Source organism: Gopherus flavomarginatus, chromosome 5 (assembly GCF_025201925.1).
Source record: "Gopherus flavomarginatus isolate rGopFla2 chromosome 5, rGopFla2.mat.asm, whole genome shotgun sequence".
Classification (NCBI taxonomy): Eukaryota; Metazoa; Chordata; order Testudines; family Testudinidae; genus Gopherus; species Gopherus flavomarginatus.
In genome coordinates, this window is record NC_066621.1 from 62,496,067 (window position 1) to 62,711,790 (window position 215,724).

Below are 215,724 nucleotides of genomic sequence, written 5' to 3' on the forward strand. Positions count from 1 at the left end.
CCGTTCCAGATCTCGTCATCACTTGTGGGTCCACCGTGCTTCCCGCAACCGATCTCGACACGACGAACTCCCAGCACCGGTCGACCTCCCAGCACTGTGCTGTTGCAGGTCCCGGTCGCAAAATCTCGGCACCAGCGAGGCTCTCGGCACCGCTCCCCGACACCGTGTAGGGACGGTTCCAGTGGACGCAGGAACCGTCACCTCACGGTCTCCGCCCCGCCATGGACCATGGCCATCTCGTCAGTCATCAAACTCCTCCCATGCCGGGTCGGCATCCTATGGGAATCGGACAATCAGCAGGACCCTCATCAGTGGTCCTTTTGGACACCTTGGGCCTACCATCAGAGCCAAGGTGCCCCACATCCGCCTCCGTGCTCTGGCCCTTCCGAGCATAGGGCGCCAGAGGCCACGGTGAGCAGACCTCCTCCAGCGGGTACAGAACATCTCCCAGCGCAGGTCTCGGACTTGCAAGAACCACCCCAGGATGTTCACAGAGACCAGCAGTCACTTCAAGACTCCATTGGTCCGGGCTCTCTTCCTCTTCTTCACCAGATGAGGCAGTAGGGGTAGCGGGACGGCCACATCTGGACCGCCCCCAAATCGAAACTTCGGTCGCACCAGGACCTCCCTCCGCCGTGTCGCTCTTAACATAAACCTATCGTGGAGGAAAGTTCCTGAAGTGGAAGACCCAGTGGTCACCATACTATTGGCTATCGGCGAGGCTCCGACAAGGGGGTGGCCCTCCCCTTTATTCGCACCATACAGGCTGGGCAGATACAATCTGGCAAACCCCGGCATCCGTTCCACCTACAGCCAAGGGGGGTCAAACGCAAATATATGGTTCCATCCAAGGGGTACGAATACCTATACGTACACCCTCCTCCATGTTCATTAGTAGTCCAATACATCAACAAACGAGAGCGCCACGGCCAACAAGCCCCTGCGCCTAAATCGAAGTAGGCCAGGCACATGGACTTGTTGGGAAGGAAGATCTACTCCGCAGGAGGCCTCCAGCTCCAGGGTGGCGAATCAGCAAGTCCTCTTGAGTAGATACAATTATAACACCTGGGAGGCAATAGGGAAATTTGTAGAGCTAGGATTCCCGCCAGGATTTCTCAGCTCTCCTGGAGGAAGGGAAAAAAAGTTGCAAGGACCTCCCTCCAGGCCTCATTAGATGCCGCTGATTCGGCAGCTCGAACTGTCGCCTCCGGGATTGCTATGCGGCACATATCGTGGCTGCAAGCGTCGGGTCTGCCACCCAAGCTGCGTATACATACAGGACCTACCATTTGATGGTCAGGGCCTTTTTTCCCAAAAGACAGATCCTCACCTCCAGAGTTTGAAGGACAACCATGTGATCATGGCGTTCGCTGGGAATGCATACACCGCAGACTCAGAGGCGATCTTTCCGCCCACACCACAACCCCAGCGCCCATACCCCCACCTCGGCCAAGACAGGACTTTCCAGAAGGAGAGGCCGTACTTCCCGGAGACGCCAGTCTGGCCCACAAGGGGGTAATAACTCCAGCCCCACCAAACCACCGGCGGGACCGAAGCCAAACTTTTGAGGGTGCGCCGAGAGCACTGTACCAATTACCTCTCAGGATCCTTTTCAGTTCGCCAACCGCCTTGCCGCCCATTCTTCCCTGCATGATCCCAGCTAACATATCGGACCGCTGGATTCTCACCACGGTGAGTGTGGCTACCGTCTTCAGTTTATTTCGTCCCCTCCTTCCCACCCTCCCTCCCCGTCCCTCTTCAGGGACCCCTCTCACGAGCAACTCCTTCTGGCAGGAAGTTTCGAGGCTCCTTGTGTTGGGAGCTATAGAGGAGGTTCCAGAGGACCTAAGGGGAAGAGGGTTCTATTCCAGATACTTCCTAATTCCCAAGGCGAAAGGGGGGCCTCTGGCCCATCCTGGACCTGCAAGCTCTGAACAAGTTCCATCTGACAAGTTCATCACGAAGTTCAAGTTACGCATGGTATCCCTGAGAAACGTTATACCCTCCCTGGATCCCAGAGATTGGTACACTGCTCTCGACATGAGGGACGCATATTTTCATATCACGATTTACGCCCCACACAGAAGTTCCTTCGCTTCGTAATAAATCGTCAACACTACTAATTTGCGGTCCTTCCCTTCGGCCTCTCTCGGCCTCGATCGAGTGTTAACAAAGTGTATGGCGGTAGTTGCCGCCTACCTCCGTCGAACCCATGTTTTCCCATATCTCGACGACTGGCTTATTCGAGGGACCTCCGAGGCTCAGGTTACCGCACACGTAAATGTCATCAAGGACCTATTCTCCCATCTAGGTCTGATCCTCAACTTAGACAAATCCATTCTGCTTCCTAGGCAGATAATAGAATTCATCGGAGCAATGCTGGACTCGAATCTTGCAACGGCCAGTCTACCTCCACAGAGGTTCCAGGCTATAGTCTCCCTCATCCAGGGGCTACAAGCCTTCCCAACAACCTCTGTACGTACCACCCTCGCTCTACTCGGCCACATGGCTGCGTGCACTTTCGTGACGAAGCACGCAAGACTCCGCATGCGCTCTCTCCAGACTTGGCTTGCCTCAGTTTATCATCCGCGCAGGGATGCCCTGGACATGATAGTCGCGATCCCACCAAAAGTGCTGGACTCCCTCAACTGGTGGCTGACACTCTCCCTGGTGTGTGCCGGTCGCCCGTTCCACCCACCGCAGCCTTCGGTGTCTCTAACGACGGACACTTCATCCCTGGGCTGGGGTGCACACCTAGGGCACCTTCACACCCAGGGCCCTTTGGTCCTTGCAAGAACTGAGTCTGCATATCAATGTCCGCGAACTGAGAGTGGTCCGATTGGCATGCCAGACCTTCCAACACCATCTACAGGGCCGTTGTGTTGCGATTTTCACGGACCACACAACAGCCATGTATTACATAAACAAACAAGGAGGCACACAGTCTTCCCCCCTTTGCCAAGAGGCGATGCGACTGTGGGACTTCTGTATAGCCCACTCAATAGACCTCGTAGCCTCCTTCCTTTCGGGAGTCCAGAACTCTCTCACGGATCACCTGAGCAGGTCCTTCCTGTCCCACGAATGGTCCATCCGTCTGGACATCCTTCTTTCTGTATTCCAGAAGTGGGGCTTTCCCCAGATAGACCTATTTGCCTCCAGGGAGAACAGGAAATGCCAGGGGTTCTGCTCCCTTCAGGGCCGCTCCCCGGGCTCTCTGTCGGATGCGTTCCTGATCCCCTGGAAAGGACGTCTTCTCTATGCCTTTCCACCCTTTCCCCTAGTCCACAGAGTCCTGCTCAAGCTCCGCAGGGATAGGGCCAGGCTGATCCTAATCGCTCCGGCATGGCCGAGGCAGCACTGGTATTCCATGCTGCTCGACCTATCCCTAACAACTCCAATACCACTGCCACTCTGCCCGGATCTTATAATGCAGGACTTCGGCAGGCTTCACCACCCAGACCTGCAGTCCCTGCACCTGACAGCGTGGCTGCTGTCTGGTTGAACCAATCCGAGCTCCGCTGCTCTGCCCAGGTTCAACGGGTCCTTTTGGGAAGCAGAAAACCCTCCACGAGGGTGAAATACCTCGCCAAGTGGAAGTGGTTTTCTCTTTGGTGTACACAGCATCCCTAGTTCCTGAGGCCGTTTCGGTCCCTATTGTCCTGGACTACTTGTGGTACCTCAAGGAACAAGGCTTGGCACTCTCTTCAATAAGGGTGCATTTAGCCGCAATCTCCATCCGGGGGAGTCGAACAGTTCCACCTTTTCTCACCCGACAGTTTCGAGGTTCCTTAAGGGCTTGGAGCGCCTCTACCTGCCGGTTAAGCCTCCTTCCCCTACCTGGGATCTCAACCTTGTCCTGACTCGGCTCACGGCCCCAACCTTTAAGCCCTTAGCCACTTGCTCGCTGCTGTACCTGTCCTGAAAGACTGCCTTCCTGGTAGCGATCACATCAGCCAGACAAGTTTCGGAGCTCCGTGCTTTAATGGCAGACCCTCCATATACGATCTTCCACAAAGATAAGGTACAGCTACGCCCACACCCGGCTTTTCTTCTCAAGGTGGTCTCTGCCTTCCATATTAATCAAGATATTTTTTTCTACCGGTCTTCTTTCCGAAGCCACATGCATCACGCAGGGACCAATAGCTTCACACCCTGGATGTCTGCCGAGCCCTCGCCTTATACATCCAGAGGACAAAACCCTTCAGACGCTTGCCCCAGTTATTTATAGCAGTGGCGGAGCATATGAAAGGTATGCCTATATCTTCTCAGAGGCTCTCATCATGGGTAACGTCCTGTATCCAGATGTGCTATGACTTGGCCTACGTACCGATTGGCCATCTCACTGCCCACTCTACTCGGGCTCAAGCCTCGTCGACCGCCTTCCTGGCGCACATTCCCATCCAGGAGATATGCCGCGCAGCTACCTGGTCGTCAGTGCATACATTCACTTCTCACTATGCGCTCGTTGCGCAATTGAGAGACGATGCCACCTTTGGTTCAGCGATCTTACATTCCGCAAAGTCTCACTCCGACCCCACCCCCTAGGTAAGGCTTGGTAATCACCTACTGGAATGGATATGAGCAAGCACTCGAAGAAGAAAAGACGGTTACTCACCTTTGTAACTGTTGTTCTTCGAGATGTGTTGCTCATATGCATTCCACACCCGCCCTCCTTCCCCACTGTCAGAGTAGCCGGCAAAAAGGAACTGAGGAGCGGCAGGCCGGCAGGGGTATATAACCGGCATCATAGCGGCGCCACTCCAGGGGGCGCCCTGCCGCCCACCGAGTGTTGCTAGGGTAAAAGTCTCTGACGAACATGCACACAGCGCGCGCACACCTAACTGGAATGGATATGAGCAACACATCTCGAAGAACAACAGTTACAAAGGTGAGTAACCGTCTTATCAAGAGGGAAACTGCACTGTAAGCAAGTAGCTGGTCACAGAGAATGTATTCTGCTGTGAGTTGTGGCAGGAACTTTCGTTCCTCTACCATTAAGTGCAGAGATTCAAGGGGTGCAAATCTAACTTATTCCCACACCAAACAAATCAAACAAAAAAGACAAACTGGTGTGAGGCCTGGGGCCAGCTAGCCCGGCTCAATTATCAGACCCAACTGAGAAAGTAACTAGTAAGTGATTATAAAAACCAGCAAGTGGCTCAGGTGGAGGGGAATTGCAGGGAGAAGCTGCAGAAATGGGCAGTCTCCCACGGTAGTCCTTGAGGATGAAGACTCCTGCTGCTAAGCATTGGTGTCATGGCTGGATAGAAAGCCCCAGCCTGAAGTTTTGCTTTCTGTTGTGAGTTTGCCATGATTTGGACAATAAATGGAGCCCAGGACCAAGAGCTGGTCATTCCCTAATCTGGGGAGGAAGACAGTGAATAGACAAAGAATGAGGGAATGGACATCTTGCTTTATAAAAGATGCACACAATCCTCCTACATTCTGGGAGAACCCACTGTACAGTTCCACATGTAGGCCACTATGCCGGCTTTGACACCAGAACAATCAGCGGGTATGTAATTCTGCAGGAGGAGGAATAGGTTCTGACCCTTTTTTTTTTTTTTTTTTTTTTTTTTGCAAGGGGGGGGATTATATTTGAGAGGAGAGAGATAGTGGGAAGTCAGACGAGACAAGGTTGATGCATTCAAGTTTATAAAGAAAATTTCCCTTATGATTTCACAACACTATAGAAGAATGGAAAATTGGACTGTAACTGTTGGTCTACTAATAGGAGAAGAAGAAGAGAGTGGGTTTTTGTTTTTTTATTTAGAAGTGGCATGCCCACAACCTTTGGTCTAAAAAGATCTAAACATCTGCAGAAATATTAACACTAACTCTTTATACTAACTTTTGTGGCTACAAATTTCCAAGATCCTTTCTTATAAAGCTGTAAAGTGACAAAAATGTGAGTACTTGTGAATAATTATAGATCCCATGTCAACAGACAGCATCACCCTTCTGTGACTGTTTTGCCAAGTATGAACTAAATTTTAAGCCATGTTTGGTTTCTTTCTGTGGTTGGAGACTTCATACAAAATGTCCATGATTCATCATTGACCAGTGGTGATTATGAAACCTCATCAAAAAAGATTCAAGTAAACTTATACAGTGGGGATATGATGGATTTGTGAAAAAATTTACTTTTGAGAGTGTTTCTCTGCTTGATGTAAGTAAATTCACCTGACTAAAATTCCCTGATCGTTGTAATCGCTGAAGTAAATGCACCACAATGAGACTGAACCAATTCCCATATCCTTTCGAACTCCCCGTTCTTGCAAAAAGATGTAGACTTCCTCTCCATTTCCTTATAGAATCTATTCTAAAACCAAAATCTTATGCACTTCATCCCTATGCAGCTCACATTTTCTGTAGCCTTCTTTCTCCATGAGCTTGCTAGTGTTGCCCAAGGTGTTAGCCAAAGGCATTACCACCACCACACACCAAAAAAAAAACAAAACCAAAACACAAGGTTAAAGATTCAACAGCAACAGACATCTATCACCAGATTGTGCCTAGCCCTAATATGCATGTGAAGGATAGAGAAGATTTGCCAATGGAGCTAGGAAAAATGTCTGGCTTTTCTCCCTCCCCCCCCCCCCCACAAAAAAAATGTAGAGGCCCAACATATATCAACAATATCTGTTGAATTTGTCAAATTGTTTCAGTTACAAAAAACTAATTCCAAACTGCTGGGGTTTTCCAAATGAAACACACAGTGAGTTAAAACAATGTACGTTTGTTCCAAAATGTACTTCAATTCCATTAAAGCTTAAGAGTAAAAACCACAAAAACAAACGTAAAACAAAAGTGTTGATTTCCCCCACCCCAATCTGCCAGAAAATGGAAAAAGCCAGTTACTAGCACAGCTTTACTTGCCACTTTCCTGCATGCATCTTGGCTTGGGCACAGAAGGGAGTGGAGAGGACAGAACAGGAGCTGTGTACTTCCCCCACCGTCAACAGGTGGTTGGAGAGCTGGCAGAGCTCCATTCCCCCCAACTCCAATTGGTTAGCAGAGGTGAGATAGTGCAGGGCAAGAGAGAGCAAGATGGAAACTGAGTCCCAGCTCCTTCTCAGGTCTCCTCCTGGGCAGCACAGATTCACACTCTCTTATACTCAGGGCTAGGCACAAAGTCTTAACTGAGGCTATAATGCGAAAATAAAGACACAAAGAAATAAAAAGTGGAGCCTCTAAAAACCAAAGCAGTGTTAAATTACAGCCTTTGAGCACTGTGTAGTTACCAGACTGAGCACAACTGATGGCAGTAACCCACGTTTATAAATACAAGCTGCTGATAGGCCTTTGGCTGTGTCTATACTACAGAATTCTGCTGTATGATCCCTGACTGACAGCTGTGCTGGCTGAAACCCCTACCATAGGCACGATTAGACCGGCAAAGCTGAACTTGTATCAGTATTGCTTGTTTAGTCTGGACGGGGGGCTGGTTTTGCTATACCACTAAAAAGCACAGCTCTGCTACTATAGTTGTGTGCAGTAAAGCACTCCTGGTGTAGACATAGCCTTGTTCTGATCTTGCACCAATTTCACATGACTGCAAGGACAGAAGCCGCCCTCACATATTTACAGAACTTCTTAGCCTACTCAAGATTGCGTTAGTGCCAACAGAAGGCACAGCAGTTGCAGTTTTTCAGTATCCTTGTGCTAATCAATGAAATGACATGGAAGATAGGATCATTTTCAGGGGAATGAGAATATCTTTTCTGTCTATAATGTTTGAGATACATGTCTGTTAAAAATAAAGTAAGCACCTGAATTTCAGAGGCAATCAAAAAAAATCTATAACTATTTGAAATGTACATCTGGGAGGGAATTTCAGATGCATTTTCAAGTCTGCAATACCTATTAGTAACCCCAAGCATTTACATCAGTGGTGGGCAACCTGCAATCCGCCAGGGTTATCCGTTGGTGGTCCGTGAGACAGTTTGTTTACGTTGACCGTCCGCAGGCACGGCTGCCTGCAGCTCCCAGTGGCACTTTCATCATAAAATCCAACAAACAGCGATAGCTTGGCAGTGTCACTTACATCATTTGATTGTCCACTGAAAGAGACATGTATTTGGTGTTTTTTAAATCAGCAAGCGGTGCTGACAGACAATCCTCATAAATTACCTGCAATCTCTGCACTGCCCTGGAATCAGACAGGGGAACTTGCTTCACAATGTCATTTTTGTTTTTATCTCTGGCAAAAAGCTCCTCCAGGGCTCCAGGATTTCCAACGTGCACTTCTTCACAAGCTCGGCATCTGGTAAAAAGCTTTTTCTTTTTTAGCTAGTACCAACCTCATCTAAAAAGAAGTAGTTGTTGCTTTTCCCTGTACAGTTGCTGATGTAAGAATCACATTTGAAACGTGATATGAAGACTTCAGATTTTCAGTTTTGTCACGTCTTGCAACACTGCCAGGAGGATAGGCTGCATTGAAGTTACTGTGTTTTGATTCAAAGTGGCGCCTCGTGTTGACAACATTACAGACAGATAGAGTGGTTTGGCATGTTAAGCACAAAGGTTTCGGTTTAAATGAGGTGGCATAACAAAAAGAAAATCCCTTGTCCAGTTTGGGTTAAAAGCACAGTTTTCACTATCGACTTTACAACATTTACTCCCACTCGCATTCATTTTTTGTCTCCGTTTCCATCACTAATGAAAAATGGGCGGTGTCCTAGCTCAATCGCAGCAATCCAGTAAGCAGTGCTTAATTTGTGCCAGGGCTCAGCCCTGGCAAGCCCTGGTACCTTGAGGCTTTTGGAAATTCATAGCTCTGGCACGTCTGGGCTCCTGGCCAGAAGCCATCATTCTCCGGCTGCCCAGCTCTGAAGGCAGTGCTGCTGCCAGCAGCAGTGCCGAAGGTAGCAATACACCATACTATGCCACCCTTACTTCTGAGCTGCTGCTGGTGGCAGCGCTGCCTACTGAACTGGATGCCTGGCCAGCAGCCGCTGCTGCCCATCTAGTGCTTAATCTTTTCCAGAGCTTATCCCCAGCACTTCTTTAACTTACTGGCAGTGCTTAATTTGTAATGACACACTAAGGAAGTCATAGGCAATGATAGGCAGCACATCACTGTTCATGAATTTAATTATAAACAATTTTTTAAGGTGGTATGCCGCACAGGAAGCCTTGGTGGGCCACATTTGACCCATGGGCTGCCTATTGAGTAACACTGTTCTACAGCATATCATGCTGTTAATGGTGTGACCTTTGATGCTTGGTAAGTGATATGCATTCTTGTGATTTAGACACTCCAGTGAGAACATTTTGGATTGTGCAGACCTAGCAAAACAAAGGTCTGATTCTTGTTCTGAGCCAAGAATATGTGGCTACTCAGAGCAAATTCTAAGTACAAAAAATATATGTAGCTTATTTGGAGACCCATGCTTCTCTAGGAGAGTTTACTTGTGAGAGTGCCAAGGAGAAAATTTGTTCTGAAAACTGAGAAGCAATTCCTGGTGGAAAGTAATCTGTAGTTTATCCACTGGCAGCACACCAGCAGGTGCACAGCTCTGAATGGAACTGATTTTTTAAAGGTGAGCCATAGCTCCCCTTCCTGTCTGTAAGCAGAAGGGGCCATGTGATACTGCTGTCTACATTCTATCTCGTGCTACCTTATTCTAAGGTTAGTTGTTCTCAAACACTTTCATTTTATAGATCATATTTTAAGATACAAAGCCCTGTGTAGGCCACCTCCTCTTCCAAGCCCAATCCAACACCACTCCCACAGCAACTTTATAACACCAATGAGCAATCAGACAGTATTAAGGAAACAAGATACCCATCACATAAAATGAATTTGTTTGTGGTTATAGCCTCATTATGTATCTGTGATTTATTTCCTTCCCATACATAAAGGACTATTATTCATTGCCTGCAATCCCTGCTACTCTTATCTTTCCAAATCAGTGTGCTGTCTAGTTTCGTCCTCTGTGTGTTTGCTATCCCTCCAATGTCTGCAAATCTGCTCACTGTCTAAATTTATGTCAACAGAAACAGCTAAAAGATCGACACAAAATAGTTTTGCCAGGTGAAGACAGGAGTTAACTCTTGAGTCGAACTGGGTAGAAAAGAGCTGGTAATAATATTAAGGCTACATCTACGCTACAAGCTAGAGTGTGATTCATGGCTGGAGAACACGTACTCTTGCAAGCTCTCATCTGAGCTAACATGCAGAAATAGTAGTGTAGCTGTAGTAGCCCGGGCGGCAGCAGCAGCATGGGGTAACCCCCCCCAAGTACATTCCCTCATGGTTCAGGCAGGGATGGCTAGCCCGTTCTGTGGCTGCCCAGGCTACACTACTATTTTTAGCAAGATACTGGAGCAGTTGATATCGGATTCGATTTAATAAAGAATGAAGAGAGAGTAATTAATGCAAATCAACATGGGTTTATGGAAAAAAAGTCCTGTCAAACTAACTTGATTTTTTTTTATGCGATTACAAGTTTGGTTGATAAAGGTAATAGAATTGATGTAATATGCTTAGACTTCTTTAAATGTGTTTGCTGTGGTACCACATGACATTTTGATGAAAAAATAGAATATCAAATTAACATGGCACACATTAAATGGATTAAAGCTAGCTAACTGATAGGTCTTAAAATGTAATTGTAAATCGGGAATCGTCAGAGTTGGTGTGCAGGGATCAGTTCTTGGCTCTCTCGTATTTAAGAGTTTTAATTAGTGATCTGGAAGAAAACATAGAATCATCACTGATAAAGGTTGCAGATGACAGAAAAATTGGGGGAATGGTAAATAATGAAGAGGACAGGTCTCTGATTCAGAGCCATCTGGATTGCATGGTTAATTAGGTGCAAAGAAAGTGTGTTTTAATATGGCTAAATGTATACATCTAGGAAGAAAGCATGTAGATTGTACTTACAGGATGGGGGACTCTATCCTGGAAAGGAGTGACTGAAAGATTTGGAGATCATGTTGGATGATCAGCTGAACATGAGCTCCCATGGTGATGCTATGGCTGAAAGAGCTAACACGGCTTGATTAGTCTATAAATATCTACTTGGGGAATGGTCTAGCCGAGAGGTATAATGATCCAGTGACTGGAAGTTGAAGCTAGACAAATTCAGACTGGAAATAAGATGCATATGTTTAGTGGTGAGAGTAATTGAACATCGGGAACAATTTACCATGGGTCATGGTGGATTCTCCATCCCTGATATTTTTAAATCAAGATTCGATCTTTTTCTAAATGCTATGCTCTAGGAATTGTTTGGAGGAAGTTCTATGGCAAGTGTGATACAGGATATCAGACTAGATGATTTTTAAGGTCAGGCTTGACAAAGCCCTGGCTGGGATGATTTAGTTGGGGTTTGGGCCTGCTTTGAGCAGGGAGTTGGACTAGAGGACCTCCTGAGGTCCCTTCCAACCCTGATATTCTATGATCACAGTCATTACTTCTGGCCTTGGAATCTATGAACCTGAAAAGTTCATATGTGACAAGCTTCTCTCAGGAACGCACAAGCTATTACAAAGTTTAGCTCATTTGTGACAAGCTGATCTTTTGCAAATCATGGAGTATCAGAACAACCAAATGTTTTATTAATCAGCTGCCATTAACTGTATTGCAGCAAAAAAACCAAAACAAAACAAAACAAAACAAAAAAATCAAAACACACCACCACCACAAAACTTGGCAAGTATTATAAAAAGTGAACATTAGCCATTATGAGTGCCAGGAAGACTTTACATCAAGAAGGTAAGTTATGAGTTTTGCCTTTGTGGGTGAACCAGCTTCTCCAAAGAGTATGGTAAGTCACCCTTTGAAAACAGTCTCCCCATCTGAGACACAAGTGTATATGAAATTATCTACTACTCTTATGCTATTCTGAATCAGACCTATTCTGTGCATGCTGTGCTGTTGGAGAGAATGTTGACTCCATCTAAAAAGTTATGGTCTACACTGGAGCATTGTGAGTGGATGGTATGAGCGTGTGTCTGAAGCTGTTGACTTCAGTAGTGTCAATGATGTGATGGAAATAATGCGGGGAAAAGTGAGACTGCAGTTTCCATGGACTCATAGCTCGCTACTGCCCAAAACAAGCAAGCAGATGTAAACAGTGTTGAAACCTGCAGCTGCTTGAGCCTGTCAAAAGTGAAAGCTGGCAAGGTAAAACGGTGCCTTTTGCTGAGAGCTAGGGCAGTCCTTATCGTGCTCTGGCTGGAAACCTAGCAACCAAAGGTTAAAGACCATAGCTCATTATCACATATTTTCTTTCCTTGAATCATAGCCTTCAGATTTAATGGAAAATGGATGTAGTAGCAACAATGATACTGCCACTTAAATAGATATCTATTTGCCAAGAGTGTGAGCCAGTGTAAGTTTGAGCTAGTGGAAATCTGAAATAATTTAATTTAAATAAAGTTACATATACTCTATGCCAATGTAAACAAGAGCAGAATTCAGAGATGTAATTTAACAGAAAGTGACAATGCTTTCATGTTTTTTTCTTTAGATAGATACTGTCCTCTTAGTGTAATGTAAATCTTCCACCATGTAGTTGGAAACCCAGACACAATTGCATTGTACTAGTGAAAAAGATTAAACTTTCAGAATTTAAGCATATGATAACTGTGGTTGGAATTTACAGGATTCTGATCAATTGAGGAATTAACAGCTCCCAGCTTGTTTGCAGTTTTTTTTAACCTGGGCGGAGGCATTCTGTAAATATCCCATTCAGCTACTTCCCTGATTGTAATTTGTTTGCTTAACCAACTGTGCAAACAAGCACTAGTAAGGAGTACTGTATACTAGGATGCACTTTGTACCTTTGTCCTGTTTGTCCAATCGTCTCACCCAGTGCAAGTAGTCAAACACTTTGCACCCTTCTAAAACCATTAGAGTATGTCTACACTGCAGCTGGTAGACAGACCTGTGCTAGCAGCTCTCAAGCTAGCATGCTAAAAACAGCAATACAGATGTTGCAACTCTGGCTGCAGCTTGGGCTCTCGAGCCACCCTAATCCCATAGGCTTGCTCCCAGCTGCAGCATAGGCATGCCTTTACAGATCATCTCTGAGTTGGAGGAAGCACAGAAAATTGTGGTAAATACTGTTTCTCAGAGTGCAGCCAGAAAGTATTACTCTCCTTTTAACTGAGAAGATTAGTTTGGAACAGCAGTTTTCTTCCTTTCTTAAACCTCAGTACATTGCATTGCATTGGGCTGAATTTACCCCAACTGAAATTAAAAATACAAGGATTCCTTCTTATTTGTGCAGCTGCACAAATAACTGATGCCCTCAAGGTAGTACAACCACTAGATGTGCTAGTAACACTTATTAGCTACAAAATAGTGTTAGTGACATATCCTGTGGCTTCTCAGAGCAGTGGTTTTCAAACTTTTTTTCTGGGGACCCAGTTGAAAAAAAACTGTTGATACCTGTGACCTACCGGAGCTGAGAATGAGGGAGGGGCTCAGGGCTGGGGCAGAGGGTTGGGGTACAGGGATGAGGCCAGAAATGAAAGGTTTAGAGTGTGGGGGGGCTCTGGGCTGGGGTAGGAGTGCAGAAGGGGGGCAGGGCTCTGGGCTGAGCCGAGGGGGGTTGAGTGCAGGATGGGCTCTGGGTTTGGTGGGGCTCAGGGCTGTGGGCAGGGGGTGCAGGCTCTCGGATGGGGCCAGGGATGAGGGGTTTGCGGTGCAGGAAGGGGCTCTGGGTTTGGGGAGGGCTCAGGGCTGGAGCAGGGGATTGGGGTTGCGGCGTGGGCTTACCTCCGGCACCTCCCAGTCAATGATACAGTGGGGGTGCAGAGGCTCTTGCCTACAGGCACCACCCCCCGCTCCCACTGGCTGGGAACCAGCCAACTGGAGTGCAGAGCCGGTGCTCAGGGCAGGGACAGCACACGGAGCTCCATAGCCCCCCCTGCCTAGAAGCCAAACCTGCTACTGGCCACTTCTGGGGCACAGCGCAGTGCTGGAACAGGTAGGCACTAGCCTGCCTTAGCTGGGCAGCATCGCCGATGGGACTTTTAACATCTCCGTTGGTGGCGCTGCCCAGAGCCACTAGGGTCCCTGGATGCTGAGCAAGGCACACCAGTGCCTTACATGCCGCGACCCAGTACTGGGTCACAACCCAAAACTTTGAAAAATGCTGTCTTAGTGTAGCATACTGAAACCAAGAGCCAATCAGCAGTGTTTTCTCTGCCAAATCAGCATAAGTAAATGAAGTACATGATGGGGAAAAGCTTTACAGCAAAGGAGAACACATCAAATCTATCCTGTGGTTTTCTTTTACAGAGTTGAATCAACCTGGCTCTAGCAAATGGTTATGTGAGGTTTTAGTCAAAACTCAGTGTATTTATGCAATACTTTAATTGGATATGATAAACCAGTAAATGTTTTTAAAATATCATAGGCCACTGAAGTTTTTCTGTATGTGTTCCAATCTCAGGAGGATTTAGCTATGAAATAAAATAAATGGTTCACTTTCTCAGCTTGTGTAAATGGTCATAATGGTATTGACTTCAGTGTAACTATACAGATTCACACCAGTTGAGGATTGCAGTCTGGTAACCTCTCCTTTATTCCAGTTACTGCGGGCCAGATTCTCTGCTGATTTTTGCTGGTATATATGAAGAGTAGCCCCACTGAAATCACCAGAGTTACACTGGGTTATACATCAGTGCAGATAAGTGGAGAAGTAGATCCTATGGATCAGATTCACCATTGCTCAGCACTTTGTGTAATCATTTATGCCTTGTGTTTTGTATCCATTATGCATTGGCGTAAACTACACAAGATGCTTAATAATGGTGAATTGAGCCCATATGTTTACCTTTCTTCCCACCTAAGCTGAGATGTGGCAGAGGTAGGAAGAAAGTTCTGTATTTGAGTGAGAAATTCACATATTTTTAAATGAAACCCACTTTGTTCTTCCTCTGACTCCAAGTGTTTTCAACATATCTTCTGGTAACGAGTGTTTGAAATTTCATGGTGATTGACACACTGCTAGTTATGGTTAGGAATTCTCCCCTATGGAACACACCAGCTTTCAGACTGTGTTTTATGCATTTTAGAAGTAAAAAGTAAAACTTGTTTTTCCTAGTTTGCAAGAAACTGGATGAAAGTCAGGCAGGGTGGGAGTTTGAAGAATATTGACTAGACAGAGTAATAACTTGCAGAGCCTACACTGTGAATCTGCACCAGTAGAGCACTCCTCTATCTTACCCACCAAAAGCAGGACAGTTTCATGGCATGGAAATGGAATAATCCCCCCTTTAAGGAATGCCAGACTCCTCCTCTCCCCTTGACAAAGCAAAACCTCACCAGTTTTGCTGTGTCCAGGCTCTTCCACAGCCATCAACCAGGAAAATGATTTGCCCTCTGTTATTTGTCTTGGACTCTGTACAGTTATAACAATGTGTTTGTTTCTTACCATTTCACTCTCTTATTGCCTTATCTGTTTTGCTGGTGGTGGTTTACATACTGAGTTTGGAAGGGCATTGTATGCAGACTGGATATTTGGGTGAAATGAAATTTTTCTTCTGCTGTATGGCATGTTTGGGAAACCTGAATAAATGTTTAACTCTAACCATTCCTGATGCTACTGATATCCTTGCGCCCCATGCTCTCAGAAAGAGAGAGCGAGAGATAGGTTAAAGAATCCATGCCACTTCGTGCTGTGATCCTGACAAATCTCACAAGCAAAAACAGTACTGGACTAACCCAGTATTTGGATGGGAGCCTGCAAAGGATCATGTGAAGAAGGAAGAGGTACTGGCGAGTCAAGATAGAATAAGCAATGCCCATATACAGTTTTAGAGGTACTGTATTTCAGGAAACGTTAAAAAAATGCAGTCCTATTAACTACCTGTGGTAATTAGAGTGCATAGTACTTATTGTAAGATTAAGGTACATTTTATAACCCCAGGGTACTGGCTAAAATTAATCTCTGGTAATTAATTTCTGCCCCAACAAATATTCCCTACACTTTCAATAGGGTGAAGGAGTCTTAATTTCCTAAAATGGTGTAACAGAATGCACTAGCAGTGTGAACTGCTACTGTATTTCACCCCAAAGATGGCTGTAGCTCGGAAGTGACTGAATTTCTAGAAACAGTTTTTGTAAAGTGCTTTGGTATCAGTTAACATGGAAGATATTCTGTAAATCGGTGGTGGGCAACCTGCGGCCTGTCAGGGTAATCCGCTTGTGGGCCGCAAGGCAGTTTGTTTACATTGACCATCCGCAGGTTTAGATCTTCTGTGGCTTAGGTTTCTATAATGGTATTAAGCACAAAAATTCTTCCCTGAAAATTTCACCGATCTGCAGAAAGTAAACTTGCTTTTTAAAGGGGGAATTCCCTCCACGACAAGGAAAGAGAAGAGCTTTGCTTCACTTTTGGCAGTAATATGCCCTTCATTAAATACATTTCACTGCATCATTCACTAGACTGGAGAAGCTGATTCACAGAGAAAGGGGACTTGGTGATTTCTGGACTCACTAGGCTGACAAGTTTCAGAATAGCCAGAATCTAGCAACTATCTTTTAATAATGTTCAGATCAACGTACCTCTACAAATCTGGGTTTTCTACCGTGAATATTAGAAAAAAAAATCATCACCGCAATCGCCTGACAGATAAGCATTTTTACCACTGACCTCCTACAAACCACTCTTCACAAAGCTTGCCATGGCAGCCTCCCGTTAGAGATTACCACAAACAGAGGTAATAATGTTGATTTATAAACTTTGTTAAAGATAGAAAACACTAATATTTATATTGCAATCAATGTCTTTCTTTAATCGCAGCTGAAGAAGGTTTGCCCCCCTCCTGCCCCACCTGTCAGCCTTCTATGCAAATAGCCCGCCTTGTGTCATTAAATTCTCAAATAGTCCCATAGGTAGAGCTAATTGAGTATCATTGCTCTATAAAATCCCACTTTCTAGTATTATGGGCTGAACAGAACCACAGTGAAGAATTTTTACCTGTTACCGGTATTTCCTGCATCTTGAGTTAACTAGTCTAGAGGTGACAGGTTGAACTCCTTTATCAAGATTGTCTGACAGCAGTAATTATTAAGAATGCTATTTTTTAAAACCCTTTGGACTACTGAACTATCATTCTCCAGACAAAGTTTCCAGACACACAAATGAGAGCACAAGGTTAGACACATACACACTCAGTATCAATCAGCCAAATTACTTTTGAAGGCTGAAACTTGACACACTTTATATGAAATGACTACGTAACGCAATACGTACGAAGTTCCGGATTAGTGGACCTGAGCTGAAAAAATTCTCTTACCGCACCCTCTGACTCCACCTGTCCATAACTCGTGTCCAGATAGCAAACTTTCCAGCCATAGAAATAAACAGCAGACACTAGGAAAGAACCTCCACAACAGTAAGTAGTTGGCAACCGGATGCCATATCTGAAGAAGCAAGGAAACCCCTTCGCTGACAATATACCTTGAAAGTGCAAAAAAAATGCCAAGAACTAGACTCTGAGTACTATTTTGAAGAGAACTCTCCCTAACCTCCCCAGACAGAAGTAATGACCCGTAACATTTATCGGGGACATACAGTCAGTCATTCTCAACAGAACGTCTACTAATGAGATATGGAAAGACAGGAGGAAAGGAATATTTTCCAGGCAACTGCACTGAAAAAGAACGTTCTCATGCTCTGAAGCTCTCTGGCACATCCCTGCTGAGAGACTGGCATCTGTTCTACTCTGTTTGAATGAAGTGGACTTGCAGCACCAAGATGATTGCTTTAAAAAAAAATGTGATTTAAAAATGTACTTGCTAAAAACTATTCTAACTTTTTGGTGAAATTAACACACAAAAAACCCACTAGCACTAGAAAGGAAGGGTATTAAATTAATTTAACTTATTGCAGAGTGTGAGAGTTTCACAGCTAATCTCTAAGTAAACATCTGAGCAGAGCATATTCTGTTTTTAATTATTTATGCATCATTTAGTCTAGTTTACTACAGTTAAACAAAGAACAAGAAAGCAGAATGGGGTAATATTTTGACCCTGATACGGTACCAGCAGAGTCCTCGTGACTCAAATTGTTTCCTGTACATGAGCTTTTGTTTTTCCAAAAGTACACACTAAACACTGTGTCCCATGAAAAAATAAATAAGATGTTTTGACTTCAGTCAGACTTGGTATAAGTGTATGCAAAAAACAATGACTTCACTGACCATGCACCCATTTACACCAGACCTGAATTTGGCCCCTTAAAAAGGGATGCAAGCTCCTTGGATCCAAACCTGGCATCTATCAATCCTAGCTGAAATCTGAGAAAGGGAATGTTAGTCTGGGAATTTAAATGGCGCCTCTTAACAATGCAGCACCTCCCAGGAGCTAGACTTCAGTGCCAGAACTGGCAAGGAGCCCAGCTCCTGTTCTAGGGACTTGAAACAGTCAGATAATCCGATGGCCTTCATGTGAGAATAATATCAGCTGAGATATTCTGTCAGGGTAGTTTGATGCTTTTTGTGATGTAGAGCCAAAATGAATCACTGTCAGAGGTGAAAGAATTTCCCTTTTGTTCTATCATAGGTTATATTATGCCAAGTGTGTATGGTGCGTAACAGGTGTAAAACAAGACAATGTCCCTGCCCTAAGCAGTTTACAGTCATCTCTAGTGTTATCTGCATACAGAAGTAAGGACACCATCCATACCTACAGGATGGGGGACTCTATCTTGGGAAGCAGTGACTCTGAAAAAGAATTGGGGGCCATGGTGGATAATCAGCTAAACATGAGCTTTCAGTGCAATACTGTGACTCAAAGAGCTAATGTGATGCTGGGATGCATACACAGGGAAATCTCAGATAGGAATAGAGAGGTTATTTTACCTCTATATTTGTCACTCTTGGAACTGCTGCTGGAATACTGTGTCCAGTTCTGGTACTCATAATTCAAGGAAAACGTTGATAAATTGGAGAGGTTCAGTGAAGAGCCACAAGAATGATTAGGGGATTAGAAAAAATGCCTTACAGTGATAGATTGTGCTCTTTGAATCTATACAACTTAGATAAGAGAAGAACAAAAGAGAATATTAAGGGGTGACTTGGTTAGAGTCTGTAAATATCTACATGGTGAACAAATATTTAATAATGAGCTCGTCAATCTAGCAGAGAAAGTTATAACATGATCCAATGGCTGGAAGTTGAAGCGAGAAATTCAGACTGGAAATAACACACACAATTTTAATGGTCAAAGTAATTAACCATTGGTCATTTTACCAAAGGTTGTGGTGAATTCTGTATCACAGACAATTTTAAAATCAAGATCAGATGTTTTTCTAAAAGTTCTGTGGCCTGTGTTATACAGGAGGTGAGACTAGGTCATAATGGTTCCTTCTGGCCATGGAATCTATTAATGTTTTGGAGGACGGGAGAAAGGTTAGTAGGGTGAAAAAACAAGAAGAGAAGAGCACTGTGTGTTTATCATTTGATGTTAGAACTCCCTTCCATCTGAGATTTTCCAGAAATTGTTCTCTTCTTCTCTTCTTTCACTCTCTATAAAATCACAACCAGGCATCCACAGAAATCATTATTATGTTATCCACAGAAATCATTTGCCCTGCTATCCTCTTGCTTCCTTTGCATCGGTCACCTTTAAAAAGTTCATTTGTTTGGTTAACATTCTATGGTTGTCTGTACAAATATTTTGTTCACACTCCCAAAATGGTAACCATACATTGTGAAATCTGCTCGTTTCTGGTATAAAGCTATTCATTTTTCCCCATGCCTTGTTTCTCCATTCCACTAATGCTAGAGTAACCTGTCCTCTTCCAAAATGTGATGAATGGGTCTGTCATAGTATAATTCCCAGTTTTGAACCTTAGCGTCCAAAATATGGGTACTAGCATGAATTCCCCTAAGCTTAATTACCAGCTTAGATCCTGTAGTGCTGCCACCAATCAGGACTTAGAGTAGAGTGCCTGATAAACTCTGGTCTCCCCCCAAACCTTCCCTGGGGACCCCCAAGACCCAAATTTCCCAAAGGGGAATAAACCATTTTCCTTCCCCCTCCTCCCTTCCTCCCAGCTCCTTTCCGTGCTGGGTACACTAGGAGATCACCGTGATTCAAACTCCTTGAATCACCACACGGAGAGGAATGATACCTTTCCCCCCCCCTTCTCCTCCCCTCCAGGTGTTCCCTCCCTAGGCTCCTGGAGAGATATACAGATTCAAGCTCCGTGAATCTGAACAAAGGGATTCTCCCTTCTCCTTTCTTCCTCCCAGATCTTTCCCGCCCTGGGTACACTAGGAGATCACCGTGATTCAAACTCCTTGAATCACAACACAGAAATCAGGTGGGTTCCCCCTCCTCCCCTTCCTTCTCCTTCCCTGTTAAGTACAGACTCAATTCCCTTGAGCCTCAACAAGGGGGAAAACCAGACAGGTCTTAAAGCAAAACTTTTAATACAAAAAGAAAAAAGGTAAAAGTTATTTCTGTAATTTAGATGGTAAAAGTTACAGGGTCTGTCAGCTTATAGAAATTGGAGAAAAAGCCTCCTCCAGCAGAAATGCAATTTAAAACTACTTCCAGCCAAATACACATTTGCAAATAAAGAAAAACAAATAAAAAGACTATACCGCCTTTCTACCTTTGTACTTACAAAATTGAAATAGAAGATTAGAGAGCCTGTAGGTACGTGTGGTCACTCTCAGAGCCCAGAGAGAACAAAGCAAAACCCAAAAAATACAAACAAAGGCTTCCCTCCACCGAGATTTGAAAGTATCTTGTCTCCTGATTGGTCCCCTGGTCAGGTGTTTGGTTCTTGCATCTGAAGAAGTGGGTATTCACCCACGAAAGCTCATGCTCCAAAACGTCTGTTAGTCTATAAGGTGCCACAGGATTCTTTGCTGCTTTTACGGTTCCCTGTTTGTTAACCCTTTACAGGTAAGAGAGACGTTAACCCTTAACTATCTGTTTATGACAGGGTCCTTTGAAAATCAATGTCCTGCTTTGGACTATAACCTAATAGAATCACCGTGGGTTACCTTAAATGTTACTATATTCCTTCAAAAAATTCTATCATCTAAGAATATTCCCACCATATGTGCAGAAAGGTTCTTATTTCTACATCCTCTCCAGCATTTGGCTTTAAAAAAACAACCACCAAACAGCACAAAAAGGTAACCACAGTTTGTTTTTTTTAAATCCATACTCCATCATTTAAATATTTCCCAGAAAGTTGGAGCTCTCTTCTGCACTTACCTCCTCAGCAGTTCCTATTTGAAGAAGCTTCTCTGAGTAGGAGGATGGAGAGAGGAAATGTGCCAACATATTGTGGCAGAAATGTCAAAAGGCCAGTAAATACAAGTTGAAAAGTCGTGGCACTGGGCATGCCACAGAATCAAATGAGCAATGTCTGCTTAAAGGCCAAATTTTCAAAAGCATTACCTTTTACTTCACAGCTGTAAGTTGTCTGCACCCATAATTAAATTGCAAGCAAAAACTTGCAAGCAATTAGACTCAGTGTAATCAATTCTCACAATTTTATCTCGTAACTCATTCTTAAAGTCCCATCTCCTGGAATCAGGCATTTGCATGAGAACTTCACAGCTTTCATTTTTTTAAAAAGTAAGTTTCTATCCCTCATTGCAGAGAAAAAAAAATCTCAAAAATGTGAAAGAAGCGCATGCTAAATAGTCACAAACCAGGAGGAAGGTAAAAATAATCCAAATATTTATTATTTCAAAAATCAACTATAAGACTATACCATAGTCTTGATTTTTTGGGCATGACTCATGGTTTTTGAATGTTTAAGGTTAGCAATACTGCAGATTTGTATCTGCAGTTTATTTGGGGGAGGGCTGTGGGCACAAAATGTGAGTGCATGTACTCTCTACAAAGACCTGCATGACTCTAGAATTCAGTTCTTCCCATAGGCTGGATGTGTTATAGACATGGTGCTGTGAGGCCCCACTTTTCCCCCTTGAGGCTTGATCCAAAGTCCAATAACGTCAATGGAAAAAACTCCCCATAATTTCAATGGGCTTTGAGATGTTAGGATGCAATTATTATTTTGTTATGGCAGTTATTTTATGGGTTTAAGTTGTGGGGCAGTTGATCACTGAGATGAAGAGTTCACTGTATTGACTGTAAATTTTGCTGTTGCGTAAGGACCGCTAATGAGTAGGATGGATGATCTTTTTTTTTTTAAATCAAAAATCTATGAATTGCATTTGCAAATAGGGAGGCTGCGTCTCAGCATTCCATAGACTTCCTTCCAAGTATTAACTTCAGCTTTTGTGAAACAATATTCCTAATTTTCCATATTTAGGAGAGAATGAAAATATATTTAAAAGTGTTTAGACTAATGTGATCAGCAAGTTTGAGTTTGTTTTAATATTATCAAAGCAGAAGGGCTACCAGGAGATCATGTCTTTTCTCTTATGAGTCTCCAAACACTCTTATACCAACTTAACAGCATTTCAATAAACCAACAAATGTGTTTCCTAGAATATATTCTCTTCCCTTCTGCCTCAAAACAGAACAAAGAATCATAGCAAATTTTATCATCTGCCCTTTTCAGCTACCTTATGGTACCTCACCACCACAATAAAAAAATAAAAATTAAAAAATTAAAAAAAAACACCCCAGATAAGCTGCTTGTTTTATTACCAAAAACTGAACAACGGGATGTCACCTCTTTGGATAAAAGAAATTTGGTTACAAAAGAGCATCTATTATCTCTAAAATCTATTATTTAGAAGGCAATCCAGGTCATAGAGCCAATTTTCAAAAGTTTTCATTTAACACTACTTGAAGAATATAGGGCTTACACACATTTTATAAGTCTGTTTTTTTGGTTTACTATTGCTTGATATACCTAGATAAACAGAGACATTAATTAGAAAGAAGAACTGGCAACAAAACAAAAGGCAACAGATACAGACACTTCTGAGTATTCGGAAATATAACATGGGAGTTATTCAAATGAATTAGGGCAAACTTTTCAGAGAATTCATTGAGTCTACTCAGTGCAAATAAGGAGTGCAGACCTGAGCTGTAAAAATGACCGAGACAGATGTGTTTAAAAACAAACAAACAAACAAACATCTTTTCTTCACTGATGCCCTTCAGTTTGAAAAAGGGAGCTGTTCTATGGTGAAACATGTTCTAATGCTGCTGAGTGAATACTAAAAGCGCAGATACTGTCTGGGCAGAGAAGTGGCTAAAAATGACACTTCATTGTTCAAAATATCTGGTCCTATAATTGAGAAGTTGAATCAGATCTTCAAGTGGAATGAAGACATGCATGTTCATCTGGCGCATAATCTCAGGACAGCTGTGGGTTTTGGTGGCCAAATTTCATTCCTGCTCCAACAGGACAGGGGAGCAAGTCCAGCTCTCCTGATGAGCACTTAATCGTAGACTCTTAAGGACAAAAATGACTAAGTATTAGCAAAACAATTCTCACGATGTGATTGGCTTTTTACCAGGGTTTAATGATCTACAAATACCTTCTACATGGAAGGTGACAGACATGATGTGATGTACATGAATGTCTTACATTCGAAGTAAGTGTTATGGATGAAAAAGGACCTAAGAGAGCATCCAGTCAATCTCCCTGCCAGTGCAAAAGTGTCCCCTAATAACTCATTTTCTAGAGTTTGTCCATGCTAGATTTCAAGGATCTAAGCAATGGGACTTCTACCCCTTGCCTTAGGAAATTATTCCTCAATCTAACAGATCTCACTGACAGGCTATTTTTCCTACTATGTAGCCTAAATTTTTTCCTTAATTTTATTCCATTACTCCTACAATAGTTCTGTCCCCTTGTATCACCCCAAGTAACTCATATTCCTCTCTGATGTTTACAGCTTTCAAATACTTGTAGACTTATGGTCCTCCATTAAGCGTTCCTTGACCAAGGTATAGAATTTCCCTCTTTTAATCGTTACTTAAAAAGACAATCCCTCCAAGCCACTGTTCATTTTTGTTGCTCTGTTAGCTTTCCTTCTGGTCCAGCAATACCTACCTACAGCAGGCAGGCACACATACAATATAATGGGCAAAACACACACACACAACAAATCAATCCCAGCAAACATCTAAGTAGTTTTGTTTCACTAATAGCAACAGTAATGATCTTGGTGCAGGATGTACCATAGTGATTAGTGACCTGAAAAATGTCGTCTCCTAGTCTATCACTAATCCCAAGGAAATGCCTTGCACCTTCTCCATGACTGAATCAAGGCCTGCTGCCCTGGAGCTCAGTGAGAACTGTACTATGCCCTACAAAATTGTTTTAGCCACAATATTAGTGATGATGACTGCACAGCTAAAACAAGACATTAAAGAGAAGTCCCTAGTGTGGCTAAGCACTGCACTGGGACTTGTTACACACCAGATTTTCCTCCAGTATTGGCTTAATGGATGACTTTGGCAAATCACCTCACCTCTCTGTCTCAGTTTTCCCTCATCTCTAAAATGGGGATAATACTTGCCTGCTTTGTAAAGCATTTTAGGATCTATGGATGAAAAGAGCTAGGCATTTTTATTCTGTCCATCTTTACTGATTTTCCAAATAGAAGTTAAAAAAATGTGTTCCACTTTTTAAAAGGAGGTGGGGGAATAATACCTGAATTGTGCATTCTACTATGAAAGAGGTTAAAATATCCATTGCTGCTTGTGAGCTATTGTTGAGTGCATAATGGCCAATGTTTGCCTGCACAGTCACTGGATTGCCAGCACTATATCTACCTCATTATTGTACAGAGCTTTTTATAGATTCCATCCTCCTCCAGTATAACACAGGCCATAGAACTTCCCCAAAATAACTCCTAGAACATATCTTTTAGAAAAACATCTAATCTGGATTTTAAAATTGTCAATGATGGAGAATCTAGCATGACTCTTGGTAAATTGTTCCACCGGTTAACTACTCTCACTGTTAAAAAATGTATACCTCATTTCTAGTCTGAACTTGTCTAGCTTCAGGTTCCAGCCACCGGACTGTGCTATCTTTCTCTGCTAGATTGAAAAGTCCATTATTAAATACTTGTTTACCATGTAGACATTTTTAGACTATAATCAAATCACCCTTTAACCTTCTCTTTGTTAAACTAAAAATAGATAGAGTTCTTTTATTCTATTACTATAAGGGATGTTTTCTAATCCTTTAATCATTCTTGTGGCTCTTCTCTGAACCCTCTCCAATTTATCAACCTCCTTCTTGATTGGAGGCACCAGAATTGACATAGTATATTTAGAGCAGCGGTTCTCAAACTTTTGTACTGGTGACCCCTTTCACATAGAAAGCCTCTGAGTGCAACCTCCCCCATCCCTATAAATTAAAAACACTTAAATATATTTAACACCATTATAAATGCTGAAGGCAAAGCGGGGTTTGGGGTGGAGGCTGACAGCTCATGACCCCGAGGGGTCCCGACCCCCAGTTTGAGAACCCTGATTTAGAGTTGGAGAGACTGCATATAAAACGTATCTAAATTAAGATATTTACAGTAACATTTTGTATACATGTAGACCTACAGCATCAAGTATTTATGGTGTTGCATAAGTAACAATAACCCCAATATCTCCTTTGTCAAAATATATAGTTAAAAAAATTGCAAGAAAATGTAACATACAAAGTGTTAGACAACTTCATTGTAGTTATTACTATCCTTACCCAACTGTAAGAAAATTTCAAAATATGAGCTGGAATAAAGAAAATTTGGCTATTCTGATAATAAAAACAAATTGTCTGAAAACAATTTTGAAAACCTTAAGACACTACTGTACCACCACTTATGTTTCCTTTCTATATGCCATATGGTGACTGTAAAAAGCTTCTTCTCTGAGAGAGACTTAATTGGGGGAAGGAGTCATTAACATGGGGAAAAAATATATCTTTGAAGTTTTCAGTTTTGGGGTTTTAAAATATATTACACTACAAATAGTTCTTCTTTTAAACCCAGATACTTTAAACAAATGTCTAGCAAACTATGTACTAGGAAAAGCAAACAAAAGAAGTTCAGTCTATGGTGTGAACTTGCTGGGGAAAATTTAGTAGTAGTTCCAAGAAATACTCCATATCGACACATGTCCTTATTAGCAGGAATGCTGCATGATGTACAATCTGGCTGTCATTCTACTTTGGTACACAGCTTGCCAGGAAGTTAGATTACAAAATTAGTTTCATTCCCAAGTACTATACTGCACATAAGAGATACACATTAACCCCTTCACTGCTATAAGTAGATAACTGTGTTCCACATTTTCTTTTAAGCAAATCTACCTGGTACCCAGATAATACAGTGTTTAAAGCCTTAAATCAGTGGGGTTGGATCTGGCCCTACTCTAGACAGACACTATTCAGCATTAGAATATTATGCCTCTTCTGTCTACCAGCAGACAAGCGGTAGTCACTTAAGATCTGCAAGTGAGTGGTTCCCTTAGTATAAAGGGTCCATAAACATAAGCCATTTCAAGAATTCCCATGTTCCTTGCACCCACACTCAGTTTCTCCCTCTGCCAACTTTCAATCACTGCAGGCACCTTCCTCCTCTTTCCCCCAGTTGCTTCTTTCTAGTCTCCTTCTTACCCTAGAGATGTCAGAGCTTGGGCCTTCTCTGCTGCCTTGATCCCTTCAGTGTTATCTTCAGCCTCACTTCATTAACCCATTACAATTTTCACCCTGACTTATTTCCTCATACAATTGTCAGCATCACTGCTCTCCCAGCCCCATGGTATTCAGCCTTGTTTTCCCTCCGTCCCCTCGGCCATACCACCGCCTCCAAGAAGCCTGGCTTATCCTCACTGCTGCAACTTCAGCTACTTCAAGCTGGTGCTTTATCGTGCTCCAGAACTGCAAATTGGTTGCTGCAAGTATGGCACTTTGTTATATCTCCCTTAGCAGTACATCAAGAACCAGTGGGGTGATCTTCCAGTGTGGAATGAAGAATAGACTTCTAAGCCAGAGACCCAGGGAACTGTTGTTTGTCTGCAAGCAGCTGTAGCACTGGTTAAAAAAAGGGTTCTCCTCATGAAGGATGGCAGAAAAGAAACTAATTACTGATAGCAAAGCAATAGCAATGCACTGTTATTCCAGTCCATAGTGCCCCATGCCAGCATGCCTCAATGTGTCCCTGGTGATTGCCTCTGGAGTTTAAACTGATTCCAGTTCTGAGGGTGATCTATGCAATGTAAACACCCCCTCCTAGGGACTGGACTGAGACAACCAATTCGTTTTGGCTAGGATACCAAAGAGCTGCCAGGCAAAAGTTATTTTCCAAACATATGAACACAGACCAGACCAAAGGTTCCAAACTACAAATAGAAGGTACTTTATACAGTTATCAGTGTCCTGGATAAATTGTAAATATTCATGCAAGATAAACTTATTACTGTTTCAATAATTAATATTTTATTATATTTGCTAGCAGCAAGACTTCTCAAACATACATGGCTATTGAGAAATCCCCTTTCATCTCCATTTTAATAAAGTTAGTGGAGAAATTTTCATGCTGATGCTAACAGAACAAGTTTAATTAGAGTTCAGTAATAGGATAAAGGGCAGTAAACCACAAAGGAGTATTATTATTCCACACAGGCTCCCTGAGCAGGACTGACCCAGCAGCTTGTTCCAAGAAAGAAGCAAAATAAACGTGAAAGATGTGATAACATAAGAAAGGCGCCAGGAGGGGCGAAAAGAGACAAATCACAGCAATATCAGAAGCCAGAAAGCTGTTGTAACCTAAGCACAGTAAGTGGAAGATTTATGAAAAGCAAGGTAAATTTTAGCTCTGCAATCATTTCAGTGTTTGACTATCATTGGTATTCTTTGATTTCCTGACAAAGTACTTCTCTGATCTAAAACTTCAAATTCTCAACAAAGTTAAATTTTGGAACCATGTGATAAATTACATATTTTGCACCACTGACAGTCTCACCTGCATGCTATCCATTAAATCCAATAGGATGCCTGATGGTAGTAAAAATAAACATGTGCATAAATGCTTGAATGAATAAGGCCTGATTGCTCTCTACCAGATTTATTCCTTACTTTTCACCCCACTGACCAGCTTCAAACAACTATCTTCTTAAAAAATAAAGCCACAAAATTATCTCTTTCCCCAAAATATGGAAATTCCATTTTCCCAATCTCTGATATTACACTAGCTTGAAGTACAGAATGAGCAATATTCTGCATCACTGCCTGAAAAAACCTAGTTTTGTTTGTTTGGTTTTTATATTTAACTATTAAATTTCTCTGGGCATCTCTGAACAAGAGATTTGAAAAATAGAAGATGGCTATAAATAGTACCAATAACTTTTTCTAAAACTTTCTAAAGATGTTTTCTGTAAAATATGAGGCACAGACAGAACACCTGGAGTAGAGTGACACCAAGGAAATATTAGCTCTCATTGGAATGATCTGCATAATCAGAATGTGGCAATACCCCCATCTCAGCTCATACCAACAAAACCTTTATACCCACCATCATGCCAACCCACAAGATCAGAATTCTTCTTCCACATTATGCTACACTTCAAACCTTGTGGTGCTAAGTACCAGAAGGTTGTGAGGAACAGAAGATACTGGAGTTCAGGAAGTGGACTATAATTTAATTTCCTTAGCCATTGGCCTGCCTGATAGCGTTGCTCTGATATCTGGCTGAATGACATCATGCAGCAGCCAAAGAACACAGTGAAGAAACCACCTACTCTGATGCTCTCTGTACCCCCCAGATGGCTGAACTTCAGCAGTGAAGAACGCATACGTCAGATTCTTTTGTGTAGTAATTAGTCATGAAAGAGGTGCCGGGGCTGAAGCAACTTTTTTTACATTCATAACTGATGCAGCAAGCCCAGAGGTGCCAGGGCTATCAACTGCCAAGACTCAGCCCTGGCACAAGTTAAGCACTGCTTTTGGGCTCTCTCAAGCAAAACTCCCATAAGACTTCAGTATGAGTTTGCATGAATGAAGATAGCAAGTTAGTTTGTAAGGTTCTCTGGGATCCTTCAGTAAGAAGGGAACTATACCAAAAAAGTGTCAGCCTGACACTGGCAACTCCTGGTAGTTAAAAAGTGTTTTGAAATATTACTTTGCGTGTAAATCAAGTGGTTTGTTTTTAATATTTAAAAGTTCTGCTGGGCTGAGCTGTAAACGGAACTGCTTTATTCTAGATGATAAACAAAAACATTGACTTTAATTTTAAAAGAAAAAAAGGGTAGTCTTCACTCACATGATTCCTCTTGCTTTCTCCATCTTTTATAGATGTAATAAAAGTCTCAGAATAGATTGTTGATCCAGTTTTGTTATCTGTAACCTAATATGGCAAAACAGGAACAATAAATTAGATGAATATGAATGCAATTTTAGTCCTCTGTTACTGTTTAGTACAGTATTACTCTAACATTAATCCTATTTATTTTCATTTCCTGCCCTGCAATAGTGACTGAAGCTGGTAAAAGTGGATAATGAATCCCACTATTCTTTTTCAGAATGTCATAGTAAAGAAGCTATCAATCAAGTATTGAGCAGCAATCACTTTTACATTCCACAGTAAGTATCACATCTGTATTCCATATTCTCCAGGCATTACTATGCAGTGTGAAAAGTCACTACAGCAATGGAACAAACCAAACCATTTTGCCACATTAACCATTTTCCACTTCCCCACCTAACTGCTAATTCTAGAAGCAAATCATATACAAGACGTTCATGAATTCAACTCTAGATTTTCTAAAATTTTTCAGCATTTGACAAGCTCTTACTCTGCAAGGCCAGCACAAGCAAGGGTAAATAGTTATATGCATTGTTTCATACCTTGTCAATTTCCTGGTGGGTATGAATGGTTTTATTACCAATTTTGGTGTCTGTGTTGGATTCATTATGGTAGCTGGGAGGTAAGTTTTCAAAGTCAACTTCTGATGGGTTTTTTGCCCCTTCTTCCTCAGCCTCCATCTAACAAATGCAATAAACTAGTGAGCAAGACATTCATCATCAGTGATTTGTAACCTTTGGCAAAAAACAATAAAACAGAGCAAGGAACACTATGTCCTACCCTAAACAGTGTCACATTGTCACATTTATTAGTACTGATTTCTATTGTACGAAAAGGCTTCCTCAGCTCTCTCAAAAATGAGCATGCCAGCTTTTTTAATGCAACAGACTGCCCTGTCATGATACTGGAGCACCAAACTCTATTTAAAGTAAGAGAACAAGGCAGCCTTTCTATGGAATTGAATGTCAGGAGGGTAAGTGAGCACTGCAGAACTTCTTAATATCCACCGTGTGCTGAAACTGAGTTAACATTTAATCAGTAGCCAGCCTATCTACTTTTTCCTGATAAACACTACTCTTGAGATAGATTGTCACACCTGAGGAAGAGCAGGGAAAGGTTCTGTAAGGACAAAGAGTATCATCCAAAGTCACTGAAGTCAAGAGAAGGTCTTTCATTGGCTTTGGATCAGGACCTGCATGCTCAATCTTGCACTTCTTATCAACATGCAAAATTCCCATTGTATTGGGAGTGCAATCACAGCCTTAATTCTGCCCCATGCATTCCCAGTGCTATGATCACACTGGGAAGGAGATGATGAGATCGCTCTTTGAATTAAAGAGTAAAACAGGAATGGAATTTTAAAGTGCACAAAACCAGGAAAGAAATCTTTGTGAACAAGAGGAATTCCTGGGAACATTAACGGAGTTCCAAATAAACTAGTTATTTACTTGAGACCTCTATATTAGGTCTAAAATACTGTAAAGTTCACCAGGTTGATCTTTAACATTTTTCCCAGGGGCACATGTCCCACTAGTGATGGGTTTTCTGTCTGTCTTTTTCCTAACCGTTTTTGCTGTGGACATTTTTAAAAGTGTGTAATATTTACAATACCTCATACCTCAGTTCTCTGTACCCATCATTATGTTAATTTAAAATTAATAAGGATGGGGTTAAATTTATCATAGTTGGACCATAGCCAATCTTTCTTTATTAAGCACTGACAAAGTACATTTGGCATTGTACAATAAAGACATGGTATCTACTCCATTGGGGCTTACAATCTAAATTAAACACACAATAGAGGATAGATGTACAATACAGCAGTTATGCAGATGAAGATCAAAAGTTCAGATGTAGTGATTTTAATTAAATATTTTTAAAGATTTATTTCTCAGGTGGTTTATCACAGAAAGGCTTCTTGGAATAATTGATTTTATTTGAGAAGGGATTTAAAGAGCAAAGGGTTGGTTTGAGGCACAGTATAAAAAGGAAGATTTGTAAGGGGCAATATAGAAAAAGGCTCCTTGCAGAGAATGGGGAAGAATGTAGAGGATGTTTTTGTGGATAATACACTGAACTAGGATTCAGAGGTTCAGTTTCTGGCTTAGTGATGTTTCTTTTCCTGTGTGATCTTGGGCAAGTCACTTAGTCTCTTTGCATCTCAGTTCCCCATCTGTCAAATGACAGCAACATGCTCTTTCTCCCACTCTGTCTAGTTTATTTATACTATAAGCACTTCAGGGCAGGGACTCCCTCCTTCTACATTTTTGTACAGTTCCTAGCAAAATAGGGGACTGATTTCAATTGAAGCCCCAAAATGCTACTGTAATACATATAATAGATAGGAAGAGGGCCTGTGTTAGTGAAGGGCACTAGGAGGAAACAATATCAAAGATAAGCAGAAGTGTGGGTATGCACACAACTGGAAGTGAGGGTGAGAAATGTGAATACGAGTGGAATGTCCAAATGGTGGAAAAGGAAGATTCTTTCTACAGCAGCGGCAGCACTTTGGCTCTCTCTGTTTATATGATGTGCTCATCACCACAGTATCTGAGTGGCTTCCCTCCCCCACTATACCTCATGTTGTGGATAGATTGGAGGAGAGCAAGGCAAGAGAATAGAAAGGAGATGACTGAAGCACGAACAAGGGTTATAATCGAAAGGTGAAGAACATTTTTAAGAGATTATATAGAGAAAAAATGGAAGGAAAAAATAAGTTGAGCAGGGAGAGCGTTTATAGGATAGGGGTAGGGCACAGAGTGAAAGGTGTGAAAATTCTGCTGCATGGCATCAATTTTAACCTAGACGAAACTAGTGGTATCCTGCTAGGAGCAAAAGGAGGGGGGGAGGAGGGTGTCAGGAGACAGATAGATAACAGTCAGCAAGGTTGAAAGTGCAGGAGCTGATCTAAAGGATCAGTGCTGTGTTGCCAGGAAAATGATCACATTCAAGGAAGTAAGAACAAATGTGTAGAGAAGGAAGGCTCCATGGTGCCTGGATTTCAGGCACTCAGTAGCATGGAAACAGGAGCAGAGGAAGCAGATATAAAGGGTAAGTAGAACTGAAGATTGAAAGAGTGGAGCAAGTTTAGTGGGAAGAAGGCACCTGATAGCTGCACAGATGTCCAATATTAACAGACAAGTCACAAACACAACATTTTAAAATGTTAGTTACTGGGCAATTTTGGACCTTTTTTAAAAAGTCCACTCCAAAATTTTTGACCACAAGTGCCTAAAATAATTGAGAACCATGCATGCTAAACTCCTTTGGAAATCTGACATGTTTCTTTATGTGTGTTTAAATCTTGAATTCGGTGCCTAAAGATTTAAAATGTGGGCCCTCATTCACAAAATGATGCAATGACCTAACAAAGTTAATCTAGTTATAGAATATCATGAACCATTTGAAATTTTCTCCTCCTGTTACAACATAGAGTTGAGCTTTTCAAAAAACTGTTTGTTCCCAGATTGAGAACAAATTTTAATCTAGAACAAAATTTTATAGTGCTGTTAACCACTGAAAACAACTACTACTAATGGAAATACTGACACATCCTTAAGGATAGTTCCGTCTGAAGCACAGGACAAGGCTGTTTTCCATAGAATAAGAATTTGCACATTATTAAGAGAGGTTTTTATGTGGATTTTAATGGAGCTGGATGCAGACAGCAAGGGTATAATGTAATAAATGAGTAAACCAAATCTGTCTTCCATCTTAGGGCTCATTCTGTTCTACTGCAGTACAGAAGCGTGAGTTTACTCGTACATCAAGGATGGAATAGGCACACAGCTCCCTTATTTTCATCTGCAAAAAGACAACATCTCTGAGGGGAATCTGCTCCAAAGTTACTACATTTGTAGGCAGCATCTTTAAGCTTCTGAGAGAGCTTTCAGGTGCAAACGCCCGCAGCGGAAGCCCTGTGACAAAAGCATGCTGATAGGAAGCCAAAGTAGAGCTACACACAGAGGCAGTTTGGGGGCACAGGGCTTCCCCATAGCGGACCCTGTGCCTCTGGCCAACAGCCTGTGGGAATCTGCAGGACATGGGAGAGAAGCTGCATGCCAGTGGAAAAATTTGGAGTAAGCTATGAGGAAACAGCTCCTGAGCACAAGTTACTTGAACTTTTAGTTCATTCTGTGTGACTGAAAGTGCAACTAAGACAGGCTGTATTATCTCTGCCATTCAGGGAAACTGACAGCTTGATGCAGCTGAAACATATGAAATATTAAGAAATAATTTCCACAGACTTATGATGCAACCATCTAAACAAAAAATATACTGCATTCCATTTCTGTACTTTAGTTACAGTGCTCTATCAGTACCATGTCAACATTCTATAATGAAAATGCTGACAATCTTGCATTAAACATTTAGGGATTTGAAATTAGGCAGTAAAATTCACTATGGGCTGACTGAAGGGTCTCAGCTCAACTGTTAATACAGTCATTTAAAAAAATACATAGTTTTTGCTATTTTAAAATGGTAAATTTTGCCCTCATATTTTGTCCACTGCTCTCAGTAACTTTCTCCGAAGTTGCCTACAAATAGCCAAGGTTAGAATTTGGCCCTAAGAAAGGCTCCAGGGAGAAAGGAAAGAGGGAGTTAACTAGACAGTTTTAAGGTTTCAAAACTTCTTTAACAAAATGAATTTTGGATCCGAATTTAGGCCCTGCTCGCAAAAGTTGCTGAGTGGCTTCAACTGCAATTGACTTAATAATAGGAAATAAGCATTTGTAATAAAAAAAAATACCTAGGAAAGGGAAGTTTAAAAGAAAAATACCTTGTTTTCTGCACAGTCAATTCTCTATTGCTATAGGCCAGCAACAACTTAGGAGTGGTCAACCTGAGCAGGAGCCAGACTTTGCCAACAGATGTTGCCAAAGAGCCACAGTAATAAGTGAGCAGCCTCCCATCAGCTCCCCTCTTCACCCCCATGCTTCCCAGCGCCTCCCACCCATTGGCAGCCCCACCGACCAGTGCTTCCTCCTCCCTTCCTGAACCTCCCGATCAGCTGTTTCGTGGCATGCAGGAGGCTCTGCAGGGAGGAGCAAAGGCACTGCAGGCTCAGAGGAGGGGGCAGGAAGGAGTGGAGTGGAGTCAGGGCCTGTGGCAGAACCAGGAGTTGAGCAGTGAGCACCCCCCAGCACATAGGAAAGTTGGTGCCTGTAGCTCCAGCCCCAGAGTCAGTGCCTATACAAGGAGCCATATATTAACTTCTGAAGAGCCACAGGTTGGCCATCCTGGACTAGCCCCGGGAGCAAAGGGAACGATTTGTGAGGGGGGGGCTCTGAAACACAAGTGAAATAGTTGATGCCTCCAGTGGCTACCCAATACAATAACTAGAGCCCAAAAAGTTATTTTAAATGCCTTATTTTATTACAGCTAGGAGACACAGGCAAAACTCTCACTGACCCTTGAATGACACTTCTGTCCACAGAAGTGCAGAATCAAGCCCCAAATGCTCAACTTTAAGGGCTTGATGCAGCAAGTGAATGAGCATTTCCTAGGAAAGCACGTGCTGAATCTCTAGCCTCAAATGAGATTCAGGGAGATTGACAAGTAACATCTTTGAGGGGAATCAAAAACTTTTTGGAATTGTTAACAAAAACAGAGCAAGATAAAGCTAAGGGCCTAACGCAAACCCACTATTGCACCACACTACTGAAAGGCTTTCCAGCAGAAGAGATGTCTTCAGGGTTTTGAGGATAGGAATGCTAAAGCAAGAAAACAACCTTAAACCTTTTAGATATATTAGTTTCTGATTCTGCTGCTTTTACCTTTGATGAGCATCAGAAGGACTCTCAGATTCTGGGAGACGCTCTGATCCCAGGATGAAGAAATAAATTAATGTTTCCACAGAGTTAATGATTTGCTGCTACATGGGAAACTCCCTCTTCAAATACCAGAGAGGAGAAGGCAGCAAGGGGTGGGGAAATATTTCAAACAGCTCCAAAGGGCCACACCAACACACACATGCAATACACACACTGCATAGCCACACACACCCCACTTGCCTCCCCAAGCCTAAAGGCTCACACACAAAAGGCCTAGACAGCCACACAAACACACTAGGGTGACCAGACAGCAAGTGTGAAAAATCAGGCCGGGGGTGGGGGGTAATAGGAGCCTATATAAGAAAAAGACCCAAAAATTGGGACATCTAGTCACCTTAACACACACACACACCCTTCGGCCTAGGAACTATCCCAAGAAACGAGGGGAAGCCCCAGGCACTAAGCCTCTATCCCCTTCACAGGTGGGATGGGATCTAGGGGGCCGGGCGGGGGTCTCACCTCCTTGACCGCGTTCCGCAGCTTGTGCTGCGTGTCCTCCATCAGCTCCTCCACCTCGCGGAACATTTCGTTCAGACTGGCCTCCTCCCGAGGGAAACTCGGCTCCGGCTTCCCGGGCGGCAGCTGGGCGCCTCCATCCGCCGCCGGAGCCGCGCAAGCCGCCCCCAGCAGCAAGGGCAGGACCAGGAGCAGTAGCATCCTCAGCCCTGGGCGGTCGCCGAAGCCCAGCCGCAGCGGCCGCCTGGGAAGGAAGAAAGACAAACGCTGAGCAGCGGGCCCGAGGAGAGCCCGGCCGCCTGGCCACAGCGACGCCTCGCCCTGCCGCCGAGGCCGGGTCCCCTCCGCGCCCCTCCCCCGGCTCCCGTGCCTGCCCCCACCGCTCTGCATTGCCAGCGCCCCCGGAGACTCACGCTGTCTCCCAGCACAGACGCGCTCCCTGAGCCGTGGCCGCCGCCGCCTCCCTAGCAGCCCTGGCGAGCAGGGGAGATGCGCGCCGAGCTGTGAAGCCTCGAGCCAGCGGCGCTGCTCTGCTGCGCCCCTGGGGCTCCCAGCAGCCTCCCCCTCGGCCGCCTCCCTTGCTATTGGCTGCAGCGGAAGCCGGAGAAAGCGGGGGCTGAGCGCGGTGTGGGAGGGACCAGGTGCCCGCCTGCTCTGGGAGCAGAGTGTGGGGGGTGGGGGCTCGGTGCCAGCTTCCTTTACAAAGCCTGGCAAGCTCCCCAGCTCGTTCAGTGTGAATTGGGGGGCGGGGGGACACAGCTGAGGCGCCCCAGGCTTTGCCCAGCCCCGTCCCTCATTGGCAGCTTGATTGAAGCTCTTGCAGGGCCGCGTTTAGTGTACGGGAGGGACAGCCGCGCTACAGACCCCTCCTGAGAAGAGAGGTTGGCTGCAGACAGCCGTGGAGCGTTTAAATGTGCAAGCGCCATCCTTCTCCAAGCAGTGGCTCTTTGCATCAAAATGGAGCATATTATATTAGGGCCTATGGTATCCATTGACCACAACCTGGCTTTAAAGGTTAAGAGTAGCAAGTCATCACAGCTCCCACCCTGCAATGCACTATATTGTTACCCTCTGCTTACCATTGCCAATGTGTGTGGAGCTGTACAAGAGAGAAAAATCAAGCCCAGCCCCAGACTGTTAAGTCCTGCTTAACTTTACACACCCTGACTTCAGTGCCAAAAGTTAAGCACCTTTATAAGCCTTCGCAAGTTTGAGGCCTAAAAGACAGGATGTGCTGGGAGACCCAGAGGGAAGAATCATTTAAAGGATTATCATCCTTATTTTTCATGAACTGCCAGTTTATGAGGGCTGTAAAGTGAACTTTTCTCTTCAACATGATCCAAAGGGCCTTCATTTGTATCAATATGCAACCTCACCCAGTGGTTCAGATAAGTTAGTGAAGGAAGGAGAATTAACAAAATATTGCTACATTTCTCCAACCAGGGGTAAGATTTTTGCATCGGTCTATGGAGTGCTGGCAAGAGCAAGGTGCTTGTGAGTGCCTGCTGAGCTGTCTTCTTCACTCTCTCATGATAATGGGAAATGGGCTTCCCTGGAAAAGGAGCCTCAGGAAGAGCTCTGAGCAAATGCACCATTTTTTCTCAATTGTACTGGGAAAAGGAGTAAGTGGGGGATGGGAAGGTATCACGTGGCAGCTACTCTTTTGTTTGTCTTCTTGCCTGGTGATGTCAGTGCCTCACAGGTGCAAGGTGTTGCTTTATGGAGAGGGAAAGGATTTGAGGAGAGGCATTCCCTTATAAGGGCTGTCGGGGGAGCTCTTCTGCTGTCTTTAGCAAAGACTTATTTGCTGTGCCCCCTTTGCACTCTCCCTTATTTTAACCCTTACCCACATTTCCGTATTCAAAGATGAGTGCAGCTGTGGGGCCCATTACAGAACACCATGGGCTTCATTTGACTCATGGCTGCACTTTAGTCACCTCTGGCCTAAAGTGTTATATGCTAAGCAGATGAGGCTAACCCTGAGTCCTAAGGTTCCTAGAATATATGTTTCCATCAATGATAGAAAATGCAAAGAAATAGAAAGCATAAGCAGAAAGGTTTAGGGCTGGTCTGTGCCAAACAGCAGCAAAGTCCAGGCAGATTTTGCTCCCCATCCAGACATTTAAAGGCTTTCCTATTGCTGGCATGGGACAGGCTCAGAGTTGACTATATATGCTGGCTGAAATGATGGGGAAAAGAATTAGAACTCTCTGTACATTTCCAAATGGGAACTGATGAAGGAAGAAAAGATAGCAAGAAAATAGTTCAGTACGAATTTCAAACCCAGTATTGATGGGGATGAGAGTTCTCTGGTAAATATTAGAAAAAATGGTATAATTTGGTAACTTTTTTTATGCCATGGGGATCGTGGCAGCTGCAGTTTGTCTCATTTATACATTTCTTGTTCTAATTTCCTGTCCTAGGTCAGGTGAGTCATGCTTCCCTATAATTCCTGCCAATTCCAAGAATTAAGTGGACTTTTGGTCATCAATATTTCTTGTTTGTGGCTGACAAGAGAGACTGCTTTCTGTGAGAAAGAATTTCTACATCTGCCTTCTCTTCAGCCTCTTTTTCTTTCCTTTCCTCCCAAGACACAGTATCATGTATTATTAATTATTACTTGCATCTTTCCCATGAGATACAGCATCTTTTCCTCTCTGCTCCTCACCCTAGGAATTCATCAGAGAGTTTGCAGATGATCAGTTCTAAAGGAAAAATGGACTGGTGAGTTCCCTTAAAATATTTTATTTTCAGGCTGTCAAGGCTGAATCCCAACTGTCACTTTGGGTACAGAAGGTGGGGGCCCGCAAGGGTTCTAAAAATTAATACTCACCACTCCAGGCTTGTACTGAACTCCCAAGATTACAGCTTGTCTCTGACATTGGCTTTGTAATTGCTGCCACCACCGAAATGTGAAAAAAACCTTTGGAACCAGGAAGGCGTGCGCGCACGCGTGTACACACACACATATACACACACTCTCTCTCTCTCTCTCTCTCACTTCTTTCCTAATTTTTAAAAGTTCTAGCCTTCCCATTGGCTCTTTTGGTAAGGTGCCCACTATTTTTTTTTAATTTGTGGGGACTTTTTAACCCTTTACAGGTAAAGCAAGTAGAGAACAGATACCAAGAGGGATTTAACAGCTAAAGGGGGTGAGCAGTAGTAGGTAAATCAGAGCATTGAGACTAGTGGCTTGTCTACATAGTGGGGTAATGCGCTCTATGATTTCTAAAGCACACTAATGAATTGTGCATTAATTGGTCCATAGACCTTGGTGGTGTATACTAAAAGTTCCCTAGTTCAGTGGTTCTCAACCAGGGGTCCAGGGACTCCTGAGGGGACACGAGCAGATTTCAAGGGAGCTGCCCAGCAGGGCCAGCATTAGACTTGCTGGGGCTCAGGGTAGAAAGCTGAAGCCCCACTGCATGGGGGTGAAGCCCAGGGTCCTGAGCCCCGCCACCCGGAGCTGAAGCCAAAAACTGAGCAATGTAATTTTGTGGGGACCCCTGTGTGGCGTGGGGTCCCAGGCAATTGCCCGGCTTGCTACCCGATAATGCCAACCCTGACTTTTATATGCAGAAACCAATTATTGTGGCACAGGTGGGCAGTGGAGTTTTTATAGCATGTTGGGAGGGGTGGGGCTCAGAAAGAAAAAGGTTGAGAACCCCTGCCCTAGTTCACTTTAATATACTATTGTTAAAATGCACAAGCAGGGACTACACTGACCAATTAATGCACAACACTTTAGTGTGTTTTAGAAATCACATGCCCATAGAGTGCATTGTCCCAACATGTAGACAAGCCATGATATTCGGGTCAGTAGCAGGGGCAGGGGGGCCATTCTACATGTTCTGGGGGAGTAGAAGATACTGTTAGGGTAGGGAAGGCAAGGATTAAATCAGAAAAAGGAGATGTAAACGTTTTCTGGAAAGTAAGAGGACATACTGATGTACTGTACATAAGATGGGCTGGGAGCAGGACCCCTAGAAATAAACAGAGGTAAGTCCTATCCATGAAATTCAGATTTCACCTTTGTAGCTGGTGTCGCAAGATATTTACATGCCAGGTGAGCTAAAGATTCATATGCCTCTTCATCTGAACTTTTGTTCAAGGGGGTTTGGTCCACCTCTAATTATAAAGTAGGTTAGGGAGCAGATAGAGGTGTTTAGGTTAGAGGATGAGAGAAAAAAGCTGGCTGGTGCATTAGGTAGGAACAGAGATACTTACAAGTTAACATTTATAGCTCTGAAAAGAGACCCAATTCAAGGGATCGGAAGAAAAATGATGCGTATATGGTAGACTTCCAAAGCAGTACAACTGATGCTACTACAATCAGGCACCGGAATTAGAATGTCACTATCAGCTGCCTCATTTTCACATACTACAGATTAACAATTTGTGTAAATGGATAAAAGCAATTTTGCTATGAAAGTTATTTTGTAAAAGGAGATTCATATTTTCAGGGTGTTGTTAGTAACAAACGTAACATGCAAATTATCAAAGCTCTGATAAAATCTCTAGCAGATTAATTTTTCTTGAGCTAGTGTCTTTTTGTGGCAAGTATTTAATTGATAGACAGCTTTGTGAGTGATGATTTTATAATTCCAGCTATTTATCGTTTGAAACAATTCCATTGAACATTACTGGTATTGCATTATTAATAGGGCTGTTGCGTAATCACAGTTAACTCATGCAATTAACTCAAAAATTAATCGTGATTAAAAGAATTATTCGCGATTAATCGCACTGTTAAACAATAGAATACCAACTGAAATTTATTAAATATTTTGAATGTTTTTCTAAATTTTCAAAATATATCTATGTCAATTACAACACAGAATACAAAGTGTACAGAGCTCACTTTATATTATTTTTATTACACATAATTGCACTGTAAAAATGATAAATAATATTTTTCAGTTCACCTCATACAAGTACTGTAGTGCAATCTCTTTATCATGAAAGTAAAAATAAAAAATGTAGGGGGTTTTTCTATTACATAACTGCATTCAAAAACAAAACAATTTAGAACTTTAGATCCTGCAAGTCCACACGCTCCTACTTCTTGTTCAGCCAATCACTAAGAGAAATAAGTTTGTTTACATTTACAGGAAATGGTGCTGCCCACTTCTTAATTACAATGTCACCTGAAAGTGAGGACAGGCATTCAAATGGCACCTTTGTAGTTGGTGTCGCAAGATATTTATGTGCCAGGTGAGCTAAAGATTCGTATGCCTCTTCATGCTTCAGCCACCATTCCAGAGGACATGCTTCCATGTTGACGACGCTTGTTAAAAAAAAATGTGTTAATTAAATTTGTGACTGAACTCCTTGGGGGAGAATTGTATGTCTCCTGCTCTGTTTTACCCATATTCAGCCATATATTTCATGTTATAGCAGTCTCAGATGATGACCCAGCACATGTTGTTTGTTTTAAGAACACTTTTACTGCAAATTTGACAAAATGCAAAGAAGATACCAATTTCTAAAGATAGCTACAGCAGTCAACCCAAGATTTAAGAATCTGAAGTGCCTTCCAAAATCTGAGAGGGATGAGGTGTGGAGCATGCTTTCAGAAGTCTTAAAAGAGCAACAATCTGAGGCAGAAATTACAGAACCCAAACCACCAAAAAAGAAAATCAACCTTCTACTGGTGGCATCTGACTCGTGATGAAAATTAACATGCGTCGGTCTATACTGCTTTGGATGGTTATCAAGCAGAACCCATCATCAGCATGGACGCATGTCCCCTGGAATGGTGGTTGAAGCATGAAGGGACATATGAATCTTTAGTGCATCTGGCATGTAAATATTTTGCAACACTAGCTACAACAGTGCCATGCAAATGCCTGTTATCACTTTCAGGCAACATTGTAAACAAGAGGCAGGCAGCATTATCTTCTGCAAATGTAAACAAACTTGTTTGTCTGAGCGATTGGCTGACTTGGCCTGTAGGCGCTAAAGTTTTCCATTGGTTTTTTTTTTTGAATGCGGGTTTTTTTTGTACATAATTCTACATTTGTAAGTTCAACTTTCATGATAAACAGATTGCACTGCAGTACTTGTATTAGGTGTAGTGAAAAATACTATTTATTTTGTTTTTTACAGTGCAAATATTTGTAGTAAAAAATAAAGTGAGCACTGTACACTATGTATTCTGTGTTGTAATTGAAATCAATATATTTGAAAATGTAGAAAACATCCAAAAATATTTAATAAATGGTATTTTATTATTAACAGTGCAATTAATTGTGCAATTGTGATTAATTTTTTAATTGCTTGACAGCCCTAATTATGAATTCCATCAGTTGTTAAATAAATAAATTAAATTATATGAACTTTATCTCTCTGCATGAGAGTAAGTCTATAGCTCCTTTTGCAGGATCAGCATCTCTGGTCCTTTTCCTAGAAGATCCTCCATGTGGTGGTTCTCTGACTCCACTGAACTCTGTTCCAATCAATGCAGTCCCACAATGCCATAGAGAGAGATCAGTTCACAGAGTAAGTTGAAGGAGTGGGACCTAAGCTTGTAATGATTTCTGAGGAAACAACAATACATTTGAGAAAAACATTTAAATCGTGACACGTCTTTTTTAACAATTATCAACCTAATTTCCAATATCAATTCGTTATACATTTTTTCCTCTTGCCTTATCTCTCAGCTGGAGCATTTTATATTTTTGTTCAGTGGCATGGAAGCCTACATGCTGAAAACACCATACATCTTAATTCATGAATGCGATCATTTATTGTTGTTTTTTTAAAACAGAGTTTCTTACACTTCACATTGAGAGTAGTAAAGAGGGTTAGGAATGATGACTAGAATGAGTTAATGTATTCTATATATTTCATCCATATCAAGAAAATATAGCATAGGAAACAATTTTGTATTGGAAGAGAGATGAATTAAATGATTTAAAGATCCTTTTCCATCTCTAACTTCTATGGTTCATTCTGATTCTGAGTTAATAGATTGTGGTCAGTCATCTTGGTGGTGGTGTTATTTGGTGATGTACAGGTGCCACAGAGCTAATTCACATCTCTTTCATAATAGTTTATAATTTGAAAGCTTAATTTTCATAGATTTGAGGACTAAGGGAAGATTTGGGTAGGAGATATTAAATATGTTTTTGCTGCTTAGTTATTGTTGGCTGTTGCTAATATGTTGAAGAGGGATTGTAGAAGTATATAGAATTAATTTATATTTGTATATTTGATTAATTGTTAAAAAACAACAACAACAACAACAACAACAGCCAGGAATAAGTGTGCCATTTCAGTGAATCTGTAAATCTAAACAAAATAAATAATAATGAAAAAGAATCTCGGGTAAAATTTTCAAAAGTGACTTTGGCACTCTTCCAATATAAGAATGTCTCTTTTAATTTAGCTTATATCTGCTGGGAAGGAGTTTAAGCTAAATCAAAAAAGCCATGCATACTGGAATAAGAGTGTCCATGTGTTGTTATTGTTTTACCAGTATTACTATATCTGTATAACTGGTAAACTTTCCTGAGTAGACAAGGCGTTAGGCTTGGGTGCTTTTGAAAATGTTACCCCAATCTAACTCGCATTAAAGTCAATGGAAAAGCTTCCATTAACTTCAGTGAGAATTGGTTCAGTTCCTAACAGAATTGATGAGGCCCTGAAGTGAAGATATTATAGGAGGATCACCTTTTCCATTCAGGTACCCAGCTATTTATCTGTCTGCATAAGTGAAAGTATCAAAAACCCTATTGTGCTAAAAGACATACAAATTATGTTTTTTATGTGAACTTAGGAAACTTGTAAGTTAACCCTTCCAAGAGTGTCCCTGTTGCATTTTTAGGACAGTAAGAAGGCTACGGGCATGTCTAGACTAAGAAAATCAGTTGTGTTGTAAAACATGCTGTGGGCGGAAGTTCAGGATTGAATTAACCATAAACAACTACCACATTTTGAAATGAGACTTGCTACACAGGGTGCAAAATCCTATCTAAAATCATGTTTGTTGGAACATGTTAGCTAATATATTTTAAAACATGACCTATTTTCGAATGTAGGCTTGAGTAAAGCTCAGCAGTGCTGAAATGTGAATGAGGCAGAGACACATACTGACATAAAGGAGCCACACCACAACAATTTTCTGTACTAAAATATAACTCATTCCTGAACATTAAGTTACAAATTGTTTAAAATGTCTTCTGTGCACCTGAGGCACCCTCGTCACAGTTAGCATCTGATGAAGTGGTCTGTAGCCCACGAAAGCTTATGCTCAAATAAATTTGTTAGTCTCTAAGGTGCCACAAGTACTCCTGTTCTTTTTTGAATCTAATGCAGAGGTTCTCAAACTGGGAGATGCTCCCCTCGGGAGGCATGGAATGTATTCTGGGGTGGGAGGTCGGGGGTGAGAAGCTGCTCTACCTTTGGAGCTGGGCTCCCAGCCAGCAGCCACTGCTCTCCACTCTGCCTTCAGAACTGGGCGGCCGTGTGGCAGGAGCGGGGGCAGTATAAACTACTATAAACACAAAGAAGGGGAGCAGGGGGGCAAAATCAAATAAGCTTGAGAACTATTGGCCTAGTGAGTAGAAAACATTGCTGGTTGGGTGACTGCACCTGATTATCTCAAAGAACGGGAGACACATGTGTGCATTCATTCAGGAGAGTGGGGGCTATAAGTATTTGATTTGCTTGCCCTCACTCCTTGTTTTTTCCTTTAGATGTCAGGATATCCCATCCTGGTTGTCACTATTTTAGAAGATACCATGCTGAATTTGCTTAGAAAACAGTGCCAGTCATTGTTTTACTAGTTCATTTTAACACTGAATTGTTACTAACAATTAAATTTCTCTTCCACTTCCCACCAGCATACCTTATTTGTTTGTTTGTTTAATCAATCAGTTAATTGATAATATAGGAATAGCAAGATATCTACCCAATATAGAAAAAAAACAATATAAATCTTATCTTAACAATAACCAGTCTAGCCAAGTATGCAGCCAGCCAACATCAAACAACTCTGGCACGAGGGCAAACATGGAAGCCAGCAGGCAAGCGCCACAGCATCTGAAGGGATGCCGCATGTGAAAGGGGGAGTAGACTGAAGAAACAAAAAATTTGCATGGGGGGGAGAGGGGGAACCCAAGAATGAGACAGCCAAAAAAAAAGGGACTTGCAGTGTTCCATAAAGGCAGTCAACAAAGCCTCCTGGCTAGGGTGGCCAGATGTCCCGATTTTATAGGGACAATCCCAATTTTGGAGTCTTTTTCTTATATAGGCTCCTATTACTCCCCCTCCCCCAACCGCCATCCCAATTTTTCACATTTGCTGTCTGGTCACCCTACTCCTGGCAAGCCTCCTCCAGGAGGGCATTCCATATTCAATGACCTTTGACTGTGAAAGTCCCTATCCAGACCAGTTGTTATTGAATCTAAGTACAAGCAGTTCCAGTCAACTGCAGGCAGGAACATGGAATAACAACAGGTGATTTGATCAAGTACTTAGGGTTTAAAAGGTTTGATTATATATATTTATATATTAATACTAAAAGCTTGAATTATATTATTTGGCATATTGACAGTAACTGTGTCAGATATAATTGACTCCCTCATTGCCACAGAATGTAGTAATAGCTATATAGCTTCCACATGACTAGGGAAATACCTAACCCGACAGAGGATTTACTAAACTTTTAAGCTTATTGTGAAGCTTAGGAAAATCTACAGGAGAGAATTTCCTGTAAGTACATTAAGAGTTTCCCAGCATTTGGAGCTCAATCCTTTATGGAGTCAATGAAAGTTGAGGATGCTTGTAGAAGGGTGGGACCGGGGCTCAACCCTCCCTGAGGAGCGGAGTGGAGCCACACCAGCTCACCACACGCTGTCAGCCCGGTCCCTTGGCTTCAGGGTTGAGGCCACAATGCGGAGTCGCTGGGGAGTTCGGACCTTCCTCTGCAAGGCTGAACAGCAATAGTCGGGCTTCCCCGGGTTAATAGGCTCAGGCCCTCAGGCAGGGCTGAGCAGCAATAGTCTGGCTTCCCAGAGTTAATAGGCTCAGGCCCTCAGGCAGGGCTGAGCAGCAATCAGTGAGTTTATAAGCCGGGCCCTGGAGCGGGGCGGGGCCCCAAGCAGTTGAAGCTCGGGCCTCTCAGCTGGGCTGAGCAAACACAGTGGCGGTTTGTAAAGCCCAAGCCCGGTCTCAGGGCAGGGCAACAAACACAGCTACAAGTCAGGCCCTCGAGCAGGGGCTGAACAGCAAGGTAACCTGTACAACAGGTCTCCTCAGCCCAGGGGGAGAGGGAGTCTGCCACTCTTGGAAGGGTGGCAGGGGGGACACAGGCCCTCCCACTTCACTGCGTCCCAGCCCAAGGCCCTAGCAGCGGCAAGCGTTCGCTGCAGTCAGTGGGGGTCCTGGCCACAACACACCGACATAGGCTCCGGTATATCTACAGCCTGACTGGGGTCAGCTACCCCCGAGCCACTTCCAATCTCCCCATCACTGGGTACCTGCCATCCACCGGCACCATCCAGTGAATCCCAGACCATGGGTTCCTCAGGATACCAGGCGTCGGGAAGTCCAGGCCACTCCTCTGTGCACCGTGCGTGGGGAAGCTCAGGCAGCTCCTCTAGATGCCAGGTGTCGGGAAGCTCAGGCAGTTCCTCCGGGTACCGAGCACGGGGAAGGTCAGGCCAGCGCTCCTCCAGGTACCGAGCACGAGGCAGGCTGGTCCCGGTGATGGCTCAGGCACCAGCGTCTGTCCTCTCCAACAACCTCCCACCAACTGAGCACCGGGGCTGGGCTTTTATACTTCCTGTCCCGCCCCTTGACTCCCGGGGGGCGGGGACAGACGGAGGTGGCTCCGCCCACTGCCACGCCTGTTCTGGCTTGTCCCTCTTAGGCGTGGCGGGGAGCGAGGCCTCCTCACTACAATGATCAACACTCAATGTCAGGTTTCAGAGTAGCAGCCGTGTTAATCTGTATCCACAAAAAGAACAGGAGTACTTGTGGCTTCTTAGAGACTAACAAATTTATTTCAGCATAAGCTTTTGTGGGCTATGGCCCACTTCTTCAGATGCATAGAATGGAACACACAGACAGAAGATATTTATGCATACGGAGAACGTGAAAAGGTGGAAGTACGCATACCAAGTGTAAGAGTCCAATCAATTGAGATGAGCTATCATCAGCAGGAGAAAAAAATATTTGAAGTGATAATCGAGATGACCCATAGAAGGTGTGAGGAGAACTTAACATAGGGAAATAGATTCAATTAGTGTAATGACCCAACCATTCCCAGTCTCTGTTTAAACCTAAGTTAATTGTATCTAATTTGCATATTAATTCAAGTTCAGCAGTCTCTCTTTGGAGTCTGTTTTTGAAGTCTTTTTGTTGCAAAATTGCCATCTTCAAGTCTGTCACTGAGTGGTTAGAGAGGTTGAAGTGTTCTCCCACCGGTTTTTGAATGTTATGATTCCTGATATCAGATTTGTGTCCATTTATTCTTTTGCATAGAGACTGTCCAGTTTGGCCAATGTACATGGCAGAGGGGCATTGCTGGCACATGATGGCATATATCACGTTGGCAGATGTGCAGGTGAATGAGCCCCTGATGGTATGGCTGATGTGATTAGGTCCTATGATGGTGTCACTTGAATGGATTTGTGGAATGGGCTTTGTTGCAAGGATAAGTTCCTGGGTTAGTGTTTATGTTGTATGGTATGCGGTTGCTGGTGAGTATTTGCTTCAGGTTGGGAGGCTGTCTATAAGTGAAGACTGGCCTGTCTCCCAAGATCTGTGAGAGTGAGGGATCATCTTTCAGGATAGGTTGTAGATCTTTGATGATGCGCTGGAGAGGTTTTAGTTGGGGGCTATAGTTGATGGCTAGTGGCGTTCTGTTATTTTCTTTGTTGGTCCTGTCCTGTAGTAGGTGGCTTCTTGGTACTCTTCTGGCTCTGTCAATCTGTTTTTTCACTTCAGCAGGTGGGTACTGACATTTTAAGAATGCTTAATAGATATCTTATAGGTGTTTATCTCTGTCTGAGGGATTGGAGCAAATGTGGTTGTATCTTAGAGCTTGGCTGTAGAAAATGGATCATGTGGTGTGTCCTGGATGGAAGCTGGAGGCATGTAGGTAAGTATAGTGGTCAGTGGGTTTCTGGTATAGGGTGGTGTTTATGTGACCATCGCTTATTAGCACAGTAGTATCTGGGAAATGGACCACTTCTGTGGATTGGTCTAGGCTGAGGTTGATGGTGGGATGGAAATTGTTAAAGTCATGGTGGAATTCCTTGAGGGCTTCTTTTCCATGGGTCCAAATGAGGAAGATGTCATCAATGTAGCGCAAGTAGAGTAGGGGTGTTAGGGGACGAGAGCTAAGGAAGCGTTGTTCTAAGTCAGCCATAAAAATGTTGGCATATTGTGGGGCCATGTGGGTACCTATAGCAGTGCAGCTGACTTGAAGGTATATATTGTCCCCAAATGTGAAATAGTTGTGGATGAGGACAAAGTCACAAAGTTCAGCCACCAGGTTAGCCGTGATATTATCGGGGATACTATTCCTGATGGCTTGTAGTCCATCTTTGTGTGGAATGTTGGTGTAGAGGGCTTTTACATCCATAGTGTCTAGGATGGTGTTTTCTGGAAGATCACTGATGGATTGTAGTTTTCTCAGGAAGTCAGTGGTGTCTCGAAGATTGCTGGGAGTGCTGGTATCATAGGGCCTGAGGAGAGAGTCCACCTAGCGAGACAATCCTGCTGTTAAGGTGCCAATGCTTGAGATGATGGGGCGTCCAGGATTTCCAGGTTTATGGATCTTGGGTAGCAAATAGAATACACTTGGTCGGGGTTCTAGGCATGTGTCTGTACAGATCTGTTCCTGTGCTTTCTCAGGGAGTTTTTTGAGCAGATGGTGCAGTTTCTTTTGGTAATCATCAGTGGGATCAGAGGATAACGGCCTGTAGAATGTGGAGTTAGAGAGCTGCCTAGCAACCTCTTGTTCATATTCCAACTTATTCATGATGGCAACAGCACCTCCTTTGTCAGCCTTTTTGATTATGATAGCAGAGTTGAGGCTGTTGATGGCATTGTGTTCAGCACGGCTTAGGTTATGGGGCAAGTGATGCTGCTTTTCCATATTAGTTACCAATATCTTAAAGTTAGAGTCAATCTTGTTGATACAGATTTCTTTGAGGAAAAGGACTTTTTACTCATTTGACAGATTAGAGAGATTTAGTATGGGACATAAGTTTAAAAGAAAAGGAGAGAGACTAGCCATAGCTTACTCCTTGTATTCCTAGAATTTAGGCTGTAACTCTATATGATACTAGCCACTCCTCAAAGATGATCATAGAATTATCTAGGAGTTAGATTTGTGAAATGGTGTTCTGGCACTTGTCTGTTCAAGCATATTATTGATGTAGTATTATATAATTAATTCACACAAATATAGTTATGTAGAATTCAAAGATTTTCCTTATGATTGCACAATATTTAGCAAGATCTCCCTGCTACATAATTGAAATATGGATATGCCTGGATCTCATTCTTTCACAGCTCATAGGGCAGTATCTGCTTTAAGTTCTTTCGTACATTAAATGGCCAACACTTGACGTAGTAATAAAGACTATTTTTACATCGTGTCCTGTGCTCTGTCTGCTAGACATGAACAGACTGGACAGAGTAGTGAGTCACCTATTATGTATTGCAAAGTCTGTTTGCCTAACTGCAAGAAAACACATGAAACCTCTGCACTGTATGTGCCTGCACCTTGGAAACCTGTCATATTGCATTTGCTTTCACTTAAACAAACTCTGAGGCCAGGTAAGAACTCTTTCCCAAATGTGAAGAAATTTGGGAGAATCAGCTTTTGAACCACAAGTATAACCATTGTGCCTCAGCAAAGGGCTGTACCTTCCCCAAAACACAGCCAGTCATGTTATATATGCCATTCAAAGCCACTGCCTCCACTTTAAAAGTGAGCTGTGGCACTGTGGTTCTAAAAATTGTAAGGCAGCATTTATTGCTGTTGTGGTTCATGAGCCTGTGGTCAGGCATGGTCATTTGTGTTATTGGTTGATGCACAAGAGACTGCCTATACACTGTGTAACACTTAGAACTTCTAGCCTTGACACATCTCAATTTCCCAGCACATCTAAGAGGTGCATATGTTGATTGATGAATGCAAAAGGTGGTGTGGTTGTTAGTGCAGAAAAGCTATATTTTAAAATCAATATTCCATACTCACAAAATGGTCCCATCAACACCAGGTCCAAATAATAGCATTTTCAACTGTTAAGACTGGTTAACTGAGATGGTGGTGAGTTACAGAGCCCTTAACAATGCGTCACATATTGGGTGTAAAATTATGCAGCTCTGGTAATGCTGAAAGCTGTGTCATGGCCTGTGTAAAACCAGCCAGTGGTCCCCATCCAGTTTCTAGTGGACCTTTGTTAAAAGTTTTAGGAGAAATGAGGGATGGAATAGGCATGGGCATTAAACCACTCTCTCACCCTTGGAGGTGATCACTCCATGTCAGGATTGAGTCATATGAGCCAGGGGGCAGCGTAGGGAGGCTTTCACCATTGCTGCTCCTGCTGGATCTGTTTTATGTATAGAAAACTTCAGTCTCTGTTGTTCTGTCCAGCCCCTTCCAGTACATTCACTTTTTTAAAAAAGAACACAAGCTCTAAAGCAGGTTGGCCAACTCACCTGTTAACTCCTCTGTTTGGGCAATTGGCTGTGTGCATGAATGCGCCCTCTGAATTCAAGTTGTCCCGGAGTATGAATGCAAAATTTGTTTAACAATTTATTCTGAATTGGTTATATCTTTTAATAGGATTTTTCTAGAAGCAAAGTCTTGGGCACTGAAATCATAACTATCTACTAGGTGTAGAGTTCGTTGGAATTATTTTTCTCCCCTCTGGAGAAAAAATGGAAACTGAAATGTTTTGATTTGAAAAAGATTTCCGGAGTCAGATTGCCTAATTTTCCTCTTATTTACATTGGTTTTATATCAGTGTAATTCCATTGACTTCAACGGAGTAACTGCTGATTTGTCCCATGCCAGTGAGAAAAATCATGTCCTAAATATGTAGTGAAAAGAAAGAATATCACCACATCTTCAAAAAAATCATAATAATAACAGAATGTGCTCCTTCTGAATGACATTAAAACCAGATTCTGCTCTAGTGTGGCTAAAAACATGCCCTGTCACGAATGATGCCGAGGCACAAGTAAAGATGTGTTGATGTGATAAGGAATTACATATGTTGTTGTTGAACCAGATCTGTTAACAGTTTTAAACAGATAAAAATAACCCATGTCTGCCAAATACAAATGACAAAGTTGTTAGAGAAAAATACTTTCAATCACTAGTATTACACAGTAAATGGCAGGGTGAGTTTAAAGATTCAGTAAAAGTTTGTTGTACTTGATATTGTTCTTTTAAACTGTAATAAACTAGTTTTGTTTAGATCCTCAGTTGCAAGGAGCACTCTTGCTCAGTGCAGGTGTATAGGGAATGAGAGACAAAAGTGGAATTAAACCTAAGGACTGCTTCAACCTGTGCAGCACTGTAAGTGCCTCCAATGGGCTTTTCCACACCTGGGGATAGCTGGAGTTTGTAGCTGTCTGGCCAGGTCCGTAATACATACCTCATGCCATGTCTGGGAGGGATTGGCTTAGAGCCCTCTGGGATTTCTCGAATGACAGAGGTTCTCAATATAAGTGCTGCAAATAGGTGTCAGGGGGTCCCAACCATCCTACTTTTCCTATATTGCTAAACAAGAGTAGGCTTTTGGCAGGATCCCAGCTAGATGGGACTTGCTTTTCATGTTAAGTTTGAAAGTATACAGTACACACTGTAATTTATATCTAATATTCTCTACCTTGCAGCTAGGAAAACATTTTCTAGTGACTGTTATTGTTTTGGAGGTTTTTTTTATCCTACACATTAAAAAAAAATCTAAAATCTTGCAAAAGTCCACACAATATGAAGTGCATCTACACATTCTTTAAAGGACATATATCACCATACAACTACCAAGGGTAACATTTAAAAAAAAACAACTTTCATTTTTGCTTGCCTCAAATTTTGGATGTCCAACTTTGACGTACAAGATGTTTCCCAAAATCAGAGCACACTTTTGAAGATATTAGCTGGAGCGACCACTCATGCTCCTAGTAAAGTCAATGGTAGTGTTGCCATTGATGTAAATGGGAGCTAGATTGACACCGAAAGTATCCATTTACAGATCTACTAAAGAGCTGTACTGAAATTTTATTTATAAATATAAGAAACACCTTTCCTATCTAGCAATTAAAATTTGCTGTAGTTAGTAAAATGAGGTACCCAGGATAATTTGGTTTTGGTAGTTCTGTTGGGCTGTGTTCCTGGTACCAGAATGAATAGTAGGAATGAATTAAACATACTGCACTACTTAGGAAAAGTTTGTTGCATTCTTTATTAATCCATCACACATATAGGGGGATAACTGCCAAGGTAGCCCGGGAAGGGTGGAGGAGGAAGGAAGCACCGGTTGGGGTGGGGAAGGAGGGAAGGACAAGGCCACACTGCACTTTAAAACTTATTGAATGCCAGCTTTTTGTTGTTTGGACAGTCCTCTAGGGTGGAGTGGTTGGGTGCCCAGAGGCCCCCACACCGCATTCTTAAGCATCTGGGTGAGGAGGCTATGGAACTTGGGGAGGAGGGTGGTTGGTTACACAGGGGATGAAGCAGCGGTCTGTGCTCATGCTGCCTTTCCTGAACCTCAACCATATGCTGGAGCATGTCAGTTTGTTCCTCTAGTAGCCTCAGCATTGCCTCTTGCCTTCTGTCACCAAGCTGATGCTACCTATCATCTTCAGCCCACCACTTATGATCTTCAGCCTGCCACCTGTCCTCACATTCCTGTTGTGCTTTCCTGGACTCTGACATTGTCTGCCTCCATGCATTCTGCTGGACTCTTTCAGCGTGGAAAGACTGCATGAGCTCAGAGAACATTTCATCATGAGTGCATTTTTTCCGCCTTCTAATCGTCGCTAGCCTCTGGGAAGGAGAAGATAGAGTGAGTGAAACATTTGCAGCTGGTGAAGGAAAAAAAAGGGAGAGTGGTAGCTAAAAAGACACATTTTAGAGAACAATGAGTTGACTCTTTATTTAAAATGGGTTGGCAATTTAAAAGGAGGGGCTGCGGTTTTTGGGTTAACGTGCAGCACAAACCCAAGTAACCCCCCCCCACACCCAATTCTCTGGGATGATCGCTTCACCCCTACCCCCCCACCGTGTGGCTAACAGCGGGGAACATTTCTGTTCAGCCACAGGCAAACAGCCCAGCAGGAATGGGCACCTCTGGATGTCCCCTTAATAAAATCACCCTATTTCAACCAGGTGACTATGAATGATATCACTCTCCTGAGGATAACACAGAGAGATAAAGAATGGATGTTGTTTGAATGCCAGCAAACACCAGGACCATGTGCTGTGTTATGACTACATGCTACTGGCCTGGTGTGGTAAAGTGTCCTACCGTGGAGAATGGAATAAGGCTGCCCCCGTCCCCCAGAAACCTTTTGCAAAGGCTTTGGGAGTACATCCGGGAGAACTTTATGGAGATGTCCCTGGAGGATTTCCGTACCATCCCCAGACACGTTAACAGACTTTTCCAGTAGCTATACTGGCCGTGAATGACAAGGCAAATTAATCATTAAACACGCTTGCTTTTGAACCATATATAATATTTACAAAGGTACATTCAGCAGAGGTCCCTTCTTTGCCTGGTGGGTCCAGGAGGCAGCCTTGGGTGGGTTCAGGGGGTACTGACTCCAGGTCCAGGGTGAGAAACAGTTCCTGGCTGTCGGGGAAAACGATTTCTCCACTTGCTTGCTGTGAGCTATCTTCAACCTCCTCCTCCTCATCTTCCTCGTCCCCAAAACCCACATCCCTGTTGCGTGCTACTCCATTTATGGAGTCAAAGCACAGGGGTGTGGTAGCTGTAGGGGAACCTCCTAGAATGGCATGCACCTCATCATAGAAGCGGTATGTCAAGAGGCTCTGACCCGGAGCAGCCGTTTGCCTCTCTGGTTTTTCGGTAGGCTTGCCTGAGCTCCTTAAGTTTCACGCGGCACTGCTGCGGGTCCCTTTCATAACCTCTGTCCTTCATGCCCTTGGAGATTTTTTCAAATGTTTAGGCATTTCATCTTTTGGAACGGAGTTCGGATTTGTCTCCCCAAACAGCGATCAGATCCCATACCTCTTGTTCGGTCCAGGCTGGGGCTCTTTTGCGATTCTGGGACTCCATTATGGTCACCTTTGCTGATGAGATTGGCACTCACCTGCAGATTGCCACACTGGCCAAATAAGAAATGAGATTCAAAGTTTGCAGACCTTTTCCTGTCTGCCTGGCCAGTGCATCTGAGTTGAGAGTGCTGTCCAGAGTGTTCACAATGGAGCACTCTGGGATAGCTCCCAGAGGCCAGTACTGTCAAATTGCGACCCCACTACCCCAACTTTGACCCGGCTAGGTCGATTTCAGCGCTCATCCCCTTGTCAGGGGAGGAGTACAGAAATAAATTTTAAGAGCCCTTTAAGTAAAAAAAAACAGCTTTGTCATGTGGACGGGTACAGGGTTAAATCGATGTAATGCTGCTAAATTCGACCTGAACTCGTAGTGTAGACCAGGGCTGTGTTTTTGAAAAGGCCAAGAGTATTGAATAAAAACAGCCTTCTTGAAGCTGTTTATGTTGCCATAGTTAAGTGTTGATTGCTTGTGTTGGCACTTAACAAATAAGCTAGCCAACCAGTCCCTAATGTTGGGCCAGGATGCTGTTGTGTTTGGTCAGGGCTGTCTTCATATTTTCTCTGAAGACACTCACAGTGAAATGGAGACAAACAAGATTTGATAAGTCAGACACAGTTTCTAGGAGCTAATCACATGTGTATATGTGTGATGGGATTCTTAAAAACTACTAAAATGTCAATAACAAGCATTTACATGGCATCTTTCATGCACGGATTCTGACACCACCTCTGGGAGGGAGATAAATATTATTTTCTCCATCTTACTAATGATGAAACTATGGCACAGAAAGGTGGAGTGACTTGCCCAGGCTTACACAACAAATCAGGGGCAATGCCAGGAACAGGAATCTTGTTACTGAGTCATTTGCCCTCATTAAATGATGACTTTACCTCTTGAGAAGCATCTAACAAGAGGGTGACAATAGAAATCTCTATGTTGCTCAGGCCTGATCCACTCACTCCTTCATCAGTGTGATAGACTGAGTGAGTCTATATCAGTGGTTCTCAGATTGGGGGTTGGGACCCCTCGGGGTTGCAAGGTTATTACATTGGGGGTCACGAGCTGTCAGCCTCCACCCCAAACCCCGCATTACCTCCAGCATTTATAATGGTGTTAAATATATTTAAAAGTGTTTCTAATTTATAAAGGGGGGTTGCACTCAGAAGCTTGCTGTGTGAAAGGAGTCACCAGTGCAAACATTTGAGAATCACTGGTCTATATCTATAAATACTGTGGGTCCTTATGCATGAGCTCTGGGTCAGTGCACCCCCACTTCCTGACACAAAGTTAAAATGTTGCATGAGTTTTTCAGCCATCAATGAAGATTTTCTTTCCCCACTTTTTGAAGGATATTTCAATATATTATTTTACTGGTGTCTATAAAAGTGTTCCTATTTCAAGCTGTCAGATGTTTTGGGGAGGGTCACAGGTGCTGCTGTAAAATATGCACACTTATGTTATATAAATAGCAACAACTGGACCTGGACAGAATCATTGGAGATGTGCTCACTCACTCAACAAACTGAAAGGAGAAAATGTGGAGTATGGAACTGGCAGGAGAAATGTCATCTATTTCTGCAATACTCCTGAGAACTCATTTCATGGTAAATTGCAGGGGGGAAATAGTAGGCCAGCAGTAATGTATTCTGTTGTCTTCTCCAGTATGGTTGACACCCTTTCATGCATCTCATCCCCCTGACTTGTCTTTATGTTCATACGTTTTAGAGACAGAGAGACGGACTTGCAACAGCTGATTTTCAGACAAACTTGGCTGTTTTAAGTTTTCTTTTTTAAATCCCAAATGAGCTTAATCAATATCAAAGACTAAGCGACTTTAAACATTTCTTTTTTAAATAAAGTCTTGTATTGCTAAGAATTCAAAATTGTCCAACTGCTGTATAGGATGGGATTTGCAAAAACTCCTAAGGGATTGAGTAGCATAAGTCCCATTGAGAGTTAATGGCATTTATACACCACTTAGGCTCTGAAAATCCCATTCCTGTGTGTATGCATTTACCTCTGCTGGCTTATATATTGAACAAATCAATTCAAATTTCAAAAAACAAAAATTTCTCTGGACTGAGACAAATACTGTGTCAATGCTCTGAATGAATGTTCATAACAAGATGGCTCCCCAGTCCTTTCTCAAAAACTGGGTTTTAAAATTGAAACAGTATAAGCTTTCAGTAGAGTTGTGCTCTCAGGCATTGCTATAATTGATACAAAATAGGCCACTCCCAGTTTAGGAATGTAGAGTGATAATAGCACCATCTAGTGGGCACTGGGACCTCCTGACTCTCATATCATTTGAACTTTATCACTCACTTCCTGTTTACCGGAGTACTACATGATGTTCTTGTTTTAAATTAGAGGGTTGTATGCCTGCCAGTTTATCTGGAGGGAAATAATGTAAGTAGGAAGCTCCAGGCAGTTGTGGGATTAATTCAGATTCTACATTAATAGGCACTATAGAAATACCTAAAAGAGATTTATTTAATGTGAGGATTTCTCCTTCCAATGCTGCATTGTGTTCCCTTCCAGACTTCAGAGCACTGTGGACCCCATCACCCAACAGTGTTTTTGAGGCAAACCCTCTCTGGTGGCCTGGTCTTGGATTTACGGCACTTATATTGAAAGTGAAATGAAAAGTACTGAAAAGGCATCAGAGTTGTCCTACCTTTCCAATTATCAATATTCAAAGTTCTTCCTACTTATCCCATGGCTCTGCATTGAGTGAAAAGAATAACTTTATTCAGGATGAGATTAAAGTCTATACATTTATAAAATACTAATTTTCCTCTGCTAGGCAGTAAATATAAAACACAATGTGAAAACATAATAATAGCCTTGCTTGAGGCAAATACACATCACATATGCATCAGCTATCCTGAATTTTTGAAAGAAATAGTCTAATTAGTTGACGGAGATGGTGGGTAAAATCTTGATTCCATTGCAGTCAATAGGAGATTTGCCATTGACTTTAACGAAGCCAGCATTTCATCCAGGATATTTACAGAAGGAACACAGCATGACTAGGATCTACAGTATTTCCAGCCATGGAAAAAGTCTTGTCATCTTGAAATATTCATCCAACTCAAGCCATTTTTATCACTCCTCTTTCTCAGAAAAGGCTTGGTGGCTAAAAAAGTTTGCTGGTTATCTAAGGGTGGTAGAATAACATGATGACAGCTAAGATTTTCTCAGCTGCATATAACTGATATCTCAGTTTGACTTATCACACTAGTTTACAGATTCTTGTGCATTTCATCAAGTCAAAGATCTCTTTATTAAATATTTTTAGATTCAAATCATGTCAGGTGGTGAGCACTGCCCATGTGGTGCTGGATACCCCCAGTTCCCAATGAATGAAATGGGAATTGAACTCAGTGGGATTTGAGGGTGTCCAGTACCTCACAGGAGCTGTTTGGTACCTCACAGACTCTTAGGCCTTGGCTACACTTGTGAGTTACAGTGCAATAAAGCTGCCCACAGCACTGTACCTCACTCCCCATCCGCACTGGCAAGGCACGTACAGCATTGTGTCTCCACAGCTACAGCACTGCTGGTACTCCACCTCCCCAAGAGGAATAAAGTTTATTGCACCCCTGCTGCTGCGCTGCGGCACCAGTATGGCCGCCCAGTGTGCTCTGATTGGCCTCCAGAAGTATTCAGCAGTATCCGACAATGCTTGTTCTAGCCACTCTGGTCATCAGTTCGAACTCTACTGCCCTGGCCTTAGGTGACCAAACATCAGACCTGCCCTTTACATTCCGGGAATTTTAAAAATCCCCTTCCTGTTTGCTCAGCCAGGCATGGAGTGCTATCAGCGAATCTTTCCAGGTGACCATATCTCCATGCACCAAGCGAGCCCCAGTATGGAGCAATGGCGAGTTAATGGACCTCATCAGTGTTTGCAGGGAGGAAGCTGTCCAGTCCCAGCTGCACTCCAGCCGTAGGAATTATGATACCTTCGGGCAGATATCAAGAGACATGATGGAAAGGGGCCATGAACGGGACACACTGCAGTGCAGGATTAAAGTGAAGGAGCTGCAGTGCCTACCGCAAAGTCCATGAGGCAAACGGCCACTTGGGTGCTCACCCCCGCAACCTGCCGAGTCTACAAAGAACTGGACGCAATACTTGGAAGTGACCGCACCTCCACTCCGAGCACCACCGTGGACACTTCAGAGTGGGAGGAGGAGGAGGAGGAGGAGGAAAGCGGGAATGAGGGTGCTGGGGCGGGGGGGAAGACACCTTGGAATCCCTGGAGGCATGCAGCCAGAAGCTCTTCTCGAGGAAGGTAGCTAGCCGCAGCGGCCGGTACTTGGTGGAGGACAAACAGAAAAGCAGGTAAGCGGCTTTTTTTGTGGGAAGGAATTTTTTCGATGTGGGCTTTTTGGGAGAGGAGGATTAGGGCTGCATGCACATATCACATTGCAGTAATTGGCCTCGGTAGTCTCTTCAAAAGTCTCATCCAGAACATGGGCAATGCCCTTGCACAGGTTTATTGGGAGAGCCACCGTGGTCCTTATCCCAGTCAGGCTAATGTTTCGGCGCCACTGTGCTACGAGGGGCGGTAGGGACCATTGCTGCACATGGGCAAGCTGCATATGGGCCAGGGTGGAAGCCACATTGCAGTAGAAGACTTTCCCTTGCTTCCCAGGTCACCCTCAGCAGCGAGATATCTTCCAAGATAAACTCCTGTGGAAAATGTTGGGACAGTGTTCAGTGTAGGTGCCCCCTGCAGCTGTTGGCTCTCCCCAAGGCACAGAAACCCAGAGGACAGTACAGCCATGAAACAATCAGTCCCCCTTACTCACCATTTTGGGGCTCCCGTGGTTATGCGCACTCTCTTTGGGACGGGAAAATTATGCTATTGTGTAGACTGTGTGTGCCCTACTTAAGTGGGGGGGAATCATTACTCTGTCTGGTATAAACAATGCTGCCTCCATTAAGATGTAACCTTGATATCTCAGCCATCCGTGTTATCACCGGCTGAGAGATTGCAAGGACTCAGGAAGAGGCCGTGAAAAAGCAAAGAAGACATGCTGCAAGAAGTGATGCAGCAATCTCTTAAAGAGAATCAAAAAGCGCAGGAGTGGAGGGAGAGCGAAAGCAGGATCTGCCAGGAAAACCCAGCGTGCTGGCGGCAAAGCACGGAGCACCGGCAGCAAAGCACGGATCAACTGAAAAGCATCATGGAACACCAAGCAGACTCTATCCAGACACTCATAGCCATTCAGGCAGAGCACTACCGTGCCCCCCCACCCACTCACAGCCCTTGTCTCAAAACTCTTTCCCTTGTGCCCCCATGTCACCTCCAACCCACTTTGCCCAACATCTGGGTTCTTACTGCCACCAGCTGCCTCCAACACCTGAATCTTCACCACCAATGCCGCTGCAAGTGTCGCTTTCCCTACTCAGTTGTACGAAGGCAGGTTTAACTCACAGCGCTGTACATTTGCAAGTGTAGCCAAACCCTTTTTTATCATTTAAAAAACAAGTGCTCATTGTTACTCAGATGAAGGAATATATTGGATGACTCGTTTTTTGTTTTGCTGTCCTCCTCTTCAGATGACCTATATCTCTTGTATTATGGACGTGTCTTTCTCACTGAAGCTTCCTTCAAAATATTTTGCATTGCATTTACAAGATGCTGTTTTCAAAATGTGTGTGAATGTCGTGGTTATGAAAGTGAGAGATTAACGTCACTAGCCAGAGACAGGCATAGCAGGGACAGGTGCTGTGCATATATATCTACACAGCTCTGCCAGTGCATCTCAGTCTTGATCAGCAACATTCCTACTGTTCTAATCCTTTTTCCCTCTTGTGCCAAATGTTGTGGTGCTTTTTTGAGAAGTATAAATGTTCCTATTGGAGCAGAAGTCACCATGACTGGTTTTTGCTTACATTTCGGCCTGTGCTTTTCCTGTGCTTGCATGACCTGCGCTGTCACTGCTGTAAAGTTCAGCGCCCAGCTTTGGGGACTGTTAATGTGCAGTGAAGTAATTCCGTTTGTCACAAGTTCTACATGATCTGAATTTCATAAGCAAAGGAAATTGGAGTAAATAGTGCAGCCTCTTTCTAACTCTTTTCCATCCTCAGTACTAATTACTGGCACTCTGTTCCATTTGACCTGCTTCATCATAGCTGAACTATACACTGTGCATTACTCATTGTGTAGTAATCTTACTATGAGAAATTTGAATGGTCTTTTGTATTATAAATCTTTAGAGTCGGATTCTGCACCAAAACTTGGTGGGGGACAGAATGATGTCGTGACCTCAAGAGACGAGAGCATCTTATCCCAAACAATTTATGCACCTGTGCTTGCTGGAGAAGTACTTCACTCTTTCAAGTACAGAATAATATCTAGTTATAGGCTAAATGACTGCAAATTTTGCCTCCAGGATCAGGAGTAGACAGAACTATCCACAGCCACAATTACTCATCGCCTGTCATGTATGAACCTTGGAAGAGAGATGGAAAGACTCTGTCAGGCACTGGATATACTGTTCCTATTCTGCCCCAATAAACAGTACTTCTGCATCATCTCAGACACGTCATTCCAGTACACTCTCTGTTACACAAAACTTAATCCTTTGCAGGATTTGGCTGCTAGTACGTAAAATGTGATTTGGGGTTATATTCGTAGTACACATACTGTGCTATAAATAGTATGGAACATTGGCCAAATCTATATTCCACTGAACTACGAGCACATTCTGCCACTGACGTCACTTGGACCAGACTGGCTAACTAAAAATCATTATAAGTAACAGTTAGATACCTGAACTTTTTTCAGATCATTTCAATTAACATTCTGCACTAGCCCAGATGGCACCATCTTAGAAAACAACAGTTCCCATCACTTCACTGCACTAGCAAACGTAGTGTCTGTGTTGCAGTGGTGAAAGTGCAAGTGTAGACCATGCTCAGGGTTTTCTGGCTCATCAGAGCAGAATTTCAGGACATGTAGTGGAAAGGCCTGGGTTCTTTCTACACTAGACTTGGAGCTTTGGTAGCAAAAAAAAGGAGCACTACATTTGCAAGTACAAATAAGGCTGTAGAGTCACATTCTGTACAGTCTTTAAGCTTAATGTGTCCCTTATTCTCACAACTAAATGGAGGAAACGGTGTCTCTATTGAGTTAGAATGAAACATGAGATGCTTTTGGGCACATGCATGGTACAGATGAGGATTTCCAAGATTTCACTTGACTATAGTGTTCAGCACAATGAATGAAATGTGGCTGTGTAATCTTACATTTTGCAGGGCTGCCTGCTGTTTATAGCTGACACGTCAACGTTACCACTGTAGGATACCAACAGACAGCACTGTAAAAAATGAAAGGACAACTTTGCTCACATTTCCACTTTAAGTAGTTAAATTCTAGATATTTAATTCTTCAAAGTGTCCAGTTGGTGGTGCCAAATAGTAACTGTAAAGGTACATTTTTGTATCTTAAATCTTAACTCCAAATATTGTAAGAACCGTTCTGTTTTGTGACACTTTTTCCTGTGATTTCTCCACCACACTTGCTCTAGCAATTTTCCCAGTCATGCTTCAGTTAATGCAATGGGCCTGGTACTCCACTGTCTTGCACCTTGTATAATTATGTACCCCTTGTGCAAAGGGTTGTAGACCACAATTGTTTTGATTTGGTAGCATTTAACACCCATTTTGCACAAGGTATAAATGACAAGGATCAAGCAGCGCAGCATCAAGCCCAATCTATTTTCCATAAAATAAATGTGTTTGTTACTTCATAAATCATGAAGGAACTGTGAAAACGTACACACCTGCTTTCTTGGGTCATGGCTGTATCTGCACCTGGCATTCATGTCATTTATTTATCCCATCTGATGTGCTGTGTGGGATCTTAAACACATTTATTATGACTGCCAAGATGTCAGCTTATGACATTGGTTTCTGCAAAGTTCAGTTGTCAAAACTATTTATTTTGGAAAATACCTCTGTTTTAACATTTAAAAAAAAAAGAAAAGAAAAAAAAGAAGGGAAGGAATCCAGTGTTATGTTTTATTAGCTTAGCAGCGACGTAGAGAAAGTGCTGGTGCAAACAGAAAATTTAATGCACCAGTGAGTGCTTACAGCCACAATTTGTTTTAATTCTTTTTGATATTTGATTATAAAGGTTAAAGCAGGAATGAGAATGCTAAATTAAAGTACTTACTTTCCTATGGCTCTCTGCCAGTAAAGTCAGTGCTGACATAGAGGGGCCAAGTTTTCTGCTGGTCACAGGGTCAGATCAGTCTGGCTGTTTACATGAATGCTGCCTCTGTCTTTCCCTTTTCACTGGGTCACAGGTATGGTCATTTTATAAAGATCCTTTGGTCCCTATCCTGGTGATTGCCCTCAGCTCCCACTGACTTCATATTTCCCACAATAAGATTACAACACAATGCATGTTACACAATACAGTGCTCCTGCTGTGATAAGGCAGGTCAGATGGAACAGTGTGATTACCTGCTAATGGGGGTGGGGAAAGTGTCAGACAGAAGGTAGAGCCAGGGATGGGAGTGGCACTATTAACTCTGATTTCCATTGTTTTTTGGAATTCAGATCATGCGGAATCATGACCAATGGAGTCACTTCAATGCACAGTGACAGACATTTTCCAGAGCTGGACTCAGCAATTTGTGGGCAGCATCACTGACCCTTCAGGTCAAACAAGTAAATATAAAGTATATAATGCACAGTAAACAGGAGCCAGTCACGGGGACGCCTGCTTCGTCAGAAACACATTTTGTGCTTACCAAAATAACACCTGACTTTAGCTTTGATGATGAGGGCACTCAACGCCTTCTGGGATCAGACCCATAATATGCACATTGATTTTTTATGATGCAGAGCACTGGCGCTTGGTTGATACAAGTAGTACTCCTTAGTCAGCCCTGCAGGTAAAGAGATTACTAAAATACAGCCTTTATCATGGCAAAATCATTACTGTAGGCGTGTGGTATTTTAAGAATGTGTATCATGCAGTGTCTTAACATGTCAGGAAGATAGGGGCCACATCTGCTCAGACTTTGTGCACAGTAAATATGTTTTTGTTGGTAAGAGTTTTACTCTGTTGAGATATGTATCATGATATGGCCTGAAGTTTCCCTTGGGGATGATGAAGAGTAATGATTTCCAGAAGTTCTTTAGGAAAATTAAATCCTTTGCAATATATTAGGTCTAATCATTTTGTAAGCATTTAAAAACATAATGGCCACATTCTTCCCTCAGTTACTCATGTGCAACTCCAGTGCCATTAATGGAAGTTTTGCACATGCATGCAGAATTGGACTGTACTCCAGCTGCACTGTGTAACCAGTTACTGATCACTGTTGCACCATTTCTTGGGAGAAATGCGTAGGCCATTTAAAATCTGCACTAAGGAATTTTAAACATTGTAATTCTAGAAACAACATATCAAATCTTTCTTTCAGGAATGGCACAGGCAGCAGTAGTGGAAGATATATGGGGCTAAATTCTGCTCTTATGTATATCCAATTCATTTTTTTCAACTTAGAGAAAATGTAAAGAATGCTTATGCTAGGCTCTCGATACTCATTGGAGCTAGTAGAGATGCATGGGTATAACTAAGAGCAGAATCTGGCTAATGGTCTTTACTTTTATCAACAATAGTTGACCATTGGTTAACTTGTAATCTTGTTTGACTTTCTAAGGCTGTGCACACATGGACTTTTCTTTTGGAGATTTTTCACCTAGTTAAATATGTCATAGGTCTTCCCTTTCTTCTTCTGCAGGCAGTATTATTTTCCTCCCTCTTCTGCTCTCATCATCTTTCTTTCAACTTATATGTCTGTGTGTCTGTCTGTCTCTCTCTCTCTCCTCCACCCCTTTTTCTTTTTCTCTATTGAATGTGAGAGGCTGCATGTTACAAGTTGTTTGGTATCCTTAGCTGAAACTCAACAGAGCTCTCCCACCCCCAAATCTAAAGCAGAACTGATTACAAAGAGTTTTCCTTTTGAAATACTGTGCATCAGGTTATTTTTCCATATTCACTGTTGCCAACTCTTGCAGTTTAATTGCAAGTGTCTGGATGCTGATGTTTTTTCTTCAAGCCTGAATTCCTGGAGCCTTGTGATTACATGAGATTGTCATATTTCATTTAACCCCTCACCATTCCTAAGATTCTAGTGCTCAGGATTGCCGAGAAAAGCTTGAAAATGTGACCGGAGTGCACCCTAAAGGCTCAGAAAGCAAAAGGCAAATAAAAAGAACCCAAAATGTATTGTTTTGTTTTTTAATGTCATGATTTTTTGGGGTCTGGGTCATGAGTTTTAAACATTTGAAACTGGCAATACTGCATGTGTTATCTTTTATTTTTATAGTATTATTTAAACAATATGACTGCCCCTGTTTAGGCTCTATAGGAGGTTTTCCACTGACTTCAGTGGACTTTGAATCAAGCTCTTAATGAGCATTTAGACACACCTACCAGTTGACTTCTTAGGCACATGGACATGGGTAGATTGCTGTAAACACGTCTAGACATGTATCTGCCTAATTATTCACCCCCATGCAGTTTAGCTGTTATTATCAAATGTATTTTTATGGACTGCCCTGACGATCTCCGGATTGTTGGTTTTTGTGTGTTATGGGTGTATAATTATGGGTTCTGAGCTTTGATCTTTGGGAATGTGGTATGTTGAGTGTTATATTTTAAGGAATAATAAGGAAAAAACTAGTTTATGTTAAAGATTTGTAAAATGGTTTTAATGCGAAATTACATATTACTACTAAAATATATGCAGGTATTCACTTTGCTTTGTTTTCCTTTAGCACAGACTATTGTATGCCTTGGAAGTAGGGCACTATCATGATACTATTTTGTCCTTATTTTAAGCTGGTAAATTACAATGCACACATTTCATGTAGTAAGCCAACTAATTCTGTATTTACATAGAAAATTACCTTAGCATCTCCCTTTGATTCCTCAATAGTGAAATGTGGAAGGACATTTGAAGAGTTGAAGCCTCGATTATATGCTTCAATTAAGTTTTAGGGACTTAGTTAAAATGGTTAGAAGGAAATATTTTGGGCCATGATCCCGCAGAGACTTAAGCACATGTGTAACTTTATGCATATGAGTAGCCGCATGGAATTCATTGGGGCTGCTCAGCTACTTAAAGTTACACAAGTGCTTAAGGACTTTGCCAAATTGGGGCCAGAGTTCCGAAATGCACCTTGTAGAAAAGAATTTAGAAATGTGATGGGAATTATATTGTTTGTTACAATTTACCACTAGTTCTGTATTTCTTAAGAATGCAGATCTCAAGCATAGATTGTTAATAATATTAATGTATTTCCACAGAGCATGACTTGAGGTCAAATTTAGTTCAAAACTTAGCATTTTAAAACAGATACTTCCTAGTGATAGGGGAACTTTTGCCCTTTAGCAGCACTGAAATCAATATACAAGTTCTGAAGACATTTTTAGATGTGAATTTGCTGCTGGAGCCACTTTCTAATAGCAGGCACATGCTGCTGTGAAATAGTTTGCATTTCATAACCCAAGATTTACAGGCTCCATATCATTGCAGGCTATAAAAAGGGGTTGAGTTGTTATGCAACTGTTAAGAGCTGACTGTGGAAGGTAATAGAATATGATCACTTTTTGGAATAAACTATAGAAACTATTGAAATAAACATCCCTGTACTTTCTATCGAATGTATTCATTATGTATTACTGATAAGTGAATGTTTGCATAATCTAGGGTACTTATAATATATTCCCAGGATTGTTGTTATATACCAGGCGTGGGAAAACATCTTGGCCCTAGGGCCACATTGGGTAGAGAAACTGTACGGCAGGCCAGGTAGGGAAGGCTGGGGGAGGCTCTGCCTCCCCAAACAGCAAGGCATAGCCTGGCCCCCGCCTCCTATCCAGCCCTCCGGAACTCCCACCCCCATCCAATCCCTCCTGCTCTCCACTCCTGACTGCCCCCTGGGACATCCACATCCTATCCAAATACCCCTGCTCTCTGCCTCCAAACATCCCCCTGGGACACCCGTCCCCTATCCAATCCCTCCTGCTTCCCACCCCCTGATCACCCCCAGGACTCTGCCTCTATCCAACCTCCCCTGTGCCCCATCCCCTGGAGCCTCCCTTTCTCCTACCGCACAGGTAATGTGGGGCAGGGAGCCTCCCTGCTATCCCTGCCCCACATTACCTGTGCGGTGGGAGAAAGGGAGGCTCAGTCCTTTCCCTGTGCATTTCCCCCGCTCATTTGGATGCTTTTCCTGGCAGTTGGGCAGGGCTTGCTCCCTGTCTGGACTTGGCTGCTGGGGACAGGGGCCAAGCATGCTGGACGTGAAGGGGGGCCCTGGCTTGCTCTGCCTCTGTCCCCCGCAGCAGGGCCCAGGTCCCTTGACCACCCCCCGCCCCTCCGCTCCTTGCCTCCCCCGCTCCACAGAACTCCCCCTGCTGCCTGCACCCTGACCGTGCCACCCTGGAGCACCAGGTCTAGTGGCGCTATAGCCATGCCGCCTGGCCGGAGCTACAGCCACACTGCCCAGGCGCTGGGGGAACTGTGACTGTGAGGGAGGCAGGGAAGGGAGGGGAGCAGAAGGGGAGGGGCCAGGGGCTAGCCTCTGCGCCGCTCACTGCTCTGCCGGGGAGTTGGGCTGGCTCTTCCGCAAGCCTGTTCTGACTCCACTCCCTGGCAGGAGCTTGGGGGCCAGAGGAAAGGGTCCTGCAGGTGTGGTTTGCCCCCCGCTGTTATATACTATAGCATTTGTGCTGTTTGATGTATGGATACTGGTTATCAATAACTCACAGTTATGGGGTTTTAAAACATGTCATTAAAACTTTGTGTTTTTATGGTATCTAGCACAATGGGGCCTTGATCTTGGTTAATCCCTAAACACTATCATAATAAACTTGATTATTAATAATAATTATTTACAGCTATTTTCATTCTTCTTTTTCTAAGATACAATCACCTCCCCCACAATAAAAACATTAAAAATTAAAGTAATAATAATCATTCACTCAGCATGTATAGACTTTGAAGGACAAATGAGCAACCAGGTCCCAAGCAGTTATTCTCTTGCTGTTACTCCTTTAAAAATCAATTTCCACTTTACCTAAAGGAAAATTCTTAAAATTTTAACTATTATCTCAATAAAAGGAGCTAAGCTGCAATAAAGAAAGCAGAGGCTTTATAGTTATGCAACCCAGACACACACAGGGTGATAGCAGATCCAGGGTTGCAACATCCCAACTGCAAATTAGAACTTGTAATGTCAGTTTTTAACATTTAAAATCCAACTTGGTAGTGGCCACAGAAAGTGGCCACAGAGTATTTATAACCAACATGATATTTCTGTTTCATAATATATTTTGCTTGTCCATCTATTTCTCTGCCCTTTTGTGTTGATTCCCAACCTCTCAGCCTCGAAAACATGTTAAAGAAATAGAACTTAATTTTAACTGAGCTGAGCTGGCTGCTGGCAGGCTGCAAAGGCCAAACCCTTGGCCAAATTTTATGACAAAATAACTCAGCTGAGAGCTATGAACACTCACAATTTAACTTTTAGAATAAATTAATGGTGGGTTTTAAGAAAATAATTCCCAAAGTCGCTATAATAGGTAAATGACATCAAAATATGCAGCCCGGGGTAGCCAGTTTGTATTTGCAGAGCAGAAATGAGTAATTTGCTTAGTAGTTCTGAAGGGGTAAGGCCTGGAAGAAAAGAGGCCTAAAAATAGGTGAGAAAAAGCAGTGGGGTGCAACATTGGGCAAGAGATCAGAGGAGAATATTTGCCTCAGAAACAGGAAAACTCTGAGCAATGCCATGAGCTTGCAAATACCCTGCATATGCTTAACATTACACACTGTGAAAAAGATCCCTTTGACATCAATAGGACAACATGCAGTGCATAATGTTGAGCATGTGTGTAAATCTTTGCAAATTCATAGGGGGACTTTGATGATATCACAGTTCACATGAGCTCTGCTCTTGTTTATGGTACACCTTGATAGATGTAATGAAAGTTGGAATCTGCTGAAGGTTCTGACGGTGCCCTGATCCTGTGAAGACCCATTGAACTACTCACGTGAATAAAGGGACTCGCAAATGTAAGTCTTTGCAGGACAAAGTTTAAATGGTTATTAGGGTCTGATCCACCTCCTATTGAAATCAGTGGAAAGTCTCCCATAGACTTCAATGGCCATTATATCAAACCGCCACTGCATAAACTGAGCTGCTGCCAGTACTTAGAAAAGATGTAAGAAAAATACTTCACAAAAGCATGATTCAATATTCCCAACACAACCAAAGCACATGAGTACATGGTATAATTGTGCGCCTTTTGTGTTATTACTCACTATACTTACACTAGCCTAATAGTGTAGTTAGTGCACTCTGATACGTTACATTGGCTGCAATAGCCTTCATTTTACATGTGTATTCACAATCCAGATGCCTAGCAATATAAATCTATAGAATACACAGACACATGTTTACTTACACAATGTGGGATGGTAAGGTGTGGTGCATTGTAAAGTTTTTACAGGCATCTGTCTGAGATGACTGTATTACAAGAGGCAGAGGCACAAATGAGTAGGGCAGGTCATCACAAACAAGTGCCAATAAAATCTTCAAGGCACACCACAGCATTCCATAACTGTACAGAGCTCACTGCAGCATCAGGCCCTTCATGACCAACCTGATTTTACAGATGGAGGCATTGGAGAAATAGGACTAATACAATTTAAAACTCTGTAGATGTTTTTTGTAAATTAGGTTATGTATTAAAAATAAGGTGAGAAAACTGCCCTGGAAATTTTTTCCCTAACCAACACTCTCTCCTGATTGATGCCTTGCTCTTCAGGTGCATCCTTTTGCTTTGCTTTTCTCTCTTCCCCCATCAAGAAATACTAACTCCACCCACATCACAGGTGACAGAACTGGAGTGAGGAAGCAGGGAGTGACTTAGTGCTCATTCCTTGGCTAGCTGGCAGGATTTAATGACCTGTGTGAAGCCTCTTTCCCAACTATGAAACACTCCTAAAGCTTGATCCATATTATCTTAGACAAGGAAAATAATTTATTTTTGTGGTGGATCCTTGCATTTTGCTGTGTGAAACGTGCTAACTGGACAGGAGTATTAGAAGCAGGTCTGTTGGAGTTATAGTGGACAAGTGGAGGTTAGAAGCCCCCAAGTGCACAATAAGCTGAATTTTTGTCTGTGATTTGCAGTTTATTCCATGGGTGCAGAAATATACAGTTGCCTTTTATGTGATGGTAATCATGCAACATGCATTATATAGCACCTTCCATCCAAGGATCTCAGCACACTTCACAAACTTTGGTTAATTTTCCCTCACAGTCCAGTGTCATAGAGGTAAATATTATTATCCCCATTTTACAAATGAAGTAACTGAGAGACTGTGATGTTGAGTGATTTGTCCATGTCACACAGCAAATCTGTTGCAGACAGAATACAGCCTAGGTTTCCTTGATTTAGTCTTGTGCTTACCACAAGACTATCTTTCCTTCCTGGTTATGTGGTATAACCATGCTCTAGAAATGTACAAACCGATAGTTACTTTTATTCTTTATAATAATCACGGTTACATAGCATCTTTCATCTGAGGATTTCAACATGCTTAACAAACGTTAATTAAGCTTCACAACCCAGTATCACCCCAGTAAACCTCTCCCCAGAGATGTAAAATATTTCTAAACAGAATTGGGCAAAATGAGACCCACAAGTGTGGGAAGCTGTTTGCCCAAATGTACATAGTGAGTCAGTCAATGACAGAGCTCAGGCTAGAACCCAGGAATCCTGCTCTCGCCTAAAGCACTTTCCTGTCCTTTTAAAGGAAGCTGTAGCACACATGGAGCAAAAAAATTTTTAAAGGTATAATAAAATATTGAGATATTGGCATTTTTATGTGTATGAAACCTAATGCCTCTTAGATTAAAAATTTGACCTCCAATGGATCAGTTGGTTTGCGCCCTGAGTTATTTTTTGATGAATGATTTCCATCAGACTAGAGTCCCAGTTATAGTTGTGAAAAAGCCTTGCTCAGAGTGCCCAGTGCCTTGTTGGAGTCAGGTCTGGCATACTGATACTGATGAATTTGCCTCCATGTTTGAGGTTGTCAATGAGAAAATTCTGCCATCTCTGTGTAAGTGCTCCCCAATGTGATCCTCTTAACCCTTACTTGAATGGGGTAGGCTTGTTTCATGTGAGTAGTTCTAATTACTTTTAATCTATCAAGGCAAATCTCTTTGCACAAGTAAAGGTGGAGAACCAGAGTCCATCAAAGAGCATAAGGCCACTGCACACTCTGAAAGCTGATTTTCATAACTGGCACTGGGAGTGCAACTGAAATTATTCAGAAGGGTGCAGTCAGAGATTATGTTCAATCAGAGATTGGAGACCTGGGATTCAGGATTCCCCTCGCCAAACCATGGGGGACCACCTCCACCCAAGAAGTGGCATCACAAACAACATTTGGGGAGTTTCAGCAGGGACTTCTGAGAGCAAGCCACTGAAAAAGCAGACAACCTCCCTGGCTCCCTTTCTCCTTAGGCACTTTCCCTCCAGACTATATTAGGGCAGAGAAAGCAGCTATCCTTTCCCCGCAGGTGGCTGCTCCCACTCCAATGAGTATACCTTACCACATCGGAGCTCTCTGTCTACCTTGGGTCACTGGGAGGAAGCCCCTGCTCCAAGTGGAATTTTCAGCTGGAGAAGAAGCATCAGCACCAGCGATAAGGCTGGAGAAGGGGAGAGAGTCCAGCTGAGGATAGAGAGGATAGCCATGCAGATGGGAAGCGGGAGGGTGGAAGCTGGACTGCTGGGGAGTTGATTCAGTCTAGAGAGCACTGATTTGTCTAACTAGGCGTGCAGTACTTGGTGCACTGTATTAGTGGGGTCTGAGACTGAGTTGGGTTTGCTGTAACTCAGATTAGGGTCTGCCCCTGGGATTTCACCTGGTAGTGACTGGGGCTTGCTCCCTTCAGATAAAAGTGTTGTTATATTGCTAAATGTGGTGTCTGTCCCTGGGGTTAACCCTGGCCTTCCCAAAAGGGGGGTTGTTGTGCAATCAGAAGTTGTGGGACCTGGGTTTTGGGATACCCCTCATCATCCCCTGAAGGATGCTCTCCTGACAATTTCAATGACTTTCTCAATGACAGTAGGGTCTTGGCAATTCATTTGCTGGTTGTAATTGTTTTATCTCCCATTGGATCCAGAGACTTGAATCACCTCTCACATCACTGTAAATCAGGAATAGCCATGCTGAAGTCAATGGAGTTATAGCAGTGTAACTGAGAAGAGAATCTGTTCCATATATGTGATTTACATTTCTCTGCTGGTGTTCCACAGATCAGTTTTGACTCCCTTGCTGTCTGAGATATCATTCAAAATCGTATGCCGCTTTTCACTTTCTACTGCAGATGGTACACAACTGTATTTGTGTTGGTTTCTCATGAGCTAGAAGCAGCCTGTTCAATCCTATTTGCCTGGAGGAGGCTTGGCTAGCATTCCTTATGGGAAAAAAGAATGGACAGTAAAGGTTTTGAAATATACCGTTGCTAAATGTGCTGATTTTATTTTTTCTTTATGTGGAATTATTTACAGCTACTGTATCCTGTCTGGTTTAGAATGTGGATGTTATTTTTGCTTCTTGTCATCTGTCATTTGAGAACCATATTCCACATGTTTCCACATTTTCTTTTTACCATTTGTGGAATAGCATTAGATCTTGCTTCTGTCATCCTCAGATCTTTTGACACTTGCCAACACTTATACTGACAGTAGGCTGGATTATTGCCATTCCTTTATAACTGGTCATCCAGACACCTCTATAAAAAGATTTAATTAGATACAAAATATTACCCTAGAGCTTTATCACCTTTCTAAATATTCTAGTTGCATTACTGTATTATTGAAATCTTTGTATTGTCTGCTGGCTTATGCCCCTCTTGATTTTAAATTCTTGCTTTTTAATTTGTTATGATATGTATATTCTTGCTTGTTCCCTATCAGTGAAAAATATATGACTAGTAGGGTTAAGGACAATAAGAGGAAATTCTTTAACGATATTGGGAACATATGAAAGCCTAGCAATGGTAGAGATCACTAGACAATGATAGTAAAATTATCAACCACAGTGCAGGAAAGGCTGGAGTATTCAATGAAAATTTCTGTTCTGTTTTGGGGAAGGTACTTGTGTTGACATAATATACAATTAGACTTCTGTGAGGCGTTTGATTTAATCCCACACGACATTTTGATTAAAAAAACCAAACAACCTAGCACTATACAAAGTCAATACAATCCACGTTAAGTGGATTAAAACTGGTTAAGTTATCGATAGCAGAAAGTAATTGTAAATGGGGGAATTGTCAGTGGAGATGTTTTAATGGGGTACAGGTTGGGCCAATGCTATTCAATATCGTTGTTAGTGACCTGAAAGAAAATATAAAATCATTGCTGGTCAAATGTACAGATGACGCAAAAATTGGTGTAGTGCTAAATAAAGATGTGGACAGGTCAGTGATACAGGCTGACCTAGGTCACTTGGCTCATTTGAACAATGTGCTTTTCAACATAGCCAAATGTAAGGTCATATTTAGGAACAAAGTATATCGGTCATGCGTAAAATGGAGCAATGTACTCTGGAAAGAAATGACTCTGAAAAGGACATAGACATCATGGTAGATAGCTACACCATAGCACTGGGAGTTCATTTTCAACTAGTTCAGAGGGTGAGTGAGATCCTTGGATATATAGTCAAGCTGGGGTAAGAAAGTGGTATAACCTCTGCATATGGCGTTAGTGAGATAATTACTGCAATATTGTGTCCAGTCTAGAAAGATGTTGAAAACTTGGAAGGGATTCAGAAAAGATCTATGAGAATAACTCAAAGTCTGGAAAACCTGCCTTACAGAGAGAGACCAAAGAAGCTTAATCTATTTAGTTTATCCAGTGGAAAGTTATGAGATGACTTGGTCTTTGACTACAAGTACCTGCATGGGGAAGAGATTTCTGATAGCTGACAGCTCTTTAATCTAGCAGAAATAGGCAGAATGAGATCCAAAGATTGGAAGCCAAAGGAAGGTATATTTAGTGGGAGTGAGGCACCTAAATACCTCTGAGGATCTGGGTGCAAATTCATGTACATGAGCAAAGTAATTAAAATGAAAAAATATAGAAAAATGTATTTTTTTCATTTTTTTTCAGTTAGGTTTTTATTTGCAGCTACAGCAAGTCAAAACTTGGTACTGTAGTGTGATGTTTAAACTGCTGGTGTTCCTTTAAGTCTTTGGATTAAAGCTGAAGACATCACCTTTCTTTTCTGGTTTGCTGGGAAGTCTATTATTATACACGGCAACGTTAATTTCATACTGCTTCCAGTATTCAGTTGTCCCATTAAATGTATCATCCTGTAGCCATTTCCTTTTCTCTCTCCCAAAGAAAACATCATGAATGGGCCTCAGGGAGCTGGTCCCATATTTCTGGGCTCTCCCACACTAGGCTTGCTTTCTTGTAGGAATCACATGGTGCCAGGGTTCTATTCTTTCAGCATTCTTTCCTGGCTTCTTCCTTCTGCAGGCCTTTTTTTTTTTTTTTTTTTTAAACATGCTGGCTACAAGTAACTTCAAGCAACATGGAATAGAAGCTTAAGTTAGTACATGTTTAATATTACAGCTAGTGAGCCAAATCCTGCTCCTGCTTGCAGAATGGGGCCCAATGACTAGAGTTGTCTTACCTGGCAATAATGCTCAATACCACAAATCCTTATGGTAGTTTTTCTCCCAGAAGGGCAAGAGTTTTCTATGGAAAGCATATATTAAATAGAAATTATCTATCATTTATATAATATTGAATGATACATATTCAAAAACTGAGAAATTATAATTCAAAAGGGAATTTAGTGAGAAATGTCAGTGCTTTATATTAATTTCCTATTTCTTTATGCTCTGTATACGCCTGAACTCATGTCATGCAATCTGATAATGGTATTTGACATCAGAAACATAATGCCTTTTATGTTGAATAAAAAGCTATATATTAAAGCATTTAATTATAATCTGGTTGATTCGCTTACCTTTCCAAATCCTTATTTCCTAACAATTTTACAATAAGCTGATTGCCAATTTTTGTTTTAAGTATTTCCCCTCGTGTTTATCATTCAGGTTTGCTATTCAACCCTCTTTATTTCTTTCTCTGTTGTTTTCTAGAGCAAAGTCCCAGGCGTTCAAACTTAGGCTGTTGTCCAAGTCTATTTTAAAATAACATTTTTGATCAAAACTTCTTGCAACTGTTGGGCTATGGTCATAACTACTAACCCTGTGTCAGCAAGAGAACTTGTGTTGATAATGGAAACACTATCTCATCCTTCCCCTCCTCCACAACACATACACAGACAAATAGCCATAGAGATTCTGATTTTCCCAGAGAGATCTAGATTACAGTGTCACATATAAGCTCAAGTGGAAGAAATTTTTGCTGGGCTTTTCAATAACAAGATAAAAAGGGGCCGATCTTCGCCTTTGGGTCTATGACAATTTACACCAGCTGAGGATCTGCCCCAAAGCCTTTAGGGTTTCACCTCAGTTCATAGAAAAGACATAAAGAGAAGCGCATCTACTGATGCTAAACCGATAAGCAGATGCTCTATTAACATGATGGAAGTGCAAGCTGTTCAACACCAGAGGCAAAGAAATGCAGAAACTGAAGCAGCACAACAGGCAGTGGGTGTTAAAAGTTAAAAGAGATGGAATTGATGATTAGTGTCTTTCTGTACAAGACAAACAAGATGAGAAAAAGTAAATTTGTATCTAGCTCAGGCCTTCCACATTTATTGCCTTATGAAATGGTTTATTTTGAGTACACCTAAAGGAGGCTCTGAATTGATGACATATCTGCTCTCAAGTGAATTGGAGAGTAGAAGTCTCAAAGTGAGTATTGCTTCTATACTCACTCAGGTTATATGTTCCCTGTGGACCTCAGAGGGCTTTTTTTCCTAGAGATTCTCCATGTGACTGGATGGGTGACCATGTGCATCTGTCCTGGCCTGCCCAGTCTCCTCTCCTTAACACAATGATGTGTCCCTAGGTGTGTGATATTAGTAGAGTGCTGCGTTGTCATCTTGAAGACCCTGCTTCAGAAATGGTTTGATCTCTTCTCTTGGTGGAGATTAGTGTGCACTGTTGAGGGAACTGAAACGTTGGAAGCAAACATCCTACTGGAGACAAAAATTGCTAAATAAAGTGCCTTCCCAGACAGAGAAGAAATTATGGCATCATGTGGATACCCACATAAGGCTTTTGCAACAGGTATTGCAACATTCAGGTTCTAGTCAAGACTGGGAAAAATGCTTCAGTGGTTATTTCATCTTCATCCACTCTCCATGTGGAACCCACAGCTGCCAGACAGAAGGATAAATGACAAAACTGAATATAAGGAAATTTAACATATTTTACACATTTATGTCCATCAATATTTCATGGTTTTGTTTTTCCTAAGAGTTCTTTGCTGTTTCTCCTCCCCATGTCTGTCAGCTGCTTTCAAGGCACTCAGTAGTACTGCTGGCTGAGAAAGCAGGATAACAACTTCTCTAGGTAAAAGGCCAACAATGATAGTGCTGGAATGTGATCACCAGGGTAGGCATTTATCTCTTTGATGTTGTCTGTCAGACACTGAGGCATTCTTATTTTTCCAACAACCTGTGGCATGGAATCAGGTCACTTCAAGAAAGTTAGGGTCTGTTGCCTTACAGTGCAGTGCTGCATCTTCATCCTTACTGGAATATTCTGTTTTTAGGACTCTCAGATTCTTCCGGGTACAAGGGTGCCTCTTGAGTTAAATGATAAAATTATCTAATTCAAAGGCCTTGAATACCTCTGTTGTGTGCAGATATTGGATAATCTCTCCCTCTCCCCTTTTTTTATTTGTTTGACAATAGGAACCACTGGGATTAGAGAGGGAAGGAATTTTTAGTAACAAGTAAGTTTGAAATGAAAATAGAATGAGGCAAATTTTCATGCCATACATTACAAATACTCCTTTGCAGACAAGACTTGGAGGTTTGGACTACACTACCAATTTATGTTGGTAAAATTACATTGCTCTAGGGTGTGGAGTCTCCACACCCCTGAGCGACGTAGTTATACTGATCTAAACCCTGGCGTAGACAGCAATATGTCTTCAGCAGAGCTTCTCCTGTTAAAATAGCTACAACCTCTTGGGGAGGTGGAGTACCTACGCTGATGGGAGAAACTCTCCTGTTGGTGTAGGAGTGTCTTCACTAAGCGCTACAGTGGCGCAGCTGCACCAGTGCAGCGCTGTAAATGTAGATAAACCCTGAGTCTATAGACTGTAAATTAGTATAGCTTCATAATTTACTCCATCCTGCCTCTGGATTGGAAAGTATTTACCAGAAAAGAAAGTAGTATCTCTAAGATAGGATAGAAATATAATGTCTTACTTAAATATAATTTCACATAGTTTTCTTCATCATTTTTTTATCAGGAGTTTATGCAGCTAACTATTATTATTTTTAGTTAAGTATTGCTACAAAATTTGAGATTTTTTTTTTTATTTAAGGTATCTCCCAAGTGATCCCAATCTGACAGGAACATCTTTGCTACTTTAATGGTCTGCACAGATAATGAAAGATAAATGCAGGGCCAATTGCCATGAATATGGATAGGGCGGAGTCTTCATGTTGAACAGTCAGTCTGACAACAGTGTGTTGCTTCTGCTGCTGGTGTGAAAGGAAATATTTCAGCTTCCCTTCTTTTACTGTGGGATGTAGAAGAAATTCTGTGGTTATGTTTCTGTGATGAATCATGCAGACAGTAGCTAATACATAGAATTTTTAGACTATAGATCCATCCTTAACTATAGGTCTGTGCTCCTGCTTTTTTCAGGGGAACAAGGTTTGCTGACATTCTGTATATCATTCCACTTCTAAATTCTCCTTGCCAAATAATATGCTGGGTAACATCTATGTATTTAAACAGCTTCTACTGAGTTATGTGTGCATAGAAAACATACAGGAGATCTCTGAGATCTATATGAGAGATGACAGATTTGCAGGGCATAAGTGTAAGTATTTGTTTTTGTTGAAATATAATATCTTTACACAGCGATGAAATAAATGAAAAGCAATTAAATGAATGAGTGGGTAAAAATAATAATACAATTACTTTAAATTCGTTTCTAGATTTCTAAAGTCAAACATGCTCTTCTTGTTGAACTAATGCTCCAGTACATCCAATGACTAAATTGCGCAGTTTTTCAAATATTTCTGGTGTGTAAAGAACCAATTTGTACATGCAAGCCTCAGGATTTTTGCAATATGCTCATAATTTTTATATGCGTTTGGAATCCTTTGTGAAGAGTTTAGGAAGTGAATAAATTGCCTGAGACACTTTCTGGTGACTAAGTAGTGTGTCTCAACAGGAAACATATTGCAAAAAGTTTAAAGAGGTTATAAACAGAACATGTTCTGAGAAAAAAAAAGTACAAAAAAGACAATTCTATTGATCTTGTCAAGACCAAGCGTATACATGGACAGGATTTATTACATGGGGCAAGATTTTCTGTGAAAAATTGGCTTTTGATTTTAAACATTGAAAAATATATTAGTTTAAGAAATCTTAATAACGCTCATATTTTTGGGCTTTCAGAAGATTAATCTAAATGTCCAGGGACAGCATAATGATTGTTAAGCTTTAAAATAACCTGTCTTGGCAGCTAACCTTTTCAGGCTTACTTTTTCAGGATTTCAGGAATATATTTTTGAAATATATCTGCTAAATTACAAAATATTAAAAGCCTGACTTGCTGTGTATTCCACTGCAAATCAACTGGGTCATATGCGCTTTTTCACAGTATGTAGTACAGCATGGAAGATGGGAGTGGAAGCTAGGAAATACTGAATTTTAATACAGACTCCGTCATTAAACTGACAATTCATGTTACCTTGACCTCAGTTTCCCTAGTAAAGTCATTTGTTTTTAGTTTGGCTCTTCAGCAAAGGTATTTTAACAAACTGAGGCACCATTCAGTAAGGTACTTAAGCATGTACCTCATCTGAAGTTCATGAGTAGTTACAGGGCCCTTTCTACAGTCTGAAACCAATTAATTTTTTAAAAATCGAGTTAGTTTAACAAAATTGAAAATCCTCCTTAGCATCTACATAGACCCTATTCAACACTTTATTGATCATCTTATCTAGTTGTGTTGGAACATAGGCTACTGCCACACTGGTGATTTGACTGAAAAGAATAAATGTATTGCTTTGGGGTAAAGTTATTTTATTAACACAGACGAAAGTGTGGGGGCTTAGTGGAAATATATTTCACTACAACATGAGTGGTTAGTGTTTGAGATGAAGCTCAGAACTTTGTTGCTCTGGAGCTTGATCCCGAGCTCACTAATGTCAATGGGAGTCCGTCTTTCTATAGACTTCAGTGGGTTTTGGATCTGGCCCGTGGTCACTAAGAGATAGGGGAGCTGAAGGTGTAACACAGGGGTCAGCAACCTTTCAGCAGTGGTGTGCCGAGTCTTCATTTATTCACTCTAATTTAAGGTTTCGCTTGCCGGTAATACAATTTAATGTTTTTAGAAGGTCTCTTTCTATAAGTCTATAATATATAACTAAACTGTTTTTTTATTTAAAGTAAATAAGGTTTTTAAAATTTTCAAGAAACTTCATTTAAAATTAAATCAAAATGCAGAGCTCCCCAGACCGGTGGCCAGGACCCTGGCAGTGTGATTGCCACTGAAAATCAACTCATGTACTGCCTTCGGCACATGTGCCATAGGTTGCCTACTCCTGGGTAACATATTCAGCCTCTGTGAATCAATCTGCTTGCATTGTTCTCAACTGACCTCCCTCTGACCATCACTAGAGCACCTTGAGTAAGAGTTGTTATGCTGAATGCTTTGGAGTGGTGGCAATACTAGTGAAGTAAAGTATAAGAGAAAGAGACGTGCTCTGGGAAAACTCCTCCAAAAAAGAAACCCAGTAAAATCCCTGAATATTATGGATTCTGTTGGTTCCAGGCAAAATCTACATATTTAAAAGTAATGAACCATAAACATTTATTTGGTTTAAAGCCATTAACTGATGTTTCCTAGCATCAAGTTTAAATAAAGCAGAAGGCAAGACTGGGCAGATTTCCAAAAACTGGGCTTATTGTGCAAAAAGGAAAGAAAATATAATACAGTCCACATGAACATTCTCTCCATGAGTGCAAAAGGAAATGTACACATTGACTTAATTACTTACTATCGTACACTTAAGAAATTCCAACTCCATCAGTGTCCAGCTTAAATGATAAGAGCAGAAAGAGGGATCATGAAGAAAAACACTCCTTCATTCAATTAATTAAATAAGAAAGCTTATCTGAAATCTGATATTTTTAAAAATCAAGGAAGTTTTGTTTGAAAAGTTTCAGATAATAAGTAGTTCTCCTGCACACCCGACTCAGGGAGTAAGTGTGGTTTGCAGTTTATCAGGATTTAATTTAAATTACCCATGGATATAAAAAGTTATGTTAAGGGATCCATGACAAATGTTTGGCTATCAACGGTGAAAGTAAAGGGCTGGATACTGCTCTCTGTTACACCACCAAAAAATTCGGAGTATCTATTTGAAGCCAGTAAAGTTACTCCAAATTGACTCTCTTTTACAGAAAGCTGGATCTGGCTTACAGTCTTTGGCTGCTAGGATTTATTAAATAGTGGTGCTCAATGGGTCATGGCCAAATGCCGTATAGTTAATACATGCCCAGTGAGCCGTATAGTTAATACAAATCAGAGCTACTGAATAGCTACAGGAAAATACCACACATGTAGAAAAAATATTTCATTTCAAAAAAAGTTAAGCTCCAAATGAAGAGAAGAATAAGTTCAGGTCCTTAAATGTATTAGGTTTAACAGTGTTGTTGGTCCTAGGATATTAGAAAGGCAAAGTGGGTGAGGAAATATCTTTTATTGGACCAATTTCTGTTGGTGAGAGACACAAGCTATGTGTAAGTTTGAAAGCTTGTCTCTCTCTCACCAACAGACGTTGGTCCAATAAAGGATACTATCCCACAAACCTTGTCTCCCCTTAAGTTTAACAGATCAGTCTTAGAGCTGAATTTGAAATAACCCCTGAAGGGCATTTTAAACAAATTAATATGGAGTGATAATGTGACAAGCTAATGCCCTAAGTTCCTGCTCAAGAAGATTTCCTCTAGGAATGTAGCAATGTGGCAGTTGTTAGATGGCTGTATTTCAGCTATTATGAAAATGCAGTTGTGCCCATTCTTTGTTTCTGCATAGAGCATTGTTATTACCATCCCAGGGAATTCAAAGTGGTTTTGCCGCCCTTTTGCTGGGGACTGTAGTTTGCAATGAGATTGTCCTTCCCCCTTGTTGAATTCTGAGACTCTGACAAACTCATTGTTGAGCTACTTTCCTTTGTTTACACTGCTTAAGTGACATGTTTAAATATTAAATTATAGAATATATAGAAATATTCTACCAATATTCAAGAACTAAATGCCTTGTACTATGATCCTGACAGATCATATAAACTAAGAAGAGCCAAACTGTGAACAGAAGACCTCTTAAGAAACCTTGGCATTTCAGTAAGGGGTGATGATAATTCCGTAGATGGCACAAGCCCCTCTGAGTTCTAAACTAATGCCCAAGGACAGTGTTATGCATCCCTTTGCGGCTGGATGTGCAATCTTTAGATAGATGTAGAACCAAGGTCCTGAACCACTTACAGTCTTTAAACTTACCAAAGTTGTCTTTATAAGAAGAGGAGTATCAACCTTGATGTATTTTGCCCAGATTCCAACTCTGGTCATTACATCATGCCTACTTAGGTGAATATAGCATTGTTCTTCACATTTGGTTCTAAATTATTGTGCACACCTGCCATGCAATATTAAATCTTTGCTGCGTTTCAGTTTAGAGGTAGCTTCATTTTAGTGGTGGTGATCTCTGTATATCGTTTATATATCAATTTAAGTTTGTAAAGCACTGTGATTTAGTCCCTTTAGGAAATGAAGCCTAATATAACACAAGATCTTTTTCATGTGTTTATGAAAAACTGACAATCTTGGAATGGAGCCAGTTTTAATTGGGGAAATCTGAAGCTGACTAAGCTTGAACAACCTAATTATAGCCAGAGGTCAAGGAAGTAAATGCCTTAGGGCCCCATTTTAAGAAACTAGGGATGAAGTGTTGAAAATAAGAGTAAGCTGCTTTGGTCTGTGATCAGATAGAAAAGCAGAATCTTTAAAGCTGTTGTGGGTGGATGCAGAATAGAAGAACTCAGTTGCAATGAATGCTTTAAATAAATTATGCTTTTAAAAAACTTTCAAGGTTATGTATTTCAGCAACAGTCAGAAAGCAAAACAGAACACTCCAATACATCATTACACTTGCTATCCACAGACAGACGAAGTCAAATTTTTCTTTAAAGGTAGACCTCCTAAGGTTCAGACAGTCATTCACACACAGGTATAGCTAGGAAGACTCCATAAATTTAGAACAAAAGTCCTTTCTCATATATGCAGTGTGGCTGTCTTATTACACCGTAAACATCTATTGCAGTAGTCATGCTGCTATGCTGCCCATGGTCTCCAGTGCAATCTGCAGGATCTCTGCACTTGCCAAATGTCCTGATCAATCTTTTTTTCTTCATTCCACCATACAATGCATCAGTCTTCACTGTCACCCACTCTTCACTGTCATTGTCTTGCCCCATTAAAGTCAGTGGGAGCTTTGCCATTCACTTCAATGCCCTGTGCAGGAAGGACAACTGATGTGGTTTATTACAATGGAGAAATGCTTATTTCATCACAACATAGACTATTTAACTCTGCTTTCCCCTAAAATAGTGTTATTTATTCAAAAATATCAAATCATAGACACAATGCAATACTCTTAGAACTTAAAAATTATATATGCTCATATTTACTGACCAGCCTCAAATGCAAGTCCACATACATACATAATTTTAGCACAAATCAATGTTATGCGCTTTCCCCACTGAACTGTATATATTCACAATGACTGGCTATTTATAGGGGCCTAAGGAGACCAAGTGCACAAGTCATATTAAAAGTCCCCTTTGAAAACCCCAGCCAACATTATTCTGCAGAAGCAACAATTATAATTATAAAAATACTGTCAACTGATAATTATGTTAACTGACATTTTCTCCTTAGAGATATCTCAGGAAGAAAATATTTAGATACAGAATCAAGACAATGAAAAAAATTAGGGCTGGCAAGTGATTAAAAATTAATCGTGATTAATTGCACAATTTAAAAAGTTAATTGTGATTAATCGTGCAATTAATCACACCGTTAAACAATAATAGAATATCATTCAGTTAAATATTTTTTGATGTTTCCAACATTTTCGAATATATTGATTTTAATTACAACACAGAATACAAAGTGTATAGTGCTCACTTTGTATTTATTTTTTATTACAAGTATTTGCACTGTAAAAAAACAAACAAAATAGCATTTTTAAATTTACCTAAGTACTGTAGTACAATATCTTTATCATGAAAGTGCAACTTCTCCCCAAGGAGTTCAGTCACAAATTTCATTAACACGTTATTTTTTTAACAAGCGTCATCAGCATGGAAGCATGCCCTCCGGAATGGTGGCCAAAGCATGAAGGGGCATACAAATGTTTAGCATATCTGGCACATAAATATCTTGCAATGCTGGCCAGAAAAGTGCCATGCAAATGCCAATTCTCACTTTCTGGTGACATTATAAATAAGAAGAGGGCAGCATTATCTCCTGCAAATGTAAACAAACTTGTTTTTCTTAGGCAGTGGAGGGCAACCTGAAGCCTGCGGGCCGCATGCAGCCCATCAGGGTAATCTGCTGGCAGGCCGCCAGACCGTTAGTTTACGTTTGCACAGTTGCCTGCAGCTCCCAGTGGCCGCGGTTTGCCGTTCCCGGCCAATTGGAGCTGTGGTGGCCAGGCCCACACCACTTCCCACAGCTCCCATTGGCCAGGAACGGTGAACCTTAGCCACTGGGAGCTGCAGATGGCCATGCAAATGTAAACCAATGGTCTTGCGGCCCGCCAGCTGATTACCCTGACAGGCCATGTGCAGTCCGCGGGCTGTAGGTTGCCCACTACTGATTTTAGGGATTGGCTGAACAAGAAGTAGGACTGAATGAACTTGTAGGTGTTGAAGTTTAACATTGTTTTGTTTTTGAGTGAAGTTATGTAACTAAAAAAAATCTACATTTGTAAATTGCACTGTCATGACAAAGAGATTGCACTACAGTACTTGTATGAAGTGAATTGAAAAATACTATTTATTTTATCATTTTTACACTGCTAATATTTGTAATAAAAATATACACTTTGATTTCAGTTACAATACAAAATAAAATATATATGAAAATGTAGAAAAACATTCAAAATATTTAATAAATTTCAATTGGTATTCTATTGTTTAACAGTGCAATTAAACCTGTGATTAATTGTGATTAATTTTTTTAATTCCAATTAAATTTTCTGAGTTAATCGTGTGCGTTAAATGCAATTAATTGACAGACCTAAAAAAAAAAATTAAAAAAACTCACAACAATCCATTGGTCAGAATTAGAATTGTTGTGTTGTGATGAAATATGCATGTTCTTTATACTTACTTAATAAGAATAATTGTTTAATATGATTACAATATAATATTTGTTAAGCACTTATGCATTTCCTTGTTTTCAAGTGCCTGGGTTTTGTAAATGATGTGAAAGGTGAGTACATTGTTGTTGCTTGGCTACCTTAAATGATTTTTGAAACAACATGTGTATTATTTAAAGCGTGTATTTATTTATTTAGTGTTGTCAAGGTAGACTGTGCTGTATAATAGGTGCCATTATTACTAATTTACTAAATGTTTTTTATTATCTTCCTAGAGATAGATTAGCAACATTTGTGTTTAATGCAACTCTTAATAAATGGCCTGAATGCTTACTGGCCATTTCTGAGCATGAGAAGCAAGGCCAGTTTGTACAATTCTTTCTATTATTCTTTAGTAACATTTAGAATTACTTATGTACAGTAGGTAGCCCCTTGACTGAGAACTAGAAAAAGAGATTTACCATTAACTTGTAACATTGACATGTTTATAAATTCAATCTCTCATTAACACAGAAATATATTACAAGTAACACAGGATATTTAGAAGTGTTTAAATTAAAGACTCAGCATGGGGCAGGAGGGAGGATAAAGAGAGAAATTGGGTATGAAGTTAGAACTACTGAAATAAGAATTTTTGAGGTTTAATCTTAGAACTAGGCAACCATGTCTGAGAGCTGGAAACTCAGTTGTGTAGCGAGAAATAGATAGGAACTTTCCTAGAGTGTCACTGGAAGTTCTCTCTAAACTCAACAGGCTTATCACAATATTCTTCAGCTATCTAGAATTACGTTATCCTGTCTGGTAACACCAATGACTATAAAGAAACTCCACAGAGACTTTCTTCAACATAAGACATAAATAATTCTTAACTAAATAAAGGCTCAGCCCAGATTTGATACACTAATATTGAAGCTACTGTAAACTGATACTTGTCTTTGACAGCAAGTTTCACACAGACAAAAAGTTATGTTATCTAATGGCAATACGAAGAGAATAATTAATGTACATTAAATGAAGATTCCACATATTTATGGTTTACAATCATATTCTTGTAACTACATTCAAACTGGGTATATGCTGCATACGTAAGATTCTCCATACTCAAATTTTATTTTTCTATACACCTTTGAACTACTGTTTTATTTCTTGTGTTGACATAATGTGAAACAATGTGGTTGGTTATTTTATAATGCAATATAATTGACCTGGTTTGTATTTACTGAACTGTACACTTGCCTTTGTCTAGGATTACTTACTAAAGTACAGTCTGATTTACCAGCTGTACTGATTCTGGATTCCTCTGATTTGAAAAATTATGAGTGGAATTACCATTTTATTTAACTGGAGTTTTCTTGTTGCTGTGCAAAGTCTTATTCTGAAGTTAAATAAGATTGTATTAACAGTACTCATTGTGATTAGTACAAACAGAACATTCTTTTCTTTTTTTCATTAACATCCAGAGTTTGACTATCAGTAGAAAGTAATATTGCTTCTATTGCATATTTTTAAGACTGTAGTTTTTAGAGGAGGAGTAAGAATATCAATACAGGAAGTAAAACTACCAGCACAGTAGAGATTGTTTGGTTTACAGTGAGTCATTTGTTGGTGGATATTAATGTAGCACTGCTGCAAGGATTGACTAAGGGCCTGACCCAAAGTCCATTGAAGTAAATGCAAAGACACTAAGCAGTAAATTCTGCTCTGACAGAAGCCAGTGGGACTGTACCATTTACTTAATAGAGGCCTGGGCCTTGATATTATCCCTACATATTTACTTCTCAAAGTTGAGGTTGCTGCAAATCACAGCAGGACAAAAAGGTTCACAAATCTAAATGACAGAAATGGAAAATTAAATCTCGGTGGAAGAAAATCCCAAAGGCACTGATGCTTCATCGGTAATAAGCAGTGGTAAACTAGAGGATCTTAATGTAATAATTACCATCTCACTAAGGAAAACATGTAGCTACAAACAGCTGGAAGGCTAAAACTTTGAACAACATCATGAAGAGATGTACACTAAGAATAGTAGATTTAATGGAGGAAGAATTACAGCTGTTTACTTTAATTCTTTAATCTGAACGTACATTAGCATCTCATTGACAAGATGTCAAATCCCCTTTTATTTTCAGATATACCTGAGCAGATGTTCAGAGGCCAGTACCTGCAAAATACACAGCAATTGTAACCCTCGAGGAATAGGATCCTGGCTATTGCTTTCCAGAACCAACACTTTTTCTTGACTAAAAACAACAGAATTGCTATTATCCCAACTATTGCTTCTGGTGCCTAGATGCAGGTGAAATATCACTCTAAAATCAGATTTTTTTTAAAATTAGAATAAATGCAGAGGTGATAAGTGTATACCCTGCTAAAATGAGAGTTTTCTCCAAGGCTGCTAAATATATTTCCCATGACTTTGATGAGAGAAGTTTTTGGGTTCACAAACTGCAGACTTTGAGGAGGCCATACCGGATGGACAGTCTCTAGATGACATTGAAAAGAACTCTAGTTTACAGAAATAGCATAGGGATGTAGGAAATTAGTCAGTTAAATCAATACTGAATGATATAACTAGGAATCATCGTGGGCCCAAAGTTGGCAGATCTTTGTAACAAAAATACAACATTCCAAAAAAAAAAAAAAAGTTCAGGAAGACTTAACAGATGTTGGCAGTGCAGTAATACACATAATTAATAATAATAAAAATAGTAATAATAAAGAACATCTTCTACAATTTCTGCAATGAATGAACAAGAAAACCTCTTGGGGCAAAGGTGTGCTAGAGAGTTAGTTTAAAAATAAAATAAAGAAAGAGAATATTTGTTATTTACCAAGGACCCAAAAGTGTACTAAGCTTTTCTTTGACATACATGCACAAATGTGCCAGTGCATTTAGAGATTCAAATAAAAATATTGCTTAGAATGTATCTCACTGATATACTAAGTAGATTAGCTGACACATTCTGTGCAGTGTGTTTTGGGAAAGACTCCTTCCTGCATGTGATGGGAATATCCAGATATTCTAGGCCAGGAGTAGGCAAGCTGGCCACCGGTCTGGGGGGCTCTGCATTTTAATTTAATTTTAAATTAAGTTTCTTATTTACTTTACATACAAAAACAGTTTAGTTATATATTATAGACTTATAGAAAGAGACCTTCTAAAAACATTAAACTGTATTACTGGCATGCGAAACCTTAAATTAGAGTGAATAAATGAAGACTTGGCACACCACTTCTGAAAGGTTGCTGACCCCTGTTCTAGGCTTCTGAAAATGGTATATTCCCACATCTAGAAATTAACTCTCTACCAGAGATATTTTTATTATACTGGATCTAAACTGCAAAATTCGTTTAGATAAACCACTCCAGTGATTTAAGAGTCTGTGTGATCTTAGCAAGTATAGTTGTACTGCTGAAAAAGAAACAACTGTCTTTTGGAGACAAAGTGGATAAAAAGGACATGGCAAATTATGGCAATTGACAAATTATCTGTTTAAACTGCAACATCACAACTACACAATACTTGAGCAACAGACTAGAACCTAACATTGGGCAAATATCTATAGTACTTAATACATGGCCACTATTAGTTTAATATAGAGCACCCCGTAGCCTTGAATGTATTTAGTGTCACAACACCTCTGTGAGTAGAAAGTGCTACTATCCTCATTTTACTAAAGGTGACATGGAGTAAGTGACTGGCCCAAAGTCAACACAGGAAGTATGTGGTGAAGCAGGGAATTGAATGTTGTCTCCCAAGTTCCAGGTTAGTGTGCTTGCCACTGGACCATACTTCTTCTCTATATAAAAGTTTCGCTAACTTTCAAGAGACCTAAAATCTGTCTAACAAGAACACACAAGAATACTAAGGCCAAGTACAGAGATAATATTACATTTATATGAATTTGAAAAATCTGTTTACATAAGTTAGAAGCAGCAGCATATTGTATGATCACATGAGAGGATGAGCATCCTGCGGCAATGAGTTAGTGTGTCTTTACTAGATAATGAGGCTGCAATATTTTTCATATTCTGTAGTTCTATTCTTATGTTTTATGGTGTGTCTCTTCTTCTTCAAAAGGAGAGAAACAGGGTGGGGCGGGATGAGAAGAATCTACTAAGGAGCTGCACTGTTAAATATAATGGCTGCAATGCTGGTTCCTGTGCCAATCTCAGGTAACATGTTCTTGGTGGAAGGGGGTTCCACTACAATCAGGAGGAATAATCTTTCTCCTCTCTGGCTTTTGCATCCCCAATCCCTTACATAAGGACATGGTGGAGTGGCTAGTAGGTCTGTATATAATACTGAATTCTGATTTAGTTTTTGTTCAGTCTTTACCTAGATGAACTCCCCTTTATGACCCAAAGTAATTAGTATTACTGTATGGCTTTGAAGAGACAAAGGTTGGCCTTTGAACTGTCTCTCTCTTGATTTTGGCTAAAAAAGTGTATAATAATATACAAATTAAAAAACTGTTTCACAAACCAGTTCAGGTTGCTAAGTGACAACAGTGTACTCACTTTTGAAGCTACTTACAAAACCCAAGTGTTTTAACAACAAGGAAATGAATAGTTAAGTGCATCACAAATATTACACTAAGGTCATAATAAGCAATTATTCTTATCATATATATAGAAAGTATATTTCTTTGCAATGCAAACCTAACTCTGACCACTTGTTGTGAGTTTGTTAAATATATTTTTTTTTATTACCTGGATTCTGTAAATAATGGTGTTTTAGGAGGAAGTAGAGTTAAATTGGCTGTGTGGCACTGAAATAGGCATTTCTCCAGAGTAGTATACCCATTACAGGGTTCCGCCTATGCTTATTGAAGTCAATGGTGCAGGATAAAGGTCACTGTGGTGAGTGCATAGTACAGTGATAGAATGAAAAAAGACTGTTTAGGATAACTATCAGGTGGAAGGATTTTGCAGTCTGCCTTGGAGCCCAATGGTAGCCTTCCCCACAATGCTGCTGAAGAAGGAAGAGATGGTCTCTAGTGGTCTTTCCCAGTTAGGCATTTGTTTCAACACAGCCTTGTGGAACATACCAGTGCACAAGTACCTTGTTTTCTATCTTGAGGTTTTATACTGCCGCTCATCACCATAGTATCTGACCTTTTCCATCTAAATTAAGTAGCAATAGCAAAGTCCCCAGTGGACTCTCTAGCATGTCTGCTTTTTCAGGGTCAAAACTGTGCTTTGGGTAGAGTTTACCCAATGGTGGATAGTTCTCTGAAGACGTCCATGAAGTGTGCAGCGGAAGTCAAAAAAGCAAACAGGATGTTAGGAATCATTAAAAATGGGAGAGGGAATAAGACAGAGAATATCTTATTGCCCTTATATAAATCCATGGTACGCCTACATCTTGACTACTGCATACACATGTGGTCTCCACATTTCAAAAAAGATATATTGGCATTAGAAAAGGTTCAGAGAAGGGTAACTAAAATGATTAGGGGTTTGGAATGGGTCCCATATGAGGAGATATTAAAGAGGTTAGGACTTTTCAGCCTGGAAAAGAGGAGACTAAGGGGGATGTGATAGAGGTATATAAAATCATGAGTGAATGGAGAAAGTGAATAAGGAAAAGTTATTTACTTGTTCCCATAATATAGGAACTAGAGACCACCAAATGAAATTAATGGGCAGCAGGTTTAAAACAAATACAAGGAAGTTCTTCTTCACACAGCGCACAGTCAACTTGTGGAACTCCTTGCCTGAGGAGATTATGAAGGCTAGGACTATAATAGGGTTGAAAAGAGAACTGGATAAATTCATGGAGGTTAAGTCCATTAATGGCTTTTAGCCAGGATGGGTAAGGAACGGTGTCCCTAGCCTCTGTTTGTCAGAGGGTGGAGACGGATGGCAGGAGAGAGATCACTTGATCATTACCCGTTACATTCACTCCCTCTGGGGGCTTGGCATTAGCCACTGTTGGTAAACAGGATAGTGGGCTGGATGGACCTTTGGTCTGACCCAGTATGGCCATTCTTATATTCTTATGTTTCTGAATTTGATTATTTTAAAAGATTTTTTATTATTTTCCTCTTTGTTAATAAACACAGCTCAAAAGTTAATAGAGTAAAATGCTCAGATTCAGCAAGTTGTTCCAGTAAAACAATGTGAGGAACAAGCAACAGTAACAGATTTTGAAACCAAACAGGAGGTATATTCCATGAGACACGTTCACCTTAAAGTTTACTTCTTGCCTCAGACAACTGTTTAAACATTTAGCTCATTGTATATTATATTACACTTAGCTGTGCACATTCATAGTCACAAATTAGGCTCCATCTACACTTAACTCATGTTGTCCAGACTGGTTTTAAATTTGGTTCAGAGTAGCCAGTATGGGTAAAATAGCCTTGCACTTGGGAAACTGGAGTTCCATTCCTAAGCTCTACCACAGACTTCTTGTGTGACTCTGAATAAATAATGTAGACACAGGTCCTCACAATTATTTAGGCACCTTATACCTATTGATTTCATTGGGAGTTAAGGGCCTAAATAGCTTTAAGAACCTGGGCCTTAGTCTTCAGTGCTTCAGCTCCCTGTCTGTAAAATGAGGATAACAGCACTTTCCTACCCAAGAGGGTTGTTGTGAGGATAAAAACATTAAAGATTGTGAGGCACTCGGATACTACAGTAATGGGGGCGTCATACGGGTACTACAGGAAGATTAGAAAGTATCAGAGCATGCACATGCTCCAGTTCTGGGTTCCTATTCCAGGTCTTTCACACTGCTCTCGGTGGTGTAAAGATCAAGCTGGATCTCGGTATAAAGGTGACTCTCTGGGGCTGCAGTGCCATTTCTGTGTACAGATATGACACAGGATAGGCACAAATGATCCTTGGAAGAAAAAAAAATTAAAAAGAGAAAACTGCATCCTGTGTGAAGTATAAGTCTTAGGCCAGAATCCCTTCCAATGCCCCTTCAGGCTTCACCAGCAGCAGTCTTTAGCTGGTGAGTGATGAACACCAACAGGTCTCATTCACTTCAAACGAAGTTGCTTGGCACCTCTAAAAAGAACCAGGCCCAAGTCTCTTTCCTCCCTGTATCTCTCTCCATTCTTTACCCTCTTTGCTGCCTGTGGCCAAAACCCTATTTATAATGCTGCCCTCCTTTCCTCCAATCTCTTCACTTCCTCTCCTCCTTTTCCAAAAGCCCTCTCCTCCTTCTCCCAGTCTCTCCTCATTCCTCACCCTTCCCTCAGCTCTCCAATCTGGCCAAACTTCCAAAGTCTCTCTTCTCTACCCCCAAGTCCCCCACATTCTATTAACCTTCCTCCTCCTCTTGCACCCATTCCTCTTTCCTTTTCTCAAGTTTCCAGACTCTCTCCTCCTTCTCCCCAAGACACTCATTTCTCCCCGCAAAGTCCCTTCTTCCCGCACTGCAAATGTCCACTTTCTCCTGTCTTCCCTAGTCTCTCCAGCTTCTTTCCACAACTCTCCTCACCCCATCCTTCTCTTGACCATCCCCTCATCCTTCTCCTCTCTATCCATCCTGACTACCCTCTCTCAAACACCCCTCTCCCATCACTCAGACCTTTCTTCTCAAATGCCCATTTTCCAAACCTCCCCTCCTCCCAGCTCCCCCCTTTAAAAGCCTTTCGACTTTGCATCTGCCCACATATCCTGCCCTCCTTCACTCCCCATCCCTTCCCCGGGGCTGCATCCTCCCAGATCTGCCCTCCCCTCAGTCCCCTTTCTCACCCAGGGCTCCCGCGGGGGGGGTCAAGTGGGGCAATTTGCCCCAGGATCCGCAGGGGCCCCTATGAGAGTTTTTCGGGGTCCCTGGAGCAGGCTCCTTCACTCCGGGGGTCACGGAAAACTCTTGCGCGGCCCGGGCCCCCAGAACTACTTCTCCGAGTCTTCGGCGGCAATGGGTCCGCCAGGACCCGCTGCCGAAGTGCCCCGAAGACCCATGGCAGGGGGTCCTTCCGCTCCAGGACCCGCTGCCAAAGTACCCTGAAGACCCGCGACAGGGGGTCCTACCGCCCCGGGACCTGCCGCTGAAGTGCAGGGTCTTCGGAGGCAGGAAGACCCCAGGCCCTCTAAATCCTCTGGGTGGCCCTGCTCTCACCCCTGTCCTGTCCTACCCCATCCACCTCCTCGTGTCATTCCCTCCCGAGTGTTTCCACTTCACCTCCCTCGGCCTCCCTCCAGCTCCAGCACCTCCCGCTCCTATCTCCTCAGCTGCCCCACGGGCTCTGCCTGGCCCCTCAGTGCTGGGCCAGTAAACCGAAGCACTGGGGGAAGTGGCCCGCTCCGTGCACCCTATGCTACCCGCGTTCCCCCCACCCACCAGGCGGTCTCCCGCCCCGGGGCTCAGCGCAGACTCGCTGCCCAGGCCGCGCGCCCGGCTTCCCACGTGCAGCGCGCTGTGACAGCGGGCCTGGCCGGGGCAGGAGCCCTCTGCCCCCGGCCGCCCGCTGATTGGCCCGGGGCTCGGCCGGGGCCACGCCCAGCTCTACTGCTCTCCGCCCGGGCAGGCTGCCGGGGCAGAGTCTCTGGGCTGCGTCCCAGCTGGTGCCTGCGTGCGCGGATGTGCCCGTGTCCCCCGGGGAGAGGAGCGCGCGTGTCCCACCCTCCTGCCCCGTGGTGAGCCCGGCTGATGCCCCCGCCCAACATGCTGAGCACGGTGCCCGGTAAGTCACAGCCAGGCGGTCACTAGCCCCTGCTCCCAGCCGGGCGAGCGGCTCCCGGCAGGGAGGAGGGGGCGGTTTGGGGCTTGTGTAATAGGATTGTGTCCAACGTGCTTCCGTGCTTGTGTTGCGGCTTCCTGGCCGCTGGCTGCCCGGCTCGGTTTGCCGGCTGGGGTTTCGCAGGTGGCGTCAGCTGAGAGGCGGGAGCGCTCCTGGATAATTCACCTGGCTGCGGCTGTCCAGCAGCCCAGTTCCTCCCTCCCCGACCAGCTCAACCTCCTTCCCCGCCGCTCCTCACCCGCGTTTGAGCCGGTTCCCCGCCCCACACCGGGGCTGTATAGCTTAGGGCTTCTGGCGCTCGGGTGGTTTTGAAAAGAAACAGGACGTGATATAACCACAAGTGAGATGCCAGCGCACGGAAAGAGTGTGAGAGAGAGAGAGAGAGAGACAGTGTGTGTAGTTACAAATGTAACCGTTTTAGAAAATGATCTTTTGTCAGGAATTAAGACGCTTTTGAAACTAGCGATTTCAGATTTCTCTGGCACAGGTGGATTTATAAGGACTTTCGCAGCCCACCCATGACTAGCAGCCGCTTCAAACCTGAGTTTTAGATGGGAAGAGTATCAGAGGGGTAGCCCTGTTAGTCTGGATCTGTAAAAGCTGTAAAGAGTGCATCTGAGGAAGTGGGTATTCACCCACAAAAGCTCATGCTAGAAAACGTCTGTTAGTCTAGTAGATGAGAAGAGGAGGCTGACAGATTGTGCCAGTCTTTATTTTGGCTAGGCTTGACATTGCACCAGCGTTTGATTTGGTCAGTAACAGCCAAGGAAAAACACATGCAAGCTGTTTTGGCTTTTTGGGGTTGTTTTCTGTGGCGCTGGTGATGGGGAGGGTCTAGTTCTCTTTATAAGAACTGTATATATATATTTTTTGAAATGTACCATCCCTGTTCCCTCTAACAGAAAGCATTTCCTGAAGCTGAAAGTAGCACGTTACCTGCTCACACTTCCTGCCTGAAGTTAGACAGCTAATTGTAGAGAGAGATTACTAGTAGAACTGGGGAAGAAGTGAGGTGCACCATATGTGCAATAGATAAGAGCTGGGTGAGGCTGGGAGGGGAAGTCTGAGGTTGTTTACAGACAGACGTGAATATGTTGTTCCAGGTAATGGGTTAAGGTGAACTGTCTGAACGCTTTTTGGCTATAGAGATGAAAAAATTCTGCTGAGGCTAGACTGGGGAAGACAGGGTACCAGCCGTAAGCCTTGCTATGCCCTGAGAATGATGATAGGGGGTGTGCGATATGTATACTATAATATGTAATTAGTGCTTAGCATTCACACGGTGTTTCAGACGTGCTCTACAAACATTAACTAATCAATCCTCACGCCACCCCTGTGAACAGCCTTTCTTAAAATACTAACTGTTGTGTGTTAAGAAGTTTTATGATGAGCAAATCACATCTCTCCAACTTCATCTGCATTTGTATGTAATACTACATGGAATGGCATAACTATTAAGAGAGATTATGGATATGCTGCAATAGTCAGTAGATCAGCCAATAAGTACGAATAGACTCAAAATTGCTAACTACTCACTGCCTGGCATCTGACTTCATCCACGCTGTCCATACTGAATTACAGTTGTTACATCTGTTAAGAATGTAAGCCTCGCTTGGAATAGGATGTGTACTGAATGAGTGAATGTTTTATCATACTTGTATTTTTAAATTATATTATCTCACTGAATGCCAGTATCGCTTTCCTGTATGAACTTTGCAGAGTAAAGAATATATATTTATTGGAAAAGGTTTTAATGCACACAAACGCATATGGTGTGTGTTGTCCCTGATGTATGTCTGTCACTTAAATAGGATCTACTGACTAGCTTTTTTCCTGCTGAAGAAGGTTAACTGCAGTTGCTTGACTAGATTACTTTTATAGTCAAATCTACCACCTTGATTGGTCTTGGATATAGTGACATTTAATCCTAGTGTGCTCTAAAGAGAGCTCTTTTATTAACGAGCTTAGAGCTTTTGAGCCCTGAAATAACTTTTCCTCTTTTTTAAATTTATATTTCCTTATGGACTCTTTCTCTTCCTAACTTTTTTTGTGTAGAAGAATGTATGGAAATAAAGTACAGATATTTGACAGTATACCAACTTTCAGCTAGCATCTCTCTTTTTAAACTTCCTGAAATAATATGAGAAACACTTTCTGTGTATGCTTGCTACAACACTCTTCTGTGGTGTTAAGTGTTCTGGTTAATGTGCACCAAGAGCCATTCACAACATCCTTTCCTGCTCACGGATTGGGCCTAATTGAATGTGACAGCTATTTTTATTCAGGGCTTTGAAATGTGTCTTAATCTACAGTAGTAATTATATTATTAAACCATTACACTTAAGGTATGGGTTGAAAATCTGAGTTTAAAAAATGCAGGCAGCGAGCGACTGGAAGGGCTCAGAAGACTGATAATGGGATATAGATTCTCTTGCCTGAAAGTCACTGGACTGAATTTGACAGCTGTTGATAAATGAAAGCAAGTGACTTTCTGATATCTGTTTGCTGGCCAGCGTGAAAAGATCTGGATGCTTCAGTCAATTTTAAAATTCTGTTCACAATTGGCATCCTTGCTGTTAATCTCAACCAAGAAAGAATTCGAGCAAAGAAATGGAACTACATTCTTGCATACAGAGATGGTCCCTGCAAATCAGAGTTGAAATATGTTGGCAGGGCTAGGAAATTTTATATAAGAGCCTCTGTTTTGTTTCAAGTTGACTTTTTTGTTAGTCATGTATTGCAAACTTTTTTTCATGAGAGAAACAGTATGGCCTAGAACGTAGTGCAGAGGGAATGGGTGTTGGGACACTTGGGTTTTAATGCCACCTCCTCCACAGTCTTGCAGTGGACCTTGGGCAAGACTCTTAACCTCACTGACTCCATTTCCTCATCTGTAAAATCAGGGTAGTGAGACTTGCAACATTTATCTCCCAGGGATGTTAACAATTAATGTCTGTAAAATACCTTGATCTTGGATAAAAGAGGCTATATAAGTATATTTCAATCTAAATAATTTTGTAAGGGCTATCACCTTACATCAGAGGTGGGCAAACTTTTTGGGCCGAGGGCTACATCTGGGTGGGGAAATTGTGTGTGGGAGGGAGTGTGGTGTGCAGAAAGAGTCTCAGGGCAAGGGATTGGGGCAGAGGAGGGGTGCTGGGTGTATGAGGGGGCTCAGGAAAGGGGGTTGGGATGCAGGAGCAATGCGGCATGTAGGAGGGGGCTCAGGGCAGGGGTGGAGGAGGGGTGCAGACTGTAGGAGGGGACTCAGGGCAGGGGGCTGGGGTGCAGGAGGGGTGCGAGGTGCAGGCAGGGGGCATAGGGCAGGGAGTTGGGGTGCGGGGTGCAGGCGGGGTTTGGGCTCCCGCCCAGCGCTGTTTACCTAAAGCAGCTCCGGGGTGGCAGCAGCGTGCGCTGGGGCCAGGGCAGGCTCCCTGCTTGTCTGCCCTGGCCCCATGCCGTGCCACTCTAGGAAGCACTGTGGCCCCTGGGCAATGGGGGGCGGAGGGCTCCATGTGCGCTGCCCTTGCTGCGCCTCCAGGTACCTCCCCTGAAGCTCTCATTGGCCGTGGTTCCCTGTTCCTGGCCAATGGGAGCTGCGAGGGGTGGTGCCTGGAGGCAAGGGCAACGCACGGAGCCCTCTGTCCCCCTGCCCAGGGGCTGCAGAGAAGTGGTGCCGGCCACTTCTGAGAGCAGAACGGGGCCCACGGCACCATGGGGAGCAATCCTGCTGGCCAGATCCAAAGCCCTGAGGGGCTGGATCCAGCCCGCGGGCTGTAGTTTGCACACTCCTGCTTTATACGCTAGATATATTTTCTCCTTCCTGCGTGACAGTTCCCTGTATTCTAGAAATAAGAGCACTGGAGAGTGGACACTTGAACTAGTTTTTGATAACTTGGAATGTTTTTAAAGACTTCTCTCATGCATAATGGAGTTAATGGTCATATTTATGAACTAAAACAAAGATACAGAGAATTATTGACCACTTCACTCCTGGCCTAATCTCACTTGAGAAAATCAAGGCCAAATACGTACGTTTTCTCTAATAATTTAAAAGCCTTTGTTTTGGAACTTGGGGATTTCTTTTATAGAACAGTTGCTTCCTTGATCCTGTAACTATTTTTTCCACTGGAGTAAAGCTCAAAATCTTATTTATTCTCTGGACCTTGAATCCACTTCCTATTCACCCAGTCCTCTTCTTTCTTATCTCTTGATCCCCCTCTTTGGTGGCAAGTGTAATGGGGTGACACACAGCTCCTTCCAAAAGTACAGTGAACAATAACTCCATATGACAGCCAGTGTAAGTGGATACACTTTATTATGAACACGTACCTTTTTATTTTCATACTTGAGACTGAAAAGCGTTAATACGTTTTCTTAGGCTTCATAATGTGCACACAGCCTATGATGGCATAGCCCTCTAGTGTAGCCGCAGCCTGTGCCAACTGGGGTCTTTCTGTTGGTGTAGGAACACCATCTCCCTGAAAGAGATGCTACATTGACTGAAGCACTCTTCCATCATCAAAGCTCATAGACTCCAGGACTGGAAGGGACCTCGAGAGGTCATCGAGTCCAGTCCCCTGCCCTCATGGCAGGACCAAATATTGTCTAGACCATCCCTAATAGACCTTTATCTAACCTACTCTTAAATATCTCCAGAGATGGAGATTCCACAACTTCCCTAGGCAATCTATTCCAGCGTTTAACTACCCTGACAGTTAGGAACTTTTTCCTAATGTCCAACCTAAATCTCCCTTGCTGCAGTTTAAGCCCATTGCTTCTTGTTCTATCATTGGAGGCTAAGGTGAACAAGTTTTCTCCCTCCTCCTGATGACACCCTTTTAGATACCTGAAAGCTGCTATCATGTCCCCTCTCAGTCTTCTCTTTTCCAAACTAAACAAACCCAATTCCTTCAGCCTTCCTTCGTAGGTCATGTTCTCAAGACCTTTAATCATTCTTGTTGTTCTTCTCTGGACCCTCTCCAATTTCTCCACAACTTTCTTGAAATGCGGTGCCCAGAACTGGACACAATACTCCAGCTGAGGCCTGACCAGCGCAGAGTAAAGCGGAAGAATGACTTCTCGTGTCTTGTTTACAACACACCTGTTAATGCATCTCAGAATCATGTTTGCTTTTTTTGCAACAGTATCACACTGTTGACTCATATTAAGCTTGTGGTCTAATTTGACCCCTAGATCTCTTTCTGCCATACTCCTTCCTAGACAGTCTCTTCCCATTCTGTATGTGTGAAACTGATTGTTCCTTCCTAGGTGGAGCACTTTGCATTTATCTTTATTGAACTTCATCCTGTTTACCTCAGACCATTTCTCCAATTTGTCCAGATCATTTTGAATTTTGACCCTGTCCTCCAAAGCAGTTGCAATCCCTCCCAGTTTGGTATCGTCCGCAAACTTAATAAGCGTACTTTCTATGCCAACATCTAAATCGTTGATGAAGATATTGAACAGAACCGGTCCCAAAACAGACCCCTGCGGAACCCCACTTGTTATACCTTTCCAGCAGGATTGGAAGCCATTAACAACTACTCTCTGAGTACGGTTATCCAGCCAGTTATGCACCCACCTTATAGTAGCCCCATCTAAATTGTACTTTCCTAGTTTATCTATAAGAATATCATGCGAGACTGTATCAAATGCCTTACTAAAGTCTAGGTATATCACATCCACCGCTTCTCCCTTATCCACAAGGCTCGTTATCCTATCAAAGAATGCTATCAGATTAGTTTGACACGATTTGTTCTTTACAAATCCATGCTGGCTATTCCCTATCACCTTACCACCTTCCAAGTGTTTGCAGATGATTTCTTTAATTACCTGCTCCATTATCTTCCCTGGCACAGAAGTTAAACTAACTGGTCTGTAGTTTCCTGGGTTGTTTTTATTTCCCTTTTTATAGATGGGCACTATATTTGCCCCCTTCCAGTCTTCTGGAATCTCCCCCGTCTCCCATGATTTCCCAAAGATAATAGCTAGAGGCTCAGATACCTCTTCTATTAACTCCTTGAGTATTCTAGGATGCATTCCATCAGGCCCTGGTGACTTGCTGCATCTACATTGTTGTTGGCATATCTATGTTGGTCATGAGTGTGGCTTTTTTCACACTTTTGATCAAGGTAGCTATGCCAATTCAGTTTTTAAGTGTAGATTAAAGGCTCGTCTACGCTACAGAGTTAGGTCAGTTTAAATATATCGCTCAGAGTTGTGAAAAATGTCATGCCTTGGCTTAATTCTATTGTACAAAATAAGCCTGGGTATAGATACTGCTATGTCGGTGGAAAAATCCTGCCATCAATCTAGCTACTGGCTCTTGAGAGGTGGATTTACTACAGCAATGGAAGAACCCATTCCGTCACTGTAGTAAGTGTTTACGGTACAGCAGCTCAGCTGCAGCTGTGCTACCCTAGCATTTCTAAGTCTGAGCCTTGGCTTTCTCTGTATTACGTGGTAATGTGTTGACATACCCATCTTAAAACATTTTATGACTAACCTGATTAATTAAACTGTTACTACACCCCCTTATATATGTTTCTGACACTTTATTCAAATGGACCTTCCAAGTTCAGTTGCTGCAAAACATATTTGCTATCCCTTCTGGCTCAGTAATCCACCCTTCCCCAGGTTAACTGACACCTCAAGTTTTGACACCTGAAGGACAGACCTTTTTAGAAATAAGAGTTCCACACTTTTGATGATCATGCCCTCCCCGCAAAGTTGAAAAAATTGCAAAGCAATGAAGTTTATGGCATAGGCTAGAGAAATGAGAACCAAACTGGAAAAATTCTAATCTAATTTCTGCTAGAGTCTGGCTCTGTGGGCAAGTAACTTGACATTTGTCTCCCATCTATAAAATGGGGTAATACTTAACAAACCTGTGAAGTAGGTAAGCGTGAGGGTTCATTAACATTTGTATAGTGCTTTGAAAATGTAAAGCTCTGTATGTGCTAAGTATTCTAATTCTTACTGCTGCCCTAAGACATGCAGCAATAAGACATGTTCTTGGTATGTGACTGACTTTGCGTTAAAGTAGTTAGAAGTCCAGATTTGCAGGGGGCTGTCCTAGAATTGTGAACCATCTTGAGTTAAACACGCTGTACTGTCTGATACTGTTTTTATTTATTCTCTAGTTCTGCTGCAGAATATTTTTTTCATGCCAGGTCTCTTGACTGGTGATGTGAGCAAGCTAATTGTTGGTGGGGGGGTGGGGTGATCTGTGTATGTAAGACAGCAGGACAACAGGGTCACTGCTGTGATTCTTATGGTCAGTAAATAATGAAATATTTCCGTTCCTGTGGCATAAATCTTGGCTCTACCCCACATGTATCACAGTGCTGTTATTTTAAAAACAGTAACTTGAAACAAAACCTTAGGGGAAACTCAGATACTGAGAGGTTTCAGAGTAGCAGCCGTGTTAGTCTGTATCCGCAAAAAGAACAGGAGTGCTTGTGGCACCTTAGAGACTAACAAATTTATTTCAGCATGTTAGTCTCTAAGGTGCCACAAGTACTCCTGATCTTTTTTCAGATACCGAGAGTTTTCAATTGTAAATTATTGGGAAATACCACACAGCTTCAGAATTTTTTGTGAGCTGCTAGTAATATATTCACCTGACTTTGGCTTTTGTGGTCATATCTTGATCTGACTGAAGTCAGTGAGAAAACTCTGGTTGATTTCAGTGGAAGCAGGACTTGATCCTAAGAGGCACTCTATGGTGTGACACCTTATCAATTAACAAGTTGCAAAACAGAATGTCAGGTCACTTTAAATAAAGGCATATGTTATTGGAAGACTTCCCCCCCCCCCTCAGTTAGCAGTATGTATGCCTAATTTAAATTTAACAAGTTGTAGAATGCAAAACTAACAATGAGACACGTTTTTAGAGGCAATGCAAAAAATAATATTTATTATGTGTGTAACACTGTTTCTTCAGACCCACTTATTCTTTCATCATCTGCTCTCTGTAGATCCCTTCTTAGTTCGAAAAATATTGTCACTGCTCCATCTGAACATTTTGGCTACCAGGTGAGCCCCATCTTTAAATGTATGGTTTGCAGCTCTTTAAGACTGTCTATGGAGGTATTTACACTAGAGACTGAGTCTTTCACCAGCAGTGTTAGTAATTCTAAGTATTTCAGTGTATTACATTGCTTCCAGAAAACACAGATGTTCATTTCTAAACTAAGGATGCTAGCTGAGCTGTCAACTGATTCAAAGACTTGAGATAGGTCTGTTACTTTTCAGATTAATTGTGCATTTGCACAGTTAATGCTGCATAATGATGCATTCTAGAGTTGAAGTTTGCTCATTTTATTTTTGACATGGAGGAGTTGAGTAGTACTATAACTCTTTTTATCTCCAGACCATTACATTTAGCCTTGCAAGTAAATAGAATTTTACTCAGCTTCCCTAGAACTGGAGTTTAGTCACATTGGGGCTTGTCTTTTCCTTACTTCCATAAAAGGAAGGAAACTCTATTTAAGGCAACACATGGAGATTCTTACAGCATATTTATCTTTTTACCCAGAAGTCCCTACGCTCTTTGAGTCAGGGAACCATTTTGTTTTGTTCGGTTGTTTGTGTACTATGCCTAGGGTGACCAGATGTCCCGATTTTTGGGCCTTTTTCTTATATAGGCTCCTATTACCCCCTACCTGCATCCTGATTTTTCACATTTGCTGTCTGGTCACCCTAACCATGCCTAACACGGGGGGAACTAAATGAGAGATGTATTGTGCTAGCACATAGAAATTAATAATAATCAGTAGTAGTAGTAGTAGTCTCTGCTGTATATAAGTCCATTTCTTTGCTTTGTTGCACTGATACAGAGAGTAGAATTTCCTTTCCTCACCCCTCTGTGGCCAGTGCGCAGATTATGGAGAAAGAAATATGGGAGTTGAGAATGTCAAGTGGCTTGCTTTAATTTAAACCATAGTAAGAAGTCAGGGTTCTGTAAGACAGGTAGACCCTAAAAGTAGTAAGGGGGCTTGGCCCTCCTTAGATCCCCCTGTAATTTGAGCACTGTCTATACCTCATTTCCCTTTCCTCTTGTATGTTGCAAAATTGAGACTATGAAGGGGAAATAATTTTATTGAAATTGACGCAGGCCAGCCAGCATCATTCAATCACTGTACAGAATCTTAAATTTTGTTGTGAATCTGACTCCAAATGTACACAGGGCCTAATTCCTTCAGCAAAAGTCCCATGGGCAGTAATATCAAGAATACAGGATCAGGCTCATGTTTTCTTTTTTTTTCTTTTCCCCTGCTGCCTCCCACCTTCTATCTCCACCCACATAAATTTAGAAAATACACCAGTAATTTTTCTTCTTGGCTGCATGCTATCAAGTTAATATTAAACTGAAATTTTGAAATTACTGGTCTGGCATTGCAAATATGTGATTATGGAGTTTGTCAGTGTTTTTTTTTAAAAAACAAGTTCTTTGGCTCTTAGTCTGCGATAAACCCTTCTCAGACTTTTTAAGCTTGCAGATTATTGACTGGACGTGCTGTTGCAACACCCAAAGAGCTGTTCCAGTTTACTCCTGTGTGTAGGAGTGCCATAAATGAGCAGTAAATTAGAATGTATGCAAATTATGTAAATTTTTTCAGTGCAGGTATTTATGCAGGGTTTTAGCTGTGTGGGTCCCAGGATATTAGAGACACAAGGTTGGTGAGATAATCTTTTATTGGACTAGCTTCCATTTTTGAGAGAAACAAGCTTTTGAGCTTATGCAGAACTGTTCTTGTTTTCAGTGACCCATTTAAAAATATTTGGAACAGCTACAATAAAACATTTCTTCTTAAAAAATTAAGCCACATAATGTGCAATAATTGGCCCCCAAAGTGCTGTCTTTAAAAGGCTGAATGCACTGTCAATTACTCTACTGTACAGTATACACCTTTATATATTTTGTAGTTTTCACACCCAGAGTGGTCACTTGGAAGGCTTTTTTAAAAATCTCTGTGTTAAGATTCAGAGAATAGTTTCTAATGTAAGCCTTTGAAATAGGTGTTGGGATGTGAGGGGAAGAAGATTGTTAATGCAGAGACTGAGGAAGACTCTTTCTCTTTGGGGAGACCTATGTTTGGCAGTTAATGGCATTTTCATTTATATACAATTGGCTGGGAATGTATCACAATAACTGCCCTGATTGCTGGCTGAGGTGAGTCCATCTGTTAGTGTTATTAGGGAAGCATGTTACCTCTGATACCCCCTGCACAAATGGCGCAGCACAGTGGACTAGGGAGAGGTAAATGGGAGATTGTGGAAGCATCGAGATATTAAAAAGGAGGGAAGAAACTGTAATATGCAAAACAATAATTCTTATTGACCTCAAATCGTCAAACTCTGGTATAGGGGATGATGCTATATTATGTCCATGTGAAATGCAGCCTCAGCATTAAAAACAGGACATTTTGTCCTAATTTTACCTAGTCTGATTTTTGTGTATTCCAGCAACTTTGCTATATATTTTTTTCCAGCTGAACAAGTCTTTTCAGTTGTTATTGTACAACCAAACTCATTACAAGAGAGGTTCAAAGTGCTGAGTGTCTTTTGGTTTCACTGGGAGCTGAGGGTATCAGCCCCCTTGTGTGGACTCATGTGTCCCATTTGGCTGCTGTCCAGCTGTTTCCTGTGTATTTTCTGCATGTGCTGCCATTCTGAAGAGAACAGGGTAAGATTCAGGGTCTAGGCACTGGGAAGTACAAGGATTTGGCCCAATGGCATGACCTAAAGCAGAGGTTCTCAAGCTGTAGTCTGTGAGCTCCATTCAGGTAGTCTACCGATAGTTCCCTGTAAGGTGCACCCAGGCCTGGACTCTGGAGGAGATGCATGTGTAAAGTGAGATGGTGGCCTTGGGGGGAATAGGGGGTAGGTGGGAGGAGTCAGTGGGGTGAGAAGAGAGGATGGGGGGAATTTGGGATGCGCAGGGCTGTGGTGGCCACAGAAAGAGGCAACTTTCCCCAGCTCAAGGGCTGCCGCTGCTAGGGAGAGATGGCCTTCTTTCCCAGCCTAAGCTTGAGGGCTGCTGCGGGCTGCGGCGGGGGAGAGAGGGCACATCCACCACATTAAAAAGGTGAGACTACTGATATTAAAATATGAGATGTGTGCTTTTATTTGTAGAACAAAAAAGTAAATTATTATTAAGGGTCTTTTTAAATAGCGCTTTTATTGAAAGTGCTTTACAGTAGTTAGCTAGCGGAACAAATAACATTTGGAAAGATCATTAAGTGGTCTGCCGAGCCTCTCAGCAATTTTAAAGTGGTCCACGAAAAAAAAGTTTGAGAACCACTGACATAGAGGGCCAGATTCTCAGCTGTGTAAATTGTCATAGCTCTCCTGACATCAGTGAATCTTTGATACTTTGCACTTGCTGAGGATCTGGCCCAGAATGTATGTTTGTCTTTATGTTGCTGCTTTTCCCACTGGAGGTCAGTCTTAAGAGACAGAGTGCTGCACAGACATATCAGCTAGAATATCCTTGATCTCTCTTCAAGGCTCCTGCAGTGGCAGTATTCTGTAGCTGAGACAAAATGTCTTCTGCTTTCTAGCCTGCTTCCCATCCAAACTGAACAGGGGAGAACCAAAACTGAGATTCAAACTTGGATGTTACATTGGCAGTGATGGGGGGATGGGGTGTCTCTGTTCAGAACCAGGCTATGGGGATCTGCTCCAGGATTCTACTTTTCTCTACATGCCAGTAACACCTGTTCATTTCATCTTTTCTTTTTTCACCAACAGTCATCGTTTTACTATTGCTAAAAAATTCTTGCATGCAAGTAGAAAGAGTGTAATATTTAAAGTCTAGATCCATCTCGAGGGTTTGAGAGAATTTTTACACCCTGTGTGATGCACACCCTCCAGTGTAACAGTTGGTTTGCATTTCTATATACACAATTTTATAAATAACCAGCTGTCACTTCTACATACAGTATTTGTGTTTAGAACGTTAGTGTGGTTGAATAGGTATCAGAAATGTGCACGTTTAAGGACTGGAAACAAGTTCCACAGATGTGAACTATTGGTGCATGATTCAAAATTGAGTGGAACTCGCCTAACTGAATATTTATTGGTATAATTAGTCTTTGAGATATTGTCTTTGAGATATTGTCCAGACCCAGTGAAGGAGTGCAGTGGAGTCTTAAGTGATTTTCAGTTTAATTGCATTAATAAATAATGTCTCAAGGTGTACCAACTAAAACATTAGAAGAGCACAAGTTCTGTGTGCTGAACTAAAACATGCCGTTTTTAATAGTAAACCTGTTAAAGTGAATACTTAAACATGCAGTGCATTGTTTTAATGGATTTTTCATACAGAAAATGAAGACTACATACAGGGTTGGACAGTTTGACATACTTCTTATTAAAAGTGCTCTAAAAGTGGGGGTTGTTTTAAATTTCTTGTCAGTATTCTTGGCATGCTGTATTATGTGATGCTACCTTGCCACATGGTCTCACGATGTGCCGTGATGTATAACCACATACCAATGGTAACTTGATGCAACATGCCAAACATTTAATAAGACACTGTGTTGTGGCTTTGGTACCTGGTATAAATTTGGGAGCAGGTATTTGAGCTGAAATTTTAAGCAGAGACATGTTATAATGGCTGAGTAACTTAACACTCCCTTTACTTAGTTGTACCGTGGGCTACTGTGTGTGGTGTGAATGACAACCAAGGTTGCAGGTCAAGCCTATGTAGTTTTGTATTTTGAGCCTTAGATATTTGGACAGGAAAATAGATTAATGTGCAACAGGCTTTACCCACGTTATGCATGTTAATAGATATTGCCTTCATTATATGCTCTGTGCATTAATTTTAACTGTAAGTTAGTTAGATAACTATGAAATAGCTCTGATACAGAGGAACAGCTAGAACAAGTTAAGCGATTGGTGCTTTGGAAGCAGCTGACCATTCCTCTCCTGCCCGGGGCTGCCCGTGGGGGGAGACAAGTGGAGCAATTTGTCCCAGGCCCTGCAGGGGCCCCCACGAGAATATAATATTCTATAGTATTGCATCTTTTTCTTATGGAAGGGGCCCCTGAAATTGCTTTGCCTTGCCTGGGCCCCCTAAATCCTCTGGATGGCCCTGCACCTGCCCCAGGAGATGGGCTTGGGGGATATAGAGCTGGGGTAGAACAGCATACATGGCCTGGGCCACCCTTCAAAACTTGTGGAAGAGCTGAGGCTGTAATGACTGTTCTGCAGTCCTTGCTGCATTGGGGAAACCATTCCTTGTGGTGGGAGCTGTCATGGGGAGTATGCAGGATTGGGGCAAAAAAAATACTGGCTATTCCTCTTGTGGTCATCCCCATGTCCTGGTAGAATGATGGGGAGTGAAACACCGGAATGTGGATCCTGCATATATTTCCATGGGAGGGGATGGTCCCACAAAAGCTTGATCTACACTGGCTTGGGCAAAAGTAGTACCACTAAGATCCGTGAGAGGAGTTTTTACTACTTTTGACTGAAAAAGTAGTACAGGACTTGTAAGCAAAAAGATGTTTTATAGAAAAGTCTCCATCCCAGTAATATCTCAAATATATGAAATACCTTTTTTCTAAAAATCCAACAGTCAATAATTTCTGAAGGCTTCCTTTCACTTTGAATTTAAACAGATGGCACTATGCATTCATATAGCCAACTATTTGTTAGCTAGTGTTTGACTTAATGAATGCATTGATTTCCCCATCATTATGTGTTTTTAATTTGAATAGCAACTGATTAATGTATTTACTTTAAAGGAACAGCTTCAGGTGGGGTAGCGGGAGAGAATTTACATCTCCCATTTAGAGAGCAATCATCATGCATTAATACTGAACAAAAAGAACAACATGTCTATTTTAGATAAGTGGAGACTCTCTTTTTATGTGTGTTTAACATACTTTCACAAAGCTAGGTTCAAGGTGCAACTTGACATTAACTAAAATACACGACCCAATCCCTGTGTTCAACAGACTATTTACTGAGTCAGCTTTTTCCAGTGGAATATTTTAATGGACAAATGGACAAAACAAGTAATTCCACAACACAATGTCAACATGAAACACATTTCTATTTTCAATTTTATTTCATGCATTCAAGCGAAGTTCTGTCTTGTGACATACTAGGTAAACTTCTTGAAGAAGCCTAACTCAAGGAGATTTCCAGTGGGATATAGGCTCCTAAATCAATTTGGAGCTTTTGAAATTTTTGATCTATATATGCCTGACTGCTAAGCAACTATACAAGTATTTTTAGGAATATCCTTGTTTAGTTCATGAAACACAATTGCCGGTAAACAGAGGCACATAATAGCCGGCAGTGTATCTGCAGCTGACATTTAAGATTTCATTCAGATGCACATACTAGTACAGTTACTAAAACTACTCTGATGAAGAGGCCACAAGCTGCTTTTAGTGTAGTATACAAACAATGCTAAAACTTCAGAAGAAGATCTGACTGGTCAGCTGTACTGCAGCCAGTTTACTATCCTCCTTCCCTTGAACTTTACTAAGCACATATGTAAGAGAGCGAAAAATATTGCTACTCTTGGAGAAAATAAAAACTTTTTGGATAATAAGTTTTTATCTTCACTGTTTCATTTATCTGGTCTGTCTCCCAGATATCAACTGACCTGTCAGTTTTGATCAGTACTTTAGACTAGACCTGTGGCATACAATATATGACCTTTTTTTAAGTTGTCTTTTTGAGATGACAACACAGGATAGTTCATGAAAGCCTTCATTACAATTTAGTTTTTAATTACACTGTTTCTCTAATGAGCAAATTATACTTCTTGTCACATGCTAAGAAACAGCCCATGCTTTGAATCCAACTTTCCTCCTTCCCACATGGGCTTGGCCTGTTGTCTGATATTTTGTTGTGAAACTGACAGCGTAGCCTGCAATAATGTAATCCAGAATGGATTTCAATGGAGAGGAAGGAAAGATGTGTTGTTTTTTGTTGTTTTTTTTTCCTTCTGATGATTACATCAGGATTCTAAGAAGGAGCATTTTCAAAACTCTCCAGAAGGGGGAGCTTTCCTGTCTTCTGTCTAATCCAAGGAGTTTACTGATGTTTTTTAATGACTAGCGCTGAGTTTTCAATAGAAACTAACATTGACAATGTAAACACACATTTTTCTCTACTGGATTTGATTAAGTAAGTAAAGGCAAAGTTTTAAAAAGTGACAGTCCCTTCACAGAACACCATTCAGATAAAGACCAATTGACAAAGGAAGCGGAGCTACATTCAGCTTTCCTTTCGGGAGATCTAAATTTTTCATAAGAAATATCAGAAGCCAGGAATCTATATGGAATAAAATCTAAACAAATCTTTTATTCTTGTACAAACAGTTCATAGACTAAGGCCAGAAGGGACCATTATGATGATCTAGTCTGACTTCTTCTATATCACAGTCCATAGAACTTTCACAAAATAATTCCTAGTGCATACCTTTTAGGAAAATCATCCAATCTTGATTTTAAAAATTGTCAGTGATGGAGAATCACCATAACCCTTGGTAAACTATTCCAGTGGTTAATTAAGCCCCCTGTTAAAAATTACACCTTATTCTACTTTTGTCTGCTAGATTGAAGAATCCACGTATTACTTATAGACTGATCAAGTCACTCCTTAACTTTCTCTTTAAGTTAAATAGACTCGAAGATCAATCGCTTTAAGGCATGTTTTCTAATCTTTTAATTATTTTTGTGATTCATCTGACCCTCTACAATTTGTCAATAATCTTCTTGAATTGTGAGCATCAGAACTGGACACAGTATTCCAGCAACAGCTGGACCAATGCCAAATGCAGAGTTCAAATAACCTCTCTGCTCCTACTTGAGATTCTCCTTTTGATGCATTCCAGGGTTGCATTAACTCTTTTGGCCACAGCGTTGCACTGGGAGCCCATCGTAGTCTGATTACCCACCATGACCCCCAAATCTTTTTCAGAATCACTGCTTCATCCAGTAAGTATGACCTACATTCTTTGTTTCTAGATGTATGTATTTGCATTTAGCCATATTTAAATGCATATTATTTGCTCACGCTCAGTTTACCAAGCAATTCAGACCTGTCCTTTTCATTATTTGTCATTCCCCCAATTTTTGTGTCCTCTGACCTGTTCAAAGTAGCACACTAATTCTACAGGGCAACGTTAGAAGAGATTGTAGTAGCGACTTGTGACTGAAGCTTAGAATCTGATTTCTGTCCCCACTCTCCCCACTTTTTTAGACTTGGCTTCTTCTGTTTATTACAAATTGAAAACAACAAACTCATTATCTGTATGTTATGCTATTATGTTAATCTTAGAAAAGTAGAAATAAATCCCTTTCCATGATGTGGTTATTAACTGCTTAATGTGTCTAGTCGCCTTAATCCAATAGAACACTTTCATTGTTGAACCAGTTTGTTTTTTCAGTGTACTTTAAGGGCACTTATCACTAGGCATCTTACTACTAAAAAAAAAAAAACTAACTGCCAAATATTAAAGAGATCAAATTATGATGTCTAGTCTGAGAATAAATTCTAGGTGCTGGGGAAGAGCCAAGATTTCTCTGACAAATCGCCTCATCTACAAAAGGAATCATATCCCATCTAATACATATGGTTGGAGAGGGGAAATGGAAGATGCAGAAATGAATGGGAGAGCGAAATATGATCCCAATTAGGTTAAAAGAAAAAATAGGACTTGTAGCATATCATAAAGGCAGCCAGCAAGGGCTCTTATGAACCTTCTTTAGAAGAGTTTTTAATCATTGAATATCGTGAACTAAAATTTATATTTATATTCAGCTGAGTCCTGATCTGAATGTTGGGCCCGAAAGCAAACTCACCCTGGTCAGCCATGACAGTCAGGATCATTGATGGTGAAACTATTGCTCAAATACTTGGGAAGCTATTTTTATCAAGTATCAGAGGGGTAGCTGTGTTGGTCTGGATCTGTAAAAGCAGCAAAGAGTCCTGTGGCACCTTATAGACTAACAGAAGTATTGGAGCATGAGCTTTCGTGGGTGAATACCCACTTCGTCGGATGCATGTAGACCCATGAAAGCTCATGCTCCAATACTTCTGTTAGTCTATAAGGTGCCACAGGACTCTTTGCTATTTCTATCAAGGGTTTGGTATACCAGTGCAAAGGCTTAGAATTGTGTCCTTTTTCATATCAGCTAGTATAGATCACCCAGGGCAGGTTTACATACTCCCTCTATTATACCATCTGGGGCAAATAAACATCTGACTTCTGCAAGCATCACAACTTCTGGCTCCATTTCGACGGCACACAATTGAGGAGTGCATTACAGAAATTTTGCTACTTACACAAACTTTCTCTGTGTTAGTGCACTATTTTATTTATTTATTGCTTTGCTTATTGTCCTGAGCGCTCAGTAATACTACATAAAATTTTGATGCTCTAAGAATGAGTTGATCAGTAGTTTGATGCTACATGCAAAAGAGAGAGTAATTTTGAATGCTTTCAAAGCTTGTGATGTTTACCATTAAACTCGTTCCCTATTCCTTCTCAGATCATTATTACATTCACATGTTTGAATATTGAGCGCTAGTGTTCAATTATCAGGTTGAATGAAAATATTTCTGATTCCTTGAAGTTAGTTTGTCAATGTGCAGGTGAACAGCACTCGTGTGGGTGGGTGGAACAGTGAGGTGAGCATTGAAACAAACAGCTTTTAACTGCAGTTAAAAAGTTGGAGACAAATCTTGTAATTTCATTCATCTCATGATGCAACTTCTGTGCTGGAAAGCAACACTGCTATCCTATTGCATTGTGCTGCCCATCAACTGTGATTTCTCTTCAGTAATGCTAGCGACAGTGCCAGTAGCAATGGGATTATACTATTGGAATTGAAATATTTCACATATTTCAAACAAAAATCCCATCTGGAAAGATCAGTTCAGTTATATCCTGTGTCATGTCTGAAGTCTGGCTTCCATAATAATGAAAACATGGAGAAATTAGTAACCAGTCATCTTTAAACACTTCCAGGTAGTCTTACTGCTTATTCTGGGTTGTTTTTGTGACAGAGTAATACAGACATCCTTAACCAGTGTGTACTATTCTTCCCTGAGGATGTGATGAAGGAATCTGAGCTAGTCTGAATGTGGCTTCTAGTGTTTTCATGGGCTTATCCCAAGTGGCTTTTGGTTTTTTTTTTTCTTTCTCTCAGCCCATCTCTGTTTTCCACTCCACCCTCCTTGGTGAGGTGAAACTTGGTGGTACACAAGACAAATCAGACTTCTGAAAGGGTTACAGTAGTCTGGAAAGGTTGAAAACCACTGGGCTAGAGCCAGGTATGTGTGGCCTGTACAAGCCTGAGGCGCACTTTAAAATTGTGGGTTCTGTATATGGAAGAAGTAGAGATCTACAATATAAAAGAGAGGCTTAGTGCCTCTAGTCACAGTGTGGCTTTGGCAAGACAGTGAGAGAAAACTTCCCCATGCAAGGATAAAGAAGGTATATTCTGCTGCAATGCATAATTGACAAATATGTTTGCCACACAACAGAAGTGCAGATTGCCAAGACAATTGATTATTTGCTTATTTGTACTGGTATGCCTTGGGGTCCTGGTCTATGACTGGCACTCCTTTGTGCTAGGTGCTGTACAAACACTGAACAAAAGGTGGTCCCTGCCCCAAAGAGCTTTGTGTATTCTCAAAAGAAATTGAAACATAGTAAGGTATGGAAATGCAGTTAAGGCATCCAGACAACCTTAACTGTGCCCTACAGTGACCCATAGGGGGGAAAAATGAGAACAAATTGTATGGCTTTTAAAAATAAGCAAACAATTGTGCAATATTGTGCAATAATTACATTGTTATTGCATGGCATTGCTAGTAGGCAGAGTTAAGGCACCCAGACTGCTTTTACTGATTGTTTCTACACGTGAACATGGTTAAATTTCTTTTAAGTGGTATTCTTAGCTCCAGACTTTCTGAGTTTGTAATACTTGTTTTGATTTTTGCCCTGAATTATTGATATGTACTCAGCCTTAATGCCAATTTAACATAGGCTATTTGGGAACTTATACATATTTTGACATTGGCATCCTACAAATCAAGTTTTCCCAGCCAGATATTTTGCTTTAAATCAAATCAACTGTGTCCTAAAGCAAATGTTAGGTATAAAAGACAGTGGAAAAATTAGCTTCTCCTTTAAAAGTTGTTTACATACCACCTTGTTATATGTCTACTTCAGGAATGCAGGCAGGGCTAGTGTGGGTGTACCTTCATAAACTCAGGGAAATAAGAGCTAATGTTGTTCAAAAATAAGTGGAAAAAGAATTTGCTAACAAACAGACCCCTGGTTTATTTTCTATTAAGATCTGACGATAACATCTTGTAAGTTTCCTTCAAAGACATTTTGTTCTCTCTGTTGGAAAATTGGAAACAAGTGCCTGTGATTTTTGCATAAGAGAGCTTAAGACAGTTATTGAAAAATTTTGGAAACTGTATTTTTCTCATTAGCTTTAATATTGTTAGCACAGCAAATTTAACAGATCTTAACAGACTCTTAAAATCAGGGTTTAGAATGTGTATGATAAACAGTTATGAGCAAGAGTCAGTAATAGTTCTGTCTGCATTTTGGAATGTTTTTCTTATATGATCTTCCATGCTGTAGAAGATGCACGGGGACTTGATTAAATCCAACTGTCTATCAATCTGCCTCATGAAAGTGATAATATCAGTAGACTAGCATTTTGTTATAGTTTAGTTCTTTTACTTCCAGAGAAATGTTAGGGTGAAGCAGACTTCGGCTGTGTCATATTTCATCATAACTTTTTTTTAGAGACTTTTTTTTTTATTTTGTGCCTCAGCTTTCCATTGATTGGTGGGGAAGGGACATGGGCTCCATCAAGTTCCCCCACTGGGTGATGCAGGTGGGTGCCATTTCTCTCCTCTCAGCTTACAAAGGAGGCCCTCATCAAAAATTGTGGTGCAGCTCACTGCCTGAAAACTCCTTAGGAGTCTTTTGACTGCCCCCCGCCCCCAGTAGCATTTCTGGCTAGGAGTCAGTGGTGGGTTGACATGAGATAGGACCTGGATGCAACTGAACCAAAGACACACTCCCTCCAAAAAACAAAAAAGGAGGGGAAAAAAAAAAAAAGAAATCAGAGCCTCCTCCTTTCCTGTGTGCTTGAGACTCCCATGCATTTCTGTCTGATTCAGATAAACTTTCAAGTCTGACTGTAGGAAAATGAATTGATTAGTGACTATATAAACACTATAACGATGTTCATTTTAAAGTTTTATTTTGAAAAATTCTGGACAATTCCCAGTATATTGCACACAGCCACCCTGGGGCATGAAATACAAAGTCTGAGAAGTGAAGTTCAGAGCCATGTAAGAGTTCTCCTCGGACTTATCCTATTCGAGTTTCCTTTCCCTGGAAAGGCCATTATAAACTCTTACATGATGACAGATTTCAGAGTGGTAGCTGTGTTAGTCTGTATCAGCAAAAAGAACGAGGAGTACTTATGGCACCTGGGCCCACGTCCAGACTAACCCGCTGTATCGGCGGGTTAAAATCGATTGCTCGGGGATCGATATATCGCGTCTAGTCTGGACGCGATGTATCGATCCGCGAGCGCGCTTACATCGATTCCGGAACTCCATCAACCTGAACGGAGTTCCGGAATCGACGCGGAGAGCCGCGGATATCGATCCCGCGCCATCTGGACGGGTGAGTAACTCGATCTTAGAAATTCGACTTCAGCTACGTTATTCACGTAGCTGAAGTTGCGTATCTAAGATCGATTTTCCTCCCCTAGTCTGGACGTGGCCTTAGAGACCAACAAATTTATTTGAGCATAAGCTTTCATGGGTTAAAACCCACTTCATCAGACGCATGCAGTGGAAAATACAGTAGGAAGATATATATACACAGAGGAATAAAAATGGATATTGCCATACTAACTATAATGAGAGTAATCAGTTAAGGTGAGCTATTATCAGCAGGAGAAAAAAAACATTTGTAGTGATAGTCAGGATGGCCCATTTCCAACAGTTGACAAGAGTAACAGTGGAGGGGAGGGAAAAAATTAGCATGGGGAAATAGGTTTTGCTTTGTGTAATGACCCATCCACTCCCAGTCTTTATTCAAGCCTAATTTAATGGTGTCCAGTTTGCAAATTAATTCCAATTCTGCAGTTTCTCGTTGAAATCTGTTTTTGAAGTTCTTTTGTTGGAGTGTTGCGATTTAAGGTCTGTAATCGAGTGACCAGGGAGATTGAAGTGTTCTCTGACTGGTTTTTGAGTATTCTAATTTTTGATGTCTGTTGTGTCCATTTATTCTTTTGTGTAGAGACTGTCCGGTTTGGTCAATGTACATGACAGAGGGGAATTGCTGGCACATGATGGCATATATCACATTGGTAGATGTGCAGGTGAACGAGCCTCTGATAGTGTGGCTGATGAGATTAGGCCCTATGATAGTGTCCCCTGAATAGATATGTGGGCAGAATTGGAGCTGCCCCTGCTCTGCAGTTGTCTGAATCCTTTCTGAGACACATCACCCCTCAACAGAGCAGCAGGAAAGTGCAAAAGCCATGTTCTGTAAAAACAGCCCATTCTGATGGTTTGTGTGTTTGAGTTTAAATCTTTAAAACCGATTACATGCTTTATAGGGAAGGGGGAAACAAGCCAGGATTCTCACTAGATTTTAAGTTTGTCTCATTAATTGTTTTCAGTGACAATATATTTATAATGTACTTTAAATAAGAGGAATATTATGCTAGAAGATGTACATTTGCCTGTTGGACACTTTTTTATTAAATTGCTTCCTGTGTCTTTAATATAGGTCCTTAATATATTTTTTGCACATTCCCTCCTCCCATTTGGTTTTAACCTAGAAAAACATCAACATAAACTTCTTAGTGTTTATATCTCATTGTGCTACTACAGCAGATCTAAAACATGTTAACTTGCATTCTTTTATAACCCGTCTAAACAACATTCAAGTTCAATATATTTTTGTAAATATGTTCAATAATTTCAAGAGTCATTGTTTTTTTAATCAGTTTTTGTGCTGCTGGAGGACTAAGGAGTATAAGCGTTATCAGACACTAGGAGGAAGGTCCTGTGGTGAGGATAAAGAAGGTGTTTGGAGGAGGCTATGGGGAAGTAGCCCAGGGAGCTGTAGCTGTCATGCAGCTGTCTATAGTGCCTCCTGTAACAGCTGCAATCCACAGGGCCCTGGGCTGGAACCCAGAGTAGAGGGCGGACCCGGGCCCGGGTTCTCCCCAAACCTCCCAACTCCTGATCAGACACAGGAGAAGTTGACCCAGACTGTGGGGAAGATCACTGAGGTGAGCAAATCTGCCAAATAAGTGCAGGACCCACCAAGGTAGAGGAGGAACTTTGTCACAATATATACACACATACACAATATCCTGGAAAATTTAACTAACTTTAAAATGTAAAATATATATTAGAAACTTAAAAGGAATGTTTTAATATTTCACAGTTATTAATTTAAAAACCAAATCTGAAGATTTTAGCTGCATTTCACTGGGTTACCAGAAAATTTATATAGAATAGGCCATGATATATATTAGTGTTATTACTCAATTACATTAGTAGTAGGCAAAGTTAGTCTGGTATACATGATTACACAGGCTTGTACATGCTTGTGCTGTTTCTGGAACTCCCTGGAGAGAAGCTGACATGTATATGGATATATTTTAATTGTTACTAATTGCTGCTAATCAGGGCTGCTTGATTGTACGTGTGTGTGTGTGTACTTTACATGTATCTGAGGTTTTTTGAATACCTTTAGTTCTCTTCAGTTCAAGAGCTCTTTCACTGGTGAGTTCTTTGTGGTGTTTACATGAGAGAGAGGTGCCTGAAAATCTCTAATATAGGCTATCCACCTGTGCTAAGTTTCTTTTTTCTAGAAAAGAGTTCCAGACTTCCCTGAATGTACCCAACTTGTTGTGCAGCTGACATGGATTTCTCCATTGCAGCAACTCCTATAATCTATTTCTGCTTTTCTGCCAAGTTGGGCACATTCCCCTCCTTCCCCTGGGTACCTGTCTTTAAAAAGGGGAAGGAAGAGGACCCAGGGAATTACAGTCAGCCAGCCTAATTTCAGTACTTGGGAAGATGCTGGAATAAGTTATTAAGCAATCAAGGTGTAAGCACCTGGAGGATAATAGGGTTATAAAGAATAGGCAGCATGGATTTGTCAAGAACAAATCATGCAAAACCAACCTCATTTGCTGCTTTAGGGTTACTGACCTACTGGATGAGGGAAGGGGGAAGCAGTAGATGTGATATCTTTATTTTAATAAGGCATTTGATGTAGTCCCACATGACATTCTCATAAGCAAACTAGAGAAATGTGGTCTAGATTAAATTACTGTAAAGTGGGCACACATCTGGTTGCAAGACCTTACTCGTAGTGTAGTTATGGTTCACTGTCAAAGTGTGAGGGTGTATCTAATGGGGTCCTCCAGGGTCAGTATATTCGTTCAGTGTTTTCATTAATGACTTGGATTATGGAGTGGAGAATATGTTTGCAAAATGTGCAGATGGCACGAAGCTGGGAAGGAGGTGCAAATGTTTGGGAGGACAAGATTAGAATTCAAAACAACCTTGACAAATTGGAGAATTGGTCTGAATTCAACAAGATTAAATTTAATAAAGACAGATACTCCACTTAGGAAAAATCAAATGCCCAACTAAAAAGGGCAATTACTGGCTGGGTGGTGATCCTTCTGAAAAGGATCTGGGGACTGTAGTAAATCACAAATTGAACATGAATCAACAATGTGATGCGGTTGTGAAAAAAGCAAATATTACGCAGTGTATTAACAGGAGTGTCATATGGAAGACACAGGAGGTAATTGTCCCACTCTACTCATCACTGGCCTCAGCAGGAGTAGTGTCCAATTCTGGGTGCCACGTTTTAGAAAAGATGTGGACAAATTGGAGAGTCCAGAGGAGAGCAACAGAAAATGGTGAAAGGTTTGGAAACCTGACCTATGAGGAGAAGTCTAAAAAACAATCAATCAAACAAAAAAAACTGGGCATGTTTAATCTTAAGAAAAGAGGACTGGGGGAGAGGGGGAGGGGAGAACCTGATAAGTCTTCAAATATGTTAAAGGCTGCTATAAAGAAACTGGTACTCAGTTGTTCTGCATGTCCTCAAGGTAGGACAAGAAGTAATGGGCTTAATCTGCTGCAGGGGAGACTGAGGTTAGATATTAGGATTAATTTTTAAACTATAAGGGTAGTTTAAGATCTGAAATAGGCTTCCAAGGAGGTTATAGAATGTCCAGTCATTGGAGGTTTTTAAAAACAGGTTGGACAAACACCTGCCAGGGATGGTCTAGTTTTACCGGATCCTGCCAGAGAGCAAGGACTAGAACTTGGTGACTTCTTGAGGTCCCTTCCAGTCTTATGTTTCTATGACTCTGTCTGAGGATTACACTTGGGAACAATTTTAATTTAGGGCGAATATTGAAAGAATGACTGTAGAGTGACTATTCATCTTGAAAGTCTTCATCATATGAATCCATAATACCAGACAAATAAAATGGGACTAAGTTTCACTAAGGGTGTGGTTAGCTTTATTTTAACATACAAGGCTATTTTTAATCTTTATTGGTTTTACAGCTACTGTTAACTTCAGTTGTCTTTGCTGAGTGTCTTGGATAAAGCATGAAGCAAAGGCAGTAACACTACTTGGTTCCAACATAAAAAGGACTAGACCAGATCTTCATCAGAAGCAACTATTTCTGTAGTGCTCACATCACAAAATGGTAATTAGACTGAAGAACTTAGTTGTCCTAATGCTGGAACTTAAAGCTAACAGAGCTTAAATTTTCCAGAAATACAATAGGATCAATGAAGTGTCACATTCACTTGCTCTGAAATACAAGCAACTTGAATACTTGTTAAGTTTTACTTTTGCATGGGAGATATGGGAAAGTACTTTGTCATTAGGATTCACTTGAAATATTTGGGCCTGCATCAGAGGATGATAGCACTTCTTGTGCAGGTCAGCACTACTTGCATGAATGATAATTTGCAAGTTCATGTTCTTCTTGTTTTTTGTTCAGATTTCAAGAATGTATCCATGTGTAAATCATGCTAATGCCATGTGGTTTTGTTTCCCTCAGGTGGCTAAGCCTAAGGTTTCTGAGTTCGTGTCTGCCTCAGAGCTTGTAGACCAGGTCCTTTTTATGCTCAAGCAGTAAAGTACCAGGCTTTGACTGAGCTAACTGGGCAGTATCCAATATTTTGGATGCAGTAGCAGAATCCAACCTCCTTATGTGACTTAGCCAGTAGAGGGGACAAAGAACCAGATTGTGATGGCATGGGTTACATGTATGGTTGCATATTTCCATAATGAAAGTGGAAACACTGGTTTAATAGTATGAAGAAACTGGTGTGCACTAAAAGTGTAAACTGGATATCAAATATGTGAACTGTGCCTAGGTTTGTAGATAAAAATAAATGAAAATGCTACTTCTAATAAATCTGCAGGATTCTAGTAGACTGAAGCGGCCTTTCCCATGAAGATATGCAAGTATACACTGAAAAGTGTTGATTGGTGCGTAGATACTCATGCACATGCTTCTGGATATATTTTATTTTTGTTGATTCCAGATGAAGCAGGATAACTTGGCTGAGCAGCACTTGTTGGAAGGTCAGTGTTTAAAATGTCTCATATAACTCCAACAAAGCAAGCTGATAGCATGTACGGTAACCTTGTAAGTTCATAAGCACAGAGTGTCTTGGTAGGAACTGTTTTGAATTCCATACTTGACCACAAAAATTATTTTGCAGGAGTTTTGTGTAAGTCAGCTTTTTGTAAAAATGAAAAAAACAAAACAAAATCCAAACCTAACTAACCAAAAGAAGAAACGAACCGACAGCTTCAGTTGTTAATAAAGGAAGAAAACTTTGAGGCTTTATTCAGAAACATCTTTAGTTATTGCTAAATTTTAGGCTTGTGCACAGATTCAGAGCCACGAGTAAACAATATTTCAAGCAGTTTGGATTATGTATATTAACTAGTTTTCTAAGTGAAGTGAAGAAAGATTTTGCTTTGTTATTAGCAGAATCAAATCTTAAAAAACAAACAAAAAACCACCACCTGGTTATTATGACAGTTGAGGAGTGGGGGGAAATCATTGTTTTCCTCTAAATATAAATATATCTATTTAAAACAGTGGCTATAAAAACAAAATGTCTAATATAAGTAGAAACTAATTTGGAAAGCCTAGAAAGCCCTGTAGTGCTGCCAGATTCACTTGCAAATCTAATTGTAATGGTACTAAGCTTTCAGAGTTTCATGAGCCAGGCAAGAGGAATTGCTTTTCAGAACAGTTGCTGATTGTCCCTGGTCCTGTGCTTATCACAGTATATAGGCCCAGTTAGAGCAGAAATAAAGTGGCTTCTCCTGTTGTTAAAAAAAAAAAAAAAAGAAAAAGTAGAAATGGAGAAAGGCCAAAGTAAATGATTACTACAAATGCTGCAAAATCCCTTCCTTTGCTTCTGATGTTTGCTTAAGGTTAAAAACAAGAAGTTCATTGTATTCTGCATGCCTAACTCAAGTCTGAATGCAGAAGTTTTACTTTCAGTAAGTATGGAAGAATTAGGGCTTTAATCCTGATTCCAGTTTCAATAATGGTATTGAAATACTTGGAATTTAATCTTTTTACAATCCACTCAAGAAATATGTTCTCAAATATTAAAAAGAGAGCAACATAATGTCTGACTAAGAAATAACTTTTCATGTTTAACAGACAGCTTTTGAATTATTTTTATTCCCCCAATGAAAAATTAAGTAGCAAGGTAAGTTTTAAACTCTTAACACGCTACCTTTATACAACTAAAGTACTATTTTATATTGCTCTGTAAAAATTAAAGTAGTTCTGATGTGGATTGCTCCTATATTTTTATGCAGTTCAGTGCCTGTTGTATTCATGTGCTTCTGAGTAACAAGCTACTGGCATTTGTAATGGCTGTGATAGCAAAGGAAGTAGTCCCTTGTGTTCTCTCACACAACTGACCACTTTTGAATCTGTTTCATTGAAAGAGGAAATATTTACCAAGGAACTGGCATTTATACCTCCACTACCCAGGCTATTTTTCTTTATAAAAAACCTAATTGAATATTTTACATTCTTCCTGCATAACCACTAGGGATGACAAAGGATACTTCAGCTGGCATCTCACCTGAAAGTTAGCATTTTTAATTGGGGGTAGTGTAAGATAGAGTTGGAGGGTGGGCAACTAGAAGGAACATCAGCTCTTCCTCACTGCCCTCATTCCTGTTTCCATCCTCTGTAACTGCTGCCTGCAACTATGCCAAAATCTTCCACTGTACTGTCAACGTTTTTAGTAAAGAACAAATCCTGGCATGAGACTTAAAATGTATGACAGTTGGGGGTTACAGTGGACAATATTCCTGGTCTTCGGCTTGACCAAAATCACTGAAGGCAGTGGAGGTTCTGACCTCAAATAGACAAAACCCCAAACTTTTATTCCCACATATTACCATGCCTCCAAATTTATCTTTTGGGGGCATGATATTTAGGTAAGCCTTTAAATTCACTTACATTATCCTAGATAAAGACACAATTATGTGCTTCATTGTTTCCAGTATCACTTGGATAATATAGTCTGAGATTTCAGCAACAACATGTGCCTTTGAGACTTTCAACTTTGTTTCATCTCCAGAATGATTTGCATTTTAAAAACATAAATTTATAAGTGGCAGTAAATCCAAGCACAAGGAAAGTCTGAAATCAAATATTTCCCTATACGCTGGTGGAGTTTGTATTTATTTCCTCTTAAATCATTAAAAGCATTTTAGATAGTACTGAATCAGATGTATTTATTTGTGGTTAAGAATTATTCCATTCAACTCCAGTGGACAGACTTCATTGCATCGTTTCTGGTGAGCTCAACGTGTGCAGTGTCCTGTGAAGTAGCGGTGAATGCTCAGAACAAGCTCTCTGGAGAGCATCAGCATTTCCTCTTCCATGCACTCTCTTCATCGTCATTGGTCAACATAATGCTCCTACCAAAATTAGAGCCATGGTGTTTTCAGTAGCAATCTGGAATTCACAGTAACCAGAGTCTCCTGTGCCTCATGTCCTTCAAACCACAAATTGTGGCTTTTGTGAAGAACTTGACCTCTGACACAACTAACAAAATAAAAAATAAAAAAAAAATTCATCCAGTGAGCAAATGTCTCTGCTGAGATTTCACTTTGTCCATATTAAATAATTTCAGGATTATTTTGGAAACTGACTGCCCTAAAGGCTCTCCTTCTTTGAAACAGCCCCACAGAAATGGGGTGGAGGAAGTTAGTTGGGACAATAGACAAATCTTACCTTATGGAGTTCCCGACTTCCACTCAAGGCTATGTGAAGGAGACAGGAGTCCTTCTGTCTTCATAAAGGGGCTGCCTATCTGTACTGCTTCTGATATCCTGTCTCTCTTCTCAACAGCATGGTTTCTTTTTGAGTCATGCTGCCACTGGCTCCCACTACTCTGCCAATGCCTTACACTCGTCCTCTTCCCCTTTCCTTTGCAAAGTGAGGGTAGAAACCACAGAGGGCATGTAAATGTTGTTGGCTTATCTGATGGCATTTTTAGAGGGGAGTTTTCCAAGTGGTTATTAAGATGGAGGCATGCTGCACAGAATGACTAGTCCTGTCTGCTGGAGATCCTTCCCCTCTTTTTCCTCCTGAAGATCCCTAGTCATGCTGCACTCACGCGGAGTTTGGATGAAGGATGCTTAAATACCACTGAAGACTGATGCAACAACCCCTCCCCCTCCCATCCCGCCGCCACCTTCCCCTTCTCCACATTAAAATCCTCTGACATTCCAACTCAGCTAGTTTTTGCAATGCTGTGGATAGGTGCTAGAAAACTAGACTAGAATCCTGCCCCCTTCAGCTGGAGTGAGTGTTACTGTGACAAAGAGCCCATGAGTGCATAAAAGGTGGAGGAAGTAGGAAGAGTCTCCTCAACCCTAAAAAAGTCAGGTGGAATCAAAACTTGGTTGGGACTCTTGGCTATAAGAGGCCCCCCCAATTCAAGGAAGCTTTCTAGATGGGCCATGCACCAAACTTTTATTTTCTTTTATTTTATATCTTAGAGACTGATGTCTTCTGCTTGCTAGGAGCCAAGAGTCAGTGGAAGGCAGGAAAGTGCCTCTTTCCTTTTGATTGATTTTGAGCCCTCTACAAAATCAAAAAGCACTAATGGTTTAGGTGCTCCGGAGTGCTGTCCGAAAGTGTTGGTGTGTGGTGTGATATAAAGACTTGTGGAAGGGCTTCTTCCAGATATCCTGGTGACTGCTCAGACAAGGAGTTATTGGTGGTTATGTCGGCACGTTGACCATTCCCGAGGGACAGATTTTTTCCTGAAGTTATCAGTTTTTTGCTGCAGGAAATGATAACTCTGGCAGAGGCCAGCAAATTTAATAGGCTGTTTCTACACTTGCAGAGTTTTTGCGCTGTCTATTTCAATGGTGATAGCGAACCGGTAAAAGAAGAGTGCTTGTTTGTGACTCACTTACTTCCCAGGTATCAGAGAGTGTTTATATTTGCAGCACTTCCATCACTGATTAGAGCAGTGCACTGAGGGCAGCTATCCCACAGTGCAGCTTTCTCCATTTTGATAAGTCTTGTGGGGAGCGATCGCAGGGCATCCTGGGTCACTGCACAGCCTCCTCTCCTGAAACACTGATCAGCTCCAGTAGCTCAGCATTGCTCCAAGCAGGGGATCCTTTTGCTCCGTGGAGCAGGCATTGTTACCTGGCCAAATAAGTGAGCACTTGTCAAGAAAACAAGAAGGGGAGTTTCAAAGTTCCTGGGGCTTTACAGGGGAGGGGTGAATGTCTGTTTACCTGGTGTCAGAGCAGCAGAGCTGCTGGCCAGAGTGCTCACATAGGCACGGTGGGATATCCTGTGAAGGCTAAAAGCTGTGTAAACAGGAAGAGCATGTCTTCACTTGCATGTCACCACAAAAGCATCACCGGTAAGATCTGTATGCCTCTTGTGGAGGTGGTTTTCTTTTTGCAGTGAAACGTCTGAGTTTCACCGCAAAAAGTCATTGGCAAGCGTAGGTGCTCCCGTGGTTTTTGCAGAAAAAGGGGACATTTTCCATTTTAAATGGCAAGTGTAGACATGCCCTAAGTGGGTGACTATAGCTATATCACTCCTTCTTTACTTTTCACTGGTTTCCTTATGCTGACTTTCATACATCCATGGATGTATTTTGAGAAGTGAACATTTAATCACTTGGGCTTGAACCTTCAAAGGTGCTGAATGGGAGTGGAAGCACTCAGTTCCTGGCAAGATTAGAGCCTCTGAGAGATGGAGCAAGGGAAAGGTTGTTTTTTGCTTCGTGAAGCCCTTCACAAATGAACAGGGAACATACCACAAATGAGGAACTCAGACTGGAAAACAAAATTGCCTAACTTATTTTTGGCAACAAGTATTTAATCATGGCCCTAGGTCCAAGAAAAGGTACAAACTCTCAACACTGGAAATTTATTATACCCTAAAATGGCAACAGAATGATGTAAAAGCAAAGGTTATTTATTTTAAGCATAGCCACAAAATGTAAGCATTCCAAATACTTCTCTGTTTCTTCCCACAGGAGGCTTTTATAGGTTGCCTATATTCATTCATGTTGAAAGAATGCAAGATTTATGTGATGGGTCTCCTCTTAATTTAAATACATTGATTATTTTGGCTTCCCTTTCCATTTGAAGCAAACATGGGTAGAGAATGATGGTTTGTGAACACTTTTAATTTAACATTGTTTCTGCAAAGGCCCTTCTGACCATTTATTTTAAATCTAAAAGCCAACTGATGGGGGTCCAAGTAAAATAACTAATTATGTGGGAGATTAAACAAGCCTCAGTTTGGTATTGTGTTTGAAATAGTATGTAATTCCTTAATAGCAGGAAGAAGGGAATATGACTGGCCCCACTTAAAACTCTGGGACTTGAATCCCCAGGTAAGCTCTCGCCAGTTGTAAGCAGCTAAATAATCCATCTTAATTCTCTTGGGGGGAAAAAATAAGAACTTGGGAATCTAAATCTTTTGACCTGGGATGACTTTACTGGGGAGTGTCTGAAATTCAGAATGAGGGGTTAAAGTAGGATCTAGAAGTGGCCCTACAAAGTTATTTTAGTACTTTCAAATGTACACTAATTAGAGTAGCTTTCTCTTCTCACAGCAACAATAGTAGTTGTCCTAAATACTGCATGTGGTTTGACCATGAGGAACATGAATTACTCATTACATGAATGTAATCATTTTAAATAACAATGTGCAAAGAATGCAGGATTACCTTTCTTATACTGGAGAGTACTAGATTATTTTTCATTCGGGCATGGTTCATACAGGGGTTGGAAGAGTGGAGTAGGTCCCTTTTTTCCTGAAATTTCGGTTTTGGAGTAACAAGACGTGATGCTCCAGACATCCTAAATGTTTTCTGCATGCAACTGATGACAAGATGAACAGGCTCTTCATGCTGAATCTAAGTTGTTCTGAGTTAGTTATATACCAATGCCCTAGCTGTAATTGGATATCTTTCTTTAAAATAATATAGTGTTGACTTGTGGCCAATTCCCAGAGATACAAGGTTCTGACTACAGTTATGGTTGAGGGATGCTTCTGAGGAATTACTATGTGTGAAGTTGTCAGAATGGTATCGATTGCTAGCTAGTAGAATAAGGCCAAAAATGATTGTCATTAGACAAATGTGATAGTGTTTTAGGGGGAATGAATTGTCCTTGAACTTGAAATTAGAGTGTTTAAGGAAGTTCATAATGGTCATTATGAAATAAATTGATGCCTAGCATTAAGAACATAAGAACAGCCATACCAGGTAAGACCAATGGTCCATCTTGCCCAGTATCCTGTCTTCTAACAGTGGCCAATGGCAGGTGTTTCAGAGGGAATAATAGAACAGGTAGTAATCAAATGATCCATCTCCTGTTGCCCATTCCCAGCTTCTGGCAAACAGATGCTAGGGACACTTCAGAGCATGGTTTTGCATTTCTGCCCATCCTGGCGAGTAGCCTCCATGAATTTATCTAGTTCTTTTTTGAGCCCTGTTACAATCTTGGCCTTCACAACATCCTCATTGCAGAGGTGTCATAATTTTATTTATTATTTCTGCAATTGGTATATTTCATGCCATTACTAACTTTATTCTGCACTTTGGCTCATTTAGAGAGCCTTTCATTTCTGCATGCTTGTATCTAGCTGGTTTTAAATATGATTTGTAGGTTTTTGATCTTCATTATGTTGAAAATATGTTAATTTGACTTTCTTTTCTAGGTATAATATTCTTGGAAGTACTTGATAGTGTCTGTCACCTGTATCAGAGCACCACAGTTCAAGTTTAGCCCTTTCTACACACAGTGCTCAGAACATGGGGGAAAACGATGATGAAAAGCACAGCCAAGGTGGCCAGATATTTGAAAACTTTGTACAAGCATCAACATGCAAAGGTACCATTCAGGCCTTTAATATCCTCACCCGTCAACTTGAACTGGATCCATTGGACTACAGAAATTTCTATCCAAAATTGAAGTCAAAAGTAACGAGCTGGAAGGCCAAAGCTTTGTGGAACAAGCTTGATAAAAGAGTAAGTCATAAAGAATATAAGCGAGGAAGATCTTGTACGAACACTAAGGTAAGTTGAGAACTTTCATTTCTAATTTATGGTTTAGAACAATTTTTAGTTGCCAAATTTTGCCACTAAAGATAAACAGTTCTCCATGTATATACTGTTTTCTTACATAGCAAATGGGTGGTGGTTGTTTGCAGAGCACTTACTGGAACCTGGAGATCTGGCTTGTCATGTTGCATTGAGTCTCCTCGTTTCTAAATATTAAACTATAGTAGACATAAATATTTAAATACCTTCTTACTGTTGCTTTTGCATACAAACAATTCCTGTTTTCCCACTGATGTTACGTGATTGCAAGTAGGGATGTAAATAGTGTTTTAAAAAGTACCTGTTTAAATTATTAAAATTATATCTGTTAACAGTTTAACATTTTACATTCCTAGTTGGTACCCTGTCACCACCCCTCTTCTGTGCACTGTCCTGGTGATGGGGGTGGGGAAAGGTAGAGACCATCCTGTGATCCAGGAGTGTTATGGTGGAACAGGGAATCTGTCCAGGGGGAGTTATGGTGAGATCAGTCTCCACCGTCATATAACCTAGTCTCCCTCAGTGCATCGTGGGACTTTGGATAGTTCTGGTCATGTGCCCCGTGCTGCCCAGAAACCTGGCCACACAGCGCCACACACCCCCTCAGCCTGTCACATCCAGTGGCAGAAGCCAGCAGAGGCCTGGGTCCTGAGCAACTGCCCACTTGGGAGGAGTCTGGATGGTGTCCAGGGGCTTGGTGGAGTCTCACAGGGGGGCCACGGCAGCAGGGGGCAGTAGCTGCCCCTCAGCCAGGGGGCCTGTGTCTGTGGGAGAGGGGTATGTGCCTGGCTGGGGTCCCTGTACTGGCTCCTGGCAGGGAGCGAGGCACCCAGCTGTTCCGGGCTCCTGAACCATCACCCTGTAAGGGCAGATTGGCTTGTCCTGCTCTAGGTGCTGCTGGGGAGTGGAATGCAGATAGGGAAGAGGAAGATTTGTTAATACACACAATGTGCTCGGACATGGGGGCAGGGAGCTCAGCTAATTTGAGGGAATGATAGTAGAAGTAGGGATATGAAATGTCATTATTTTACTAATCTGTTTTAAAGGTTAACTGCAATATATTAGCAGTAAGACTAATACTTATTGGTTAACCGTAGAATATTTTACATTCCTAATTGTGAGTAGAAGAGGAGGCAGTCTGTGTGATTGTGAACAGCATGGTGATATTCTGTTTCTAATAAGATGCAGTGCAGGCCTGTTGGAAACCATTGGATTCCAGTGAGTATAAATGCTGTTATAAAAGTTTTATACTAAAGATTTATTTTTAACCAGTTCATGCCACTGGGGTCATTTGTGTGGCAATTATATTTAATTTTAGAGTAGCTCATTTGCTACTGTATATATATGGCTCCCAGTTTTATTGCTGAGTTATAGCTATAAATTATACAAAATCCAGATTGAGAATTCCCAGCCCTCAGTTGGACAAATCTAGGGGTTATTGACACTTGTGTAAGTAGAACACAGGGGACAAATGGTATATAAAAATACACTGGATTCCAAACCATGAAGGGTTTCATAAATTGAAATCATCATGAATTTTATAGTTGTAATCTCTGCAAAGTATGGCTTTTCTACCTTCTTCACTCTCCTTAAAGACCAGGGGCTTTTCAAAAGCATCTCGGAGAAAGGGCTCTGTAAATCACTTGGAATGCATGTAAGGGCTTCTGTTTTTGTTTGTAAAACTTATCTTTTGGATAAGCTTTGTTATTCTTTAAAAAAAAAATAGTTTTGAAATATCTCTGCCACAGGCTTCTCTAGGAAATGAAGAACCAAGAGATTTTTGGACCAGTAAAACTGTCCTCACCACTTTCCTATCTGCCTCCTACTTCTTCCTCTGTTTGCTTTTTTCCTTCCCTTCCTCCTGTCCTGTCCATTTTCACCTATCCTTCCTCTCTTTGTTCTTTTGAAAGAGTTTTTGAATATATGTCAGTGAGCAACTTCATGGTGAATGTACAGTCAGGAAAGGAAAGAAGTAGGGGTGGGGGAAGCATCTGGCAGTTAATAATTATCCCCCCCCCCCAAGTTTGTCATCAGCCTGAGGAGATAATAGCAGCAGAAAACAGGTAGTGTTGATGGCATGTGTAAAGTGTAGGGAGAGGGAGCATGGCTCTGGTCTCTGAACGGTGCCCATACAGTGCAAGGCCCTGGTCCTGCAAAGCCTGAAGCATTTGCTTAATGCACATACTATGTGAAGTCACACTGAAGTCAATAGCACTCTCAATTTGTAACTTTTAAGCACCTGTGTAAAACTTTGCAGGATTATGACCCAAGAGTCTAATCTGCCTCCTGTGGTATTAGTTCTGTGCTTAGGAATAAGGATTTATTTGTATTTATGGGGCATAAATATTTGTATAAACTAATGGATTTGTGTGTATTATATGTTATGGATAAATGTAGGATAACTCATCATAGACAAAAGAGTGCGTATAGGAGTAAGATATATCTGCATTTGTTTTATATTATTTACCATAACAAGATCTATAATTCTCTCATCAAAGTGAGCTGACTGCATATGAGAAGAATGAATCTGGAGGTTGCAACAAATGAAAATGTTAACTGTGGTCTACAGACTTAGTGTGGATATCTAGCAGACATTCCTTACATATGAATCATAGTCTCTTGTGAAAGCATATCTGTGCCACATGAATGGTAGGAAAAACATTGAGACAAGAGGGCAGACTCTCTGATCATTACCTTGCTGCAATCCAGCAGTCCTATTTACAGATCATGATAAAGTATAGATAAGTCATTTTCAGAAATACTAATGGTCCAATAAAAATACTACTGCACAATAGAGAAGGTTAATGGTTAAATATACCAATCCATTACTAGTGTGTTGCTAGCTTTGTTGATGCTACCAACAAATTGCCATCTTCAAACCACTGTGACTTTTACCTGTGCTGTGAATTTGTAGTTGAATAATGGCTCTGGAGTTGTTTGCACATTTTAAGTTTGGTGGTCTAAATTCACCCTCTTCTTGTGTCTCGTGCAACACTGTAGGCTTTTGTATGTTGCACAGTGTAGAATGTGGCCCAAACGTTCCACTTTCAGTTATATACAGAAAAGTGCTGGTTGCAGTGGCTCAGTTGGAATGAAAATTTTAACGGTTTCATATGTCAGCAGACCCAAAAAGTTAGACAAGTGGCTATTTGAAAATACAATTTTGAGAGCTAAAGTTGCCAATAGGCATCACTTTTTCTAACAGTTAGCTAAAGACATTCGTTCATTTTAAAAATAAATAATTTATAAAAAAGAAAAGCTCCGATGAGCTGAAATTATTTCCTCCATGCCTTGACTTCTCATAATTCTGGCCACCCTTAATTTTTGCACTAGCATTTCTTGACACTTGGAACACAAATGCAAAGCTGAGCTGCAGTGACTTTATAAATTTCACAAGGTTTTTGAGGCCTGTTGGTATTGGCTGTAACTGTGGAAGCTTCTTTTCTCAGTGATGAGTGGGCAAGGTACACTGATATGTCTTTGGCCTGTATGTCAAGGATACTGCTTCTGACCTGTATTGTAAGGACAAAGTAGGTAGGCTAGATTCCATGATGTGCACATGTCAGAATGGTATAGAAGGGTATAGTATCAGAGGGGTAGCCGTGTTAGTCTGGATCTGTAAAAGCAGCAAAGAATCCTGTGGCACCTTATAGACTAACAGACGTTTTGGAGCATGAGCTTTTGTGGGTGAATACCCACTTCCTCAAGTATTCACCCACGAAAGGGTATAGTGGGATCTCTGGCCTGTAGGGTGGTGGATGGAGAGAAGGTGTTGTTGTCTGGCATATAAATGGGAATGGAATGAGATGCTGCAGTCTCTGGATTTTAGTGGAAGAGTGGTGTAATGGAGGATTAGTTCTTGATCCTGCATGTTAGGATTTGACTGTAGAACTTTTATTGTGTAAGGGTGAGCAGAGAGCATCTAAGATCTGGATTTTGAAAGGGAGTGCTGCGGGGAAGACAATGGTACAGGGGATCTTGAGTCTCTTGATGAGCAGGAATATTGAGGACAGCATTAATTTATGGACTTTGATGCCCTAATGGAGATGATGGCACCACTTGTTACAATCACTGGTCAGAGTTTCCCGTTGGTCAGGATTGATTCCAAATTCCTTCATATTTTACTTTCATGTGTCTTTTATGGCGAAGTTTGGGATGTCCTGCTGTTCTTTTCCCTCTGATAGCTCCCCATATGCATCCATCTTCCAACCTACTAGAGGGCCCAACCAGCGCAGTCGTTTTTGCTCTAGCAGGGCTGTTGTGCTTGATAAATTTGCCTGTTTGAAGAACCTAAAGACTCTGTAGGAAGTAAGCCGTTCCCAACTGAGACACCTATGTTTGCAATAATTGCCAAAGATCATGCAAATCTCAGATTGAACTATTCCATCACATGGGACACTGCAAACTGTCTACATCATATGCTGCAATTCCCACCATCTCTTGCAGATGAAAGGATGCCAACATTAAGTTAGGTGTAAGAAATAGTACTTGACTGAAAGGAAATTTAGAATTTAAGGAATGCTATTTAATTTGTAATGTTTTTTTAAAGATGGTGGGGCCGGGAAGAGCTTTTACTTAAATTTTACCTTAGAGGTTGTTTTGTGGGTTTGGAAATGTCCTTAGGGTATTTTTTTAAAGTAGAGGCCCCAAGCAGCTTTGCTGGTTATGTTAGCTGAACTTGTAACCTTGGTGAGTACAATGACCAATATCATAGTTTGAGGTTCCTTTTACATGTTGCTTTATAACCTATCCAACCACCCAAAATCTTCTGCGATCTTTGGTGGCTAAGATAAAACCAAGGTCTAAACTAGCCTTGATCCTTGTTTTACAAAATCAAAATTGGTCACTTTACCTGATGTATTCTCATCTTTCACAGTGCTTGCAAGGTCCATTTGCTACACAAACCTTTTAGACACACTTAAGTGACTTGTAATTTCCTCTATACCGGGGGTCAGGACCCTTTAGGGGGGTCATTAGATGGGGGGGATGTGAGCTGCCAGCCTCCACCCCAAACCCCGCTTGCCTCCAGCATTTATAATGGTGTTTAATATATTAAAAAGCGTGTTTAATTTATTGGGGAGGGGGTCGCACTCAGGCTTGTCATGTGAAAGGGGTCGCCAGTAAAAAAAAAAAAAAAAAAAAAAAAAAAAAAGTTTGAGACCCACTGCTCTATACTATGTAGTATAGTAATATACATGGAAACATTTTAAAAAATGAGCTCTTATTTCCTAAAGACTGTTCCACTGCAATAAGTAGTAATAATCCTGTGCATTAGTTATTTAAGAATTGTCAATTTTTATTTTGTTTTTACAGTAAAGTGTGTTTAAGTTGGGAGGACTTAAAAAAAAAGTGTTGAATTTTCAAAAAGTTCAGACACACCACGTTTTAGTCATCTATCTCAAAAAAGACATAATCTAACCTTAAAATTTGCAAAACCACAATAAAAAACCTCATTCTGCTCTAGGGAAACCCCACACACAACATTACAGGCATAAAGGAACCTTTTTCAGAAGCTAAAGTATGTGTATTTAATAAAATTAAAAAATGGCTCCTCTCCCCTTCCCAGATTTGTAATGTTACGAGTACCTTAACTATGGAGTTACTACCCGGATTCTCATGTCCTACACAGTGCACCTGGATTACAAAAAAAACCCAGATTGTTTTCAGCATCCAAAATATAGGAAAGCATAGTCTCTCTCTCTCTCTCTCTCGCACTCGCGCACGCACACACCCCACGAGTGAGTTACAGAAAACAAACTCCTCAGACCACTTCCTTTCAGTGTCTTCTCTACCCCTGTGAATCCATAGGCCAGGCAACACTTGCAGTGTTCTCTTGCTTAAAGCTTGTTCCTCCTTTTTTTTAAATAGCCTCTGCCACCTTTTCTGCCCCTGTTTCAGCTGGGGAATTTCCAAGCTCCAAAGCCAGCTCCCTCACCTTCTTGGCAGAGAGTAGTTCAGTCAATGGCTCTGCTAAGAGCAAGCCTATTGTTTCACTAGGGTGGAACTATTCAGTATTGATGGCCCTTGATCCAGTCAGAGCTTCCCAGAATTAGGGTGTGTCTACGCTGCTCCACAGTTAGGACAGTAGGTGTCTGAACAAGGTGCTATTCTGTAACACCCACAGTTGGACACTGCAAGCATGAACTAAAAGATTGCAAGTTCCCATTAACATAGGTTCCTACCTCATACTGAGGACTTTAAGTTCGCACACCCACATGGGAGAGTTATAGCTCAGCACTCCTTTCACGCTGTTATTCACATCTCCAGCTGAACTGCAGTGTAGACATGCCCATAGTATCTGTACTAGGTGCCAAGTTCCTGCTACCAAATAAATGCTCAAAGCTTCACTAAAGTGTTCATTAAAAATGAAGGTTGACATACAACATGGTGTTCAGAAAGCCAAAATGGAACTCATAAACTGACACAAACATATCTTCCCAGTCAGTTGCATTAGCATTATCTGACTGCTTAAAACATAAGGGATACTTAAAAAAGCAAACTATTACTACTAAAAATTTCATTACAGAGAACAGTGCTGCCTACATATCAGAACTAGCTGCCAGAGCTTATTTCACATCTTCTAATTAACTATTTACAGTAGAAAATTAAACTGTTTTGAACCATTTCCTTGGGTTAATGACTACTTTTTCCTAGGTTTGCATATTCCTTTTGTATAGAAACTGTGTAATTTAATATGCTATCAATGTGTGGAAGTTGTTGCTGCTGGTGGTGTAAAAAGTATAGAAACAAGTGAATTACTACACTTTTCAGTTATTTTGGTTAAGTAGGTGCAATAATCACTCCACTTATTATTACAGCATGACTTCAAATTTGATATATGCAGAACATTGTGCATGTGTGCAGGATTATTAATAGGGCCAGGATATGAATCAGTTGAAAGGGTCTGATCTCACAAATTGAGTCAAGCTGGAATAGCTTGTGACTTAACCAGAATACCAACACCAAGCTCTCTTCATAATATTCATTAATTATAAAATAGGACAATTTTATCTGCCAAGCCATTGTTTCTTCCTTTTCACAGTGTATGCCATTGAATAACACTTTACCTCATCTACATGAGTGAATTTTTTTTTTTCATCTCTAAAAAAACATCTACTCAATGCACCGTAGATCTCACAAATCTGTTTTTAACACGGAATTGAGAATGGCAGATTTATTGCCAACCCATGCTGTGTGCTACCGTGTAGTGTGGACCAAAGACACTAAACTGGGCAAGTGACCCATAATGGCAGTCTTGCATTTTAGCTATGTACAAAATATCTGCCATTCTCATTGGTCTTTAGTGTGGACAAAAACTTGTGACTTGCACGCAGAAAGTTGAAGCATTTTAAGTACACAGTGGACAATATATTTGTTTTCTGGAGGTTCTGTTTTCTTGAAGGTGCTGAACAAAAGTTTGTTTCATAATTAAACCAATCCTCCAATATGTTTTAACTGAAACGCTGGCAGATTTACCTTCCCCTCCCCCCCCAAAAAGCACTGTCATTTGTGATCCACCTAATGCTTCCAGAGACACCTCACTCTGCATTCTATTTACTTTAGTGAACATTCTGAAATATTTTACAGATGGAAGATTTAAAATCTTCTAATTTTGCTCTTAATTAGAACTTGAGTGACTGGCTCACTTTAGCCAAAATAAAGGTTAACCTCTTGAAAAGCGGGTTTGAAATGGCTGAGATTTTAAAGTTTTTAATAATCAAGCTTTATAATGAAAATCCCATCTATTTTATCTAAAATAGCACTTATATCTCTACTAGGATTACACTAGCTGACCATTGTATTTTTTTATATTTGACTAAAATGGCATTCATATGTTTAGTAACATTAAATTAATGAATTATCTATCTAATCCCTTGGGTATTTTTTCTTTTTGTGACACATTTTTTTGTTTTTGGTTGTTTAAATCACCATTACTACTTTTGGGTTTAATGTACGGCAGATGTCATCATGAAAAGATTTGTGATTCCATGTTACATCGCATTAAACTCCATCTGATGTGAAGTGTTACCATAAATTCTAAAACCGGTTTTGCAACACTGGAAGCCACAATTAGGAAATTCCACTAATCATTGTCCTTTATACCTCAGAAGATACAGATGGTATAAAAGGTGTGCAAAACTGCATCAAATTACTGTTTTACTAAAGACAACTCTATGTGGTATCTTGTAGCAAGCAGGTTGTCTCTGTATATTCATCAACAGGTCATGAAATGTCATAATAGGAATTAAATACTATAATTAGAGGAAGTTCTGATGAGGAACCTGTGTGCACAAAAATACATTCTGATATCAAATTCTTTATTTAAACAAAAGAGGGCAAAAACTACTTGTCTCTTTAGCCCTTCAATTTAGGCTGAACTTCTGGTCCTGAAGTTGTGAAGCTGCTGGTGGTACTTACTACCAACATAATCTACTGATTTAAATGACAGCTGTGAGTGTTTAGTGTGCTTGAAAAATCACATCACTTAGTTTGGTGCCCAGGTTACTTTTATTTTTGTAATTTATGGCATGGGTGCCTAGAGCCTTGGAGAGAGTCCTCTTTTAATTCTTTTTAAAATCTATATAAATAAAATGTATAGAATGCTTTGAGTTCAGGGAAGGCTGTGGGATTATCTATGAAATCGTACGGAAGAGCTACTGGGGAAAAGGAGAAAATGCATGGATAGGGACAACATGTTACAGCAGAGCCCTTTAATTGTTGATGACGGGTTCAGACTATTTGTCTCTGAAGAGAGTCATGGTGATTAAAGGACATGGTTTTGTTTTGAGAGAATATCTGCTAAGTATCTGACTTTCTGAATCACTCTGTTTTCAAAGTAGGCTAAATTACATCACCAAAGGCAAAGTTTTGGTATTTGTTTTGATAATGAAATCACTTTATTTTTATTAGAACTTGTATACATTATACTACAGATGTTTTGTCAGGCACCCACTTTCCATTTTTCATCATTCATGAGAAACATTAATCTCCGGCCAGGAGAACCTAATCAGAATGCCTGACTAATATTTCTGTAAACTTTTCTAGATGTTTGGAAGTCTTAAGTTTTGGTTGACAAGATAGCGGCAGCTTTACATCTGTGTCCCTTGTTTTTGTGTCTTAATCTACAGAAAGTAACTTCTCCTGTTTCACTGTTTTCCAAGGTATTCTTTTTACTGTAGCGATTTTCACTGAACCAGTGTCTACACTCAGCTTGCTTTTACACAAATCCCAGATATTGTTGCTGTCACATGGTTTAGTTAAATTTGACTCGATCGTCAAGAGATTACAGTGAGATACATTGCTTTATTATGACATTTTGGTGGTTTGGATTTATAACTGTGTGAAAATAGTAAAGACAGATATCCATCCAAATTACAGGGTGGTGTTCCTAATGTGTGCCAAACCAAAGGAAACAGTTCTCCAATGCAGCCTCAGGAGTACAGGCCTGCCAGACAATTGCTTTCCTTTGTTGATGGTTTTGGGTCAGATCTTTGTTTCTGTCTAGGGAAGAGAGAGAGAGACAAACTGAGCTCTGATACAGCTTTATTGTTAGTTACATTACAAGCTTCTTTTTTTTATTTTTATTTTTGTACAGATAAGTGAGGAAATACATAATTTTGGTAAAAAGAATGGATTATACATTTGGCTGAGAACAGAATAGGTTCCAGATATAAGGCAGTTTCCTGTCTTCTGTAGAACAGGTGCCTCTCTTATTTAAGTTCCCATGCCTGGTTTGAGAACCAGCCAGGTTTTTTTTCTGTTGACATAACATAGGGCATGTTATTTTGCTGTTTTGAGAAACATGTATTTTATCAAGAAAAAGCATGATATGTTTTTGTGTCAAAGTTTATTAAGACACAAATTCTGTAGCTTTTCTGTATATACAAGAGGCACTGTAGCACATGGATACGTTTTGTCACTTTTTTTGTCAGACGCAAAACCTTGATTATTTTTTTCAAACAATTTTAATACCTATAGTCAGAGTTGTGACATAGGCAAAGAACTCACTAGAGTGAGCGTGTGTGTGTGTGTGTGTGTGTGTGTGTGTTTAATGCAGTGAATAGTCTGAAAGTTGGGGGAAATGATAGTTGTCTCCCTGTCCCACAACACTTTAAAGCCTTTATTCTATACACTTCCGATGCAGAGAGTGATAGAAGACTTGGCTCTAGAGTGGGAGACTGGTATATATTAACATGTTTGCATATTCTCCAAACACCAAAATACATGGTGTACATAAGTATCAAGGTTCCGATGCAGAGAGTGATAGAAGACTTGGCTCTAGAGTGGGAGACTGGTATATATTAATATGTTTGCATATTCTCCAAACACCAAAATACATGGTGTACATAAGTATCAAGGTTCCTGGCCAAACTAGCAAATTAACCTGATTTTGACATGTCACTAGCTATGATATAAACTTTATATAAATCAAAAGTCCCACAAGATGGCGGGAATATATGAGCAGAGTTATAGTGGGTCAGGATTATTTATGGTAACTCCATATTGTCATGTTTTCCCATTATAATTAATTTTAAATTTTAATTAATCAATTTCTGGGCCCAACTCCCTGGCATTCAGATGTGTTATGTAGGGTTTTATGTTCTTAATCTGTAATGTAAAATCTTGTGTTTTTTTGTGGTTGAAGAAAAGCCTTAATAGAAACAATGAATAATAATCCAGTTTAATTTACTCTATTTTAACTACGTCTTTTGTGTGCAGAAGTCTCATGCTCATGCTTTATTGTCTCAATAAAATATTGATGAGGATGACGTTTTTAACGTCATATTTAGGTTTAACAATTATACAAACCCATATCCAATTTGTTTACAGCTGAGTCCATTTCAAATGGAGACTATTTAAAAGCAAACCATCAAAACCAACTTGCCAAACATCTTTTTTTTTTTTTTGACACAAAATTAAATAAGGAAGAATAACTAGTTATTAGAGCTGAGTTCCCCAAAAGGATCGATCCTCCCAGATGTTTTTGCAACATCATTCTCCATGTGTGGGTTTATTTTCATTAAATGGCTTTCTGCTTTGTGGTTACCCTTGTTCTGGCTGAACGAGTAGTAGGAGGATGCATGGTGAAGCACTGTAATAAACGGCTTTAGCTCTCTTGTAATTAGCAGTGGGCTTTTAGTGTTTTTAAAAAAAACCTAACAAACCCTTTTCTTCAGAGGTCAATACGTTTGACGCTTATTTTCTTCTGATTTTGTGACCAAGGTAACAGCTCCTGTAAATAATTGTTTTCTAAACTATTTGTGTTAAAAGGTAAGACCATGTTTCCCTGGCATTGCGGGAGGCCACAGGCACTGGTGCACCTCAGCTTCTGACACACAATGGTCTAGTCTTCTGTGAACTCGCAATACTTTGGTACTCAGGAAGGAGTACGGCAGAAAGGGATCTAGGGGTTATAGTAGACCACAAGCTAAATATGAGTCAACAGTGTGATGCTGTTGCAAAAAAAGCAAATGTGATTCTGGGATGCATTAACAGGTGTCTTGTGAGCAAGACACGAGAAGTCATTCTTCCACTCTACTCTGTGCTGGTCAGGCCTCAACTGGAGTATTGTATCCAGTTCTGGGCACTGCATTTCAAGAAAGATGTGGAGAAATTGGAGAGGGTCCAGAGAAGAACAACAAGAATGATTAAAGGTCTAGAGAACATGACCTATGAAGGAAGGCTGAAAGAATTGGGTTTGTTTAGTTTGGAAAAGAGAAGACTGAGAGGGGACATGATAGCAGTTTTCAGGTATCTAAAAGGGTGTCATAAGGAGGTGGGAGAACACTCGTTCATCTTATCCTCTAAGGATAGAACAAGAAGCAATGGGCTTAAACTGCAGCAAGGGCAGTTTAGGTTGGACATTAGTTCCTAACTGTCAGGGTGATTAAACACTGTAATAAATTGCCTAGGGAGGTTGTGGAATCTCCATCTCTGGAGATATTTAAGAGTAGGTTAGATAAATGTCTTTCAGAGATGGTCTAGACAGTATTTGGTCCTGCCATGAGGGCAGGGAACTGGACTTGATGACTTCTCGAGGTCCCTTCCAGTCCTAGAGTCTGTGAATCTATGAATTTCAGTTTATTGGGTTCAGGGATTTGGAGCAATCAGATTTTTGAATTGCTACGCTCTAGCTCTGGGCAAACACCTACTGGTCCGCACCCCAGGTCCAGGTTCCGCTCCAAAGCCCTGATTGGGTTTAGTGAATGGGTGCTGATTGTATTTGTATTTGTGGCCTGTGATATAGCAGAGGTTAGACTAGAAGATCTGGTGGTTCCTTCTGGTCTTGGTGAGACAGAGTTTATGTAAAAAGGTTTGCTATTGATTTTTTTTTTCCCCTTGACCTCCCTTTATTATCTCTGGGATGTTACAGTTGGTGCAAGCTGTATTTCTGAACAGATCTTCAAAACGAGAAGTGCTGTAGACAGGAAACATAACCTAAAGCCTATGTTTCCAATGGCTCGCAACACTGCAGTTTCAGCTCTGTCTCTGAACTGGCAAGTAGTCTATTGGCACCAGAATGTTTCTGTACTGGCAGGACTTCTGATGAGGTGTGGGGTTTTTTTTGTTGTTTTTTAAATTATGGCAAATGGAAGGGCGAACTTTGCATCACCTTCAGGTATCTGAAGAGGAATACCTTACTCTCATTTTTCACAGATTATCTGAGGTGATTTTACAGCCTATGACAATTATATGTGGAAATCAATAAGTGCTCTGGACCTCTGATTTTCACGACTGATGAACCATTTAGGAGTCGGGGGCGGATGGGAGAGGATGATTGCAGCCTTTTACTGAGTAAAAGATCTGTACTATAGAAACTTACTGTTTCTTCTTCTTACTGCTTATGAGTAATTAAGAATTGGGAAACATTTTTTTTACAAAAAATTCATTTGTTGTAGTAGGTTTTTTCTGCTTACAAGGTAGGGGTGTGTGTGCGTGTGCGCATGTAAAAGATACCATGAACACCAGCACTGCCACCTAAGAGTTTTCCTGATAAGTTAACTGTATTCAGAATTTGTAATTCTGCTTTAAAAACTGTGTGCTGGTTGGGGAACTTCATCCATTTTCAATCCAACTTTTAGATGTCTCCTTTCTACAGAAGAAGGTGCAGCAGGAGTGCCACCTCCCTCAACTACTCTACAAGTGTCCTTATGTTCAAGCTGGAGGGACACTGTCTAGAAATGGAAGATTAATTCAGTCCATTTACATTGTCTATTCTGTCCTTGAACACGCTCTGAGACAGCCAACATTGTTGTCAGTAGTAGTGATGATGGTGGACACTTGAATAATGAAAGTTGAAACAAGGCCACTAAATGCCTTTCAGGTGATACGGACTTTCAGCCTGGCCTGTATTCACATTGGCCCCTTAAGGTATGTCTACACTGCAATTAAACGCTTAGGGTATGTCTACACTACAATTAAACCAGGGGTCGGCAACTTTTGGCACGTGGCCCATCAGGTAATCCGAAGGCGGGTCGCGACACATTTTGTTTACATTGACCATCCACAGGCACAGCCTCCACAGCTCCCATTGACCGCGGTTCGCCATTCCTGGCCAGGAGCTGCAGGAAGTGGTGGGCTGCTGTGAACTGCGGCCACCGGGAGCTGTGGGGGACCGAGCCTGCAGACGGTCAATATAAATAAAATATCTTGCAGCCTGATGGGCTCTGCGCCAAAGGTTGCCGACCCCTGGTATAGATGCTTGTGTTGGAGCCTGAACTTTGGCACACTATGTGGTGGGGAGGATCCCAGAGCCTGGGCTCTGCCTGAGCCCAAACGTTTACACTGCAACTTTACAGCCTTGCAGCCTGAGCCTTGAGAGCCTGAGTCAGCTGACACAGGTCAGTCAGGAGTGTTTAACTGCAGTGTAGACATACTGTTAGAGGTAAGAGCTTCTGAATCCATTCCATTGAACTGTCATGTCCCTTGTAAACATCTTCTCCTATCAGATGGTTTCCTTTTTTACATACAATAGATTTCACTTTTAGTGGATGCTGCTCGTAACGATTATTCAGGTACATGAACCAAAAATGCTAGCTATTGGATGCAGGTGGCTTTGCCTGCACTTCCATCACTAATTTGCACTACCGCATTTAAATAAATAAGAAGTATTAAAAAAAGCTTGTGCTGCAATACATGCTTCTCTTAATGTTTCACTGGTGTAACCATTGGCCCTCTGTTGTTTGCCCCTTCCTCCCAACCTTTACACATTATCATCGCTAACAAACTGTGCAGTTTAGATGAGAGACAATCCTTGGTGCAATTCACAATCCAGATCAAAGAAATGTTGCAAGGGATGTCAGTTCAGTGTCCTGCAAAGCATTGTCTACTCCCAAATAATTTAATAATTTATGCCCATTAGTGAGTCTTCAGTTGTAAGAAGAAAACTGGAAGTAATTTCAGATTTAAGGTGTGACATTACGAGGTATTTGCACGCACGTAAAGAATGGCACAACTCGTAGGAGTGCCAGTCTTACTCAATTATAACCTGACTGACCTGCCTTGGCACATGTCTCATAGAACTTGCTCTGTGCTCACAATGCCCACATTTTGCTTCTGTGAATTTATCCGATTTAGGAAGTTCATTGTTTGTCAGTCTGGATATAGAGATCACGGTGACAGAACAATCACAAGCGTTGATCTTTGTATCAGAATTGCATGTATTTGGAATGTGAAAACAGAGTTACAATTACAAAGCCACATACATATAAACATATATATATATATATAATATATATAGAAAAGTCATGTTTCTTGTGCACTGACATAAATTGGTGCTTCATATAACTTGTGTTCTTCTGTTCACTGCTGAACACTACTTCCTCTGAATTCTCCCTGCCTCATACATGCACACTTAATTTTTTCTTTCCTTTTCCAAAGGCCTTCCTTCTAGCAACAAAGGCACTAGCTGCCCCTTGACCTCTCAGCCTGTTAATATTTCTGAAACTCTTTTTTGTCCAGGACGACTGAGGTCCCTGAACTCCGATTCCCTACAGTGTGTTAGGCTGTCACCAGACTAGTATGATGGCCCTGTGAGGGAGTGTTATGTTAACACACTGTACTATTGGAAACATTCCCAATAATTGTTAGAGTAAAGGTACATGCTCTAATTCTGGTTAGAATTTATAACTGTTCTGAGTTTCTCTGCCTGTTGACACTAGAAAACAATGGCACTAACAGTGCTGAGCAGCCAATCTGTACATTGTATCTAGAATCGCAAAATTCAAGATCTAAATTTTTTATTTAGATATCAATGATCTTGAATGTTCAAGTGTGAGATTGCCTTGGAAAAGCTCAACTTCCCACTATAGGGAGTGACCTTCAACACTGCTAGTTAAGATGGGAGTTAATGATGATACTGAAGAGCAAAATACATCCTTGATCAGAGTCATTTTTGTTGTTGTTCTTTTGAAATATGGGAGAGGTGGATTGGAAGGGAAATGACCTCAGGAACCTAGAGTTATTACTTATGAGGTATTACCTCCCACATGTAACTATAACTGCCACTTGTTATACAGTTGCTGTGCTTATGATTAGACTTGATGAGAGGAAATGGTCTGCTCCTTTACAAACCTGCATTCCACTTCGAAAGGTGATTGTTTGTTTGTTACTGCATGAGCTCAGGCATCATAGGTTAGCTTCTAAAGAATCATATCTCTTAGAATTTGCCTTTAATAGAATAACCAATGTTTAATAAAAACTGCAAATTAAACTATTTTGTGAAATATCCTGAGAAAGTGACTCGACTTGACTTAAAAACATACCATGTGTGGTTTTTTTTTAAACTGTGTAAACTTCTTGTTTTAAATATATATACTTTACCTGCTAACACTGAGTGGAGTTGCTGCATCTGCTGTGCTCTGTGTAAAGTGTTAGCCCAGGGAGCTTCATTTTAACCTTCTCTTCAGCATGCATCAGCAGTATATAGTTACTAGATTTATTTTAAATATCTAAAACAAGAATACTGTTTCTCTTCTTGGAAATGTTGATTGTACAGTATGTTCCTAGCTATACTGATACAATTAAAAGACTTATGGCATTATTTTCATTACAAGACTCTAAGGACACCCAGATAAGCAAGCATTGGTACAGTGTAATATGCTGTCTCTGCAAACAGATTATTATGGCTGTGTACAATAGTAATATTCTTACTGTATATTACGAAGTCCTCCTCCTCCTCCCCTCCTTGAAAAAAACTGTCTGTTGACCAGTTTGCCAGAGGTGCCTTTAACCCCATATTCTCCTCCCTCCACCCCCCACCACTTTCATTTAAGGAGGCAGTGTGACTTCCATTCCTCAAGCCAGAACTGACTTCCTTCAGGACCTATTAACCTTGTCTGTAATCACACAGTAAACTTTCTCATGTAACTAGTCCCATTGACTTTAATGAGGTTGACATAATCCACATTTGGTGCTCCTGTCTATATCTGAAGTGTGGTCAAGTGGTTAGGGCACCCGCATTAGGACTTAGGAGACTTGGGTTCAAGTCCATACTCTGCCATGTAATTCCTCTGTGATCTTGAGTAAGTATTTTAGCTTCTCTGTGCCTCAGTTCCCCATCTGTGTGTGTAGGTATTTGGGCAGGCTGGGGTCAGGGAGAGACTACAGCACTTGTATCTCCCAGGGATGTTGGGAGGATCAATACTCAACAATTGTGAGATGCTCAGATACTGTGGTACTATAGATAAATAGACAGACAAACAGGTTACACTTGAAATGGGTGAGGCACTCTCTCTTCCCTAGGGGTTTAGCTTTCTACCTTTTCAGCCATTTTTGGCTCACAAGTGTGACAACGAAGAATTTAAAGTTTTTAGAGACACTTGTGTATATTCTGTGTGATGTCTACCAATTGCCAATATACAATAATTTTTTTTGTAAGCTAAAAACTCTTAAAGCTCTTTGGAAGCTGACAGAATTTAAATATGACAAAATGCTAATGGGAGAGCTGTATTATACTAAAAAGCTAAAATCCAAAGTAAATTAAATAGCTTGGCATGGTTCAGTTCTCCAGTTTTAAAAATGAAGATACTCAGTGTATCTCAAAATCCCTATAAATCGAATGTTTCAGTGTGTAACCAGAAACACACACTTCTTGTATAATGGAGCATAAATTCTGGATCTCTTGCATATGATGTGGTGGTGTTTTTTTTTAATTTTGAGTTGTATGACAAACCCTTCTATGCGAGCCTAATGCCAATACATAAATCCGAGAGACATAAATATAGGGATATTTGGAATTACTTTTCATTTTTTAAAAAAGTGTCTGCATTTTTCCAACTAGAACAACAATGCCCTGATTTAAGAATCTCTGTCCACTCACTTAGAAAATCCTGATTAAAAAAGGGCCAACTGATTCAATGCATTAATGCACGTGTTTCACCTCTGACCATGTGTGCCAAAAAAAAAGACACAATAAAGATAAGGGCTCTTTGTTAAGAAATTATTTTCGCATAAGCACTCTATAGATTCTTGTATGGATTCCACTGGCAAGTAGCTGGAAAGTTCAGCTGTGCATACAACAGCTGAAGGATTTGCAAATTTGTTGCAACACAACAGCTGAAGGAATGCCAAATTTGGAATTAGGCCAAATTTGTAAACTTTAAATCCTCGGCACATGCCTTTTTAAATGCCAATATGAGAGTTTCTGTATCTTTGTCATCTATCTCCAAGAACTTGGAAGTCAGAAATTAGCAAAGTTGGCTGGTTCATTAGCCTTTTATCCTTGGAGATGTATAGTCAAATGCTGCTCCGGTCATAAGCAAAAGTCTGTTTTGGTGACAACACGCTACTCTCCTGTGGTCAGTTGCCCACATGACAACACAGCACACAACTTCACATAATTGGAAGTCTGTAAAAAATTATTCAAATCTGAGTGTCTTTTGCCACATATAGTGATTAGAGATTCATAAGCTTACATACTTACCTCTTCTGTCGTTAAACTTCACCAGCATCTTATTTCTGTACTCCTTGATTTTAAAAATGCACATCCAACAAGCTGTAAGTAAGTTTACAAACATTTGAGACAATATGAAGTGGAATAATGTATGGAATGACTCTCAGTGTGTCAATTTAAGCACACACAAGTCTTTTCGTAAGATTGGATCATGTCTCATTAAAGAGACAGTTAACTGAAAATTCACATTTCTTTTTTTCTCTGAGATTTGTTTTTAATCTATTGTGGTTATAAGGAACACGTATGACACTTATTCCTGTAACAGGAAATAAACAACTTTCTTTTCCTTCATGTACAGTCAGTTTCTCTGGAATCTTTATATAGTCATTGGTCAGCTTCCTCCCATGTCTGTATGGGTCAGCAACATTAGAGAGGGAAGGGGGGAGAGGGAACATATTTCAAAAGAACATCTATAAACCCACAAAAATTGTCAGGGGCATTTGGAGGCAGATCTAGTATCTGAAACATCTGTTAATCTTTACTAGATTTCAGGTTGGCAGTGATTCTTTTTAATATTAACCTTCCACAACATGGCATCATGCCCTTCCTAAACTTACTGCCACCTCCATCAAACAAAAGCCTAAAGGCTTGTCTACGCTTACAGAGCTGCAGCCACAATAGCACTTAGTGGAGACGCTATCTACACCGACGGCAGAGCTTCTCCTGTCAGTGTAGGTACTCCCCCATCCCCGAGAGGCAGTAGCCATGTTGATGGGAGAAACCCTCCCGTCTACATAGCACTGTCTATACTGGGAGTTCGGTTGATATAACTGCATCGCTCAGACATGTGGCTTTTCCACACCTCTGAGCGACATAGTTATACTGGCAAGTTTTTGTAGGGTAGACCTTGGCTCAGTGTCTTATTTTGTCACCTTTTAATGGGACTTCTTATGTAGCAAGGTACTCTCACCTAAGGGTGGTTGTAAGGCCCTACCAGGATAGAGCACCATGCTCAGTGAGAGAGTGAATTACAGAGTCAAGGGCTGTCCACAAAGATGCTCTGCCTTCCGTTACTCTGGTGTGTAGCCCTAGGGACTCTTGATGACCGCTCCTCAACTGACATCTGCTGACATGGTGGTTCACGGGGAGCCAAGTCTCCCTCATGTGTAGGCCCTGATCTAGCAGAACACTTAAGCACATATGTAGTTCCATTAAATCCAATAGGGCTATGCATGTTAAATGATTGTTAGACTGGGGCCATAGGCTAGCCAGGGCTCGAATCATAATATTGTATATTATTATTACATATTGCTAGTTCTTGTCACACTTATTAGCTTGTTTTTTGCTCAGGAACGTTTTGAGTGTGGGTATCTTATTTTGACTGAAATTGCATGTAAGATTCTAGCTCTTTGAAAATTGGATATTACCATTTTCTGTCACATGATACAATTTAATCTATATTGGTTATTCTAGTCTGTTGAATCAGGGGCACATTTCCCATCTGACTGCACTTTTACATCCTATGACTGACAATGAGCTTATGTGCTAAAATTGAAACTGGCAAATAAAGCAGACAGAAATTGTCATGAATCTCCTACAGAGCACCCATGTACTTGCCAGAAATGCTTCAATTTTTACTTATAGAGATAAAATAAGGAGAATGGTGCTGAGGAGAATTTCCCATCAAAGCTTCTGTTAGCTGTCTGCTTTAGATGCTCATGCAGCTGTTTTTCCTTGAAACTGTTCCAGGGAAAGGGTCATTGCTGATACAGAAAATTTATTATTGTTTTATTATATGTTATGGTTATCACTCATGGCCTCGTGTTTAGTTACATTGCATGTAAAGATTGGCCCAGTTTCATGCTGATTATGATTCTGTTGCAGACAGTGGAGTTACGCCAATGATTGATCTGGCCCACTGTGTAGTCTCTAATAGTGTCCTTAACTGCAGTTTGAAGAAGAGGGTTAGTTCTGTGTGTGTTTGGGGTGTGGGGGTGGGGAGTAGCAAAGGCGAAGCACTAGGGATTCCGTTATTTCCTGCATTCCATGAGGGTATCCACCAGGCATCCACTTCTCATCCCAGTGAGGTTGGAAGGGCATCGTTATGGGCCAAGAGCAGTGCCAATGGATCCATCAACTAAGATAAATCTCCCTTAGGGAGAAGGGTGCAATGGCATGCATATGTGATCAGGGCACGCTACAGGCACCAACTTAGCAAGCAGGTGCTTGGGGCAGCCACTCCGGAGAGGAGTGGCACATCCAGCTATTCGATGGCATTTCAGCGAAGGGTCCCTCACTCCCGGTCAGAACGAAGGACCTCCCGCTGAATTGCTGCAGATCAGGATTGTGGCTTTGTTGTTGTTGTGTTTTTGTTTTTGGCAGCTTGGGGCGGCAAAACCCCTGGAGCCGGCCCTGTATGTGATAGTCTTCATATGAGACAGACATGACTTTTAGCTGGTGTGGGGTGCATGAGGCTAATGCTCCACCTCCTTAATGGCACAATCATTCCTGTAGGCAAAACTTTGTTTTCAGAATCAGAGTTTGATGAAGGAGATTACTTCATTTCTGAAGACAACCTTTTCTGGAGTCCTTTTGAGCACATACGTGTTTGGAAATATTGTTTTTTGTGGCTGGATTTAGGGTTGTGTCTTGCAGGCAGGAATCCCTCTTCTGGGTTGAGTTCCTCTCATTTAACTTGTCACAAATGGGTGATGCACTGATGTTCTCTCAGCTCTTACTCCTCTTTATGTATAAATGGAAATGTCCTGACCCACAAATAGGATCCCTGGGTGGATTCTTGTTCCTGGGTGGAGCACCACCACACAAGCCAAGGTCTGCTATGATTGATCTGATTGCTGGATCAGGGCCTGAAACCTACCACTCCTTCCCCCTGCCAAAAAGTCGATGTATCTTTCATTTCCATTGTGGTGTGGTGTGTTCTTTTGTTTGTTTTTTTTTTTTCCCCATCATTGGAACCTTTCTAATTTTCAGTTTTAATGTTGCAGAACAGTATTTTTTTTTGCTGTATTTAAAATATTTTTATATATTCCAGTAGTCTTTTGTATAGTGCCTGGATCTCTTAGGTAAGAGAATGGCATTGCACTTAAAATATAACAATAAGAAAATTATTATCCTTAACATGCTGAGTTAGACTTTTTGTTTATTTTTAAATATGGAGAGATAATTTTTTTTACCCTATTTTCAAGGAGTAGATTCCGTCAGTTCAGGAGTGTAAAGAGTGGTTGTTCTATATTTGCAAGGTAAATGAGTAATTCTGTTGTTCCTGTAATCAAAGTGAGCAAACAGGATTTTTGTCCCCAGATCAGATAGTTTTCTCCTTTTAACTTGCTGATAATTATAGTGTCCTTTTTGTGTTAGATCTCTGATACTTTAAAACCTAACCCCATCATCCCCCAGACTGATGGAATTATTCACCTGCAGATCTGCAGTACATTAAGCCACGTTAGGCTTTTCTAGGGTAGGGTACAAGTGTTGTGGGTTCCTGGTGTGCCTCCTCCATGGCAGTTACTTGAGCCCAGTCCTGTTGCCATCTGTCCTCTCCCCAAGTCCTGCCTCCCAGCAGGAGGAATCTGCTCAGATTGTTGAAAATCCATGTCCAGAAAGGAGAGGCACAAAATAATTCTGTCTTTGCAGCGTTAACTTGTGCTTTTATTTGGCTCAGTAAACTGATGCCAGTTATATCCTACCAATGGTACAGGAACATGCAAAGGGGTTTATCTAGGTGCTACATTTCTCAAATGCCTGATCGGCAAGAACTCAATAGTTTAACTATCTTTGAGAGAGACCCATTTTTAAGGTAATTTAGTACTATGGCTTCACTAAACTACAGAAACACAGGGCATATTGGGAAACGAAGCTTTCATATATGTATATAAATTAATTTCAGTTCAAAACCATTATTGACGCCAGTACCCACTGCTTTCTCCAACTTTAAACAGCAATAGAGCTTGGCATGTTACTGTCTGGGGTAAGATTTGTATGGAAGCAGATTTGTATTTCAGAAACAATGTCCGCAATGTCAGCTCTCTACAGGTACCATAAAAACGCTGTATTTGCTCCATTAATATCTGAAGCATCTATGATTTATAAGATGTGCATGATTTTATTAATATCGTTTAAAATATAAAATAACTGTTACAGAGAATAGTTAAATTTTATGAGAAGAAAAAAATGACCTGATGACAAATTTAAGACCATACTGCAGTTTAAAGTGACCTTTTTATGAAAGAGTGCTTCAGCAAGATGTATATAACTAGGAATGTTAAAATTACTTTAAAAAGTAAATCAATTGAGTAAATCCACTTCTTATTGATGATTTTGTGTCATGAATATGAGATCTCGCAATGAAAGGCCTGCTGTACTGATAACCAGAATGGTGTCATTCGTGTTCAGGACAAGTAATTGAAAGTAATTGGATTAAATTTATTATGAAAAGTAATGGTACCTTGATGATTACTTTAGTAAATCTGGTTATAGATAAACTGTTTATGGTAAATCAATTACTTTAGCAACCCTGACTGTACAACACAAACAAAATGTGATTTGATCCCTGTAATTCCCATTATAGACAAGGTGATCAGTCGTCTTTGTATGAAGATGTATTAGCCTTTGGTGTTTAAAATTTGTCTGTTTAATGGGTATTTACAGTCTTCATAAGAATCTTTGTAATTTCAACTGTCACTTTTTTCCCTAGGGTGTGGTGTGTGACCTAGTGGTTAAAGCTGACAAATGTGAATCAGGAGCTCAGAATGCTATTCATGGCAATGCCACAGGCTCTCTGGCTCTGATCAAGTCGTTTAGCCTCACAGTACTTCAGTTTCTCCATCTGTACAATACTTATAGTGCATTTAGATCTGTGGATGAAAGGTTCTGAATATAAAGTATTAATTATTTTAATAAAAGACAAAGCCCTAATTGTAAGCAAGTCTTAATTATAGCTTCTTATACCTATAAAATACACTTTTAAGTAGTGTAATTGTAATAATAAATTCTTTTGTCATTTTCAAGACCTGTACGTTAGCTTGCAAAGTGACAGATAACCATATTATTCTCTTCCTTGTTCACTTTTCCTCTCTGTATTCTTGTCTTCTATTCTGTTCTCATTTTAGTTTAGGACCTGATTCTAGAAATGCTCACTTGTTAAGCCCATGAAATTCAATTAAATTCCTTAAGTGAGAGAAATTACTCACATGTAAGTGTTTGCAGGATCATACCTCTAGACTCTAAATTCCTTAGAGAAGAACTGTTTTTATCTGCGTTATTAAACACCATATACGGCCCTAAGTAAGCAATAAAAAAGTGTATCACCTTAGCCAGAGGAGAAAAAGGATGCAGTGTTCATTCTTTGTTGTGGACTTCACTGAAGTGTAGCCATTATCTTACTGCTACTCTTTAGTTCTCTATGTGGCCCCTTGCTTTTTTAACCAAATACACTCACTTCCTCCGCTTGCAAGAGAAATATGGGCAATTTGGGAGTCATAGTGGATCACAAGCTAAATATGAGTCAACAGTATAAGACTGTTGCAAAGAAAGCACACATCATTCTGGGATTCATTAGCAGAAATGTTGTAAGCAAGACACAAGAAGTAATTCTTCTGCTCTATACTGCACACTGATTAAGTCTCAACAGGAGTATGGTGTCCAGTTCTGGGTGCTACATTTCAGGAAAGATGTGGACAAATTGGAGAAAGTCCAGAGAAGAACAACAAAAACAATTGAAGGTCTATCTAAACAACATGACTTATGAGGGAAGCTTGAGAAAATTGGGTTTATTTAGTCTGGAGAAGACAGAGGGGACATAAGTTTTCAAGTACATAAAAGGTTGTTACAAGGAGGAGGGAGAAAAATTGTTGTTGTTAACCTCTGAGGGTAGGACAAGAAGCAATGGGCTGAAATTGCAGCAAGGGCAGTTTAGGTTGGACATTAGGAAAAACTTCTGAAATGTCAGGGTGGTTAAGCACTGGAATAAATTGCCTAGGGAGATTTTGGAGATGATTGGTGATTTTTAGGAGCAGGTTAGACAAACACCGGTCAGCCATAGGTATGATCTAGCTAATACTACAACTACACTGGCAATTGAATGACATAACTTTTGTCTTTCAGAGGTTTTAAATCCTTCCTCCCCCTCCCACCCTGGTCCGTGAAAGACAAAAGTTTTGCCGCAACAAGTGCCGGTGTGAACAGCGCTTTGTCAGCAGGAGAGCTGCTCATTGGGTGTGGAAGGGTTTTTTTTGTTCGTTTTGGTTTTTGTCTGTCGGCAGGAGTTCCAACAGATAGTGGCTATGCTGCAAGACTTTTAGTGGCACGGCTGTTGTGATATAGCCATGTCGCTGAAAGCTGTATAGTGTAGACATAGTCTTAGTCCTGCTGTGAGCGCAGGGGACTGGACTAGATGCTTCTGGAGGTCCCTTCCAGTTCTGCAATTCTATAATTCTTCTCCAAAGTTATCTTCAATTACTGTGGTTTCCCTCACTGATAGAGGGCCTTTGAAGAGCAAAGTGATTCTGGATCATAAAAGTAAAGGGAGTGTTTCCCATTGGCTTGAATGGGAGCAGAACAAAGCCTTTCAGCCATAAGTAGCATCTATGTGCTAAGACTCCTTTGATTTCCACAATGCTAGTCACTGCAACTCAGAGGTCAGTTTCACCAGACTTGTTTGTAGGCAGTAGTTACTCACCATGGAAGAAATGGCTTCACCTGACTGTGTGAAAGCAGCAATAAATTCATAACATTCTGAATATGACCAATAATGAGCAAAAAGTCTGGTTTATTAGCAGAAAAAATATAGAGCTAAGGGTTTCACAGGTCTTGCTAGAATGTTTGCAGTACTGTTTTGGTTTTTGCATATAAACAGAGTGTGTTTTCCATGTGTTGTCTCTTTCACTACTTAATTAAGGTAGAAGCCTCAACACTGTAAAAAATTATCTTTGCAATAGATTCTTGCTGTTCTTGGCTCCAGAAGCTTCCAAAATGGATAATACATTGTCAGGAGGAGTGAGCTATACATCACTGGAAAAGCTCTCCTGATAAACCAAAGAGCAAATAACTCTCTAAGACATGCAAATATCTATGTTTATAGATGGTAACCATGGATGGTGGCAAAAATACAATTACTTTTCACAGTGCCCCCATGCAAGTTGGAAGATATCTTGTGGGGGAGGGGGGAAGGAGGAGGAATTCTCATTTTTTCTCTCTCTCTCTCTCAAATTTGAATACATTCATTCCTACAGCACCATGAGGAAATGTCAGTGTGGGGTTTTATTAGTTGGCAACAGCCACTATGACTAAATCTCAAAAGACTACTTAAAAAAAAATGCATGTATTTATATATAATATTGTCCGCCAGAAAAATTCTGATCAATCCATGTATGGTCTGTATTTGCAAAGTGCTGCTAGCTGCTTGCTCAACATTACTGGAAAACTGCATAGCTGTAAATGCATTCACTTACTTGTCAGAACTCAGAGTTCCCATGTTAATCTCATAACAAGTATGTTCAGAGAGGAACTGACCCAGCCTCTGTCAGTAATCCCACTCTCTGATCCTGGCAACATCTGTGCTGGATTTTCTTCCTTTATATAATTAGATCCATTGATGTTTTCTTAGTATTTAGCATACAATGTGGTATGTTACTCTGAAAGTACAAGCTAAAAATGTATTTTAGGAGTAAGCAAGCCTGGGAAATGGTTGATGGATCTGATTTAGCTTTAATTACTAATACTTTAATATCTGTAGCATTATTTTTTAAAATCTACAGTACTTGTTCATTCTGTGGAAATTCCACTATTATTGAATTTTTAGAATATTTTACTTTTGAAAAAGATAATTGTAGCTCTTCTCATCATTAGTTTACATTAAAGCCTGTGCCAAATAATTTTAATCTGAAATGTAAAACTGTAAAATAAATGGACAGACCAAAATAAATAAATAACTCTACTGTTATGAAAAAGAATTGTAATTAGAACCAGACTTTCTGTAAACACATTCAACTAGGTTTAAAGTCCTTGCTTTTGAAACTGTAATCACTGTCTGGCTATGTGTGAGAAAACCAAAGGAGCATGTTTTGATTGTGAGATAATGCAGTTGTACTTATAGCATAGGACAACATCTACCTCATAGTCAGAACTCTCTGAATTAGGTCATGTACACCTCAGCGGTCAGCAGGCTTCATTTGTTACTTGAACTGTTTTGCTTCTCTAATAATTTGAAGTTATATATATCAAGAAGGGCTGTTTCTAATCAAACAATTTCTGGTAACCAAGTCAGAAAATGTAAGCGTCTGATGCACGTGTAGTTTTCCAGAAATCACAGCTTTCTGGCTTGTAGAAACAAAGCTGCAGGCCAAAACATATATAGATGAGATTTGTGCTTAGGCACTTTGAAAATCCCACCCTTAGGTCCTAAATGTGGACATAAGAGCCTAATTTTAAAATCCCATTTTTGAATATGTTGGTCAGTCTTAAAACAAAGTAGAACAGGCCCAGTTCACAAGTACTGTAAATCAGGGTAGGTCTAATGACGTCACTGGAGCTATGTTGATTTACACCAGCTTATGATCTCATCCATGGAATTCAGAACACTGACTGTGCTATAGAAGATTGCAATAGCATGTTGATGTGCCTCTTTTTTTTTTTTTTAATCTGCCTTGAAACCGTTTATTCTTCATTTCCAAGTCTTTCCTGTTGTCTACTGCAAGTAATTTTGAAATAACTGTGTTATCCTTAAAATTTATTTACATCTACTTAGAGCTGGATGAAATCATTCTGAATAATTTTTACTATATTTTCAGTTTTGCAGTGGGTACTTACTTTGATATCTTCGTATGAGACATTTGCCAAATTCTATAAATAGTTGAACACCTTCCATTAAGTAAAATATTTGATGAATGTGACTGCTTCATTTTGTCAATAGTGTACTTGAATATTTATGGAGGTATATGATCAGCTCTTGATACAGTAGCATTACTTCAGTTGACAGTTTACACCCTTGAGATGTCTTGGCAATTTTATATTGACTTCCATTTGCATGAACAAACTTCTTCTTTCCTCCCTCAGTGTTTGATTGTTGGAGGTGGTCCATGTGGTTTGCGGACTGCCATAGAACTTGCCTTTCTGGGAGCCAAGGTTGTAGTTGTGGAGAAGCGGGACACTTTCTCAAGAAACAATGTGCTGCATCTCTGGCCTTTTACAATCCATGACCTCCGGGGTTTGGGAGCGAAAAAATTTTATGGAAAATTCTGTGGAGGATCTATTGACCATATCAGTAAGTACCAGTGACTACATGCAAATGTACAATTTTGTTGAATGCTTGCTATGCAGAAGACTTATCTCAGAAATATTAATAGAGATCTTTTCTGGACTTGCTGTGTAGTGTTTCTTTACCAAGATAGTAATGATACATCCTGAATATACACACACAGAAAAATCCCAAAAGTCAAGTGCTTCTGATTTGCCAAAATTGCATAATCTTATTTGAACGATAACCTACGCTGCTCATCTTTAAGAGAAACCTCGTGTGGATGTTTTTTTAAATTGGTGTCCAGAACCAGTTTGACAGACTTCATTTTAAGCTGGCTTTAAAAGTGTACTCTAAAAATAAAAGGTTTTACAGTTGTATGAATGACACTGCTGCTTTATATCTAGTGCCTTAATTGTACTACATGCCTTACAAAATACTGAAAAGGGGATGATGCCTATCCAAAAGGGATTTTAACTTAACTCGGACAAAAACAAACCTCTTGGACAGCATCTTGACTGTAGGAGTGTTTGCAGATATTATTGAGGAGGAGAACTTATAGAGAAAATGGTACCAAAAATAGTAAACCAAATATCTTAACAAAAACCATGGAAATGAGTTTTGATCATCTTGGGTGGGGGTGGAGGGATGCTATCTGCTTTTTCTTAAAAAGCAGATGGGATGGAGGAGAGTGACATCTGATTGTGTGGCTATCTGTTTTTATTTGAATGTGTATTCATCACAATGTAACTAGATGTAATTTCGATGTATATTTGTTGACTGATATGAATTAAATAGTGGGTTGATAAACAAATGTCCTTATATATGAAGGTTGAAAGCCTGGCCCCAGAGAAGTCAATGGGAGTTTTGTCACTTACTTATGTGGGACAGGATTTCATCTGTAATATCCAAATATAAGGATACAGGACATACTTTTACACTGATAAGCGTCCTGAACAAGTAGGCAGACCTGGTGGCTGAACTTTGACTTTGTCCTCACCCGCAATATTTCACATTTGGGGACAATGTATACCTTCAAGTTAGGGCACTGCTATGAGTACCCGAATGGCTCCACAGTATGCCAACATTTTTATGGCTGACTTAGAACGTTTCCTGAGCTCTCATCCCCTAACGCTCCTACTCTACTTGTGCTACATTGATGACCTCTTCATCATCTGGACCCATGGAAAAGAAGCCCCTGAGGAATTCCATCATGATCCCAACAATTTCCATCCCATCATCAATCTCAGCCTGGATCAAGCCACACAAGAGATCCACTTCCTGGATGCTACAGTGCTAATAAATGATGGTCACATAAACGCTACCCTATATTGGAAACTTACTGACTGCTATACTTATCTTCATGCCTCCAGCTTTCATCCAGACCACATGGCACGATCCACTGTCTACAGCCAAGCTCTAAGATACAAACAGATTTTCTCCAATGCCTCAGACAGAGACAAACACCTACAAGATCTCTGTCAAGCATTCTTAAAACTAAAGTACCCACCTGATGAAGTGAAGAAACAGATTGACAGAGCCAGAAGAATACCCAGAAGTCACCTACTACAGGACAGACCCAACAAAGAAGGTAACAGAATGCCACTAGCTGTCACCTTCAGCCCCCAACTAAAACCTGTCCAGCTCATCATCAAGGATCTACAACCTATCCTGAGAGAGGATCCCTCACTCTCACAGATCTTGGAAGACAGGCCAGTCGTCGCTTATAGACAGCCCCCCAACCTGAAGCAAATACTCACCAGCAACCACACACTACACAACAAAAACACTGACCCAGGAACCTATCCTTGCAACAAAGCCTGTTGCCAATTCTGTCCACATATCTGTTCAAGGGACACCATCATAGGATCTAATCACAGCCACACCATCAGAGGCTCATTCACCTGCACATCTACCAATGTGATATATGCCATCATGTGCCAGCAATGCCCCTCTGTCATGTACATTGGCCAAACCAGACAGTCTCTGCGCAAAAGAATAAATAGACACAAATCAGACGTCAAGAATTAGAACATTTCAAAGACCAGTTGGAGAGCACTTCAGCCTTCCTGGTCACCCAATTACAGACCTAAAAGTTGCAATTCTTCTACAAAACTTCAAAAACAGACTGCAACGAGAAACTTCAGAACTGGAATTAATTTGCAAACTGGACACCATTAAATTAGGCTTGAATAAAGACTGGGAGTGGATGGGTCATTACACAAAGTAAAAACAAATTTCCCCATGCTAATTTTCCCCTTACTGTTACTCACACCTTCTTGTCAACTGTTTGAAATGGGCCATCCTGATTATCACTGCAAAAGGTGTTTTTTTTTTTTTTCCTCCTGCTAATAGCCCACCTCGTTAGAGTTGGTCTGGAAACACTCATGGAGGGTGTGTGTGTGTGTGAGATATGTATATCTTCCTACTGTATTTTCCACTCCATGCATCCGATGAAGTGGGGTTTAGCCCACGAAAGCTTGTGCCCACATAAATTTGTTAGTCTCTGAGGTGCTCCTTGTTCTTTTTACAATAAACCAAAAAGTTTGTAGAAACCAAAATGTGCTTCCCAACTGTCTTATTATAGATGGGGCTGGCAGAACTACCTATTAATAAGAGTGCTTGACACTTCCCATTTTAAGACCCTGTTTTCAGTTTCTTATAACTTTACCAAATTTTAGCTTTTCAGGCTGCAATTTTCTATGGCATGTGTCTGTGTCAGGATTAATTTTATTTGGAAACTTTCAGTCAAAATGGTTCAGCTGTTTCCTAGAATGAGGTTAGGGATAAAGACTCTGGTGACCTTTTCTATGAGAAGCGCTCTAGCGTCTCCATAGTTTGGAGCAGAGACTTGAAATTTGACAGGGAAGTGGCTATTGTGTCAGGGATGCAGGGATGCAGGGCCGGCGCTACCATTTAGGCAGCCTAGGCAATCGCCTAGGGCGCCAGAATAAATGATGGGCGCCGTTTTGCCAGAGGGGGCGGCAGGCGGCTCCGGCGGAGCTGCCGCAGTGGTGCCTGCGGACGGTCGGCTGCTCGCAGGCACGACTGTGGCAGCTCCACTGGAGCCGCGGGACCAGCGCGCGGGGCGGCGAAATTGCCGTCCACCTAGGGCACTCAAACCCCTTGTGCCAGTCCTGCAGGGATGTTTGCTTTCCCCCTGAACATCTGCCCAAATTTGGCTAAAGTATAAGCCTTTGAAAAATTGCAGTTGGGCATCCTCTGTAGGTATTTATTAGATCTGAGTCTCTCTCTCCTGCACTCTCAGTGCTTTTCTTGCTGGCATTCTAGCAGTGTGGAGGAGAAAACTACCTGAATCAACTGCAGAGGGGACAAGAGCCAAACTTGGAGCAGCGCCAGGGGGAGCAAAAAATGGGAAAAGGAGCCTTTGGGGTGTAGAAATGGCTGAACTAAGAGACTAGGATGAGAACCTGAGGAATGGGGGCTGAGATTGGCTACATGAGGAGAAGAATGGGACTGGTACGAGGAGCCTGAGGTTGGGAAGAGATGGGACGAGAGCAGGACAAAGTTGGGGGGAAGGGGCAAAAGGGTCGAGCTTGGGGAATGTCCAGAAAAATCTGTGCACACTAGATCTTGGAATAGAGCACTGTCCCCTCCAGAGCTTGAAATGGAACTGAAGATTCCTCTGCTTTCCGCAAATATCTGTGAAATCCTGTGTTCGTGTCTCATCCCTTCTGCTGCTAGTCCACACAGGGGATGACAACTTACTGCTGCTGTTATTTACTCTGTTAGCTCACATGGCAGAGGATTGTGTGTTGGATCAAAACTATGTTAAAAGAACATGATTAAGGTTGCAGAATCAAGCACTCAGTAAAGTTAGGAAATACAAAGGTATTTAGTATTAAGGTTGCCTGTGCAATCTTAATTGAGCCACCTTGGGCATATGCATTATGCTACAGTCTTTAACTACATAACATACTATTTTTTTCCACAGGACCCCTTCATTCAGTGCACGGGTTGGACCTGTTATGTGATGAATCAGAGTTGTGTAGTAAAGGAGAGTATCTGTAGAACTGCTACTTCAGATGCACAAGTTGGAAGGCATGTAGTGAATGAGGCAGGGGATTGGAGGAAGAGAAGGGATGATCTCTTGGTTCAGGCAGTGAAATGCTGCCTTGGGAAGTACCCCTGCCCTTCCCTGCTACAGAGTGATTCTGGGCAAGTCACTTAAACTAAACTTTTCACAGGTGGTCGTAAATTGTGTGTATGTGCCTCATTTTCTGGGTGCCTGTCTTGAGACCCTGGGCCCCATTTTACAGATGGGGAACTGAGACAAAGAGATTAAGGTAAAAAAAAAATCCACTAATTTTGGATACCCAATTTGACATGCTAAGAACCTAATTTTTTCAGAGTGCTTAGCATTGTTTTAATACTCAATAGCTTCAAAACACAGTTCCCACTGTCTTCAGTTGCGAGCGCTCAACACTTCTGCAAATCAGTCTCGGGGTCTCAAGTGAGGGACCCAGAAAATGAGAAGAACACAGTTAATGACCACTTGTGAAAAGTTAGGCTCAAGTGACTTGCCTAGTCTCTAGGGACTCCAGCAGAGAAACTGAAAACATGTTATGTATCTGTACAGTGCCTAGCACAATATGAGGGCCCCAGGTGCTACCACAACATTAATTTAATAAAGGAAATGCTGTTGCATGGCCTAAAATGACAAATGTGTTATCACTGTTCACAGGTATTCGACAACTTCAGCTTATTCTCTTCAAAGTTGCACTTATGCTGGGAATTGAAATCCACGTGAACGTAGAGTTTGTGAAAGTTCTGGAACCTCCTGAAGATCAAGAAAACCAAAGTACAACTGATTTGTGACTTCAAATAATAGAATTAAGAAGCCAGTAACTTTGTCCTATTGAATTACTCTCATTGTATGAAATAACTGTTATCATTTGTGAAATAATTTCTTATCAAGCCAAGGTAGCACACTTCCTCTTACACAAACTTGTGCCTTTCTTATGAAACGGTGTATAGAATCGCAGGCATGATAACTGTCATTGTATCAATACACTGATCCATTTAAAAAATATGCCCTGGCCAGAAAAGTAGAGGTTTCTCACTATGTCTGCTGGCATGTGCTTGAGGTTTTGTAGGGAGGTTAGTATGGCCAGCTGCATGAGAATTCTTGGCATGAGAATTTTCGATAGATAAATATGAATTTTGAGGATGTCTTTAAGCCCTATGAGCGTATGTTGCTCTTTCTTCCATTTTATGCGACTCCCATTGACAATTTGTACCCTATCAGAAGTTAGTCATTCTCATTGAATGGTATTTACTAGTATGTATAAATAAGGCTGCGAGTCTGTCATGGATTCCATGACTTTCCAGGACTTATGTAGTGGCCGGTGCGGCTGGCCAGGGGGCCACCAGACCAGTTCAGGCAGCCCCTGGGCCAGCTGCACCAGCCACTGCTGGGGAAGTCTTGGGCCACTGCCTCCCCCACAGCAGCAACAGGAGGAATTTTGAGTGTGGAACGGGGCTCAGGACTGGGGGTTGGAGCACTGGAGAGTGAGGGGGCTCTGGGTAGCACTTTCCTTGGGGGGGGGCTCCCCAGAAAAGATGCGACATGACCCTCCCTCCCTCAGCTCCTAGCTCTGTGCACTGCCTCCACCTGCAGGCACCACTTCCGCAGCTCCCATTTGGCCATAGTTCCCAGACAATGGGAGCTGTGGAGCTGGCTCTTGGGGTGGGACAATGTGCGGAGCTAGGAGCTGAGGAAAGGACATATCCCCACTCCCACGGAGCCACAAGGAGCTGGGCAGGGAGTCTGCCAGCCCCGCCAAGTTCTGCCCAGCACCAGTGGAGGACCCCCTAGCACTGCCATCCCCCTCTCCCAGCACTGGGGGAGGGGGGTCCTGGGTTGCCCCCTCCCCTGGCCCATGAGCACCTAAGGCTCTTCTTCTCCTCCCCCCCACCCCAAAGATTTCATAGGGTATACGTGTAGTACAAGTCATGGGCCATGAATTTTTGTTTACTGCCCATGACCTGTCCATGACTTTTACTAAAAATACCTGTGACTAAAACATAGCCTTAGTTTGTAACATGTGGTGCAAAATTTAATATAGAGTGAGCAAGGTTTCCATTTTCTATCTTGGTAGCTAATACTACTTCTGTGTTGTTTTTAACTGACTGTGAGTAGATGAACTGAGATAAAGGGATACTATTTATGATTGTTCGTATTTGTATTCAGAATGTTTCTCATTATTGTAAGTACGGGTAATACAAACATTTTCAGATTCTGTTTTAGGTTAATGAAAGGATGCATGCAACCTTTCTTTAAAAGGTTGTAGCCTTTTGGCTAGATTTTATTTTCCCCTTTCTTTGTGTTAGATTAATTGGAATCTGCTTAACAGTTTTTTTAAAATAAAACTACTAAGTTCCAATTCTGCAAACACACATCAGTGAGTTGTCGCATTGAGTGCAAGCTGGAACTACCCATGTGAGTAAAATCACTTGTGTATGTATTCACAAGATTGGGCCCATAGTCGACATATAATGTTTTATATGATCCGAATGAAGGCGTTCCTTTCTGCCGTCAGCTTGCAAGCTTAACTCTCATTAACATTCATAGGAGTTACATGCAGCTTTGACGTCAGTGGAAGTTGTATGCAGATGTCTGAAGGCAGAATATGGTTCAGTTTGAAAGGAAAATAGACTTTTTTTTTTTTAAATCCTAGTTGCTTTCCTTCACATTCTAACAATGCTTCTTCTGTAACAGCACAATATCTGAATAAGTTGTATAACTTGTTTCTTTAGAGATAGGTTGGCGGGCTGAATTTCTCCCAATGGATCACCCTCTGTCAGCCTTTGAATTTGATGTTGTTATTGGTGCAGATGGTCGCAGGAACACTTTAGAAGGTGAGTAAAAAGATATTCTTAAGCTCCTTAACTGTCTTAAAGTGCAGTGAAAAGGCTGAGCTACGGAGAACAGAAGGGAATGGGTTCTCTCCCTATCCCTCTCCCTCAATGCATAAGTGTTTGCGTATATGACAATGGAAATTCCTTTATGGCGTGTCTCCCGCCTTTATTATAGTGTTTTCAGCTGTACCCCAACAAGTGAGATATTTACTTAAATACTAATTATTAGGGCCATCTCTGCCAGTTTGTAGGTATCATATTGTGATGGTCAGTACCATAAGTCCCTACTGCAAGGTTAACGAATAACATGCTGGTTTAATTTTATGATAATTGAAAAAATGTGTTGGGAACTGCACATTCTTCATGTCATTGTCTCATAAGTCAGCTGAATATACTTGAAATAATGATCATATAGTGACTGCCAGGTATTTAATGAACACAGCAGAGGAGTTGTTCTTGGACGGTGGTGATTAATATCAGAAGCAGTCATTTCAGTAACAGATGTAAGAGATAATAAATAACTTGCAGGAAAGGACGGTCCTGCTGCTATGTCTCTTACAGTCATCAAACAGAATTCCAACCCCCTGAGTTGCTTTTGTGAGTGAGACATTAGCTGAGCAGCTCTGGCGTCACATGAACAAACCTGTTACTTAATTATATGTTCTTCTGATAGCTTTAATTATACTCATGTTAGTTTCAACTCACCAAGTTCCTGGTTTTCCCTTTTTATTAGTCTTAGGAGAAAAAACTGACATGTGGAGAAAACTATCTGCCAAACACAATACAGTGCTTATAGATTTCCTTCCCTCCCCCCCAACTTTTAAAAAGAAAATTTTGGTCACGCTTCCTTGGTTGTCTTTGCAGAAAGTCTACAGGATTCACACATCAGCAAAACTAAATTAATGCCAGTGTAACCTGTTGGGGGTTGCAGACACTAGCAAAAATCTTGGTGGCCCCTTTAAAGAAATAATCTGGCTAAGAGAAAGTATTTGATGACCACGATAGTGTATCAGACTAAAGACCATTCATAAAATAGTGATAATTTGCACATTATACCTATCCCAAGCAAAGGGACACTAGAACAGAAACACACACCTACAGACACAACAAAGGGTCTTGTGGCACCTTTATAGACTAACAGACGTATTGGAGCATGAGCTTTCATGGGTGAATACCCACTGTGTCGAACGCATGACCACCTATAGACAAATTACTACATATTGTGAATTTCTTCATTTTCCCTGATACTGACTGTGAAATACACTAGCTGAAAGTCATAATTTTTGCCATTGGTTTAAACTACTTCCTACGATCCTGATCGTGCAAACATGAGTCCGCTTAAGTTTACACACACACACACACACACAGAGTTTTAATGGACTGCTCAAATGCATAAACATAAACAGATGCATATTTGTTGGATCATGACCTACTATCTCACTCACACACATTCTTTCTTTCTGTCTTTCTCATAGTTGTAGGAGCCAAATATTTTTCATATTTTCTGTGTTCCTCCTTTTGATTGTTGACAACTTGATTTATTTATTTATTTATTTATTTATTTATTTATTTAAACTAACCAAATAGTAAGTGCTACCAAAACTCTGGCTTTTTTGCTAAGTACTGTAGCTTTTACAAATTTTCTTCCTCATGGTTTTTAAAATTTTCAAGTAATGAATACATGGGTTTGTTTTTGCTCCACACTTCTCTCTTTCTCCCACCCCAGAATAAAATATAAACAACCAAATGAAAATCCAACCTTCAACTTGATGTTGTATATCTTAATTACAGTACCATGCATGTATCTCTAGGTCTTTTGGGGATGGGGATATGCAGACACCTGGAAAAGAAATGCATGGGATTTTAGAAAAAAGGAGGAATCTACTAGCCATAAACTTGGGGCTGGATTGGTATTTCTTTGTGAAAGAGAGTGCTGCCTTGAAGGTTCCCCCATCTCAGAGCATGGTGTAAAAATTTTGGCTGGTTTTACACACCAGCGAGGGTTACAGGAACTTCTCTCTGGGTTGCCAGTCTTAATTGTCACTGAAGAGGTATTGTTGGAGGGATGTAACCCAACTTTGTTAAATAAGGTTGCAAAAGCTATGTAGTAATACAGTATTTCAGAGCGTTTGAAATTAGCAGCCTTAAACTTTTCAAGATGTGTGGGTCAGCGTCAACAAATGAACCTCACTGTTGCTGTAGTGTTAATTCTTTCCCTTGTTCTCCAGGTTTTAGAAGGAAGGAGTTTCGTGGAAAGCTGGCTATAGCTATCACAGCCAACTTTATCAACAGAAACACAACCGCAGAAGCCAAGGTAGAGGAAATTAGTGGTGTCGCTTTCATCTTCAATCAAAAATTCTTCCAGGACCTTAAAGAGGAAACGGGTAGGTCCTGATTCTCATGTTTTTTTTCATGACCAAACAAAATATACGATAGGACAACTCGATATATAGAGGACCACCCACCTACCCCCCTCCAAAAATAGTTTATAATGTATTAAATAACAAAACGCAATAAAATTCTGCTGATTTCAAAGTCTTAAGGAGGGAGGTGTTCATACAATGGAATTTTATCATGGGTGTTACCACATCTTAGATCTTTTGGTGTTTTTCTTTTTTCTCAACTGGAAAAAATATTTTTGATACAAACTACAACTTTTTGTGAGAACATTCTCAATACCTAAAGATTTCCCATGAGGAGAGCATGCTTTGATTGTTTGTATTAGTTCACGTATTTTATGTTTTAAGTATCTCCATAAAATATGCTCACTTGCTTTCTTGGAAGTGTCATTGTCTATTTGCTAAGAAAGTACTTTTTGAAGTGCATGTTGGTTTGCTGTCAATAGGCTTTTATATCACTTTTTAAAATAAAATATAAATAGTTGATTTAAAACCATTCACCGTAAATTATATAAACTGTATCTTGGATTAAACCTTCATCCTTGAGTGTGTGGAAAAAAGGGCCCAGAATAGAGCAACATCCACTAGAAGTATACTAAGGGTATATACTTCCATTCCCTGGTTTCGGGGATTCCCACATTGCAGTCTGTATTTTAAATTAACATTTTGGGCACCATGCGCTTGATCCTAGTCCAATTTAAACCAATGAACATTTTATTGGAGCCATAGCTAGGCCTATGGCAACCTACACATTTTGTGTCAAATATGGATCATATTTTCTCTTTCTTAGAAGATTATTTAGAATGCAAATAATAGCTACAAATATTTTACAGCTGATCAAGGACTTTCTTGTATTCTGTGTTTTGGGGTCCCTTTGTTCTATGCACTCTGCAATCTCAGTTGGGGACTCCAAGTATTTATATTTGGGAGGTGCCTGAACTAGACTGAAATCAAAGATATTTGTCTATTATTGATGGTAAATGGCTAAACTAATGAAAACATTCATTTAAGTTAGGTTTTCTTCACAAATGTCTTGTCTTTTCAGGAATTGACTTGGAGAATATTGTTTACTACAAAGATAGCACTCACTATTTTGTAATGACAGCAAAAAAGCAGAGTCTTCTGGACAAAGGAGTGATTATCAATGTATGTATAGATGCAGGGCAAAGCCCTCTGTTTTATTTGGTTGATTTTTTACAGTGAGAACACAACTCAGAGAGAACTGAAAATGGTACTGCTTAAATGTGTCAGTTCAGAAACTGGTTGTAATATGATCTTGAGTCACCCTGGAAGAGTCATTGGCTACGCAGGCATTGATATCACTGAAGACAATAAACCTCAGTGACTAAAAAATCCAATTAGGGAAAACTGTGTATGCTCAGCCAGCACACTGAGAGAACCTAGAATAGAGTCCAACAGTGAAATATTAAATTGTCCAAAATGGATGAAAGGCAACAGGAAAGTTGCTTCTAAACAAGTTGGCCTTTATAAACAAGTTTCAAAGTATCTAGTAATTCTTGGGTGTCCAAACTGAGATGGTTTAAAAGGCCTTAATTTTCAGAAACTGAGCTTTTGGAAAATCACGCCCCTTCAAGATGTTTCCTGTTAGGCATCCAAAAATCACTTGTCATTTTGTAACCTTGCCGGAATAGTCATAACAGACTAGAATCTTCCTGGGAGGAAAGGAAGTACCTGTATGTGGGCTATCAGAATCTTGTTTGGCTTGTTGGTACTATTGATGAGAGACAGTTGCCACCCTTTTTCGAAACTGCTTCTCTGATCAGTCCTTGGTAATTATTTTCAGCTTAGAGTGTAGAAGAGAGTTCAGCGAGGCAGGGAGATTGGAGTATTCTCACCATTGTCACCACACTCCCACTTTGAGCAGCCTCCCCTTCATGACTTGCCACAGGCTGGGACTCTAGGACTTACCATCACACCAGTGGGCCACCCCAACCCTCCCAATCCTGAAAGATTTTCAGAACGGACAAGTCGATAGAACAAAATGACATCACAGTCTCCAGGACTGTGACCCAGATGACTCCTGCGGTGTGAATCTAAGACTCCTCTTTCCTGTCTTTCATTTTGTCTAAAGAGTCCATCTTAGTCACCAGGACAAATCTAACTTTGCAATGCTTTGCCATGACCACTTTTGAACTAAAAGCAATTTTTTGTGCAGCCTGACTTCAGGGTTGGGCTCCTTAGTTTTTGTTTAAATGCTTTCCATGGACTGCCCAGAGGACAACAGGGCAATCTAGCCAAACCCTTTTCCCTACCCAGGTGGGTAAAGCTGAGATACTGGAATGTCTAATTGGATCATGTGCCATGTGCTGTCACTGTGCCTTTCCTGCAACTGTACTGCAACCAAGTGACACAAGCTGCATCTCCCAAACTTGAGCTAATCTTTTTTCTGTCCCTTATAGACAGGATCAGACTTCAACAATAAAACCTGATCTCCCCAACAAAAACATTTAGTATCATTTTAGAGACTGACAAGTAGATTGTTCCCCATTGGAAATAATGCCAGAAATTGTCCCGGGTTTCAAATGTTTTAGGTTTTTTGTTTTTTAAATTTTGTGGGAGGTGTTAGATGTACAACAAGCAAAACCAAATTCTTGTCAACAGAGCCATACAAATTTCTGTTTCTTTCATATTGCCACAAAACTAGCACAGTATCGTCAAAGACATCTATTCTAAGAGCACTGTCCCATTGTCTGGCCTTGCAGGAAGAAAAACAGGAGGCAATGGATGTGGTTTGAGCAGGCTACAACTTGATTCACTTAAAATATCTGGGAGTACCTGGCAATAAATTGTGCAGTGCAGGATATAATTAAATTTCATCTCTTTGGGAGAGGTACTGTCAGTCCTCCCCCTTCCCAACCTGGTCCAAGCCAGCGCATTGCTGGGACCTTGCCTCCCTTTCCTCATATAACAATTAAGGGGCCTGAAAAGGAAGAGCCAGACACTACGAGCCCTGAACCCTCCACTTAGCTTTCTTAAGTGCTGCTTTCCTCGAAATTCCCTTCCAATCCATTTTATCCAATAACTGTATCCTTTCCATACTGAGTATCTGCACTGGACATCTGCCACAAAGAGACACTACCTTGGCTGCCATACTGCTACCATAGCTGGGTTCCCAGATATTTGCTGATATTTTTATCTAACATTAGGGAAAGACTGTGTTTCTTCCCCATTCAGATGGGTGTACCCCGTTCTCCCTGAAGTTGGGCACCCAATAAAATATGTCCAGATGAAGCGGGTTTCTCTGGAACATCCCCTTCTCTGGTCACCTGGAAGGGCAATATCCCCCCTCCTCCTCACCTGATCTACCCACTTCCTGTTCAAACTGCTCCAGCCAGGTAAACTTTCCCCTTCCTCCCTCTCTGCCATCAGTTGCAGAGGGGTCCTCTTATAGGGGCAACACTGCATGCAGCTGTTGTGAGGGCATTTGCACAGCATTCACCATTGCTTCTCTCATCTTAATCCTATTCCCAGGACTCTCTCACAATATGTACATGTTCAAACAAATCCTGTTGTGGAGCTGGAGCCACTTAACCAAGGTCATAGGCAATTGGCACATCCACACCATTTCTTCGATCCATTTGTGTCTCGTGCTAAACACAACCTGTCTAAAGATAACTGGTCTAATATCAGTTCTGCAGCACCATCCGTCTAGAATGCGCCAGGTCAGGGGTCTCATCCATGATTAAGTTGGCAAGAAGCATGACCCATAAAGAGAGAGTCCCTGTGAAGTTGAGCAGTTTTCCTCAAACAAATTCTTTCTTTGCCCAATTTGTAGATATGTCTATTTGTCTATTATGTCTTACTTACACAGTTCCATGTATATATAGTTCTAAGCCATAGGCTCATCGATATCTGGTCATATATTCCAGATTACTCGTCACTCAGTACAGTGACTCACAAGCCCTAAAGTGCAATATTATCAATAGTGATGGGACACGAAAGAGGGAATGCATTGCATACTGATAACTGGTGGTGGTGGTACCTTCTCAGTAGGAGGGTAGTAAATTTACCAAAATAACATGTAGCTATGGGGAGGAGGGTGAGGAAAGCACCATCTTCCATTGTAAGTAGTAATGCTTATTCGGCTTGCTTCATAGAGAGTTGTTGTTTCTGGATTGGGTTTAGTATATAGTTTAAAATATTAAGCAATGTGTTTTATATATTAACAAGCTTTCTAAATATTTAAGTAGCAGCCAGATTTCTCTCAGTACTTTGCCACTAAGATGTGATGTTGCCATCCGCTATGTGCTCTTCTATTTTCTGTCCCTACATCAGAATATTTTAAAATCTCTCATATTGCTGGTGTTTTTGTCTCTTCAGGACTATATTGATACCGAGATGCTTCTCTGTGGGGAAAACGTAAACCAGGACAATCTGCTGTCTTATGCAAGGGAAGCCGCAGACTTTGCAACCAATTACCAGCTGCCTTCCTTGGATTTTGCGATTAATCACTATGGGCAGCCAGACGTGGCTATGTTTGATTTTACTTCCATGTATGCCTCTGAAAATGCTGCACTAGTAAGAGAAAGGCACAGACATCAGCTCTTAGTTGCCCTTGTTGGAGATAGTTTACTTGAGGTATATCTAGCAGCAACAACAAAAAGCATTTTGAATTCCTTAAAGTAAAAATATATTTTTATACTAGAAGAGGAGTTTGGTTTGGTTTTGTTAAGCACCAGGTTCAGGTACTTTAGTAAATGCGTTCAGATTGCTTATTTTGACATCGTAATCATAAATCTTTCCTGAAAAGAATAAAATTAAGAAGATTCAGAAACCAGCTGAGCTGGCCAAATACTTAGTAATATCTAGTAACAGACAGCATTTTTACTTAGTTATTAAGCTTGATCATAATTTCTATTTGTTTAAAGGGACACTGAAAAGTTTTGAACTTTTTAAATGACTCATTTTTTAAAAGCTGCAATTTCTCATAGAATACCATTAAGTAGAATGGCCGGATTTAATTTTTTTTTCTTCCATTCCTATAAGATTCTTTAAGGAGAAACAGGAAATAAGGGAGAAACAGTGAGGCTGCTTCTACATAAAACACTGGCAAATGCCTAAAGTATAAAGAAACAAAAAATTCAGAGAAATATTTTGTTACATACTGACTTCTTTAATTATAATAACCTTTAGGTGCCACTTTAAACTACAGTGTGATTAGGTACAACATTTTGACATACAACTTTTTGGTTTTTAACTCTAAAGTTGGAGGGGGAGTGACTCCTTGTTGGTCATGTCAGCAGTACTAACTGTGGGCCCAATACTGCAGACATTTGCTCATATGTGTAAGTTTACCTACATGAGTAATTCCAGGGAAATCTTCAAAGGAGTTGCTTGTGTGTGTAAATGTTTAAGTTACTCATTATTAATCATGCTTGTAAATGTCTGTATCAGAGTATTGTGGCCTTATGGGCTTTCTTCAGCATGTCTCCTACGAAATGGAGTATGTGTTGATTACTTGGCTGACATATACACTCGCATTGCCATTAGAGATGGCCTACGAATGTCAGTGGACCCTGTATACTTTGTCTTACCTACAATAAATGTTGTGAAATGTTGGTGCTTTTCTCTTTACACTGGAGTTTTCTCTCACTTTCATACTATAACTTGTAAGTAACTACTGCCTGGCTAATGATCTCTGATGTGGATTCCACTTGTGTATATGACACAAGTTGTGTTTCACAGTTGAAAACAGGGAGCCAAGTCCTTGGTTGGTGTAAATAGCGTAGTTCCCTTGACTGAAGTCCCAGTTAGTCAGACTGTCCTGCTTTGTACTTTTGATGCTAGAAGTGTAGTTAGTGAACAAGCAGTGTACTCAGTATTGCCAACCCTTGATGTTCAGAAATCATCTCTCAGATCCCCAAAACATTGTGAGATTGGCTTAAAAATCAGGAAGTGTTTTAAATATTAAGCAATGTTCGATCTTTCTGCTTCCTTTCTGGTTTTTGAATGTTTTAGGGTTCACATTTTCCAACTGTTCTCTGCATAAGTGCTAGAAATTTTCTTTGGACAATGAATATACAAATGAAAAATGGAAAATTGCGATTCTCATGACTCCAGGAGCTGAGGCTTTGAGAAAAAACACCAAATATTGTGAGAGCTGACAATACTGTATACTAGAACTTTCTCTGGCCTACCATCTCGGAATGTGTGAAAACCTAGCCTGCAAGCCCACCTGGCAACTGCTTTGGTGATAAGTCTCTTTTTAAGAAAGATGAGGGATAAATTTGGCTAAACTGTAAATACTCTTTACAGCCCTTCTGGCCGATGGGTACCGGCTGTGCAAGAGGCTTCCTAGCTGCTTTTGATACAGCGTGGATGGTGAAGAGCTGGGATCAAGGAAAACCCCCACTAGAGATCCTTGCTGAACGGTAAACACTCCCTTTCTTCTTCCCCTACCATTTAAGCAAATTTTAAGGGAATACGGTGATGGTAGAAGATGTTCAAGGAGCAACGCAAGTAACGGAAGTATTCTGCTTACCTGCGGTGACAGTCAATTCATTTAGGCTACTGAACAGTTTTCAGGTGGCAGTGACTTCTAGGACCTGGTCCTGCAAGTTACTCTACTGGTGCAAGGGTCCGCTGATATGGAGTAATCTGAAGGGTTAAGGCCTAAGTGACTATTGACCTAAGCCAGATTGAAACTTTGAGGAAGAGGTGTAAGGCTTGGTATCAAATGACCAGCCCTGCAGATCTTCTGGTCCCCAAGCACTTTTGTGAAATAATATACTTTTAGTCAAAGAACACACAAACAATGTCTTAGCAGCAGTAGTCTTCAGAATTGGCACCTCCATTTTCTAGCTGAGCCTTTTAGTTCATGCTGGGACCGTGATGTGACTTTTATGGACTCTGTTAAATGTGCAGCAAGCAAGAATCTGCATAGCTTTTAATCATAAGTTCTTTTCTATAATCTATTATTCACTCTCCTAAAAACTGTTATTAAAGGCACCAACAAAAATTTTTTTTGAATGGCGATGGCCTGAATTTGCTGACCCTGTTTAGTGGTTCCAGTGGCAAAGATTTGATACTGTTACAGCTAGTCAAGATGTTTTAGAAACTGATGTATGGTAGCTGTTTGGGAGCAGTATTGTTTGTGGTAATTATGAGATCAGAACTATAAGTGCAGTGCTGTGTGAGGAATGAGAAAGCAGATGTTTGTGGATGACTCAGAAACACAGCACAATCCCAAATGGAAAATTGAATGGAGTAACAAAGGAAGGGCCTAGTGGTTGGGTGAATTGCAGAATGTCTGGATCCATTGCTGTTTTGTGGTAAAAGGAGATGTTACCGCTTGGGTGGAGATTAAAGCAAAACCAGATGTCTTTGCATGACGTAATCTTACTTTTTCTTGCTCTCTTCCTGCCTCAGGAAGATACAGGCATCACGTAAGTGTGTCTCTGGTTTGGGATAGAAAATGTCTCATGCTGAGACAGTATTGGCAGTTGGTGCTGATGCAGGTTTAGTGCAGGGTGCTAATCATTGACAGATTCTAAATAAAGGTGAAGGCAATTACAAAAGCAATGTAGGAAAAAAATGGTTGCACTCGGTCTTCAATTGACACTTTATTATTGTCTGTCAGAGAGAGCATTTATCGACTATTGCCCCAGACTACACCCGAAAATATCAACAAGAACTTTGACCAGTATACCATTGACCCAGGAACGCGCTATCCCAACTTGAACTCCAGCTGTGTTCGACCTCATCAGGTCAGTTCTTTGAAGGCTCACTTTACAAGATCACAATTCAGTTTTGTCCCAAGAGTCCTATGGCTGCAGTTGAAATGCTGCATAAACAAAACTTTCATGAGATTCTCTGGATGAGGTCAAGTTATCCGATAAAGTTCACATGAAAAGAAAATATTATATTAAAATCACTTGCAGTGGTTCATGTACTCATGTTCAAATTTTTTTTGCTTTAGGTTAGACATTTGTATGTTACAAATGAGCTACAACAATGCCCTCTTGAACGGGTCAGCTCTATTAGAAGATCAGTGAATGTCTCAAGGCATGGTATGTGAAATTTTCTGCCTGGTATGATTCTTTTACATGTCGTGTTCAGAGCATGCAAGTGACTGGAATGTTCTCTCTGTATTACACCTGCAGAATCTGATATTCGACCTAATAAGCTTCTAACCTGGTGTCAGAAACAGACAGAAGGCTACAGTAACGTTAATGTCACTGATCTCACTACTTCTTGGAGGAGTGGCCTTGCGCTGTGTGCAATTATGCACCGCTTCAGACCTGACCTCATGTAAGTTATGTGGGTAGAGTTTGCTAATTGTAGGATACTCTAAGTAGTTTATAATAGACTAGTGTAAAGCCAACCAAAACAATGCTGGTGGTTTAGAGTCCCCTTTTAACATTTGTTTTTGCAACCAGGTGCATGCCATTGCTGAGTTTGTTTTTTTCCCAGATATCGGTATACGTTTTCAAAGAGCTGCGTGGCTTTTAGCTGTATGATTCTTGTTGACTTTAGTGGAAATCACATGCCTATTTTTTTTTTAATGTGAGGGCTTATGTCCATGTGTTCCTCGAAGCACATTCTTAGAAAAGAGGGGCAAGTTCAGGGGAATTTTGCAGCTTTAGACTGTTTCTGTATGTGCTCTGTCCAGAGCAATCCGACACCCTTTCATATTAGCTGCATTATGAACACCAAAAATCGAGTAACAGATGCCTGAGGTAGTCGTGTCAAATTAACTCTCTCGTCTGCCCTAACCCCCTTCTTCGGTCTTAATTCTGGGATCCCTTAACCACACCATATCCCACTGGACCTAACTAATTACACAGAAACTTTTAGGGTATGTCTGCAATGCAACTAGACACCGGCGGCCAGCCCGTACCAGCTGACTTGGGTTGGGAGGGCTCAGGCTATAGGGGTGTTCAACTGCAGTGTAAACTTCCAGGCTCCAGGACTCTGCAAGGTGGCAGGGTCCCAGAGCTCAGGCTGCAACCTAAACTTGGAAGTCTCCGCTGCAATTATACAGCCCCTTAGCCTGAGTCCTGCAAGCCTGAGTCAGCTGGCATAGGCCAGCCATGGGTGTCTAGTTGCAGTATAGACATACCCTTAGTGTGTGTCCTCTGTCCCAGCTACTTATTGAGACCTGTGATCTTCCTGCGTCCAGAGAAGCTGTAATCAGTCTTTTAATGGGCATCTCTGTTGAAATCTGTGGTAGGAATGACTCCTCTATCCTCGCAGACTCTCTCTGGCACTGGAAAGTGCACACAGGCATGCTGGGCTACCCAATGCACATAGACTTTTAAATCCAGAATGACAGTGTGGCAGAAATTTGAAAAGAAGACCTAACTGGAAACTCCAGAATGGAAAAAAATGGCACATGCACCAAAATAAGAGCTAGTATAAATGGAAGCATTAATGGTTTTCGACATGGTTAGAGCTGATGGGTTTGCTAAATGCTAATTATTCAGCTAAATAGGAGGTGCAGTTGGGCCCCTTTTACCTTGTGAAACTGGAAACCGTAGAAGCCACCATGCAAGGTGGGCCACATGGCAAGGCGTAACTCAGGAGAATAAGAGGGGTTTGTCTGGGACTGACTGAAAACACAACGACCAAGGGATGGGTTGACAAGCTGTTTGGGCATGAGTAAGCTTGAGATTTTTGTCATGGATATTTTTAGTAAGTCATGGACAGGTCATAGACAATAACCAAAAATTCACAGAAACCCATGACCTGTCCCTGACTGTTACTAAAAATATCTCTGACAAAATGGGCAGCTGTGGGGTCCCTCCTCACTGGCTGGGAGCTGCAGGGATGTGCCTGCGGCAGCTGTGAGGAGTCCTGCCACCAGCAGCAGCTAAGAACTGCACTGGGGCTGAAGCAGAAAATGTCATGGAGGTCTCTGAAATCAAGGATTCCCTGACCTTCATGACATAATTGTAGCCTTAGGCATGAGAGAGACAGAAAGCGAGAGAATCTGTCATAGCTGTAGAGTGAGAAGGAGCACAGAGATCTTCTTTTGAGCACAGTACTTGCTGGACAGGGAAATTCAGATTCCTGAGCAAGAAAACTCTGCTGTTTTGTTTCTACTGTGTTTAGAGAAACAGGACTTTGCATGCTTTCTTTGTAACTAAAGAGGATTCCATCTAAGAAATATCCGACTCCAGCATCAATTTCTCCTCCTAAAGGAAACAACCTGGCAAGGCCCCAAATACTGGCTAATCTCATTGGCCTGAGGACATCAATATGAAGCACTAAACCCAGTAATGAGATCCAGAGCGCTGTACCATCAGATTTTAAAATTGATGCTTTTGGATTCATAAAAGCAGCTACTGGCCCATGACAGAATTTCAGCAATCCTGGGCATCAGGAAGGGATCACTTTTTGGGGGCATAGAATTTCATGTTTGACATGAGGTGGAGGAAACATCTTTGCTAGCAGCTTTATTTTTTTTAAAAAATGTCTGCTTGAAACTACTTGGGATTGCAGTTCATTAATCTATGTGGTCATGAATTTGATTACTTTTCATTCTAAATGAATTGGGATTATTCCAGTGTTTAAAGCAAAGTGCATCACTTGCAGCAGTTGGAACATGTAGCAGTGCAGCTATATTCTGGAAGGGAAGGATTTTTTGTACTGTTTGTGGTATGGTTACGTTTTTCACATGGTAGATCAGGAAATTCTTTCTCTACAACTAGTTTTGAAAAATTAGGTTCAGTGACGTTTTTGAAATTTTAATTTGAAAGTGAACATCAAACATTGTAGGGAAGTGCTTTGGGTCATATGCCTTGTCTGTAAATTTGGATACAGTTCACAAATGCAACCCTGTGAAACATGCAGGCAGTCTTAAATCATGACTTCAGTCATGACGTTCCCAAATGAGGCAAATGAGTGCTTTTATTGTTTTTGTGAAAATGGCAGAAGGCAGCTCTCTCCCAAACCCACCTGATATTAATGCTTTGTTCCTTAGTGACTTTGACTCTTTGAATGAAGAAGATGTTGTTGAAAATAACCAGCTGGTGTTTGACATCGCTGAACGAGAGTTTGGAATTCCTCCAGTAACCACTGGGAAAGAGATGGCGTCTGCTGGAGGGCCTGATAAACTCAGCATGGTCATGTACCTCTCAAAATTCTATGAGCTATTTAGAGGAACCCCTCTGAGAGCAGTTGGTAAGCAAACCATTGTTCTTCATTTTTACAGAAATTGGAATGATCATTTCACCTAAGCTGCCTAATTACACCTGATGTTGGGCCAAAGTCCGTTTCTCACTGTGACGAACTGGGAATGTTCTTAATGTTTTCTCTGAATACTGTGTTGGTGCCTCAGTGTCCCCTAGGCAGTTCTTAAGTATTTGACAGAGCAAGGGCCAGTGCACCTAAATGCCTGGCACTCTGTGTCCTAGCAACTGATGGCCGGGGCCCCTCCCCTTCAAAGGTGCCAGCTGAAGGTGTTGGAGACAAAGGGATCAGGTGACCTCCTAGCCCGGGAAAGGAGCTGAGCAGAGAGGAGGGGCTGGGAGGGGTTGTTAGTCTGGAGCTGGCTGAGGGCAGACGTGGGGGTCTGGCTCACTGACCCCCAGAATGGACCCGGCAGAGGGGTCCGGTTCGCTGTACCTACAAGCTCTGTTTTAGCCCCTGTTTCTGTCATCGAATAAACCTCTGTTTTACTGGCTGGCTAAGAGTCATGTCTGACTGCAAAGTGGGGGTGCAGGACCCTGTGGCTTCCCCAGGACCCCACTGAGGCGGGCTCGCTGTGGGAAGCGCACGGAGGGGCAGTGAATGCTGAATACTCCAAGGAGAGACCCAGGAGGTGAAGCCGTGTGAGCTTCTTGCCCTGAACAAGTCTGCTCCAAGGGAGAGGAGGCTCCCCAGAGCCCTTACTGGCGTGGTGGGGAGCAGTTCCAGAGCATCGCCCGGTGACTCCGTGACACTCACAGCTACAATATAACCACCCTGGAATGTTTGACTCCTTTTGCTATCTGTAGTAATCTCATGCTTAAAACAGAAAGGGAAAAAATATTTGATTTGGATCAAGGCTTTCAATTCCTAAATGGTCTCGGAAAGCAGGAGAGCACTGAGTAACTGCCACTATCATTAAGATAATACTGTCAAACATTATAGCAACTTGCTAAGGATGATGTTCTCTCCATATTTATTTCTATGGGATTCTCTTCCAATTTTTAAAAAAGATACGTAGATTTTATTTATTCATTCTTTCTGCAGGGAGAGTGGGCTCCAACACACTCATGTATAAATGCTACTACTAGTAGACTGCAAAAATATTTGTTTCTACAGAGAAAATGCTTTGAAAAGTGATTTTTATGTAAATACAATATCTTAAGAGTGCAATATCTTCATTTTAACAGATGCTGTGGATAAGCAAAATGGAGAAAATAATGACCTTTGCTCAGCAAAATCATCAAACTTCATATTTAATAACTACATCAATTTAACGTTACCAAGGAAGCGAGTACCAAAAGTAAGGTTCTTTGCCCTTTACTACTTTACCTCATATTAGTAGGTTAAAGATATACTATCATACTCAGGGCCGGCCTTAGGATTTATGGTGCCCTAGGCGAGATTATTAAACTGGTGCCCCTGTGCCTGATCTGCTCTTAGCAACACAAACATAAGCTTATAGTATTGGAAAACTTGCCACATTCACATTATTAAAACCAGTTTAACTTAATTAAGCACACTGTAATGCTGATGGACTAGCACTAAAGAAGCAGCACTATAGAAAAAATTCTGATATGACAGAATGATGCAAATAATATATATTTTTTTAATTTATCAAAATTTTATTGGAAATTTATATGAAGAGGTATTGAAACAAAGATTTGTTTTTAATTAAAAGCAATCTTTCTGGCTTTTTTGGCTGCAAAATCAGTAATAATGTCATCGTATGACAAAGACAAAGTCGTGTCTTGTTCGATCGCAAGAATAGCAAGACCATTCAAGCGTTCCTGACTCATTGTAGAGCGGAGATAGTTTTTAATGAGCTTTAGTTTTGAGAAACTCCGTTCTCCTGATGCTTCTGTTACAGGAATTTTCAGGTATCTAAAAGGGTGTCATCAGGAGGTGGGAGAAAACTTGTTCACCTTAGCCTCCAATGATAGAACAAGAAGCAATGGGCTTAAACTGCAGCAAGGGAGATTTAGATTGGACATTAGGAAAAAGTTCCTAACTGTCAGGGTAGTTAAACACTGGAATAGATTGCCTAGGGAAGTTGTGGAATCTCCACCTCTGGAGATATTTAAGAGTAGGTTAGATAAATGTCTATTAGGGATGGTCTAGACAGTATTTGGTCCTGCCATGAGGGCAGGGGACTGGACTTGATGATCTCTTGAGGTCCTTTCCAGTCCTAGAGTCTATGAGTCTATGAGGAATTGTCAGTAGAATACGAGTGGCAATGTACACGTTAGGATATATGTCAACAAGTTTGTGGGTATGAATAAACTGTACAATGTCCATCACCGATTTTGCGTGTGGCAACATTGATGACAGTGTACTCAATTCTTCGTACAGTTCAAGTCCATTTAAATCAAAACTATCACCGTGCTTCAGGAGGCTCTCTAGATTCTTGTACTTTTGTCATTAGTTGCTCTTGTTTTCCTATTTTGTTGAATTTAGTTATGTCATACAAAAATCCAAACTGTTCATGGTGTACTTGCAAGGTATTAAACCTTTCATCAACAGCAGATACTGCTTTATCCATCACAACATTAAAAAATTCAACCTCAAATTTCTTTTCTGGATCGTCTATGGGCATGATCTGCTGTACAGATTCTTCACAAAGAAGTGTCCCTGGCCTTTTTAACTCATATTAACTATGTATTTACTTTATGAAAGTTGGAGAAAACATTGTGAAAACGTAAAACATTGGCTTGTAATAACCTTAGTCCCAGATTTGGACCTTAGCGTCCAAAATATGGGGGTTAGCATGAAAACCTCCAAGCTTAGTTACCAGCTTGGACCTGGTACCTGCTGCCACCACCCAAAAAATTAGAGTGTTTTGGGGCACTCTGGTCCCTCTGAAAAACCTTCCCTGGGGACCCCAAGACCCAAATCCCTTGAGTCTCACAACCAAGGGAAATAATCCTTTTTCCCTTCCCCCCTCCAGGTGCTCCTGGAGAGATACACGGACACAAGCTCTGTGAAACTACACAGAGAGACTCCCCCTCTCTGTTCCCAATCCTGAAAACAAAAAGTACTTTCCTATTCCCCCAGAGGGAATGCAAAGTCAGGCTAGCGATCCAACACACAAATCTCCCCTTGATTTCTTCCTCCCACCAATTCCCTGGTGAGTACAGACTCAATTTCCCTGAAGTAAAGAAAAACTCCAACAGGTCTTAAAAGAAAGCTTTATATAAAAAGAAAGAAAAATAAGTACAAATGTTCTCTCTGTATTAAGATGATACAACACAGGGTCAATTGCTTAAAAGAATATTGAATAAACAGCCTTATTCAAAAAGAATACAAATCAAAGCACTCCAGCACTTATATTCATGCAAATACCAAAGAAAAGAAACCATAGAACTTACTATCTGATCTCTTTGTCCTTACACTTAGAAACAGAAAATAAGAAAGTAGAACTACTTCTCCAAAGCTCAGAGCAAGCAGGCAGCCAGAAACAAAGACCCTAGACACTCAATTCCCTCCACCCAAAGTTGAAAAAATCCGGTTTCCTGATTGGTCCTCTGGTCAGGTGCTTCAGGTGAAAGAGACATTAACCCTTAGCTATCTGTTTATGACAGCCCAACTTCTGGGCTGGCAAAAGTTATACTGACTCACAGGGAAAAAAAAAAGCAGGAGAATCTTAGTACAGCATATGGTCACTCTATACCAGGGGTCGGCAACCTTTCAGAAGTGGTGTGCCAAGTTCACTGTAATTTAAGGTTTCTCGTGCCAGTGATACATTTTAATGTTTGTAGAAGGTTTCTTTCTATGTCTATATTATATAAATAAACTGTTGTTATTATCTGAGGTCTTGGCCACCGGTCCTGCTCAGGCCACTGCCAGCTGAGTAAATGAAACCCCAAACCAGCAGCGGGCTAAGCGGGGCTGGTGGCTGGAACCCTAGACAAGGATCCCAGGCCCTGCTCAGCCTGCTGCTGGTCTAGGGTTCTGACCACCAACTCCTGCCAGCCAGGATCCCGGCCGCCAACCCCCCCCCCTCAGCCCGCTACCAGCCTGGGATTCTGCTCAGCCAGGCTGGCAGGAGGCAGAGTGGGGCTGGCGGCTGAGCTCCTGCCTGGCAAGGGGCTGGCAGCCGGAACCCCGGAGTAGCAGTAGGCTGAGTGCTGCTGGCACCCCAGACTGGCAGCAGACTGAGCCACTCAACCCCCCACCGGCCCTGCTCAGCCCGCTCAGCCCGCCACGAGCCCGCTCAGCCCGCTGCCGGCTGAGTGAATGGAACCCCAGGCTGACAGCAGGTTGAGTGGTTCAACTGGCCTGCTCAGCCCACTGCCAGCCTGGGATTCCTTGGGGGTCCCCAGGCCAGCAGCAGGTGCTGAGTGGGGCCGATGGCTGGTATCCCAGCTGGCAATAGGGCAGCAGCCGGAACCCCAGAGCAGTGATGGGCTGAGCCGCTCAGCCTGCTGCTGCATACCATCAAAAATCAGCTCACCTGCCACCTTTGACAGGTGTGCTGTAGGTTGCCGAACCCTGCTTTATACACTAGTAAGGAGATGAGCATATTACAGTTGTTGGAGGGCTCTTATCAGGAGTAACAGGCTATAGGAAAGTCAGTCAACATTTTTTGTTTCTCTGATGAAAATTGACCCACTCCCTGCCTCAAACCAAACCTGTCAATAATAATTGTCAACAACTTAATTTTCTGTTTTTGGCTAAGATATTGATTTAAAAAAAAACATTGAAATTGGATTCATGATTGTTATTTGGGGCTTTATCTTATATAGGCACCAATTACCCCCACCTAGAGTGACCAGACAGAAAGTGTGTAAAATCAGGACAGGGATGGGTTGGGGTCGGGGGGTAAAAAGAGCCTATATAAGAAAAAGACCCCAAAATTGGGACTGTCCCTATAAAATAGGGATATCTGCTCACCCTACTCCAATCCCTTATCCTGATTTTTCACACATCTGGCTAACCCCAGCCAAGCCCTGTGTGACATTCCAATTCTGGCTGCCTGCCGAGGAAGTGAGTTACTTTCACTTTCATTCCTCTGCAGGCAGGCAGCCAGCCTCTCCTCCCCCCACCTACCCCCAGCACCTCACCCAACCCAGCCCTGATGGAGGGGAGGGAGGAGAGAGAGAGGGGTGCTCCTGGGGAGGAGGGAGAAAGGACGGGGTGCTCCGTGGGGCAGGGGGGAGAAGAATGGATGTTATGGGAGACAACAAAGGATACTGGTTCCAGAGCCACAGAGCCTGCCTCACCTGACCTAAGCCAGGGGGAAAGAGTCACACTCACAGGTGAGCTCCTTTCCCAACTCTACCCCTACCCCTTCCCAGAGACCCCAGCAGCCAATCCCATTCCTCAGACTGTGCTGCATTCAGCTCTCTCTAGGACCCAGCAGCCCTGCTTCTACACTGTCTGGGCTGCCTGGAGAGTGGTGCCCTCAGGGAGAGTGAGGCCCTACGCGGCTGCCTATTCTGCCTATGCCTAAGGACGGCCCTGATCATACTTCTACATAATGTCAACCAGTAGAATATATTCATGGTTATATGAAAATTAATTCCAATGCAGACAAGGATGTGTTGTCTTATTAAACAAAAATATTCGTTATGATGTTTGTAACTCTAAGCATTGCAACATTATGCTAGTCATCAGTGAAATTATCTAGAAACCAACTAGTTCTTATAATGCAGTCCTTGCAAATCCTAAATTCCTGTTTAATGTTCAACGGGAGTTTTGAGTGTGCAAACAGTGAAAAAGTAGAAAGCAGAAACTTAACTAGTTTACTTTAACTGTCCAGAGTACTTGGTATTATTTGATATAGGTAAATAAATATCTTTTTTAAAAAGATATAAGATTTTTCAACTTGCCAGTGTCCGTTCTTAAAACATTTTCTACTTTAGCTTTATTCAATTCCAGATTGTTCATTTGTGAGCAGCATAAAAAGATGGCCTGTTTTTTGCAAATCATATAAAAAGCTTTTTGATATTTCTGGCCAGTTTTTCCACTGTTAACATATAATGAAAAATAGTCTATAAAGTTTTATAGACTTGCGAAAAGACTGGAGCAAACCTTGAATTTTTCCCTGCATCAGTTAACCATGCCTTTATCAAAGTTGTACTGTAGTCTTGCAGTACTTCATATAAAAGAGTGAAATCTATATTACCATACCACATGTACACTCAAATAATAGTTGTGATTCTGGGAGAATTTTTCAATTATTTAAATATCTTTTATTTATAGCAATGAAATTAATTACCTGGAAAATAGTTGAGGTTAATACTACTGATACCACATTTTCAGGTTCCATTCTCCAAAACATTTTAGGGGCCAATCCTCCAAACTTACAGAAGTATAATGCCTATGACCTTGAAATCAATGGGAAAGTTCACTACCAAGAGTAACGTTTACTGTTGTAAATATTTGGAGGATCTGGCTCCTAGGCAATACTCCATTCACGTGTCCCCTTATTTTTTCTCTCTCTTACTTTATCATAAGTGCTGCTGAGTAATGGAGAATTGCTAGTGAGTACGCGATTCCCTGTGCTTCATAAAGCACTCGGTGCCTGTCAAAGTCAGTGAAACTGTGCAGGGCACAGGGATCTGGGCTAGCAGAGCCTGATGCAGGATTGGGGCTAGTGAGAGTGTTTTTATTTTTCCTTAAATAAATAGAAGCTCTTCCAAGACAATGACTTTGGAGATACATTCAGTTACATATTTTCTGTTAAATAACTTTGCTATCCTATGTATTTACCCTTCTCCCTACCCCAAATGCAATCCTCTAAATTGACAGGAACTTGGAGAGGCAGTTTGTTGACTTTGAGCCAGACTATGCAGGCTCAGTTTTAAAAAGGGAAGATGAGAGTGGGATTGGGGGTGAAAGACAATGTCCCTCTGTGATTGTTCAGATCTAATTGCTATGAAGTGCTAGCCAACCCACACCAGAACGTGGCTGCTGCTCTGTAAAGCCGTGATAACAGCATAGTTCGTTAACCTCCATGGTTGTTTCCTGAAAATACAATCTAATGCAAACTCGTGAGGTTGTTTCCTGCACCGTTCTGTAACCTTATTTTTTTCAATAATTCCAGCTGTTGCAAAGAAGCCATGTTTGTAACAGACCTAACTTGCTACTCTATTGTAACTTTAGTCTGTTGCATAGTAAAAGAAAAAATATCTGCCAATACAAGCACTTCAGATTTTTTTACTTTTAGTTTTTCATTGCCTCACGTTAACTTGCAAAAGTAATAGAAGGCAGCTTTCCCACTTCTTCATTCCTAGTCCAAAGATCTTAACAGGACTGCCTGTGTGTGTGTGTATATGTGAATATATATGTATATGTGTATATGTATGCATATATTAAAATATAATGTTCATAATTTTCCTTATTTGGCTATAAATCTGATTCCGCCTTGTCTTTTCAATTCTGGTGTAAACCAGCTACCTAAACAAGATTTTCTTAACCCAGAAAGTGCTTATTTCCTAGGTTTACTTGAGTTTTATATGTTGCTAATTCCATAAACACATTTTTAAAGCATGTGACTAGTCAGCCACTCACTAGTTATCTCATATATCCTTATTAGGTAACAACTTTTACCCATCAAACACCCACAAACAAAACCAGAGTGACACACTTACCAACCAGCCAAACTAGAGACAAGCCAAATAGGCAAAATAAACATTGTGCTCTATTAAAACAGATGATTTCGTTTGGAGAGGAGCTCTTCTTATTGCCATGTTGTTTTTTCCTTAGTTACTTACAAAAGTAAACAGACTTTCAGCAGTGGAAATCTCTCCCCACTACTAAGGTGTTTAGTCTTCTCTCATTAACTGGTAGACAAAAGAAATACTGGTGGTACTTGACCTCTGCGAGCAGCAGAAGTAGGAATTAATACAATAGTTCAGCACTTTGCATTGTCCAGTGAGAGCAGCAGCTTCTGGGAGTTCTTTACATTAAATCTTGGAGTACAGCTGCACATGTACACAGCATTTGATAAAACAGTAACTGCTTTCCCTTCCCCAAAAAAGTTTACAGATGAGATAAATGATGAGAGGGAATTTGCTTTGTGGCCTCCTGTTGGCACCACTATCACAATGCACCATGGAAAGAAGAAATAATGCTTTCCCTTCAGACGCCTTTCATCTCCAACCCCGGATCCAATATAGTGTGTGTGCAATGTTTGTCCATCTAGAAATGGCTCGAGGAGCAAGAATGTCGAGGTCACTTCTTTTGTAGGAAGCGCCACAGACCTTCACAGCTTCCTCTGTGATGTGTAGCTTCTGTGTTTCAGAAGTGTTACCTTGTAGTGTGCATTTACACAGCAGCTGGAAGGTGAATCTCAGCTGGGGTAGACCTACATGTGCTAGCTGTCCTCAATAGCACCTAAAAAATAGCATTGTTGACATGGTGGCATAAGCAGCATCTTGAGCTATCCACCTGAATATGTACCAGAGTAGCTGTAGCTACACTGCTAATTTTAGCGCACTAGCTCCAGCAGAACTAGCATGTTTTCATCTACCAGAGCTGGGAATTACACCTCCCAGCTGCTGTGTGGGCGCACCCTCAGTTTGGGACAGGAAGTTACCCAAACTATAGCTATCTGAAGAGGCGGTGGAAATGTAGCAAGGCAGAACTTAACCTTAGCTTTGCAGGAAAACAGACTTAAAAATTGATGTAGGACCTATTAACAAGTACAAATAGTCAGGTGCTTAGTGTTGTCTTGTTGGAGAGATGGCAATTCCAACACAATGGTATGTCCTTACAACGTTATGTGGGTTTGATTCAGCACTGACCACAAGGGAAAACTGCCACCAACTGAATTGCCAGCACTGCTTCCTGCGCTGTCAGGCTTTTCCTTAGAGCTGGTCATTAGCTGGATGGGAGACCTCTAACCCTGCCTAGTGTGTGAGAGATTAGGAAATTGCAGGCTGAGGGTAATGTGGCTGCAGTTTGTTTGCCAATATGAACTGGGCTAGATAATGTTTTTCATTTTCCTATTAAAGTGTCTGCAGTGCTCCAGAGGAACTGAGGTTTCCTGCACTTCTCCAGACTATAGAATGAGTTTTAGGTGTTTACATGATAATGAGCACAGTCTGCAGGCGTGGAGTCACTGTGCAATTAATTGCTTAGTAGTCTAGATCTTTAAAAAAATTAATCACAGTTCATTGTACAAATTTTTGAAAGTTAATGTGATATTGTGCCCTTCATTCTCTTGTGTGGTCTCCTCTTTTTTATGTACAAACTATTCTGCAGAACACATTGTGCTATTGCACTGTTCAGTCTTGCTGGGCACACTGATGCTTATGTAGGATGGGAAACTAGATTACTGAGAGCCAATGCTTGAAAGGCACAGTATTCAAAATATTGTCATCTATTTCTTCAGTTCACTCTAGAATGATTTATTATAAGCTGTGGAAAATATTAAAAAGAAGTTTGTATTCATTGTTTGTTTGTCGTCCCGTTTCTCCCCCCCCCCCTTCTTTTTATTATTGTCATGGAAGGTTGCTCAGTTGCCACTCATACAAATACAAATGACTGAACTGTGGTTTTTATTGACTGTTATACAGAAACAACATAGGCTGACATGTTTACCAGGCAGAAAGATTGTCCATGTTATAATTACTTTTTCCTACAATTTACCTGTTTGTGGAAGTTGAACCAGAGTTCCAGGACTGAATTTTACTGAGAGCGGATGTAAATTTTAAATCACTAAGTCATTTGACAGGGTAATATCAGTTGTCTGTCTATTCAAGTAGGCTCTGATTCAGTAAATTTCTTAAACGCATGCATAACTTTAAGCGTGAGAGTAGCCCAGTTGAAGTCAATTGCTTCTCATATGCTTAAAGTTATGCATGTGCTTAAATACCTTACTGAATCAAGACCATAATCAGTTTGATAGAATTGTGAATAAAGCATACAGTTTTTCTGAAGGGGAAGAAAGCTATGTTTGTGCTTGAGAATCTACTTGATGGGGTGTGTGGTGAGAGGTTGGAGGGGAGGGGGGATGTGGCTGTGTATATTTTTTTAACTTTACCTGAAATCCATTACAGTTTAATTATAATATAACTTGTATTTAATACCTTTCATCCAAGAATGTCAAAGTGCTTTGTGAGCACTAAATACCTTTAAAGATTGTCCCCTAAATCATTAATCCCTGAAGCACTCCTTTTAGATTTCCTACAAGGGAAACTGAGACCAAGAATTCAATCATATCCAGTAGTGCCATTGAAGTTCAGTAATAAGTCTCAGTTCAGCAAGATACTTACGCACATACCTAGCTTTAAACATGTCAGTATTCCCACTAAAGTTTAATGAGACTATTTGTGTGCTTAGTTAGGCCTGTGCTTAAGTCCTTTGCTGAATCAGGGCTGTAATCCAGTGATAGAGGTGGGATAAGTACCCAAAAGTCTTGAAACTCCCGAGCCCAGTCCCACTCTGCAAACTACCCCATGGCCCCACTTCCCTATTTGCTAAGTTTAATATTTTTAACATACTGATTAATAAATTCTGTGTAAATATAGTTGTGCTCAACATACCTTGTTTGGCTTTATTGTTGCAGGTTGAAAGGAGTGAAGAAAATGATATGAACAAAAGGCGTCGAAAGGGCCTCGGTGGCTTTGAAGAGGTGAGTGTTAAGTCTTGTTGCTATGTTAACCACATCTTCCGCATGAAGAGAGTTAATGAAGTAGCAGGAAGCAGATTTAACAGAGGCCCAAAATCTGAACTTTTGTGTTCTGTGCTGATTAAGACATACCCCCTTTCCCCTCCCCACCACGCCCCGAGGAGTTTGCAGTCTTTAATTTATCTTCTACACAGTAGTGAAGCTAAATTATTTTTTTCAGGTTATTTATAAAGGAAAAGTGAGAGATCTTCATTTTTTAAATTCCTATTCTGGTTTAGGAAATACATATAGACCTTTACCCTGATATAACGCTGTTCTTGGGAGCCAAAAATTCTTATCGCATTATAAGTGAAACCATGTTATATCAAACTTGCTTTGATCTGCCAGAGTGCACAGCCCCGCCCCACAGCGGTGCTTTACTATGTTATATCCAAATTTGTGTTATATTGAGTCATGTTATCTCGGGGTAGAGGTGTGTATAGTTGCTTTTCTTGTTCCAGTTCAGTTATTTAACTTTTATTTTATAACTTCCTAACAGCATTTCCTTCCGGCAAGAGTCCCATTCCCTTCCTGATTTTGTTTTTTATGGCTTCTTGCTCTATGTTCAGCAGTGTTAGTTCAGTCTCTGTAAATCCTGTTCTTTCTCTCACTTGAGGGGTGGGTCACCAAAGAGAATAATCTATTTGTTTATATAAGTGATTTTTTTGTTTTACTGTCCTGTAAAAGTGAGTTACTTTTTGAAATAAGCAGATGTCACAAAATGACATCATTCTTCTCGGGCTGAGAGTGTCTGGTGTAATATCACTGTAAGTCTCAATTTCAGACTTGAAGAAAAATTCTCCTTGTGGTTTTTTTTGTATAGGCTTCACGTTTTTCTAGTCGGGGTATGAATTCTGGTAAAGATCAGGGCGACAGAGAAGGAATGAATCAAAATAAAGTAAAGTCAATGGCGACGCAGCTGTTGGCAAAGTTTGAAGAAAATGCCCCAAACACATCTCTCCGGAGACAGGTGAGTGACGAATGTAAAATTCACCTTTTGAAATTCAAGTAATCTCTCCTCATGAACAAAACAGTAGTTCTCAGATAAAAATTGCGTCTGTAGTGAGTTTGAAGAAGCTTTTTTTAAGAATTTGTCATCTAAAATTTGTATAGAAAATATCCTTTTCATTGCATTTAGGGAAAAACTAATTGGTGACTATGTAGATGCCCACTGCATAGTAATACATAGTGTAACTGTATTGGTTTGAAACATACTGCTAACTTGTCTCTGAAACTATGGCTTTATAGTGGAGCTTTGTAACAATAAGTTGCCAGCAGACCTATGACTAAGGTTTTGTAAAAGCTCTTCAGTTTTCATGTTTTGTGGCTGTTAGTAAAGGATACAGAGTCACTTTCAAGACAAAAAGATCCAGTGGAATATCTTCTTTTCATTGTAATTCTTATCTAGGAAAGAAAATGTAGAAAATACAAGACAGTGCGTCTAATCTTTTGATGCATGCATTGTCATTAAATGAACAGAATATACTGTGCATGTTTTGCATTTGATCACGAGTGGCTTCAGCAGGACTGCTCATGTTTAAAGTTAACCATAGTCTGTTTAAAATAGTTAGTATTCCACATGCGCACTTCCAAGTACAGTTGTAATAGGAGAGCAGGCCATTAATTTGGGTCAACTCCAAAAGGGCTGTGTAGAGCATCTGGATAAAGCCCTTTTAGGGATCCCTTTAAGCAGTTTTTTCTTTCTTTTTGTGTGTGTCTCAAAATATCTTGTTCTATTTATCTTTTATTAAGATTTTCCACTCTTTTATGTTTTGTTTTGACTCAAAATGTTATACAAGGAGCTAGTAGATAAACCAGCCCTGCTCTCTTCCTCTGATCCTCCTGCTAATCCTCGCTTTACTAAGCCTAAGGAGTCAAGTCCTTCACCTCCACCTAAGAGTCGGGTAGGAATTCATAAGGAGAAAAATCTTTCTATAAATAATTAACGTACTATTTTTATGTAGTACGGCAGGATTCAATGTCTTCAAATGACTCCAGAACACTCAAATTAATTGAATTTAGGGTACTTGAATTTAGTGTGGTAGTACCCAGAATAATACAGAAAAAATAGGTGAATGATAAGAGACACCCCCCCCCCATGTTAAAGTTGCATTACACTCTTCAGACAAGATCATAAAGCTGATTGAAGAATGAGTTTATGCATGCAAAGCACTCTATTCTAGGAACCTCATTGTAGCCCAGAATAAAACACTGAATAAATTTGGCTTCTTTTTTTTTTTAAGTCCCATATCAAACAGTGTTGATACTTAATTTTAAAAAGGCTGAGTATTATTTTTATGCAGTTCAGGTTGCTGTCTTGTTTCCGTTTTGTGGAAGACCATTCTTGGCATGCCAGAAAAATCAGAGTGGCCTGCGGTAGAATGTGAGCTCCTTGCTCCATCCTCCTTCCCTCTATCTGATGGGTGCAAGGGTAGATCAGCCGATAATTCAGACAATGAACGTGATTTGGTTTGCATGAATGGGATGAGAATCATTGTTTAAAGAAAGATATATTCTTGTGTATAGTGTACCATTATTAACAATTTACAGGCTGACATATGTTTGTCTTTTTGAGAAATATGAATTTTTTTATTTGCTAATTTCATGTAATTGATCAACCATTATAAAATAGAAGGCCTGATTTCATGAAAATACCAATGGGAGGATCATTTTTAATTACAATATGAAACCACAGGTGTGGTTCAAAGACCATTTCTATTTGTAGTCTGATTTTTTTGAGCCACGTCTTACTTTATCAAAAACCTCAAACCTTTGGACCTGAAATGTATTCTGCTTAAGCTCAGAATAGAGTAGATCTCGAATTATGCGAAGTAAGTTGTGTTCCTCAGAGAGATTTTTACACTTCAATAGTTCAGTTTCATGCATGTTTTCTGTGGTAATAATGCACAACACTGCAGGACATCACAGGAGAATGTGTTGAATTCTCCCTCTAGTCCAGTGGTTCTCAGACTTTTGTACTGGTGACCCCTTTCAAACAGTAAGCTTCTGAATGTGGCCCCTCCATATAAATTAAAAACACTTTTTTATGTATTTAACACCATTATAAATGCTGGAGGCAAAGCAGGGTTTGGGGTGGAGGCTGACAGCTCGCGACCCCCCCATGTAATAACCTCATGACCCCCTGAGGGATCCCAACCCCCAGTTTGAGAACCCCTGTCTAGTCACACTATTTAGAATTACACATAGAGACTGAGAGATAGCTAGGTACAGGATGTGAAGACCTGCATGTGTTGTATGGTCCAAATATACTCCAGTGCATGGAAATATGCGTGAGTTTTATAGTAATGCAGTGTTTTAAAACATGGAAGAATACTACATTATATGAAATGCTTAGATATGTGCATGGCTATGATACACTGTTGTGTGTGCTGTCTTAGAACATGCGTGAGTTGCATGACAGTCCGAGAACAATTTTTTTCATTTGAAGTGTTTCCCAGTTTCAGGCAGTAGCTAGTACTGAACATGTGGTCAGAGAACCAAAGCAATCTTTGCATGGTTCTGATCGTGTGGCCAGGGGATCAAGAATTATAGAAAAAACAGACATGCAGTCCAGGCTTTCAGAAACTCTTGCATCTACCTGTCCTGCTGCATTTGTGATTTCTGGAGTGCTTAAACGCCTTCAGCACGTGGAGGAAAAAATTAATCAGGTGACAAGCTATTTGATTTTTAACTTCTGTCTCTCTCTTAACTGTGTTTATTCTGCTTAATTCTTCTATGCACACTATATATACTGTATTACATACTTCTGTTACATAATTAAGACATAAATTGCCTTTCCCTGTACATATTGAATTTCTGCCTTTTCTTGTATGACAGCTATCTAAAATCTGTCTCTCTGTTCTGTTTCCCTTCCTTGGCGTTTACTACAGAAGAAAGCTCAGTCCGTAGCAAGTAGGGAATTTCATAAAAAGAACGTTAAAGAGAAAGCAGCTCATCTTGCCTCAATGTTTGGATACGTGGACTTACCAAAGGTGAATATTTAGATTTTGCAGCTGCAAAAACAATAGTCTAGAAGAAACCATATGTAAGTTAGACGTTTGCAGCAACTTTATATTTTCACTTCTTTTCATCTTGAGTGAAGCTAAAACAGTCAGGAGTTCAGATTCCAGTACATCATGCAGAATGACTTGTGTTGTTAAAAGAAGGTAATTATGTTACGTATTTTTAGTGAAAACATGGAATAACCAGATATTTAAAGTGTGAGAATATTTAAGCATACCTGAAACATACTAGAAAACAGCTCACTATAAAGGTGGTTTGATAATTCAAATGCTGGTAGCTTTAGAAATAGAAATGACCTTGACAAGGTGAATATTCAATCAGCTGATCAATGTGTTCACTGTATAGGTTTGTTTTATCTTAAAAACTATTCCACTTCTTCTGTTGCTACTCATGGGTGTGGTTTCTGATTGAATGGCCAGGGGCAGTCAGGATATTGGTTCAGGTGGATGTTTTGGGGTGACGACTTCCGTGACTCCTCACTGTCAGATGTACAGATAGGCCTGGGTTATGTTATCCTGTTGCAGACCAGTATCCCTGATTCTATTGAATCTCTTACCCTCTCTCTGCACCACTGCAGTGAATGAATTTTATTTGGAAACTACTAATGACCCTTCACTATGCTGAACAGAAAAGGAGCTGACTTAATAGCTTAATAGAGGACGACTAGGAAATTGGGAGAGGGGGAAATTGTTGTTAAGACTTTTGTTGACTGATACGAAACAGAGATCAACATTTTCTCTTGAGAGGCAATATAGATATTCTCTAAAGTAAGAAGTCAGTATATGTGTAATTCCATAAATCTCTATCAGAAATATTGGAAACTTTCTCCATATGTTCATGAATTCCAATGTAACACTTTTTTTTCTTTGAAATTAAGTGGTACAGAGGAGATGGAAGTCAGTGATTCAGAAAAAATTGACTGCACCTCTAATCTACCATGAAGCAGAAAGATGCTATCTAATTGGCTCAGGTTTCAAAGTGGTAGCCGTATTAGTCTGTATCAGCAAAAATAACGAGGAGTACTTGTGGCACCTTAGAAACTAACAAATTTTTTGGGGCAAAACGTTTCATGGGCTAAAACCAACTTCATCGGATGCATGCAGTGGAAAATACAGTAGGAAGAGAGATTATATGCAGAGAACATGGGAAAATGGGTGTTGCCATACCAACTCTAACAAGACTAATCAATTACAATTACAAGCCTGTATTAGCAGGAGAAAAAAACTTTTGTATGATGATCAGGATGGCCCATTTCAAACAGTTGACAAGAAGGTGTGAACAACAATAGAGGAAAAAGTAGCGTGGGCAAATAGTTTTTACTTTTGTATAATGACCCATCGACTCCCAGTCTTTATTCAAGCCTAATTTAATGGTGTCCAGTTTGCAAATTAATTCCAGTTCTGCAGTTTCTCATTGGAGTGTGTTTTTGAAGTTTTGTTGTTGAAGAATTGTGACTTTTAGGTCTGTAATTGAGTGATCAGGGAGGTTTAAGTGTTCTCCGACTGGTTTTTGAATGTTATAATTCTTGATGTCTGATTTGTGTCCATTTATTCTCTTACGTAGAGTCTCTCATTTGGCCAGTGTACATGGCAGAGGGGCATTGCTGGCATATGATGGCCAGGGCCAGTTCCAGGCACCAGCTCAGCAAGCAGGTGCTTGAGGTGGCCAAGGGGAAGGGGCGGCACATCAGGCTTTTCGGTGGCAGGTCCCTTGGTCCCTCTCGGAGGGAAGTACCTGCCGCCGAATGGCTGCAGAAGAAGAAAGCAGCGCTGTGGAGTTACCGCCGAATTGCTGCCGATCGCGATAGCGGCTTTTTTTCTTTTTTTCTTCCTCCCCACCACTTGGGGCGGCAAAAACCTTGGAGCTGGCCCTGATGATGGCATATATCACATTGGTAGATGTGCAGGTGAACAAGCCTCTGATGGTGTGGCTGATGTGATTAGGTCCTATGATGATGTCCCTTGAATAGATATGTGGACAGAGTTGGCAACGGGCTTTGTTGCAAGGATAGGTTCCTGGATTCGTGTTTTTGTTGTGTGGTATGTAGTCGCTGGTGAGTATTTGCTTCAGGTTGGGGGCTCTCTGTAAGCGAGGACTGGCCTGTCTCCCAAGATCTGTGAGAGTGAGGGATCCTCTTTCAGGATAGGTTGTAGATCCTTGATGATGTGCTGGAGAGGTTTTAGTTGGGGGCTGTAGGTGATGGCTAGTGGCGTTCTGTTAATTTCTTTGTTGGGCCTGTCCTGTAGTAGGTGACTTCTGGGTATTCTTCTGGCTCTGTCAATCTGTTTTTTCACTTCAGCAGGTGGGTACTGAAGTTTTAAGAACGCTTGATAGAGATTTTGTAGGTGTTTGTCTCTGTCTGAGGGATTATAGGAAATGTGGTTGTATCTTAGAGCTTGGCTGTAGACAATGGATCAGGTGATGTGGTCTGGATGAAAGCTGGAGCATGTATTTAAGTATAGCAGTCAGTAGGTTTCCGGTATAGGGTGGTGTTTATGTGACCGGCGCTTATTTGCACGGTAGTGTCCAGGAAGTGGATCTCTTGTGTGGACTGTTCCAGGCTGAGGTTGATGGTGAGATGGAAATTGTTGAAATCGTGGTGGAATTCCTCAAGGGCTTCTTTTCCATGAGTCCAGATGATGAAGATGTCATCAATGTAGCGCAAGTAGAGTAGGTGCATTAGGGGACGAGAGCTGAGGAAGCGTTGTTTTAAATCAGCCATAAAAGTGTTGGCATACTGTGGGGCCATGCGGGTACCAATAGCAGTGCCGCTGACTTGATGGTGTAAATTGTCCCCAAATGTGAAATAGTTGTGGGTGAGGACAAAGTCACAAAGTTCAGCCACCAGGTTTGCCATGGCATTATCGAGGATGCTGTTTCTGACGGCTTGTAGTCCATCTTTGTGTGGAATGTTGGTGTCGAGGGCTTCTACATCCATAGTGGCCAGGATGGTGTTTTCTGGAAGATCACCAATGGATTGTAGTTTCCTCAAAGTCAGTGGTGTCTCGAAGTTCGCTAGGAGTGCTGGTAACATAGGGCCTAATACCCCTGGTTGGAGTTCTAGGGGTGTGTCCGTGGAGATTTGTTCCTGTGCTTTTTCAGGGAGTTTCTTGAGCAGATGGTGTAGTTTCTTTTGGAACCCTCAGTGGGATCAGAGGGTCATGGCCTGTAGAATGTGATGTTAACGCCACATTCTACAGGCCATTACACCCTGATCCCATTTTTTTCATGTTCTCTGTGTACATATAGCTTCCTACCGTATTTTCCACTGCATGCATCTGATGAAGTGGGTTTAGCCCATAAAAGCTTGTGCCCAAATAAATTTGTTAGTCTCTAAGGTGCCGCAAGTACTCCTAGTTTTTTTTTGCTAATTGGCTCAGCAGATTTCACTTAACTGTAGCAAGTTGGAATGCACTTATCTGAGGATATATTCTGTTTGGTTAATGTTGTACCGAACTTTTGCATTTACTTCTAAGGTCAAATTTACTACCTCATCTTGTGACTTTTTTCAGCCAATTGTGACCCAATAGAAAAATAATTTCTGTTTATTCAATCACTTGTACTGACTTCAATTGTTCAGCACTTGTAGATACCAGATCATAATTAAATGTTATTAAATTCATACGGTTAAAATTAATAATGATCTCATTATCCCATCCATTCATATTGTCCACTTAAATATATTTTCAGTGTGGCACACACCAAATTGAGTGCAGATTCCATTAATCATAATAATAGGCCTTATTGATTATGTGTTAAGTGAAAATATGCACTATGAAATTTTGTACATGCACAAGATCATACATCTATTGTGCGAAATGACTCTATTTCCTAATATATTAAAATAGTGGACTGAATTCTGTAAAACACTCCATAGTAATGAGAAACCTACGTAATTGCAAAACACACTCTCTGAAGAGGTTAATCTACTAGACTGGTGCATTCCCTTGTAAGAGTTGCACAGATACTGTTCTCTGGAAGCTGCTTATTGTGTTCTGTTACTCTTCACTGTACTTTTTAATAATGTGTACCTTAACAAAGAGCCAAGTCATGTTTATTTGACCAGAGTAGCAGAGTTTCAGTTTTGAAGTAACTGTACTGTTACTACCTTCCTAACCTTTTCTTGTGCATGGTTGTGCAATTCCATCATCTTAACACTTGTTAATGTGACTATCCTTTCTGATGATTTTTCCTCTATTTCTGCTCTATACAGAATAAGCTACCTATTAAAGGCCTATCCTATTATCGGCCCCCAACTCCCTCTTGCCTTCCAGCCCATGATTCAGCTATTACTTCATCTTCATCATCTATTCACTCAGCTTCCCCTGCTGTTCAATCTAGCAAGGTATTCTATTAACAGATTTTCATGTAAAATCCATTCTTGCTCTAAAAACTGCAGAAGGATAGGCTCAGATTGACGGTCTTGGCTTTGCATGGAGAATCTGTGCGTACTGTGTTTCACATTGAATGTAGAGGTTTAAACTGCTCACTTTTTTTTTTTGTTTACTTCTGCATGTTTGTAAAAGGAAATTATCATAACAAAAAGTAATTCAGATTAAAAACTAAGAAGTAGGTCATACATTTTTGAGAATTTTAATCTTAGCAGTAGCTAATTTTAAATGTTTTTTGTTTCCTTTTAATAATACTGCAAACTCTCTTTTGAGAATTAAATGCTTGAGCACGCATTTCCTCTATAAAAGCAGCTTTGATACATGAGAAATAGGCATAAAGTGACTGAAGGCAATTTGATCAATTAAAATCCAACAAATATAGAGTTCCCATTAATGATGAAGTAACACAAGCTTTGATCTGGCTAAGCTTAAAAAGGTTCAGCTTCCTTCTCCCCTACATGCAGAAACTATTTTAATTGAGGTATTTTCAGCCATCTCCTTTTGTAGGCCAGATCTTTGGGAAGGACCTACGTGTCCTTTCTCTCCTCCAGTGGTTATGGCAACAGCAGCACAGGTTGTCTTTCAAGCCTCAGAACAAATAAGCATATTGAACAGGATTGGAGTAAGAGTAAGTGGGGAAGCCATAAAGTTCCTAGAAATGTTAAAAAGTAGCTGTGGGAACAAATATTGAGGCGTCTGGAACCAGTAGGTGCTACCACCACATTTAAGAAGCGAGAGTTAGGGAAGGGTTGTTTATCAAAACCTAAAATTGTTTGCCATGTGTTTTGGAGGCTGATAGATCATCTACTCAAACTTTTCAACCCATCCTTCCTCAAACTAAGTCTCTGCTCACTATGAAAACAATCATTCTTTAAAAAAATACCCGTTCATAAATTACCCATGAGCATGGTCAAAATCCAGCCCAGATAATTAATGGCTGAATGTGAAGATATTCAGGAGTATAAATTAGTTGTTTCAGTCAAATTCCTGGCAGATTTGTACTTATCTTACAGTTGACACTGATTAGAACTTTGACTTACAGCCTCAGCAGAATGGGCAATGACTGAAAGGTCTGACCTGTGCTTGCAATCCTAGAGGCTGGTACTTCAGATCAGAGGCCAGGTGCTTAAACTTTCATGAGCAATACTTTTAGTGGTTGGTGGTTGTGGGTTTTTTTTCTTTTTTTAGTTCTCTATTAAATACCTCCCATGAGCAGTTGTTTCAATTAAAGGTACTGTAATTGCTGTTTTAATTTTAAAATAAATATTTTGGTGAATTTAGCATTGTATCAAAAGAGAGTGGCTATAGCTTAAAGTTGTTGGCTCCTTAAATGGATTTTGTTATGTGATTTTCAGCATTACTGTAGGTTAGAATGTACTAACTTGATATAATGGTAGAACAAAAACATAATCCAGGGGTTGGCAACCTTTCAGAAGTGTTGTGCCGAGTCTTCATTTATTCACTCTAATTTAAGATTTCGCGTGCCAGTAATACATTTTAATGTTTTTAGAAGGTCTCTTTCTCTAAGTCTATAATATATAACCAAACTATGTTGCAAGTAAAGTAAATAAGGTTTTTAAAATGTTTAAGAAGCTTCATTTAAAATTAAATTAAAATGCAGAGCCCCCCAGACCGGTGGCCAGGACCCAGACAGTGTGAGTCCCCCTGAAAATCAGCTTGTGTTCCGCCTTTGGCATGCGTGCCGTAGGTTGCCTACCCCTGACATAATCCATACTCGAAATATCTTTTCTGTTACCTGCACAAGACCTAGTGACTTTGTTAGAGCTTGGTAAATATTTGACATACACTTAGGACTAGAAAGATCAAATTCAATATGTAAGCAAGTGCTTACACATTCTGCTGCTCAGTGCTCCACTCCATAGAAATATGAAGGAGCTAATAGGGACCAGCTTTGGGTTGAGGGGCAACCACTTCCCCTTCCCCCAGCAGCCTTTAGATATATGTGTGGTGCTTTTCACGCAAGGCTGGAGAGTGAGCCTGACCCACACTCACGTGGCAGCAGCCGTTCCTGTCTTGTGGGGCTGGGTCCAACTTCCTGTTCTGGGTGCTGTGAGATGGTGCACAGAGTTGCATGTGACCCTATGCGACATGTCGTCGTTACTCCATTCACTCAAATTTGGCCTGGCCCTGTCCCCCTCATGACAGAGGGAAGATCAGGTGAAACCTGAATGGGACTGACCCCGTACGCCAGGTTGCAATGCCTGGAGCTCGGAGCTCGGCCCAAGCCTGCAGGCAGGAGCTGAGCTACAGCATGAGTGTGGAGCAGTCTCATTCTCCATCCCACTACCAATGACTCATCATGCCCCTTTTCTCCCCTCCAGTTGCAAATCCTTGCCCTGCCACTGGCAGTTTGCAGGCTTGGTTAATGAAACACTGTTTAAGTAGCGCATGTGGAGAAATGTCACGTGTTGACAATGATGTATTGGGGATTTTTTTGCATATGTTTCACAATTTAAAAAAAAAGAAGACTGAGCTTGTGAAATGTTTTGACCTCCTTTCTTGATTAGGGCCACCATGCTCACTTCTAAAGTAGATGCATTCATAAGGAAGCAGTTATTACTGAGCCTGTAATATTATTAGATTGTTGGGTTTTTTTCAAGAGATGGAGAACTTGTTTACAGAAGTGACCGTAGGGCTTTCTTGCTCTATTGCCACTGAGTCCAAACCATTACTACTGGTATCCCACTCACTGAAGAAATATCATATAGCAATGAATTGTTTAACAATGATCTAATACGTTTGATGCTACTACTGTTACAGCTGATTGTTGTGTCCCCTACATATCTTCTCAGGTCACTTTAGTCTCCTAATACGACACATTATTTTGCTTGCCATTAATTGGCAGATCAGCTTAAGTTTTATTTTCCTTTTTGAATCACAACTCCTCTTGATTATCCAGTTAATTTTCAAATAAAGTAATTTTCCCAAGGAGTAGACTACTGCTAAATTTACTGTAATATTAGCAAAGAGCAAATGCCAACATTTACAAACTTGGGTCTCTATACTTGAAACAGTCTCCCAGTAAGACCACCCCTATTTTAAATCCTATGTTTAAAAGCCCCTCCCCTTCCCCCCTCTGCCACCCAAAAATCCTTCCAGCCTTGATTTCCTTAGCAGTAATCTCTCCATGCCCTTCCTTACTTCAATTAACAATTCAATTAACGTGTCCCGTATTTGGTCTGTTTTAGATGGCAAACTTTTTAGGGCAGGGAATGTATCTTCCTCTGTCTAGAAAGCACTGTCTAAATTTCTGGCCTTATATAAACAAATTTTAATAATGTGTCAGGCACATAGTGCCTATTTTCAAGTACTTTGGATGCCATTTAACAATGTATTTGAACTTGCCGGATGTAACTATACACCACAAGTTGCCTGTGTCAGTGTTGTTATGACTGGATTTAAAGGGCTCAGGATTTGCATTGGTGATCAGTTCCGAATGGTGGCACTAGTAAAGCGCAGACTTCAATATGTGGACATGCTCCAACGCCAGCAAGCCAGTGGGGGGAACCCTCATTCATGGCACTTCTGGAGTTTACTGTTATTCTACAGGGAAACAATGGAGAGTGTAAAAGTCTTTCTGAGCTTCCTGAGACTTCACAGCCTGCCCTGTAAGAATGCCAGCCTACTAACACCTCTGAGAATTTTTCATTTTGAAATACATACTAAACTGCTTGTGTTCTCTGACGTGATGATCCTACTACCAGTTGAATTCTGATTTCATATAATCGTAGGACTAAAAGGGACCTCGAGAGGTCATCTAGTCCAGTCCCCTGCACTCATGGCAAGACTAAGTATTATCTAGACCATTCCTGACAGGTGTTTGTCTAACATGGTCTTAAATCTCCAATGATCGAGATTCCACAACCTCCCTAGACAATTTATTCCAGTGCTTAACCAGCCTGACAGTTAGGATGTTTTCCCTACTGTCTAACCTAAACCTCCCTTGCTGCAACTTAAGCCCATTGTTTCTTGTCCTATCCTCAGAGGTTAAGAAGAACAGTATTTCTTCCTCCTCCTTGTAACAACCTTTTACATACTTGAAAACTGTTATCATGTCCCCTCTGTTTTCTCTTTTCCAGACTAAACTAACTCATTTTCTTCCAAATTATCTCATAGGTCATTTTCTAGGCCTTAATCATTTTTGTGGCTTTTCTCTGGACTGTCTCCAATTTGTCCACATCTTACCTGAAATGTGGCGCCCAGAACTGGACACAATACTCCAGTTGAGGCCTAATCAGTGCACAGTATTGATTTCTCACGTCTTACTTACAACACTCCTGCTAATACACCCCAGAAGATGTTAGTTTTTCTTGCAACAGCGTTACACTGTTAACTCGTATTTAATTTGTGGTCCACTATGACTCTTGGATCCCTTTCCGCAGTACTCTTATTCCCGGGTAGGCAATTACCATTTTGTATGTGTGCAACTGATTTGTTCCTTCCTAAATGGAGAACTTTGCATTTGTCTTTATTGAGTTTCATCCTATTTACTTCAGACCATTTCTCCACTTTGTCCAGATCATTTTGAATTTTAATCCTATCCTCCAAAGCACTTGCAACCCCTCCCAGCTTGGTATTGTCTGCAAACTTGATAAGTGTACTGTCCATGCCATTATCTAAATCGCTGATGAAGAAATTGAACAGAACCGGACTCAGAACTGATCCCTGCGGGACCCCACTAGTTATGCCTTTCTAGCGTGACTGTGAACCACTGATGATTACTCTCTGGGAGTGGTTTTCCAACCAGTTTTGCACCCACCTTATAGTAGCTCGAACTAGGGTGCATTTCCCTAGTTTGTTTTTGATACTGTCTTGCATGACCTTCTCATAAGCTTTACTAAAATCACAATATACCAGTCTGCTGCTTTCCCCCCCACCACAAGGTTTGTTACATTGTCAAAGAAAGCTATCAGATGGGCTTGACATGATTTGTTTTTGACAAATCCATGCTGACTGTTACAGCATTACCCTTATGAGGCATTCATAATGCATCGTAAGGGTATTGACGTATTTACTCAAAATAGTAGCTGAAGAGCTTTACATGTTGAAACCTATTTTTAAGCTTGACGCAAGGATACCTCTAGAAGGGAGGTTAAGGAAATGTAACATGCCTTCCTGTTTCTTTTCAAAGGCATATTCCTTTAATTAAAGTGTCTAGGTATTGCATCTTATTAGGAATGGAAGAGAATTAATTTTTAAACTATGCCACAGGGAGGTTAGTACAAATGAATGTTGAACACTCCTACTGCCCTGACTCTTCTGTGAAGAGTTCAGTGTGGTGGTCCACACTCTAAACAATAATCTCCGATGCAAATCAAGATGATTCAAAGTTTCGAATGACAGTGCTTGTCTAAGCTTTATGCTACCTAAACCCTAAAAGTCATACATACTATGAACATGTTGCAATCAGTTGACTTTGTTATCTACAACACCTCAGATTAACTACTTCCCTTGAATCATGTGATTGGAATTACTAGCTGAAAATAAGGGTTGGGTGTTTCCTACTCAGATAAACAATATCTAACAGTAGTAAATTTTTGCCAGGGCAGTCAGTCAAACATTTTTTTTAAAGAATAAGCAAGTGCTTAAAAGCAGGACATTTGATGAGGAAAGGAGACAAAGTAACTCTAACGAGGAAGGATAAAGTCTGTATGCTCCTGGGGCAGTTTTCGTGTTTTCCTTTGTGTTTTAAAAGTACTAGCACATCTGATTTCTGATTGCAGTGGCAATATAAATAATATTATACAAAATTATGAAACCCAGACTTCTCCCCAAAACCCCTTAGCTAATGAATTAATATTGGAGCAGTTAGCCAACCAGATAAACCTGCTGTAGAGCTTTGGCAATGTACCATTAATAATTATGTTCAAAAATCCTCATAGTTTTTTTACAAAATGTTCTTCTGAATTTGTATTTCCTTTTTTAGATATTTGCTTAGTGCCACCTTGCATGTTTCCCTATGAGAAACATAAGGAACCCTTTTTAGGAAACCTAGATACCCAACACCACTACTGTAGATACCGGGCTGGATTTAGGGAAGGCGGCCAGCTGAGGTGCCGGGCTCAAGGTGCTATTTTTGTTGTAAGTGACAAAAAGGAAAAATAAGATGTCTGACAGGGATAAATCATGCATTCAAATTGTGAAGCAAAGTCATGAAATGGACTACAAATGCAATACAAAATAAGGTATTCAAAAATTTAACAAATGGATGAGGGGGTGCCAAAGACATCCTTTGCCTGGGGCACCATTTGGTGTAGGGCTGGTTCTCTGTAGACATATTTGTCATGTGCAGCAGTATGTCATGTAGAGCAATAACTATGACAATGATCATACAAAGACTTAAGCATGTTTGGGACTTTATTAGTAGTCACAAGGGGATTACGTGCATGAGCCAAGTTATACTTAAGTGTTTGTAGGTTCAGAATAAATGATCAGTATCAGGCAAGCAAGGTGCAGCACAGCAGTGTAACTAATTTAAGCTGTATGAAAGCTGGCAGACTTCCATCTACTAAAGGATCATCTTTCTGGTATACAAATGTGGGGCCAGATTCTCTCCTGTAGTTGATAACTGCTCAGCAAAGGAGACTGGAGGGGGACATTGCTGAACTGCTTGCAGCTCCCTATTTCTGAGGGGCTGCCTGTGCTGACTCCAGCCCCAATGAGGTTTAGAGCAGCAAAGGAACTGCTTTAAGTTATGACATGGGCCTAGAGCCTTGAGTGAACACTACATCAGGGAAGATAGGTATAACAGAGCACGACTCTGCCAGGCACCTCCTCTCCCCCCCCAACACCTGCCCTCCCTCAGTTGACGCACACGCTGTATTGGAGAGGAAGATGGAGAGACAGCTGGCACAGTAGTTTGCTGTGGCATCTTTTACACCAAGAGGGAGTTTTCCTACACCAGGGGAGTTTACTGCTGACGAGTTGAAGCCAGAATCTGGCCCTTTTGTGTGACTTGAAAGGCCAGACTTTATTTGATAGTCTAAACTGTGCTGTTCAGCTAACCTACTTGGAAACTGAATCTCTTTGTGCTGCCTTGCTTTCTATGGATAACCAATCCCATTTTGTCTTGTATTTTGAGTTTGCAGTCATGATACATATAAACTTGATTACCATCATCATCGAATCTGCTCAGAGTTGGAAAACTCTGCTAAGAACTATCGGTCATTGATATCAGATTTGGAAGGAAAAAGAGACGAAGGATGGGATGGCCTAGTAACTGCTTTTTCAAAACCTGTTATCAAGCCAGTAGCTATGGAGGAAGAGTTCAGTTGATTCCTCTTAAATGTAGTTCCAACACTGTTGCCTACACAATTTCTTCTGTATTCATTTAGCTAGGTCTGGGATCAACAATTTAAGAGTAATGTTTTCTCCTACTTTTGCTATTTTAAAAAAAAAAGTCTAAAGTCATTGTTTATGGAGAGTGCAATATTGAAGTATTTGCAGACTGACCTTTTTTATTCATCTGCAGTACATGTATGCATGGATAGCACCAGTACACTGGAGGGACCATGGAATAAGATTTAGATCAGTCATCAATCCCATTCAGTTCTTACCCTATTTGCTCAGACTTCTGACAAGATTACTGTTTAGTGTCTTTTGTATTCGTGGTTTCTGTGATGTGGACATGTGTTCATGGGATATTAGACGATCAAGATGATAATTTTATATAGACCACTGAACAGCCATCAGATGGAAATGTTACTCTGTGATTTGAGGATGGGAATGCTTATGGAGAGGGTCATTTGGTCACCACCAACTTGAATTGAAGTCACTTTTTGTTTTACACTGAATTTGCATTTGTTTTCGTAATGAATACATTTGCTTTTAATATTGCATTTAATAATAGGCATAGGTGTGCAATTTTGCTAGCTCTTGTTTTGGTTGTCTTAATGTCAGCACTGATTGTTTTAATGGGTGGAGAAGAGAAGCCAAACAAGGAATATAGGTTAGCTTCAATAGTATTTTGCCCCTCCTTCAAATAGTCATCTAGTTATGTGTAGCTTTGTTTGTTTAAATTATTACATGACTATTTAACAAGATGAAGCTGAAACTTCCTGCTTCAGTTGATGTCTCAGTGAGCTCTTTACCTCTTTATTCAGGAAGCCATAGTGCAATAAGTAAATTGCTGCTTAAATTTGCAGAAATGTAGAGTTTTGGGAGAAAAGTTGTGGTTTTAAAAATGTAATGAAAGGGACGTTCACCTTCAGTGAAAAGTAACATAACTATTAATGCTAAGATCTGATTTAATATGCAATCTTGTACATAAGAATTACACTACTTGGGCCCAGCGAGGGGATGAATGTACATATTTTACAGCAGTTACTCCCATTTTTAAAAAAACTGAGGTTATTTGGCGTTGTCTGTATAGCGTACATGCTGTTCATCTTTTATCTACTCGCCAAAAGTGCATATCATTTGATTAACATTCAAGACACCTTGGTGGCCATATGTTGCTGGACATTTCAGAGGTTCTGATGTGCACTTGAATTTTTTAAAATTTCATAAACAATCTCCTTTATGCTCCTTTCACCCCATCCCAAAGTAGCCAAAGTGACTTGTCATTACTGAGGCAGAATGTTTGTAAGAATTGTCATGGATTCCATGGATGTTTATGTTCACCTTTTTGGTTTTTCTTTTAAATATCTTTTTGATGTTTTGGGGCTTTCCCATTTGAGAGAGTGGATGTGATGGGAACGGCTGATTATGTCACACCCAAGAACTTGGGACCTGTTTTGTTGAAACCTGGGCTGCATGGGAGATTAGCAGGGAGCAGAAATGCTCGTTCCTGAGGCTAGTAGTTTGAGGTTGCGGAATGGATTCTATGCTTTCTCTAGTTCGGGTGGGAAAAATCCTAGCCTAGCTTTAGTAGCAAGTTAAGAGACTCGCGGCTCCCCTATTCTGCTACTGCCTTTGTAGAGGCTTAGGCTATGTCTACACTACAGCTTATGTCTGCATAACTTATGTCACTCGGGGGTGAATAAACCACCCACTTGAGCAGCTCATGAGCTTCTGCCGCCAACATGGCTTCTGCCATTCACGAAGGTAGTTTTATTATGCCCACGGGAGAGCTGCCACGCTGTATGAGTAAACATGCCCTGGGACTAGAAAGCAGTAGTAATTCTCTCCCACCCACCCTTCTGTTCTGCTGCTGTGGAGAGGCTGGATCGTCAGTCAATGGGATAAATGCTAATGGGTCAATATTTAAATACTCACTCAAATGCTTTTAAATAGCTTTCATTGTGAAATACAAGCTACTTGGGTTTAAGAGAATGCAATACATGACTTTCAGTGTTTTTAATTTTCAGTTTGTGACCATTGCCTTTTTTCACAACCAGACTGATTTTACACGCCCTTTATTGTGACAAATCATTAGCCCTAGTCATTAAGTTTAAACACCAGTAGTCCCATCAAAGTCAATGCTCACATGGTTTGAGTTAAGCACATTTTGTTATCTGGAACAGATCCAGAGTGCCTGTACTTTGCAGGGTCAAGCACTTTCGGAATCAAATGTCATGCTCTTAGTTGTATGTCTTCCTCATGATTAATTTCTTCAGTGCCTTTCTCTTCCTATGAAGTACTGAATTTTTCCATAAGATCTCCATTGTAAATTGTGCATTAATAGAGACTCAGTCTAAATTAAAAAATAAATAAAATTGAGAGCACAGAAGATTAATACAGGCTAATCCCTGGGGAATTGTAATTCAGTAGACAAAAGGTTTTCAGAGGAAATAAAGCTCAAGCAGTCAATACATTATTATCAGAACGGAGTAGCTTCTTCCCTAAGCCATAGCTTCTTGTGTGGTATCACTCAATATCTGCCCCAGCTTAGGCTAAAGTGAATGTTGTTGGTTTAAGCAGAGACTGGAAATTCTGTAATAATAATGACTTCAGAGCAGATGCAATACATTTTTTTTGCTTTGAGAATATTGTTCTGAAGAACTACAATGTGGCTAACAAAGGTTGCCTGATGTAAGCATGGGACTGGATGGTTCTTGCAGTCCAGCTCATTTTACAAATATCATTAAGAATAACCTAACCACCATGGTGCAAATGGTGGAATTAAGCAGATGCCAACCTCTTTCCTTTCTAATAATTTATTTAATGTATCCTCATAAAATACCAATAGACGTTAGTTCTTTGCGATGATGTTGTAGCCATGTGGGTCCCAGGATGTATGAGAGGGAAGGTAGGTGAGGTAATATCTTTTATTGGACCAACTTCTGTAGCTGGTCCAACAAGAGAGATTACCTGACCTGCCTTGTGCCTCTAATATATGGGAGTGTCAGTTCTGTGCATTTTATTTTAATTTAATTTAATTTATAACTGATGCAATATTCTTAGAAATATTTTGTCATAACTAAGAACTATTAGGAGCAGACGAAGGTATAATCTCCCATTACTAGATTCTAACCTACATTTCCTCACTTAGTCTTCGTTATCTTGTGTTAATCCATAAATTCATATTGTTCATATGAATTTATGCTTTTGCTGCAGTGGTCTCTTTTGGCATTACCTTCAGGGTGGTGGTGGGGTTTTTGTTTTTTTTGGGGGGAGAGGGGGTTGTTAAATTTATATTAAGCAGTTGGTTCCAAGCCTCTCAAATTTGTTTCTAATATCAAAATCATAAGATGAGTGGTTAGGCAGGAAAATAATGAATAGTTTGTCAATTTTAACTGAATATTTTCTTACAGAGCTTCCTGTGTACTTCTGTGGAATGTGTTATGAAGCTCTGGGATTGATGAATCTTCACTGTGAAGTTGTAGTTTCCATTCCTCTCATCCTCTTTGGAATATGTACATTTTAGAAATTGAGCATCATATTAAGGAGAAAAATTTTACTTAAAATAAAAAAGAGCACATTCCTTTTGTTTGTAGATCAGGGGTCGGCATGCCATAGGTTGCCTACCCCTGTTATAGATAATGCATGGCAATACCCACATTGTGCTAGACTTTCTTCTTTCTCATTTCTAGCCTGTTTTTATCACTGCTTGCATTTGTGTATGTGTTTTCAAATAAGTTTTGTGTCCTTTTCTCAGAAATAATGAAAACTTTCTTCTATTCTTCATCTTCTCCCTTTGTTGGTTAGATGACTGTAGGAAAGGTGTCGCGTGGAATAGGGGTTGTGGCTGAAGTCCTTGTCAATCTCTATGTGAATGACCACAGGCCCAAGCCACAGTTTTCCTCCCCAGAGCTGGTAAGGCTAAACCCACAAAGAATCAAATATTTTCATTTTATGAGTAACATTTCCAGGATCCCAACGATCCAATTTAGGATTCTAGAATTGGATCAATTCTGGTCCTTAAGCATTCTGGAATTTTTCTCCTTTTTTTTTTTTCTTTTTCTTTTCTCCAAGAACTAGGTGCTTATTGGCAAAAGATATGCATGCATGGGTATATTCTGTAAATGTCAGAGACCAGGGCTTCTATTATATTTTATTACTTGCCTCTGCATCTTAAAATCTTGGGAGTGTTTACTAAGTGTAATTGCTAGTGCAACTAATAAGTAAAGACAGTTGTTAATCAGAGCTGGTTTCTGAAGAAAGTTTTTATTAAAGTGCGTGTTTGTACAGTTACTCTCCACATATGTATGTTGAATAATTTGTTTCCTTTTGAAGAAAGCAGTTCTAAACTATGATGATATTGTGTTGAATTCAGAACCAGTCATTGGACACAGCTACGTCTTTCCCCACTTCCTATTCCACTTCTCCCACTTGTGCTTCTGTTGTTCAGGGTTGTCAGGTATTGAAAGGCAAAGTGAGGCGGTGCTGTTGTAGTGCTCAGTTATTAGCAAGTACTAATATGCAGTTGTCTCAGCTTAGCAATAGTTCATCACTGTCCGTACTCCATTAACATAGTATTTGCGACTGGCTTTTTTCACTCATATGCTTGCATATTTTGGAAATTTTGTGTGTAGAAATTATCTGTTTTGGCAAATGAGATGGAGGGGGCAAATGTTGACTGGAACTTGCACACAAAAACTGCACGACTAGAGGGGAAGCATAAGATGGAAGTGCAGTGCGCCTTGGTTGTGGTTAACACCGAAAAGTGAGGTACCACAAAACGATGGTCTCTGATGGGGATCTGGCAGTTAGGTGGTATAGTCTGCATGTTGTTTGTATGTATCTTGTCAAAGCCCCAACCTCCTCCTCTCCATGCAGATTACTTCTTCTCATGTAAGGTGTAGGGTACAGTTCTGCATGGGCCCATAGCTAGGTAGAATAAGGATATCCAATAGAGGTTGCTTTTGCAGACACAAGGATCCATCAGTAATAAACCTTGGGGAAATAAAGAATGTCATTAACATTTTTAAAAAGATTTCAGTAGTTAATATCATATTTTAAAACCAAAATTTCTAGTGTATTCCAAATATACCTTGGGAAGAAGCAATGTAAAAACACGTACAGGCAATCGAAGGACAAAAATACCAATCTCAAAACAGTTAGGTATGAATAAATGTGTTTTCAAATACTAGCAGAGCATTTCATACTCTGGCATATGTCTTTGCTTTGCAGGTGCAAAAATCTGCCTAAGCTCTAATACTTATACTCATGCTAACATTTGCATTTGAGCCAGCAAGCCGTAGTTTAACAAATGGGTGTTGGGGGTGAATATTACCTTGTACTTGCACAAGTACAAAAGTAAGTGTGTGTGTATGTGTGTGTGTGTGTGCGCGCACGTGAATGCACACACACAATCTTGTGTGGAGGCTTGGTACAGGCCCAGCTGAAACTTTGTCCCTTAAAAGTCTTAGTAAAGTGAGTATTTTCAAGTGTTGTATAAACATAAAGTATCCTATTAAATGAGTACAAAGAGGAGACAGCAGAAAAGTTGACAGCAGCTACTCATATTAAGTATGTGTGTGAAAACTGCATGAGAAATTTAATAAAGCAGCAATGTAGTAGATGAAGTATATGCATGTACTGTAGTTGATTGGCAACACAATACTTTACCTATGTTTTAATCTTTTACTTTTCTTTAACAGGGATCTCTGCGAAAAGAATTTCCTCAGACTATAGGTGGCAGTGACATCTGTTATTTCTGCAAGAAACGGGTATATGTCATGGAGCGCCTGAGTGCAGAGGGCCACTTCTTTCATAGGGAATGCTTTAAGTGTGATGTATGTTCTACAACGCTCCGCCTAGGAATCTATGCTTTTGATGTAGAAGAAGGTAATATAGTAACTATTTATTTAAGATTTTTTTTTTTAAATGTATGCATCTTAAAGCTTGAACAGAGCAGAAAAATGTAGAGGCCAGGTAGCTCAGTCAGGAGGTGTGCATGACCTATTAATAAATTCTGCCCATGCTGATCTTTCACAATTTATATTCCCACTGCAATTGCAGTCCCAACCCTTTCAGTTAAGCCTAATTATGACTGACCTCATGGTAATTCTGTTTAAATGAAGAAATGTTTGCTGGAAACTTGGTTGAGAGATCATACACCTGTCACTTCTCTGATTGTGGGTTGAAGTAAAGACAAAAAGGGGTGTTTTCCTGCATTGAGGATCAGAGAGGTAGCTGTGTTAGTCTGGATCTGTAAAAGCAGCAAAGAATCCTGTGGCACCTTATAGACTGACAGACGTTTTGGAGCATGAGCTTTCGTGGGTGAATACCCACTTCGTCAGATGCTTCCTGCATTGACCTTCACTTGCCAAAGTAATACTCCAGCCTCCTGATCATCCACCTCCCCCAGTTTATAAAAACATTTTCCTTATTCAACATACAGTGAGAGAGTGAGGCAGAATTAACGGCAGTTTTGAAACAAATAAGAAAAAATGTGGATTTTTTTTCCATCCCCAAAGAGGCTGTAGCTCAGCAGTTGTAAGCAGCAACTTTAGCAAACTGCTGGTACAATCTATTCTAGTACTCTCCAGACTTTAAGGGTGTTGGGATCCACAACTGGCCTCCGTGGCTGACCTCTGTTTCTAGAAGGGATATATTAAAGTACGAGACTGTCCCCTTTCCTTCCCAAAATGTTGACAATAGGGTCTGAACTTCGGTGACTGTACCAGTGTATCACAGTATACAGAGACTTAGAGTAGAGCCACAAAAGAACTTTGCCTCCTAAAGTGCCAGTTAGGCACCTAAATCCAACATTTAGGCACCACTGAGCCTCAAAACCCCTACTCCGCTGCCACCTTAACCCTGTAGGCACCTAAAGTTCCTGAGCACCTAAATTTCCATCATTAAAGTCCCCATGGTACCTGAGTTCCTGCTGCTTGGGTGTGTGGCAGATAGTAATGCCCCACTTACCACTTTCAAGTCTGTTGTAGGGTACTCTCCCACGATGTGTGAGACCCAGGTTCGATACCTCTCTGCCTGATATGAAGAAGAGATTTGAATTTGAGTCTCTCATCTCTCAGAAAAGTGTCCTAACTACAGGCCTCTAGGGTATTTTGGGGCCTAGCTCTTTCAATCTCTCATGTAAAACTGTTCCACTCTAAATATTCACTGGGCCAGAGTCGGAGTGAGAAGACTTTCTAGTCCAGGGGCTAGGGCACTCAGTAGGGAAGAGGGTAGACCCAGGTTTCAGTTCTCTTGCTTCAGTGACTGTTTCTTTATACACAGTGGAACAGGTTCAACAGGTTAACTGGTTAGCATCTGAAATTGGGTTGTACTTCTAGGATCTCAAAGCATTTTACTGACGTTAAACGTGTGATAGAAACGTGAGGTGGGGTAATACCTCCTGTGTGTGAACCAGTACACAGAAAGCAACTTGTTCAGGGTCATTCAGTGTGTCAATGGCAAATCTGGGAATAGAACAGAAGTCCCAATTCCTCTTGCTGTCCTCTGACCACTAGACTTTCTGCTTCAGTCGTCTTACATTGGCTTGTTTTTAGTCCTTGGACCTACTGGCTAAATTTAATGTAATTTCTTTTACAGGTAAATTTTACTGCAAACCTCATTTTATACACTGTAAAACAAGCAATAAGCACAGGAAGAGACGATCTACATTAAAAACGCAAGAGAAAGTATGTATTGATTATATTTCTAATGCAATAAATGAGGCAGTTTTGTGGGGTTTGGTTGCTTTCCCACCCTCACTCTCCCACACACACCAGAAAAATGGGGAAAAGTACCCTGAAGTAATGCTAACCTTTTATTCTTTTGCATTTGTCATATTTATGGTTTGAGAATCAATTACTATCAGCTAACATTGTGAAAGTGAGCTCGAACTCGATAAGGTAAGGCTGAAGTTGACGTCAATCAGAAGTGGAACCTTAGTTGATGTTTGTCTCTCAGTGATCACAGAAAGTTAAAGTCACTCTTACAAATACTTGCCTGTGCTATCATCCCAATGCTGTGTGTGTCATTCTCATAGACTAAAGCAAACTGCAGAACAAATTATATTCTACAAATTAAGATAATACAAATAAAAACAAAGATTGTATGAAGATAAAATATTTGAGTCTTGGATTGCATGTTTGTGTATTTAGATAAGGGTGCTGGGAATTTGTGGAACTACATTACATAATTCACCTGTAGGTGTCAGACACAAGAATATATAGTATTGTGCCAACAGTGTGAGTAAATAGCCACTGGAACAACTTCCCATCACTGGTGATTTTTAAATAAAGATTGGATGTATTTTCTAAGAGAGATGTTCTTCTAGCAATTATTTGGGGAAAGTTCTATGGCCTGTGTTATTCAGGAGATCAGACTAGATGATCATAGTCTAGATCAGTGGCTCTGAACCTTTCCAGACTACTGTACCCCTTTCAGGAGTCTGAGTTGTCTTGTGTACTCCCCACTTAAAAACTACTTGCTTACAAAATCAGACATAAAAATACGAAAGTGTCACGGCACACTAGTACTGAAACTTTGCTTACTTTCTCATTTATCCTATAATTATAAAATCATTATAATATAAATATACATTTCAGTGTATAATATATAGAGCAGTATAAACAAGGCATTGTATGACATTTTAGTTTGTACTGACTTCACTAGTGCTTTTTATGTAGCCTGTTGTAAAACTAGGCAGATATCTAAGCAAGTTGATGTACCCCTGGAAGACCTCTGCGTACCCCCAGGGGTTTGCGTACCCTTGCTTGAGAACCACTGGACTAGATAGTCCCTTCTTGCCATGGAATCTATTAATCCCTGTAAAGACATTTATATCTCAGCCCTTGTGCAGTTATTTTTAATTTTCGTTTTTTAAGGTGGAAACAGAAATGTGGACACAAGAGGAAGCCAAGCACCCAGAAACCACCACAGAAAGTATTACTTCTACTGTTAGCAGTCCAGAGGACAGGCCCCCAGGTATCATGACTTCCTTCTTTAGGAAAACTCTAAGCTGGCCCCTTAGGGTGACGAGGGATCTGCTTGACATTCCAAGACGCCTGTCTAACTGGATGCATGGTTTTCTGCACGCTACCAATCTTCATTTGAGGGACAATGCATACAACTATACCTATTTGTATGAACTCTTGAGCCTTGGTGTGCCATTCCTGTGTGCGCTGCTAGAGGTACTTACTCATATGTACCGGGAAGCAGAGCTATCACTTGAAAACATGCTTGAATGGGTGAAAAAGTTCTTTAGGGTTTAAATTCTTAAGTGTCTTGCTAATTTGTGCCTTTCAGATTTCCAAAATTAACAGCCTTGCAATATGTTTATAAACATTTCAATTTAATACGTGCTTTAAGTGAACAAAGAGCTCACTTCGATAGACTAAGTGCAATCAAAATACACTATAAATTTAAAACATGTACTGTACAAGAAAGGCATCATGAAGTTCAGTGTCCAGATGCATTTCCAGAACATGGGGACTAAATGAAGGATATTTTATAAACATTTCTGCAGGGGTGGGTTTCTGGCTGTGAACAACCGTGTTTCTGGGTTTACATTTTATAATGCTTTTTTTAAAGACCAAGAAAGACCATGTTCTTTCAGACATTTCAGGGTAGTAGTGACAAGTGACTGGGTTTTGAAACCTGAATATGGCACATCCCTTTTCTCTTGCTTTGATCTTTTGCTCTGGGTACAAGGTTTACTACTTGCATGGAGATGTTTTGAAGAGGGGAAAAAAGAAAAGCTTTTTACTGTACCTAATGCACCTACTTCTAGCCATGCCTTTTAAAATTTATTACTCATGGTATCCTTTGTTAATACTAGGTATTTTCTGTAATACTAGTTTAATTAAACCTGAAATAAATTTGAAGTGCAAATCTTAGATGAGTGGACGATTAATTGAAATGGTCAGATCTAAGAAACATAGTGTAGATAGCTGCTATTTATTCCCAGAATTAAGAGTTTTTTCTCATTTGGGGGCTGATCCAAAGGGGAGTTGAATACCCATAGCTCTAGCTGAAGTCAGTTGGAATTGTAGGTGCTGAAAATGACTTTGGATCGAGCCCTTAGCTTGCAATATATTGCACTCAGATTTCTAAAAAGCCATATTTGGGTAAAATAGAAGTACTTACAAATAATGTGGGTTTTTTTTTAAACTGATGATTTTCTGTTAGATGTTTTATTTAAATATAAGATGCTAATGGGAGAAAATCAAAATAGTTATAAAGTTGCATCATCTCTGAAGAGAGGTTTTTGTGGTGGATCTCGGTATGAGATACCTTAACCTAAAAGCTTCTCTAGAATGTATAGCGCTGCCTGATGACAATTAGTCATGAACAATTCCCCAGACTCTTAACTATTGTCTAGACTCCTTTTAGCTAATTAAGATGCTTAAAGCTGTATTTGATGGAGAAACACATGGACAGATCTCCAAAAAATTAAAAGCATCTGTAGCCTTTTTTCTAATAAAAAGGTATTAATTTAAGCCACAGAAAACATGTTGCCAGCAGTTGGTAGAAAACAAACAGGAGGGGCCATTAAACAATGACCATAGGTAGGTTGATTTTAATATCAATATTGCAAAAGACCAAATGGAAGCTTCCATGTTTGTTTGGCAGTAAAAAGAATGTCTTTTTTTTTAAAAAAACAAAAAACAAAACTAGCCTGGTGGTTTAATAGAAACAGATTTTTCTCCAGATAATTTTATCTTTATTTTAAAAAGTACAGAAAATGAAACCATGTACAATTTTCAATGAGAAGGCATTTCAGAATTTTTTCAGGGGGATGAGGAAGCTATTTGCAAAGGCTTATACAAAGAACTTGTATGGTTTTCAAGTACAGCATGCCATTTGCAGCAACTTGCCACTAATGCTCAAACGTACTCCAGTGAGAATTTGCTAGTCTTTTGACAGGAGACAGTGACCGTAACAGTAATATGGTAAGCAGCTATAGAGATGTAGAAAAATGTTTTTGTACTGCTTGAGTATTTTGAATACTGGACTCCTCTTTAGTAAAAATTTAATTAAAAAAAAAAAAGAAAAAGCCCATAATGTTGTTTACCATGTTACTCCAGCAATCCTAAAGAATGTTAAACACATTTTCTGATTTTATTTAACATGTTTTGATTCAGAGTGTTGGACCTTCGGACACTAAAACAGTCCAATGGAATACTTTTCCCCTAAGATTTCTCCACCAATGTTTGTCACTTGTTCTGAATTTTAGCAGCCTGGGTATAATGGTAGTCTACGTGAATAACTGTATAGTAAGAAGCTTGAAAACCTGTGATGTACCATGAATTTTACGAAAGTGAACCTTATTAGTAGAAAGTGAAACACAGAAGTTAAGTGTAGGTTTTATATAGATTAATTAAAAAAACACATTCAGGGCATATTCATGATTATAAAGTTCATAATCATAAAAATATGAAATTGTATATTTAATGGCATTTCAGAATCATTAGTATCGCTGAAAATGTCACACTGGTATCTATATAATTAATCCATGCATGTTTTATCCTTAGCCTTAAAATTCTACCAGTAAGGTTCATAACTGTTCATCTTTATAAATTAATGAAGAAAGCCATTACTCATAAATTAATAAGGGAGTTTAATTTTGGTTGATTTTTCTACTTTTTTTATTTTTGCCTAGTAATCTGTGAATAACACCTATAGCCAAACTAAGGGTCTTCTTTCTTTCTTCCTTTCTTTCTTTTCTTTTCTTTTTTCCGAAATCCTGTGTTGCTTTTAGTTCATTTCAACATTCCAGTTCTACGTCCACTCATTGGCTGAAACATTTCTGTTGTAAGGTGATTGTTCTGCTTGCCAGTTTCAGAATATTGTAACTAACCTCTAATATTGTTTGACAACATTTTGGAGCAAATTATGTGTGTCTGGTATATTAATGGATGAAAGCTTTAGCATGATTATTTTTTTTAACCAACTGCACAGCGCACAATGCAAGAAAAGATCATTTCTTATGTTTCTATAAAGAACATTTCTTTCTTTCTTCCCCTGCATGTACATCTTTTTCTCATGTTTTTAAATGTTAGGCAACTCCATTGTTTCTCAAATACTAGTTAAATAAAACCCTCCTTCTTTCAAAGTATTATATCTTAACTAATTCAGAACCAGAGCATGAAGAATCTTACAGATCTTCTGTGTCTTGTTTAAGTGGGGATAGTACTGCTTACCAGTTTCATAAAGCACTTTTTAGCTATCTGGATGAAACGCTGCTGTATAAATGTGAACCATTTTTCCTCAATATTCAGGGAGGAAAAAAAAGTTGAAGTTTCTGATAAAACAAAAATCCATATTCAGAGCAATAAAAATTCCTATACGAGAGGGAAGGAAAAAAACCCCAAAGTTCCATAGGCAGTTTAATAAAAATGGAGGTGCTCTTTTATGTTTAAGGCAATTTGATCTCTAATAAACAATCAGAGTTCTGTAATTAGAATGTTTGATTCCAATTGTTTTCACTAATAACAATTTTAACTATGCCCCATTAGCAACTTTGGGGGTTGTTTTATTAACTGATAATAGATTTGTCTTGGTGCATGAGAATTTACTTTTATTTCCTATGAAGGGCTTGTGGGATTTTTTTTAAATGCTAAGTATATTTGAATAAAATGATAATCTAAAAAGAGAGATTACTACAGATGAGAACCTATGTGCCAATCCTGCAAATGGATCCATTAACATGGAACCCTGCATTCTTATATCTTCTAATTGAAATCACTGGGACAGTGGTCCATGTTATGAATCCAGTTGCACATGCAGGATCTTAGGGAATTAATCTGAAACTCTTTGAACAAAACATTATGGAGTTTGTAAACATCCCCTGGTGAAGGATTCATCCTGTATGTCTAACTGTAGAATGAAGGAGGACTATAGGATCAGGTGTGCAAACTCATTATCTTGCTGACCTGTGTGTGTATAGTGCTAAAATAATTGAGCGTGCTGATATTGTTAAACTCTTTAGGAGAATTAAAAATATTTTTAAAATTAAAAACAACCCGCCCCCCCCCCAGCTAGCTGCATGGCTTTGACCCATCACTTCCTGCACCACAAGGCTAGAACACAAGTATGGATTTTTATAATTTCAGGGTGTGTGGGGGGGTTGTTTGTTTTTTGTTTTGTTTTGTTTTGTTTTTTTTTAAACTATGCATGCTTCATTAAAGTAAGGTTTATGAAGGACTGGTCTCTCTTTTCAAATCACTTGCCATTGCCATGTTTCTTTACCTTCTGTTGCAGAGTCTTCATTTCTTTAAAGAATGCCATCAAGGATTCTGTCCCTCTCCTCCTAAATCTTTGGCTTTCTTTTTGCTTCATGATCTTGCAAATTTTTTATTAAATAGTTATTTAAAAATTCTGTATTTAAATTGTCACATGGAAATTCTGTATTTTGCACACTGTGAGAGTTGTTTAGCTTTATTTATGGCATTTGCTGTAAACAAAAATAAATGTTGGTTTTTAAAGCTCACTGTTTTCCACTCTTCCTTTTAAAAAAAAAAAAAATTCTTTTCCAAAGATACTGTCTTGGGAGTCTGATGTTCAAATTCCCACTAGAAATTGGCACCTGTTGTGTATCTCGCTGTATAGCTGCAACAGGACTTGGAATATTGCTGGACTGACATTTTAGAGCATCACACATGCTGTTTAGGGAGACTCAGGACTTTTGCTAGCATCTTTTGATACATGTCTATTGTAAATACTGTAGACTGCATAACTGCCAGCCGTAGAAATTAAAATGTGTTCAGATTAAAATCCATAAAGTAACTTTCTTGTGAGTCTTATGTAAAAAGTGCTGTTGCATTCTAATGTGCTTTATTGAGCAGCTGTCCAAATCTAGAACATGGGGAAACATGGAATTAATGATGCTGATTGAACATATTTTGCCACTACATTTATATGCAGACTTTACTCTATACCTGGAATTTCTTAATTTAAGGCATAATTTATATGTGGGGGGATGCCTGTTAGTTTATTCACAGAGCTTAGCTGAAATAGGTTATAGTCCGCCTTTTACTGAAGAACCTTTTACATCTAGAAAGGGAAAGCACAATATATTTGGCTATAATATTATTTGGATTATCTACAGAACAGCTCTTGTGAACTGAATAGCAAATATCCAAGTTGATTCTACATGTTCTGCTTCTGTTAGATGCTGTAATATTATAGCTCTTTTGTGGTCTGATCCATAGCCCACTGAATTTAATAGGAGCCTTTCCACTGATTTCATAAGGCTTTGCATCAGGCCCATAACCATTAATGTTGCACAACAAGCTGTCACATCTACTTAAGATGACTAGGAGTTTGGTGATGGGATTTACTCTCCATGGGAACAATAGCTCTGAGCTCAGGGATTGACAGAACTGTATACACAGATGAAATATAGCTTCTTTCCTTTAACTTCACCTGCTTCTCTCATGTATTTTTTTCAAATATTTATTGTGTTACGAAGGTCACGGTGTAGTACATGCTATGTGTTCTTTTCAAAGACTATATTGCATTCTAGGGAAAGCAGGGAATGTTTGTGGATAAGCTTTATCCTTCTGTTATCCCCAGCTCTTTACAAAAAGATGTTGCTACCCCAGTTTGTAAGCTCCAGAAATCTGTTGGACTCTTGGCTGCAGTTCACAGTAACCTGTTGTATGATAACATTGTGATTCCTTCCTCTCCCCCACAGTTAATTGTGTTAGGTTATCATTTTGGTAATCCTATTTTCTCCTCTCCTTCCAGTTCTTTAAACTTTCACCTCTTTCCTTGCTTCACTCAGCAAAAAATATGGCTGGTAAAATAATGGAGAAATTATGTTGCAAATAATTTTATTACAGAATGTGTTAGCAATTAATTCTACAGAACCTGTATGAGCTGCTTGAATAGTGGAAATAAAAAACATCCTTAACGAATTGTTAGATGAAAAACTGCCAAAATGAATAATGGATGTTGTTTTCAATGAATTATTCAACCATCTCTGACTAAAAAAGGCAAGACACACAATCCCCATGGCCCAAATGCCATCAGGAATGGAAAGTTTGCCTGGCAAAGAGATGTGCAAATTAAAATAGGGACCAGTGACTTTTATGTAAAAGAACGAATGTTGGGCAGCATTTTAATCAGAATGGTCAAAGCACCTCCGATAAGAATGAAATTGACCCTTCGGGCAAACTGATCTTGCTTGGGGGCTGTACGTTTTGCCTGTCTTGGTGCTTCTATCCAAAAAGAAGCAATGGAATTGAAATACTTTGAGAGATCAGTGTGCTGTTTCCACCCTGGCCTCATTGTAGGATCCATCTGACAAGACACATTCATTGTTGACTCCCTGCATTATAATGTATCAATAAATAGTCTAAATCCTCTTTTGCATTAGGAGTAATGAAGTTCCTAAGTAATGTTTTGCAATTGGTATGTTGCTTTAATGTGAAAAAGAGCCAGTCAATTAGAATTGATTCTTATTAATCATGTTTATCCTGTACCCAGGGACCAACCAACATTGGGGCGCCAGGTGCTTAATAAATACAGCATAGTAGACAGTCCCTGCCTCAAATAGCGTACAATCTAAATTGACCAGACAGATACGGGAAAGGGATGTAACATATAAGCAGAACGATCAGTGTGAACATCGTGTTAGTTCCATGCTTCAGTCAAAATTGTTGTTAAATGAAGCTTTTATAAGATTAAATGCCCTTTGTTTATTCCTTCTAATACTGTTAGAAGATAGTACATTAACATCTGTATGAGTTTAACAGATGTAATTCAGGAATCCCATCCCTCATGAGTTCTCTGTGCTCTGACCATGTGACCAGGCCACACTGTAGATGAGAAGACTGTGAATGCCTTTTTTCTTGCCTACAGCTGAGCCATTTCCAAAAACTCCCACGCTCTCTAAATCTCCACCCATAGCGCATGCCATTTTAAACACATATACACACACACACAACAATGATGCCTTTTTCTTTTCTGTACTTTGTATTGACAATGGTATTTGTTTAAGAAGAAGTGTGTGGGGCGGGGGGGGAAGCAAAGCTACTGCCACTCCAGTCTTGAAGTACTTGCTTAACAGAGCCCTTCCAACAAATGGGTTTGGAGCTGATGCTGGTATTGCCTCCTTAAATCATTTCATTCTTTTTGTTTTGCAATTTTTTTTTTTCAAGGAATGCAAGCTATATCTAAGCTGCAGACCTAATTAGTATTCAGTAGTTACAGAGATATAAAGCGTCTCAGCCATGTCAACTCATGGTTCTTTTTTTTAATTTGGTTCAGATTGTTTCAAATATAATTACTATACAGGTATTAGAATCACATTGGTCTGTACTTTTCAAAACCCAAGCTGATTATTCTTGGGTCTCCATAATTATTAATTCAATACAGGGTTACTTGCCTAAGTATCTGTTTCTGAAACCATACTTTTTAATGTTGTTCTGAAAGATAGACATCCTTTACTTTCATGCTAGTACTTTAGGATCCAAAGAAGACCTCAAATTTTTTTAAGCATCTGAGAAGTAAGCTTTGTTTTTCAAACAAACAAAAGCCACTTGAAATTGCCAGTCACCAGGTTAGTAATTCCTACATGAATTCAGATGTTTTTGATTCACAAAAGCCACTGTGAAACAACCTTTCCTCTTCCTTCTGAGCTTTGGAGTACATGAGAGCAATAAAAATATGAACAAGATAACACTGTATGAACTCCTGCCTCAAGAACTAGATCACAGGTTTGCATTGCCCCCACAATGTGCATTACAGATAGGGTTATCTTAGTTGACTTCCCTCCACTTGCTGCCCATACATTCCTCACATTCCAGTTAAAGTGATGAATTTAGAAATGCATTGATTTCATCCTTAATATTTATGAATATTTTTGAAAGCATGACATGTTTATGAA

General features: G+C 40.8%; 2 protein-coding genes across 10 annotated transcripts in view; one reads left to right on the forward strand and one right to left on the reverse strand.

Moving 5' to 3' along the window:
* Nucleotides 1–36,126, reverse strand: part of DKK3 (dickkopf WNT signaling pathway inhibitor 3) — a 67,117-nt gene extending 30,991 nt beyond the window's left edge. The window contains exons 1-4 of the mRNA XM_050955151.1: nt 35,933–36,126; nt 35,523–35,763; nt 29,772–29,909; nt 29,188–29,271 (exon numbers count right to left, since the gene is read on the reverse strand). Of these exons, the coding sequence (XP_050811108.1) occupies nt 29,188–29,271; nt 29,772–29,909; nt 35,523–35,720 (420 nt within the window). The 5' untranslated portion in view covers nt 35,721–35,763; nt 35,933–36,126. The remainder of the gene's footprint in view (nt 1–29,187; nt 29,272–29,771; nt 29,910–35,522; nt 35,764–35,932) is intronic.
* A 55,889-nt stretch (nt 36,127–92,015) lies between these two features.
* On the forward strand, nt 92,016–212,322 carry MICAL2 (microtubule associated monooxygenase, calponin and LIM domain containing 2). 9 transcript variants are annotated; one of them, XM_050955033.1, is made up of 26 exons: nt 92,016–92,137; nt 124,540–124,897; nt 151,887–152,094; nt 156,773–156,889; nt 158,848–158,949; nt 161,178–161,333; nt 162,394–162,494; nt 165,690–165,947; nt 167,625–167,740; nt 168,949–169,075; nt 169,288–169,378; nt 169,472–169,619; nt 172,294–172,493; nt 173,690–173,802; nt 183,016–183,081; nt 183,941–184,087; nt 186,576–186,785; nt 187,008–187,109; nt 191,354–191,485; nt 202,641–202,748; nt 203,209–203,292; nt 204,536–204,722; nt 206,436–206,524; nt 207,716–207,815; nt 210,592–210,649; nt 212,094–212,322. In XM_050955033.1, the coding sequence occupies exons 2-25, from the start codon at nt 124,634–124,636 to the stop codon at nt 210,630–210,632; spliced, it is 3,267 nt and encodes a 1,088-aa protein (XP_050810990.1). In that variant the 5' UTR covers nt 92,016–92,137; nt 124,540–124,633; the 3' UTR covers nt 210,633–210,649; nt 212,094–212,322. The 9 variants fall into 9 exon arrangements, with proteins under 9 accessions (XP_050810990.1, XP_050810989.1, XP_050810991.1 ...); XM_050955032.1 differs by having other exon boundaries at nt 210,592–212,322; XM_050955034.1 differs by lacking the exon at nt 210,592–210,649.
* Nucleotides 212,323–215,724: the final 3,402 nt, after the last annotated feature.

Coding starts and splice junctions, on each gene's coding strand:
- MICAL2 (XM_050955026.1), top strand. CDS start 124,634: ATGGGGGAAAACGATGATGAAAAGCACAGCCAAGGTGGCCAGATATTT. Junction 186,786..187,007: donor TGGAGGAAAAAATTAATCAG/GTGACAAGCTAT, acceptor CGTTTACTACAG/AAGAAAGCTCAGTCCGTAGC. Junction 203,293..204,535: donor CTGTTGTTCAGGGTTGTCAG/GTATTGAAAGGC, acceptor TTTCTTTAACAG/GGATCTCTGCGAAAAGAATT.